Source organism: Gorilla gorilla, chromosome 22 (assembly GCF_029281585.2).
Source record: "Gorilla gorilla gorilla isolate KB3781 chromosome 22, NHGRI_mGorGor1-v2.1_pri, whole genome shotgun sequence".
Taxonomy (NCBI): Eukaryota; Metazoa; Chordata; class Mammalia; order Primates; family Hominidae; genus Gorilla; species Gorilla gorilla.
Genome location: NC_073246.2, coordinates 29,964,986 through 30,253,343, shown reverse-complemented (window position 1 = coordinate 30,253,343; position 288,358 = coordinate 29,964,986). Strand labels below are relative to the sequence as shown.

The 288,358-nt window shown below is 36.3% G+C and overlaps 1 long non-coding RNA gene across 1 annotated transcript; it reads right to left on the bottom strand.

The window, feature by feature from the left end:
• Nucleotides 1-243,033: 243,033 nt before the first annotated feature.
• LOC109024450 (uncharacterized) lies at nucleotides 243,034-255,686 on the bottom strand. Its single transcript, XR_002003950.3, has 3 exons — nucleotides 255,553-255,686; nucleotides 244,768-244,821; nucleotides 243,034-243,648 (listed from the first exon to the last, which is right to left on the bottom strand). It is a non-coding gene; the product is annotated as an uncharacterized lncRNA (long non-coding RNA).
• Between the last annotated feature and the right edge of the window lie 32,672 nt (nucleotides 255,687-288,358).

The following is a 288,358-nucleotide window of genomic DNA, read 5'->3' as shown; positions in this document are numbered from 1 at the left end:
TTTAACTAATGTCCAATGTTTAATCTTTTGCTTCTTGACTCTGAAATAAATGTGGGGAACTCAAGGTCCTTATATACACAAACAAGTGGAAGAAGAGTCTTTTTCCCTTAATGCAATGGAGGTCAATTTTAGTGTCATAGGCTTGGGTCCCATGAAGCATGCCAGCTACCATTGGGCCGGGGGTGGGGGTGCGGGGGGAAGCCACTTTCAGGTATATTTTTATTTCACTAAGGGAGACTGATTTCTTACTAGAGATCACTTAACAATTTTTTAGAAATTGATTTCTTTCATAACAACTACTGTAATTAGAAAATCCAGAATATCTGTTATATCTCTCTTGCCGTGGGTGTAGTTTGTACTTCTTTATCCTCATTTTGTTTTCAGAAGAGACAGAGATCAGTAGGCCACCATCTTTAATAAAACAACTTCACATAGTTACCATAGGTTATTAAGTCATTCATCAGCATGAGTCTTTATCCTAGTATGGAACAATCATTGTAACACTCATATGAAATCATTACTTTGAACACCAGACAAGGGCGTTAATTTTGTTTCTTTGACTCTCCACCCTAGCTGTCAGCATTTTCATCTTAAAGTGACAAAATCATAGTTTAGGAGACCATGCAATCCCACAAAAAGCACACTTCCTTATCCCCCAGCCACACAAATGCTTTCCTGCAGAGATGAAACAAAAATGTAAAACCAATAAATGGAAAAAGGGCAATCATCCCAAGACTGAAGCAACTTTACTCTAACCTAGGTCATGCTTGAGAAATTTAGCCATGAAAGGTTGGCAAGAAGAATCTTTCCTGAATTGCTCCCTGGGTGGGAACATTCAAGTCAGTTCAGAACAAGTTTGAGGAAAAAAAGTCATGTTTTTCTAACATTTTCAAAGAATTAAGTTGGTGAAAGGTGCTAGATTTGAAGTTCTTAAAAGTAATTATCTCTCCGTAGAGCACACATGTTGTTCCAAGGATGGTAAAAACAGTGAACTCTTGTAGTCTTAAATTGCTATCCATTAAAGAAAGGTCTTCTTTCCTTGAGTTGCAGTGGTCTGGATACTACTCACTCTATGCCTTCTGTTGAGACTACAAATTATAGCTTAAAGATAGCCTAGCAAAAGATTTTTAAAAGTCACAAGGAGAAACAAATGGTTGGAAAGTGCCAAATTTGCATTGACTTTATTCTTCTTTATTCCCTTCTCACTCTGATGTGCTGTTCTCTGCCTCTGCTCCATGTCCACTCCCTTTGGATTGTCCCTGATTTTCTCATCCAGGAACTCTCATAGCAACTAAATGTGATATAAAGGAACTCCCAGGCACTGCATTACAACCCTAAGTTGTTCATATATATTGCATGAAGAGCAGGTAAAAAGAAAATAGAAAGAAGTTTGGGTGCAAAGTCATCTTTAGTTCCTATATCTTTTGGACTTTCAATTGTTTGACCTCTTCTCATGTCACTGCCTACTGTCTTTATGGCAATTTACTATAAAGTCATCACGTATGTCCTCTAGATAGAAATTTGATCATTCTAATTCAATTGCACTAAATAATATCATTTAAATTTGAAATGGGTCATTATGTGTGATGAGTAATCCATTGTTGGTGCTATTGCAATGTGGTCAAGTTTATAATTTCATCAGGATGCTAATTTTTAAATATAATAGTTGCATTAACATTTTAATCTTGCTATGATGGATTAATAGTTGGAGGACAATTGTTTCAATACTCCAAACAAAACAAGACAAACCAACCAGTGTCAAGTTTCTTTTCTTTTCTTTTCTTTTCTTTTTTTTTTTTGAGATGGAGTTTCACTCTGTCACCCAGGCTGGAGTACAGTAGTGTGATCTTGGCTCACTGCAACCTATGGCCCCAGGTTCAAGCGATTTTCCTGCCTTAGCCTCCAGAGTAGCTGGGATTACAGGTGTCTGCCACCACACCTGTAACACACCACTCTGCCAACACACTTGTGTTTTTAGTGGAGACGGGGTTTCACCATGTTGGCTGGGCTGGTCTCCAAGTCCTGACCTCAAGTGATCTGCCCACCTTGGGCTCCCAAAGTGCTGGGATTACAGGCATAACCCACCACACCTGGCCCCAGTGACAATTTTCTAATGGACATTCTTTTAGACATAAAGTCTTTCTCTAAATTTTAGAAATATATTAAGATTCTTTTCTCAAAATAATTAACTCATGAATAAAAAAAAGTGATCTATGGGTGATATCGTTTGGCTATGTCCCCACCGAAATCTCATCTTGAATGTAATCCTCATAACACCCCCATGTGAGAAGAACCCAGTGGAGGTAATTGAATCATAGGGGAGGTTTCTCCCAGTTGTTCTTGTGATAGTGAGTTCTCACAAGATCTGATGGCTTTATAAGTGTATTAGTCTGTTCTCACACTGCTAATAAAGACATACCTGAGACTGGGTAATTTATGAAGGAAAGAGGCTTAACAGACTCACAGTTCAGCATGGCTGGGGAGGCCTCACAATCATAGCGGAAGGCAAAGGAGAAGCAATGGTACGTCTTACATGGTGGCAGGCAAGAAAGCACGTGCAGGGAATCTCCTCTTTATAAAACCATCAGATCTTGTGAGACTTATTCACTATTTCGAGAACAGGACAGGAAAGGCCAGGCCCCACAATTCAATTACCTCCCACTGGGTACCTCCCATGACACATGGAGATTATGGGAGCTAAAATTCAACATGAGATTTTGGTGGGGACAGAGTCAAACCACATCATAGAAGCATCCAGCATTTCCCCTCCTGGCACTCATTCTATCTCCTGCAACCCTGTAAAGAGGTGCCTTCCGCCATGATTGTAAGTTTCCTGAGCACCCCCCTGCCGCCAGCCATGCAGAAATGTGAGTCAATTAAACCTCTTTTCTTTATAAATTACCAGCCTTGGGTATTTCTTCATAGCAGGGTGAGAACAGAATAATACAATGGGTATATTAATATTTCTTGAAATTTCTTTTGTAAAAAATGATCTCTAGTGATACCTCAAAATAGAGTTTTCAAAGCTTATTAGATTTTAATTGAGGAGAGGTTGGACTTCATGTATTTTATTATGCATTTTAAACATCCAAGGTTCAGAATAGCATGAAAATTCCCAGAGTTAGAACAAAAAATGCAAAAGATTATTGATTAATTCTGAGGATCATAAGCCAAAGAAGGAAAGCCTATTTAGCGAATTTTCATACATCACTAATTATATCCCATTTACGCAAAAGATTACTGACTAAACTTCGATGCTTAAATAAGGATCTATCAAAATTTAAGTCAATAGAATGGCTGTCATGGGTTTTAACCTACAGGGCTGTTTAGTGCTAGGAAGAACTCTTGTGGCTTTATTCTGAGATAGGGCCCTCTTCGAAAGAAGCTCAGCACCATGGGAACTCATTTGAAACAGCTACAGGCCCTCTGCTTTTTCATCTGTTGCCTTAAACTTCTTGTATTTTGACTAGCATGTCAAATTCATGGCTTCTGCTGTCTTCGTAGACAAATCTTTCATGACAAAGGAAAAACATTGCTGTGGTATCTCAGATCTCTCTCACTGAACTTCAAAGAGCAAACAGTTAGAAGCCATATGGCAAAGTATGCTTTCTGTTAAATCTCTTGTTGGTCATTTCCCCTTCTAGGTTTCAATGAGTGTAATCCAAGATTGTGCTCAACAATCTTGTGTGAACCACAACAATTTCAGTGTGAGCCACACTGAATTCCTGGAGATGTGATCAAATCAAAACCCTACCTATTGTGTCTGGAAAAAAAGCAACATAGTGCTACCAAGTTTCGATTATAATTCTGTGTTCACAATCAAATTGTCATTGAAAGTCTCTTTTCTCTAAATATAATTTTAAAACGTGTCTCAAGTTAGTAAGTGGGGTATATTATATGATTCCAAAGTTATGGCATATTTTTATTTTTTAAGTAAGTTCTTTATATGTGATATGAAACTTCCCACTAAAACCAACAACTAGAAAATGTTTGAGAAACAAGGCATAATTTTCTTATGTTTTCCTCAAACATTTTCTAGTTGCATGCCTTAGAAATTTCAACTTTGAAAATCTGTTTTGCAAGATATATTCTTACAAATAACAATTATTTAAAGAAACTTATTGATTATATATGCTTAAGGGTATGGCAAATTTAAAATAGTATTTGTGATTCTGAGTAAAACTTAGAATAAATTTGTAGCATTATCGGAAAGACTGGTTTATTTACTTAATCAATTTCTTTTTTTTATTTTAAATGTCTATCTAATGCAAAGAAGCCAATTATTCAAACTGGCATTTTAAATATATATAGTGCATAACAAGTATAATATATAAGAAAGAAAAATATTCATTTGGTCAGATTTTCAGAAATTTGAATTAATTTCAAAAACGCTGGCCGTGCGTGGTGACTCATGACTGTAATCCCAGCACTTTGGGAGGCCAAGGCGGGTGGATCACGAGGTCGGGAGGTCAAAACCATCCTGGCTAACATGGTAAAACCCCATCTCTACAAAAAAATACAAAAAATTAGCTGAGAGTGGTGGCAGACGCCTGCAGTCCCAGCTACTCAGGAGGCTGAGGCAGGAGAATGGCATGAACCTGGGAGGCGGAGTTTGCAGTGAGTTGAGATTGCGCCACTACACTCCAGTCTGGGTGACAGAGTGAGACTCCGTCTCATAAAAAAAAAAAAAAAGTTGCTTCGTAACCATCAAATTTTCTACTATTATAGATTTTAGTAATTTATGTGATTTTTCTTTCTTATTACAGTATTGTATTATTGTAAAAAATGATTTGTCTACATGAGAAACTTTCTATTTGGCAGTTCTAAAGGAGTTCCTGAAATTTCTGAAACTCTATCCTTGAAATTTACTCAGGAAAACGCTTAATTCAAATGTGAACAAGACAAAGGATGGTTGTAGAACTATGAAAATATCTCCATGGATATTAAACCAATTGAATATGTTTGTGGAGTTGGATTATACGACAGTGAAAAATATGGATTGAAATATAGATAGGTACCTCCCCCCTTCTAATGCTCTTCAAAACACACTTGGGTTCCTTACTTTATCTATAGACAAGTGGCTGATGATGGGCATTTAGCTGATTATGTCAAGGAAATCAACTATCCTGCTTCCTGGGGCTTCCTTTCAAAAATTCCTAAAGCATGCAAATACTCCACCACACTGCCAAAGTACATACATACTCTCACACAGAATTAAACGTATGGATGGTAAATACTAATAAATCTGTTTTGCAAGATATATTCTGACAAATGACAATAAGAAAATTTCAACTTTGTCGAAGCTTTTGAATTGTAGTCATATATAAGGGTAGAAATGCTTGCCTTGCTTTTTATTTAAATTCTTCTTTAAAAATACACTAGTTTAAGAGAGAAATGATTTTTAAAAATTATTTTATTGGAATAGAGAGTGTTTTCTTCAGTATTTTTTGAAAGAAATCGATATTGGCTTTTGATGTTACCACAGTCAGGAATATATTGAGATCAATCTGAAAGAGCCAAATCCATGACAGCTTTAAAGAATGAAGATGATTTCAAGTCATAAAATGTGATTTTGGGGTAAATAAGTAACAACAAAAGAAATTTTTTAAAAAAATACAGAGTGCTTAGAAAATATTTATGTGCATTTCACTAATTTGGAATGAATATGAGACATAGTTAAACAGAAACTACTCCTTATTTCAACTTTAAAAATTTAGGAAAAATTCCAATTTTACCATTCATGCTTGTAGTTCCGCATTTTAAGTGACAAAAATATCCCACGGGACAGGCTTGTTTTACATATTAACTTTATTGATTTCAGCTTAGGAATAAAAGCCACTACGATCTTCATGAAAAATTAATGACTCCCCTAGGAGAAATGTTGCAGAAAACACTGGAACTGGCATTTTTATCTAGAAGGCAGGCTTAAGACACCTCCACCCAGGGTGGGGTCAAAGGTTATTTCAATTTCTCCAAGGTGCTTTGGATGAGAAGGGAGCTTATCTTGAGTGGGAAAGTAACTGAGCTGCCTAGACTTGATCCTGGCCACAGGATAACACTGGGAGTGGAGGAATGGGTACTCTTGTTGTAACACTTTATGGTGTTGGTCAGTGTACCCCGGTCAAGCCCTTGGAAAAACATTCCAAAAGTTTTCAAGAGAGGAAGCTAGAAATGTCGTTGAGAAGTTCATCATTTTTTGTAATGGGTTGATGTTCAGGGTGCTGATACCAGGGAGGTACTGGTATTGAGAAGGGATCCTCGCCCCTTAGGGCTAAAGAAGTGCCAGCAGAGACTGGAAGCTCATTGGGAAGCATTTTAGTGGAAGAATGTAACAGGTCAACATCAGAGGTCACTACAAGCACAGAACAAGTTTCAAGTCAAAGTCCAGCCAATGTCACTGAGAGAAGGGGGAATGCTGCAGCTATAGAATCAGGTAAACACAAAGAGAAGTGGGGAGACCAGCTGCCACTGGAGTGAAAGAGCAGGAAAGATTGCCAAAGAGAACATCTATGCTCTCAGTCAGGTGTGGCCAGAGACACAAGGGGCACATAAAACTGGCCGGAAGCCCCTCACATGTCCTTATGAGGTCTTTTCTGGTACTGTGTTTTTGTTGTTGTTTTTTTTTTCCTGTGGTCATTTCTAAGCAAATTTTGAGGAAGATATAGCAAACTTGAGTTTCCACTGTCCAAAATGAAAGATTTTTATGCCTGTGTTCTTTTGTAATGTGATTACTGATTTTTCCGCTTCTGCGCTTTGTTTTAATTGGTCAAGAAGCATGGAGTGGAAGGAAACATGGCTCCCTAAACTTCTATCAGTTCCTGCAGCTCTTCCTCTGGGATAGGCATATCAGATGGGCAAACCCAGAACAATGCAGTATGCTAACAATAGTTCTGCCAATTCAGAGAGCTAGGCTGCCCTCGGGTAAGAGAGTCTAAAAATGGGTATAGGGCACTGACTTCAGATATGCTTGTTAATAGAAGAATCTGAGTAGCTCAGAAACAGATCCTGGAAACGTGCATAATTTATTTTAACTGAGGGTCCTGTTAGAAGTATATCTTAGGTGTGTTAGGAAATCCTGTCATGTTTAGGAAGCCAGCTGTATGATCAAAGACTCAAACAACGTGAGTTGATCCAGATAATATGAATAATGCTTGTCAATTGGAGAATTTGAATTAAACTCATCTGTCTCCAACCCCCAACCCCCCAACCAGATAAAAATATAATATGAAGAAAATTTCTCTTGAAAAGGTAACTTTATTGGTGCTTATTTTTGTACTACTTATTTCTGCTTTTTTTTTTTACTGAAGTGCTATATCATGAGATCAAATTCTTCCTCTCTCAAAGAGCAGTTTTCAATCTATCAAAAGCAGTATTAAGTGATGCTTTCCCCACAAAGTCACCAGATCAGTGTCCCTGCTATTCAAAATCAGCTTCAAGACGAGCTTCCAAATCCTCTTTTAACCAAAGGGTTACTTTGAATTCCCTCTAAACTAGAAATTATTTGTTAGCTAGAAATACCCTGTTAATATCTGCGAATGCCTCTACAACTAAGAATTTTGTAGTCACACTAGTGAGAAAGAAAATTAATAGTTCTTCTTTCCATTGAGCTCCAAAATATACTTATTACTCAAAAGCAGTTGCCAGTTCTCTCCAATCATCTTCCCATGCAGTTGGGAAGTTGATAATATTCAAAAGTTCATGCTGGATTGGCTGGTTAGCATTGGAACTTTTGTGTTTTCTTTCTGATGTCTGTAACTAATCCTCCATTTCTTAAATTTCTGGATTATTTTAGAATTACAATCACTTTTTATACATAAGTGTTCAAAAAGCAATTTTAATTCTTAAATTGTATGTGAAATCAACACAGACAGTTTGGCCAGATAACTAAAAATCATGATGCTGAAAAATTATTCTGATTTTGTGTAATACATCACAGCATTTTCCTTTTATGTTTGTGCTTTTAAATTTTTTTTTCAAGTTGAAATGCCTAAACTTTAGAAAGTTTTGAAGTTTGGCACATGTTGGATGGAATACTCAGAAACTTGGAGAAATTCACCTTAAGAATCCAAGATTTAAAAACTAATTGCAACATCTCAATGAATTAGTGATATTTCCTTGCCTTCGGTTGCAGAAAAATTATTATCTAGGTGTCCTTTCTTATGAGATTCCTGCCAATTCTAATTCCTGCTCTAAGTATGAGTTGTTTAAGACTAAAACTATTAAGGAGAAATCTTTAATCATGAGCAGCCCTATAATTTATTAAAACTCTTTTAGACAATAATTCTAATAATGCTTTAAGGGACCTATAGCTTGAAGTTCATTGTTTTTCCATGTTTTGTTCATGTAAGTCCCTGCAGAATCCTACAGGTTGAATTTAGAATATTTCTTTATTGATCACTCCAACTAGCACACTTAATGGAAACTGAAAGAGATGCTCGCTAGACACAAGATGGCAGTAACATGCCACCTAAATTTTATGATTTACTCATAGGGAATAGAGTTGTGTAATTCAAATCAGAGACTTTTTATGGTAATTTTTATCCTTTTGGGAAGGTGGGGACATAGACGCCTTTGAGAATCTGATTAAAATGATGGTCTCTCTTCACTCCAACCACTAAGTATATAAATTTCTGATGAAGCCTTTTCGTAGACTTAAAAAGTTTAGTCCTGTGAAGACTAACATATATTTTTCTCTTGAAAATAAATCCACAGAGGGAACAGATGATACAAAGAGTTCAGTAATCCAAGTTACAAGAGAAGGACAGACTCAGAAGTTGAGGCTTTTGATGGCATTTCATCTTCTGCCTTTCTAGGGAAGAATGATAAATTGCAAAACTTTAAACAATGTATTGTGTATTCCTAGCACTTTCCGTTATACGAAAGAGACACATCAATAGGTTAATGATTATTTCTTTATTAGCAGTAGGTCCTTTTCTGTTTAATTTCTAATCTTCTGATTAAAAGTTGTATTTTACCAAAAGTTTGAAAGTTTTCTTCTATTATCTGACTTCAAAAACCACAAGCAACTTTTCTTACCTCTTAAAAGTTGTATGTTTTTAAACATTGTAAGCTTATTTTGTGTTGTTCTTATTATTGTTTTAAAACAGAGTATAATATAACCTGTATAGCTGAGTATCAACTAGCATTTCAGTAATTCTGATGTACACATATATCCTAAATTTGAAATATATATATATATATATATATATATAAAATAAAATTTAAACAGAGTGACCTATGGTTGCAATTAAAGTTTTGTTGTTTGGCTTTACAAACCTTAGTAGAAATCCTGAGGAATGAGTCCTAACTCTGGCACAGGTACAGCTTAAGTAACCAGCTTCCATGATCAGTACATGCAAACTTGGAAGAAAATAAACAGGGGGACGGGCACAGCTGATTATCATTCTAGAATTCTGATTCAGAGTTACAAGTTTCAAGTTTGATAAGAAAGTACTGGCGATTTACCGGAAGCAAGCAGCTATCCTGGTTTTACAGAACACAAGGTGGCAGAATTGCTCTTTTTAAATCACTGATCTTTAAATAACTTAAAATTTAGAAAAATTTCTAAACAGCAACACATAGTAAGAGGAATTGTTGAAACACTAAATTCCCACAAACATTAAGGTGGTATTATGCATAATGAAACAAAATATATATTGTGAAAAGCTCATTGTGCTAGCTTTTTGGAACTCTCAAAAAGATAAGTGAAAATATTGATTGACTTCATTAAAAATGTCTTTAGTAAGTTACTAGAGCATCATTTAGTGAATTCTTTCTATAATCTGAGTTACTTTTACATTTTAACAAGTTGCAATAGTGGTTTTAATATTTGAATTTAGAAAGGATACACTCAACAGATATCATTTTAATATATTGTTTCAGGTGAAATTTCAGCCATTGTTTCAGTGAAATGTATGTTGACACCAGATTTTCTCATCTAAAAAATTAAATTTTATTTATCACACAAATATGTTAAAACATCATACTGTTATGGAAGAGACAGCAACAAAATATGATGTGAAGATCACATGCCTTCGAAAGGCTAGTATTTAAGAATTATTATAACTATAATAAAATTATTCTAGTAGACATAATGCAAGAATTATTTTATTGAATTTATCTGAAAGTACTAAATCAATTATTAGATGTTTATTAGACACTGCCACCTGCAATATATTTAAACATTTTTATATTGTAGCAGAGATTGTTGGAAGCTTTAGGATTAACAGAACTCCAAAAAATTGGCCAATGATTGAACAACTATAGACAGCCCCCATTTTAATTAATAGTGGGTGTTTATAAAAAGGCAATTAGAGGTATAATGTCTGGAAGTAGAACAATAGACTTAGAGACTATCAGAAGAGTTAAATTTCTGATATCTGAAAAATGCTAATCCTTCCTTAATTTGGGAGTGAAAGGAGGTAGTGTCCTTCAGGACTGGCCCATCCATTGGGTGAATGAGAGCCCCTGGACGTACCAGGAATCAGCTTCAGTGGAGGGGATCAATACTCACATACCAATTACTGATTACTGGGGAATCCAGCGGGGCATTTGTTCTTTCTCAGTCAGCAGCTGCTCCCTTGAGCTCCAACCTCTCCAATGGGCAGAGGTAGTGATGCAGGCAGCTCCCAATCTCTTAACTTCATCATCAGGTTACCTACTTTACACAGAGCAGGGATAACAGAGCATGTGTTTCTACCTCCCCCTTGCAGCCTGGTCAGTGAGTTTTGGGCCTGTTTTGGCCACCTTACATGAAGAGGGGATTATTTTGGACAATTCCTTTGCTTCTTAACATTATGGTAATTCTACCCCTATCCCTGAGGAAACAGGTGGAGGGGGCTTTGAAGTAGGAAAGAGGACAGCAGCTCCTAGTGTCCCACAGGAGCAAGGGAATTTCAGGTGCCTTGGTGGGTCCTTTATAGACCAGGTGGAGAAAAAGGTCCTTTCACTTGACATTGATCTTTGTTCACAAATACTATCAAATGATCTGGTGTAGGGGCAGTTCCACTTCCCTCTCCCAGCCCCTCATCCTCAGCCACATGACAAATATGTTCAAATTTGTTAATAATCAGATAGTGTCTTAAAAAAAAAAACTATATGTACTTTGAAAGGTAGATTTAGATTTGCCAAATGCACAATTTATATTTAAAAACAAAGTCAGATTATCTGAAGGCTAGATTTAGAGTGGTCAATATGTGATAACTGTATATGGACTGTCATATATAGAAAAGTGACAGATGAATTTTTTTCTCTCTTTTGAGACAAGGTCTTGCTCTGTTGCTCAGGCTGGAGTGCAGTGGTGCTATGACAGCTCACTGGAGCCTCAGCGTGGGCATAAGTGATCCTCCCACCTCAGCCTTCTGAGTCACTGGAACCACAGTTGCACGGCACCATGCCTGACTAATTTTTAAATTTTTTAAGAGAGAAGATGGGGACTCCCTATGTTGCCCAGTCTAGTCTCAAACTCCTGGGCTCAAGGGACCCTCCAGTCTTGGTCTCCCAAAGTTCTGGGATTATAGGTGTGAGCCACCATACAAGGCTCTTTTATATATATGTATATATATAAAAATGTGTATATATATATATATAAATGTACATATATATATGTATATGTATTTATATAGAACAATGTACCATTTGGCCACTTTGGTGTGGGAGATATAAAGGACATGTGTGAGGGGAAAGGCAGTTCAATTTATTGAGGACATACCATGTTCTATGTGATGTGTTAATTTTTGTATTCCTTTACGTTGGAGTAGCTTCACATAATAACTCTATAAGGCAGAAACGCCATAGACCAAAAGGTTTAGTCTCTGTAAGTAGGACTTCATCATCTGCTTACTGACTTTTGTCTTTTTTCTATATTCAGAAACATTTAAACAACATTTATTGCAAGACTATTCTGTGGTGACTAATACTGATTGCATAAAAATCATGATCTCGTTCATGTGTGGGTTTTACACAAAGGAATATGTCTTCATTAGCAGAATTTCTCATCAGTGGCTGATGGGAAAATGATTTAGGATGAAAAAAGACAAGAGTTGGCCAAGATAACACTAACATTACTGCTAACTCTCCAGGCGTGAGTAAGAGTATCATGTCCTCACATTAAGTTTTCCAGCACAATCTCTAACATCCTACAGATCAGTAATTAATATGACACAGTTTTACTTATGCTAATAGCCTGTCAATCTAATTTGAAAAATAAGTGAGCCTTATTTATTTTTTCTCTTTGAGATAGTATGCATTCCTCAGTCTTTGGACTGTGACGAAGTATTTGAAGAATCTTCTTGCATCCTAATTGTGCAACTCAAAAATTCTCAGCTTCCCATTGTATCCATGAGTAAATGTGTGTACAGTTGGTATACAAACACCCCTAACAGTTTATTAGAGCACAGAAACTTAAGAGATGAAAGAAACAGAATTTTATGTTTTATGGATGTTTTATTTTGATGTATATTACCAAAAAGTCTCAAGATATAGAAAGGTACTTTTGAAATTTAATCCGGTTCAAAACTATAACATCTCTGTTCAAGACTAAACATCTCCATAAATTATGTTTGTTAGATTTTATAGTTCTAAGGGAGAAAAACAGTTACCAAAGATGCTTAGCAAACACTATTTAAATCATTTAGATATAACTTCTTCCTTGGTATATTGCCAGAGTTTTCCTCCAAAACAAGTGTGTATTTCAAAATAAAAGAGAATTACATTATAAATTTTGAATAAAGATGAAAACATTTGAAGAAAATGTCCTGAGGCCTAGACTCAAATATACTAATTAGTGTTTTATCAGCTCAATATGTTTTGCCAAAAACAATCTTCTGCTTGATTTTAGTGTTGTTTTTCAGTGAAGATCAGTTTTTGGATTTCTTTCATGCAGGACTAGAAGGCAAAACAAGAAAAACAAAATAGAATAAAGAGTTATTTGTGTTTGACATGACAATGCACAAGACTATTGTTTCATCTCAAAGCAGACAGTATACACAGCTTTTTGTACAATTCTAAATGGAGAAGATCGTGCATGTTTATTTCTGCTTGAATTTTTATCAAAACCGTTTTCATAATCCCACCATGGCAACTGAATTCAACAGTTTCTTCTAGAAACAACAGTCTTTCCCCTTTCTACCTAGCTTATCTCATTCAGAATACTAGTATGTATTTATGAATATGAAAAAAGTAACCAAATGCAATCAAGATAAGTTATGGGCAAGAAGTACAGAAAGAAAAATGAAAGTTCAAAAAATGTTGTGAAGGGGATTAAGGAGAGAATGCCCTTGTTTTGCTGTAATACATGTTTAAGTATTTAGGAGATACGGAAGTACGATATCTGCATTTAATCCCAAAGATTTAGATTTCTATGTCTATATTATTTTATATGTGTAAAGAGAGAGGGAAGGGAGAAGAGGAATAGAAATAGAGTATGTGTGAGAAATTTTGGCAAAATGTTGATTGTTGTTGAATATAGCTATGAGTGTGAGTTTTATGTAACTATTTAAAAACCTTCCTGTGAGTTTAAAATTTATTTTAAAATAAAATATCAAACAATGCATAAAAATGGTGGCATGAAGGAAAATCAGTAATATTTGAGTAGGAAACATAAATTATTTAGTATTTAGATGCTTTTGACATTCTATTTCTTCAGGGGTGCTAGTTGATGGTTTAGAATTCTTTTTTCTTTTGCCGGGGAAAATCTGATATCAAATACAATAAACAACAATTATAAAACAAATAAACATGAAGCTAATATGACTGAACTAGAAACACGAGGCATTTAGCTTCTCTTCACCTCTTCTTTAACCCCACCATTGGTCTCTGCCTTAGTCAGCTTGGCTGGCATAACAAAATACTGTAGACTAGATGGCTTAAACAACAAAAAAGTATTTTTTCATTGTTCTGGAGGCTAGAAGGCCCACATCAAGGTTCTGGCTGATTTAGTTTCTGGTGAGGCTCTCTTTCTGGTTTGTAGATGGCCCCTTCTTGCTGTGCCCTCACATGGCTTTTCCTTGGTACATGGAGAGCTCCCTAGCATATCTTCTCGTAAGGAAGTCAGCCATATTGGATTAGGGACCCACCCTTATGACCACATTTGACCCTAAATATTTCTTTAGAGACTCCATCTCTAAATACAGCCATACTAGGAATTAGAGCTTCAACACACGAATTTGGGGGGCACACAGTCATTCACTTCATAAGATTCTCTGACTCAAGTTCAGAGAAATAACAGGTTTTCAAGAAACACAGAAAAGCAATGTTTTATGTTCTATGCTAAATTGTTTTTATAGTGTACAGCATAATTAAACAGGATGATTTTACTAACTCTAGCTCACACTTAACTCAGCAAAGCATTATACTATATTTTATTGAGATGCTTTTTTTCTCAAGTTTGTAACAAGTGAAGCACATCAAATGATGTCCTTGTTCTTTTTTCTGCGACTCTACTCAGTTAATTTTCTCAGTGTTGATTCCATTAATATTCTGTTTTGTGTTAATTATTTGGTCTTCTAGGCATTATGCAGTCTGGGTCTGAAAGTTGAAAACAATAAATTACAATTAAGTTGGTATGGCCATGTAAATATCCTTGACAACAATGTCCAGTGGATGATGGAATTATGTCTCCTGTTCTATAGCACCACTGAGACAACCCCATTGACATTCATTGGATGAAGATCAAATCCATTCTCCTTTATTACTCTCCTCCAAGTTCTCAAAATCATGACCCATTTTAACTTCCTTCATGTTTTTACCATTTTTCTTTTCTTGGTTCTTTGTAGAGTTTCTAAGTGCTTTTATTTTGATTTGTTTTTCTTGTTAGAAAAGGAAACATATGTTTTCTTTGTTATGTATCCAATATTGTCTATCTTTTTACTCATTCTATTGCCTAAAATCCAGTCCATTTTTCCTCTAGAAGTTTACTGGCTTCCTATTCTAATTTGAAGGAATAACTTGATATGTGGACCATAATTGCTTATGCAGATGCTTGTTTTACCTGAAGTTCATGATTGATTTATTTTCTTTCAGGTTTTGATAATATCCTTGATTTTGTCTCTTCTTTCTGTCATGTAACCCATTCTTTATGTGGACTTAATCTCAAATCTCCAGTCCTTTTGCCTGGAGACCTTCGTTCTAAAGTCCACGTCCTTCTAATTTAGCTGAACTGGTGGCTTTCTGATTTCAGAAGCAATCATCCTAGGTCAATAATTCCAAATTTTCTTATGTTATTTAATTCATTGTTTTTGTGCTCTGATGTTGCCTTTTTTTTTTTTTTTTTTTTTTTGAGATGGAGTCTCACTCTGTCACCAGGCTCAAGTGCAGTGGCGCGATCTCGGCTCACTGCATGATGTTGCCTTTCTTTTTGATATTTCCCCCTAATTTTGCTGCAGCATATTGTATCAGTTAGAGTTCAATCAGAAAGCATAATCACCACAGAAGAAAGAACATTATTGGAATCAGAACATATATAATTGTGGGAGCTGGCAAAGAAGTCTACAGAAGGCTGTTGTCACTGTATCTGGCAGTGGGTCTGAAGTTGCTATAGATAGTCAAGGCTGGTAGTTCAGAAAAAAAGTTAGACATGGAATAGGAGACACAGCAAGGACAAACTGGAATCCATAAGGAAAAATTGGAAACACTGTCTGAATCTTACCTCCTCCAATCTTGATGATATGAGTGTTCTGTGTTAGGAAGAGCTAGCTACTCTGTACCTGGGAGCAACAATTAAACCTGAAGCTCTAGCAGGATCTGAAAAAGCTGTAGATCTGGCTGCTTCCACATGCCTAGCAGCTCAGTAACAATGTGTGTGAGCTACAGGGGAACCTGGTACCCTACAATGACCTTTAGAGATTATAGCCATTGTTTCACATCTACCATTCCAATCTTGTGCGGTTTCTCTTTTGGCTCACCCTAACGCAGAAAAACATAGAAAATAGAATTACAGAAGACCTTGTTTTGGCTTAATTAAATTGATGTTGTACGAAGCTGTCACAGTCTGCCCCTTGTCAGCCTTTCAACTTCCAAATAAAGACAGCAAAATCATGTTTCTGCCTAATAACTGAACAGACACTAACTAACCACCTCACCACAAGAGAACACCAAGTCCTTTTGGCCATCTTTGGGTAATGCTGTTTCCTTTTCTAGCTGAGACACATTTCCTCCTGGATATCCTTGTTGCGGGAAGTCAGGGATCCCAAACGGAGGGACCAGCTGAAGCCATGGCAGAAGAACATAGATTGTGAAGATTTCATGGACATTTATTAGCTCCCCAAATTAATACTTTTATAATTTCTTATGCCTGTCTTTACCACAGTCTCTAAACACAAATTGTGAAGATTTCATGGACACTTAACACTTCCCCAATCAATACCCTTGTGATTTCCTATGCCTGTCTTTACTTTAATCTCTTAATCCTGTCAGCTGAGGAGGATGTATGTCGCCTCAGGACTCTGTGATAATTGCGTTAACTGCACAAATTGTAGAGCATGTGTGTTCGAACAATATGAAATCTGGGCACCTTGAAAAAAGAGCAGCATAACAGCAATGTTCAGGGAATAAGAGAGATAACCTTAAACTCTGACTGCCGGTGAGCCAGGCAGAACAGAGCCATATTTCTCTTCTTTCAAAAGCAAATGGGAGAAATGTTGCTGAATTCTTTTTCTCAGCAAGGAACATCCCTGAGAAAGAGAATGTGCCCCTGAGGGTAGGTCTCTGAAATGGCCCCCTTGGGTGTGGCCGTCTTCTATGGTCAAAACTGTAGGGATGAAATAAACCCCAGTCTCCCATAGGTCTCCCAGGCTTATTAGAAACAGGAAATTCCCACCTAATAAATTTTGGTCAGACTGGTTGCTCTCAAACCCTGTCTCCTGATAAGAGGTTATCAATGACAATGGTGCCTGAAACTTCATTAGCAATTTTAATTTTGCCCTGGTCCTGTGGTCTTGCCCTGCCTCCATTTGCCTCGTGATATTCTATTACCTTGTGAAGCACATGATCTCTGTGACCCACACCCTATTCGTACACTCCCTCCCCTTTTGAAAGTCCCTAATAAAAACTTGCTGGTTTTGCGGCTTGTGGGGCATCATGGAACCTACCGACATGTGATGTCTCCCCCCGGATGCCCAGCTTTAGAATTTCTCTCTTTTGTACTCAGTCCCTTTATTTCTCAAACCAGCCAACGCTTAGGGAAAATAGAATAGAACCTACGTGAAATATCAGGGGTGAATTTTGCCCGATATCTGGCTGAATTTCCCTTGATATATCCTGGAGCTTAAATATTGAAATATCAAGTTAATTACTATTAAACATTTTATAATAGTATGGAAATGGGGGATGGAAATTTAAAATATCAGTTAATGTAGACACAAATATGTTCATGTCTCAATAATAAATATTCATACCACCATAGTTCTCATTTCTACAACATATCATGTTGTCATTGTACACTTGGAAACGATGTTGTAATCTTCCTTACCAGAACATATGCTCTGTGAAAGGAGGGACTGTTTCTCAATTACTTACTCCTCTATCACTAGTTCTGAGCACAGTGACAAACACAGAGCAGACATTCAGTTAGTATTTAATTAGCATTCAATAAATGCAGACCAGTGTGTGTGTGTATCTGTGTTTGCATGAGTGTGTATGTACATGTGCATGCATGCACACGCACATACCAAGATGACCCTGGGTGTTTTAATAAGAACATCTTCCAAGTTGAATGCTTCCTGAGGAAATGTACCTGTAATACAGGTATCTTTTCACATATTATTCCCCTTCATTTGCACTAACAAATGTCTCCTCTTGCTCTTTTGTGCTAGTTCAGTCTCCAGCTACATCCACTTGGAGTTTCGCTGTTTAAGGGTTTCATTACCACTTTGGTATGAATTCTACTTTATAAAGATTTTCTTTCTTTTGTTCCTTAGAGCTACCCTGTGAGGCACTCAGAGCAGCTACTATTACTATTTTAATTTACAAATAAGGAAAGTGAGATTCAGAAAAAATGTAATGCATTGTGATGTCAGTGGTAGTTAAGAACTCAAATTTGCAGCTTGTTACTCTTAGTCCAGTACTCCTGCAATGAAGACATGCTGGTATTTAAAAATTTAAAGTGGTTAGTAATGGACTGAACTTGAATAATACACTAAGGGAAACAGCAAATGAATTTCTTCTTCTTATAGCTATGGTTTTGAAACCACATAATATTGCTCAAAGGACAAATTAAATGTAGGGTTGTCTACTTTAATTCAGTCTTATGAATTATGATTAGAGGCATAAAAATTACTAGTATTACTGAAAGCATTTCTTGACAGTAGACATAACCTGTTTTAGTATTGTAAACTATTTTTGATATTTGGTCTTTATTGTATAGAATTTGGCTCTGTATTTCTGGTCCCTATATCACTTAATGGTCTCTGCGTATGTGCCTCAGAGCCCCTCCCTCAAATCTCTGTGATTTAGAAAACCAAAAGTGGCATTTCATTTTCTCTACTTAAAGACCTTCTTCGTCATTTTGAAATTCTGATGACATTTATTGGGTACAACCATGAAAAAGAGAATGGCCATATGCTTTTAGTTTGCCAAGTTCTTACCCAAAGCAAGTGTTCAATATGCAAAGAGATACTTTTAAATTGCCAACACAGTGATTTTTAATTGGTGGACATTCTTTGTCAGGAAAGTAAAGTTTCACATTCCTTTGGGTGTGAAATTGTATATTAATATGTTCTAGTTTCTTCTGAAAAACAAAAAAAATCCATTTTAGGAATAAAACTTAGGAATAACTTAAGCTTCAATTTCTGATACTCAGATTATTGTTTGGGAACAAGTCTTCATTGTATTAAATCTGTTTCTCATCACAAAGGGAGTATCTATTACCTGAATAAATACTTTCAAGATATTTTTGCATGTAATTTAAGTCATGCCCTTGCCATGAGCCAGGGTACCACACATTAAGAGATTATTCAGAGGAGCTCAGAAACAGCAATGATTAAGAAATTTTAAGTAGATTTGTAGCACAGTAATGGGTTTTCAATCCTTTATTCTTACCATCTCTACAAAGAAGGTTTGAGATTGACTTTGACTTCACATATTTCCATATTTTCAAAATTACAGAAATGGGTCTTTTTTACTAGTCGAACATCCGGAATTAAAGTGAGCAGCTCATGAAACAGGCAAAGAAAACGCAGTCGAATCAATCAACTTAGTATTAAATCTTGTGGGTAAAAAGCCAGTACTAAGGAAGTGGCCACCAGGAATTTGACTGTTCCCACTGATAATGGAATTTGGGAAGGGCTACTAATCACATGGTTTTGCCCTCCCTGGGCTCCAGAATCTTGATTATAACAGTCAGGTAACTTTATCCTCTGTAACCACCATACCTCATGCTGATTTAGTCTTCATCTTCTCCGTGGTTTGATCCTTCTTGTCTCAGTAAAATTATTCCATTTTGTGTTCTCTCACATGAGTCGTTTCCATTTCTAAAATCAATATCTCTTAATGGTATTTTGCTTCCAGAAAGATGGAGTAGATATATTCCTGCTAAATCCAACTGAAAACCTTGAAAATTATATGTAAAACAAACCTAGGAAGACCTGAAAAGTGTAAAGAAGTAGGAAAACTAGCTAAGGAACTTGAGGACCAAAGAATGACATGGTGGTAGGTTTTCTATGTTTTCTCTTTGCCTCATGTATTTCAGACGTGGAGCTACAGAAGCTGGAAAATCCCAGAAATGCCAAAGGATGCAAAAACAAAAATCCTTAACAAAAGCCTACTGGCTCTAGTCAAAGTTTCAGGAAAGACACATACCAGCAAGAAAGAAAACTTCTATATAATAACTCTTCCACCCTGACCAAATATCACAGAAAAAAATCTGTAGTCCACTCCCACCTTAGCTGGCAAAAGCTAAATGAGGAGCATAGATTTTCATTCTTTTTAAGCTGTAAAGAGGTGTCTCAAACTCTCTCTAGGGTGATGTCAGAGAAGACTGAGTAGGAAGGTGTAACTTTGTTCTCTGCTAAGGATAATGAGTCACACTTGTGGCTCCTATTGTGTCAGTGAATACCACCTGAGGAGCTTTGCTTTTCACTCCCACCTGGTAATAAAGAAGAATGCTCTTTCTGGTGGTGGTAGAAAAGGCCTAGAGGAGAGTCTGTACTTTCATCATTGCCCATTTTCCCCTCCCTATGGTGTCAGTGGAGGCCACACGGGGAGCAATAACAAAAGCACGCCCATATGATACCAGCAAATGTCTAGTGGGGGCATGAAAATCCCTCACTTGCCCAACAGTAACAAGGAGCTTTTCTCCTCTTTGACTATTAATAGAGGATAAGTAGGGAACTTGAAATTCTATCCTCACTTGCCTTCTGTCCCTGTAGAGGAAACCAACTGAGTAGGTTTACATAGGATCCAGTCTCATAGTTCCAAAGGGTTCAGGTTTTAATAGAATATCACATGTCACAAAATGGCCAGGAATACTTCTAACTGAATGAAGAAAGAAATCAAGAGATGTCAACACCAATACAATGTAGATACTGGAATTATGTGACAAATCATTATAAAAATGCTTCTGAAAGTAATTACAAATAAACTGGAAATAAATTAAAAGAGAAAAGTCTTAGTAAAGAAATAGAAGATAAAATAAGAGTGAGATGAAAATTTTAAAGCTAAAAAATACACTAACCAAAATAGAAAACTCAGTGGATTAGTTCAACAGCAGAATAATGAGGATAGAAGGATGGATAAGTAAACAGGATTAGAGTTCCAGAAGGAAAGAACAAAGAAGGTAGGGGTAAAAAAAAAAAATACACAAAAAAATGACCAAAAACTTCCCAAATCTGGCAAAATACATAAACCTACAGATTCAAGAAGCTGAGAAAAAACCCATACAATATAAACCCAGAAAAGTCTGCATGAAGATATATCATACTCAAACTTGTAAAAACTAAAGGCAAATACAAATGATAGAAGCAACTAGGAAGAAATGACATTTTGGCTATAGGAGTAAAACAATTTGAATGATACTAACTTTTCAATCAGAAATCAGTGCTTCAGCATTTTTTTAAGTGCTGAAAGAAAACTGTCAGCTCAAAATTCTAAATACCATTTACATTTCAATTAAGAATCAAAGCTAAATGATGACATTCTCTGAAGAAGGAAAGCTAAGAGAATCTGTCACTGGCAGATATATTCTAAAAGAATGACTAAAGGAAATTATCCGTGTTAGTTAGCATAGGCTATTAATATACCATAGTCTGGATGACTTAAACAACAGACATATTTTCTCACAGTTTTGGAGGCTAGAGGTCTTGGACAAAGACACCAGCATTGTTGGTTTCTGGTGAGGTTTCTCTTTCCTTCTTGTAGGCAGCTGCCATATTGTTGTGTGTTCACATGATCTCTTTGTGTGTGTGTGTGTGTGTGCAAAAAGAGAGAGAGACAGAGAAAGAGAGGACGGGAGAGACAGAGAGACAGCTTTCTAGTCTATCTTCTTAAAAGCACACTAATCTTATTGTAATAAGTGCCCTAACTTTGTAACTTTATTTAACCTTAATTACCTCCTTATAGGTCCTGTCTTCAAATACGGTCACATTGGTGATTAGGACCTTGATATATAAATTTTGAGGGGACATAATTCAGTGAGAATTCACTTCAAAATTGGGTCAGAATTTATCATTCACTAAACAGAAACGAAATGATAAAAAAAGAAATTTTGGAATATCAGAAAGAAAGAACAAGAAACAGCAAAAATATGGATAAGTAAAAGACTTACTCATATTTTCTTCTTTTCTTGGGTTTTCTAAGTCATGATTGACAGTTGAGGCAAAAGTTATTACACTGATGTGATTCTAATTGCTTAGAACAATATTAAAGACAATTATTTTATAAATGAAAGAGGAAAAAAGATATGATGAGAGAAAAGCTTTAACGCTTCACTTTAATTGGTAAAATGTCAACATCAGTAGACTATAATAAGTTTTGTACTATAATATAATACCTTGAGCAACCACTAAAAATGCTATAACAAGAGATATGTAAAAATTATAGTATATGCATCAAAATGAAATTCTAAAATAATTGTCACATTGCTCATAAAAAGGCAGGAAAAAAGAAAACAGGAAACAGAACAAAGAGAAAAGAGAGGGAGCAAAATAAAACTTACATGGTAGACTTAAATGCCAGCATGTTAATAGTGACATTAAAAGTAAATAAATACACACATGAAAAGACAAAGATTTATAGGGTGGATTAAAAATATATGACTGAGCTATATGCTATAAAAACTCACTTCGAATACAATATAAATAAATTAAAAGGATGGAAAAGATATGCCATGCAAATATTAATTTAAAAAAGCAGGAGTGGCTAGATTATTGTAAAATTAAGGAGACTTCAGAACAAAGAAAATTACCAGAGACAGAGAAATACATTACATAATGATAAAAGGTTTATACACCAAAAAGACACCAATCCTAAATGTGTACATGTCAAACAATAGAGGTACAAGATACGTGAAACAAAAGCTGATATAATTAAAAAGACAGGAGAAAAAGACAAAGACCATAGCTTTGTTGGAGATTTCAGCATCTTTCTATCAATAATCAATAGACTATTTAGACAGAAAATCAGTAAAGATATAGAAGAACTCAACACCACCAGCTATAAGTATCTAATCAACATTTAAGGAACATTTTACTCCCCAAAGAGCAAAATAAACGTTTCTTTTAAGTACCCATGGAAAATATACCAAGATAGACCATATTTGGGCTCTAAAGCAGACCTAGACACAGTTTTTGAAAATTGAAATCATATAAGTAGTGTTCTGTAATCACAATGGAATCAAACTGGAAACCAGTATCAGAAAGTTAATAGGAGGATCTCCAAACACTTTGAAATGAAATAATGCATTTCTAAATAATCCCTGGGTTAAAGAGGAAGTTTCAAGTAAAATAAAAAAGACATTCAATGAATTATAAATGAACATATAAACACATAAAGTTTTTCAGGACACAGCAAAATTAGTTCCAAGAGGGTTTTTTTTTTTTTTTCCTTTTTTTTAGACCATGTCACTCTTTCACCCAGGCTGGAGTGCAGTGGCATGATCATGGCTCACTACAGCCTCACCATTCAGGTCTCAAGGCCTCCTCCTGCCTCAGCCCCTCAAAAAGCTTGGACTAGAGCTGCATGCAACCATGTGCAGCTAATGGAAAAATATTTTGTAGAGACAGGGTGTCACTATAGTGTCCAGGCTGGTTTCAAATTTCTGGCCTCAAGTGATCCTCCCGTCTTGGTCTCCTAACATGCTAGGTTTACAGGCATAAGCCACTACACCTGACCCCAAAAGGAAATTTCTAGCACTAAATATATACATTAGAAAATAAGGAAAGTTCCAAATTAATCATCTAATCTCTGACCTCAAGAATTTAAGAACAAAATAAATCCAAAGCAAGCAGAAGGAAGAAAATATTAAAGATAATAGTTTAAATGAATGAATTTGAAAATAGAAAAGCAATAAAAAATTCAAAATAAGCAAAGAATTAGTTCCTTGAAAAATAAGTAAAATTTAAAAGCATCAAAACTGACTAAAAAAGAGGTCACAAGTTGCCAGTATTGGGAGTGATACCACTACAGCCATTACCAAGCTCAAAAGGATAATAAGAAAATACTGTTAAGAACTCCCCAAACATGTTTGTTAACTTTGATAAAAATCGACCGGTTTTTCAAAAAGCACAAAATGTGACAACTCACCCAATATGTAGTAGATAAATTTGAATAGCCCTATAATTATTAATAAAATTAAATTATAACTAAGTCAAATTTGAAAAACTACTAAAAAGAAATCTCCAGGCACAAATGGTTACCTGTATAATTGTACTAAATCTTTAAATAGCTAACACCAATTTTATGTAATCTCTTCCAGAGAAAATAAGTTTACAGTTACCAGTTCTTTTTATGATGTTTATATTACCCTGATACCAAAAACTAAGAAAGAAACAAAAAAGAAAATTACAGACCAATGTCTGTCATGAATATAGACATGTGATAAACTTTATTAAAATATTATTAAATAGAATTCAGTAATGTAGAAAAAATATACATCATGATCACATGGGATTTATTCCAGTGATTTGAGGCTACTTCAATATTTGACAGCCAATGTAATCCACTGTGTTAACACTCAAAAGGAGAAAAATCACAAGATCATATTCATTAATACAGCAAAAGCATTTTGATAAAATGCAACACCCGCTCATAATAACTTTCAGAAATATAACAATAGAGGGAAACTCTACACTTGCTAAAGGATATCTACAAATAGCTTATATATAACATCATACTTAATGGTAAAATACTATATTTTTTTACATCTAAGATTAGAAACTGACAAGGATGTTCACTTTCACCACCAGTATCCCACATAGTGCTGGAAAATCTAGCTAACACAGTAAAACAAGCAAAGCAAATAATAGGCATGCAGATAGGAAAAGAATAAATAAAACAGTCCTTATTTACAAATTACATGATGGTCTATAAAGAAAATCCCAAGTGATCTTCCCCCGCCCCATAAAAAAGAATTTGTATGACATAGAATTAATTTAAAAAAATAAAGATGCCCACTGAGATTGAGAGAACAATTCATTAATAAAGTGAAAATTTCAATAAAGAGATATAAAATATAAAAGAGTTCCAACAGAAATCATGGAGTTGAAGAATATAATAACTGAATGGAAAAAGTCACTAGAGCAGTTCAACCACAGACTATTTCAAACAGAATAAAGGCTTAGCAAATCTGAAGACAGATAATTGGATATTATTTAGTGAGAGGAACAAAAGTAAAACAATGAAATATGGTGAAACAAGTTTGAAAGATTTAAAGAACATCATCTAAATGTATGCATTATGAAAGTCCTCAGAAAAAGAGAGGAGAAAGATCAGAAAGCGTATTCAAAATAGTGGCTGAAAACTTCTCAAATCTGAGGAAGAAAATGATAATCTATATCCAGGGCTATAAGAAGACCCTAAATAGGTGAACCAAAAAAGTCTACAGAGACACATAACAATCAGATTGTAAGAAGTCAAAAACAAATAATTTTGAAAGCAGTAAGAAAAAAGGAAATTTTTATGGATAAGAGAATCTCCATATATGCAAAATCAAATGGCTACATACTAGTGTGGTACACACATAATATTTTTGAAATAGTAAAATTTATAACAACGGAGAACAGATTAGTGATTTTCATGAGTTACAAAATGGCAGAAGGAAGTAGGTGTGGTTATCAAGAGGCACCATGAAAAATCATTGTGGTAAAGACAATATTTGGTATCTTAATTGTGTCTATGTCATATTATGGTTATGATATTGAACTACAGTTTTGCAAGATGTTACTCAGGAATATGGACAAAGGGTGCATGGGGTGTTTCTATTATTATTTTCAACTGCATGTCAATCTGTAATTTTTTTTAAATAAGAAGTTTAGTTTTAAAAAGTCAGTGTAACTTATGGTGATATGTGGTTGTCTAAGTCCATTTAGTACTGTTACAACAAAATACCTGTGACTTGATAATTTACAAAAACCAAAAAATTTTTTCTCACATTTCTGGAGGCTGGAAAGTCCAAGATCAAGTGACAGGTATTTGATGAGAGACTTCTTCCTGTGACTTTTCATGGCAGAAGGAGAAAGGCAAAAAAGGGAGACAAATGCTGTTCTTCACATGGCAAAATAGCAAAAGAGGCAGAATGGACGTTCACAAGACCTTTCCATAGTAGCATTAATTAATTCATGAGGGCAGACCTATTCTGACCTAAACACCTTCTATTAAGCTCCATCTCTCAATTTTGTTGGATTGGAGGCTAAGTTTCAATGTACGTCTTTAGAGGGAACAAAAACATTCAGACCAAGGCAGTGGTTAAAACGCAATAGTTAAAAATAAATCAGAATGCTATGAGCACAGAGCCATGTCTGTTTGTTCAGGACTCAATACTCAGTCTTTAGTAGGATGCTTATATAAATTGTCAAATTAGTATTTGAGTATAATGAACAAATAAATGAATCTACAAGACATCCTGAAACTACTGGTGACCTATTTCATGTGTCTATTTGCTTGGTCCTGCATTTCTCCTATTTCATCATACTGCATATGTGCCCAGTGTCCTCACATTTTTAAGATGATTATATTATATTTTATATATATATAAAATATATTATTATAACATTATTTTACATTGCTTCTTTTGGTAAAAATATATTATGATAAATCTCAGGTAACAACCATCTAGATTCTAAAATGTATGCAGCTAGATGGCAGAAATTTTGTGTTTTATTTACTGCTGTATCATCTAGTACCTAGAAAATGGTGCATTCTGGGAGTATAATGCATTCATTACATTCATCATATTTATTGAGTATATCATATTTACATTCATCATATTTATTGAGTATAAAGAATTTATCTATGTGTGGATTAATTATTGAACACTACTCTTTTTGCATATCTCTGTGATTTTTATTTCATTCCTCCATTTTCTACTTTTGTGTTCTTTGTTCAAGAGTAAGATCAGTGACATATGTGGGTTGCACCTTCATGAAGTTTCCAATTTTTATGGGGTATAATGATGAATAAACATAAAACCAAAGATACCATAGTAAGTGCTTTGATGTACAGAATGCTTATATCACAAGACATGTAGCTTGGATTTAGAAGTCAGCTGAGTTATTTAAAGGAAATGACCTTTGTAGCCAAAGAAAATGGAAGAATGGTTTTTGTGGAGGGGCCCAGCATAAACTGCACCTGTTTAGCCAATAAAATGCATATGTTAAATTAAAACCATGTAATTATGATGATTATGTCTATTAAATTTAGAAGGCATATTCAGACCTTGTATTAGTCTCTTCTCATACTGCTATAAAGACATATCCAAGACTGGGTAATTTATAAAGAACAGAGGTTTAATTTACTCACAGTTCTGCATGGCTGGGGAGGGAGGCCTCAGGAAACTTACAATCATAGTAGAAAGCAAGAGAGAAGCAAAGGCACATCTGACATGGAGGCAGGGGAGAGAAAGTGTGAACAAGTGATCTAACTTCATCAGATCTCATGAGAACCCACTGACTATCATGAGAACAGCACGGGGGAAACCATTCCCCTGATCTAGTCACCTCCTACTAGGTCCTGCCCTTGACACATGGGGATTGTGGGGATTATAACTTGAGATGAGAATTTGGTGGGGACACAGAGCCAAACCATATCATTCCACCCCGGCCCCTCCCAGATCTCCTGTCCTCACATTTCAAAACCAATCATGCCTCCCCACCAGTCCCCCAAAGTCTTAACTCATTTCAGCATTAACTCAGAAGTCCACAGTCCAAAGTCTCATCTGAGTCAAGGCAAGTCCCTTCCACCTATGAGCCTGTAAAATAAAAAACAAGTTAGTTACTTCCAAGACACAATGGGGTACAGGCATTGGCTAAATGTTCCTATTCCAAATGGGAGAAATTGGCCAAAACAAAGGGATTAGAGGCCTCATGTAAGTCTGAAACCAGGCAAGGCAGTAATTAAATCTTAAAGCTTAAATTGATCTGCTTTGACTTCATGTCTCACATCCAGGTCATGCTGATGCAAGAAGTGGGTTCCCATGGTCTGAGATAGCTCTGCCCCTGTGGCTTTGCAGGGCACAGTCACCCTCCCACCCGACTGCTTTCATGGGCTGTCATGGAGCGTCTGTGGCTTTTCCAAGCTCACAGTGCAAGCTGTCGGTAGATCTACCATTCTGGGGTCTGGAAGGAGGTGGCCCTCTTCTCACAGCACTAGGCAGTGCTGCAGTGAGAACTCTGTGTGGGGTCTCCAACCCCACATTTCCCTTATGCACTGTCCTAGCAGAGATTCTCCATGAGGGCTCCACTCCTGCAGAAAACTGCCTGGACATCCAGGCGTTTCCATATATCCTCAAATTTAGGCAGAGGTTCCCAAACCTCAATTCTTGTGTTTTTTTTTTTTTACCTGCAGGCCCAACACCACATAGAAGCTTCTGAGGCTTGGGGCTTGCACCCTCTGAAGCAATGGCCTGAGTTCTATGATCCCCCTATTTAGTCATGGCTGGAGCTGGTGTGGCAATGGCTGGGACACAGACAGCCAAGTTCCAAGGCTGCTCAGAGTGGCAGTGGGGCCCTGGGCCTACCCCCAAGAAACAATTTTTTCCTCTTAGGCCTCCAGGCCTGTGATGGAAGGGGCTGCTGTGATGTTCTCTGGAATGCCCTGGAGACATATTTTTCATTTTCTTGGCTATCAACTTTTGGCTCCTGGTTACTTACGCAAATTTTTGCAACCAGTTTGAATTTCTCCCCAGAAAATAGGTTTTGCTTTTCTATTGCATGGTCAGGTTGCACATTTGCCAAACTTTTATGCTTTACTTTCTCTTTAAATATAAGTTCCAATTTCAGATAATCTGTCTCAAGTTCAAAGTTCCGCAGATCTCTAGGGCAGCAGCAAACTGCTGACAGTCTGTTTGCTAAAGCATAGCAAGGGTCACCTTTGCTCCAGTTTCCAAGGAGTTCCTCATTTCCATCTGAGGCAACCTCAGCCTAGACTTCATTGTCCATGTATCACTATCAGCATTTTGGTTAAAACCATTCAGCAAGTATCTAGGAAGTTCCAAACTTTCCCACAACTTCTTGTCTTCTTCTGAGCTCTTCAGACTGTTCCAACCTCTGCCTGTTAACCCAGTTTCAAAGTCGCTTCCACATTTTCAGGTATCTTTATAGCAGCACCCCACTCTACCAGTACCAATTTATAGTATTAGTCTCTTCTCACACTGCTATAAAGACCTACCTGAGACTGGTAGTTAATAAAGGAAATAGGTTTAATTTACCCACAGTTCCACATGGCTGGGGAGGCCTCAGAAAACATATAATCATGGCAGAAAGCAAGAAAAAAGCAAAGACAAGTCTTACATGGCGGCAGGTGACAGTGAGCAAACAAGCAAAGGGGAAGAGCCCCTTATAAAACCATCACATCTCACAAGAACTCACTTGCTATCATGAGAACAGCATAAGAAAACTGCCCCTATAATCCAGTCACCTCTCACCAGGTCCAGCCCTGGAGATTACAATTTGAGATGAAATTTGGGTGGGCACACATAGCCAAACCATATCAGACCTCTTAAATTACTTTTAAAATATCAGAAGTTCCCAGAAATGTAGACTGTAAAGACCTAGAAATATGGCTTTAATTATTACTTATTAGTTAATCCAGTGGTGTCATAACTATTTTTATTCAAATGAAAGTTTATTTCTTAATTTAAAAAATGTGTAGCTTGACTGATTTTTTCAACATTTATTTTTGAGATAAAATTTACTATTAAATGTGATAAAGATTTGACATGAAATTGGAGGTGCACATTATGTACCCTTTCCTGGGAAAAATTTATGAATGTTGTATTTATGTACACTTGAATATATAAAATGTTATATTTATGCACACTTGAATATATAAAAGTCTGTGATTACCTTGAGCTTATTTCTGGGTAAATTTGCTCAGTTAATCCAAAGTACCAGAGATTTTCTTTTAGAAGCAATTGTTGTATTGTTTTGATCACTCTCCCCTATTTTTGCCTTCTTTTATACTTAATCAAGTTCTTGGTTCCAGTTAATTCCTTGGCAAATTTTATAAACTGAAATTTTTCTTCTCTTTGAAGCCAAAAGTAGTGAAAAAATCATATAAAACATTTGATTAGCTGAGGCCTGCAATGATTTACACTAACAACAAGCATACATTAGCACCTAGACTATTAAGAACAATTTAAGGTAGCAAAAGTTTAATTTATGAATAAAAATGAGCAGAATCCAATAAATGCTACATCTTCTAGATAGTATTATTTTCCACAGAAATTCTGTTTCAAAAAATCTATGATACCACTAATACATACTAGAAAGATGTAACCATTTTACAATTAGTATTTTTATAATATAGAAAATCGTTGTCACTTTTTATAGTGACAGTCACATAATGGTGTGTAACTGATGACAATAAATAACATTTTTGCTGCTTTCCAAGGATGTTTTCTGTACAAATTGTAAGAAAAATAGTCCAGAGAAAAAGGAATTTGATCCATGTACTGTCACAATGTGCAGAAACGTAATAGAATTCTATAAATATTTTATCTCAAAGTATTTTGTAATTTTCCTTATCATGTCTTCTTTGACCCATTGGCTAGGAGCATGTTGTTTAATTTCTACATATTTGTAAATTCCCAAAATTCCTTTTGTTATCCTTTTATAATTTAATTTCTTTAATGTTGAAGAACATACTTTGTATATTTTCAACTTTTTAATTTTTTGTGGTTTTAATGAAGTAATATATAGTTTATCTTAGAGAATATTACCTGTGTACTTTAGAAGAATGTGGATTCTTCTATTGTGTGTAGAGTGTTCCATAAAAATCTGTTAGCTCTAGTTGGCTTATAGATTTGTTAAATCTCCTTTAATTCCTTGTTGAAATTCTTCTTAGCTTATTTTTATTCATTATTGCAATCGAGGCTATAGAAGTGTCCCATTATTCTTGTTGACATGGCTATGTCTCCCTGTAGTATTGTCAGTTTTGGCTCCATGTATTTTGGGACTCTCTTGTTAGATGCATATATGTTTATAATTGTTATGTCTTCCTGAAGGATTGACCCTTTTATCATTATAAAACATAGTTCTCTTTTTTCTATTAATAATATTTTTCTTAAAGTCTATTTTGCTTGATATTAGTATCACCATTTCAGTTGTCTTTTGATTGCTATTTTTATGATATAATTTTTCCATCTTTTTAACTTTCCACCTACCTATTTTTGAATCTTGAGTGTATTTCTTACAGACAACATATAGTTGGATCAGATTTCTAATTCATTCTGCCAATCTCTGCCACTTGTTTGAGAGTTTAGTATACTTTTGTTTAATGCAATATAGATAAAGTTGGATTTATATCTGCATATATATATATATATACACACACACATATATATATATATGTAGGTAGGTGCCTATTTTGGATTTATACATGTGTATGTGTATATATATATATATGTATATATGTATATGTATATATATATATGTGTGTATATATATATAGATGCAGGTGCCTATTTTTAGGCCTAAAAAATCACATATATGATTTTGGCCTGGAGCTGGACTCCTTATGTTCATGTGGATTTGAGTTGTTGACTAGTTTCCTTTCATTTGATTCTGAAGGACTTGCTTCAGTATTTCATGTAGTATAGGTCTATTAGTGATGTATTTCTCTTTAATTTATTTATTTTTGGTCTTGGGATATATATATATGTATATAAATATATATTTAAACATATAACGTATATATAATGTTTTTTGTTCCTCCATTACTCAATTACTGCCTTGTTTGTGTTAACTATATATTTGTATTACACTATTTTAATTCCTTTTGTTACTTTTGTTATATTATTTTGCATTATTTTCTTAATGGTTGCCCTGGGCTTAAAATTTACATCTTAACTAAGACAATGTATTTTAAATTACTGTCAATTTTAAATTAATGTCAACAATCTATTTTAAATTAATGCATGCCAACTTTCAGTGGTATACAAAAATTTTACTGTAATATAGTTTTGTTCCCTTACAATTCTTCTTGCTATTGTTTTCATATGAATTACACCTTTATGCATTAAGGCCAATGAACACATATTCATGATTATTGCTTTATGTATTTGCCCTTTAAATCAGATAGGGAAAGAAAAGTGTTAGAAACAAAAAATACATTTATTACATCTGTTGTATTTACCTATGTAGTTACTTTTACTAGTGCTCCATTTTTTTGTTTTTTTTGTTTTTTCTTTTGAGATAGGGTCTGATTCTGTCACCCAGGCTGGAGTGCAATGGCACAATCTCAGCTCACTACAACTTCCACCTCCCAGGTTCAAGCGATTCTCCTGCCTCAGCCTCCCGAGCAGCTGAGACTACAGGTGCACATCACCACGCCTGACTAATTTTTGTATTTTTATTAGAGACGGGGTTTCACCCCCCGTATTGGCCAGGCTGGTCTTGAGCTCCTGACCTCGTGATGCACCCACCTCATGATCCACCCACCTCGGCCTCTCAAAGTGCTGGGATTACAGGCATGAGCCACTGCACCAGCTAGTGCTCTTTATTCTTTTGAAGAAAGCTGAGCTGCTGGGTGTTCACATTCATTAAGACAATAAACTAAGCTATAAATAATAATTGAGCTGTTTTTCACTTACTGTGATAGTATAAGAAGCTAAATAGCAAAGAGTGCTGGCATGCTGGCTCCCTCAATGTTCTCATTTCCCCCATGGAATGGCAGTGTGTGAGGGTCAAATGTAGCACTACAGATGGAGAAAATATGTAACTGCCAAGAGAGCCTTGAATAAAGGACTTCTATCATTTTATGACCTGGGGCTAGGGAAAGTGGAAGGGTAAGGGCTAAAATTCAAAGAGTCCTAAGTACTGAGTCAGAGTGGAAAAATTATCTTTGCAATCCCATTATAAAAATATAGAGGTGCTTGAGGAATGTCTCAGCTGAGGCTTCCCAATAAGGAGACTTCCTAATAGAGGTCCTTTGGCTATGAATAAAAATGCACATAAGAGCATGACCAGCCAGAGGGGCCTGAGTTCTTGGCTGCAACTTTTGCCAGAGACTTCAATGCACGGTCTGTATGTCACGTTTGGTGTGGGGAGAGTAGATTTCCCCATGAGGCCTGCCAGGCAAAGCCTTTTCAGGTGCCTATTTCCAGGCCTGAAAAATGTTCATGTGGATTTGAATTACTGTGTAACTTCTTTTCATTTGATTCTGAAGGAGTTGCTTCAGTATTTATCGTAGTATAGGTCTGTTAGTGACAAATTTCCTTTTTTTTCTTTTTTTCTTTTTCTTTTTTTTTGGCCTGGGGATATCTTAATCTCTCTTTAATTTTTGAAGGTTAGTTTTGCTGGATATTCAATTCTTGGTTGACATTCTTTTGCTTTAAGCACTTTGAATATGTTGTTTTACTGCCTTATAACCTCCATGATTTCTGTTGAAAGTCACCTGTTAATTTTATTGAGATTCGTTTGTACCTTATAATACTCTTTTTTCTTGCTGCTTTCAACACCGTCTTTGTTTTCAGCGTTTGCCACTCTGATTATAATGTGTCTACACTTGGATCTTTTTGAGTTAATCCTACTTGGAAGTTGTTGATCTTCTTGGATGTGTAAGTTAGTGTTTTTTAAATCAAAGTTTGAAAGTTTTTGCCTGTATTTTTTCAAAATTTTTTTCTATCTCTTTCTCTTTATGCTTTCCTCCTGAAACTCCAGTCCCAGAGATCTTGTTATTTTTTTCTGTTCCTCAGACAGGATAATCTCAATGGACTTGTTTACAAGGTTATTTGTTCTTCTTTTGATAACTTAAATGTGCTATAAAGCCCCTGTAGTAAAAATAAAAATTGTTTGTCAACTTCAGAATTTCTATTGATTCATTTTTAAAAATAATTTCTCTCTCTTTATTGATATTGAGTGAGGAATTTTTCTAACTTTATTTTCATTCTTTCCACAAGATTTTCTTCAGTTCTTTGAGCACATTTGGAATAGCTACTGTATGTGTCTAATAAATCCAACATCTGGGCTTCCTCAGGAACAGTTTCTGTTGACTGCTTTTTTTCTCATGTACGATAGATAATACATTCCTGTTTCTTTGGATGTCTTATAATTACTTGTTAAAAACTGGATACTTAAAATTATATCGTGTGTTAGCTTTGGTAATCAGATCTCCTCCTTCCCCTAGTTTTGTTTTTGCTGTTGCTATTTGTTCGTTTCAGGTTTTTCATGAAATAATTCTCTAAAGTCTGTATTTTTGGTCATGTGCAATCACTGAAGTCACTGCTCATTTAACTGAGTGATCAGCTAATGATTCATTTCCTTAGATTTTTTGAGCCAGCTAGTCCCCTAAACTCTCCTGAGGGGCTCTGTTTGTGTGTTGGGCATGTCTTTAATGCTCTGAGAGTTCACATTTGTGCTTCAGCCATTACTTCCTGCTTGGATAAAGTATCAAAATTAACTAGAAATGAGAGGTTAGAACTTTCTCAGTTCTTTTCTGAGTATTGTACAGCCCTGTACATGTATATGATCTTCAGATTCCCAAGAACGTGGCAGAGCTTTTCACAGCTCAGTGGACATATCATCTCCAAGTTTTCTTGTTAAGTTTTTTGGCCAGACTCTTGCTTACCCCAAATGATATTAACACCTCAGGCAGCTGAAGTAATATATAATTCTCTGTGAAATTTTTGATAAATGACCTGGGGAAGGGATTTTCCTAGTGAGTAAGCTCTGACTTACTTCATGTAAAGATGAGCACCCTATGAATGGTGCCAGACAGGTCAAAAAATAACATTTCTCTCAAGATCTGGTTTTTGGAGCTCCAAACGCATTCTTCCTTCAGTGGCTGTTAGACTGCTGGTTCTTACAGCTACCATGGTTGTAAGGCTGCTGGTTTTCAAGGCTGTTGCCAAGGTACAGAGGAGCAGGGTTGGGAACAGGGGAAATTAGAAATACCACAAAGCTCACTCTTCTTACTAAGATTCGTTTTTTTGTTTATTTGTTTGTTTTTTCAATCTATTAATTATTGCAAGCCTTTGGTTAACTTCCAGAGTTATAAAAATGTTGATTTTGAACAATTCAGCTAGTGTTCTCTTAGCTCTTATGGAGGAATGGATTTTCAGAGTTCTTTACGCTGCTGAAGTGCTTCGGCTTTTTGCATTTCAATTGCATCTAAAAACTAGTGCCTAAGTTTCCCAATGTTTACAGAAAAATACATGAATTTTATATGTGAAAATTGGTTAACTATGTAAAAGGGTTTTGTCTGCAAGTGTTAGAGCCCTAATGAGATATGTGGTAAGGCCTATGTCACAATTGCCAGTTAGTATTAGTAAAAATTTGTTAGTAATTTGTCCTAAGCTTGTTTCTTCTCTGATTGTTGCAGCAGGAGCTACACCTGCTTATTGATGCCAAAAGGCCTAGAGGCACAGGATAGGAATGTACAGGAATAACAAATAGATCCATCAGAACTAGACATGCTAAGAAGGAAGATTGAGCCATTCATAAAATTATAAATTATAGGAACTCTCTCTTTAAAAAATATGTATCTTCCAACTCTTGATTTGTTGTTGCCTTCGAAGGCATTCACCAACTCCATCCCCAAGGATATAAAACTTACATGTAGTAAACAACTCAGAATCTGCCAGAAAAATGAATCTTCCTCTAAGTCCAGATTCAGTGTCTCCGTTCTCATATGTAAACTCCTATAATTCTGGATTATTTACTTTAGTAAAGTGCAAAATAGTTGTTAATTCCTGATGTGGACTATGTGGTTCACATATATTTACCATTTTCTCTCTCCTTTCTCCAATGTTGGGCATTAAATTTAAAAAATGTTGGACTACTTTAAACATTCTGGAAGATACAGAGAACAAGCAAAATGTACTTAAACATATTTGCAGAACGTGCTAAAAATCTGTTTTAACCTCACTTCTCAGTCTTTTTCTCTCTCTTTCTTGCCAACTGTGAGCCCCGTGCTTCAGACATTCCACTAGGGAGACAGACTTGCACTGGCTCTGTAGCACTGATATTCGAAGATGTGATTATTTCTTCTTCCTTCATTTGTTTACTCACTTCTTTACACTTTATGACTTTCACATATTTGTTGACATCTCTGATTTATTTATAAACCCCTCTCGTTATTTTCACTTTTCCAGGTTTATACTATTTTAAAATTCCACTTTGAACACATTTCTTGTTTTAGTGGGGTTTCTAAAGGAAAAGAGAGAAAGACGTACTTTCTTATTCCTTTGTTTAAATGAATACAATCAGGCCATTCTGGTTTATTTTAATATTATTTACCCTTGTCATTCTGCCATTTTATTGTATAGTTTTTCCTTTCTTCATTTTCTGATTTTTGTATAAATTTTCTTTTTTTTTTCTTTTTAGTGCTTTGGAAACTATAAACTTGGCCATAGTCCTCAACTGTTTCTCAGTTGAAATACTACCTATTAATGTTTATCTATGATCAGTTGAGCTCAAAGAGTTTATTAATCACTCATTATTAGTGAGTCACTCAATGTTCAGTACAGGAAAAAAGAGCCGCTTTAGATGCTTCAAATAGAATGAAACTTAATTCCGGGAATTAGGTACTTCAAAAATTGTAGGGATGTCTGGAAGAGCAGAAGTTCATACTGCTCTTCAGGAACATGTTTTTGCTACTGTACGAAGTTGGTGACTACAAAGTAGAACTTGAGGTTAGAACACTGAAAACATTAGTACAGAAATCATAGGAAGGTGACTCCTTCTCATTATAATTTCTGAATTGTGCTTGGCAGAATCTTATGTCCAAAACCATAGCTGCGAGGGAGTCTGAGAAATGTACATTTTTGCTTTCTATCTCTCTAAATGGAAATAGGGAAAAACTGATGTCTGAGAACCAATCCATTGTTAGCAAGTAGACACTAAACCAGAGTTTAGAACTTTTGATTCCTGACTTATTTGTTGTCCTAAAACTGCACTGTGGCTTCTTTCACTTGATTTTCAAGGCACGAGTTATATAAGTCATAGCTTTGTTTGTATATTTTCCCCATCACATATCTGATGGCTGCTCAATTTTTGTCAAAGAGCAAATAAAACTCAATCAAAAATGCAAAGCTGAAATTCACATATTACATTATAAATAAGATTATCTACTTTTATGTTTTTCTTCATTTATATTAGTAGAAGATTCATTTTTAAATAAATTATACACACACATATATATATTTATATGCATATATATATACACACACATATATATGTGCATAGTCTGTTAATATTAAATAACAAAAACTAGCCAAGTTACATGAAAGGAGTTTTCACCTCAGGTTTCAAATGCAAAAATGCCTTAGATATGCATCATATATTGCAGTGTATTCCATATCCATATTTTTCTTCTTACAAGAACACTTAAAATGATTTTGTTAACATTGTGCTTTTCCCTGAATAAATATTATCTCCTACTAATATAACTATAATGTGGAAGATTATACTAAACTGTGGTAACAAATAGAAACAAAATGATCTACATGCTTCAAATGCAATGAAAGTTTATTTCTAGCCCACACAATTCAAGGTGACTCTTTTCTATGGGTGACTCAGAGTCCCAGTCTTCTGGATTGTGGTTCCACCTTTCATCATATTGGCATCCATGAGTACAAGGGGAAGTGGAATGGACAAAAGCAAACCAATTAATTACATCCTTTGCCTGGAAGTGGCTCACATCTTTTCTGTTCACCTAACTTTGTTGACAACTAATCACATGATCACATCTGAATGCAAGCAGGATAAATAAATGCACTTCTTAACTGGGTAGCTGCTTCCCAGCTACAAGTGACTAGCAAGGTTAGTGGAGACATTGATACTTCTACTGTCCATTTCTCTGACTGCCAAATTCACTCTTAGTTCTTTGGGTGGGAAAATTGCACCTTTCTTCCCACTTGAAAACCACACCTATCCCATCACTAAGAGGAAAATTCCAGATTTTGATTAAGAAACTGCATCAGCTCAAAATCCATGATCTGTGGGAGTTGTACATTTGCTTCCATAGACCAGATATGACTTCTACCTGTCCAGTGACCTGCTAATCAAAATGACAAGCTATTTGCCCCTGCCTTCCTCCACACCAAATATGATGGTAGAAGGGTAGAATATATGTTAAAAATCTCACAGTAGTCACTACTCCTTTGTCATGTTCTGCTGAACAGGCATTCAAATATCCCTATAATATATTATGGATTAGGCACTCTTTTTATATAAAAATTATCTTGCCCTTTGTTCTTCATGACCCTGAGTATTACCTCTAGATTGTTTCTCCTTGTTCAGTCCTTCATGACATCATTATTTGCAGTGGATGTCAGAAACTCTGACCCTTTGAGAACTGATCAGCTTTCATAACTGACTACTTATTCATTCAATTTTGGGGGTCCAAGTGTTAAGGCTTGCCCATTGATCTCTGGATTTTACAGCCTAGAATCATGCATTCTTTCTTGGCACAGCCCTTTCAAAATTTTCAGGAATATTTGCTTCTAGTTAGTTTATTATGACTGGAGTCATACCCTGAATTTTTTCCTAGACATAGTTCTTACATCTGCCTTGTAATTTTGCTGTCTTTCCCTCATGGCTATTTCTTCAAATTTAGTGGCCACTAAATAAAAACCATTTAAAACAATACACTTGTGTGAGAAAACAATGCCTTTAACCTGACCTTTATCACATGGCTAAATTCTTTTTATTCCGGAAAGTCTTAACAATATCTGGAGAGCAAATGCTATGTGGGCTTCAAGAGTTCTCTTTTTCCAGCCCTGCTACCAGTTGGTCAGTCATATATAAGCTAATCTTTTTCCTGAAATATTTTGCTAAACGCAGTCTGTGTAGCCAACACACACTAATATTTTGGCTCCTTCCAGCAATTTCCCTAGAACCACAATTGTATGTCTTTGGCCTTCTAACTTATCTCCGGCAATAGTTTAGCCAAGTATTTTGATACTGCACAGCATAGGTCCCCAATTTCCCAGCCTATATCAGCTATTCCTCACTGTCTGTACTAGTCAGGGTTCTCTAGAGGAACAGAGCTAACAGGATAGATGTACATACAAAGAGGAGTTTATTAAGGAGTATTAACACACAATCACAAGGTTCCATAATAGGCTGTCTGCAAGCTGAGGAGGAAGGAAGCCAGTCCGAGTCCCAAAGCTGAAGAACTTGGAGTCCAATGTTCGAGGGCAGAAAGTATCCAGCCCGGGAGAAAGACGTAGGCTGGCAGCCTAGGCCAGTCTCTCTTTTTCACCTGTTTCTGCCTGCTGATTAGATGGTGCCCACCCAGTTAAGGGTGGGTCTGCCTTTCCCAGCCCACTGACTCAACTGTTAATCTCCTTTGGCAACACCCTCACAGACACACCCAGGACCAGCATTTTGCATCTTTCAATCAAGTCAAGTTGACACAGTATTAACCATCACACATCCACCCCTTGTCAACTTGAACCCATACAAATCTCCTGAGATCATACATAATCTTCAAATAAACTGTCATAATTATACCTAACATAATACAGCTATCTTTCTTAAAACTAGAAATGAACCAATCCCCAATCCAAATGCTATTACGTAAAGTTAACAACACTTAAATTCAGATATGAAGTCAATAAATCTTATGGTACATGAAAAAGGAAATAAAACGAAGATATTTTCTTAGTATGAGTGTAAACATGCTCAAACATAGTACTATATATTGGACACTGATTCAGAGAACACACAGCCTTGTGAAGAACTTTGCCCCAGCCCTGCAAAGTATTGCACCTAGTTGGCATTGTAATTGCAACTTTGAAAGGCCATTTCACCATTCTATCAATCCAGCTGCTTCAGAATGATGGGGAACATGGTTAAGACCAGTGAATTCCATGAGCATGAGCCCACTGCCTACACTTCTTTAGCCATAAGATTATTGCCTTGCTTGGTGGCGATGCTGTGTGGAATACCATGATGGTGGATAAGGCATTCTGTGAGTTCACAGATGGTAGTCTTGGCAGAAGCATTGAGTGCAGGATAGGCAAACCTATATCAGGAGTAAGTGTCTATTCCAGTGAGGACAAACCTCTGCCCTTTGCATGATGGAAGAGGTCCAATATGAATCTGCCACCAGGTAGCTGGCTGATCACCCTGAGGAATGGTGCCATATTGAGGGCTCAGTTTTGGTCTCTGCTGCTGGCAAATTGGGAACTCAGCAGTGGCTGTAGCCAGGTCACCCTTGGTGAGTGGAAGTCCGTGTTGCTGAGCCCATATGTAACCTCCACCCCTGCCACCATGGCCACTTTGTTCATGGTCCCTTTGGGTGATATCGGAGGTGACTGGGGAGAGAGGCTGAGTGGTGTTCACAGAATGGGTCATCCTATCCAACATTGATTATTAAAATCCTTCTCTGTTGAGGTCACCTATTGGTGAGCACTCACATAGGATACAAATATCTTCACAGTTTTTGACCACTCAGAGAGGTCCATCCACATACATCTTCCCCGAATTTCTTTGTCACCAATTTTCCAATCATGCTTCTTCCAAGTCCCTCATCATCCAGCCAAACGATTGGCTGCAGCCCATATATCAGCATACAGTCGCACATCTGGTCATTTCTCCTTCCATGCAAAGTGCACAGCCAGGTACACTGGCTGAAGTTCTGCCCACTGGGAAGATTTCCCTTCACCACTGTCCTTCAGGGATGTCCTAGAGAGGGGCTACATTGCCACAGCTGTCCACTTTCAGGTGGTGCCTGCATGTTGTTCAGAACCATCTGTGAACCAGGCCCTAGTCTTCCCTTCCTCTGCCAGCTGATCATAGGGAACTCCCCATGAGGCCATCAGTGCAGGATGGGGGAGAGAAGGCAGAGTGTCAGGAGTGGAGACCATGGGCATTTGAACCACTTCCTCGTGTAACTTACTTGTGCCTTCAGGACCTGCTCAAGCCCAATCATGTATACACCATTTCTATTTTATGATGGAATGCTGCTGTGGATGACACATTTTAGGGCTGGATAGGTCAGAAAACACCCAGTTCATGATAGGCAGTTCAGGTGGTATGGTGACTTGATGACCTATAGTCAAATGTTCAGTTTCCACCAAAGTCCAGTAGCAGGCCAAGAGCTGTCTCTCAAAAGGAGAGTAGTTATCAGCAGAAGATGGCAGGGCCTTGCTCCAAAATCCTGGAGGCCTCCACTGTGATTCACTTATGGGGGCCTGCCAAAGGATCCAAACAGCATCCCTATCTGCCACTGACATCTCAAGCAACACTGGATCTGCTGGGTCATATGGCCCAAGTGGCAGAGCAGCTTGCATGACAGCCTGGACCTGTTGCAGAGCCTTTTCCTGTTCTGGACTCCACTCAAAACTGGCAGCCTTTTGAGTCACTCAATAAATGGGCTGGACTAACACACTCAAATGAGGAATGTATTGCCTCCAAAATCCAAATCGGCGCACTAGGCATTGTGCCTCTTTCTTGGTTGTAGGAGGGGTCAAATGCAGCAACTTATCCTTCACCTTAGAAAGAATATCTTGATAGGCCCCACACCACTGGACCCATAGAAATTTTACTGATACAGAAAGTCCCGGAATTTTAGTCAGCTTTATTTCCCGTCCTCTGGCATGCAAATGTCTCACCAATAAGTCAAGTGTGTTTGCTACTTCTCACTTACTGGATCCAATCAGCATAATATCCTCAACAAAATCAACCAGTGTCATATCTTGTGGGAAGGGGAAATCTGTGGGAATCTGCTGAGGTCACCTGTTGGTGAGCACTTACTTGGGATACAAATATCTTCACAGTTTTTGACCACTCAGAGAGGTACATCCACATATCTCTGGACCAAACAGCATCCCTATGTGCCACTGACACCTCAAGAAACATTGGATCTGCTGGGTCATGTGGCCCAAGTGGCAGAGCAGCTTGTGCAGCAGCCTGGACCTGTTGCAGAACCTTTTCCTGTTCTGGGCCCCAGGGAGAATTGATCAACGTCTCTCCGAACAAAATTGTGACACAAAGCCAGAGAGTTGATATACCCCTGAGATAGAATAATAAAAGTATATTGCTGGCTTCACCAGCTAAAGGCAAATTGCTTCTGGTGGGCCTTATGTACAGGAATGGAGAAAAAGGCATTTGCTAAATCAATGGCTACATACCAGGTACCAGGAGATGGTTAATTTGCTCAAGTGATGAAACCACATATGGTACAGTAGCTGCAATTGGAGTCACTACTTGGTTAAGCTTACAATAATCCACTGTCATTCTCCAAGATCCATCTATCTTCTGCACAGGCCAAATAGGAGAGTTGAATGGGGATGTGGTGGGAATTACCATCCCTGCATCGTTCAATTCCTTGATGGTGGTACTAATCTCTGCAATCCCTCCAGGGATGTGATATTGTTTTTGATTCACTATTTTTCTAGGTAGAGGCAGCTCTATTGTCTTCCATTTGGCCTTTCCATCATAATAGCCTTCACCCTACCAGTCAGAGAAGCAATGTGGGGGTTCTGCCAGCTGCTAAGTATGTCTATGCCAATTACGCATTCTGGCACTGGGGAAATGACCACACAATGAGTCTGGGAACACACTGGACCCACTGTAAGTTGAATCTGGGCTAAAACTCCATTAATTACCTGACCTCTATAAGTCCCTACTTCAACTGGAGGACCACAATGATGTTTTGGGTTCCCTGGAATCGGTGTCAGCTCAGAGCCAGTATCTAGTAGTCCCTGAAATGTCTGATCATTTTCCTTTCCTCAATGCACTTTACCCTGGTAAAAGGCCAGAGGTCTCTGTGGGGAAGGATGGGAGAAAGGATAACTGCATAAATTGTCAGTAGTGTAGTGGGGTCCTTCCTCAAGGGGACCCAGCCTGCTCTCCATTCAAGGGGTTCTGGGTCTTTAAACGAGTTCAGGTCTGGAAACTGATTAAGGAGCTATGATTCTGAGTTTTTATAATTCAAATTAGTTTTTTGTCCACTAGATCTGGACGTTTTCTTATTATATAAATTAAGTAGGAATGCGGTAGGCTTCCTATCAATTTCACTTCTAGAAACACCGTGATTGATTAGACAATGCCAGAGTTCTACACAAGTCACACTATTCTGATTGCTGCTTTGCCTCTGATGTCCATTACGGTAGCTATGCCCACCTTGCTTTTGATGGCTGAGTGTTGCCACTTGGCCCCTGCCACCTCGGGATCCAATTATTCGCATTGCATTTACATTTCGTAGTTGAGGGACTGCAGTTCTCACTGTTAGATCTGGCATACAGAGAAGAGCAGTACCTACAGAGCTCCTCAGAGATGCAGGTGCTTCCCTCACAAATCTATTTCACAAAATATTGGTCAAGGGTATATCTTCCAGACTGTCTCCCAGATGAGATGAGTAGGTCTGAAGTGACTAATCCACCCATCTTCCCAATGTCCCTAAGCCTTTGGATCCCTTCTTCTACATTAAATCAAGGGAGGAAATCAGGCATTTCCAGCTTGCTCACAGTGGGCCATCTTTTAATCCATATTTCAGTTAAGCAAACAAACTATTAGAACTTTTTTTATCTCCCTGAGCAGCAATATTAAATGCAGAATCCTTACTTAGGGGGCCCAAATCAATGAATTCGGCCTGATCCAACTCTATGTTCCTTCCACTATTATCCCACACCCTTAATATCCATTCCCATACCTGTTCTACAGATTTCTGCTTATATAAATCAGAAAACTCAAGTAGTTCTTTTTGAGTGTAGTGCACCTCTTCATGGGTCACACTCTGAACCTCATCTCTAGGGGCCTGCTGGGACTTTAGTCTACTTATAGGTCTAGAAGCAATCAGGGGTGTTGAGGGTGAGTACTGAGGAGAATCCACATTACCTTGCCTGGAAACTGCCTCAGCGGAGGCCGTTACTGTTGCCTCAGGCAGCACAGGGTTTATCTCCTCAGACAAAGATAGAAGGGCTGATGGCAGTTGGGGTTGGGGAGGGAATGTTGCCACTACTGGGGATGGGGAAGCTGTTTCTTCTGGCAAAAAAGGTTCATCAGAGTTTACAATCTCAGTGTCCCCAGCTTCATCAGGGTCCTCCCACACGTCCCCATTCCAAGTTGCAGGGTCTCATTTTTTTCCAATCAATGCCCTCACTTTAACAGTAGACACCTGGCAAGGCTGTGCATACATCTTTTGTTGCAGGTCAGTTGCTCGCATGATAAGAGCCTGTGTCTGATTTTCCACAACTTTAGCTTTTTCTCTACAGGAGGTAAGTCTCACTCAGGGCAATCTTAGGAGATTTGAGGCTCAGTATCTGCATCTGTAACTGGGAGTTAGAATTCCTGAGTTCGTACTTTTCTTACATCACTTTGTCCAGTGAACTTAGAAGCAACCAACCAACTTCATAATGTTCTTTGGTTCTCCACATATGGTCAAAGGTATTATGTATGAGTCACTAAACTCCTCGCCTCTCATGTGCAGTGAATCAGGAGTGTCAAATGCATCTACACAGTTCATGCCAAGGACTATCAGTGTTCTCCATACTATTAGAAGTAGAGTCCTTTGTGAGGCCGAGGCGGGCGGATCACGAGGTCAGGAGATTGAGACCATCCTGGCTAACATGGTGAAACCCCGTCTGTACTAAAAATATGAAAAATTAGCTGGGCGTGGTGGTGGGCACCTGTGGTCCCGGCTACTTGGGAGGCTGACGCAGGAGAACGGCATGAACCTGGGAGGCGGAGCTTGCAGTGAGCCGAGATCACACCACTGCACTCCAGCCTGGGCGACAGAGTGAGACTCTGTCTCAAAAAAAAAAAAAAAAAAAAAAGAAGTAGAGTCCTTAGCGTTTTTGGGTCTAATCACATTAAGCAGCCAACTCCAGAAACCCCCAAACCAATGAAAGAACTCCATCCTTAATATTCTGTTCCTCTAGAACCACTCCTGGTACCAAAATCTGTATTAGTCAGGGTTCTCTAGAGGGACAGAACTAATAGGATAAGTGTATAAATAAAAGTGAGTTTATTAAGGAATATTAACTCACATGATCACAAGCTCCCACAATAGGCTATCTGCAAGCTGGGGAGCAAGGAAGCCGGTCTGAGTCCCAAAGCTGAAGTTCTTGCAGTCTGATGTTCAAGGGCAGGAAACATCCAGTACAGAAGAAAGATGTAGGCTGGGAGGTTAAGCCAGTCTAGTCTTTTCACGTTCTTCTGCCTGCTGTTTGTTCTAGCTGCACTGGCAGCTGATTAGATTGTGCTCATCCAGATTAAGGGTGGGTCTGCCTTTCCCAGCACACTGACTCAAATGTTAATCTCCTTTGGCAACACCTTCACAGACACACCCAGGATCAATACTTTGCATCTTCAATCCAATCAAGTTGACACTCAGTATTCACCACCACACTGCCCACTGCCCAACTGTTATTCCCATGTCCTGTATTTTAGTGGTTTACTAAATAGAAACACTTCACTTTAAGGTATCAGTTTCTCTACTAGGAAGCATACACTAAGGTTTGATAAAATATACATGCAAAGTATATAATGGGTCAACACAAGAGACTATTTTCACCGTCATAGTAACAGTGCAAGGTGGTTATTCCTGATCCATGAGCAGATTTTTTTCCATATTCATAATGCAGAAACCTAAGTTTCTCCCATCTTCTGTCATCCCATGGGGCTATAACCATTTTTATTTGTTTTGTGGAAAGAGACAGTGAGTATGGAGGATGAATGATGTTATTACCTTGATCATAAAGTGGCATACACAATTACTTATTCTGTTGATATTAACCAGTCACAAGGCCATAGCTAGCTGCAAGGTGGTCTTGGAAATGGAACCTAGCTCCTTTAAGGAACCACAACCATATACAATAAAAATGGGAAGGAGATTTTGATGGACAGCCAGCTATTCTTCCCATATTACCTATTGACATTTTTAATATATTTTCATAGATTACAAAGCAATTATATCTTTGCATAATGTAAATATCTTAGCAATTCTCAAACACAAAAAGTTATCTGCAGCAAAATTAGTGATTTGCCCAAGATACATTACTTGTAAAAGTCAAAGCCTGAATGTGAACTAAGAACTTCTCTTTCCAGATCTCATGCTCTTTCTTAAAAACTGGTTAGAAAATAAATAAATAAATAAATAAATAAATAAATAAATAAATGACTGTGTTCAACAGGATATAAACTTTGAAATGAATACCTTCAAGTGATCTCATAAATTTTTGATTAGTAACACCTGGCCACAAATCTTAGACAGTTTAATATTATATTTTCCTCTCAATAATACAGTTATAGAATCTAATCCCATTAAAAATGACCAAAGAGTGTTCAAGTACAATTCTTTTTATCTTAAGTGGACAGGATAAAATTATTTTTTGTGAATGAGGACTCATAGTTCTTATTTTAATAATCGATATATTTAGACATTTATTTAATACTTGAAAATCAATTTTTCTCATGGCATTGCACATCAGGAAGTTGTTTCTTATCAGGTAGTCATTTATTCCTCCCTTTTATTTTTTAAAAGTCATTGAAAAATACTGCTTGGAAGGAAACTCTGTACTAACTGTTCCAGTGCTGAAAAGACACAAAAAGAAAGTTCAATGAAGATAAATTTTCCCTTTTTTGAGCTTCTGAAAAAAATCAAATAAATATATCCAGCATTATGGAGAGAATTTTATTTGTTTTATTTCTGCCTGATCTATATTCAGATTTAAATATACTAGACAGTCACAAAGTCATAAAATTTGAAAGTTGGAAAAGGGTTTTGAGATAATCTCACTCAATATGTCTGTCATTAAACTTCAGTAGGGCTTATTTGTATAATTTGAGGAAATTAACTAATGGCACACAGACTTCTTTTTTGTTTCACAGATTATGCAATCTGAGCTTTTTCCCCTGACCAAATTATTGTTGGTCATAACTTTCTAACTTTCTTGGCGGTGCGAGGAGAGTTCCAGCGGTCTGCCCCTCCATTAGACAATGTTATTGCCAATTGGCTCTTTGCTTTTGTGGGCAAGGTCTTATTAATTCCATGGCACTTCTTAGCTTTTATTATTGCAATGATTTGAATATATCGTTTATGTGGAAATTATCTTTTTAAATTTATTAAAAGCAAAATGTACTTCAAGAACTGCATAGAGTAATCGTTTTTGGTGGTGTTATCATGTCTCAATGATTAACTGCTTTCTAAGGATGAAAAATTTAGGGCTTTTTACACAATCTTATTGATATATGACATTTGCAGCTAACATTATAAATTATTTTTAGAGTAAAACTTGCTGTCTGGAATTCTTCAAATTAGAATTCTTCAATAAATAAGTATGATTTATCTAGGCTAACATAACTTTACTTAGGTATTGTAAGTTTGCCTAATTGAACATTCTAGACTTGGTGCATACTTAACAAATTCTGTGTAATAGTGTCAAATTAGCTTGACAACTTCCTATGTACACATAGTAAGAATGATTTTAGACTTTTAATATCAAATGCTTTGAATATGGCCATCTTTCACAGTATATGACTATAAATAAGTTCTATTTGACGAGATCTGACTTTACTAGGGATTCGTTATTCCAGTATTTTTTTGTCAATGACTTTGAGGTAGGAAATTTATTTAAGTTATGCAACCACAGAATAACCTCTACATTGGGATTTGTGGCTGATTGTCTGAAGCACAGTCTAGACAATAGCAAATTTTTCAATTCTGAACAGGCTGCATATAATAAATTGCCAACTTGAACACTGATTTAACTAAAACATTACATTTCATATTTCAATGTTGCATTCCATCTGATTGCACTAAATGTTGGACACAGAAGTAGAATTCTGGTGTCTTGATTCTGTGATCTAGCTCTGAGGCTGTGTTGCTTGGGTACAACCCAGAGGACTTAAAGCCTGTCCAGAACACTGAACACCAATTTCTCCACTGCAAGCACACTTGACTGTGTGTTTCTTTCCTGTTTTCTCCTGTTAAACAGCCAAGTGAAAAGCCCAGTATACAATGAGTCAAATTCTCACAGTGTATTGGTCACATCCTTGAAGCTAGCTTGGTCATCTTCGTAATTGAGTCAATTCTTACAATTCACTCAGAGTAATGAAGATGTTATTTATTGAAAAATATGGCTTAAAGTTACATATGTTGTTTTCATGAAGTTTTGGCAAGGTCAAATAAAGTAATTATTTTCCTGGAAGATTAAATATAAAAATGTGATTCCATAAGTGATATGTTTATTCATTCATTCAATGAAGATGTTTATTACATTTATTGCACTATTCTCAACATTGTTAAGAATATAAAAGAGGTAGTCATATGCTATATGCCTTTCCTTTAAAAATTACAATTTAATTGAGATAACAAGTTATGCACGTGTTTAAAAGTTGATGACAATGCAGGACAATAGCTTCCCAAAAGGTTGAAAGACAGAGTATTGTCAAGTGTCAAAGCTGGGAAAAATAGGAATTTAGGGAAAAGTCACTCTACTTTGAGTGTAGGTTTTATGGGAAAGATGCGTTTGACTAATCCATGATGAATGAAAACTAGTCAGTTGTGGAAGAAAAAATGAGAACAAAGAGGGCAAGACAAAGAGTTGAGAAAATAAATGATTTGAGAGATAATGGACAGCTATTCTAACAGCAGCACAGTATCTATGAGTATGAGTTCCTGTTGGAATTGGTGATAAAATAATTGGCTAGATACAGCATCTGCCTTCCAGCTTTCCAGTGTGCAAGATTGACTAATAAAGGCTGATTTCAAGGTAATGTGGAGGGAAATTGATACCATAGTTATTAATGATTTAATCAATTCTTCATTCATACTGTATTTTGTCATTCATTTAGTCAACTTAAGATGTACCTTCATTGTGTCAGAAACTGAATTCCAAAAAAGAGTGAATAAGACATATATGGCCCCTACTGTCTTAATGTTTACAGGCTATTTCTCTAATATGCTACAAATAATAAACAAATAAATTGGAAAGGGCACTAGTAAACAAGAAAATAATGTGCTGTTAAAAAGTAGAGAGTCTGCTTAGAGAGGGTATCCACAGTAAGTCAGAAAGTAAAGGAAGAACAAGACTCAATCTTTCAAGGTCAAGGGAACCTTTGGAAAATGCTTTAGTTAACTTTAGACCTCAAGGATAAGTAAGACATGGGAAATGCAGTAGGAGTGAATTCCAGACAGTGAAAATAGCGTATGTAAAGCATGTTTGAAAGAAAGGAAAGCATGATTCTTTTTGACCAGAGAAGTGGAGATGGGAGAAATGTAGTTAGAGAAAGACATGCAAGGTCAGATGATGAAGTGTCCTGTGATATTGTCTGCTTATTTTATGTCAATAATAATCTAGAATTTATGATATAAATTGAGCACAAGTATTCAGAATTTCTAAATTGTCAACTACTAGGGTTTCAGAGTTTTACATGGAAGATCAGTGGTAAGTATGTATTTTCATATAGGATTTATTCCGCAGTATTAAATCAGTAAAAAAAGAGTGGAAGTTGAAAATTAGGATGTTAGAGCTGCACAAGGTAGAGTAGATTCTGGGAGGTGATTGGGTTGGAGGCTCAGATGAGTGTGAGGACTATGAAGTGTATAAAGTGGGATGTTATGAGCGATTGGGGCAGAAAAGAGTTGAAGGGGTTCCCAGAAAGAAACCTAGTCCTCTGTAAGAATTATTTTATACATTAGGATACTGCTTGAGAGAGAGAGGAAGAGAGAGAGAGAGATAAAGAGAGAGAGAGATCTTTTCCTTCTTATAAATCTCCACAGTCCTATTAGATTAGGACCCCACACTTATGACCTAAATAAACTTCCATTGCCTTCTAAAGACAATGTCTCTTTGTACAGTCATACTGGGTTTGGGCTTCAACACATTAATTAGAGTGGGGGACAATTCAGTCGATAGCAGAAGGCTACATATGTGACCAGTGAAGGTAACTCTTGGGATTCTATATGTGCTCATTATATGTTTATCCCTGTCACAGCCTGATGACATGCTTTATTTTTAGAGTTTTGAAAGGCATACATATTTTGAGTCAGTCCCTGCCTTTCATCACGTGTAAGAGGAACACCACACTTTTAGGCATAGAATATGAAGTTTTGGTTTATTCGCTAAAAACAATAATTGAAATTTCACACATCTATCCCTTAGCATTCAGTCTAAAAAAAAGCACAAGAAATATTATAAGTAGAAGAAATTTTTTATGGAAATTAAAGATTACAATCATGTGGAAAGAACTGGCCATGTGAAGATCGGGAACAGAAAAGTGATATTCAGCAAAAGTCACTAACCGTGACAGCCTGTTGTGGATGGCCAGGTCAGAGATTGCAGAAAAGTTCCAGAAGATGTGCATCCTTGGCCGCTGAATTGGAACTTAAATAAGGCAGTGCTTGAAGAGAGGTCTGTTGAAGCTATCACCTTGCTAGAGCTTGGTGGTTGGCTTGGGGCTGCTGTTGGTTGATGAAAACAGTAGAAAGATGAGCTGAAACTAGAGCCCAGTGAACACCCTGGGACTTTCTCTCACCCTGGCCTCCCACCACAGTCTTCCAAAATAAATGCCCTCTTCACTCAAGAAAGCTTCTCTTTTATCTAACTCAAATCCAGACCACGTACGAAAGGGGATTCTGGGATAAATTCAGTTGATCCTTGAGTAAGGTGGGGTTAGCCGCACCTCCTCACAGTCAAAAACCCACACATAACTTTCGACTCCCCTAAAACTTAACTAATAGCCTCCTGTTGACTGGAAGCCTTACCAATAACATAGGCAATTACCACATATTTTGTATGTTACATATATCTACTATTCATTAATTGGAAGTGATTATCCCAAAGATCTTTGTCCTCTTTGCCTTCATATTGAGTAGGCTGAGAAGAAGGAGAAGAGTAAGGGTTGGTCTTACAGAAATGGAGAACATACTAATAACTTGGCAAGGTCAAGCAGGATGAGACTGAACATAGATTGCTAGATCTGGCAATTTGGAAGCCATTGGAGACCTTTGAAAGAGTTATTTTATTAGAGTGGTGGTGAGCAGAAAATCTGATAAGAAATGAATTAGAAGTGAGAAAATAAAAGTGCATAAAATCCATATGCATATAAACAAATATATGTACAACATATTTAGAGTTATCAGTTCATGAGCTTGCCACTTTACTGGCAGTAACTAGTGTCAGGAACTATGAAGGATTTGAAATTTTAACCAATCATAAGTTAGCTTGCCACAGTTGCCTGGATGCTGGAAGAAGGCAGAGTTTACTAGTCTTTACTAGACTTTAGTTACTAGTCACTAGCCAGTAGGCAGAATTAAGTCCAGGTTTATATTGTTTTTTTCTTGCTGCCCATTCCCCAATCCCATGGGGTTGCTGTGGAGTTGGTCTATGTGCTTCTTCCTTTGGCTGGTCTTAATTTGTATCCTAGACCTCTGATTAATGCAATTGTGAGTACAATTATTTTCAGTGAGTTTTGTAAGTCTTTCTGGTGAAATTTTGAACCCAAGGTGGCTGTGGTAACCTCTGAATTTGTTACCAGCTGGTCTGAAATAAGGGTGGTCCTGGGGACATTCAAAGACAGCTGGTACCTGAAGTGAGAATAGTCTTGTGACTGTGTTTTCAGATTGTGCAGTTTCCCTAAATCTGGGAAACTCAACTTTTTTAGGTATGGTTAAAAGCGTTTGTGTTTGTTTGATATGATAACGACAAAAAGTATGACTCCCACTTTTTTCTTTACTGACTTTTGTTCCAAATTTATTTACAGTCATTCAGAAAGCCTACTATATTCCAAGAGTCATACAACTCATCATATGGGGCAAACCAAGATATCAATTATCATTCAGTATTTAAGATAAATGACAATTTGACTTTTAATTTTTTCCCTATATAACTGTGATCCATTTTTAAGGTGACCATGGCTCAAGGAGGCTTCACAAAGCACAGAAAAAACTGAGAGAAGATAAATACATGTAATAAGGTGATTTTATTTGATGTTGAGAAACAAGTTAGTCTTCTTATCTTAAAAGTTTGGTTTATAGACATGAGTACTCATGCCACAAAAATTTCAAAACCAAGAATTTGTTTCCATAATGTTTTTGTTGTCCTGATAACAGGAAGTTGACACTTCCATTTGGCTCATGGTTAAATAATTTCCTGTAGATTGCCTGCCAGTGAAAAGAACATAAAATGCCATGTATAATTTTTACTTTTGAAATAATGTCTTTTTGGGGGGAAATTTTGTTTTCCTCAAATATGAACAGCATTTTAGTCTTTCACTGATAAACATTAAACAAAAATAAATTTTGGCTAAAATGATAGTGCATAGTATAGCCAGAAGAAGGAAAACTTTAATATAATTTACATTTCATCACACATTAATTTAAGACAAATCATAATTTCTATGGGCCTCTGTCTTCTCTGTTTGTAAAATAGGAAAGAACGTCTTACCTGCTGGAAGAAAGGGGTGATATTAAGGTCTATTTCTCTCCCAAGACTTTTTAAAAAATAAATGCTATGAAAAGCAATGTGTTAGATTTTATGGTTATCCTGGGTGTGAGTAACAGAGAATACAGCAGAAGTAGAAGGTGTTACAAAGAGCATAGAATATAGATCTTGTTCCAATTCTATCAGTTGTTGATTTTGTGACCATTGCAATAATTCAACTTTTCTCATTTTTTTCCCTGGTCAAGTAGAGACAGTGTTCTTTGAGACCTAAATACAATTATATACAGTCATTTTTTGAAGTAGAAAACATTCTACAAATGTCTGAATTCCATTAGTACTTCTGATACCTTACCTGTGAAGCCATTAGTCCAATTGTAAGAACAATATTAATACAGATGAAACAGGCAGTGGAAGGCAATTAAACTCAGTCATCAAGTCATATAGAAAGAATCAAGTCATATAGAAAGAAATTACTAAAACAGATTTTATAACTATATATAATTTAAGCCAAACTTATACCCAAATCTGGTCATCAATATTTATGTAGTTCCAATAGATATAATTTGCTCATGACCAAATTAACAGAGGTGAATGTTTTTATTGCAGTATATTTGTTTGGATTTAGGAAGTGAAGTGTAAGATACATTGTTTCTTAGAATTTGTGTCAATTTCAGAGTAAAGAAATGAATCTGAAGAATAACATAAGTGAGCATTCCCAAATATTAAAAAATAGAAAACAAAAATGTGATTTGGACTTTATTTAATTTCCTCTTAAGTCACTGTATTAGAAATTCTTCAAATTCTTCTGGAGAAAGGAAAAATGAGTAAACATTTTTCTTATATTTAACAGTTCTTGGACCAAACTGACAAATAATTTTGAATATCAATTCAAAATTATATGACTGCCAGCTATTGGCAATTGCATGTTGCAAAATGAGTTCAGTGGTGAAAAGGAGGATTCCAAGCCTCAAAGTTGTTGTACTAAAAGTCAGGATATGTCTGTAAAGCAAAACAAACACTACCTTGGAATAATAAACTGTCTGGTATTCTTCACCATTTTGAAAACACGTTGAGATGTCAGAAAAATTTAATCTGGTATCAATCGTGTAGTTTAAAGTGGCTTCCAGTACATAAACACCTGGAACAATGGGCGCCTATGCCAATCAAACCTGTTGTATTTGCTGTTTAATGCACCAATGATTGAAATCTTAGCACTGTGACTGGCACATAGTAAGTCTTCAAGGAATGGTAGTTATTGCACTACTATGACTAAGGACCCAGTCTCAGAGAGCCTGTAGAGAAAGAGAAATGAGCAATTATCACACGATTCTGCAGCCTTTAGAGAATCCACAGACATCTTTTTATAATCTTGACGTAAGTTCATAGTAAAAAAGCAGGTTGTGAGAAGTAGTTCAGAATAAATTGGAGAATCCATATCATCCACATTTCTACAATTTTAAAAAATCAAATTATATTCTATCATATATATCTTACAGTTAGGAATGTGAGTTTATTCTCTCTCTCTCTCTCTCTCTCTCTCTCTCTCTCTCTCTCTCTCTCTCTCTCTCATACGCATGCTTGAGTACACTGAAGAGACTGAAGCAGCAGGGAGATCTGATAATTGATCAGCATGTTTTCACTTTTTTTTCCCTAGTAACAGACTGGTAATATTATGAATTCAATTTAAAAAGTGGATCATGTAGCTATGATAAAATGCATTCTTTCCTCTACTGGGTGTTTCACTATTATATGAAATCAAATAAGTTGCTGGGAATGTTTATTCCTTAATAATAGAATATGTAAGTTTTATGATGTGGAAAAATATATTTTTTAGAGAAGAAACAGTTTTTTCTTCCTAAATCATGACATTCAGTTGGAACAGGACTACAAGGGACAGCACTTATTTCTATGCAAATTGGAACTTAATTTTCATGTTGGTAACAGTCTTATTCTTCATTTTAATAATTGAGCAACCTATTAATTCAATATTAGTACCCCTAAATATTTTGTTTCTTGAATCAATCAGAGCTGGAGTATTCGTTTCCTAGGGCCACTGCAACAAAGTAGCACAAACTGGGTGACTTAAACAATAGATATTTACTGTCTCATAGTTCTGAAAGTCAGAAGTTCAAGATCAAGGTGTTGGCAGGGTTGACTCCTGAGGGTGCTTAAGGAGAATCTATTTCTTGCCTCTTTCCTAGCTTCTGGCAATGATCAGGAATCCTTGGCATTTCTTGGCTTGTATATGTATCACTCCAATCCTTTCCTCATCTTCACATGGAGTTCTGTGATGGCTAATATTGAATGTCAACTTAATTGGACTGAAGAATGCAAGGTATTGTTCCCGAATGTGTCTGTGAGGGGGTTGCCAAAGGAGATTAACACTTGAGTTAGTGGACTGGGAGAGGCAGACCTACCCTCAATTTGGATGGACATAATCCAATCGGCTGCCAGGAGGGCCAGAACAAAAGCTGGCAGAAGAATGTGGAAGGACTAGACTAGCTAAGTCTTCTGGCCTCCATCTTTGTCCCATGCTGGGTGTTTCCTGCCCTCGAACATCAGACTCCATGTTCTTCAGCTTTTGGACTCTTGGGCATACACCAGTGATTTGCCAGGGGCTCTCAGGCCTTCGGCCACAGACTGAAGGCTCCACCATCAGCTTCCCTACTTTTGAGGTTTTGAGGCTTGGACTGGCTTCCTGGCTCATCAGCTTGTGGCCTACTGTGGGACTTCACCTTGTGATCATGTGAGTCAATTACCCTCATAAACTCCTATTCATATATTCTTCTATCCTATTAGTTCTGTCCCTTTAGAGAACCCTGACTAATACAGATATTGTTACTGGGTAGCGGGGTGCTGCTGTGAAGATATCCAGAAATGTGGAAGCAACTTTGGAACTGGGTAACAGGCAGAGGTTGGAACAGTTTGGAGGGCTCAGAAGAAGACAGGAAGATGTCAGAAAGTTTGAAACTTCCCAGGGACTTGTTGAATGGCTTTGACCAAAATGCTGATAGTGACATGAACAATGAAGTCCAGGTTGAGGTGGTTTTAGATGGAGATGAGGAACTTGTTGAGAACTGGAATAAAGGTGACTCTTGCTATGTTTTAGCAGAGAGACTGGTGGTATGTTGTCCCTGCCCTAGAGATCTGTGGAATTTTGAACCTGAGAAAGATGATTTAGGGTATCTGGGAGAAGAAATTTCTAAGCAACAAAGCATTCAAGAGGTGACTTGGGTGCTGTTAAAAGCGTTCAGTTTTATGTATTTACAAAGATATTGTTTGGAATTGGAACTTACATTTAAAAGGGAAGCAGAGCATAAAAGTTCAGAAAATTTGCAGCCTGAAGATACAAGACAAATGAAAAATTTATTTTCTGAGGAGAAATTCAAGCTGGCTGCAGAAATTTGCATAAGTAACTAGGAGTCAAATGTTAATTGCCAAGACAATCAGGAAAATATCTCCAGGGCATGTCAGAGAGCTTCACTGCAGCCACTCCCATCGTAGGCCTGGAGGCCTAGGAAGAAAAAACAGTTTCATAGGCCAGGCCCAGGGTCCCCCTGCTGTGTGCAGCCTAGGGACTTGGTGCCCTGCGTCCCAGCCACTACAGCTGTGGCTAAAAGGAGTGAAGGTTCAGTTGGCCCATGGCTTCAGAAGGTGCAAGCCCCAAGCCTTGGCAGCTTCCATGTGATGTTGAGCCTGTGTGTGCACAGAAGTCAGGAATTGAGGTTTGGAAACCTCTGCCTAGATTTCAGAGGATGTATAGAAATGCTTGGATGTCCAGCAGAAGTTTGCTGCCAGGAAAGGACCCTCATAGAGAGCCTCTGTTAGGGCAGTGTGGAAGGGAAATGTGGGGTCTAAGCACACACACAGAGTCCCCACTAGGGCACTGCCTAGTGGAGCTGTGAGACGAGGGCCATCATCCTTCTGACCCCTGAATGATAGATCCACCAACAGCTTCCACCGTGTGCTTGGAAAAGCCACAGACACTCAATGACAGCCCATGAAAGCAGCTGGGTGGGAGGGAGACTGTGACCTCCAAAGCCACAGGGCCCAAGCTACCCAAGGCTGTGGGAACCCACTTCTTGCGTCAGCGTGACCTGGATGTGAGACATGGAGTCAAAGGAGATCATTTTGAAGCTTCAAGATTTGACTGCTTCTCTGGATTTCAGTCTTGCAAGGGGCCTATAGCCCATTCATTTTGGCCTATTTATTCCATTTGCAATGTGTATATTTACCCAATTACCATACCCCCATTGTATCTAAGAAGTAACAAACGTGCTTTTGATTTTACAGGCTCATAGGCAGAAGGGACTTGCCTTGCCTCAGATGAGACTTTGGACTGTAGACTTTTGAGTTAATGCTGAAATGAGTTAAGACTTTGGGGGACTGCTAGGAAGGCATAATTTGTTTTGAAATGTGAGGACATAAGATTTGGGAGTTGGAAGAGCCACAGATGAAATGATATGGTTTTGCTCTGTGTCCCTACCCAAATCTCACCTTGAATTGTAATAATTCCCTTGTGTTATGGGAGGGACCAGGTGGGAGGTAACTGAATCATGGGGGTGAGTTTTTCTCATGCTGTTCTTGTGACAGTGAATAAGTCTCACAAAATCTGCTGGTTTTATCAGGGACACTTCCCCTGCACATGCTGTCTCTTGCCTGCCACCATGTAAGATGTGCCTTTTTCCTCCTTTGCCTTCTACCATGATTGTGAAGCCTCCCCAGCCATGTGAAACTGTGAATCCATTAAACCTCTTTTTCCTTATGAATTACCCAGTCTTGATTATATCTTTATTAGCAGGGTGAAAATGAACTAACATAAGTTCTCTCTGTGTTTGTGTGTCTTCACATTGTTGTCTTTGTATAAGGACATCAGTTATATTGTATTAAGAACCTATCCTGGCCAGGCATGGTGGCTCACACCTGTAATCCCAGCACTTTGGGAGGCCGAGGTGGATGGACCACCTGAGGTCAGGAGTTTGAGACCAGCCTGGCCAACATGGCAAAACCCCGTCTCTACTAAAAATGCAAACACTTAGCTGGGTGTGGCAGTGAGTGCCTGTAATCCCAGCAACTTGGGAGGCTGAGGCAGGAGAATCACTTGGACCTAGGAGGTGGAGGTTGCAGTGAGCCAAGATTGCACCATTGCACTCCACTCCAGCCTGGGCAACAAGAGCATGCCTTCCATGCTTCCAAGAGCAAACTTCATCTAAAAAAAAAAAAAAAACATCCTACTCAAGTTATGACTTTATCTTAACTAATAACCTTTGCAACGATCCTATTTCCAAATAAGGTCACACTGTGCATTCTGAGGTACTAGGAATTTGGTTTCTAATATATATAATCTTTAATATATATATAGAATATATTATATATATACACACATTAAATATATACATATGTGTGTATTTGTGTGTGCATTTTTTGTTTTTTTTTTGCCAGTGGTGAATGGAAGGGCACAATTTAACTTCTAACAGCTGGTGACCTGATTGTAATTTTACTTTATTTTTTCTTCTTCATTTTCATCTGTATTCTTATTTTATGGAAAATAAATGGGGGATTTTATTCCTATAAATGATTAAGTTCTATGCTTAATCATCTAGATTAAGGAGAAATCGGAAGCATAGTTTATCTACTGCTTATTCCAGGATATGTCTTCCTGGATTAGGTATCAGAATAAACAGAGTTGGGACTCAGTATGGCATGAATAATTCCTAGAAAGAAATGAAGAGGTTGCAGCAGAGGCTTTGTGGGAAATTGCATTGTCTGTGTTAACCTAGAAACCAGAGTGGACATGGGAGGGAGAATTAAATGTTTAAGAAAGAAGGCAGAAAAGCCTCATGATAATGAGCTAGGTTTGAAAGAATATCTTTTTCTAAATGCTGAAGTTGGAGGAAGAAAATCCATGAGTAATTGCATTCAGTGCCTATTGAACAAATTATTGGGTTAAACTACACTGGCAAGTGAAAAATTAGAGCATAGAAAAATTCTGTAACAGGCAGGTGCATGGGTCCTAGAAAAAAAAAAACACAGACGATCAAAAAAACCTGCATAAAAGTCAGAAGATTGCAAGAACTGATGTGAGGGAGAAACAACCTGGACAAGCTATGCAGTCACTAGGGAAGAAGATGTGGACAAAAGGAATTCAGACACCACACTAGATAACAGCCAAAGGTGAGCAAAAGGGGGACATAGATAATGGAAACCTATTGCCATTCCAGGCATGAAGTTAGAAAGACAAGACTGATTCGATCCTGGAACCAGAAGAGGAGAGCTAGCCCAGCGGGTTCATCTGTTAGAAAGGGGAGCTTGATAGATACTTGAGGGCTTGCTGCAGGTGGAGGCAGGAAAGAGAAAGAAGATATGGAACGCATGCTGGTATTATAATTTTCATTCCAGAAAACTCATCACAGTCAGTGTGAGTTTGAGGATTCTAGTTTGAATGAGTCCGTGAGGATTCTCAAAGAGAGCAAAAACAGCCTCTCTTTTTTTCCAAGAGGAAAAAAAGAAAGCATTCTCTCTTTCTTTTCTCTCTCTTTTTTCCAAAAGAAAAAAAGAAAGCATTCTCTCTTACTTTTCTCTCTCTCTCTTTAACTGTTCTCACAGTCCTTGGGCAAGCAAAACAACAATCTATTTACAATCTTGCTTCTCTCAATTATGGGACTTTGATCTTAAGGTTCCAACAGGCAGAAGTGGACTAAAATTAGTAGCTACATTTTTTATGCAGGATGTGACAGTGGCCCTCCTTCCTCTTGATTACAGGCTTAGGTTTAAAGAGAGAGAATAGAGTGAACCCCAAGGATGTTTAGGGTAGCTGACCTGCAGGCTCCCACTTGGTACTACAATCTCGAGCTAACAGCTTTCCAAAATTCCCCAACACCCCATTGATCTCCATCTACCTGGACATAGTCTTAACTCAGAGGGCATAAAACATGTGAGATGCTTTTTGGACAAGAACACTTAAAGATTGAGGATATTCAGATATCTGAATTATATTTGGTAAGTGAAAAATGCCACATACTGCCCTCTGGTTAATGGAGCATTTGCAAATTACTGAGGAACCATACATGTAAGAAGATGCACTGCCAAGAGAAAAAGAATATTGCATTGTGTCCAAATATGGACACCATAATTGTCCATATTTTGGGGTAAGGTGTGATATTTCAATACATATATACTATGTGTAATGATAAAATTGGGGTAATAGCATATCCATCACCTCAAATATGTATTATTTCTTCATGCCAGAAACACTCAAAATCCTCTCCTTTATTTGAAATTATACAATAAATTATTGTTAACTATAGTCACCCTATAATGCCGTTAGTCACTAGAACTTATTCCTCCTATCTTGCTGTATTTTTTTTTATCTGCAAGCCAACTTCTTCCTAGCCTTCCTTTACCTTTTGTAATCACTGCTAACCACTATTCTATTCTTTTCTTCTTTGAGATCATCATTTGTAATTCCAACAAATGAGGGAAAACATGCAGTATTCATGTTTATGTGTCTGATTTACTTAACATAAGGTCTTCTAGTTCCATCCATGTTGCCACAAATGACAGAATTTCCTACTTTTTATGGCTGAGTAGTATTCTATTGTATAAACATACCACATTTTCTTTATTCATTTATCCACTGATGGATAGGTTGATTGCATATCTTGGCTATTGTGAATAGTACTGTAATAAGCACGGGTGTACAGATTTTTTTTGACATACTGACTTATTTTCCTTTGTATATATACTCAGTAGTGGGATTGCTGAATGATGTGGTAGTTATGTTTTAAATATTTTTGGAAACCATACTGTTTTTCATAGTGGTTGTACTAATTTACAGATATTTAATACAGTGTGGCTTTCCTCCACAATAGCAACAATTCATCCATCTCATCTTGCTTCTGTGGCTGATCCCTGAGTTTGGATATGTGAATAAAAGACACACATAAAGACCAAATGAAAAGAGAGTACCTATGTTCCAAAGGACAAATTCCTGCCGAGTTTTTGGTTTATGTAATAACCGCGCTGGAGTCTTGTGTGCCCCACAATGTACAAGAATGCGCCAACATGACAAACCAAAAAGGAAGATGAATATTTTCTATTCAACCTTCCAGAATTCATGCTCATCCCCCATTTTCTCCTGCTCATATATCTTAAAAATTAATTCATTGATTTGTTTTGTCCCTTTCACCTTTTTTTCTTCAATCCTGGCTCCAATTTCCATAAACTTCCTTTGTAACGTGTTTAATATGCACCATGTTTTGTATAAGTGCTTTTGCAAAATGTGCATGCTTTGTGTACATGAAATTTTAATTTATATAAATGTATTGTGTTCATATATACTATTATTTTCATGCTTTTTTCACTAAAAACTATATTTTAAAATTCAATCGTAGTGTTTTGAGTAATGAATCCATTGTTCATAACTACTGATTGACATTGCATGGTGTCCATTCATCACGTTTTACCTGGTCATTTTCCCAGGGTTAGACTTCCAGGTTGCCTCCCAATTCTAACACTGCAATGAACACCTTACAAGTATCCCCTGTGAACCTGTGTGAGACTATCTTTGAGTCACATATCCAGCAGGAGAATTGCAGAGCTGTGCGGGCTATATCCTTTCTATCCTGTATATCTAGAGAGAAATAGATTTGCTCTCCAAAATAGCATTTTTCACTAACAGTGCTTGAGGGCTCCTATGTCCTTGAATTTCCACCAATACATGACATTCTAGCTTCCTAATCTTTGTTTAAAAGGTGCAAAGTAACACCTTGTTTTAATTGACATTTCTCTCATTGCTAATGATCTAGTGATTTTGAGTGTGTCTTTATGTGCTGTTAATTTCTTTTTCATGACTTTTGCTTTTTTTCTTCAGGAGCATCTTTATTCTTGTTGATTTATAGACTTATATAATCTTTCTTTTCGTTTCGTTTTTGAATTAAATATCTTCTTCCATTTTTCCATCTGTTTCTTAACTTTTGTCTGTGTTATGATTCATAGACTGTAAGTCTGCATTTCGGCATATTGAAAATTATCTTTTTTGTCTTATATTTGTGTTTTTGGTATTTTTGTTTAAGATACCATTCTAAGATCCTGCTACAAAGATATTCTATTACATTTTCTCTAGAAATTTTATGGTTTTTGATTGACGTAGTGTACACGTGTGTGTGTGTGTGTGTGTGTGTGTAGGTGTGTATCATGTTATGTAGAAATCTAGGTTTTTCCTATTTATAGTACAAACCCTTTCAGAATTCAAAGTTGATTACAATTATGTTTAGGTAAAAAAGGATTTCAACAATATCAACACAAATATGGCATTTTCACTGAAAATCTACAGTCTAAATAGGTACACAAAAAGGAAAGAGAAATACTTGGAAGATCCAAACAAATTTATACCCTGCCAAAATATCATTATCTAAGTAACACTGTTTTCTGTTTGATATTTCTAGAATTACAGACTACTAGGAAAACCTGAGACTTAGCTAGCAGCAGCTAGTGGCACAGGTGAGATTTCTTTCAAATCTCAATGGCTTTCATGTGGATGTTGACTGATGGAAGAAGAAAAACCTGTCTTTGATAAAGTACAAACAATTGCTTCAAGCACTCTGACTTCACCTTGACCTGTTTTCAAGTGATTAATTTCATCATATAAATAGCTACAATACAACACTGACAGGGCTTCAGCTTAGACAACCCTTCACCCCTGGCCCTCAGGCCTCAATTCCTTTACTATTTATATCTTTAGGAGCTGGCACCACTTTTTCTTGTAACAATACAACAATAACTACTAAATCTAGATCTTTTTATCTTCTGCCCAACCTCCCCCAAAATGCTGATGTTCAGAGTATTGTACAGTAGACAGACAATCCATCATGTCAAATGTGCTGGCAGACTGGCTGACTTCTGCCTTTATGGAATTCAATGCCTTGCCAAGTAAATAAATATAGTAAAAAACACAGCCAAAATTAGATATGCCTTTAAATAAGTTATTATAGGACATTTGCCAAGAGGTTTTTCTTTCCCGTCTCCCAGACTGCTTGTGTGTAAGGTCAAAAGGTCAGAGTAGATTCTGCCTCGCCAGTTCCAACATCACATAGTCACATAGTTCCACTCCGCTTCATGATCCTTCCTGCTAATCAAAGCAAGCCTGTGGAGTCTGTTCAAAGTTACTGAAGAATTATTTAGCAATCCTGCCGGAGCTCCTCGCCTATTGTTCACAACCAGGAGTGTTATCTCATCTTTGGGCCAGAGAACAGTTTATCTTTCCTCAGAAAGACAGATATGAAAGCACTTAAGGGGCACACACTCTCTAGCCAATCATGAAAAATCACATCCAAAAGCTATTTTGCAACTTCTCAGCTACTGGGTCAATTTGTCCCATATCTAAATAGTTCCTCCTTTTGTTAAAGAAATTTCCTGCTTTGAAGAAAACATTAGAGATGAAAGGTTACAAAAACTTGGTGGAGTGAGAAGAAACTTGCATTGGACAGAACGTGTAACGAGATGCATTCCCTTTAAAATCAAACAAGGAGGAAGCTTTTGTTGCAGTTAAACTGATCCATTTTCCATTATGTTTAAAATGATTTTTGTTCAGAAGTGTACAAACCAAAGGTGTTTACTAAAAAACTTTACCACTTATGGTATTATTTTTAAAAAGATAAATAAGTTTGTACCTCTTCTAAATGTTTAAAACATGAAATATTTATCTCAAATGCGAATTGATTTTTGACGCTGATGATCAAGTAGGGGTCTTGACTGCCGCACACTGAAGTGTAACTGCCTTTCCATGCAGGCATGACCAGAGCATAATTAATATCCCACATATTTGAGGCACAGAGATCTAAAAATCTCTACGTAGCACTGCCAGGAGCTTGAAATCGAGGAGCGAAAAGTATTTGAATAGCCAAAATTAACATTGCAAAGCCCTGACTTGAAAGCCAATGTAAATCCTACAAGTGAATCCCATGCCATAACTCATCTGATTAACTTGATTTTTACATTTACTTTCCCCATTTTAAGCACAGAAAAGGACAGAGAGCAGGCTGGGTCCATGTTACTATACTTGCTTTACAGATGAGAAAAGCCCAGACTTAATGAGGTTAACTATGTTGCCCAAGTCCAAACATTAAATGTTTTAGATTTTAGGGAATATGATCATAACTTGTTTAATAAAGAAGATAAATTCAGAGACCCTTAACCATCAGAAACCCCTTTCTCAGTATGTAAAGCGGAGGCATATAAGTGTCTTTGCAGGTTGGTGTCTGTCCAAGTGAGAGCTGGCTTTCTCTGGCCCTTCAGCTGCCAGCTCCGTCTGCCGGTGTTGCTCGATCTTGGAGGTTTTTTACCAACTTGTGATAAGCTATTGAATAAGATCAGAATAGGGCTAAAGAAAATCTATACCTGGGAAGTGGTAGCAGGATTAAAATGAGAGACTGATTTGAAAAATGTTTTAGAAACAATATTTGAGACTTATTGAAAAGTAAGTATCCATCATCTATTCCTTTTTGGGAAATATCTTATGGATGGATGATATGAGATTGACAGGTATAATTTCCAATGATTTATATTCATATGACTCATAAGTTTGTTTTTCATAAATAGCTTCCATTCATATTTAAACTATATGATTTTATAATAAATGTTGAATTGTTCTGTAAATATATAGATTTTATGACCAAACTATACTGTGACTGGATTTCTGCTTTAGACAAACTGAATGTTAGATTAGGCTACACACCACCTGATGTGTCTTGATGATACCACTCTTAATGAACACAGCCCTTTACGAAAGTGACTAGCATCACAGATAATGCTATTGTATTAGTCTAGCCATCAGCTATTTCTCTTTATTAGATCTCCCCTGAAGGAACCAAGGACTTTAATAAGTCATTCCCTTATAAAGTGACCATACAATTGTAACACATGCAAATACAGGCTACTGAGATTAGTCTTGTGTAATATTGATCTTGTAGTCTTTACGTAAATCAGAGACATGTAAAGAGGTCACAATCTCTTCATCTGTATTCTTACTGGCAGTATCTTCTTCCTCCATTCAAAAAGTCTCTTGCACACAATGTTGTCGGTATACAGTTAATCTTCATTATTCCTGAATTTGCCTACTTGTTACTTTATTTTATTTATTTATTGATTTTTATTATACTTTAAGTTCTAGGGTACATGTGCACAACGTGCAGGTTTGTTACATATATATACATGTGCCATGTTCATGTACTGCACCCATTAACTCATCATTTACATTAGGTATATCTCCTAATGCTTTCCCTCCCCACTCCCCCCACCCCACGATAGCAAAGACTTGGAACCAACCCAAATGTCGATCAATGATAGACTGGGTTAAGAAAATGTGGCACATACACACCATGGAATACTATGCAGACATGAAAAAGGATGAGTTCATGTCCTTTGTTAGGGACATGGATGAAGCTGGAAGCCTACTTGTTAAAATGTATTTGCAACCCCAAAATCAACACTTGCAGTGCTTTCATAGGCATTTGTGGACATACACAGAGAGAAAAATTAAGTCACTCCACAGGTTTCACAGGTTCCCAGCTGATGTTGAAAAAGGTGATGCTCTGCCACCTCTTTGCAGCCCTGCTTTTAGTAAATGAGTGTCTTTTTCCTGATCTTTTTTAGCGTCATGTTTTTCACATTTTTGTGCTTTTTGTCGGTAATTTCTCTGTTTAAATTGGCCCCTCAAATGTAATGCTGAACTGCTATCTAGTGTTTCTAAGTGCAAAAGGTGTGCCTTCTGGAGAATATATGTGTGTTAAAAAGGCTTCATTCAGGCATGTGTTATAGTACTCTTGGCTGTCAGTTCAATGTTAATGAATCAACAGCATAGTACATGCAGAAAAAGGAAGAGAAAATTTTCTTCTCTTGATAAGAGGTTACTCTGGAAAGAGCTAAAGTTAACATTTATAGTTCATAATGAAACTATAGAAAAGATGGAAAACTGGCTAAATTTGTGGGCTCATGAGATGACAACCAGTAAAAATGTGTAGGGGACAGTTTTGTTGTGAGGCTGAAAGTCAAAAAACTATGGTCATGTAACCCAGGGTCAGGACAATGTTAAGCTCTTTGTGGCTCATGCTGAGAAGTTTACATATTTTGAAAGGCAATGTATCATGAATATGTTAAATTTTCAGGTGAGGCAGGTTCTGCAGCTTAGGATGCTGTGGAAGAATTTTAAGAATACCTGCTAAGTGGGATACAGAAATAGGATTAGGTGGGAGAGCAGGTTTTCTATTCTTATGAGACTGACTAGTTTTAGGAGGATGTTGACAAACAAATATTTATACTACAAATGGTGTTTAGGTTGAGGAAAATGTCTTGAGCAGAGGCTTGTGGGAAAATAACTCTGGATTACCCTAGGAGCAGTAGTTTAGTATTTTCTAATTCAGTGTTCATGGTGGCTTTATAGAACCCATTACAGCAAATAGTAAGAATTGACTGTATTTGTCTTAGATATGAAAGAAATACTCTCTATTCTCCAAAACAGATTTCCCAAACTGTATCACAGAATATTAATAAGTGCTATTAAAATTCTTAGTTCTTCAATCAAATAATAAAGAAATAAATAATAACAAAAATCTGAAATCCCATAATTTTGTAAAATGCTGGCTAAAGTAAAATTAAATTACTTTTTCTTTCTTTCTTCTGGATTTTTATTTTTAGAAACAGGGTTTTGCTGCCATCCCAGCTGGAGTGCAGTGGTGCGATCATAGTTCACTCCAGCCTCAACTCCTGGTCTCAAGCAATCTTCCCATCTCAACCTCCAGAGTAACTGGGACTACAGGCATGCAACATCACACCAAGCTAATATATTTATTTTCCTGTAGAGGTGGGGTCTCACTATGTTGCAGACTGGTCTTAAACTGCTAGCCTCAAGCTATCCTCTCCTGTGGCCTCTCAAAGCGCGGGGATTACAGACATGAGCCACCACACTTACCTATTCTTTCTTTTTTTTTCCTTTAATTTTTAAATTGACAAATAATAATAATTGTGCATATTCATGGAAGGTACCTAACATTGTTTCAATACATATAATGTATAGTAATCAGATTAGGGTAATTAGCATACCTATTATATCAAACATTTATCATTTCTTTATGTTGGGAATGTTCAATGCATTCCTCGTTTTAGCCATTTGACTCTATATAATATATAGTAATATATTATTGTCAATTATAGTCATCTTACAGTGGTATAGAATACTAGAATGTATTCCTCGTATCTAACTGTAATTTTGTACCCTTTAACAAATCTCTTCCTTTCCTTCTATCTTTCCCAGCCTCTGGTATCCTCTGTTCTACTTTTTACTTCTATGAAATCAACTTTTTTTTTTTTTAACTTCCACGTATGACAGAGCATGTGGTATTTAACTTTCTGTTCCTGGCTTAATTCACTTAATATAACATCCTCCAGTTCATTCATGTTGCCACAATGACAGTATTTTATTCTTTTTTATGGCTCAGTAGTACTTTTTTATGCATTTTCTTTATCCATTCATCTGCTGTTGAGCACCTAGTTTGATTCCATATCTTAGCTATTGTGAATAGTACTAAAATAAACATGGAAAACAAATTTTCCCTACTAAATTTCTCAAAGCTGTTGAAATAATAATCTGTAAAGAGAAATCACATGTAGCTTTGCCTGAACTCTTTTCAACATCTGTGTTGTGTGGAAGAGTAAAAAACACTTCTTTAGCACTTTTTATGTGCCAGTCATTCTTCTAGACACTTTTCTATATTAACATATTTCATCTTCACAGCCACTGTATTAGGATAAGATCTATATATAATCCCATTTTCAAGATGAGGAAATTAAGGCAAAGAACCAAGCAAGCTGGCTTTCCTCCCTGTACTCTTAAGTTCTATATTGTGCTAAACATGTTTGAGAAAATAATGTCTTAAACATAGAAGAATCAAATACTAGTCACAGAGTGCAATGTTCAGGCCTTTCTGTGATCTCGAGACCCCTGTCCAATCACAGGTCCCTTTCCCCTTATACACTGCATTTACTAAAGTCTGTCACCCACTGACCAAGTCATGTGCCTTATACCATTGCCAGTATTCCATATTCAGGGACTCAACATCCTTTTCTTCAACATTTCAGCTCCCAGTTGTGCAATGAAACCTTAAGCTGACTCTTCCAAAAAAGATACGGAAGTAAAACAAAACTGGAATCTGACTTGTTATGATTGCAGTTTGGAGAATGGTTTAAAGAGAGGGTATAGTACCTTTAGGATATTTTGGATTCAGGGACTTGTTTATGAATTGTATTTCGACAATATATTCTGATTTCCTAACCAAAATCCTTGAAAACAAGGGCTATGGATTGGATTCTTCACTCACTCCAAGCCCCAGTAAAATCTGGGAAAGTATCTCAGATATTGTATATCTTAATTGTATATTGTATATCTTAATTGTATATTGTACATTTTAATATCTCTGATATTATATACATTATTAAGTCAAAATAAGGCAGATATTTTTATTAACAAAAATGCTGATATGTACAAATATATTTTTGTTGAAACATTTATCTCTCTTCAAATATTTTATTTAACTCAGAAATAAATAGATTATATTGAGGACTTAAAAATTTTATTTTAGGCTCAGGGGCTACATGTGCTTGTTTCTTACATGGGTATTACATGGGTAATTGTGGGGAACGCACTTCTAGTGTGCCCATCACCCAAGTATTAAACATTGTACCAAATAGGCAATTTTCCAATCCTCACTCACCTCTTATTGTCTACGCTTTTGGAGTTCCCAGTGTCTATTATCTCCATCTTGATGTTCATGTCTGCCGATTGCTAAGCTTCTACTTATAAGGGAGAATACATGATATTTGATCTTCTGCTTCTGAGTTAGTTTACTCAGGATAATGGCCTCTAGCTCCATTCATGCTGCTGCAAAGGATATGATCTTCCTGTTTATTATGGCTGTATGATATTCCATTATCCAAGCAACCATCGATGGGCACTTAGGGTGGTTCCATGACTTCTCTATTGTGAATAGTGCTGCAATAAACATCCAAATGCAGGTGTCTTTTTTTATATAATGCTTTCTTTTTCTTTGGGGAGATGCCAAGTAGTGTAATTGCTGGTGGAATGGTAGTTCTATTTTTAGTGCCTTGCGATTTCTCTATACAGTGTTTCATAGGGGTTGAACTAATTTACATTCCTACCAACCATTTTTAAAACTAGAATTTGGCAATAAAAATAAAACACTGATTATTAAACAACATTTAGTAGAAAAAATAATTCTTAAGTTGGTGTAAATTTGAGGCTAACCATGAGCTAACAGAGTTTAAGTAAGCTTTCAGAGTTTTGTGTACATACAAAAAGATATGTTGTGCAACAAGTCATGCAGAATTAGAAAATCAATTTTTATCTGCTTAGGAGGTAAGCCAACCATAGAGAAGACATTGAAAAAGACTTGAATAGTGATCAAATTTGAGTCCACAGTAAAAGGATATATGTCTGGTGAGAATTTAAGCTTAACAAAATTGGATGAACAGTTTTTCTCTCGGTACTTAGAAACAGGTAGCAGTTTTTCAGTCATATAGATTTATCTGGTTCATTTTTTTCACCATTATTGGCAGCATGTTAAAAATGCCTAATTCCTGTTAAGTAGGTTGAGACACTTCCATTTTACAAGTGTGGATTTATCTATTTTCTGAGTGACTTTCCTGCTACTAAGATGGGAGAAATGACAAAACTCAGTGTCAGAGATGCCTGGGTTTCAGCTGACCCTCACTGAGAAAATGAGATCATTGAGAAAATTCCTTAATCCTTCTGTATTAAGGAACTAATTTCCTATTGTTGCTGTAACAAATTACTATAAACTTTGAAATATAAAACAATACAAATTCATTGTATTATGTTTGTGGAGGTCAGAGTCCTAAAATCCAGGTATTGTCAGGGCTGCATTGCTTTTGAAGGCACCAGGGCAGCATCTGTTCCCTTGCCTTTTCCAGCTTCTAGAGGCCACCTACATTCCTTGGCTCACAGCCCCACCCTCTGTCTTCAAGATCAGCAGCATAGCAACTTTAACTCTCTCTTACTCTTTCTCTCTGAACTCTGCTCCTCTCATCACATCTTCTTCCTCCTCTCATTACCTTATAAGGGATTTTGTGATAACACTGGCACACCTGGATAATTCAAAATAACTTTTACATCTCAAGACCCTTAACTTAAATCATGCCTGCAATATCCATTTTGCCATGTAAAGTAATATATTCACAAATTCTGCTGATCAGGACAGGCATATCTTTGAGAGAACGTTATTCTGTGTACTATACACTCTAAGTCTCATTTTCATCATGTATAAAATGGGAGTCATAATTAGTGCCTCAGTCTAGCATTGAAATAAGCTCTTAACATACAACCTGGCATATAGAGGGTATTCAATTCCACGTAATTATTTTATGAGTCTGTGCGGTGATGCCTTATTTGTTTTGCATTGTCTCAGAATATTTTATTTCTTGCTTTCTTCTTATATGTCTCACTATGTTGAATCATCATATTTCAGACTTTATTTATTCAGCAAACAATTATTGACCAAATCAAATGATTGAATGTTTGTATCTCCCTCCTACTCCAAATTCATATATTGAAACCCTAATCCCAATGTGATGATATTTAGAGGTGGGGCCTTTGAGAAGTAATTAGGTCTTGAGGGTGCAGCTCTCATGAATGGGTTAGTGCCATTGTATGTAGTGCAGAGAGCTAGCTCTCTTTCTGTCATAGGAGGATGCAATGAGAAGTTGGTGATCTGCAACCTGAAAGAGGGCCCTTATCAGAACTCAACCATGCAGACATTCTGATCTCAGGCTTTCAGCCTCCAGGACTATAATAAATAAATTTATATTGTTCACAGGCCACCCAGTCTATGGTGATCTTTTGTTACAACAAAGTCTGAGCTCAGGTATCCAGTTAGTACCAGTGCTGGATTGGAAGCTAGTGCCCTAAGCTGGGTCCCTAAGTTTTCCAAAGCCAAGTTATTTCAGATTGCACCTTTCTTCTTGAGATTTATCATGTCCTTCACTGGTCTCCCATTTTCAAAACTCTCTTTTCCAGAGTTTGGTTCCTCACTGCTTTCATCCATGTACCTTGCTTGGTCTGGAGGAATGTAAGCCTTTCCCAGGCCTCAGATGGATCTTCAGGCTTCAGAGTGAAGAGGCTTCAGGCTGAAGAGTGGCTTCAGGCTTAATTTGGATAGCAGGATGCTGGGGCGCTCCCCTAGCATTACCAGCTCAGCACTCATCAGGAGGTCCTGCCTCATCCCTCATTGTCGGGGGCTGGAGTCTTGTTTTGATATATGCAAAGAGATAGGCCAACAATTAAAAACACTGGTGATTTAGTAATGCAGTCTAAGAGCTGAAAACATTGGAAATAAATATTAGGGAGGAAGAGGTGTCCACATAGGCAGCAACAAATGAAGGAGCCCGAAGAGGGAACACAGTGGTGTGCTGAGGGAGATACAGGTATTGCATTTGATGCCGTGAACCGGGTGAGGTGAAAACAACAGGCTTGTGCAATTTCATGAGCAATTTCATGCGCTGTGTGTGGTGGTGGACTCAGGCAGCACCTTCACCTGCTCAGAAGGGCACAATTGAAAGGAGTTTTCCTTTGCTCTTCTCTGACTCACAGTAAGTCCTTGGAGGTGTTAGCTGATTTCTTATACCTGTCCTCCAAGCAGACATGTAATCAGAAACTCCCCAACAGGAGAGAGTTCTAGAGGAAGGTCTGCTAGATCCAGATTTTTTGTAATATTCTTGGTGAAGATTGACGCAATGAAATGGAATGCCCCATGAACATACAAAATCTGCTTGGGCAGATGTGAAAATTTATCAGTAGGGATAGGAATTAATCAAATAATTATATAAATATGTATCAAATTGCTAGATTCTAAAATTCACATTATTCTTTCTTCTCTTTTAACATCTCTGTAATAGCATTGCATCTCACAATTATTGATGGCTTGCCAGTAGTTGTGCCATGGTAGTTGCGATTAATTGCCTATGAATAAGCATGAAAATTTCCAGAATGGATGACAGCAATTTCCCAGAGACAAAAGTGGAAAACACTTTTAAGAAGTACTACACTATCAATACTCCTGATGACACAGCAGATATTATTGTATGAGCAAGCACAGGCATCAACCATTCTGACTGGAAAAGTAGTGCAGATTATTTGGGCTCTGAGGGATAATGAAGATATTTTATAAATACTTTAATCAACATTTTTGTTTTTCGAACAAAGAATGCGAAGTATGCAAAAGAATGTAATATTATAAAATACAAGTAGATAGGGCTAAACAGCTCATTCTTTAAGATAAAACAAAAATTCTAACTAATAAGAATGTGAATGTCACAGTTTGATTGGCAATAGTTTTATTAAATAACGTAGACTTAGATTTGATGAAGTGTAGTGATAATTAGCACAATTGCATTTGCGATATAAAGAAGTACGAAATGGAATGAAAGTAAAAAATGGAGAGATTAATTTAGGCCTATAATTTAGAGAGAGCTATCCAGAAGAAGTGGCATTAAGATAAAATTAAGTAGCGTTATAGACAAAACTTTAAAGATAATCAGGGTTTCACTTACTGATGAAGCAGAGCGGGTGGTCATTGCAAGCCAGAGAAGCATTCTGTGTAGAGGCCCATATGAAAGAAGGTGTCATCGTCTAGAGCAAGTAGGGCTGTGTTGGGCAATGAGCCCAGAGAGGTAGAGAGTGGTCGCTTGCTGAAAGGCCATGTTATGTATTTTGGACTTTATTGTGAAGTCATTGAAAAGCCATAAAGGCTTTAGGCACTTGTGTGATCAAACTAGTTTTATGTTTTGTAAGCTCACTGTTTTTGCAAGGTGGAGGGTAGCTTGAGGGGTGAATGATGGTGAGGCTGGGATTCACTTAGGGGCTTCTACAATCATTCAGGGGAAAAATAATGGTGACTGCACTAGAACAGTGACAGTGGAAACTAATGGAAGTGGAAAGACTTGAGAGGTCATTGAAGGTAGTGAAGGCCAGCCTTATTTTTCAGAGTGGATGGCGGTGATGGGATCCAGACTTCTGATAATGGACACTTCATCCTTAAAGTTGCCATGTTCTCCTTTACTCTTAGTGGGTGATTTCGTGTTCTAGTAGAGTGATAGCATTGAGAATGGTTAGAAGTGGGGAAACTGGTGAAATATTTAAGAAGTATTAAATACAGGACATCTTTGTATATGCAGATTGTGAATAAAATAATTAACATCCATAAACACATGCAAAACAAGGTGAATTATGATGCCATTTTTGAGATAAGAACTGGAGGAGCAGATTCAGGGGCATCTACAGGGAGATTCATTTTGAACAACTGTGTTAGGAATCTTTCTGATATCTAAAGGAGATGTGAAACAGGTTTTCATGTTTATAAATATATAGATGTAGAACTCAGAAGAGATACCCAGAAAGCTGGAGATATGAATTTCTAAGTAGATGGCAATTAAATCCGCAGAATAGGCTAAGTATGCTGAAGTGGACTGAATGGTGTTTACGGTCACCACTCCAAACCAAATATGTCTGTGTCCTTATCCCTAGGACTTGTGAATGTTAACTTATTTGGAAAATTGGTTTTTTAGGTATAACTAAGTGAAGGATCTCAAAATAAGATCATCTAGGATTATCCAGGTGGGCCCTAAAACTAATGCCAAGTAACTTTATAAAATACCTAGACCCAGAGAAGAAGGCCATATGAAGATGGAAGCAGAGATTGGAGTAATGCAGCCAAAAGCCCAGGAATATCTGGAGCCACCAAAGGCTGGAACAAACAAGAAACAGAAGCTCCCTTTGATCCTCTGGAGGAAGTATTCCAGGCTTCCATCCTCCAGAGCTGTGAGAGAATTCATTTCGTGTTTTAAGCTAGCAAATTTGTGCTGATTTGTTATAGCAACTTCAGGAAATCAACACCAATGTCTAGGATGAAATTTCAAGGTGAGAAGGCAAGAGGGCCTGGGTTCTTGAGAAACTTCAACATATCAAGCCCTCTATGGGAGGTTGAATTGATGAAGAAACAAGATATAAACAGAGAAGAAGGAGAAGTGTGGTGTCATGGAAGCCAAGGGAAGGAAATGCTTCAGAAAGGAGAAAGTTGGCAGCTGTATCAAAAGCTGCCGAACTATGAAGTAATGGGGCTCTAAGTAGTGATTCACAAGTTTAGCTATATGGATCATATTAAAGCTCCTCTAGGTATAAGACAGGAGAGTTTAACAGAAATTAAGGTGTAGCAAAGTACCTCTCTGATTATTATTCCCTTCTTGTAATGTCAGGCTTATGACTTGCTTATAACAAATAAAAGTGGTAGAAGGGATGCTGTGTGACTTTTGTGGTTAGTTCAAAAAAGATTAGTTTCACTTTAGTTGCTGGAACCCTTGTGCAAGAGCCTTGAGCTGTTATGCTGTGAGGAAGCCCAAATAACTCACAGAGAGAGACCATATGAAGATGGCTTGAGAAAACATAGAAAGAAAGAGATTTCTAGGCCTACTGCACCAGGCCCAGCTACCATCTGAGTGAACATCATGAGAGACTCCAAGCCAGAAGTGCTCAGCTTCAGCCTTTCTCCTGACCCACAAAATCCTTGAGAGCTGATATTAATAAAATAAGTGTTATGTTTTAAGCCATTAAAGTATTTCATACAGGAATAGTAATCAAAACATGAGGTAAGCAGTTCTCATGTAACATACTGAAAAATATGTTAAATGAAAAATTACGTTGCCATTATATAAATCCATTCTCCATAAGAACACAAAAGGGAATTTCAGAGCCAAATTATCACTTTAAAAACTTTTCCCATAAAGGTTTTGGTCACAATGCATTCTGGGAAACTTCAGAAAATTGCTTTATTTTCTCATAAAATTAATAGTAGATCAAATATAAATGCATAACTTAATAATTTACCTTTTAATTTTCAGCACACACATGGCATTATTCCTGAAGTAAGGTTGTCAAAAAGTTATGGAAAAATTAAGCCCTCTGGCAAAATGTCAAATCTGAATGGATGCTTATGCTGAATCTACAAACCTTTGTCAAAAAGCCCTTAAAACTAAACATGATTCAGAATTCAAATTTTTAAAACATTACATAACACCTCTAGCAGTCTGAGACAGTACCCCATAATATAAAACAATAGATATATTTAGCAAAATGTATTACATGTACTCTAATTTAAATAAATATAGACTATACATGAGTTCTTATCAGAAAATTGGTTTGCAGCCAAAATAATTTGGAAAAAAATGGTTTTCAGGACATTTTGGAGTTTGGAATCATGGATAAGGAATTGTAAACCTACTTCTGTCCCATTTTTCTTCCCTCACTTATTTTCATAAGAAACTGAGTGCTGATGGAGAAAGCTGCAACCACAGGGCAAATGGTTTGATTATATATCAATAATCATGATGCTCAAAGGAGACCTTGAAACCACCTGGCATTTCTATCAAGTTTCTCTTGTGTCTCATCAAAATTCAACCAACTTTTCCTATTCATTTTTGGTAGATGAATTCATGTTGTAATTTACACTGAAAACAAAAGCCATTCAGTAGAGAATTTCTCATTTTTCTGATATCAAACCTGACTCTCTTACTATAATAAAAAGATTTCCCATATACCTTCTGTTTGAGGCCACTTGTACCCTGTGCTTGAGGTCCTAGCCCCTGCTACCTTCTCAGAACCCCCACACTATGTAGTAGCTCTTTCTTGTATTGAACAGGGTAACTCTTAGTTCTCTGTTTTTCATTATTGGATGGGTGATGATGAATTAGCTAGCATTGGAACATTGGAAGATAAATAAAATAACAAGATCAAGTTTGTTTATGTGTTTGTGAGATATTAAGTAATTCTTGTATAGATAAATTATTTCACACATAAGTTATCTGTGAACGTTATTATTGAAGATTTGGACATGGGTGAAATTAACTCTTTTGAGAGTGTAGAGTGGAAAGGAAAGAGGGCTTAGATTGGGGCCATGAGTTTAGTGACAGGAAGAGTAGATGCTTTTAAAAGAGACAGAAAAAATAGCCAGCTAGGGTGAAATCCAGGACACCATAATTCATACAGAAATTAGACAAAGCTTTCCAGAAATTTGACGTAAAGGGAAAGTTAAAGCTGTAAAACTGTAACTGGAGAGAAATGAGGCGAATATGTAGGCATTGTTTTTCTTAATCCTTTTCATGTGGGAGCACACTGTACCATACAATTATAAATGAGTTTCTTCCAGGGGACTAATGCACTCCTAATTATGGTTTCCTTCATTCAACCAATAAATTTTTGAGTCCTCGGTTCTCTGTCAGGCTGGGAAACTGAAGCTGAATGAGACATACTTGATGATCTCAAAATGCGCAGAGTCAAATGCAGAGCTTGACATCTGGTAATTTTTGTTGTAGGATCTTGTTACCATATCTGTATGACTATGGGGGAGTAAAGGTTGAAGACATCTTTAAAAAGTGAAGAACAATATAGTTTTATAAAACAATTTATTGTGTGATTCATGATAAAGTCTAAGACACCTTTGAAATTAGAGAATGAGTGGGGGAAGTAGCATAAAGGCAGCAAATCACTCTAGTTATCTAAAAATGGTCACTGAATGGACAGACTGCAAAACCTGAATTTTTCGCTTTTAGACTTATATAGTTCAGGGTATCTGATATGGTTTGGCTGTGCGCCGACCCAAATCTCATTTGAATTGCAGCTCCCATAATTCCCACGTTTTAGGAGGAAACTGGTGGGAGATAATTGAATCATGAGGGCAATTTCCCCCATACTGTTCTCATGGTAGTGAGTAAGTCTCACGAGATCTGATGGTTGTATAAGGAGAAACCCCTTTCACTTGGTTCTCATTCTCTCTCTTGCCTGCTGCCATGTAAGATGTGCCTTTTGCCTTCTGCCATGATTGTGAGGCCTCCACAGCCACGTGAAACTGTGAGTTCATTAAACCTAATTTCTTTATATATTACCCAGTCTTGGGTATGTCTTTATAAGCAGGCTGAAAACGGACTAATATAACATCTTCCTTCTTAATATACTATTTTTGGCAAATAGTGGGCTCATCAATAAGCGTTTTCTCTGTATTCTCACCATAAAAATCACATTTTGAGCTAAAATATCCCGTTATGATCAGAGGAATCCATATCATGATGCAGACAAAGCACTTCTAATGTGCTATATATTCCAATATTCTCCAGTGCATCTGTGGGATAGTCTAACAAATTAAAAATGTTATTTATCTTCCCTCACTTTGGGCTTATTTAATATTGTGCTACAAACAAAGACAATTTCAGAAGAGTTAATGTATGTGAATTTATCTCTGGTTTCTTGAGTGTTCAATGTTTATATTCTAATTTATTTCTCAGTGGAACAGATATTGCTCATCTTTTGGATTTAAAGCTTTTTGGAGTAAGTGACATCAGAAAATGGGTTTCCTTTTCTGTTATCTTTAAGGAAGGATAATTATCATGTAATATATGATGTGTTTATGGTTTTCTGTGGATATTATCTAACCTAAAAAGTGAGTGATCAGCAAGAAGGAAAGCAGATGGTGTAGTATCTGGTTTGTGTCTGAGAGCAAGTATATCAGAGGGCTATAAAGTCTTGAAGTGTGGGCCACTTGTCATGCTCACTGGCATTTGGAAAAGAGGCCCTTTAAACCTGAAATCATTAACAGGCATTTATTTGGGAAGTTTGAGAGTAGAAAATATATGAGAAAAATATTATCTTTCTCATGCCTTTCATTTGGATTGTTTTGCATTTAATATACACACACACATACACACTGAGATAACAATACAGAGACTGCAATGAATTGATTATACCAAATGTAAAATATAGGACATTTAAACTTTAGTTACCACGAATTACAAGTTTTATAGAAATTAATGTGGAATTTTGTTTTTAAAGTTGATATGGATTTCACTTTGTCGTTACATTTGTAAGTTCTTTGGACTGGAACTGTGTTTTATAGACTTTGGCATAGAACTCTCCATGAGCACATAGCTCTGACCCAATTTCAACATTGAATTATAATGATATTTGTCTGTCTGCCCTCTCACTATGAACCCTTGAGAGTTTAATCTCTTTCTCATTGTTGTATCCTGATGCCTTTTGCATGCCATGGTTCATAGTGTCTTCAATAAGCGTTTTAATTAAAAAATAGGTGTTTATACAATTATTATAAGTAAATGCATACTAAACAAATATATCAAGGGTTACCTTGTAATTTACAAGGTATTTTTCATTTCTTATAGTATCTGGAGTGAGAATATGTAGCCTACATTTTAACTGCCCTTTTTGCAGTGCTTTTATCATATTGAATTCTAAAATAAACCTGAAATCCATTGTTTAATAGTTACATTAAGCTTTATATATGTTTACATATGTTACCAAGTCAGTGGGTATTTATAGAGCTATTAATTCATTAAAAAGCACGTTTATAATTTTATTTTTAACAATAATACATTGTAAATATGAGCTTTCTTCAGTACATTTCTTATGAAGAGTGAGTAAACTGAATCTTATCACAACTTCATATTTAAAGTTGAGCTATCTTAAAACTACTATATCGCTAAATATAGCAACAGGAGACATCATTACCACCTGTGGCCCTTAACTGAAGATACTAGTGAATTCAAACTGTGGAGCTGAACTTATATCTGATCAAAATGATTACGTTCTGTCTCAAAATGCCTTCCCGGATGACGCTCCCAGATGATCTGCAGTATCTTCCAAGAGTTGTTTGCTAATTGAGGTATCTTACATGCATTTACATGCCCAAATATTTAATAAACTGCCTGATTATTTTTAAATGTGTATACACCCATGTAATCCCCACTCAGAGCAAGGCATAGAATATTTTAAATATCTTAGAGGGCTCCCATGTGTTCCTTCCTACTCAGTACTCCTCTCCAGAGTAGCTACTTCCTGGCCAACATAGTGAAACCCTGTCTCTACTAAAAATACAAAAATTAACTGGGCGTGGTGGCAGGCCTGTAGTCCCAACTACTTGGGAGGCTGAGGCAGGAGAATCACTTGAACCTGGGAGGCAGAGGTTGCAGTGAGCCGAGATCGCGCCACTGCACTCCAGCCTGGTGACAGAGCGAGACTCCATCTGAAAAAAAAAAAAAAAAAAGAATTAATCCATCCAGCTGTATGCAGCAATAGTTCATTCTTTCCCGTTTTCTGCCTTAAATTTCGTTCTATACTACCAACGTGTGCCACAATATATTTACTTATCATATTACTCATGGATATTTGGGATGTTTCCAGTTTTGTACACGATGAATAAACTCTATTATGAACATTCTTGTGCATATATTTTGTTGAATGTTAAGTACTCATTTTGTTTAGGGACATACTCAAAAGTGAAATAGCCAGGACATAGAAAACAATACCAAAATTTTTTTTCAAAGTGATTGTATCAGTTTATCCTCTCATGACCACTGTAAGAATTCTAGTTGTTTCATATCGTTGTTGACACTTGATATTGCGAGTTTTATTTTAGTCTTTTTTGTGGATGTATCTTAGTATGTCGCTGTGGGTGTATTTTGCATTTTTCTGATGACTAATTATGTTGATTACCTTTTGCCTGCTTTCTGGTTTTATGATATCTCATTTTGTGCAGTGCTTGTTCAAATTTTCCATCTCTTAACTGGATTTTTTTGTCTTTTTCTTATTTACTTACAAGAGCCCTCTATGTATTCTAGATACTATTTCTTTGTTGAATTTACACATTGCAAATACTTTCTCCTAGTCTGTCATTTTTCTTTTCACTTTTTAAATGGTGATTTTCAGTGAACAGAATTTAATCCTAATTAAGATCAGTTACTGATAATTGTAATGAGGGCCAATTTATCAATCTTCTAAAAAATGTATGTATGTCATATTTAGAAATCTTTGTCTATTCATATATATGGATGTCTTTAAAAATACAGTAATATCTGGCTGGGTGCAGCAGCCCACGCCTGTAATCCCAGCACTTTGGGAGGGCGACGCAGGTGAATTACCTAGGACCAAGAGTTCAGGACCAGACTAGCCAACATGGTGAAACCCCATCTCTACTAAAAAAAAAAGGAAAAAAAAAAAGAATAAAACAAAAACAAAAACAAACAAACAAAAAAACCCCACAAAAATTAGCACAATGAGGTGGGCCTGTAGTTTCACCTACTTGGAGGCTGAGGCAGGAGAATTGCTTGAACCCGGGAGGCAGAGGTTGCAATCAGCCGAGATTGTGCCACTGCACTCCAACTTGGGGACAGAGCGAGACTCTGTCTCAAAAACAAAACAGAATAAACCCCAAAACCAAAACAAACAAACAAAAAAATACAGGAATATATAATTGGCCCAGTACAATGTTTGCATATATGCCTCATGAAGAAATCAAATATTAATACATGCAACAACATAAATGAGTTTATAAAGAATTATACTAAGTTAAAGGAGGCAGCGTAAAAGACTACATACTGAATAATTTCATTTCTTTGTAATTCTAGAAAGGGAAAAACCAGGATTTTAAAATATAGGGCAGTGCTTTTCAGGGACCAAAGCATGAGAGAGGGGAGGGATTGCAAAGGGCCATGTAAGAACTTTTTGGAGTGATAGGGATATGCTGTATCATGTTACAGTGTAGGCTGCATGACTGTATACATTAGTTAAGACTTTGAACTATGCATTTAAAATTGGTACATTTTATTTTAAAGCAGCAGTACTTGCTAAAGAACAGTCCAGGGCATGTTACTTTATTATATTTTCTAATCTTTGAGTATTTTTTTAACATCCAATTTAAACTGGAGTAAGTATCAAATATAGAATAAATATCACTATTGCCAACAATTAACCTAAGGAATGAGAAAGTTAAGGTTGTCTAGGATAACACAGCTAATAAGTGGCAAAACTGTGAATTTGAACCTGGATATATCTTACGCAAAGGACTCATGTCATTGATTACTAGGTGATTTTTGCAAATAGGTTTTGTACCTTGATGGATACATTTTTCACATCATTCTATTTGTAAAAATAAGCTATTATTCATATAGCATAGAAAAATGACTTAGTTCCCTCGTATCAGACAGTAAATATTGTGGAATTTTAGCTGGGCAAAGAACAAGAATGTTGAGGGATTAAATATCTGCTTTTTTGGATCCATGAAATTTGTTGTTCAGATAGACTATTTTGATTTGTTTTGTGTGTTAAATAACCTTAAGCCTCTTTAATGTGGATTCATCTAATTTAAACAACAGTTGATTTTTTGAAAGTCATCAGCATTTTTCAATTCAAAATAGCTATACTAGTAAAAGTTATAATGTCCATATAATAATTTCTTTATCTCTTAAACCTCTTAATGTCTACAAAAATGTGTGCTCTACCTATAATTATAGCAAGACTATCTCTAGACAGTTGTAAACTCATCAGTAGTGTTGCTGCAGGACTAAGAATCAATGTATCTTTTGAAAATTATAAATCACATATTTAAAATTGGCATAAAACTTTTTTTTTCTATCTCTAAAAGCCTGATACCATGTTAAAGATGTGTGATTGTGAGGTAGGTTTCTATTTTTTATTTTTCCCTTCCCTGACTTACATGCAATATTTGTTTTTATTATATAATTTTTATTTATATATATTTATTTTATTATTATATTTTAGAGACAGGGCCTTGCTCTGGCACCAAGGCTGGAGTGCAGTGGCACTACTATAGCTCACTGTGACCTGGAACAACTGAGCTCAAGCAATCTTGCTGTCTTAGCCTCCTGAGTAACTAAGACTACAGATATGCACTGCCAGATCCGGCTAATGAAAAAAAAAGTTTGTTTTTGTTTTTGTTTTTTTGTAGAGATGTGGTCTTTCTATGTTGCCCAGATTGGGTCAGAACTCCTGGCCCTAAGTGATCCTCCCATCTAAGCCTCCCAAAGCAGTTTTTGTTTGCTTTTTTTTTTTTTTTAAACTGAAAAGGACCTGCCTAAGTTTCTTCCAAGTCTCAAGGGAAAGTTTTATTGCTGAATAACAAACACTTCAAGTATTAACCTATAACTATGTCTGTTTCTTGTTTTTTTTATCTTTTTTTTTCTGACATAGGGTCTTGCTTTGTTGTCCAGGCTGGAGTGCAGTGGCCTAATCTCTGCTCACTGCAACCTCTCCCTCCTAGTTCAAGCGATTCTCCTGCCACAGCCTCACAAGTAGCTGGGATTAAAGGCACCTGCCACCATGGCTGGCTATAGAACTATTTTTTTAATGGCTTAGTTAAATAAACTGTTTTTAAATAGTTGTAACCAAAGTTTTTTAAAAAATTTTATTTGTATAGGAAAAAAGCTAGTGCATTGTATCTGGATTTTATTTGCTAAATATATTAAAGAGTAATGTTAGAATTATATATTTTAAATATTTATTAGAAAGCATTTATTGAGTGTTTATGACACTTTTTCAAAAACATATTGTCATGGTTAATTTTAAGTGTCAACCTGGCCAGGTTATGTTGCCCAGTGTTTGGTTAAGCACCATCTAGTTATTGCTGTGAGGATATTTTTTAGATATGATTAACATTTAAATCAGTAGACTTTGAGTAAAGTGGATTCCCCTACGTAATGTGGGTGGGTCTCCTATAATTATTTGAAGGCCCCAAGAGCAAAAACAGGATTCCTGAATAAGGAATTCTCCTTCAGAATGAAATAATACAAATTCTCCTTGTGTTCTAGCCTGCTGCCCTTTGGAATTTACACCCAAGGTTGCCACATCAACTCTTACCTGAAGTTTTAGCTTTCTGACCTGCTCTACAGATGACAGGCTTGCTGGCCCCTACAATCACATGAGCCAATTTCTTAAAATAAATCAGTCTTCAGGCCGGGTGTGGTGGCTCACCCTGGTAATCCCAGCACTTTGGGAGGCCAAGGTGGGCAGATCACCTGAGATCGGGAGTTCGAGACCAGCCTGACCAACATGGAGAAAGCCCATCTCTACTAAAAATACAAAAAAATTAGCCGGGCATGGTGGCACATGCCTGTAATTCCAGCTACTCGGGAGGCTGAGGCAGGAGAATGACAAATCCAGGAGGTGGAGGTTGCAGTGAGCCGAGATCGTGCCACTGCACTCCAGCACTCCAGCCTGGGCAACAGAGCAAGACTCTCTCAAACAAACAAACAAAAAGTTAGTGACGGATAGCTTAGATCAGCTGCTGTAGCTGAAGTGAAGAATTTCTTTCCATGTTTCTATGGGTGATTTTCCTAGAGTTCATATTTTGGAGTCTCCATATATTATATGTATTTAAATATGAGGTTGTGGCTATAAGGACAAAACACCAAAGATGTTTATAGGATAACAATAAATCTAGAGGAGCAAAAGAAGAGTCTTGGAAGTCATTGGTGGCACAACTCACCTGTTTCATGGGGTTTTAGGACCAAACCATATTGGTATGAGCCACGTGAATTTGTCTGAATGTCCTTCTACATCTGTCTTGGAAAGCTTCAGCAATGATGGGTGTTGAATTGGAGATTTGTGGCTATACCACGAATGTCTTCTGCCAGAGACATGACTAAAACCAAAAATAAAAAATATACCTTATTTAGTTACTTGCAAGAAATCAAAAATTGGACTCATAGACAATTCTTCTTGAATTTAATGTGATCTTAAATGTCACCTTTTTGCTTTCATAAAACTACAGCAATGCCATTTTGACAGTTCTCACAGGAACTCACTAGTTATCCATCTTCCAATTGCCACACACAGAAAAGGATATATCCACTGGAAATGAACCTGATCATCTGGTCACCTCTTTATTTAAAAAACATCAAACAACTGTTAAAAGAAAAACTTCAGCTGAATTAAATTTAAAGGAGTTTAATTGAGCAATGAATGATTTGCGAATGGTGCAACCCCGCAAATCACAGCAGATTCAGAGAGACTCCAGGGATGCCTCGTGATCGGAGCAAATTTGTAGACAAGAAAAGGGAGGTGATGGACAGAAATCGGCAGTAAGGTACAGAAACAGCGGGATTGGTTACAGGTTGGCGTTTGCCTTATTCGAACACAGTTTGAACACTCAGCAGTCTATGAGTGGTTGAAGTATGGCTGCTGGGATGGGCTAAGACTCAGCTATTGTTATAGGCGCATACTCCTAAGTTAGGTTTTCAATCTTTTCTGCCTGTTAAGCTAGGTTACAGTTTGTCCACAAGGACTCAAATATAGAAATACAGACTCTTTCTCAGGGCATATTAGTTTGCTTTAACACAAAAAAACCAAATAATAATAAATAACAGCAACAAATGTAGATGTTCTTAACATTCCCAAAGCTATTGATATAATTAAATCATCTTTTGAAATTATTGAAATTATTATTATTTTTTAAAATTTATTTTTATTTATTTATTTTTTTTTTTGAGACAGAGTCTTGCTCTGTCGCCCAGGCAGGAGTGCAGTGGCGCGATCTCGGCTCACTGCAAGCTCAGCCTCCCGAGTAGCTGGGACTACAGGCGCCCGCCAATGCGCCTGGCTATTTTTTTTTTCACCTTGTTAGCCAGGATGGTCTCGATCTCCCGACCTCGTGATCCGATCGCCTGGTCCTCCCAAAATGCTGGGATTACAGGTGTGAGCCACCGAGCCCGGCCTGAAATTATTTAAATTATTGACTGAGGTTGTTGGTTTTTCAAAGTAAATGTATCGGCTTAGTGGATTCTTATTTCTCTGAAAAAGCAGTAATTTGGGGCATTATGTTTTCTAAAATGAAAAAAACTGGATTTTGTGTTCCTAGTCATACTTCAGTGCTTATTTTGATTTTTAAATAAATACGCCATCTGGAAGTTGATGGAGTCAAAAGAAAAAGTTTAATGACTAAAGGCAAATCAAATATATTCATCAGATATTATGATATTGCTATAGGAAAAAGTTTATAATATATATTTAGGTTTATTTCAACTGAGAAAAGAGTGACTGCCTATGCTTCTAGATTACTTACTACTAAAAAGTTTCATAGAAAAAAATAGCTGTTATTTAAATCAACATGACTCAAATCCAATTTCTTTTAGTCAACTTTATTAATGCGTTTCAAAAAAAAAGTAAATCGTTGACCAATTCTTGGGAAATTAATGAGTCTGTTGACAACAATTGATTTCAAAACAATCCCAATTCACTCATCAGCCAACTGACAGGAACTAATTAAAGTACCCTGGTATTTGAGGATTTGAGAAAAGGTTTGGAAAATTTTATTGAACTTTGTATTTCCTTTACCCTTTTCTTATTCTTTAAAGCACTGAAAATTTTTGTTAGATGCCAAATTCTTGGGGAAAAATTCACTTTTTATTACACATGCACATGATTTCTAATCAACTTGAGCCCTTTAAGGATTGCTATGTTTATAAATAAAAATGAAACCATCATTGCAGCTCACTCTTCTTTTCCATGATGTGTAACTTTTTGTTTCTTGGCTACAATTAATAACAATTCACTCAGGCTTCTCTTATGTAACTGTCATTTTATTGAACTAATGACTCAGAAAGTTTTCTCTTTATGTGGTGAGGTTTAATTCTGCTTGATTAGTTCCTTTGCAAAGATTCCTTTGAAGGTTTGAATGTTCTCCTATAAATCATAATCTTAAAAAAACTCTGCTGATCAATCATAAAACAGAAATCTAGATTATCAATAGACTATTGAAATGATAAGATTTAATTTTATTCAACTTTAATGATCTTAGTATATTTTGGTGATCAGAGATATAAAATTAAATAAGGTCTCTTGGGAATGAAACTTAAATTTTTAAAAGAATGATCCATTTCTTTTGCAAATAAGTCCTCCAGGACAAAGTGAAAAATATGGATTTATATTTATTAGGGATTTTAGGAATGTTAAAAGTTTTTGTCATTGGCTTTATTGTTTATCAGCTTCCTATAAATAAAATTGATTCTATAGAAGCCAACATGTGGAAATAAAGTAATTTCATATAGTTAAGATCATGGGTTCAAGAGTTATAGTCTTGAGGCCTAATTCTGTCTTCGTCACTTACCAGCTGTGTGACTTTAGGTACTTTAACTTCCTTGTGTTCCATTGTTTTTCTTCTGTAAAATGATCTATTTCTTAGAGATAGATTTGATGATTAAATGAGATAATACAGGTACCTAGAGTATGACAAACCTCAACTCTATGATATCTGTTATTATTACATCAAAAGCTAACTGAAATTGTTAATATTTTCATTAGGTGAGATACCAAATTTTTAGCTTTGCCAACATAAGCATAATATATTCATGTGGATAGCAATTTATTTAATTTTTATTTAACCTTCATAATAACTCTAAGTCATAATAAATGTTATCCATTAGACTCCTAACATCTTAGTGCATCATACAATGACTTTATGTCAAGAATATTAGAAATTTTAATCACCGACAAGCTGTATTCACTGAGCATTACATATAAGACACCATGTTTTAACAAGTTACTTTAATATTGGCTAGTTATTGAGCACATCCTTTTGTAAAAGCCATTAATAGTACAGAACGTGTATTTTTTTTAAGTGTCTCTAAAAGTATTGAAGATTAGATTAGCCAATGAGGAGCAACTGGGACAAAATTGTAGGGGAAGCAGGTGTCCAGATATGTGAGCAGGCACGTAGAAATAAACCCACTTTTGTCCCAAAGGCATTGAACGATCTAAGTAGATTTGGGCTTCATATTTGTGGCCTTGAAGAATCAAGGTCTTGAACCCATCAAGGTGGGAAATGTAGTAAAGACCCTTCCATCATTAAGCTGGGTCATTAAAGAGTTACACGCTTAGGGCATATATGAGTTTAGGAGACAAAGAAAGGTAGAAAACAGTCCCTGAAGTTTTGCATTCACGTCCTGAGATTAGTGTTTTCAGTGTCCTCAAGCTATGAACTTGAATTGAAGAATTCTCAGACTCTTAGTGTACCTAGAAGCAAAGCCAAATCATCTTGAGGAGGGCAACCTCATCTAGTCCTTAAAGAGTCCCGTAAATATTCTTTTTGTAAAATGGGCATATCCTTCTAAGACAACTGAGTACACAATAAAACAAAATATCATGAGCAAGAAACAGCAGGAAAAAAAAAAGAAACAGAAGAAATAGATCTGCATGTATTTTAAATGTAGTGATTACAGATAATAAAAATTCACTATTCTTACTCTTTTAAAGAAATAAAACACTAGCTTTAAAATCTGGAAGAAATGGGAAATATGAAATGAAGCATAGCAGATTTGGGGAAAAAATCAAATTGGGGGCTGGGCACAGTGGTTCACCACTATAATCCCAGCACTTTGGGAGGCCGAGGCAGATGAATCACGAGGTCAGGAGTTTGAGACCAGCCTGGCCAGCATGGTGAAACCCCATCTCTACTAAAAATACAAAAAATTAGCTGGGCATGGTGGCATGTACCTGTAGTCCCAGCTACTTGGGAGGCTGAGGCAGGAGAATTGCTTGAACCTGGCAGGCGGAGGTTGCAGTGAGCTAAGATTGTGCCACTGCACTCTAGCCCAGCCTGGGTGACAGAGCAGGACTCCATCTTAAAAAAAAAATTGAGTTTCTGGAAATAAAAAATCAAATAACTGACAGAAAAATCTCAATGGTTTGGTTGAACATCAGAATACTACAATTAAAGAGATAATTAGTAATCTAGGATCTATATCCAGAATGGTGCACAAGGGGCCAAAAAAAGATGGAAAACATGAAAAAGTGGTTATGAGACATGGAGGTTCTGAATATACTTCAACATGTTTAATTGGTCTTTAAGAAGAGTAGAGAGAGGAGAAACAGTGGCAAAATGTGAAGAAGTAATAGTTAAGAATTTTCCAGAAGTGATTAAATATACTTGTTCGCAGATTCAAAAAGCCCAGTGAACTCCGAGCAGGAAAAATAATAAGAAATCTACACTGTGATACACCATAGTGCACATCAGTACATCAAATACCTGAAGGAAGAGCTGAATAAAAGTCAGAGATAAAAGGGAAGGTTTCTTTCAAATGAGTGAGTACTAAGTTGCCAGCTTATTTGTCCACAGTTGATGTGTAACCCAAAGAAAACTTCCGTTCTATAATTTCATACTTTGCAAAATAAATTTCAAGGATAAAGATAAAGTTAAAAGAAGCTGAAGGAAAGAGAGAGAGAGAGAGAGAACAACAACAAAAACTGAGTTTGTTGAGAATATACCCTTGATTCAGGTAGAGGGACAGTGAGCTCAGACGTAAAGTATGGGAAGCAAGAAAAATGAAATGCAAAGAAAGTGGCAAATATGGCTAAACTGAAACCAGAGTTTCTCAAGATCAGTATGATTGACATTTTGAGCCAGGAACTCTCTGCTGTAGGGAGGTGATAGTTTGGCTCTGTGTCCCCACCCAAATCTCATCTCGAACTGTAATCCCCATGTATCTAACAAGATACCTCGTGGGAGGTGATTGGATCTTGATGACCGTTTCCCCCATGCTGTTCTTGTGATAGTGAGTTCTCATGAGGGCTGATGATTTTATAAATGGTAATTTCTCCTGCTCACTCTCTTTCTCTCCTGCTGCTGTGTAAGATATGCCTGCTTCCTCTTCCACCATGATTGTTAGTTTCCTGAGGCATCCCCATGCATAAGGAACTGTGAGTCAGTTAAACCTCTTTTCTTTGTAAATTACGCAGTCTCCAGCAGTTCTTTTTAGCAGTGTGAAAACAGACTAATACAGGAGCTGTCCTGTTTATTGCAAGTCATTTAGCAGTATTCTTTTCCTCTCCCACTAGATTCCAGTATCACCTTTTACCCTTAGCTCCCAATTGTGGCAATCAATAATGTCACTGTGTTTTGCCAAATGTTCCTTGGGGTCAGTTTTGAGAATTCCTTATCTAAATGTAAGAATCACTAAACAAAACAGATATTCATTTATAAAACAATAATAAAATGTCATATAGTTAAAAAAGATTGAATTAAAATTTACAACAGTAATATAGAAATCAGAAGCAGGAAAGAGATCCAGTAGAAGAGGATAAAAAATAAAATAAAAATTACCCAAGGGAGGAAAAAAGGAGAGAAAGATAAACAGGACCAGCCAAAGATAGAGAAGTCACCAATTAGGAGCAGGGACTCAGGCCTAAATAAAGGAGTATTAACATTAAAGGAAAATTTAATAAATGCTCCTGTTAAAGACAAAGATTTGCAGATTAGGCTAGCAAATAGAATAAAACTGTAACTTTGTCCTGCTAATGACAAACAAATCTAAAACCAAAGGAAGTAGATAGTTTGAAGGTAAAGAAAGAAAGAAAAGATACATCTTGAAAAAAAGGAAGCGAAGAAGGCTGGTGTAAATATTATTATCAGACAAAATAGTTCTGAAGCATCGTGGATTAATCAACATTTGTCTTCATTGTTTCAAATCTGTGATGCAAGGGAAAGAGTTAGCCTTTTGTTGTCCTTTCCTGACGTGTTTGTACAGTTTGTTTTGTGCATGTAAAGCCAGAAAAGAAGCACAGCAGAGGAAGAACAGGATTTTACTTTAGCCAGGAGCAAAACTGATAACATTGATGGCCACAACACTTCCAGCAAGTCCAACACCAAAATGGACTGGTTTTCCTCTTAATGACAGAAATAAAAACATTTTGGAAAATATACATCAAAACTTATTGAATGAGAAAGCAGGACCCCTGCTTTGTATTGAAAACATTTCTTAATTAAGAAGTCACTTATAAAACTGTGTTAAGTAACTTTTAATGACTGTATAATTATGGTCTGTCTTTCTAACTCTCTCTCTTAGCTTTGTCTTTCTCTCTCTCATACACAATAATAAACAGGAACCAGCATATGGAGACATTTATTTCGTACTCCGTTCAGAAGAAATCTGAACCTGTTTAAAAAATTGTTTAGCATAACCCCACAGAATCATCTTCTTAATTTTATTTATTTTGGCAAAGACGCTGTCACAGATGTTCATTATTAAAAAAAGAAAACACGGTAGTAGAAGAAGGCTCAAAGTGGAGTAGAGGAGCGACACGTGAAGCGAAGAATCCACATAAATTTTATAAGCAAGTTTATTTGTGACCTGGTCATGGGTTAGCAAGTGTATTTTAGCAACTTGTAGGAGTCTGGTTTCCTTTTAGAAGGCTGAGGTAAATTCACTTATCCCTAGTAGAAGCTGTTGAGATAATTGAGTAATCTTTAATGGAAGGGGGACAAAATTGCACCTAGGTAAAAAGGCCTTCAAAGAGATGTTCCAGAGGATCTGGGGAAGATAAAAAGCCCAGCCTGCTCTGTTATCACTTTCTCATACCAGTGTACCTCCAACACAGCCTAGGGAATTTGCACCTTGAGGTTACAGTCTCTCTTCACACGAAAATTCTGCATGACCTTGTCAACTCAGAGCAGTATGATAAACAGCCCAGAACTCCTAGGAATGACCATGTTTTAAAAATACTATAAATAGACTCTGGTTAATTATTAAGCTCTCAAGGCTGTCTAGTTAGTGAGCAATGAAACTAATAACCTGAAAACTCATTCCTATGCAGTTCCAAAGCCTCTGAAATTTGGATCAACTTCCTCCCTCATACTCATTATTAACAGTGCTTCTCGGTTTCCATCCTGTATTACTGAAAGTGCATGTTTCTTTGCATGTCTTCATACTCTTTGCATTGCTAATAAGAGCCCTGTGTATACGGGCAGCTTCGAATTTGATGAAAGCATCAAAATTACTTCCTCACATATAAATATAATTTTAGTAAGGACCTACATTAAACATTTCATATAGACCCATATGGTTTTAAAAATTTGTTTAGGATTGCTAAAATGTGCAGTTTCAGTTTTATATTATATTATATTATATTATATTATATTATATTATATCTTTATTATTCTAGTTTTACCACCAAATATCTTTTTTGTTACAAACATTAGACTTTTAGTCCCTAAAGGAAGTTATTTCCGCTGTTATGAGTGCCTTAGACCTTCATTCTCTTCAAACCTCAACTCCCCAAATCTCAACTCAATATTTTTTAAAAGCCTGTTTAAGAATAGCTTATATTATATTCAGATACACCAATCCAAGAATGATAATATTAAACAATGTCTTTGTTTTAGAGACCTGTTCCTCCATAGCAGGACTGGTGAATGCATTTGTTAGGCAGAACTTTTCACTGAATAATGTTCACAGTAACTGGATCACGCAACCACTCTTACCATAGGCTACTTTCCAGGACATATTACACTTGTTATATGGAACCAGCCATGACAATGGTTTTTGTTTAGATGAATTCTGCTTTTGGGTCCAAAAATATGTTTAGGCTTACAAAAATATCCACTCTCTTCCTGATATGAATAGGTTCTGCACAAAGTTACCACACTTGTTTTATCTTTTCTCTAGTCAATATCCATATTTATCCTAGCTCTAAAATGATGTCCTCTCTCATAAAAGATGATGAATTTTTCAGTTCTTTGTTCTGAGTTATCTTTCCAGGAATGGTGATTACTACTAAGCTAATTCTGCTGTTACCACATTATGTGAAAGGTCTGCTTATATCTTACATTAAAGAAACAATCTAAGTGTCATGTTAGGTGTTAAGCAGCCCTGATACCTTGCCTCTATTTGTCTCACCTTGACACATACATTTTGTGTTGTCTAATATTCCTGCAGAATGAAACTACTTTTGTGTGTGTGTGTGTGTGTGTGTGTATATATATATTCAAGAATAAGGGGTAATCAGAAATATGACAATAGTATTTCAGAGTGGTAATCAGAAATATGACAGTAGTATTTCAGAGTGTTTGGCAGAAGGCATTTTAGTGATCAACTTTTTATAGGTATGATGTATAAGACCCAGACAGAATAGAGATTTGTATTTGCATTACATTCTTTCTTGATATGCAGATTAATTCAACAAGTGTACATAGAGTCCTTCCTTTGTTTTATACCCTATTCTTGGAGGTAGAAGAGAAAAATCATCTTCCAAAGGTTGACTTTCTAGTGGGGAAGTTAACTGTGTTCCTTTGGTTTGATTTCACATATGTGGCTTTTAGACCTGAAGCTTTACGAAAATAGAAATTCCTGTCTTTATTTGCTTATGCATCTTGAATATCTACAAATGGCCTTCGAACATAGTATATATAGTTGTTCTTTGGCATTCATGGGGGATTGATCCAGGACCCCCACAGATACCAAAATCTGTGAATGCTCAAGTCCTTTATATAAAATGGCATAGTATGGGTGTGGTGGCGCACACCTATAATCCCAACTACTCAGGAGGGTGAGGCGGGAGAATCACTTGAACCCAGGAGGCAGATGTTGGGGTGAACTGAGACCATGCCACTGCACTCCAGCCTGGGCAATAGAGCAAGACTCTGTCTCAAAAAACAAACAAACAAACAAACAAATAAATAAATAATTTAAAAAGGCATAGTATTTACATATAACCTATGTATATTTTCTCATATGCTTTCAATCATCCCTAGATTACTTGTAATAACTAATACAACGCAAGTGCTATATAAGTAGTTGTTATGGGCCTATGAGTTTAGCCCCATTGAAGGTAGATTTAGCGTTTATTTGAATTGCATAGATTTCTAAAGCACTTTAACATTCATTTTGGTTAACACTACGAAGTGATTATATGCTCTGGATGAAATATACCTTAAATGCATAGGTGAAATTATAACTTCATTATTGCTATTTAAAAATCAAAGCTAATAAAACAATGTATTTTTTTTTCACAGTGTAAGACCAAATGTAGACTTGAAAGTTAGTCACGAAATGCCATCAGCGGCACATCTGCATAGCGTGCTGAAAGGAGGAGGCAAAAGAGGCTCAAAACACGCCCTGAAATATGTCAGGGTGTCCACAGCACAATACTCCACTAAGTGAAAACATTCCAGAAAGTGATAATTCTGTCCCATATCTATAATAAGGATGGAACAAACATGCAAGACAAGGGGGATAATTTGAAGTTTTTAATTTAAAAAAAATTTCTTTTCCTTGCTATCTTCTCCTCTGGGAAAATAAGTTCAGTCCATTATAGGCAAAGTCAAAATCATAATAAGGAGCCACTATATGGTAAAAATGTATGCATAATAAGTGCAGAGTATTGTTTCAAGCATTTGAATTGTGTTTTTAATGTAGAGGCAACGGATTGAGAACAGTGTATGCTACAAAAATAAAATTCGAAACAGAAAAATACCTCCTCCTCATCTATTTCTATGGGAAGTTTTACAGAAAACCTTCAAAGATGCGTTAGAAACGCTTATAGATTGGGAAGTAAAAATGACTCTTAATTGCTAAGTGAGCTACAACTCCATTGATAGTATATGAATAATCATTTTCTGGCTGTACACTTGCTTTCAACAATATCTCATGCAGTGGCCGGAATGACTGGAATTACTGCTCATCAATGAGTCATATTTCAATTAGTTACACTCCAGAATGTTCTGAAATTGTGAAAAATATCTCTATGTACTGAGTATGATGAATTAATTCTATGACAAGTTTATGTAATTAAGTTCCACTCCCATCTCTCTTCTTTTTCACACATGGAGTTAACACATTTTCCCCCTTTTTCTCGGTCTGATCTTGAGATGAAAAACATGGTTTATGTCTCTCTAAGACATTTGAAAGGTCATCCATTTGCCACACACTGAGATGATTTGACAGCAAAAGACAGACACTATGAAACCCGTTGTTTTTTTCTAAACATCTTTAGCTTTACATTAATATTATTTAAAAAAAGGAATGCATTTTAAACATGTTTACAGTGCGTGAGAAGAGTGGAACCAGTCACAATACTCCACTGACTAGACTTTCTTCCCCAGAAGACAGAGCCAGTAAATGTTTCACGATGCTGTCAGTTTCAGTGAAGTTTATAGGCACAGCCTGCATACTGACTTGAATAAGGTTACCAGACTTAACAAATAAAAACACAGGACACCTAGTTAAATTGGGATTTAAGATTAATAATGAATAATTTTTCAGTAAAAAGTTCCAACTACTGACTGGTATCCTGAGTATTGCATGAGACATACTGAAAAAGTATTGTTGTTTAACTCATATACAAATTTAACTAGATTTTTTTTTGTATTTTATCTGACAACTCTAGAACTGAAATACACAATGAAATAAGCTATTTTCAGCAATATTGATCAGAATGACCCTCTGGAAGAGGAAGCAAAATGCCACATGTGAGAGGCTTTGATGTATGATTGGGCCAGTACTATGGCAAATTAATTGAGACAAAGCTAAGTTTTCCAGAAAAGGCTTACTTAGCTCAGTATGTATCATTTGCTACAGTGAAAGTCTGCATGCAACATTCCCCAGTGAGTATATATTGTTTGCTAGTAAAAATTCATTTCATTCAACAAATATTTATTGAGTGTCTACTTTTGCCAAATCTTCTAAAAGCAGTCTGTGGAGTTTCTTATGAAAAAAAGAAAAAACAATACAAATTTAGAATTGAGATGTGTTCACGTCACCATAAACTGACAATGTGGCGATGTTCATACATATCTCTTGGTAACTAAACACTTTGCCTTCTTTCCTGTTTATTTATTTCTGATTTTGATTTGCTCGTTACCCTGTGATTTAGCTTCCATCTGCATGAAAATGGTGACGTGATAATACTTCCATATTTCACCATGGTTATTTTCACTATCGGAATTTCATTTTTTATCATATATCTTAGATGATTTTGATCAGATGGTTGTATGTGTAAGGTCTTGCCACACAAATAAATTACAATTTTCTTAGTTACTTTAGTAACTTGTGGTATCTGCTTTACTGAATGTAGAATAAACTTTGAGAAACATTTTAATTTGCTTGAAATTTTACTCAGAAATGTTCAGGGTAATTGACAAGTCAGTTAACATCGGCTTTATTTTTAGAAGAGAAAATGTAATCACGGATAGCCAAGAGAGATTTTCCTCATGTTATTACTTTAATTTTTGTATTCAGATGAAATCACACACCTTCCTTATAGTTGGCCTTGTAGACCAGCCTGGAACCTAGAAAGTAGATGAAAATTACATTTCATTCATTAAATAGGAATTGTCATTGATATATAATGATAACTCATTTTGATTGTTTTTAATTTTTATGACTTCAGCAATGACTTAAATGCCCAGTGGAAACTTCAGTTGTACCAACATGAAGAGTTGTCTAATAACCACAGCCATAACGTACTGCAACTGGAATAAGTAGTGTGGGAGCCTTTCATTCAGATCCCTTGTTGCATTTACAGTTGGCGACTTTCCTATAAAATTGGCAAATGCACATGGACTTCTCTTTTCCATTTGGTTCTTATCACCATACCTTTACTTATTTATTTTGTCATGCTTCTCATAAACTATTGGATTTTCTTTAAAAGGTAGTTCATTTTTTATTCTTTCTTGAAGCCTAATTTCATTATATGCAATGCCCTTTTACCCACATTATTCTTTAATGATAGGATCATCAATAAACTTAGTGACTTTACATTTAATAAATCATTAATTAAGTACTTTAAATTATTATTTTGTGAAAGAGACCAGAGAGTCTCATATGCTGATTAAGACTGAGTAAAATAAAGAGTAACCTGAAACTTGAAACAATTTTGAGGAGCTTTTGACCCCAAACACCAACCCAAAAGGAGATAAATCCTTTGCTGTGGTTTTAAATAGTGTGGTGCCTAAACAACATGATAAATGTACTGACATTTACAGAGGCCCCAATTAGAGCCAAGATATCTTAATGCACTCTTTGGCATCTCAGAGCACACATACTCCATGTGAAGAACTTTTCGTTTTACAGTGCGAATGTAGCCTACCATATGGGCCACAGCTCTTTCCTGTTTAGCACTTTCTTCCAGCATCTGTTGAGACATGCTCTTTTGTTTTGATCTCTTCTTTCTTAACTATACGTAGACTACGTATTTTTTTTCAACAGTCTTTTATCTATTTTTTTCTCATTCTAATCTTCCAATATCCATCTGAAATAAAGCAGGAAAGGCATTTATGTCCATCTCACTATTTGTAGCAGTAGTTCTTACATGTAACTAACCTACCTACAATATTTTCCCCCATAGCACTGAATATATCTACTTACTCTTAAGTTTATTTTCAGGGAGAGTGGATTGGGGATACGAAAAAAAGAGGTATATTCATTTTTTCTTAATGTTGATCTAGACAACATGTACTGCGGAGTGACTTTCACTTTGGGAAATACCACTTAAAGAAGTATAAAATTGAATCGCATAGTACAAATAACTTTCTGAGAATCACTAATATGTGTGGTAACTGTTTCGTTTCAAAGATATTCTCTAAAACAAAACCCAGAGATTCTTTCTGGATTGAGTGTTTAGAATTTGATGTGACAACCAATCATAGTGCATGGCAATCTTTATCGAACAGTTTAGGTGTTAAAATGCCGTGAATGGTGGCAAGTCAATTAGTTTGATAATGGATGTATTTAAATGTTTTTTGAAAGTTTTAACTGTTCTTAAATTGTTGAAAATCATACTGAATTCGAGTTAATTTTCCTTAAAACTGTCACTGATATGTTGAACTCATGTGGATTGGATATCTGTTTTAAATCCAAATGGGCAAGTGTTCATTTAAATTTAATACATTTTGAAATGCTCATTGATGTATAAATTTACAAGACTTCTTTCATGATATTTTGTGATTTCTCAAAATGACCTGTGTAGGAATTCTTTTTAGTGTTTATTAAGTTGTAAAACTTATGATGGATTTGGAAGTAAAATGTAAAATCAAATTTGTAAAACAGATGTAATTAGCATTGTATAAATAATTCAGCCATGTTTGGTATATTTAAATTTGTTTTTTTAATTGAGTTGAATTTCATCACATCATATTAATTTCATATCCATTTTACTGTAATTACATACCTGTCATATGATACATTTATTTTTGTGATATAAACAAAAATTAGTGCTTTAAAATAAGCATGCTTCCAGAAAAAAAATAGGTTTAAGGGAGCTGATTACAACACATATAGAATACCAAGTATAAAAAAATAAGTTTAAGGGAGCTGATTCCACATATAGAATACCAAGTATTTGAATACAATACTGGTTATTTTAGGTCATATATTTAAAGTATATTTAAAATATGTTATCTTCATTATAGTAATGTTGTCTATAGAAGACGTTGATTGACATTTTTTAAAAGTAGAATAAGAATTTAGGTATATTGCCCAGAAATTTAAGCACAGATTTTTTTCTAGGTTTTAATTTTTTCTCTAACTTTTGCACTTGTCTTCTTTCCACACCTAAAATTAAAATCAATTCTTTTAGAAATTCATTTTTATTTTATTTTATATTTGTTTTCCCAAATTATTTAATCTTTTTTCCATTGAAATGACAAATTTTCACAATTATATTTAATCTGTTCATGTGTAGATTAATGTATATGATTATGATAACAACTTTGAAGAGAATGACAAATGTAGGAAAAACAATTGACTTGGGAGCTACCACTAAAATGAGGAGGGGAGCAGTCTGCAAGCAAACCAGCACAGGAAGTGTGATGGAGGAATAGAGAGGAGTGAGCAAATGGTTAAACAGAATTCCATTAAGAGAGTTCCTATTCAACTGAAAAAATGTGAAGGGAAAAATAAAAATGTAATTTTTCAAAAATAAATACTGGATACTTTTGATATTCCTTTTCAGATGTATATGGGCTATACTTAGCTGATATTTATTGTGTTTATCCTGTGAAGTGGTGGCGAAATATTTTATCTTATCTAAATCTCAAGAAAACAGAATACAATTCAAGAATGCCTGTTTGAAATCGAATAAAATATTAGCAAAAGTTGTAGTTGAATAATATTTATTTCCTAGAATGAGTACTCAAGTTATAGGTGGCGGCAATGTTTTCAGACCAGAATATTTCTTAATAACCCCCATAACTTCAAAACAAAGTTATTAAACTTAGAGTTACTAGATCGAAGATAAAACCTTTTCATGTATTATTATAATCATATATTGATGTCATAGATTATATCCAAAGTTTATTAGCATTATAAGAAAAAATTGATAATGATTTCAATTAATCTGAGCTAGTTAATAAAACTAAGTATTTTTTTTGTAGAAAGTTGAAAACCTATCGAAAAGCATAGAAAACAAAATAGAAGGGGTTACCTATAATCCCACCATCTAGTTATAACAGTGATTACTATTTTGGTCTTAGCCTTTTTTCCTATATGTATATGTATGTATGCATGCATGGTATATATGGATATATATAACTCTGTTTATGCATGTGTGTGCACCTGAATTTTTTAGTAGAACATACTTCTATGCAGATGGTGTTTTACATCACAGTTACCACTGTTTTGTGTGGCTTGAGAACATATCTCAATAATACATGATATTTTATAGCTTCACTTCTGAATTCTGACTGCCTGAGATGGAGTGCTGATTCATCTTTTGCTAGTTGTGTGGCCTTGACAAGGTAAACGGTCTTTGAACCCTCAGATTCTTATTTGCCAATGTAAGAATAAAAGAAGAAGAAGAATAATACCTAGCTGATAGATTTCAATGAGATGATGCATAAGAAATATTTGGTTTAGGAAATATTAAATTGCTCTTTTTAATGGCAACTTAGTGAGCCAAGATTATCACATGCTTTAGGTACACAAATACTTGCCTTTTCATATGAAATTCTTTATAAGTTAGAGGGCAAATATATACATGATGATACACTAATTCTCAAAAGACTGATCATTCCATTTTTTTCTAGTCATTTATATAAAGCAACTAAATCATGAAAGAATAAACTTTACAGTAAACAAAAACAAAAATAACAACCAACTCAATTAAGAAATGGTTTCTTTAGAAAATTAAACCATAAATTCTCTATTATTTATGTGGACTTGTATTTTTCTATGTTATATTTACTCTTTTTAAGGAATACCTGTTGCCTATCATGACAAAAGAGACTGTATCTTTAGTATTCATAATCTGAATTCCCAGAATGTGATCATGGTTTTCAACTGGTTGCTAAGCCTATGTTGATAGAGAATTTAACTGACTAACGAAGCATAAAACATTGTTGAAAATTGTCATTCCCAGTCTAACACAGTGGTTAATATTTTACTGACTTACATGTTTTTCCTGTTCATGCTTACTGAGTCCTTTAAATCCCACAATTCAAAGAAATTAATTGACTGAAAGTGTAACTATTTGCAAGCATGTCATTTCTGGGAATTTTTGTGTCCACAATAAAATCTATGTTATTTTTTACACCAACTAATATTATTGGAAAAGATTGAGTCATGCAATTTCCCTTAATTTTTAAATGCCTCAATAATGTATTACAGAACCAGTAACTTCAGGTATTCCCAAAGACAATGTGGTGAAATCCCCATGGTGGGTTACCGGCTGAGTTTTCAAATATCACAACAAACAATTATTTTAATTTCTTCTTCTTCTATTAGATCATAGCTGAGCATGTAACTTAACAAGAACATCTTTCTTTTCCCATCTTCACGTTCTTCTGACTTTCTTCAGTCCTGTGAACCCATTGCCTCTTCTCAGTGTACCTATTCACAAGTGTTATATGGAATAAGAAAGATCTGGAAGTGATATTATAAAGCATTGAAAACTTCAATAATCTCAACCATAATGATTCATGTTGAAGGATTCAAACTATTTTTTCCTTTGTGTAAAACATCTTTGGGCTGTAGGTATTCTCATGGAATTATCTGGAAGGCTAATGTGGGGATACCATGATCAAAGGCTCAAAAATCTCTAAGGCAGTAATGAGCAGGGATAAGAGCCTAATGATAAAGAAGTTTATTTTAAGCATGCATCTATCTTGGATTAATAATCTACTAATTTATATGCTTCTTGAAGGCTGAGATGTTTTATTTTTCTTTGTGTTATGAATATATTGTCTGGCCCATGATATCAACTCAATTAATACTTGTTGAATAATTAAATGAGTAAAAATTAATGTTTGAATCTAACTTTTCCCTTGATAAGGAATGCTTTAAATATCCTGACAAATGGTTATTCAAATTAAATTTAAATTTAGTATCAGAATCAACATAAATCTGGGACCAATAGATACTGTGGACTACTAGAGGGTGTAGGGAGGGGGTGTGGGTTAAGAAATTATCTATCAGGTACTATGCTTACTATCATGGTGGATGGATTCCATATTCCAAACTTCAGCATCACACGATGCTCCCATGTAACAAATATGCACATGTGTCCACTGTATCTAAAACAAAAGTTGAAAATGTAGAAAAAAAAATTAGTGTTGGGAATCTTAACATTAAACAATGAGCCCATTTTGTCTTTGGGCACTGGACCCCATTCCCTTCACTATTATCTGGAAGGCCTTGGGAAGGAAATTTAAATGTCTAGAGCATCAGTTTCATTGTCTGTACATTTACTATCACATCATAAATATTTACTTCAAGACTATTATGAGAATTAAATTATTTAACATATATAAAACATTCTGGTATTGTTTTGGGCTCACAATTTGTGCTAAGTTCATTCAATGGCAAATGAATTATTTTTTCTTTTTAATTCAGTTGCTCAAAACAGTGTCTTCATATTTCTTTTTGAATTTTTAATTTTTGTGGGCACATAGTAGGCATATCTATTTATGGGGTATGTTAGAGGTTTTGGTACAGTCATGTAATACGTAATAATTACATCAGGGTAAATTAGGTCTCTATCACTTCAGGCATTCATCCTTTGTGTTTCAAACAATCCAATTATGCTCTTTTAGTTATTTAAAAATGTATAATTACATTATTTTTTACTATAGTCACTCTGTTGTGCTAGCAAATACTAGGCCTTATTCATTTTTCCTATTTTTTGTGTGTGTGCACATTAGCCATCTCTGCTTCTCCCTACCCTCCTGCTAACCTTCCCAGCCTCTGGTAACCATCCTTCTATTCCCTGTCTCCATGAGTTCAACTGTTTTAATTTTAGATTCTGTAAATAAGTGAGAACATGTGAAGTTTGTTTTTCTGTGCCTGGCTTATTTCACTTAACATAATGACCTTCAATTCTATCCATGTTGTTGCAAATGATGGGATCTCATTCTCTTTATGGCTGAATAGTACTCGACTGTGTATATGTACCACATTGTCTTTAACCATTCATCTGTTGATGGACACTTAGGTTGCTTCCAAATCTTGGCTCTTGTGAATGATGTTGCAATAAACATGAGTGCAGATGTCTCTTGGATATATTGATTTTCTTTCTTTTGGGTACACACCTAGCAGTGGGATAGGTTTTTGGTGGAGTGTTTAGGTTTTTTCAAATATAAGATCGCATCATCTGCAAACAGGGAAAATTTGACTTGTTCCTTTTCTATTTGGATGCCCTTTATTTCTTTCTCTTGTCTGACTACTCTAGCTAGAACTTGCAGTACTATGTTGAGTAACAACAGTGACATTGGGCATCCTTGTCTTGTTCCAGATCTTAGCTAAAGCTTTCAGTTTTTCCCCCATTCTATATGATACGAATTATGAGTCTGTTGTGTATGGCATTTATTATGTGAGATATATTTCTTCCATACCCACTTTTTTGAGAGTTTTTATCATAAAAATATGTAGAATTTTATCAAATACTTTTTCAGCATCAATTGAATGATCATATGGCTTTTGTCCTTCATTTTGTCAGTATGATGTATCACATAGATTGATTTGTGTATATTCAACCATCTGTGCATCCCAGGGATTTATCCCACTTGGTCGTGATGAATGATCTTTTTAATGTGTTGTTGAATTTGCCTTGCTAGTATTTTGTTGAGGATATTTGCATCAATATTCACCAGAGATATTGGCCTGTAATTTTCTTTTTTTGATGTGTCTTTGCTGGTATTGGTGTCAGGATAATCCTGGATTCATATAATGTGTTTGGAAGTATTCCTTCCTTCTCTATTTTTCAGAATAATTTAAGTAAAGTTTCTTTATATTTGGACTCTGTCATTCTTGAACAATTGGTTTTTTTACTTGGATCTTTTGTTTGCCTTTATTGTTTAAGAAGTTATATATATGTATCTTTAAATTATCATTAAGAGGTGACTTAATCAAACAATTTAGGGAATGAGACCTATTTTCTTCCTGAAGAATTTTTGGTGCTATATTACCTACTGTTCGAATCACCTTGTGATTTCTTTTCACATTACTCTTCACTTGGATCATTCTCTCATTGTCCAACTTCTTGTTTACCTAGATTATATGTATGTGTATGTATGTTTGTGTGTGTGTATATATATATATATATATATATATTCAAAAGATACTTGTGGACACTAGAGCTTTGCAGCCTAAAATGTTTTCTTTTTAAATCTTTAAAAATTTAATCTAGAATTCTAGATTAAATCTGTTTTTTGTTCTTCCTGACATGCAGTGGTACTAATGAAAAGTCTGACGCCAATCTGATTCTCTTTTCTCTGTGTTTTTTTTTCTCTTGCAACGTATTTTATTATTTTCTTTTGGTGTTTTGAATTCTGAAACTTCAGAATTATCTCTCTGGCTTTCATTTTTCCCATAATCCATGGCATCCTTCAATTTAAATATTCTTCTTATAGACTTGTTTTCTATTATTTCTGTAATTATTTATACTCACCAATTGTCTCTTTTCTTTCTTCTGATTTTCCAGTAGGTATATGTTATACTTTCTTATCATTGGCATTTAATTTCCTAACATTTTCAATATCTTAGTGTTTTAAATTTTCTATTCTGGAATATTTCCTTGTCTTTATCATCCAAATTATTAATCAAGGACTACCCACTTTATTAAGTATTCCTTTTGATTCTTTTAAAATTAATGTTAGCACTCATACTTTTCATTTCCAATAATTATTTTATGTTCTTTTATTGTTCTTTTATATGTCAGCCTGTTTTTATTTTAGAGATGCAATATGTGCTAAATCTGAGTTTACTACCATGGATTAAACACATTATTCCAATTTTTTCATTATCTCTGTTGACATTTTATAACTGTTGAAGCTAATGTATCACTCATATCTGTGAATTAGCTTCTATGCTGATTGATCCGTTTGCTAGCAGGGTTTGCTTTGCAGTTTTGTAGGTCTGTTGCCCTAAAGGCTCCCTCCTGGGTGATCAGAGGCCTGATTGTGAGCCATTCCAGTTGTCAGGCAAGTTTCCCTTTAGATTATGAGGCTATAGAGCTTGCAGGCTAGAAATACCATAGAGTGGAGGACTTAGTTCAGGGGTGGTGTACTTTGATTAATTTTGTTTCAGGTAGAGCTGCTTTTCCTTTTCTGTCCTCAATAACTAGCTCCATTGAGGAGATTCAGAGCCATCCTCTTCTGTTTTCTCCTCCTCTCACTGACTACAGCTGCCACTGTAAGACATTCAGAAAAATCTTCTGCTCAGATTAAAGGTGAGTTCTTCAGCTGGAGAAGCATCTATGCTCAGCTGCCCTGCACATGCTGAGGAGGGGGTAGAGGCTGAATGACTTAGAAGCTTTGTAAATGAATCTTTACTTAAGTTCTATCACGGTCATCTCAAGCTCTTTCCTGATCTCTGTAACTAAAAACTCCACATTTAAAGCCATTATTTTATTTTATTTTATTTTATTTTTATCACTGAGAAAAGTTTCAATCACCTGCAACCCTCATCCATGCATATATTAAGATGTGGTTCCTTTGATCTAGGTTATCCTTCCGTACAACCCTACACCCTTAATATTTTCTAAAGTCAACATTTCTTACCTTCTCATGGCAGAAACTCTTTTCAACTTTTAGTACTTTCATGGATCTATTTACTTTTTTTGGTAATATGCCTTTGTACTCATTTTAATAGTATATTGAAAAATGATTGTTTTGTATGATATATTATAAAAGGAAAAGTAATATTTGATAATTATCATTTAGTTATGGACACAATTTGCAGATGTTGACGTCTGTGTATCAGACAGGTTTTTTTTTTGGCAGAAAGAGATGGTAACTGAAGAAAGTTTAATAAATGGTGATTACTTCCAAACGTTTGGACCAAGTACAGGGAAATCAATGTAAGATAGAGTAATCCCATTGGGCCTGGTAAAAATGGGGAAGTATTATACCCCAAGGCCTTAAAAGGCATTAAAGTGATAAGAAAAAAGAATGGTTATTAGAAACCAACAGATAATGGATGAAAAGTTTGTCTTGTAGGAGCTGTGGCCTTTGGTAGGTGCATGAAATCAACCCACAGGAAGGAAAAGGGGAAATAAATATTTATCCCACTCTTTTCCCTTCCTCTGACCTTCTGATGACTCCCATTAACTGAACCCCACTGGGAGTCAAAGGGCAAGAGAGCTCACTGATGTCTTTTACACTGGTTATCCTGTAGGAACACAGGGCAGGGTAGAGGAAGATGGAGAGCAGATCTGGAGGGTCAAATGGGAAGTATCAAGCAGAACTCACCTTCTGTACTCACTCTTGTATTTTGTCCAGATGGAGTGTTATGTGCCAAACATACATTCCCAGCAGCTGTGTTGCTAGCAATGCAATGATCTGTTCATCTGAAGCTTAAAACAGAAGGTAGCACCAGTGTTCTCAGATAAGGTCAGAAAGTGAGGAAAAGGGAAAGTGAAAAATAATTACAATAACATTTTCCCACTGCGGTCACATTTCTGATGCTAGTTATGAGACCTAAATTTGATAATTATAGCTTCCTTTCTCCACTATTCAGTCTGTGTTATTTTACCTCTGCCAGCAGCTCAGATGAATGGAACTCTTTACTTGCTGGAGTGATCCTGAATGATCTGGGTCCATGGTGGTCCCTATCTTTACTGTATTTCTATAGCTGACCAAGACCCTTAGGCAAGAAGGTACTGAGAAGTACCCCAGTACATCCCCTGGGCTCCATGCATAGGCCTTTTTGTCCCAATTGTGTAGCAGAAACCCAAGTTCATCTTGGGAATTGGAATCAGTCACTTCAGTCAATGAGTAACCTCCTTCTCTTTTTGTGGGTTCAATCATATGGGGAGCCCTGAATAGCCAAGATGAAGTCTCAGCTTGAAAATAAACAGACTATGACTGTGTTCTCTGGTGGAAGTATTTCTTTCTTAAGGAATATGACTCCAAACCCATTTAACCAAAGGTTTTGGGGACTGGAAGTAAATATTTTTTTTTAGTGAGTTATTTTGGTGATAGTAGAATGGCCCGCAGACTCATATTTTGGTTCCTTTTCCTATAAATTCTTGTAATGGGAGTGATGGCTCCATATAATAAGAGCTAGTTTAAGTCATATAACATCCTGTAGGACAAAATTTCAACCAGATTGCTCTCTATTTCATGAGTTAATTTAGTTCTTAGTTGGCCATAACATTGTTATATCAAGCCAGCACCTTTTGGGTTTTGGAGCATGCGGTAAGACCAGTAATATTTATGGCTATGAACCCATTGTTGTTTCCTTCACTTTAGAATAAGTCTCCTTTTTGGGGATGTTATTTGAGTTGGTGATGGACAAACTTCATAATGGAGACCCTTTTGGGGACAGAGCAGAGCAAAGTAGAGAGTGTGTGTGTAAGGGAAAATGGAACGTATTCTAGCACACAAGGAAACTTTACTGGTTGGAAGGAGAAAGAAAAACAAGGAGGAAGAAGAGGAGGAAGAAATATATTGGATTAAGGTTGATTAGAAAATGCCATTTTGTTAGGGGAAAGAGCAGATAGGTTAGCAGTAAGACAAATTCTTTTGACTTTTTTTTTAACAATGAGAAAAAAAGACAATATGGGTTCCAGTTAAGAAGCAAATGTTAATGGAAAAAAATAATAATAGATCAACTCTCCTGAACTTCTAAGACAACATGATAGTAACATGAGAGCAATATGGTCATTGCCCTAAAAGTAGTTCTGTCAAATTGTTGTTATCCAAGACAGTAGTCCAAGAAATTTCCTTCAATTATTGAAAGAACTTCCATTCAGTCAACTGAGTACCTATCATGTGCCATATACTGCCCAATGCTCCTGGTATACAGGAATGAAATGCCCTTGTCCTCAAGGAGCCAACAGTCTGGTAGGTAAACAGACATGCAAACCAACATACATAATACGAAGTGTTTATTCCTTTGTCCAAGTTGTGGTATGACCAAAGAGGGAAAAGTTAGCTCAACGTGCTGGGATGGGAAGGGAGAAAGGTCATGTGGTGAGTTCAGGACAAGTTGTATATAATATTTGACTATTGGGGAAAAAATGTATTATATAAACAATAAAGGGAGAAAAAAATTACAAGCCAAGATAAAAGCAACGGGAGTCAAGGGAGATATGAAATATTTAGGCCAGCAGTTCAGTATGACCAACATAGATAATGAGAGAAGGAAAAAAGTAAGGGGAACAGGCTGTGGAGGAGGGAGGAGGCAGGAGGCTCATATAAATTGTCCTTGTTCTTTCCTTCACTATTATGTACAAATGACTGGGATCTGAATGTTCTTAAAATCATTATCTATGACAATCAGAAAAGCCAGGTATATATCTTCCCTCTCATTACATGTTATAATGAAAATAACATTCTAGATCTTGCAATGGTTATTATCTTTATACTCAGGGACCTGTTGTTGAAAATAATTTGTGTTGTAAGGCCCCTAAAAATTATTCGATGAGTCATTTGATTTGCTAAAACTCAATCATATTATATTCTTAAAAACATAAATTTGTCTGTTATATTAATCACTGATAAAAGTTATTCCATTGTTTTTCAAATTGATTACAAATATTTCAAATATATAGCAAATATGAAATTACCTAATATTAGACTGGGTTATTATTTGTTAATAATAGCATCAATCTAAAATAACATGTAGAATACCTAAAAGATTTGAGGCACAGAAAATCTGGAAGATGGTATGAGAGTTTGAATCTGTTTCTAGATTTCTTTGTCAAAGTCTCTAAGAATGTAAGTATTGCTATGAAATTATGAGGGCATTTATATGTTAGGAATGTTTAATGTAATTCATTTTTTACCATGATTTTAAATTTTTATTTCATGTAAGATTTAAAAGAGCAAAGCCAAAATGCTTTTGTGACTAGAATGTTATTGACTATGTGAAAAATAACTAATCAGTTAATATTAAAAAGGTACTTGAAGTTCTTAGAGTTTACATTTATCTCTGGCATATTGAACCTACTCAATATGACTTACCTATTTTGAATGTCAGCTTTGATTAATGCATTACTAAGTTTAGTGATGCTTCCTGGCTTTTATTTATAAAATCGCAATATATGGCAAAGATGAACACAACAATTTACACAAAGCACTTTATGAAGTTTCGAAGAATTCCATTATATTGTTTCAAAACTTCCACGAACTACTATCTATCTTCTATGTCAAATACTTTGGATCACTGAAAACAAAACTAAAACGTGTCATTTTTGGAGAGACATGTGAAGACCGTTCATAGTTTTTTCATGTTTTCATTACAAGAGTGTGAGCAGAGTCCCCAGGGCCTGAGGCTGGGACATTTGGCCATGCTTACATTCTCCAAGAGAGCTTGAGAACAAACAGTTCAAGTGCAGACATGACATATTCCTAAACTTTATTTGGCAAGGTTGCAGAAATGTTTTTAGCAACTGCCATATTATTTAGTTTTTATTTTTTTCTAACACCACTGTTGGCAAAATATGACTACATAACTGTTCCTTTTTTCCTGTTGTAATGTCTTACATGTGAAAATATATTTTGTACAGACACAGAGCATGTTTTAATCTATAAGGAAAAACTGTAAACATGACCCTAGACTAACAGTTGTGGATTGGGTTTTCTTTCCTTCTGCCTGACATTCTAGTGCCTGAATTAACAGAGTTCAAAACATTTTAATATACAGCATTTGTGTACATATTTACACACACATACATACACACACTCTGTCTCTCTCTCTCACACATACACAGACAAGAATTTACATATTTGCATGCATAGTTAATGCACTTCACTTTGAAATGTCTGCATAAAATCAAAAGAGGGAACAAAGCTTAACTATGAAATTATGAACATCGGGGTAATTCTCATGAAATATAATGTTTTTCTAAGCCAGTCGTCCATTCAGCACCTTCCAAATTTAGATATTCTATGTAAGCAGTTTATGTTTTCCTTTTCCTTGTAAAGTCTGCTGTTTGTTTCCTTTAGTGATTTTAAAGACAGAGCCAATGTGACATTAGCTTCTTTTTAGGAGGCTCTCTTCAGCCATTCCTTTTCACTTTGTACCATGCATGCCACTTGATCTGGATTTTTTTTTTCTGGAATAAGTTGAAGTATTTATTCTTTTTTAAAAAGTAAAAATAAGAGTTTTCTCCAAAAATATTTGATCATAAGTTGTACCCTGGGAAAAGTCACTATATAACCGTTTAGAACATCCTCATCTAATATATGAGCAACATAATGTTGGTAGAGGATTAACTCTCTATCCATAAAGTGTTGTCTAAGAATACTTGTATATTCCACTAATATGCAAAATTATAACCTCCCAAATTATATTAAATATTAAATAAAATCTGTGAATTGTATTCTTTTTCTGATTAAAATTTCAAGCTTTAGATCTACTTTTCTAATTAAAAATATTATGACATATTATCAGTTTAATGAAACCTCAAATAATCAACATTAAATAACCATACACACTGGCTGACACAAAAGTGATTTTTAGAAGTACATGTGGAAGAGTTACATAAAACAACAAATTAACACATTTCTATTTAAAATTCTTTTAACATCTGGACACTACAGCAATGTCAAGGTAAAACTTCGATATATTTCAGTATCTTTAACAGTGCTGTAATATAATGGAGTATGAGTAGTTTCAATGCTACTAATAGGAATTTAATATAATGATAGCCATGATTGGTGAAGAAAAGAGACCTAAGAAACGACATTTCAGTATTTCTTCTGGGACCACTAGAGTATTGACTCACAGTTCTGCCCATTTGCTGCCAGTGTGGAATTTGTGAATTCAATATCAGCTTTATAAATGCTTTCAACAGAGAGACTAGTAGAGATGGGTGTGTGTGTGTGTGTGTGTGTGTGTGTGTGCGTGTGATATAACCTCTTTGTAGGTGCTCTACATTAAAGCAAGAGAACAGTATAAGGAGACCTACTCTCTCTGACTCCCATGTTGCTGCCTTCTGGCTGAGTTGGACGGTTGGTGGCAATGAAGAGCATCTGGATGTGCTTCAGTGACTTCTGGAATATTCAGCCTCAGTCCTCTCAGTGTCACAGTTCCAAGAATGAAGCAAGGACTTTGAAGGATGTCTGGCAGGCCTTTGGATAAGTTATGTAATACAATATGGGTATTTTTTTTGTCTTTCAAGCAAAAATGTTTAATGAGATTTTTGTCAATTATTTGTTATCTGTGCAAACTTGAGCTTTTGCCCCACTCCTGGCTGCTGGTTTGGTCCTATGAATTGTCCTAATCATGCCATGGTGCATTGAGCGTTCATTTATGTTCAGCATCTGGACCTACTCTATAAACCTTTGTCTCTCTCAGGGGCTAGAGAAATATGTTTGCTCCTACCCCAGCACCTAGAGAAACACTTCACTTAATTGGGTATGTGCTGCAGTCTGGCTCCGTCAGCGATCATTTGGGCATTTATTTTTAAGGGTTAACTTTTAAAACAACCACAAATATTACATAAGTGTGGAATTTATGATAACAGAAAAGTAGTACTGCTGTTAAAGAGTGATTGGATAATCATGTATGTTGTGTTCATACATTTTACATATTTCACATACTATAATTAAGAGACTGGACAAAGCCATTTTTTATTCTTTCTTTTTTTTTTTTTTTCTTTTTTGAGACAGGGTTTCATTCTGTTGCCCAGGCTGGAGTACAGTGGTGTGATCATAGCTCACTGCAGCCTCAACCTCTTGGGCTAGGGAGGTAGTGATCTGGTAGTGGTCCTCCTACCAGATTACCTCATCCTTCCTGGTTACCTGGGACTAAAGGCGCACACCACCACGCCCAGCTAATTTTTATAGAGACGGGGCTTCCCTGTATTGATCAGGCTGGTCTCGAATTCCTGGGATTAAGCCATCTACCCATCTCAGCCTCCCAAAGTGCTGAGATTACAGGCATGAGCCACTATGCCTGGCCCATTTTCTATAGCAATCAATCCAACATTGGAAGAATGCTATTTCTTGCATGAAACCATCCTGATTATCTATATCTATAATCTAGACAGAGAAATTTTTTTCGTATCTTAAAATTTTTGATATTGAAATATTAAATTTTATAAATAACAGTTAATATGTCTAAATATGACTTTAAATGTACAAATAGGAAAAATAATAACTAACAACATATAAAACTTACTATGTTTTATATGTATGTACTACTTACTTAAAATCTACTACTTACTAGATTTTTTTGAGTCAATTTTACTTATACTAATTTGTTTAATCTTCACAACAACCATATGACATAGGCATCATTGTTATCTACACTTTACTATTGAGTATTTGAAGCACAGAAAGATTATGTCAACTTCTCAAATTGCACAATTAATGAGCTATAGAGCAGCAGTTCCAACCCAGGTTGTTTAGTACCAGTGTTGATGTTTTTAATGACTGTGCTACAATATCTCACCACAGAGTGAGGGCTAACATACAACAGAAAATTCAATACTTGGTAAAAAATAAATAAAATAGACAAAGTCATTAATATTGGTTCTGTCCAAGTTTGACCTTTGAATAATTTGAGCTATATCACTCTCTCTCTCACACACAGAGATGTAATGTGGTTCTTAATTACGCAAACAACCTTAAGCATTGCTAAATATATAGGAAAATAAATTTAGAAAGTAAGACATACTTTGAAATATAAAGTACTTGATATTTGAAAAAGGTGACTGACAATGTTATAAAAGGTAAAAGTAAATAATATATTTTTTTACTTATTGGTTAATTAATGACTAAAACAATCTAATTCCTACGTACATACTACTGTAGTTAGTTGAGTATGGTCATTTTTGACTTTCAAAGTTGTTCAAACATAGTGGCAAGTGTCCAAAATGTTCATAATCTTTTAAACTTGATTCACATGTTGCTTCTTACAGAAGAATACATGTTTCTTAAGAGGTCCGAAGTAAGTTGGTATTCTTTAATGTGTCAAGTTTAATTTTCTGCATCAAACAGCTTGAAAATTTTAAAAGCACCTCATATTAGAAATTAAGACCTAAACACCAGAAGATATTAAATTCAATACTCTGGTGTTTCATTTATTTGTAATAGACACCAGGCCATTTTTACGTCTTCAGAGTATATCATCTTAGCCCAATGTTCCTTTTTAAAGAAGAAACTTCCCCTTTGTTATTGCAAGGATAAGCAGTTTCTGAGATAAGTTCTTGGCTGACACACATCTAGGAATAATAGAGGTACATTTCGGGAAACAAATACAGTATTCAGATTTTATGCTATTTTATGTTCTTCCCTTCAGGGCGGCAAGGTCTCCCAGGCCCTGGGTGGGTCTAGATGTCCAGTCTAGAAGTCAGGGACTAGAGTAAAAAACCTTAGAAGTTTACCTTGTGGCTGAGCTGGCACTCACACCACAAGACACAGCCCTTCCCACTCTTGCTTCCCCTTTTCAAAGACAGAGGAACCTCACCCCATAGACACCACCACCCCAGGCCACAGAGAGTACTGACAGACTACCACCTATGTTCGCTTAAGGATCAAGGTTTTAAAAATCAGCTTGTGGTGAATGCTGCCAGGCCTGGGACTCACCCTAGATGGCAGTGGACTCCCTTCTGGCCTAGGGCAGGTCCATAAGTGCCATCCAAGAATCAAGTCCTGGAATCAGGGAACCCAAGTGGCTGCTTGGTGCCCTACACCCCTGTGACCACCCTGGCACCTAAGGTGCAAGACAAAGTTCCCTTTACTTTTCCCTCTGCTTTTTGCAAGCAGAAGGAGTTTTGCCCCATGGCCACCACAGCTGTAATGTGCTGTAATGTGGATTTATATACCTTTGATTTTTGATGCTGTTGACCTTTGGATGGGGTTTTTGGGTGGGCGTCCTTTTTCTTGATATTGATGTTATTGTTTCTGTTTGTTAGTTTTCTTTCTAATAGTCAGGACTCTCTTCTGCAGGTCTGCTGGAGTTTGCTGTAGGTCCACTCCAGACCTTGTTTGTTTGGGTATCACCAGCGGAGGCTGCAGAACAGCAAAGATTGCTGCCTGCTCCTTCCTCTGGAAGCTTCATCCCAGAGGGACTCCCACCTGATGACAGCAGGAGGTCTCCTGTATGAGGTGTCTGTCTACCCCTGTTGGGAGGTGTCTTCTAGTCAGGAGGCATGGCGATCAGGGACCCACTTGAGGAGGCAATCTGTCCCTTAGCAGAGCTCAAGCGCTGTGCTAGGAGATCTGCTGTTGTCTTCAGAGCTGACAGGCAGGAACGTTTAAGTCTGCTGAAGCTGCGCCCACAGCCACCCCTTCCCCCAGGTGCTCTGTCCTAGGGAGATGGGAGTCTTATCTATATGCCCCTGACTGGGGCTGCTCCCTTTCTTTCAGAGGTGCCCTGCCCAGGGAGGGGAAATCTAGAAAGGCAGTCTGCCTACAGCAGCTTTGCCAAGCTGTGGTGGGCTCCACCCAGTTCAAACTTCCCAGTGGCTTTATTTACACCGTGAGGGGAAAACCACCTACTCAAGCCTCCGTAGTGGTGGACACCCCTCCCCTTGCTAAGCTCAATTGTTCCAGGTTGACTTCAGACTGCTATGCTGGCAGCGAGAGTTTCAAGCTAGTGGATCTCACCTTGCTGGGCTCTGTGGGGGTGGGACCTGCTGAGTGAGACCACTTGGCTACCTGACTTCAGCTCCCTTTCCAAGGGAGTGAATGGCTCTGTCTCACTGGAGTTCCATACACCACTGGGGTATGAAAAAAAAAAAAAAAAACTCCTGCAACTAGCTCCATGTCTGCCCAAACAGCAGCCCAGTTTTGCACTTGAAACCTAGGGCCGTGGTGATGCAGGCACATGAGGGAATCTCCTGGTCTGTGGGTTGCAAAAACCGTGGGAAAAGTGTGATATCTGGGCCAGATAGCACAGTCCCTCACAGAGTCCCTTGGCTAGGGGAGGGAGTTCCCCAGTCCCTTGCACTTACTAGGTGAAGCAACACCACACCCTACTTCTGCTCGCCCTCTGTGGGCTGTACCCACTGTCTAACCATTCCCAATAAGATGAACCGGATACCTCAGTTGGAAATGCAGAAATCACCCATCTTCTGTGTTGATCTCACTGGGAACTGCAGACAGGAGCTATTCTTACTCGGCCATCTTGCCAGATCCCAACACAATTTTTAAATTGCGAAACATTTTCAAGCAAATCTACAAACATTATTTCTGACACTTTCTCATACAAAAGCCTCATTCATTCATGATTTCAACGAACCAATCAACACATTTATTTGTCATTTATTATATGCCAAGTGTCAGACAGTCTGGAGATTCTGGTGAATAAAATTGCTAAGCTTTCTGCCTTCATACAAAATTCTTTTGAGGGATACAAACAACTAACTGTACAATTACAATACAGTCCATTAGGAATTGTGCTTTGTAACACGGGAACGTACACACAGAGTCTAGACTGCCTGAGAGGAACTGGGGGTAGAATTAGCCTGTGAAGGAGGCTCTGGGAACAAGGATAGTTTTCCAGACACTTTGAAGAATAGAGAAAGAAGGCATATTTGAAAATTCAAAGAGCAAGCCCCGTAATGCAATGGTGAGAGTTAGGGTTTTGGATTTAGACTTGTCTGAGTTCAAATCTGAGCCTCATCATTTCGTAACTGATGTGGTATTGTGTGACATGACAAACATGGCAAAGCTTCCTTTTCTTTTCAAATGATCAATTTGTGAAAAGGCAAGAAAATTCATTCTATCTGGAACATCTTTAGCAGGGATTGAAGGTGATTTGTTCCATAATGCATTAGGGACAGTATCTGTTGTATACCAAGATCTTGATGAGTTGTGGCTAAGCTGGAGAGAGCTGGTATGAAGAACCCAGAGAGGGCTGACTGGAGGGCTCGGCTGACAGTGGTCTTGTGGGTCATGTCCGGAATTTGGATGTCATCTTAAGAGTCATGTGAAGAATCTGAAGGGCTTTAAGCCATGATGTTACACAATCAGATTACTATTTTGGAAAAATTTGATATTCAGATGTAGTCACATGGCAACATAAAAATGAAAAATATTTTATTTTGTAAGAAATTATGAAGATAAAACTGAATAAAAACAAATAGGTAAATGTCAGCAAAAAGAATTAATACTGTTTAGAAATTTATACATTATGTATTATTTTCCTCTAAATAGAAAAGGCTTGACAGCCAAATCGTATCTTTAGAGACCCACACATGTTAGAGGATGTCTTTGGACCACCAAACTGTTACATAACTTGTTTATAATTCTAAGAAAAGCATATTACCATTCCAGTTGTTGACATATCCACATATGCAGAAAAATAAAAGTCACATACCCAGAAGATGGTTAGAAATCTTGCTTGCAGTATTGTAACATTTGCAATTTTTACATATTAATACTTAGTTATTTTCTTACTTATATTCTTGAACCAAGGTTTATGTGAAAAAAACTTTATTTCTACTGTCACATCTTATTTATTTTATTTTTATGTGTTGTCTTACCACATAATATAAAAGTATATATTCCCTGTTGGATTATTTGTTCTTTTCTATTTCGCTGTGTAGGATACATATTAAATATTGTTGATATTGCACTTCAGATGTGTCCACATCATAGTTCTCTGGGTTGAAATTAGTACCTATTGTTTTCCTTCCATAATATATAACTTCCAGTGTTTTTCAAAAGTATGGTTCAAGGATCAATCATGTACAAAAAGCCTAGGGAAGTGGAGTCCCTATTGTAAATGTAGATTCATTATTCACAGGTTTACTGTAGATATGTAGGATACTGTAGAAATGTAGATTCACAGGTTTACTGAATCAACATATTTTGGGGATGGAGTCCTGAGACCTGCATTTAGAAATTATGTAAGAATCCACTCAAACTAATTTAGTGGATTCTCATCAGCTCTCTAAAGCTTGTTTAGTGGATTCTTATGCAAATTCAGGTTAGCAAACTACTTCAGAATATGTGTGCAGCTCTTTTCTATTAAATAGACCGGGACTATCTCATAGTTGTTATGTCTGTAAGTCTTACTTAACTGGTAAAACAATAACCATGATAGAGTATCTTGGTTTCTAATAAGTTAATCAGAAATACAATCTCATAAATCATTGGTGGATAAGCTGATAATATATAGACTGATTAAATAATGTTTGCAAGGACAGAGAGATGAAAATTTGAACATTATCAACTTGAAAAGCATCCTCAGATGGTACTATGGACTAAATGTTTATGTTCCCCCTAAATTCATATGCTGAAACCCTAATCCATAATGTGATAATATTTTGAAGTGAGTCTTTTGGGAGTGATTAAGTTATGAGGGTACAGCCCTCATAAATGGCATTAGTGCCTTCATAAGAAGAGAGAGGAGAAAGATAATCTGTTTGTCTACTGCATGAGGATATAGCAAGAAGGTGGCTGTCTGCAAACCAAGAAGACAGTACTCACCAGAAACCAAATGCGGCAGCACCTGGATCTTCAGAAGTGTGAGAATAAGTCTATAATTTAAGCCACTCAGTCTATGGTATTTTGGTATGGCAGTCCCAACTGGCTAAGACAGATGAAATGCCATGTGGCCTCATCTAACTTATTTGTGCGCATGTGTGTTATTTTATTTAAATAAATTACATGTAGTATTTTCATATTGCCCAAAGCTAGAAGGGATAGCTAATTTGTAAGAATATTTAAAAGGATATCCATAGGCTGAAATAAAATTGACTATATGAAAATTAAACTTCAAATGTGAAATCCTATACTATTTTGAAGACATTAGCTATATAAATCCAGGATGTGTAAAGAGGTGGACTAAGGACAGTTTATTTGCAAAAGACAGGTAGATGGCTTTTGATCAATTTCAAACTGCATATAAATTAATAATATGAAGTAGTTACCAGGCATAGAGAAATTGTTTTAACTTTAATTATAAGTTTGTGCAGCAGTAGGGATAAAAATTATCATAATGCCATCAACATTACATAATTCTAATTGTTGCATATTCTCTTCCAAACCCTGGCAACACAAGTAAATAAGTCAAATAGTTTAATCATAATGTATACATCATTGTTTAAATGTAGCTATGTCTATTTAATATCATATAATTAATGTGATTTTAAGCTTCATTTTTTCTAGTGTAATGCTCTAGGTAAGGAAAATCATAACAGACTCTTGGGCCATGAATGACCCAGCATAAAGAAACTACTGGAGATGAGCTATGAAATGGCATGGAGTTTGGAAAGAAAGGAAATAGACAACATCCTGCCAGGGCAAAAAAGGTTAGGGAATCGTGAAAGCTGTTTCTACTAATATCTACTTGAATGATCATTTTGTGAAAGAGAAATTACCAAGTCTTTCAAATTTTTTCTTTTCCCTGTTTCTAGAAAGCATAATAAGGATCAATTGGTTTCAATTCAACAAATTCTCATTGGTCCTCTATTAAATTCCAAGCATTGGGCTTGGTGTTTAGGGCTACATACAGGAGAACACAGATCTGTCTGACTTCATAAATATTACAGACTGGTAGAAAAACAAACTTAAACTCTTTGTCAACTCCTTTTAAAACTTCTAAGGTGAATTTCCAAATATTTCCGTTTTACAATAGTATCTTAATGTATGATTAATGTCTGTTATTTTATATATTTGTCATACATATTTCTGTTTATATAATAAAATACATGTTAGTAAAAATGACTCTTCAGAAATGTTCACATACATTTATGGAAAAGATATGTTTTAGAGACAAAGGGAATTTAGCACACAATTACTACAATTGGCATTAATATTAGGATGTCATAATAGTTCCAAAGGGGTTAGTAAAATTAAAATGTTAGTGCACTGATTGATAGGTAGGAAAATTGAATTGGGCAATCTAGCCACTAATGACAAAACATGTTTGCAATAAGGATGATTCAGCAAAGAATTTACTCCTGCTTAGTAACAGTTGTAATTTTATCTTTTGAGATATAAATGTGCATATTTGCTTTATAACTGTTGTATGACTCAGAGTTTAGAGTTATCTTTTATCCTTAGCTTTATAAGCAGTGTATCCAATAGCAACATATGTAAGACTTGCGTTTTACATTGTATACATTTTACTTTGCATTACATTTCAGTATGATATCATTACAACAAAACAGAGGTTCAAGCATGATCCTATATTAAATACAGACTTCTGGCAGTTTTAAAAATATTAAAGATGTGTAGTTTATTGTTTTAAGAAGCCCTCAAAATGTATTACCTAGTAAATCCTCTTAACTATGTTCTGTCACATCTTCTATTTAAGAAAATGGTTTTTTCAGTTTGTAATCACTCTATACAATATGTTCATTTTATGAAGCTTTGATTCATATAATGAATTTTATATATTATAATTTAATTGCATTATTCTCATAAAACATTACAAGATTGACATTGCATTCTCTCACAATTTGTTTTATAAAATTTTAATCTTTGATCTTTAAATTGATATGCTGAGGGGATTAGATAACATTAACAAACTTGTCATGGATATGAAATTCACTTAGATAAGACAATCAAATATTGTTTTTTTAAATTAACAAAGTAAAGTTCTTAGAAAAATAAGCTTTGCTCTTTAAATATATTTCTGAATTGTATTCCTGTCTGATAACTTTATTTACTAGAGCTGTGGATCTATATATGCATGATAAAATGCAAGCTAGTTAGCTTAAATTGCCACTATAAAAATGAAGAAGGGATACATGAAGCTACTTTTAAAAAGTCTTTATAAGCATATTAAAGTATACAGCATTTGCTGGGTAACATTCTTCTCATGGTTCTTAAATTCACTACCAACAAAAAAAGTAACAGCCAAAAGTAATTAACCAAAGAAACACAATTTAAAATTATGTAGAGAGTATGAAAAATCACCAGTATTTTACCTTCATTGATACTTACTCTATACTTTGCACTGTATACAAGCATTACCTCATTTAATCCTCACAAGAGCCATTTGAGGTAGCAACCATTATTACCTTCATGTAACTGAGGAATCTTAGGTTAAGTGTTTAGCTGAATGTCAAGCAGTTAGAAAGTGTTATTAACAGATAGGTCCTTTAGCCCCTAGAGAATAAATTCTCTATGTTACTTTCACATGCTTCATAGCCCTCGGGCTACTGGGCACTAAGAGGCAGCATTCAAGGCGTTCACCATTCAATAAGCCTTTAATGAAGTCTTCTTTGCATTTATACCAAACTAGGAGATATCCCTGTTTCTAGTTCTCCTCCCTCCCTCTGTCACCTCATCTAATATAGATCATCAAGATAGGTTGAAAGGGGAGTTCGTAGTCATCTCTTCTAATCAGGAGATCCCTGAAAGCCGAACATTTAAATGTTCTCTTCTTGAAATAAAAATACCATAGTTTTAGTTAGGAATGTGCTATGTTGAAAATTACAGAAAAACTGACCTCTGTGGCTTAAGCAAGTAAGGATTTATTTTCCTTCCATAGCTGGAGGAAGGGAGGTGCAGCTTTGGCTCAGCTCTTAACAGTGCAGTATCTAGTGCCTCTATAGTTCTCTCGGACACAGATGGCTGCTTTCGAAGAAGAAATAAGTCGAAAGTGATGGTGAGTTCTATGATGTCATCTTTCATTAGAAACAAATAGCTTTCCTAGAACAACTTCACATTTCCTTTGAGGTTTCATTGATCAGAACTGGGTACTCTCGCCGTGTGTAAGCTGCTAGAAAGGATGGAAAACTAGGGGTGGAGTGCAGCTTTAGGCTTATACCAGTGTTTCTCCATGGAAGCACTTTTGATGTTTTGAATGAATAATTCTTCAGTATGTTAGATTGTCTTCATGTCATGTTCACCACGCTAGTTCCTCTTCCCAATAATTTTGAAACCAAAAATACATCCACAGTATTCAAACCACTCCCTAGGGGTGTAGAATTGTCCCATTTGTGACTCACTAGATTACATAAATTGTCTACTATCACTTAGGTCTGGGCACTTTGCTAGCACAAATAAAATAAAGATTTGTAACAAAAGAAAAAGAAAAAAATATATACATAGGGGAGGCAACGTTCCCTGCCTCATCTACCAGATTGTGTAGATTTCTTATTCAAGTAATAAAATGTAAAATTTTAGTGTTTTAAAGCATTTCATGCCATTTAAATATTTAACATTATACATAATAGATTCCCCTCTTTTCCTCTCCCCTTCCTTCTTCCTTCCTTCCTTCCCTCCCTTTTTTCTCTTTCCTTTTCTCTTTCTCTTTTATTCTTTTCTTTCTCTTCCTCTTCTCCCCTCCCTCTTGATTTTTTTCTTTCTCCTAACAAAGCAGGCTTATTACTATTCACACTTGGGGAAAAACAGTCCAAAACGGTTTACTTCTGACCTTTTATTTCTGTTTTCTGGAAGCAAATAGAAATGATAAATTATTCTTGCTGTTAGTAGAACTTTCCTGTGTTTTTCATGATGATCTATTATCATGAAATGAGCACTTAGTGTTAAACTCTGCAATCTATCCTCAAATACGTTTCAGAATTCTTTCTTTTTCCTTCCTCCCTCTCTTTCCCTCTCTGAACATTGGGTCCTAAAAACACTGGGTGAAGCAGGACATAGACATCCACAAGGGAGTTGGGGAGAGATGTAGTGGCTCAAGGTGAGGTTTCAGAGTGAGAGGACAGCCTGTAACGGGTGGGTTGCCCTGGACCAGGTGGCGGAGCTGAGGAAGGGCCTGGCGAATTTCAGGCTGGCTGGACGTCACAGCCCAACTCAGTGCAGGGTGTCACAGCACACAGTAGAGTGAGAAATTGTGTCTCACAGAGGGTCAGCTTAGCTGGGGGAGCCAGAGCGCTAAGGTGAAGGGAAGGGACGAGTAAATGAAGCGAGCAGCAAGTGAATACAAAGTCGGACCTATGCTAAGAGAAGCCTGACCTGTGGTGTCAGAACACGAGACCCCCAGTTAAATGTAAACTTCAGATGAACAATGAAACTATACTGATGCTTTTAAAGAAATAAGAGTTATACATATAAGCAGTATAACTTTTCTTGGGACACACCGATACTACAAAATAATTCGTTGTTGCTCTGAAATTCAAATTTAACTGAGCATCCTGTATGTTACCTGGCAAGTGTTCTACAAGGGGATAAGGGACTTCATGTGGCAGGCAGCCCAGGCTTCCAGGGTTGGGTAAGCAGTAAACCTGGATGGATCAGGGGTCATGGCAGAGGCAGGAGTTTGGTTATATACAGGGCATCTTATCAAGTAGGTAAATATGTAAGCACAATGAGATCTGGTTTTCTCATTGTTGGAGAAGGAGTTTGCATTTATGGAAAGAAATAAAGAAAACCAGAATAGGCCCTGTGAGGTTAGATTGGAATTAGTTATTGGTATGAACTCACAGTTCTCAGGATTTATAGCTAGATCTAGAAATAAATATAGATGTAAAACTCTGTGTCTGTATATGTGTGTGTGTCTGTATGTGCATGTGTGTATGTGTTTGTGTGTGTATACATATATTCACGAGGCTTCCTTCCACTTGGAAGGACTGGAGTAGCAATACTTCAAAAGCAATAAGCACACACCATACACCCAGATCTTGGCTTCTCCACGGGCTCTTGAGAAATGACTGATTCCAGTGTTGGAGCAGGGCAAATATTAGATGAACCTGGAATATCTTGTTGAGCCAGGAATGTTGGAAACATGGCAAAAGAAAAAGAAAGCACCTTGAAAGAACTGCTACTGGCCCAGAAAAGGTTCGTTTGAAGATTAAAATAAAAATTTTGTTAAATAATTATAACCCACCTAATAAAAATTGGAAACTATGAACCAGTATAGGTATAAATAAATGATATGGTTTGACTCTGTGTCCCCACCCAAATTTCATCTTGTAGCGCCCGTAATTCCCATGTGTTGTGGGAAGGACCCAGTGGGAGATGACTGAATCATGGGTCTCATGAGATCTGATGTTTTTTAAAAACAGGAGTTTCTGTGCTCCAGCTCTCTTTGCCTGCTGCCATCCACGTAAGATGTGACTTGCTCCTCTTTGCCTCCTGCCATAATTGTGAGCACCCCTCAGCCATGTGGAACGGTGAGTACAATCAACCTCCTTCTTTTGTAAATTGCCCAGTCTCAGGTATGTCTTTATCAGCAGCATGTAAATGAACTAATACAATAAGTAAATGAATAAGTTGAAATTTTGATGAGGAACAGGGTGTTTACTTCCCACAAAATACTAATTGCAAAGGGATAGAGAATACAATGGAGAGGCCTGGCAGACATCACTTTAGTCAAGTGATAAAGGTAATAGGAAGTTGGTAAGAAGACAAATCAAACTTGGGCACAATGTGATAGAATGAAAGGACACCTCATCACTTCTGTCTTATGCCTACCAAAGATGCTAACCTGAATCTAATATCAAGAAAACAGCAGGTAAACCCACATTGAGATAAATTCTACAAAAGCTAATGCTTGTAATATTCAAAAGTTCAAGGTCATGAAAGTCAGCCAAACTGAGCAGCTGTGTCAGAGTGAAGGGGACTAAAGGAAATACGGCAGCAAAACACAACTTGTCATTCTGATTTGGACTTTTCGATACACTGGATATTATGGGGATAATTGGTAAAAGTTGAACAGGGTCTGAGAATGAGATTGTAGTAAGGTATCAACATTAGTGTCCTGATATTGATGGTTATGAGTATGTATTCTCCCTCCCTCTCTTTCTCCCTTCCTCCCTTTCCCTTCTTTTCTTTCTTCCTTTCCTTTCCTCTTCCTTCCTTCCCCCTTCCTCTTTCTTTCTTTCTTTCTTTCTTTCTTTCTTCTCTTTCTCTTTCTTTCTTTCTTCTTTCTTTCTCCTTCCTTCCTTCCTTCTTTTTTTCTCTTTCTTTTTCCTTCCTTCCTTCCTTCTTTCTTTTTTTCTCTTTCTTTTTCCTTCCTTCCTTCCTTCTTTCTTTTTTTCTCTTTCTTTCTTTTTTCTCTTTCTTTCTTTTTCTTTCCTTCCTTCCTTCCTTCCTTCCTTCCTTCTTTCTTGTTCTTTCTTTCCTTTCTTCTTTCTCTCATTTCCTCTCTTCCTTTATTTCTTTTTTATTTGTTTGTAAAATCCCTTTTTCTGCAGAACACACACACAAATTATCACAAACATCTGAGTGTAATGAAACATCAGGTTGGCAACTATTTTTAAATAATTCAGAAAAAAGTGATTTCTACCATACTTGCAAGTTTTCTGTAGGTTTGAGATTCTTGTTCACCTAAATGTTTCAGGTGTTGACTGCTATAATTGCCGTTAAATGCTTGAATACAGGTACAGTTTGATTAACTGGAATGCATGAGGTATGGTATTTTCATTAATTGAACTTAATGGTTAACCAAGAGAGAAATAGAAATTCCCTTTTCATTCAATCTTTGTCTGGCACATTTCCAGATATATTAATATGTGTCACTGCCTTAGAAAGTTGAGTAGAATGCTCTTGCAATAAAGGTACTTGACAATCCATCTGCCTTATGGCATGTCATCTATCAATGTCATTTATAAAGTCATTCAGAGGTGCTACTCAGGTGAAACAGATGGCGATAAATCTGTGATCGTTCAAAAGATATGGCTTCTAAAACTGCTTTCATGGGTAAATCCTTGATACTGGCTAAGGCAAGCAGGAAATCTGGTTATAGTTCAATGATTCAGAAAGTGTAGTTTTCTTATCAAAAGTGGTGTCGAAATTCTCCTCCCATCTCAATTTGATAAAAACTTCTGGCAATATAGACATTAGGTCTTCCTCTAATTCCTGAAATGGAAAGTGCTATGTGCCTTATGTTATTGGGGTTCTGTGCCTCAGGGTCTTCATTGTAAAATGAAATATTGATAGTATTTATTTCACAGAGCTCTTATTCAGGTCATGAGAATAAAGTACTTGGATTGAAAGAGCTTAGTAAAAAGTGGCACAATTAGACAAATAAGATTAGTTGATAGAAATCACTACAAGTACCTCCACTTATAGTTTTTATCCCACTGAGGATGTCAGAATCTTAACTTTAGGTTAGTCAAGAGTTTAAGAGTCAAGATATCAAATAGTCTGATATCTGAAAAGGGTCTGTTTATAAAACTTGAAGAAAACAACAGAAGGTTTTTTTTTGGATATGAGTGAACATGCTCCACAAAATAACCAAATTTACTTTACTGAAATTCAGAATAATAAATGAATGCTGATTATATGGAATAAGGCAAGACAATATGTAACAGGTTTTTAAGTTAATTTCTTCCTTCTCCGTTTTGGTGAAAGCACTGCATTTGCATGATTTGATTTTTTTTTTAAATAAAAACTTCAGTCTTTTATTATTTAAAAAAACTTCCAAATTAAAATTTCTTTATCTCAGTAATACACTTCTAAGAAATAAAGGATGACATACTGTGGATAGTGATATACTTTTCCCAGCTGCTCAGCTAATTTTTGTAGAGAAAATATAATTATTATAACAGGTATAAACATATCCTTCTAAATTAATGTGAAGCATGATTTGATTTTTATGTAACAAAGCCTATATTCATTATGTTGCAAAGGAGCAATTCACTCTGCCGACACCCCGACATTTGTCTCTGTTAGCGTGGGGAAGCATCAGGCCCTCTCTTTGAATGGGTTGCCCCTGAGCTCAACAGTTCTTGTTAATCTGGAGGATCTGTGATCCTACAAGTCCTTACACTGTTTGGCATGGGCTTTTGCTATCATCTGACAATAGGAAGAGTGTCTTCCCCATTAAGGGCAAGCACAGGTTTACATATATTGATCCTTATTATTAATTGTTCAAAATATTAAGGGAAATTTCATGGGTGAGATTGAACAGGGTAGGGAAGTATTTTCAGTTTCTGCTCTGTAATATGGACATTCAAGTCATTATTACTGCTGAGTTGCTAGCATTTTTCAAGCTGTCTTTTAGCCCAGAACAAGTCATAGTTTTAATATTTAAGTCACAAAGATCAGCCCATATAAAGAGAGAGTTTTAAGATTAAAAAATAATACTCTTCCTGTCTCTGCGGTGCTTCCCTGAAATTTTTGCTCATCACTCAGCCTCTTTCATTGTTGTAGTCATCACTCAGGGATCACTGGGTGAATGAATAAGTTTTATGCCATCCCTTTCCACCCCTGATACTTCCCAAAAGGAAACATCATTAGGTACTTATGCCAGTGTTTATACATTGAATTAGAAAAGCAGAAGTTCTTTGTATAATTTATAGTCATCATTACATATTTAATAGCCTACAATCTTTTTACAAATTGAAGTATTAAAATAATTTGTTTCAGCTTGAATTAATTTCATTGGGATTATTACAATGCCATATCTGCAAAATTTAAATGTTGAAAGATGGAATTAGAGAAAAGAATAAGATTTTGTTTCAAAGTTCATATGAATGCTACTGATAAATCATAAATGAAAAAAGAAAACTCTAAACAAACCAATATAAAATTTTTCTGTCATGACTGCATTGAATGTGTGGTAATGGAAACTTGATAAGCAGAGGCTGAATTGGAAAGTGGTTTATTTTAGATATAACAAAAGCCTGGAAGTGGAGTGTTCAAGGCTACATGGCAAATGATAGATGTGAAATACCCCTGTTTTTTTCAGTTTCTCAGTCAGCCATCCTTAGCACGTGGCCTTTAACCTCAGGCTTCTCTACTTCAGCCTGTCATGTCTGTGTTCCAAGGGGAGAGAGAAGGACAAAAGCTTAAAGGCTAAGTGTGTAACTGTCAACTGAGGCAAACTTTCTCACCAACTTGAAGAGAAGTCACACTCAAAGACTTCTTAAATCCTGTTGGCAAGAAGCATGGTATGTGATTACCCCAGTGGCATTGAATTTTGCAAAGCTAAGTATTTTAAACTGGGCATATTTCTAACTCCCAGAAAAGTAGAATTCTCTGATTAAAAGAAAGAAGAATAGACATCTGTCAGGACACTAGTAGTGTTGGCCACGAATGTCTGAATTTAGATAGATCCTAATAAAAATAACAATCATCAGGTTTCAGAATCTTTCTTCAAATTTGATTAGTGAAATATGTATCCCTTCCTACTACTTACCGAGTGAGAGAAATTTTCCATAGATAAGATAAAGTGTGACTTCATACATGATCATATTTACTTGGTAATCAGAGTTGCTTGTTTATAATACTTATAATAATTCATTTCCTGATAAATGGAGAAGAAAGTACATCCAAAATGACATCTGTTGTTTCTTTTACATTCTTCTATAATTTAAATATTCTGTGTTTCTGGGATTAATAGATAGAAGGAGAAATTTATGTATTAACAATTATTTAATGGTAACTCAAGTATTTGCCTTTACATTATATATACTATTATTTAGATTTGGAAGGACAGCAAAATTTGAATTTTATTTGTTACTTTATGTGGTACCAACAATACAAATTTAAATATATTTTAAAATAGATTTTAAAACTAATGCGATTCATTAGAAATACATGAAGTGTTGATTTTATAAGTGTTGGATCAATTAATATTTTTCTGTGACTTACCTTTACTATTGACAGCTTTTATTCTGATTTACGAAGCAAAACAAAATAGCAAATTTGGGGTACATTGGAGCACTTATGTTGAGTTACTCCAGACAAATTATTAAATAAAGTTAGTTACTCATGTATGCATTAATCAAATAATGTATCTCTTTTAAAATTAATTATAAAATTAATTAACTGTTTTCTATTGTCTCATTTAAATATTTGTTCTAACTGACATTAAGCTAAGTCCTAACAAATAGAATATAGTCTAGTTTTCAGCAATAATCAATTGTTTGTGTGTGTTAGTGTGTTTTGAGTAGAGGAGGTGATATAGCAATTGGTAGTTTGGTAAAAGAAAAGATAGAAAAAGAAGCAGCTCTAAAGTAAAAATTTAAAGCTATGATGCTATCAAAGTTGCACATATTAACTATAAGAAAAAGCCATTTAAATTTGGATTGTGTGTGTGTGTGGGGGGGGGAAATGAAGTCAAGAGAAAATATTAAATTATAAAAATAGGGGAAATATAAAAAAATTACAATGCCCAAAGGTAAAGAAAAAACAGAGTTTAAAGGAAATAAAGGTAATAAGTATATTTTTGAAAAAGAAAATCCTAGTTAATGATAATCTCTGTCCCTGAGATATAATACCCAAGAAAAAATAGAAAATTAGGACTGAAAGATATAACAGATGAAAGTTTCCCTTACATGAAGGAAGGACTAATTTTTTTTAGGTCGAAGAGAAACACAATCTTCCAGAAAGTATGCATAAAACCTGACTTGTATTGGACATATCTTGGCAAGTTATCAACATTCCAGGATTAAAAAAAAAATCTTCAGGAACCCAGGCGAAAAAGCAAAACCGACTTCAAGAATGAAATAAAAAAAAATTCTAGCTATATGCAGAACCAAAAGAAAATGGGTAATTGTTTACAATGTTCTGAATGAGCTAAGAACATCACATGAGCCAAATTGATGTCATTTAAGCATTAAGTCAACATTTTCAGTATTCTAAGAATAGCAGCTAGCACCCACTGAATAGTTGCTCTGGGTTAAGTCCTTTTCTTTGGCCTTTACAGGTATTATTGCACTCAATCCTCATAATAATCTCATGAGAGAAGGTACAGTTGTTATGAACAGGTAACTCAATAGACCTCTCTGTGTCACCTATCATTTCTCTGCTTAAACACTGCGAACTGGGGCCTGTGGTCAAGCAGAGCCTAAATTTGCAGAAATGGAAAAATACAGAACTTGCAAACAGGTTGTGATGGTTAATACTGAGGGTCAACTTGATTGGATTGAAAGATACAAAGTATTGATCCTGAGTGTGTCTGTGAAGGTGTTGCCAAAAGAGATTAACATTTGAGTCAGTGGGCTGGGGAAGGCAGATCCACCCTTAATCTAGTGGGCACAATCTAATCAGCTGCCAATGGTAAAGCAGGCAGAAAAACGTGAAAAGGGGAGACTGGCCTAGCCTTCCAGCCTACATCTTTCTCCTGTACTCGATGCTTCTTGCCCTTGAACACTGGACTCCAAGCTCTTCAGTTTTGGAACTTATACTGGCTCCCCTTGCATGGTCTCCACTCCTGCCACCCTGCCTTCTCTTCCCCAGCCTGCAACAATGGCCTCAGAAGGAGTTTCCTATGATCAGTTGACAGAGGAAGAGAAGACTATGGCCAAGTTCACAGATGGTTCTGCATGACATGCAGGCACCACCTGAAAGTGGACAGCAGCAGCACTACAGCCCCTTTCTAGGACATCCCTAAAGGACAGCAGTGAAGGGAAATTTTCCCAGTGGGCAGAACTTCGAGCAGTGCACCTGGGTGTGCACTTTGCATGGAAGGAGAAATAACCAGATGTGTGATTATATACTGATTAATTGGTTGTAGCCAATGGTTTGGCTGGATAGTCAGGGACTTGGAAGAAGCATGATTGGAAAACTGGTGACAAAGAAATTTGGGGAAGAGAAATGAGGATGGACCTCTCTGAGTGGTCAAAAGCCATGAAGATATTTGTATCCCATCTGAGTGCTCACCAACGGGTGACCTCAGTAGAGGAGAATTTTAATAATCAATTGGATAGGATGACCTGTTCTGTGGACATCACTCCGCCTCTTTCCCCAGCCACCCCTGTCATTGCCCAATGTGCCCATAAACAAAGTGGCCATGGTGGCAGGAATGAGGTTACTCATGGGCTCAGCAACATGGACTTCCACTCACCAAGGCTGACCTGGCTGTGGTCACTGCTGAGTGCCCAATTTGCCATCAGCAGCAGAGACCAACACTGAGCCCTCGATATGACACCATTCCTTGGGGTGATCAGCCAGCTACCTGGTGACAGGTTGATTATATTGGACCTCTTCCATCATGGAAAGGGCAGAGGTTTGTCCTCACTAGAATAGACACTTACTCTGGATATGGCTTTGCCTATCCTGTATGCAATGCTTCTGCCAAGGCTACCACCTGTGGACTCATGGAATGCCTTATCCACCTTCACAGTATTCCACATAGCATTGCCTCTGACCAAGGCCCTCACTTTATGGCTAAAGAAGTGTGGCAGTGGGCCCATGCTCATGGAATTCACTGGTCTTACCTTGTTCCCCATCATCCTGAAGCAGCATTGAGAGAATGGTGGAATGGCCTTTTGAAATCACAATTACAATGCCAACTAGGTGACGATACTTTGCAGGGCTGGGCAAAGTTCTCCTGAAGACTGAATTTGCTCTGAATCAGTGTCCAATATATGGTGTTGTTTCTCCTATAGCCAGGTTTCATGGGTGCAGCAATCGGAGGGAGATGTGGAAGCAGCACCACTCACCATCACCCCTAGTGATTCACTAGCAAAATTTTTGCTTCCTGTTCCTGCGACATTATGTTCTGCTGGCCTAGAGGTCTTAGATCCAGAGGGAGGAATGCTGCCACCAGGAGACACAACAACAATTCCATTAATCTGGAAGTTAAGATTGCCACCTGGACACTTTGGGCTCTTCCTACCTTTAAGTCAACAGGCTAAGAAGGGAGTTACAGTGTTGGCTGGGGTGATTGACCTGGACTATCAAGATAAATCAGTCTACTACTGCATAATGGAAGTCAGGAAGAGTATGCATAGAATGCAAGAGATCCATTAGGGTGTCTCTTAGTATTACCATGCCCTGTGATTAAAGTCAGTGGGAAACTACAACAGCCCATTCCAGGCAGGACTACAAATGGCCCAGACCCCTCAGGAGTGAAGGTTTGGGTCACTCCTCCAGGAAAAAAACCATGACCTGCTGAAGTGCTTTCTGAAGGCAAAGGGAATACAGAATGGATAGTAGAAGAAGGTAGTCATCAATACGAACTCCAACCATGTTACCAGCTGTGGAAACAAGGACTGTAATTTTCATGAGAATTTCATTCTTCTTTTGTTAAAAACATGTTTGTCCATGTATACACTTGTACTAAGAAAATATTTTTATTTTATTTTATCATGTGACATAAGGTTTATTGACTTCATATCAGCATTTAAATATTGTTAACTTTTTGTATTAGTATTTGGGTTGGGGATTGGTGCATTTCCAGTTGTATGAAGGATAGTTGTATTATATTAGGCATAATTACAACCTTATTATTATCTTTATTTGAAAATTTCATCTCAGGAGATGTGTATGGGTTCAAGTTGAGAAGAGGTGAAGTTGCGATGGTTAATACTGAGTGTAAACTTGATTGGATTGAAGGATACAAATTATTGATCTTGGGTGTGTCTGTGAGGGTGTTGCCAAAAGAGAATAACATTTGAGTCAGTGGGCTGGGGAAGGCAGATCCACCCTTAATCTGGTGGGCAATTTAATCAGCTGACAGCAAATATAAAGCAAGCAGAACAACGTGAAAAGGAGAGGCTGGCCTAGCCTCCCAGCCCACATCTTTCTCCCGTGCTGGATGCTTCCTGACCTTGAACACTGGACTCCAAGTTCTTCAGTTTTGGGACTCAGACTGGCTCTCCTTGCTCTTCAGCTTACAGACAGTCTATTGTGGGACCTTGTGAACATGTAAGTTAATATTTAATAAATTCCCATATATATAATGCTATATTATATATGTTTATTTATTCTATTAGTTCTGTCCCTCTAGAGAACGCTGACTAATACACAGGTCAATGGAAAAGATGAGTGGGGCCAATCCTACATCTGCCCTTTGGATATTGGAGTTAAGTAGTCTAGCACATGGGGACACACCATCATATATTGGCCATTGTTTCAGTGCGTAAAGCATCTCCTGGACCAGAATGTCCAGCTCCACAAGAGAGGCACAGTCAAGGCCTGGCTTAAAGACAGTTCTCATTGCAGGTCAAGAGGGACACAGCTGGTGGTGTTTAGCAGATAAACTGATAGAAGTGGAGCCAAGGCATTCATAACTATAAGACAAGCACTTGTCATTACTGGGTTCCCTGCAGATGGAAAACAGAAGAAGCCATGGAGGCCCCAGGGATCAGGCAGGGCCAAGAGGATCTGATGGCGGAAGGGGGAGCACATCAACAAGACCTTACAAGGCAACTTGCATGGATGCTCTGAAGCAACTTAGAGGTCTCCTTGATGAGGAAAGTTGGCTCAACCTGCTGCAGAGGTGAGTCATTTGTTTGAAGTTTATTCATATTTTATGGCCTCTTTTCAGGTGTCTGACCCTCTTTCCAAAAAAAAAAAATCTTATTTACTTACTTTATTGATATTCCTCTGCAGTTGGAATACATTTATTCTCACCATTTTGGCTCCCAAAATCTGTGAATCTGATACCATTTCCTATTCTGATAGTATAATGCCACTCATACACGTTATATCTTTATTTCAGCATAGTGTTTGATGGGATCTTTTCTGGTATCTTTTTTCGCAATCTCTAACACTAAAACTTAGTGTGTCTTGCAATTTTTTACAAACATATTTTTCATTTATATCAAGAGGACTTTAATTTTTGTGATAGTATAGATTAATTTCATCAGTTCCCCCGCTACTCCGGGTACCATTTAGAACTATTCCTAGACTAAAGTCTGCACTGAACTACAATAAATGTTTAGTCTAGTTTTAGTAGTTATTCCTTTTAAGGACAAATCCCATCATGTACTGGAGTTCACACAAAATGTTTTGAGTTCTGTAGATATCTTCCTGCTAACAATTTTAAATTCCAAGGTATAATTTGGGGAGATAATTAATTACACCAACATTGTGTCCTATTGGAGGAAAGACCATTTGCCATTTTTCTCTATGCATGTTCTACCTATGCTCACTTAATTCTTAGCAACTTCCTCTTGCTAGCTCCATTCCCAACCCAAGGAAAAAAGATTAACCTGCTTATTCAAATTCATAGATATTGATTGCACACAATTATTAGAGGACATTGCCATTGCATGCACAATCACTGGTTATATCTTCAAAGTGAGGAGTCTAGGTCTGGAACTTCTCATTGTCATTTTTTTTTTTTTTTTGTATTGTGTTGTAGAATTGGTAAGCAATGTCAGGAAGTCGTCTTAAATTTTGGTGGCCTTTCTCTGTCTTTCATGCTGTGTCTGTGTGGGTAAAAAAAACCCCTCCATCTATATGTTTTTCTCTCACGCAGGTATACCTGAGCCTTCTGTTCTCAATATCTAAAATGTGACCGTCTTAACATGAGAGAGGTGTTTAGGAGGTCCCTTTCTGACTTAAAGCCTAAGTCAGAGGCTTCGATTTACTTTTTCACCAGCAGAATTAGTTGCAGAATCTTGCAACCAACAAAATGGCCTTTATTCCTGTTCTGTTTTGTTCATTGGTTGCCTTACTTAGTAGCCACTTGGGAGAGATTCTTGACAGTGACATAGGATTTAAGCTTTCCTAGCCTCCTGACTGCAAAATGATCATAATACCATCAAACGCTATCCCTGACTTCTAAAATTGCTTCAAACATTTGATAAGAAGTTCTGTAGTTATATATAAGTCAAATTTCTACGTTAGCTTTTGCTACCTGAGGACAGAGAGCATGAATTTTATTTCTTATCCCAGGCAGCAGGTATAGTGCTTGTACACAGAAGGTATTTTTCCAGTGAGTCAGAACATAATCCCAAGTATATAATTTTGAAATCATATTTTTCAGATATTTGAAGTTTCTTATAAGGAAGTATTTAATTTATAATACCCCAAAAGGGATTATGCTAATTTTAAAGATGAGGAAATTGAGACCCCAAGAGATTAAAGGGTATGTTTAAGTTTCCATGAAGAGGAAGTGGCAGAGTTGAGATTCCAGTGGAGATATGCCCACCTCTAAAGCCAGCTCTTGGCAGAGCATCGCTGTTTCTAAGCTAGCCCGAGGGTACAGGGAGTTTTCAAATTCTCATCCTTAGTCAGCCAACATTATCTCATGCGACTCCATATCAGTTCTCCTGGTTCTGGGCAGCCACTTGGACATTCTTGATGATGAAATATTTTGGTCTGTTGGCTGTTGAGCAACCATAGTTAACTAAAAAATATCCTTATGAGAAAGTGTCTTCTCCATTATGCTGTTTATTTACAAAAGTCTTGGAGTAAGATGAGAGGGAAAAGGGGAGACAGGAAATCAAGAAGTTCAGTGAAGGCAAGGCAGGAACATTTGAGAGAAAGAAATGAAATTCCAGCATTTTATTAATATTTAAAAATTATTACATTGTATTCTATTAGTAAGAAATCTCTATATTCTCAGGCTGGTCACTTCTGTATGGCAGAAGTCAAAGGTTGAGTCTCCACCTTCAGCAATTGCCTCCTGCTTGTGTAAAGTTTTCTCTCTACAAGTATTCATGATTGAAGGCTGACTAGAGAATGTGCCAGGAAGAAAATAAAAGCCAGTTCTATCCTGTGCCTTTAGTTATGTACAGTCTAAATTGCACATTAGACTTGGCTACTTTGAGATAATCCTCTCTATAGTTACTATGAGCTAATGGAGTGTAGAGGATTGGCTTTTATTGTTAAATAAATATTGCTAATTTTGGTCACGTTTCCTTGGTCTAACCATTCTCTGAATCATTGTAAATAAGCAGAAAAGCAAGGGACGAGTAGCAAACCTTTTGTTATTGTGTATTTATTTCTTTGTTGACTGTTATATGATTAAGTATATTTGTTTTAGTTCTACAAAAACAATGGAAGCAGTTTATTAGAATGCAAGCAGTAAATAGGGGAAAAACATAATTCAGGATGTTAAAAAATAGAAATACAAACAACACATCAGGAAAAAATTGTATAAAAATATATATGTCATAATTTTTTAAATGGTTGCTAAAATTATGTCTACAGATTTAGCTCCAAGCACTCTGGCAGCAAAAGAAGAAATGAGAAAATATATTACTTAAAAAATTTGTATCATCTAGGAGAAGCATACAACTTCTTTTAGTTGTTATTAGAGCGGCAACCATACCTAAGCCCTGTTGTTTGTGTACATCGGTTCTTAATGTTTTCTCAATGAATGCTTTTGATGTGCAGGCTGCAGCCAGTTGAACTCGTGCTTTCTAGGGCTTTAGTCCCCTCTTCTATGAAGATTGCTCCAGACCAAATGTGCACCCCTCTAGTTACTGTGGAACACAACACATGAGCAATGGCCACCAGGTTTCATTTGAGATCACGTGCCATTGAAACTCTTTAGTGATACGAGAACCAAGACTGCTTTTTGTCTTCTTGCTTCCTATTTCTGTCCTATTTCTTCTGGAATTCTAGATAATTATGAGCTACGATTTGCCCTATCCTTCTAGATTACAATGTGATGAAGTCCTGCTGATTAATTTATATCTCAAATGCATGGCATTGTGAATTGGTACCATTTCTGTTCCTTTGAAGGAACATCCAATATTTGAAATCACTCTAGAGCTAGAAAAGATAGCAAAATAAAACAATCTGGTCCTGGAATATAGTAACTTTTCCCAGGGAACAGTAAGAGGGAAATATGCACCAAAGCAAAATTCTATTTTTTTTACTTTCATTATTATATACCTGAGGAAGATATTCTTATTTACAGGTGGGTAATTAACTTATAGCAATTCTAGGACATCAGGAAGCTCCTCCTGCAAATTCCCTCGATTCAAAAATAATTTGAGTCAGTAGCTGAGGTTTCAATTCTTTCATTTAATTGGATGAATCTCATTGGCTTTTTTTTCCAATCACTAACACGTTAGTGTAAATATGTTGAGCAGATTCTCTCAAGCCAGAGAATTTGTTCAGAAAATCTCTCTTATATAATGAAGGACACATGACAAATTAAATAGATTTGGATGGGAAGAAGTTGGAAAAAGTGCATTTAGAATTGATTTAATGCATAACAGCTGAACCCTTAGCTATAGGACAGCTCAGCCAGGGTTCTGATTAGTATCTGATTCAATGTCAGACGCATGAATGATGTAAACTTCTGTACTTACTTCATATCTCTTGAAAGGCCTGACTTGTAGAAAGATTTGGAAATTTTGAATCATCCCAAAGCATTTCTAAATGCTCATATACAAAACTATTATTTTTTGTATTTTTAAATAGCATAGAAGTCAAATGAAAAAATAAATGATAGAGAATATTACCTTAAGTGTGCTATATTATTTACCTTCTTACATGAAAAGTCATTTTCTAAAAAAATATGATACAAATCTTTTCTTTAAAACAACAGGAAACTTTAAATTATTTAAATAATCATACTTACCCTAAAATAACTAAGTGACTTACTCAAGCTTTCTTGTTAGGGATGTCTAACAACTCTAGTGAGTTACATATAGTAAGCTGTCTTTTATGAAGTCAAAATAAGAAAGATATTTCCATAATTCTTCTTTGTTTTCTTTATAACAACCTATATTATAAAAAACTTTATCTTTTTTTTTTCTGAGACAGAGTTTTGCTCTTGTTGCCTAGACTGGAGTGCAATGGTGCGATCATGGCTTACTGCAACCTCCGCCTCTCAGGTTCAAGAGATTCTCCTGCCTCAGCTTCCCGAGTAGCTGGGATTACAGGCGCCTGCCACCATGCCCAGCTAATTTTTGTACTCTTAGTAGAGATGGGGTTTCACCATGTTGGCCAGGCTGGTCTCGAACTCTTGACCTTGTGATCTGCCCACCTCAGCCTCCCAAAGTGCTGGGATTATAGGCGTGAGCCACTGAGCCGGGCTGCAAAACCTTTATCTTTAACAGCACATGGATGGCTATTGACAGTTCATAAACAAACAAAAAATAAACATTTCACCTAAAGATTTGATCATCTGTAGGAGGCCTATGTAGTATAGTCATAGAACATTATGACATTATATGAGCATTATAAATATAAATTAAACACAGTCTTTAATATGATTAACATTGTCATCTGGCTTTTGTTAATAATTTTGATAACCACTGAATGGAAACAAAATGAGATTTCAAAAGTGCAAATAATGTGCAATTTTTAGAGAAGGTGAAAAACACAATTTCTTTTTTCCTTTAGTAGGCCCACAGCCAAGCCATTGAGAGACAAGTCCATGGGAGACAAATTAGCTCATGCAGCTGAGATGTCCTGGAGATTTTCCGCAGCACCACTTGGCCAGTGCCTAGACAAGGTAATTTACCGTATCTCTAAATGTTCTACTCCCAAGAGCACATTCATCTTGCCTCCCCTTGAAGCAGATCCCTTGAAGAGTTTCATGTTTATGAACATGGAGTAGTATCGTTTGGCCAGCAAAATTAGGAAATGAATTGTGTTTTCAGTGAACTCATCTATTACCTTACTTCAGAGTGATTAAACTCATAGTACTTGATGAAAATAACCAACTTAAAATGAGGAATGGGCATAAAATATGGTTATGCCCTCAGAGTTCTACCTGTGACAAGAAATGATAATCAAATCAGCTGGGCATTATCAAGCAAAATGATGGTAAGTAAAATAGATATAATTTTAGAATCATCATAAAATAATGAAAGAGATATATTTTTATTTAGGTTTGTTTTGATACCAACAGGAATCTTTTTTCAAAGTCTGAATCTCATTAGAAAAAGCATGAAAATACACTGAAAGGCATTTATAGATTTAAAAAGATGTTAGAGGGCTTGAGGAACTTATAGACAAACATTATTATTTTGAAAAGAAAATTGGCCAAAACCTTTTGAAATGTTAACCTCAAAGAGAGAAACGAGTAATGTTAGTTAAGAGTTTTGATTCTAATCAACCTAAATGCCCATCAATGATAGACTAAATAAAAAAAAAAGTGCTACATATATATACCATGGAATACTATGTAGCCATAAGAGTAATGAGATGGTGTCCTTTGCAGGGACATGGAGCTGGAGGTCATTATCATTAGCAAACTAATGCAGGAACAGAAAACCAAATACCACATGTTCTCATTTATAAGTGGGAGCTAAATCCTAAGAACACATGGACACATAGATGGGAGCAACACACACTGGGTCCTATCAGAAGGTGGAGGGTAGGAGGAGGGAGAGAGGATCAAGAAAAATAACTGTTGGTGCTAGGCTAAATACCAACAGTTGAAATAATCTGTTCAACAACCCCCCCGTGACACAAGTTTACATACATAACAAGTTTACGTATATAACCAACCTGCACATGTACCCATGAACTTGAATTAAAGTTGAAAAGGAATTTTGATTCTTAAGAAAGTGGGAGAAAAGTTAACTAGATTAAAATATTGATGAAATACTTTGAAAAGATATTATATAAATATGTATTGTTTTTCTGTGTCTAAACTTCTTAAAACTAGAAATAGTTTAATATTAGAAATTTCCTAAAATATTAATGATACACCACAACACTCTGTTGAGTATTTTTTTTTCCAATTGACACCCAGTTTAAAGAAATCATGGTTTCTACTTTGTACTTATCTAATCTTTTTATCTAATCCATTATATGTAGTCAAACTAAGTGTGTCAAATGCACATTTATAGAAATGTTCACTTTGTGGGCAAAATAAAGTATGGGAATGGTGTGTTTTTCTCCTGACACAGATCACTACTTCTTCATGATAGACACAATCATTTCTTGTGTCTTATTTATCTGCCTTTCTTTCACCTGCATGTTTTTTTTGTATTTCTGATAAAATTACATTTTTTAATTATTGAAATGTTTATCAACACATCTGTTCTGATCCAGAGCAAAGATATGGATGCTCATAAGTTTCTTATAGCAGAGAAATTACAACGGTTTGTGGGGAGGGGGTTACTAATAGCAGCTTCTGGAACAACCGCAAAGGCATTATAGGAGGTGGGGAAAACCACGGTTAAGGCAGGCTCTAGATCTTTTATTTATGTATGGTTCTAGAGGTTCTGATCCATTGGGCAGAAAAGCAATGAAGTAAAAACATTAAGAGAGAGATACAGAGGTGGGTGTGTGGTGGGCGTGAGGAGGAGAACCAGATGGATGATGGTTCAGGCACAAATTTGAAAATGTATTTGAATTTCAAATCCAAATACATTCCCCTAATATGAAGAAAAATCTATTTACATTAAAAAAAATCTGTAAGAATATGCAACACATCTATTTCTTTCCTTCCAAATCAAGTAGTACCTAAAGGACCCAGCAAATAAGGAACAATGCGTCTATTTTTAGAGAAGTATATTTTCCGAGTTTGTTCCTTGCCAATCCAGTATTCCATACTTTTCACTCTGACTTAAGGTATCTGCAACCACATTCTTGTCATCCAGACGATGGCATGGTGATATTTTCTCAAAGCCTTGGTTTAATTACTTGGATTAGTTGTTACTTACTCACACATTGGGCTTTTCTCACATTTTCTTTTGTTTCAGAAAATATATTTTAATGTAAAACATACCAGGCTATTCTTTGGTATGACACCTGACGGGAAGCTTGGATCAGGTTGAGTATGGCACAAAGTCTCATGCATCATTCCTGTGCCTAAGTGACAATCTCAGTTGAGACCTTCAGGTTTTCCCACCTTATCTATCTCAACGACTGGGTTCCTTTCCACTTTGCCATTCCTCATCCCTCCGCTGACTGCCATATTGATTTTTCAAAATGTAAATATAATTATGTCACTCATCTTCCAAAAGTTCTTAAGTAATTGCTTATAACCCACAATATGATAGAAAAACTGAGAGTGGTGTAGAGGATCCTTTAGGCCTGGGGCCTGCCTACCTGCTCAGCATTATCTGCTCCAACCTCATTAACCCCCTCTGCACTGGCTATACTGAGAAGTTTGGTATCCCCCAAAGTTATCATGACATGCTGCCCTTTTGGCTGGCCAGCTCTTGCTACCTGCTGCGAGAGAACAGCTACTCTCCCTTCAAGTCGAAATGTTATCTATCCTGTTGAATGAGAAATATCATTAAACACATCTTTTTCCCTTCTCTGGCATCTTGTGTGTAATTCAGAACACCAGTCATTGTTGTCTTGAAATTCTTCTAATCCAGCACTTTCACATAGGGGTCTTTCAATAATTCCTTGCTGAAATAAAGAATAAATGAAAAATAAACAGGTGCTTAGCAAATATTAAGAACATCAGAAGTTTTGTTGCTATCTTGTACCAAGTTGCTGGAAACGTTTGAGATCACATATAATATAATCAATATCTGCATATGGCTGGAAATTTCACTACCAGATTGTCATCCTACAACGAAACATTTTTTGAAAAAGATTGTCTATGTCAGATACACCTTAGTTTGGAAGCATTTTAAACTTAATTAATCTAACTTCTATATTATATTCATGAGAAAAATCAAGTCCAGGAAGGTGAAAGCAATTCACTGTAACACAGCTGAAATTAAAGGTGGAGCAGAACTAAACCAAGGTATACAGATATTCAGGCAATCATCATAATAAAAAATGAGGTCTTTATTATGAAAACAAACAGATGAAAAAAATTACAGACGGGTTCTTATTTTTATTCACCTAACTTATATAGTCATTAAATGTCTATTGTCGCTATGTTCAGGACACCATGCTACTATGAATGTTACGGTGTTATGGATACAAAACAAATAGCACATAGATTCTTCACTTAAAAAATTCATGTTTCACCTCTTGTCTCCCTTCTCTCTCCCTTCCACTATTCTTCCTCTCTACCTAAGAACACTTCATAGTGTCCTAAGTTGGACCTTCAGCTAAATTATTTAAGTAAATTTAATGGTGGAAAAAATAAATAAGCACAGCACAGAGAATCCTTATAGTCAGGCTGTGGATCAGATTCTATCTCTAAGCTCTGAGGCCTTAATAAGTCAATTTATTTTTATGAGCTTTGGTTTATAACTCTGAGGGGTCATAGTGATCTCTGCTTGTCTCTGCCACGGCTACTTTGAAAAGAAATGATGGAAATGCTTCATTTCAAAGCATTGGCTTTGGGGTCAAAGAAGCTGGTTTTGAATCTCTGCTCTGTTACTTATTAGCTGTATGAGTGTCTCTTCATGTTGAAAATGGGTTATATTTTCCACCTTATCATTGTTAGGATTACCAATATCGTAAGTAAGGATAAAGGTCTGATGTTTAGGACAGTCTCAATTAATATAAATCTTACTCATTTTAGGAATGTTTGGGAGAACTTTATCAGTCCTAAAGTTCTGTAGACACCTTAGAAATTATTTCTCCCCAGACACGTACTATCTAAAGCCTGCCATTGACGAGATGGCTGGCCGAGTTGCATTAGTCTGGATATTGGTGGTCTTATGATTTCCTTCCAGAATCCACATCTTAACTACAAAGATCAGCAATAATGCTGGGTGCACATAAATGGCCTAGGAGCCTGAGGCTATGTGAAATGAGGACTACTCTGGAGTAAATTGTCATGTTCAAAAAATAAATAATGAGTCAGACCATGCCTAATTCCACAGGAAAGAGATTAGTTGCAGCGAAAAACATGTGGAGTTAATTTAGTTAGAAAAGAAAAAATTAACATCTTGAATTCCACACAAAGACTCGTACTCCTTGGAGTTTGTGGGATTATTTACGGAGCCCCACTGTAACCCTGCATAAACGTAGTAGGTAGGTTATAAAGCAGCAAATCAAGGATGACTGTTGTTCTATTGTTACAGTGAAGGTTTCTGTTTTATATACATTATAAACCTTATTCCACATATGTAGCCTTTACTGATATGGGACCTAGGGACTTTTGAGGGAATTGAAACAAGAAGTGAGATTTACATAATGCTCTCTTGAGTTCCATTTTGGCTAAATTTTAAGACATGATTTAAAAATAATGTACACTTGGAACGAGTCAGAAGAGAGCGCTTGTTTCTACAATGTGGACGTCAGCTGTAGCTTGCATAATATAAATCTTTTATTAATTCAGTGTCCCAATTGACTGCTAAATTTTGTCATTCAGAACTTGAAGTTGCTTTCAAGTTTGCTTTTTGGGATAGTTCCTGCAATTACTATGAATTTTCATAGTTGTATAGATCCTTGGCTTCATCACTTTTACTTTCTTTTGTATTTGATGCAGGAAGAATAGAATTTGCTTCTGGCTGATTCCATCTGTAGACTTGTCCCTAAGCCTCTGTTTTATTCTGCCATGTTCTTGGACTTTTCTTTCTCTCCAGCCTTAGATAAAAGGCATCTTTTCCCAAGTGCCATTTTCAGTGTTGTTGTTGTTGTTGTTGTTTTAAAGAACTTTCTGCAAATGGTTGTCAAAGGATCTTCTATGACACAACACTGGAACAGATAAAAGAAGCAGTACTTTAGAAATAACCAAATCATCACTATTATGCACTAATCTAGCTCATCTAGAAAAAGAATTACATAGGACCGGGTGCGGTGGCTCACGCCTGTAATGCCAGCACTTTGGGAGGCCGAGGAGGGCGGATCATCTGAGATCGGGAGTTCAAGACCAGCCTGACCAACATGGAGAAACCCCATCTCTACTAAAAATACAAAATTAGCTGGGCGGGGTGGCGCATACCTGTAATCCCAGCTACTCGGGAGGCTGAGGCAGGAGAATTGCTTGAACCCGGGGAGGCAGAGGTTGCAGTGAACTGAGATCGCGCCATTGCACTCCAGCCTGGCAACAAGAGCAAAACGCTGTCTCAAAATAGAAAAAAAAGAAAAAAAGAAAAAGCAAAAGAGTTACATAAAGAGATTGTCTAATTTATTATATTTCCCAGGGTTTTCTCCATAGCTGAAGACCCTTGCATTTTCTTATAATAAATCCAAGGTAGTAAAATCCTCCTTTACTTGAATTATTTTGTTGTTCTTCAATAATACATTTGGCATTCGTAAAATGCTTTTTTTTGCAAACACTTTGAAATTAATTTTTTTTTTTTGAGACAGAGTCTTGCTCTGTTGCCCAGACTGGAGTACAGTGGTGCAATCTCAGCTCACTGCAAGCTCCGCCTCCCGGGTTCACACCATTCTCCTGCCTCAGGCTCCTGAGTAGCTGGGACTACAGGCACCTGCCACCACACCCGGCTAATTTTTTGTATTTTTAGTAGAGATGGGGTTTCACGATGTTAGCCAGGATGGTCTCGATCTCCTGACCACGTGATCTGCCCACTTCGGCCTCCCAAAGTGCTGGGATTACAGGCATGAGCCACTGCACCTGGCCTGAAATTAATTTTGTTTTAATCAAGTAATGTATTTTTTAAGGTATTAAAACTTTAGATGCATATTATTTTTTCTTAAATTCCTGAAGTTTAAAATGGAAAGATTTTACAAAAGTGTATTAAAATTTCATTATATAATGGTATATGTTTACATAAATATTATTTGCAGCCATATACACACACACTATATACATGTACACATATACATTAATTAACAATTTAAATTCTCACAATCCAAAATAAATGGTTCTAGATTCATAATTATGTCAGTCACAATAATCTTTATGTTTTCTGTTTTCTCCAAATTCTCAAATAATACTTTAAAAATTACTACTTTTTTTTTTTTTTTTTTTTTTTTTTTTAAGACAGAGTCTCACTCTGTCACCCAGGCTGGAGTGCAGTGGTGCGATCTCAGCTCACTGCAACCTTAGCCTCCTGGGTTCAAGCGAGTCTCCTGCTTCAGCCTCCCAAGTAGCTGTGATTACAGGCTCGTGCCACCACGCCTGGCTAATTTTTTTTTAATTTTTATTTTTAGTAGAGACGGGGTTTCACCATGTTAGCCAGGATGGTCTTGATCCCCTGATCTCATGATCTGCCTGCCTCGGCCTCCGAAAGTGATGGGATTACAGGCATGAGCCACAGCACCTGGCCAAAAATTTCTACTTTTTTATTAGTGCTATGTAACAGGCAATACATCATGTGCTTTCCACATATTCATTCATTCATTCTTCACAATAATTCTCAGTCATATGAACTATTATTCCTATTAATACCAAGCTGAGAGACAAAGTAACTCAAGTTCCTACAGCTTTTGAGAGGCAGAGAGGAATTATATTCTGTCCTTTATCTTAACCACTACATTGACCATTTTGTTTATCACATTAACTTTTATTATAATCAAAGGGATGTAATGAAAAACACCTTAAGAAACTCAAATACAACACAATCGTAGTAAGCCCATAGAGTATACATCAGTAATACAGAAGGAATAAAGGACAGTAAAATATAGCTATTTTTTATTCTAAGCAAATGATGGAAAAACACTATTTCATGAAATAGAAACATTGGGTTGAGGTTAATAATTTGAAATATGGAAAGCTTATTGGTATATTTTCAAATAGCAGTTAAGATCTAGTCAGAAAAATAAAACCACTTTAGGTTTTTCAAACTGAGGTTATTTGATACAGGAATTGGGGAGAAGACTTGAGAGCGGGGCCACCCAGAAATCAGCAACAACAAGGAAGCTGTTAACATCACACCTGAAGGTCAGTGAGAGCAGGTGTTGTTACCATTGGAATCCAGAAATCATGGCTGCCTCCCAGCTGCTTGTAAATAGGAGTGATGGGCTGGAGAAAAGAGCTAGAGGCACAGAGGAAGCAGCTACAACCAGAGACATCACAGGAAGAGAGAAAGGGAAATGCCCTATCTCCTGCCTCTAGAATTCCAATCATTGCATCCAGCCTTCTATTTCAGATCCAACCTGGAAACCTGACGCCAAGGGCTTCATAAACAACGTAAGTTCCTGAAAAATGCGGTAAAGCTAAAGATGGGCACAATGTAGATCTGAGAGAAGGCAGTTCAGTTATCCTCCCTCCTCCACAGTTCACCAAAATTTAACGGGGTGAATTTGGATAAATCGTCAAACTACTGTGAAACTGCTTCTTTATGTAGAAAATAAAAATATTAGATGCTACTCCTGCCTCATAGGAATATTGGGTGAAGCAAATGAGGTGATTGGTATGAATGCTTTGTCTGTGTGGCAAGGCTTAATAAAAATATAAACTTTTACCATGTTGGTATTTAATAAAGTACAACAGTTCTTGTTCTATTGATTAAAGAACTCTAGCAACAATTGCAACTGGCGAGAGCTTTTATTGATCATTTTATAACAATTTTTAAAGGTATAATTATCTTTTTTTAACTTTTATTTTAAGTTCAGGGCTACACGTGTAGTTTTGTTACATAAGGCAGCTTGTGTCATGAGGGTTTGTTGTACAGGTTATTTATCACCCAGTTATTAAGCCTAGTACCCATTAGTTATTTTTCTTGATCCTCTCTCTCCTCCCATCCTCCACCCTCCAATAAGCCCGGTGTGTGTTGCTCCCCACTATGTGTCCATGTGTTTTCATTACTTAGCTCCCACTTATAAGTGAGAACATGTGGTATTTAGTTTTCTGTTCCTGTGAGTTTCTGAGACTACTGACCTCCAGCTCCAGCCATACCCCTTTAAAGACATGATCTCATTCATTTTTGTGGTTGTGTAGTATTCCATGGTGTATATGTATAAATCAATAAGTTGTAGATTTTAAAATAACTTCATGAGCTTATATACCTACAAAAATATATGATTATTTTTATTTTCAATTTTTGTGAATACATAGTAGGTGTATGTATTTATAGGATGAATTAAATGTTTTGATGAAAAACATGAAAAACACGAAATGTTTTAATATAGACATGCAATATGAAATAAGCACATCATGGAGAATGGTGTGTCCATCCCCTCAAGCATTAATCTTTTGAGTTGCAAGCAATACAATCACACACTTTAAGTTATATTAAAATCTACAATTATTATTGACTGTAGTCACCCTATTGTGCTATCAAATAATAGGTCTTATTCATTCTTTCTGCCTATTTTCTTTGTACCCATTAACCATCCCAAACTTTTCCCCAACCCCTCACTACCCTTCCCAGCCTCTAGAAACCATCCATCTACGCTCTATGTCCATGAGTTCAATTGTTTTGATTTTAAGATCCCACAATTAAGGAAGGACATGCAATGTTTGGCTTGGCTTATTTCACTTAATGACCTCCAGTTCTATCCATGTTGTTGCAAATGAATGGATCTCATTCTTTTTTATAATTGAATAGCATTCCGTTGTGTATGTGTACCACATTTTGTTTATCCATTTGTCTCTTGATGGTCACTTAGATTGCTTCCAAATATTAGCTATTGTAAAGAGCGCTACAACAAACATAGAAGTGCAAACATCTCTTCAACATACTGATTTTCTTTATTTTGCTTATATACCCAACAGTGGGATTACTAGATTATACGGTAGCTCAGTTTTTAATTTTTGAGAAATCTCCAAGCTGTTCTCCATAGTAATTGTACTAATTTACATTGCCACCAACAGTGTACAAGGGTTTCTTTTTCTCCACGTCCTAGCCAGCATTTGTTATTGTCTGTCTTTTGCATATAAGTCATTTTAACTGGGGTGAGATGATATCTTATTATAATTTTGATTGGCATTTCTCTGACGATCAGTGATGTTGGACACCTTTTCGTATGCCTGTTTTCCATTTGTATGTCTTCTTTTAAGAAATGTCTATTCAAATCTTTTGCCCATTTTTGATTAGGTTATTAGATTTTTTCCTATGGAATTGTTTGAGCTATTTATATATTCCAGTTATTAATCTCTTGTTCAGATGGGTGGTCTGCAAATCTTTTCTTCCATTCTGTGAATTGTCTCTACACTTTGTTGATTGTATCGTTTGCTGCACACTACAGCACTACTGTATATTCTCACAAGCAATATATGGTTGTTCTAGTTTCTCCATATTCCTGCTTTTAAAGCTTTTTAAGCTTAAGCTTTTTAACTTGATGTAATCTCATTTGTTCATATATGCTTTGGTTGCTTGTGCTTCTGGAGTATTGCTCAAGAAATCTTTGATCAGACCAATAACCTGGAAATTTCCCCGATGTTTTGTTGTAGTAGTTTCATAGTTTGAGGTTTTAGATTTAATTGTTTAATCCATTTTGATTTGCTTTCTGTATATGGTGAGAGATAGGAATTAACTTGGCCAAAGAAGTGAACGATTTGTATAATGGAAACTGTAAGACACTGAAGAAAGAAAACACAAAGAAAACACTGAAAAATGGGAAAATAGTCTGTGCTCATGGATTGGAAGAATCAATATTGTTAAAATGTCCAAAAATGTTCCAAATAAATTTACAAATTCAATGCAATCCTTATCAAAATACCAATGTTTCATTGGTATTTTGTTTCATTCTTTTGCATGTGTATATCCAGTTTTCCTGGCACCATTTGTTGAAGAAGAGACTGCCTTTTCCCCAGTGTATGTTCTTGGCACCTTTGACCAAGAACCGCATTGGCTATTCTGGGTATTTTGTGGTTCTATATAAATTTTAGGATTTTTTTTCTATTTCTGTGAAGAATGTCATGGATATTTTGATAAGGATTGCATTGAATCTGTAGATTGCTTTGGAACATTGTTGGACATTTTAACAATATTGATTCTTCCAATCCATGAACATAGACTATTTTCCAATTTTTTTCAGTGTTTTCTTCAATTTCTTTCTTCAGTGTCTTATAGTTTCCATTAAACAAATCGTTAACTTCTTTGGCTAAGTTAATTCCTAGGTATTTAATTTTCTGTGTGGCTACAGTAAATGGGATTACTTTTTAAATTTCCATTCCACATTGTTCACTTTGGTATATAGAAATGCAACTAATTTTTGTATGTTGATTGTGTATCCTTTGACTTTACTCAATTTGTTTATCAGTTCTAATAGTTTTCTTTTAGAGCCTTAAGGTTTTTCCAAATATAAGATCATATCATCTGCAAACAAAGGTAATTTGATTTCTTCCTTTCCAGTTTGGATTCCCATTATATCTTGATATTGTCTGATTGCATTGGCTAGGACTTTCAGTACTATGTTGAATAACAGTGGAGACAGTGTGAATCCCTATTGTGTTCCAGATCTTAGCAGAAAGGCTTTCTGTAATTATCTTTATTTAATGCTAGAACTAAAGGCTATATAGATATATATGTTTCTATATTTATATAAACACATAAAAGTTTGAGATCTAACATGAGGTTATAGTTTTATTGAATATAATATACTGATTTAATATTTGTATTTTGGAGGAAATTAGACTACTTTGTAAATAACATGAATTTTGATGTCTCTACATGATTAAGTTAGACTATCTGATAACTTACATTAATAATTTTAGAAACACTTTCTGGAAAATTTGTACTGGCAGTATGCAGGCAATATAAAATGCATTAAAAGTTGTATTCTGTAAGTTAATGATGTCAATTTAAGCTGTATGGTGAACTTGAAATGCATTTTTGCATAAAAAATCACAAAACATTCTAGTAATAGCAAATTTTATCCACAATGAATTACAAATACTGTTTGAACCTAGTGTAAAATCAAATGTCATTAAGTAACTTGTCTTTTAAACATAAATATGTTTAAACACACAAAAACACTACTCAACCAAAGAAACAGATGGTAACTAAGATTAGCATTTTGAGGAACTGCCAAACTGTTTCCCAAAGTGACTGCATTACTGTATATTCTCACAAGCAATATATGGTTGTTTCAGCTTCTCCACATTCCTGCTAACACTTGTGATTGATTGTCTCTTGTTTATTATAGCCACCCCACTTGGTCATAGTGTATAAATATTTTTATGTATTGCTAGGTTCAGTTTGCTAGGATTTTTTTGAGGATTTTTGCATCTATATTGGCAAAAGTTATTTTCTCTGGTTTTCTTCTAATGTCTTCATCTGGTTTTAATATCAGTGTAATATTTGATACATAGAATAAATTGGGAAGTCAGTTTATATATTATTTACATATTTTGAATTATATATAATTTGAAAATATTTTATCCCATTCGGTTTGTAGTTGTTCTTTTCATTTTCTTTTTTTAAATAAATAATTATTTTTTTAAAAATTTTAGCTTTAGGGGATATGTGTACAGGTTTGTTATATGAATATATTGTGTAATGGTGAAGTTTGGGCTTCTAGGGTACACACCACCAAAATAGTGAACACTGTGCCAATAGGTAGTTTTTTAACCCTCATTCCGTCTCCCATTCTGCCCCATTTTAGAGTCCCCAATGTATATTTTTTCATCTTTATGTCCATTTGTACCCATTGTTCAGATCCAAATTCTAAGAATATGTAATATTTAAATTTATATTTTTGAGTTATTTTACTTAGGATGATGGCTTCCAGTTCCACCTATGTTGCTACAAATTACATGATTTTATTCTTTTTAATGGCTGTATATTATTCCATGGTGTATGTACATTCCATGGTGTGAGACATTTCCTTTATCCAACCAACCATTGAGAGATATTTAGGTTGATTTCAAGACTTTGCTATTGAGTATAGCACTGCAATAAACATACTAATATAGGTGTCTTTTTGATATAATGATTTATTTCACTTTGGGTAGAACCCAATAGTAGGATTGCTGGGTTGACTAGTAGTTCTATTTTTAATTCTTTGAAAAGTCTCCATACTGTTTTCCACTGAGGTTTTACTAATTTACATTCCCATAACTGTGTATAAGCATTACCTTTTCTCTGCATGCATGCCAATATCTGTTTTTTTTTTTAACTTGTAATAATAGCCATTCTTACTGCTGTAAGACGGTATCTTACTATGGTTTTAATTTGCATTTATCTGATGATTAGTAATGTTGATTATATTTTCATATGTTTGTTGAATGCCTGTATGTCTTCTTTTGAGAAATGTCTGTTCATTTCCTTTGTCCGTTTTTTAATGGGGTTATTTGTTTTTTTCTTGTTAAGTTGGTATTGAGTTGTTGGATATTAGTCATTCATCAGAGGCATAATTCGCAAATTTTTTCTCGTATTCTGTAGGGTGCTCATTTATTTATAATTAGTACTTTTGTTGTGCAGAATCCTTTTAGTTTAATTAAATCTCTTTTGTTTATTTTTCTTGCATTTGCTTTTGAAGGCTTAGTTATAAATTCTTTGCCTAAGGCAATGTCCAGAGAGGTTTTTTCTAGATTTTCTTCTAGGATTTTTATAGTTTCTGATCTTCCATTAAAGTATTTAATCCACCTTGAATTAACTTTTGTATATGGTGAGAGATAGGGGTCTAGTTTCATTCTTCTGCATATAGCTAACCAATTTTTCTAACACCATTTATCGAATAGGGTGTTCTTCCTACATTGTTTATTTTTGTCATCTCTGTTGAAGATCAGTTAGTTGTAGGTATGTGGCATTATTTCTGGATTTTCTATTCTGTTCCATTTGTCTATGTGTCTATTTTTGTTTCAGTACCCTGCTGTTTTGGTTACTATATCTTTGTAGTATAATTTGAAGTCAGGTAATGTGATGTTGTTGGCTTAGTTTATTTCTGCTCAGGATTGCTTAAGCTATTTGGGCTCTTTTTTTTTTGGTTCTATATGATTTTTAGGATTGTTTTTTCTAATTCTGTAAAAAATGACATTGGTAATTTAAAAGGAATAAAATTGAATCTGTATATTGCTTTGGGCAGTAAGGTGATTTTAATGATATTGATTCTTCCAACCCAAGAACATGGGATGTTTTCACATTTGTTTGTTCCAAGTATGGTTACTTTCATCAGTGTTTTGTTGTTTGCTTTGTAGAACTCTTTCATCTCCTTGGTGAAATATATTTCTAGGTAATTTTTTTTGTGGCTAATGTAAATGGGATTGTATTCTGGATTTTGCTCTCAGCCTGAACATTATTGATGTATATAAATACTACTGATTTTATAGATTGATTTTGTGTCCTGAAACTTTACCAGTCATTTATCAATTCTAGGAGTCTTTTGAAGGAATCTTTGGGGTTTTCTAGCTATAAGATAATATCATCAGCAAACAGAGATAACTTGACTCCTTCTTTTCCAATTTGAATACCTTTTATTTTTTTCTCTTCCATAATTATGCTGGCTAGGACTTCCAGTATCATGTTGAATAAGAGTGGTGTGAATGTACCTGCTTCTTTTGTCCCAGGTATTTATTTGGAATGTTTTCAACTTTTCCATATTCAGAATGATCTTGGCTGTGGTTTTTGTTATACATGGCCCTTATTATTTCAAGGTAAGTTCCACTGATTTGTATGTGGTGTTTATATCTAAAGAGAAGTTGGATTTTATTGAATCCTTTTTCTGCATCTATTGAGATGATTATGTGGTTTTTGTTTTAAATTCTGTTTATGTGGTGAATCACATTTATTGATTTGTGTATGTTGAACTATCCTTGCATCTCTAGAAAAAAACCCACTTGATTGTGATGTATTACTTTTTCATGTAATGTTGGATTTGGTTTGTGACATAGTTTAGTTTTGAGTCCCCACCCAAATCTCATCTTGAATTGTACTCCCATAAGTCTCATGTGTTGTGGGAGGGACCTGGTGACAGATAATTTGAATCATGGGAGAAGTTTCCCTTCTATTATTCTCATGGTAGTGAATAAGTCTCAGGAGAGGTGATGGTTTTATCAGGGGTTTCTGCTTTTGCATCCTTCTCATTTTCTCCTGCTGCTGCCATGTAAGAAGTTCCTTTCGCCTCCCACCATGATTCTAAGGACTCCCCATGTGGGACTCTAAGTCCAGTTAAACCTCTTTTTCTTCTCAGTCTTGGGCATGTCGTTATCAGCAGCATGAAAATGGACTAATACAGTAAATTGATAGCAGTAGAGTGGAGCGTTGCTGAAAATATACCTGAAAATACGGAAGTGACTTTGGAACTGGGTAAGAGGCAGAAGTTGGAACAGTTTGGAGGGCTCAAAAGAAGACAGGAAGATGTGGGAAAGTGTAAAACTTCCTAGAGACTTGTTAAATGGCTTTGACCAAAAGCCTGATAGTGATATGAACAATAAGGTCCAGGCTGAGGTGGTCTCAGATGGAGATGAGAAAATTATTGAGAATTGGAGCAAAGGTGACTCCTGTTATTTTTTAGTAAAGAGTCTGGTGTCATTTTGCCCCTGCCCTAGAGATTTGTGAAACTTTGAACTTGAGAGAGATGATTTAGGGTATCTGATGGAAGAAATTTCTAAGAAGCAAAGCATTCAAGAGGTGACTTGGATGCTATTAAAGGCATTCGATTTTAAAAGGGAAGCAGAACATAAAAGTTCAGAAAATTTGCAGCCTGACAATGTGATAGAAAAGAAAATTCCATTTTCTGAGCAGAAATTCAAGCCAGCTGCAGATATTTGCATAAACAATGAGGAGCCTGATGTTAATCCCCAAGCCACAATGGAGAAAATATCTCCAGGGCATGTCAGAGACATTTGTTGCAGCCTCTCCCATCACAGACCCAGAGGTCTAGGAAGAAAAAATGGTTTTGTGGGCAGGGCCCAGGGTCCCTGTGCTGTGTGCACTCTAGGGGCTTAGTGCCCTGTGTCCCAGCTGCTCCAGGCATGGCTGAAAGGGGCCAATGTAGAGCTCAGGCCGTGGCTTCAGAAGGTGGAAGCCCCAAGCCTTGGCAGCTTCCACATGGTGTTGAGCCTGCAGGTGAAACGAAGTCAAGAATTGGGGTTTGAGAACCTCTGTCTAGATTTTGGAAGATGTATGGAAATACCTGGATGCCCAGGCAGAAGCTTGCTGCAGGAGTGGGGCTCTCATAGAGAACCTCTGCTAGGGCAGTGCAGAAGAGAAATGTGGAGTTGCAGCCCCCACACAGAGTTCCTACTAGGGCACCACCTAGTGGAACTGTGAAAAGAGGACCACCATCCTCCAGACCCCAGAATGATAGATCCACCTGAACGGTGCACCTGGAAAAGCCACAGACACTCAACTCCAGCCCATGAAAACAGCTGGGAGGGAGGCTGTACCCTGCAAAGCCACAGAGGCAGAGCTGCCCAAGACCATGGGAGCCCACCTCTTGCATCAGCATTACCTGGATGTGAGACCTGGAGTCAAAGGAGATCATTCTGGAGCGTTAAAATTTGACTGCCTCGCTGGATTTTGGGCTGGCATGGGCCCTGTAGCCCATTTGTTTGGGCCAATTTCTCCCATTTGGAATGGCTATATTTACCCAATACCTGTACCGCCATTGTATCTAGAAAGTAATTAGCTTGCTTTTGATTTTACAGGCTCATAGGCTGAAAAGACTTGCCTTGTCTCAAATGAGACATTGGACTGTGAAATTTTGGGTTAATGCTGAAATGAGTTAAGGCTTTGGGGGACTGTTGGAAAGGCAGGGATTGGTTTTGAAATGTGAGGACATGAGATTTGGAGGGATCGGGGTAAAATGATATGGTTTGGCTTTGTGTCCCCACCCAAATCTCATGTTGAATTGTACTCCTATAATTCCCACATGTTGTGGGAGGGATCCCTTGGGAGATAATCTGAATCATGGAAGCAGTTTCCTCAATACTGTTCTCATGGTAGTGAATAAGTCTCACAAGATCTGATGGTTTTATCAGGGGTTTCTGCTTACCATGTTTCTCATTTTCTCTTACCATCGCCATATAAGAAGTGCCTTTCACCTCCCACCATGATCTGTTGTATCATGATTCTGAGGCATCCCCAGCCATGTAGAACTGCAAGCCCAATTAAACCTCTCTTTCTTCTCAGTCTCAGGTATGTCTTTATCAGCAGCATGAAAATGTACGAATACAGTTTGCTAGAATTTTGTTGAGAATATTTGCATGTATGTTCATCAGGGATATTGGCTTATTGTTATCTTTTCTGTTGTGTTCTTGAGTGATTTTGTTATCCGGTGATACTGGTTTCGTAGAATGCATTAAGGAGGAGCCTTTCTCCTCAATTTTTTGGAATACTTTCAGAAATATTGGTACCAGCTCCTCTTTGACATCTGGTAAAACTCAGCTGTGAATCCATCTGGTCCTAGGCTTTTCTGTTGAGAGATTTTATATAACTGATGGAATTTAATTAATCATTATTAGTTTGTTCAGGATATTTATTTATTTCTGATTCATTCTTGATGGTTGATATATTTCCAGAAATTTATCCATTTACTCCAGGTTTTTGGTTTTGTGTATGTAGAGATGGAGAGATGTTCATTGTAGTCTCTGATGAGCTTTTGTATTTCTGTGGTATCAGTTTATCAGTTGTAATATTACCCTTATCATTTCTTATTGTGCTTATTTGAATCTTCTTTCTTTTTATCTTGGTTAATCTAGCTTGTGGCCTATCAATTTTTTTCATTCTATGGAAGAACCAAGTTTTCATTTTCTTGATTCTTTGTATTATTTTTCTGGTCTCAATCTTATTTACTTCTTCTCTGATCTTTGTTATTCCTTTTCTGTGTTAGCTTTGGATTTGGTTTGTTCTTGTTGTTCTGTTTCCTTGAGGTACAATATCATGTTGTCAATTTGAAATCTTTCTATCTTTTTAAAATAGGCAATTAACACTATAAACTTTCTTCTTAGTACTGTTTTGGCTGTATCCCAGAGGTTTTGGTCTGTTGTATCTCTGTTTTCATTTAAATTTTTAAAAAATTTCTGTCTTAATTTAGTTGTTTACTCAAAAGCCAATGAGGAGCAAGTGTTTTAGTTTTCATGTATTTGTGTAGTTTTGAGAATTCTTCTTGGTATTGATTTCTTTTTCTGTTTTTTTTTTTTTTTTTTTTTTTTTTTTTTGAGTCAGAGTCTCACCCTGTCGCCTAGGCTGGAGTGCAGTGGTGCGATGTTGGCTCACTACAGCCTCCGCCTCCCAGGTTCAAGCAATTCTCCTGCCTCAGCCTCCCAAGTAGCTGGGACTACAGGTACGCACTGCCACGTCTGGCTAATTGGTATTGATTTCTAATTGCACTGTGGTCTAAGATGATACTTGATAAGATTTTGATTTTTTTTGAATTTATTGAGACTTGCTTTATGGCCAGGCATACAATGAATTTTGTAGAATGTTCCATGCACAGATGGGAAAAATGTATATTCTGTGTTTGTTGGGTTGAGTATTCTGCAAATGAATATTAGGTCCATATGGTCTAGAGTACAGTGTAATTCCAGAGGTTTTTGTTGTTTTTGTTTTTGTTGATTTACTGTCTCTGTGATCTATCTAGTGCTGTCAGTGAAATGTTGAAATTCTCCAGTATTATTGTATTGCCATCTATCCCTTTTCTTAGATGTAATAGTATTTGTATTATGAATCCGTGTGCTCCAGGGTTGGGTGCTTATCTATTTAAGATGGTTGAATCTGCTTGTTGTTTTCAATGTTTTGTTATTATATAATGCCCTTCTCTCCTAGAAATGCCTACACATCAGAGGTTTGGTCACTTTACATAATCCCATATTTCTCAAAGTCTTTGTTCATTTAATTAAATTCAATTTACTTTTGTCTGACTGGGTTAATTCAAAAGACTGGTCTTTAAGCTCTTCAGTTCTTTCTTCTGCTTGTTCTAATCTGTTGTTAAAGTTTTCAATTGTATGTTGAAATTTCTTCACTGAATTCTTCATTTCTAGAGGTTCTTTTTTTTTTTTTAACCTATATCTATCACATCTTTCATATCCTAAATTGCCTTTTTGGTTTATTTCTGTTGGTTTTCAACTTTCTCTTGGATTTCACTGAGCTTCCTTACAATTCACATTTTGAATTCTTTATCTGCCATTTTAGAAGTTTCATTTTGGTTAGAATCCATTGCCATAGAGCTAGCATAGTTCCCTGGGGGTGTTGAAATACTCTGTCTTTTTGTATTGTCAAGAGTTTTTGTGCTGATTTCTTCTCATCTGAAGAAGCTGTCACTTCTTATTTTTGGAATTGCTATCATTTAATTGGGACTTTAAAAAAAATGTTTCTCCCTTGAGGGGCTGACTGTAATGTATGTTGTATGTGATCATTTGGCTTTGTTTCTGGGTGCTTTCAGGGGACCAAGGCTCTGTGTGGGTTCATTTGTTATAGATAGCTTTTGCCTCATGGCTTCCTCAAATTCTACTTGTTGTAGCTATGTACTGGGTGGATGAGCTGACTCACTATCTTCTGTGGGGCTGGGAATGCAGGTGTCTCAGGAAGCTTCTTTTGTACCCTGGTACTGTGGCCTTCTGTCAGCAAGGTTTTTATTTGGTATTGCAGTTTGGTCTCCAGTCCAGTAGGTGGTGATTTAAGAGCAAGGGTTAGCTTGCCATCGGGAACACTGATGATGAGTGGAAGCACCCACCCTGACAGGATAGCAGAGAAAGTTCTTGGTGGGAGGCACTGAGGTCTGGGGTGAGAGAGAAGGGGCTGTCTCAGCTCTTTGTCCTGAGCAGGCAGAAACATGATTTAGTTCACTATCAGGCCCCTGTTAGTGAATAGGGCTCATGAACTTCAGTTTAGATATACCCTGTCCTTTCTCTCTGGGCCTCAATGCATCTGAGGTCTGTGGGAAATGCCCCTCTTGTGTCTACCTCTGACATGGACTCAGGGCAGAACATCTTCCCCCCAATCCAAAAAAAAGGAGCTCTGAAGCTGCCCTCGATGGCAGGAATGCTGCCACTTGATGTAGGGAGCAGGAGATTATCCTACACTTCCTGACACCCAGGACCACAAGCACACTTTCAACCTGGGTGCAGCAGCCATGAATAGCACTGGAAAGGCTGTCTCTAAGTGCACTTGTGCCAGCCCCCAGCAGGAAAGGCCTCAGCTATGTCTGCAGCAGTGTGAGGGAGTAAGAGGTGGTACCCTCTCCATGTCTGCTCCCAGCCACTAGTGCTGCTTGTCTGCTGGTGATATGGTTTGCCTCTGTGTCCCCACCCAAATATCACCTTGAATTGTAATAACCCCACGTGTTGTGGGAGGGACCTGGCTGGAGGTAATTGAATCATGGAAGTGGGTTTTTCCCATGCTGTTCTTGTGATAGTGAATAAGTCTTATGAGATCTGATGGTTTTATAAAGGGGAGTTCCCCTGCACATGTTCTCCTGCCTACCTCCATGTAAGACGTGACTTTGTTCCTCATTCACCTTCTGCCATGATTGTGGAGCATCCCCAGCCATGTGGAACTGTGTGTCAAATTAAACCAGTTTCCTTTATAAATCACCCAGTCTCAGGCATGTCTTTATTAGCAGTGTGAGAACAAACTAGTACAGCTGGGACAGAACAATGCTTCCCCTCTTGGGAGAACTGCACTATGCTGTGTTTCCTTTATCCCAAGGGGGATTTGGTGAGGCACGCTCCCCTCCCCTAGGGGCTGTCCATCCTAAGGGCTAGATCTCCAGGGAATCACTGGTCCCCCATGACTGCCAAAGCCAGAGCAGATTCTGGAGAACATTTGTGGGGCATCTGGGGATAAGGCAACCCTGAGATTCCCCAGGTAGTTGTCCTTGATGGAGGCACAACCAGTACAGTGCCTGCTGCCTCAATTTGGGTATGACGGAGTGTTAGTGCACTTGCAGGAGCTGGTCACCTGGCGCTCTGCCCCCAGGAAGCTCGCAAATTGTCAAGGACAGTAGTCCTTGAGTCCTGGGCTCAAGAGGGCAGAGAGGCTCCTGGACAATTCAGTGGTCAGCAGTTTGTTGCAGGGGAGAGGAGAGAAAAGGATACCCACCCCTATCCTTTGCATGGGACTCCAGGTTCCTTGGAGTCCAATCTCTGCCAGATTCTTGCTGTCTGCCCTTTCTGCACTCCAGCTTCTTCCCATGGGTTGTCTGACAGGTTTCAGCACTCCTTCCTCAGCTTTCCACTCCTGGAATGACCATTCACTTATAATTTTGATCTTTCTGAGGGAAGCTTGCATCTTTTGTCTCTAGTTGGCCCTGCTTCCAGTACCACATTGTCTTGATTACTGTAGATTTGCAGTAAGATTTGAAATTAAAAAGCAGAAGCCCTCCAACTTTGTTCTCCTTTTTCAAGATTGTTTTGGCTACCTGTCGGTCACATGGTGACAGACGCTGTGGTGGAGTTATCTTGATCTCCTGCAATAGATCACATGGAGCAGTGAAAAATGGACCACTGTTCATTTTCTTGATGATATTCTTTCACAACTCAAAAGTTCAATTTTCATAAAGTTCAAATTATAATTTTTTCTTTTTTTTACCTCAAATCATGAAGATGTATGCCTATGTTTCCTTTCAAGAATTTTATAGCTTTTATATTTAGATTTCATCCACTTGAAATATAAGGAAGCTGACCAAATTCATTCTTTTGCATGTGGATACCTTTTGCTGAAATGTCTGTTATTCTCCCCATTGAATTGTGTTGGCATCCTTGTTTGAAATAAATTGACTGCAAATTGTAAGGGTTTACATCTGGACTCTTAATTAGATTATATTAACGTATTTGTCTATTCTTACGCCACTACAGCACTGTCTTGATTACTGTAGCTTTGAAATAAGTCTTGAAATGAAAAAATGAAACTCCTTTAACTTTGTTCTCCTTTTTCAAGATTGTTTTGGCTACCTTTAAATTTTCATGTGAATTTTAGGATTAGCCTGTCAATTTCTGCAAAAAAGCCATATGTTACTGTGATCGACATTTTGCTGAATCTGTAGATCAATTTGAAAGGTATTGCCATTCTTCACAATATTGTCTTCTGATCCATGAACATGAGTGTTTCTAATTAGATATTTCTCAGTTTTCATCAACAGTGTTCAGTAGTTTTCACAATATTTATTTTGCACTTCTTTTTTACATTTATTCCTAAGTATTTTATTCTTTTTGATGGTATGGAAAATAAAATCATTTTTGTCATTTCATTTTAGATTGCCCATTTCTAGTGTGTAGAAATACAGTTGATTTTTCTGTATTCATTTTGAATTTTTTTAATGAAATTCATTCCTAAAGATTTTATTATTTTTATGTTATTCTAAATGGGATTATCTTCTTAATTTTGTTACTTATTCATCAATAGAAATAAAATTTATTTTGTTTATTGCTTTATACTCTGCAAGCTTGTTGAGTTCATTTCTTAGTTCTGATAGTTTTTTTGGTGGCTTCCTAAATATACATATTTTTAAAGAAGAGTTATGGAAGCAGAGACTGCCAGTACACATCAATGCCTATTTTCTCTTCTCTACTTGGTTCCATGTCTAAACTGAATTTCTCAACTGAATTTCTTGTGTGGCCATAAGTCTGGGTTCTAGCCAACGGGTTGTGGGTTAAAGTGGTACACACTGCTTTCAGGTAGGATCTAAATTTTTCTAGGCCATCCCATGGTGCTCCACATCCCTTTACTGCAGACAATGATGAGGATGTAGTAAAGAATTCTGCTGTCTGAGAAAATGGTAGATAATACAAACATTAAGGAGCCAGAATTTAAACTCTAATGGAGTAGACCCTTTCACTCCACTATAGACTAAATGTTGTCACTTACCCCCACCCCCATCAAATTTATATGTTAAAGCCCTAACCCCCATAGGGACTGTATTTGGAAATAGGTCTTTAGGTGGTAATTAAGATTAGGGTGAGGCCCTAATGTGATAGAACTGGTGGCCTTATAAGAAAAAGAAGAAAAATAAACAATCTGACAATGCATCTTAAAGATCTAGAAAATGAAGAGCAAAACAAACCCAAAAGTAGTAGAAGAAAATAAATAATAAAGATCAGAGCAGAAAGAAATAAAATTGAAATGAAAAAAAGAACAAAAAAGATCAATGGAACAAAAAGTTGCTTTCTTGAAACCCTAAGCAAAATTGACAAACCTTTAGTCAGATTAACTGAAAAAAAGATAAGTTTCAAATGAAATCAGAAATGTAAAAGGAGACACAACAACTCATACTGCAGGAACTCAATGGATCATTAATGGCTACTATGAGCAAATATATACCAATGGATTGAAAAATATAGAAGAAATAAACAAATTCCTAGACACATACAATCTACCAAGATTGAACCAAAAGGAAATCCAAAACCTGAACAGACCAATAACAAGTAATGAGATTGAAGCTCTAATAAAAGGTCCCCCAGTAAAGAAAAGCCCGGTACCTGATGGCTTCACTGCTGAATTCTACCAAATATTTAAGGAAGAACTAATACCAATGTTACACAAATTATTCTGAGAAATAGAGGAAGAAATGCTTCCAAACTCATTCCATGAGGCCCAGATTACCCTGATACGAAGTCCAGACAAAGACACATCAAAAAAAGAAAACTACAGACCAATACATCCGATGAATACTGATGCAAAAATACTCAACAAAATACTTGCAAACCAAATGCAACCATACATTAGAAAGACCATTCACTATCAATGGGGATAGGAGAAACATACCTCATCATAATTAAAGCCATATTCTACGGACTCACAGCTAGTATCATAAAGAATAGGGAATAACTGAAAGCCTATCCTCTAGATCTGGAACTCTATAGTAAAAAATCTAGTAATTCAATGAAAAAATGGGCACAATATTTTCATAGGAATTTCTCAAAGAAGACATACAAAGGCAAACATAGATATGAAAAGGTGCTCAACATCACTGATCATCAAAGAAATGCAAATCAAAACTACAAATTACATATAATCTCACCCCAGTTAAAATGGCCTATCTTCGGAAGACAGACAATAACAAATGCTGGTGAGAATGTGGAGAAAAAGGAATCCTTGTACACTGTTGGTAGTCATGTAAATTTGTACAGGCACCATGGAGCACTGTTTGGAGATTCCTCAAAAAAACTAAAAATTGAGCTACCATATGATCCAGCAATACCACTGCTGAGTATATACCCAAAAGAAAGGAAGCCAGTATATCAAAGAGAGTCTGCATTCCTATGTTTGTTGCAGCACTGTTTACAGGAGTTAAGATTTGGAAGCAACCTAAGTGTCCATCAACAGATGAATAGATAAAGAAAATGTGGTACTTATAAACAATGGAGCACTATTCAGCCATTTAAAAAAAGAATGAGAACCTGTCATTTGCAACAACATGGGTGGAACTGAAGATCATAATATTAAGTAAAATAAGCCAGGCACAGAAAGACAAACATCACATGTTCTCATTTATTTATGGGATATAAAAATCAAAACAATTGAACTCATGAACACAGAGAGTGGAAGGATGGTTACCAGACGCTAGGAAGGATACTGCGGGATTTAGGGGGAGGTGGGGATGGTTAATGGGTACAAAAAATAGAATGACTAAGACCTCTATTTGATAGCACAATAGGGTGACTATAGTCAATAATAACAATTATACATTTTCAAATAAAGAGTATAATTGGATTTTTTGTAACTGAAAAGATAAATGCTTGAGGGAATGGATATCCCATTCTTCATAAGTGCTTATTTCACATTGCATGCTTGTATTGAAACATCTCATGTACCATGTAAATGTATACACCTACTATATAACCACAAAAATTAATAATAAGAATAACAAAAGAAAAGGGAAAAAGAGATCTCTTTCTCTGTCTTTCCACCATTGAGCACACATCAAGTAGTGAGAATGCAACTGTCTATAAGCCAAGTAGAGAGCCCTCATTAGAAATCAAATTGACCAGCATCTTTGTCTTGAATTTCTAATCCTCCAGAACTGTAAGAAAATAATGTCTATTGTTTAAGCTCCCCCATCTGTGGTACTTATTATGGCTGGCTAAGCTCACTGGTACATATTCCCATAGTGCCAGTCTGCTTCAGACCATGACATGAACTAGCAGTAAAGCTAAATTGTCTGAAACCAATAAGACTTGGAGTTGTTTGCTAAAGTAGTTAATGTGCTCTGACCAACATGGTAACAGAAGCAAATATGTGGAAAGATAATAATAAAAGAACATATGATAGCTGCCACAGATTTCAGTATTTTGACGATGACCGTAGCTCAGTGAAGCAGGAAATTTACCATAGGATTTGAACATGCAGAATATTACCTCTAGGTTCTTTGACAAAGTAGATAGTCATTATGTTGCCTCATAAAACACTGAGAGGAAAAAGAATGACAATTTTGATTTAGAAATTCTTCAAAAGAATGTTCTGTCAACCATTTGAAAGGCCAAATTCGATTTAGCAATTCTGAGTCTAGAACACACCAGCTGTTTGTTCTTTCATACTTGTCAAAATAAGAAAGTCAGGGAAAATTATGAACAGAGGAATATGTTCTAGCAAGTATACTCTTGGTGTGGGGACTGAAACAAAAGCAGTAAAAGAAAAATTGGGTGAGCTAATGCACACCAGTTCTTAAATTTGAGGTCCATGCCTGATAAGTCCATTTAAACCATGGCTACAGTATTGAGTTGGAAATTTTTGTTTATTTCTCAAATAAAAAGGTATGTTTTCAATTGTATGTTTTTAAGAGGGGGAATAATCATAGCATATTTGAGCCATTGCATATCTACAAAGATTTTCATGTTGACATTTTGGTGAATAAAACTTGATTAGTTTGTTAATCACAATAGAGTAGGCTATGCTTTAACAGTAAATATGACCCCAAATCTTAATGGTTACATAAATATGTGTAGGCCGAATAATGCCTCCTCCTTGCCAAAGATGTCCATATCCTAATCCTAGAAACCTGTGAATATGTTACCATGATAACAGGAAATTTGCAGATGTGATTAAGTTAAGAATCTTGAGATGAAGAGATTATCCTGGCATACCTGGGTAGCCCCACTATAGTCACAAGGATCCTCCTAAGAGGGAGATGGGAAGGTCAAAGTCAAGAAGTATATGTGGTGATAGAAGCAGAGGTTGGAGGAATGTGCTCATGAATTAAGATGTGGGTAGCCTCTAGAAGCTGTAAAAATCAAGGAACATCTTGTCCTCTAAAGTCTTCAGAGACAATGCAGATAGCCCATCATCTTGATTTTAGCTCTGTGAGAACTGTTTGTACTTTTGGTCTCCTCCAGAACTGTTAGATAATAATGTGGGGTTTGTTTTTTTTTTGTATTTTTAACTCACTATAGATTTATGATAATTTGTTATAGGAACAACTGAAAACAAATACAGGAAGTTTATTCTTATGAAGATTACAACACAAATACATGTCTGATTGTTTTTCTTCCAGTAGTAATTTATGATTTTATTTTATTTTATATATTTCAATTTAATTTAATTTTAGACAGGGCTTCACTGTGTTGCCCAGGCTGGAATGCAGTGGCTCAATCCTAGCTCACTGCAGCCCCGAAGTTCTGGGCTCAATCGATCCACTTGCTTTAGCCTCCTGTGTAGCTGGTACTACAGGTACACATCACCACACTTGGCTTATTTTTAATTTTTTTATGAAGAAAGGGTTTCACTAGACTGCCCAGGCTGGCCCTGAACTCGTGGCAAGTGATCTTCCCACCTCAGCCTCTGAAACTGCTCAGATTACAGGCATGAGCCACCACGCCCAGCCACTTTTCTTAGAATTGATCTGCATTCCTTTGCCTTTTGTATTATCCTTTAGAATTTGATCTTTCTGATGTCTTTTCTCTACTTTCTGAAATATTTCATTAAGTTGATTTTCTCAGAATCATATAGTAGGTTGGTACAAAAGTAATGGTGGTTTTTGCCATTACTTTTAATTTTACCTATTAAAATGTAACTGTTTTTCCACAGTGTTCATTATGCTGATTTTTAAAATATAGATGTTAAATGTAGTATTAAAGTTTAATCTGAAGTTAATATGTAATATTTATGCTTACTTGTCATCATTATAAATAATTAGAAAAACCATTAAATATTTCATAGCATTTATGTGAAGATACAATTAGGTAATATGTGTAAAGTGTTCAGCACCAAACCTTCAAGCTTAGAAATGGCTGTTGATTTACATTATTTACACTTGGGATTATGGCACTTATTGAACTTTTTCTGGGAATAGAGATACAAAGATGAATAGAACACCAGTCCTTTCTTTGGAGTGCACAGTTGTATAAGAATAAATGGACATTTAAATAGATAGTTACAGGACATAATATGTGTTAGGTGTTAGAGAAGGGTTCTATGCTACATACATTTATTACCTCAAAAATTAATGTCTTAGTCAGCTGGGTTTATAGTAAGATGGTAAATGTTTCCCAGGTTTTTCAAAACTCTTTAGTTAAACACTTTATTTACTAAAAAATCAGTATCTAAAAGCAGCCAAAGAGTTTCCATTTGAGTAACACCTGAATCATGTAATTCATAATTCATTGTTATAATTTGAGAACCATTTTCACGTTCAATCTCCAGTTTTGTTATTTCAACATTTGTGAGTCTTTGGATTTTGCCCAAACCTTAAAGCATTGTTATTTTTACTAATTATAATTTAATATAATTGGCAAACTACAATGTCTAGTTCAGCATATCTGAAATTAGGTGACTCTATCCCACTGATTTTAATAAACTTGCCAAATTTTTCTCTAAAGCATATGGATAACTATTGAAGCATGATTTCAAAAGGGTGATCTAGCATTCACCTCTTGAGGAGATTTCTGTTTTTGACACATCCTGTTTTCTCATATGGTATATATTACAGAACTTAAAACTATTATTGCGATAATTATTACCTCTTGTGAGCAAGGGAGTATCTATAAAATAAGTGTTAGGGTTTAAAGAAAAACAGTCCTGAAGCACTTAAAAAAGCAGATTTTCAGTAATCTTTGCAACTTTACCCTATGCAGAATTATTTTCCAGGATGACTGGAATAAAGCCAAAGCAAACATTTTCAAAAGTATATAAGTAATATCTATTCCTCTTTTATTTCTACAGATTGAGTTATTTAGTCATTATGGTGTCTATTACCTAATAATTAATAATGGCAAATGACCACAGTTAGATTTAATTATTTTAGACCTTTTAATATTCTTAATAATCATATACATTAAATTGATAAAATTAATAGTTGTTTGAATACAATAGTTTGCATTTAATCAACATTTTATAATTTTCAAGCCAGTTACATATCCAGCATGTTATTTCACCTTTACAATTACTCTGTAAGATAAGAAATATGTTAAAATACCTATTTTACACAAGAGCAAACTCATGCCAAAGAGTTAAGCAACCTAAAATAGATCCTAAACAAATTAGTTATACATTTGAGAATAGAACTACTTTTGTTTATTCCAAAATATAAAATAAATCCCAGTGGTCTTTGTGAAAAGTATACCCTAAAAATGTATATAAAAATACATACAGTCACTTGAGCCTGGGCAACAGAGTGAGACTCCGTCTCAAAAAAATAAAAATAAAAATACATACAGTAACTTTTGAAGCAAATGGTGGTTCTATCATGTTGATCTACCCCAAAATTCTCAATATATCTCATTATCCTTATTTCATTATTACATCCTCATTACAAAACACAGCCATGCTCCAGCTGACTGAACTCCTCACAACTATTTTTAAAATTTTATTTTTTATTGATACATAATAGATGTAAATATTTTTGAGATACATGTAATAAGTTAATTCATGTAAACTTCTTGCATTTGATAAATATCAAATCAGTGTAATTGGGATACATCCATTGCCTTAAATATTTGTCTTTTCTTTATGGTAGGCACATTTGCATTATTCTCTATTAATCACAATAGGCTAGGCTATGCTGTAACAGTAAATATGACCCCAAATCTTAATGGTTACATACATGTTTGGTAGGCAGAATAATGCCTCCTCCTTGCCAAATGTCCATATCCTAATCCCAGAAATCGGTGAATATGTTACCATGGTAACAGGAAATTTGCAGATGTAATTGGGATACATCTATTGCCTTAAATATTTGTCTTTTCTTTATGCTAGGCACATTTGCATTATTCTCTACAAGCAATTTTGATATATAAAATAATTATAAATTATAGTCACTGATTTATCAAACACTGTCTTATTTCCTCTATCAAACTGTATATTAGTACCCATGAATCAACCACTCTTTAACTTCCTCTTCCCCCTAATTCTTATGTATAACTACTAGAAGTGTCATATTTGCTCCAGTTGGGTTAGGTGTTTTGTATACCAGCATAGTTAACTTTAAAAAAAAACTACAAAACTCTTTTTCCAAAGTGGTTATATTTGTCCATTTTCACACTGCTATAAAGAACTTCTTGAAACTGGGTCATTTATAAAGAAAAGAGGGTTAATTGAACCACAGTTCTGCATGGCTGGGGAGGCCTCATGAAACTTGCAATGATGGCCAAAGAGGAAGCAGGCATGTCATACATGATGACAGGAAAAAGAGAGAGCAAGCAAAGGGGGAAATGTTCCTTATAAAACCATCAGATTTCATGTGAATTTACTCACTATTATGAGAACAGCATGGGGGCAATGGCCCCCATGATCCAATTACCTCCCCTCAGGTCCCTCCTCCAGCATGTTAGAGATGAGATTTGGGTGGAGACACAGAGCCCAATCATATAATTCTGCCCCTGGCCCCTCCCAAATCTCATGTCCTCACATTTCAAACACAATCATGCCTTCTCAACAGTTCCCCAAAGTCTTACCTCATTTCAGCATTAACTCAAAAGTCCAAGTCCAAAGCCTGTTTTGAGACAAGGCAAGTTCCTTCTGCCTATAATCCTGTAAAATAAGAAACAAGTCAGTTACTTCCAAGATACAAATATAAAACAATTTAGTTGCTTCCAAAAGAGTACAGGCATTGGATAAATTCTCCCATTCCAAATGGGAGAAATTGACCAAAACAAAGGGGTTACAGGTCCCATGCAAGTCAGAAATCCTATGGGGCAATCACTAAATCTTAAAGCTTTGAAATAATCTACTTTGACTCCATGTTTCACATCCAGAGGATGCTGATGCAAGGCGTGGGCACCCACATCCTTGGGCAGCTCTGCCCCTGTGGCTTTGCAGGGTACAGCTCCTGCAGCTGCTTTCTGGGCTAACATTAAGTGTCTGTAGCTTTTCCACACACACAGTCCAAGTTGTTAGTGGATCTGCCATTCTGGGGTCTGGAGGATGATGGCCCTCTTCTCACAGATCCATTAGGCATGCCCCAGTGGGGCTTCTGTGTGGGGGTTCCAATTCCACATTTCCCTTTTGCACTGCCCTAGCAGAGACTCTCCATGAGGGCTCTTCCCCTGCAGCAGACTTCTGCCTGGACATCTAGGCATTTCCATACATTCTCTGAAATCTATGTGGAGGTTCCCCAACTTCAGTTCTTGAATTCTGTGCACCCCTAGGCCCAACACCACATGGAGACCAAAGCTTATCGATAGCACCTTCTGAAGCAATGGCTCAAGTGGTACCTTGTCCCATTTTAGCCATGGCTAGAGCTAGAGTGGGTGCGACACAGGGCACCAAGTTGGGATACTGCACAAAGAAGTAGGCCCTGGGCCTTGCCCACAAAACCAATTTTCCCTCCTTGGCTTCCAGGCCTGTGATATTAGGGGATACTGTGAAGGTCTCTTACAGGCCCTTAGGAGACATTTTCCCATTGTCTTGGCTATTAACATTCAGCTCCTCATTACTTATGCAAATTTCTGCAGCCAGGTGAATTTCTCCACAGAAAATGGCTTTTTATTTTTGTAACATAGGGTCGGGCTGCAAATTTTCCAAACTTTTATGCTCTGTTTCCCTTTTAAATATAAGTTCCAATTTCAGATCATCTCTCTCAATTTCAAAGTTCCACAGATGTCTAGGGCCGGAGAAAAATGCTGCAAGTGTTTTTGCTAAAGTGTAGCAAGAGCAACCTTTGCTCCATTTCCCAATGAGTTCTCTCAAACTGTTCCAACCTCTGCCTATTACCCAGTTCCAAAGTCGCTTCCACATTTTCAGGTATCTTTATAGCAGTGCCCCACTCCTGGTACAAATTTCTCTATATTAGTCTGTTTTTACAGTACTATAAAGAACTGCCTGGGACTGCGTAATTTATAAAGAAAAGAGGGTTAATTGACTCACAGTTTTGCATGGCTGGGGAGGCCTCAGGAAACTTAAAATCATGGAGGAAGTGGTAGCAGGCACGTCTTATATGGTGGCAGGAGAGAGAGTGAGTGAAGGGGGAAGAGCCCCTTATAAAACCATCAGATCTCATGAGGACTCAATCACTACCATAAGAACAGCATGGGGGAAACTGTCCCCATGATCCAAACACCTCCTACCAGGTCCTCCTTTGATACATGCGGATTACAGTTCGAGATTTGGGTGAGGACACAGAACTAAACAGTGTCAGTGATTATACTATTTCACATTCTCACTAGCAATGTATGAGAAATCTAGTTGTTTATATGCTTACTCACATGTGGTATTGTCAGTCTTTTTAACTTTAACTATCTTAATAGGTCTGTGGTATTATCTCATTTAGATTTTTATTTTCATTTATCAGATGGATAATGTTGTTGAACTTATTTTCATAGGCTTGTTTGTTTCTTATTTGTTATCTTTGTGAACTGTCTTTTACAATCTTTGTCCATTTAAAAAGAAACTTGCTTTGTCTTCTTATTGAATTTTAAGGGCTCTTTATACATTATAGATACAAGTGCATTGTCAAATATATTTGAGATGTATTGAATATAGTTTGTCCTAGTCTGAGGCTTTCATTTTTAACAGCATGTTACAAAGAGAAGAAATCTTTAAGTTTGATTAAGACTAACGTCATTTTTTTTTGTTTTTGTTTTCTTCTTTTACAGTTTGTGCTTTTTGTGCCTTCTAAAAATTTCTTGCTTTTAAAGATTTGATCAAAAATAAAAACTACCAAATATTGCATAATACTAAGCATTTGAGTCTGGGTTTCTTGGTGTAGATTAAAAGAAAAAAAGACATGCACAGTAGCAACTACCAAATCTGAAAATAAGTTAATCCTTTCTGGGCGTTTGCTGCAATTAAACTACTTTCACAAACAATTTATACTGCTGTAAAGGTCTGTGTTTGTTTACATAGGAAGTGTTTATTTTTCCAAGAAAGTAAATTTATTGATTTTCTCATATGTCTCACAGACGCAAAAAAAAAAAAAAAGAAAAAAACTTAAAGGTTTCTTGAATGGTAGAAACACATTGGTGCTCTTTAGAATCATTTTAGGCTCAAACATTATACTACACACTATACATAGAAGCTAGTCCTCTGATACAATGTGACAGTCAATACACAGCAACATCCGAATAAGAGTAATGCCAACAACTACAACACTGTTCATCACTGTACACATACAAACTACTGTGATTACTACTGAGCAGAGTACCCGGTAGAAAAACTCTGATTTCTATTCGTTATTACAATCAGATGGCAACTATCCATATTCAACCACAAACATGTATTCTTGTGATTTTTATCTTGTCCAACTCTTCAGACACTTGGCCACATATCAGATAAACATCCAGGTAAGTGAGTCTTTTACTGAAGTGAGACCAACTGAAAATCTTTCCTTATTTAGCAGTTGTACAATGAATACAACTCCCTCCAAAATAAATATAAGTATATATATATTTTTCAATTATACAGACTACTCCAATAGCATTTTTGGTTTTTGATTATTTTGTTTGTCTGTTTTTATAGAATATAGTTGGACCAGAAAAGGTATCCAATATAGGTAACATTTATAAAATTAAAAATAATGGTCAACCCAGCAATCCCATTACTAGATATCTATCTATCTATCTATCTATCTATCTATCTATCTATCTATCTATCTATCATCTATATATATATATATAGAGAGAGAGAGAGTAAATGCAATCCAAATATTGGAGAGGTATCTGCACTGCTATGTGCAGAATAAAACTTCTGCAGCTTTATTCACAATAGCCATAATATGGAATCAAGCTAAGTGTCCATCAACAAATGAGTAAATAAATAACATGTGGTACATATATGCAATAAACTACTATCTAACCTTAAAGAAGAATAAAGCCCTATTGCTTGTGATAACATGGGTGAACGTGGATATGTTATGGTAAGTGATATATACTAGGCACAGAAAGACAAATACTGCATGATCTCACTTATGTGTGAAATCCAAAAAAGGTGAACTCATAAAAGAGTAGAATGTTAGTTACCAGAAGTTGGGAGGGGTGAGGGCGTTTGGGGAGATGTTGGTAAAGAATACAAAATTTCAGCTAGAAAGAAGAAATAAGTTCAAGAGATACATTGTACAACATGGTGACTACAGTAATAACAATGTATTAGATTTTTAAAAGAAAGTAAGACAGTCATGTTTAAGCCAAATCCCAGAATGTAGTTGTTGGGTGTTGGTGATATTTGACTAAGGCTTTCTTCATGTCCTTGATAGGGTATGTATTTTATGGGCAATTATGTTGTTAGCAATTTTTCAAAAGTAATGATTCTTGTTAAGTGATGCAATCAGAATTCTGTAATTTAAGATTAGTCTGTATGTGTGATGTGATATACTGTTGTGTATGTGTGATGTGATATATGCTGTTATACCACTATAACAGAATATCACAGATAAGTGACTTGATAAGTTATTTGATGTGTAATGTGATATACTGTTAACAGTCACTTATTAAGGAACAGTCACTTATTAAGGAACTTACAAGTGCAACTAGTAACTTCATGTTCTTTTTTGTAAAGCATTTAAAATACTTGTTTACTATTCTTTTAAAATAATATAATTACAAAGTTAATACACATTCATTTCAAACTCTTAAACAGTCAATGATGCATACAAAAGATATTAACTATTTTCCACATCTTGAGTACAGAAATGTGAATATTCCCAAACACTATAGGTTTTTTTTGCGCTATAGAACATTAAACAAATGTCTCATTTGAAAACAAGAAAAGTATATCAATAAAACAATATATCACATCACACATATTAATATGCTGTTGTATCGCTATAACAGTATATCACATCACTGTTATATAAATATAACAGTATGTCACATCACACATACAGATTAAAACTGATAAAGATAGTCAGAATTAAAAAACAATAATGATCAAGCCCATTTCCATAGCTGAAAAGAGAAACAAGTTAATTCCGTGGTTTTTGTTATCTTCCATAACAAAACCCTATCAGAAAGGTAATCCTGAAAAAGTGTCCCCTTTTCCTCAAAGTGGTAGGTATAAATGAACATTTTGGGCCTTGTTTACAATAACTAATAGCTATAAAGTATCAAGAAGACAACCTCTGGGATTATTGTTTCTATTGATCATAAAGCAATTGCATGTCTCCTTAAAATATTTAGTTGTATTACCATTGCATAAGAATTGTAAAATAGCCTAATGGATGGTAAGCAAACACAGTTACATACGGAACCATAGAGAATATGGCAGTATTTTTTAAATTACAATTTGAAAGTCACCGTTTTAAGTTTTAGAGAATTTAGCCTGTTCTCATTTTGTATTGTAAGTGAAATTGTTTTAGTCCTTTTATCTTTTTTGTGTTTATAATTTATTTTACTATGTTGTCAATTTTCTTTTTGTCTTATATAGTCTTTGCTTGCTTGATTAATTCATTTTCTGTTTCATTTTTTAGATTCTAACTATGCTTTTAAATGTTTGAGCTATAACTTCTATTCCAAAAAGTCAAATTAAACTTGTTCTCTATAGTCGATGAAAATTGAAGAAAAAAACAAACCCCTTCCAAGATGTTTTATTTTTCAACTGTTTCCACACCATTGATATTAATTTTTTATAACCTCTTTACTTCTTTACTACCAGAATAAGACATTAGAAAGATTTTAGCATTTAATCTATTCTTTCCATCAACTCCCAGATTTATTCAAGAGAGTTAAAAAAAAAAAAAAAACCCAAAAAACAAAACACACGCACACACAAAACCTGGCCTTACTCCCAAGTCTCCCTGGATACACAAGGAGTTTCTTTTCTTTTTTTTCTTTTTTTAATTATACTTTAAGTTCTAGGGTACATGTGCACAACGTGCAGGTTTGTTACATATGTATACATGTGCCATGTTGGTGTGCTGCACCCATTAACTCGTCATTTACATTAGGTATATCTCCTAATGCTATCCGTCCCCCCTTCCCCCACCCCACAACAGGCCCCTGTGTGTGATGTTCCCCTTCCTGTGTCCAAGTGTTCTCATTGTTCAATTCCTACCTATGAATTTACAAGAAAAAAACAACCCCATCAGAAAGTGGGCGAAGGATATGAGCAGACACTTCTCAAAAGAAGACATTTATGCAGCCAACAGACACATGAAAAAATGCTCATCATCGCTGGCCATCAGAGAAATGCAAATCAAAACCACAATGAGATACCACCTCACACCAGTTACACAAGGAGTTTCTTTCCCTGATTCAGACTCTGTGACTGGAGTCTGCCAATCAAAATATTCTTTCATTCTCGCTCCATTCCATTTCCAATTCCACTGGTATCAGCAGGGCTGCTTAGGTCTTCCAGTTCCAGACTTTGTAAGTGGGAAGATGTTGCCTTCAGAAATGCAATGATTTGCAAAGGTATCTTCTCTTCAGCTGCACTCCCTGCTTGTGCCAGACACCAAAGGGAAAACATCTCCTACCAACAGTTTTATTTAGAGTTCTCAAAAACAATTCAGACTTGATGTGCCGAAACAAAAACTATCTTACCTGCCCTCATTTAAACCTAGTTCATTTCTGGTATTCTTTTTCTCAAAAAAGTAAAACCATTAAATTATGCAAGCTAGAAAGTTTGACAATCTTTTTCTTTTTCTTCCTATGTTCAAACCACTGCCATGACTTGTTGAATTATTACTCCTAAAGCATGTAGTCTCCATGAATTATATACTGCCCTCAGAGGATTACAATTGGTACTTTTTTGGAGGGTGATTAAAAAAATGTTTTAATGTACAAAGAACAGTCATACACACACTACTTAATCAGATACACTTTATACCTTTGTATTAAAATTTTCATAGAGGAGGGGCTATTAAAAATGTCTAAGAAGTGGAGTGTTCCAATAGTTTGGATATTTGTCCTGCCCGAATCTCATGTTGAAATGTGGTCCCCAGTGCTGCAGGTGGGGCCTGGTGGGAGGTGTTTGGGTAACGGGAGCAGATCCCCCATGGCAAGCCATGGCAAGCTGTCCTTGCAACAGTGAGTGAGTTCTCATAGGATCTGGTTGTTTAAAAGTGTGTAACAACTCCCCGCTCTCTCTCTTGCTCTCACTCTTGCCATGTGACTAGCCTCCTCCTTGAATTAGCCTTTTCCATGAATTAAAGTTTCCTGAGGCCTCCCCAGAAGCCATGCAGATGCCAGTGTCTTGCTTCCTGTGCAGCTGCAGAACTGTGAGCCAATTAAATCTTTCTTCCTTCCCTCCCTCCCTCCTTCCTTCCTTCTTCTTTTCATTCTTTCTCTCTCTCTCTCTTTCTTTCTCTTTCTTTCTCTCTCTCCTTCCTTCCTCCCTCCCTCCTTTCTTTTCTTTCTTTCTTTCTTTCTTTCTTTTTCTTTCTTTTCTTTCTTTTTCTTTCTGTTTTTTTCTTTCTTCTTTCTTTCCTTTCTTTCCTCTTTTTTTTCTTTTTCTTTTCTTTTCTTTTTTTTTTTTTTTGACGGAGTCTTGGTCTGTCACCCTGGCTGGAGCACAGTGGCATGATCTCGGCTCACTGCAACCTCTGCCTCTCAGGTTCAAGCGATTCTCCTTCCTCAGCCTCCTGAGTAACTGGGACAACAGGCACCTGCCACCACACCCAGCTAATTTTTGTATTTTTAGTAGAGACAGGGTTTCACCATATTGGCCAGGCTGGTCTCTAACTCCTGACCTCAGGTGATCTGCCCGCCTCGGCCTCCCAAAGTGCTGGGATTACAGGTGTGAGTCACCGCGCCCAGCCAAACCTCTCTTCTTTACAAATTACTCTGTTTCAGTTATTTCTTTATTGCAATGCAAGAATGGACTAACAGAGAGTGATTAAAAATAAAGGTGGTAAATACTGTCCAAAACTTAGGTAGAATTTGTCCACTTCGTTCATATCCACTGCTACCATCTTGAACAAGGTTACTATTATTTCCTGCCTTGAAACTGGTAATAATCTCTCTATTATAGTCTCCATCCAATGTGGTTTCCTTTCAATCTCTTGGAAACATGCCATCGCATTTTCACATCCAATTATCTCACTGACAGCTTAAAATCTTTCAATGGCTTCCCATTGCTCTGAGGCTAAAAACCAAATTCTTACCTGGCTTATATGGCATATTATGATTTTTCTTGTATTTTTGCAGCCTTGTCCCACATTACAATAACCTCTATATTCTGCAATTGGGCCATATTGCCCTTCTTTTAGCATCTCGCATGTGCTATGCTCCCTGTACAACAGTGATGACAGCGCATGTATCTCCTCACATCCTCCAGATCTCAGCTTCATGATTCTTTCCTCTAAGATGCATTTCCTGACTTCTTAATCTGTGTCAGATTCTATATTATAATCCTTTTGAAACCATGTTTCTTTCATTCAGAGCAAATATCAGTTTGGATTTACATATGTATATTGGTTTAATATTCCAGTCCTCGCTAAACTGTAAGTTTCATGAGAACAAAATGGTGTTTTTTGTTTTTTTTTATATCATAGCCCCAGCACTTACCCAGTGCTGGGCACATAGGCATGAGGCAAATTTCTTTGGAAAAAATAAATGAGTTAATAAATGAATACATTTGCTACACTTTACTTTTTAACCCCGTTAATGTCCTTCTGGTGCTACTGGAGTATAACCAAACATCCTTCATTTCAAGATTTTCATGATCTTGGCTCCTGTATGCCTTCTCAACTTCTCATGGCACTCTTCTTTTGCTCTCTTTTTGCTCTATTTTATTTTATTTTATTTTTGATACTTTTTGGCTCAGATGCACCATATACACTCTTACCCTGGGGATTTTGCCAGCATTCTTTATGTTGCTTCTAATTTTCCTATGGATGTGAGCCACATGAGTAACATAATATTGGCCCATGTTTAAGTGGTCCCTCTCGAAGAGGCATTTCTTTATCACTTTATTGTAAGTCGTCTCACTCACTCTCATCATTTTTTTCTATAACCTGTTCATTTTTACCGTTTTATTTATTAATTTATTTTCAGCAAGTAACATTATCTAGTAGGGTGCAGGCTAGTTGGATTTAAATACTAGGCAGAAGACCTGAAATAGGACTCAGTAGAGGAGAAAAGAAGTCCAACATCCAAACGACACTCAGAGGGAGAATCATTCACAGAGAAGACTAAGAAAGGGCAATTTAAAAGAGGTTACTTAAGAGGTTGGGGTGGGAGAATCCCTTGAGCCCAAGAGTTCGAGGTTGCAGGGAGCTATGATTGCACCACTGCACTTTAGCCTGGAATATAGAGACCCTGTCAAAAGAAAGAAAAAAAAAAGGAAAGAAAGAAGAAAAGAAAAGAAAGAAACGAAGAGGAAGAAAGAAAGGAAGAAAGAAAGAAAAAAGAGAGAAAGAGAAAGAAAGAGAGGGAGGGAGGAAGGAAGGAAGGAAGGAGGGGAGGGAGGGAGAGAAGGAGGGAAGGAAGGAAGGAAAGAAGGGAAGGAAGAGAAAAGAAAAAAAGGAAAAGAAAAATAATAAAATCTTGTAAGATTCCTTTAGTAATGCATCCCAAAACATGATGATCGCACAAGGTACTACCAACCCTCAGGTGAATTACACTTCTTACCTAGTCATTATTATTTTATCCATTAGAATTATTCATGTAATTGTGTTTATCCAGTTTACCTTTACATTTTTTCATCAAATATTCTCTGAAACTGGAGATTTCTCCATGTAGACACAGTTTAGGCAGACACCAAATTCTTTTAGAAGTGTACATTGCACTACAGGCTTGAAAACAAAAATGTACATAAATATACAAGAAATTTTCTATTGTAAGTATTTTACTCTAGAGACAAATTTGAAAAGGATACAATATTCTATGTAAAAATTTTAACTTTCATAAGAAGTTATATAAACATTTGTTCACACATTAAATTTCAACAATATTCATTAATTGAAGTTTGACAGTGGATGAGTGAAATGTGAATTATTTGAGTCTAGTGGTATCTTTTTTCTTTTTATTTATATCCTCCAAAAGTCAGTGAGGATCAATTTCTTCTTTTATTTGACCAATTGGAATTTTGAAAAGTTTGATCTTGAATAAAATGTTTACCGCGATCAAGCTAAAGGCAGATACCATTTTCTGCAATCCTAGTTGAGCTGGTTTGGCTGTTGCTGTATTCACTGACACTTTTCCCTTCTTATTACACCATTAATACAGCAACACTGATAGCCCTGCATTTTAAAGGAAAGAAGTCAATCTTAGAATCTTAAATGCAAGTTTCAGGAGTACATGTCTTTCTTTGGGTACTAAAACAACTTGGCAAATTAAAGCTTAAAGCCCGTTATTAAAGTTACTGTTCTGCAGCTTCTCAGAAATATAATTGTTCAATTATTTTTGGCTTCATAAAGGTTTTGTGTGTGCATATTTTTAAAAATACCACCATAGATGTAAATCTTTTGAGTTTCATTTTAAAATGAGAAATGAGATTTAAACATTAACACAATGTCTTTAGTAAACAAGCTAGAGAAATACAAATGGACCATCACCATTAAATTAGTTTTAAAACTAGGTTTAAATTTATGTATTTGGTAAATCAAAACTCATGGAAATAATAGCTGTGCCACAGTAAGCTGTGGCAGGTCTATTTTTTTCCCACACAAACTGACAAAGTGTTTAGAGTTAAAAGAAAAAAAATGTTAAATTAGTAAAAAAAAAAAAAATATATATATATAGTAGAAAATTTTCATGTATTAATATTACAGTGGGATACTTGGCTGCTTTCAGCCCTTAATCTTACTTCTTAATATGTGCCTTTTAAATTTTCTTTATTTCCTGGAACCAGAATGTGTTTATAACTTTTAAACATGCTTTGCCTTTCTTTACATTTCTTCTTAGCACAGGTAATCAACATATCTAGAACACATGCATTCTGGGAATATTAATTCTGAAATGAAGGTTAGCGAATCCTCCTAGCTCTGCTTCACATTGAGACAAAGAAATTTGAAATGTTTCAACTGATGTAACTTCTAGACTACTCTTCTCCACACTTTTGAATGGGCTCTGGAAAGAAGGGCCAAGAATTTTTCTTCTATTTTACATATCAGGGTTATGAGCTTAAGTGATAAGCTCTCTGAAAATATTTGAAGAGTCGTGGAACCCACTGGATTTGCTAAGCCTCCTGGCTTGTGACTTTCTTGGTTATGGTACATTTTGAATCCTGTGGATTTGTAGTGCTGGCCAGTTAAATCCATCATCATGTTTTGTCTCTCATTGTTGAAAGACTGAAATAAGATGCACAGTGAATGTGTACTCAGTTTTTCCTTTTGAAAGTGAGAATGTGTGTTAAGCAATGCTAAATTATTCACCCTCCAGGAGGAATTGTGTTTTCTAGAAAGGGAAATCATGGTTTATTAAGCCGCATTATCATGAAATTTATTTAAACTCACCGGAATATTATTTAAGAATAATCTTCATGCTTCAGAGAGCCAGTATCAATTTCACGGAGAAAAGGGAGGGCTTTATTATTGATGCTTTTCAAAACCAAAATAATGTTTCTATAATCAAGCATAGCTAATTCTAAGAATAAATGTAAGTTAAAATATCAATTGATTTTCTATGGAAGGTGTGTGTGTATGTGTGGGTGACCCTAAAATTGTTTGAAATAAGAGAAAATTGGTTATATATGTTTTGCTGCTGTTTGCAAATAGAAACATGTCTTAGCATTTTGAGGACAGCTTAAAATGCACCTGAAGTCTTCATTAGTTTTCTAGCATTCACTATGTCTTTTAGAAAATTATTTTATTTTTTTTCTGCTCTCTCACATAATGTCTTCCAAAGCTGTGATAGCAGTTTTGCGTAATTGCATTCAAATTACTGTAAAGTATGCCACACTACTGATGAACTACCTGGAAGCTTTGACTTGTACCTAAAATAACACATTGAGTAAAATTTTTTAAATTTTATTTCACAAGATACTTGGAAAGAAATACTGTATTATAATTATGCAAATTTTAATATTTAATATTTAACATGCACTACTTTTCCACTTTTAAAATTATACATTCATATAATGTTCACATTTTCAAATAGGAGAAGGCTCTCTCAACTGAATAGTACAATGTAACACATGTGATTTAGGAAAATCATTTACTCCTTAAGTTATGAAAGTCATTCGTAGCTTCCAATTATACCTCTCGGATCATTAATGGATAATAACATACAAACACATATTGTTTACTTTCCAACCACTTGAACCAGTTCATTTTTTCATTAGTACCATGCCAATGTGCTCATATCTGCCATTTCTCCCTCTCTGGAAAATATCTGTGTTAAGCCAATTTCAACTCACAAAACTTTAACATGAAATTGCAGAACTTGGCTGTCTTAAAACACATCAGTACTTTCTTGTGCCTTTGGTACACTTTCTGCTTTTGATATTTTTCTTGAAGGCAGAAAATAGCTATTAGTAATTAAACTTTAAAAATATGTTAAAAAGTTGTAGTATTACACTTGCAACTTTTAGAAAATAACATTTTACAACCAAATTATGGACACCTAGACTTTAAACAAATTTAAAATTTCACCTTATTCTTCATAAGTGACACATACATTGGACAGGCAAGAGGTCTGAAAATTTCAGACCATATTTAGATGGCTGAAATCAGAGTAGCTGCTATCATCACCAACACATGGAAGCTCAAGGAAGGTTTTTATTTGATGACAACAATGCAACAAATTGTAACATCCTGTCCAGCTGAGATTCTTTTGTAGCAGGGTTATGAGTTTAACAATGTAATGAAGGTAATCTAATATTGACACATTCAATATCGTTTTTCCTTAAAAAGTTTACGGATACTAATACAGTAGTACATTAGTTAATCTTCAGTTTCTTCTAAGGAATCAAAGTTGAATTGAACTGCCTACTTAAATTATGGGGCACTGCTTTTATTTAAAATAAAATTTGCTCTGGAGAGGGAATAACTCACCTGTTCTAGTTCTGCTCTTTCTCATGGAGATTGGTGCTCAGGAATAATATGATTCTTTTCATTTAATTCATGAAATATCCTTGTAAAAATAATCACACTTGTCCCTCAAGCCCGTTAAAGGCTGCTGGGCTGCTGATTTTTGCTTATTAAAACTAAAACTCAGCACTCAGCATGCTGATTTTTTTTTTTCTGGGAGGAGGGTGGTGAGATAAAGTTTGCATAAGCATAAAGTCCTACTATGTTAAACTGCTGTTTGCTAAAACATTCTGACCCAGAAGCATAAAATTATACCTCCTTTACCCCTAGAAAAAGGAAACTTTTCTGAACAGTCCGTGGTCCAAGCCTATGCTTTTAGAAACGCTGTATTAATGATTTTGTTGAGAAATGTGCTTATAATGCAAATGTGCTTATGCAGTTTTCATCCTTCTGTTCGGTGTATTAGTGACAGAACCACAAAGTATTAATCGGAACACTGGTTCACTCAGCTTAAGACTCTATCAGCCTTCCTTGCATGTAAGTTTGATCAAATGACTAAGTTCTGGCTGCTGATTTATAAACAAAAAATGATCTCTGCAACTGAAGTGTCATGTCTTTAAAAGATAGCTTCTTATTACATCTTTTTTTTCCCTCCTTCTTGCTGGTTAGAGACCATCTTTGAAGAAGTAAACAAGTACCATACACTAAAGGGATGACAGAACAACGAAACAGAAGGTATTCTGATCCTGGATGATACCTAGGTCTTTTAGATCTACGTAAGATTAGTCTACATTTTAAGGTACACAGTATCAACCTTTGTAATTGTGAAACATTTGAAACACAAAGAAACGCACATATAAAACATAATAAGCACGCATGTCTGAATCACCCAGAATTAGTAAAAGTTAACTTACTACTAAATAACATAAACCGCTGTAAGTAATTTTTCTTTATCTTTCTTTTCTAAAGAGTAAGTGTTGTTTTGTATTTGCTGTGTATTTTTCCTACCGTGTTTTTGTACAGGTATTCCAAATGCATGTATCCAACAAAAACATAGTATTTTTATTCCATTCAAAATATTTATATAGAGCATGTTATACTTTAGATCTTACAACTCTCCTTTTTTTCACCCACTCGTGCGTTTAATTAATTAATTAATTAATTTTGTGAGACAGAGTTTCACTCTTGTCACCCAGGCTGGAGTACAATGGTGCAATCTCGGCTCACTGCAACCTCCACCTCCCAGGTTCAAGCAATTCTCCTGACTCAGCCTCCTGAGTTGCTGGGATTACAGGAAACTGCCACCATGCCCAGCTAAATTTTTTTTGTATTTTCAGTAGAGACGGGCTTTCACCATGTTGGCCAGGTTGGTCTCGAACTCCTGACCTCGGGTGATCCACCCGCCTCAGCCTCCCAAAGTGATGGGATTACAGACATAAGCCATCACGCCCAGCCTTATTCAGTTATTTTTATCATGTTTATAGAGGTATTTTGAATCTCTTTGTCATACTTTGTTTACTTACCTTGATTTCCATTGCTTTTCATTAATACAAACTATTTTCTGTTCATCTAGTAAAATAATTTGGTTGATTCTACTATGTAACTTTACTTATTTATTACACTTTCTATATCCATACTTTTAAAGATGAATTTTAAAATACATACATTATTAATAAACTATAAGGCAAATTTAAAAATCTCTGTTTTACTCTTGAATGATGTGACAAAACGAGTATAGATTTTTTAGACTCAGCTTATTTATATCATTTTGATGATTAATACTTATATAGGCTTGTCAAAAATCTTCCTTGATTTTTTTTCACCATTAATTCTTGTAGACTACATCTTTGTGGGTTTAATTTACTTTTCGCCCAAGAACATGCTTTTGTACTTCCTTCAGTGACCCAATAGTAATCAAAGTCCAGCCACAGGAGAGGAAGTAATATGTTCACTTTACAATTCTTCCCCTGAAACACACACACACACACACACACCAATTAAAAAGTAAGATATTACCTATAAGTTAATGACCTTTATCAATGTTTAAAGGGGCCCTTGAAACTAAACCCCTCCAAGAAAATATAAATGAGTGGATGTTTTTGATAAAAATTTTGCTAAATAATCATAAGCCTCATAGAGAGGGTTAATTTCAGAACACTGAAACCATATAAAGCAAATTTATAACATTAGATAGAAAGTAACAAAGTATGTTTACAATAACAGAAATATATCTCTTACAAGAGTTCACAAAGAATGCAGAAAGAAAGCTACAACAAATTGAATGAAAAGAGCAATTTTTCTGTTTCTCATTTTTCTAAAACATTAAGCTTTTTCATAAAACATATAATTAAACAGCAGTACCTACTTATATTTTCACACTGCATTTTTATTATTCTTTTATTTGATTATACATTTTATTTTAATGTAAATTATTATCCTATAAGTGGTTCTCCATTCTAGCTATGTCTGAAATGCAGAAATATGTATCATTGTTGCGATGTCAAATTGATTTTATAATTGTTTTGCTTAATTCTTTGTAGCTTAAAGAGCTTCTTGTTAGTCCACTACTCTGCATTCAGTTCAATTGAAATTAACACAGTTTTGTAGTTAAAATTATTCAAACAATTATATCTGTTTGTTGTTAATTATGTGGATACAAAGAGGTCCATATGTCATTTTTAGCTTTAAGGTTCCAATCGAGAAAGAGCAAGATATATGACTACTTAAGATGAAGGATATACTATTGTTAATGAATAAACATGAAAGGATAACTTGTTTTCCAAGTATTGATATCTACATTTTATAAAGCCAATCCAGGTAGATGGGTATTGTTACATATGTCTAATTATATTATCAAAGCTGCTGAGTTCACTCATTTAAAAAATTATGAACACTCAGAGTGTTCCTGCTATGACTTTAATTTCTACTTTGTTTAAATAGAATAAAACTTATGTAAGTGAGAAACATGAGAATTATCCTCGTTACTCTCTATCTCTTACCACTCAAATCTAAATGATCCCTAAGTTAGGTCTGCTTTAGAATGTGTGTCAAACATATTTAAAAAGTGAATCTGATATGACTTGCACAGGAAGTACAATATTATCTTCTTTCAATTCATCATAAAACATATGAAAGTATTCCTCCACAATCCTTGCTTCTCTAAGGTACCCTCTATCCCATCCTACATCTATTCTTAACAATTTTTAAAATGCAAACTTAATTAGTTCCCTTTCTTGCCCTCAAGACATAATAATTTCTCTCAAGAAGATCCTTTATCACACTGGATTTTAATTACCTGTCTGTCTACTCCATTATATTTGCAGTTAAAGTGTCTACTTTCTTGCTGGTACTTTATACCTTTGGAGTCAGCACACTGGCTTCCATATCTTAGATCTCAATAAACAGTTTTGAATTACTGAGTGTACTGATTGCCTTGAAATTGCAGATGGCTTTAGTAAACCACTTTGTGTTTGTGTGTGTAGATTACAGCAAAGCTTTCTGCTTTCCTTTCTTGCTCTGATACCCTCAAAATTATACTCTGTTCCTGGGATTCCAGAGTCTTCTGCCACAACCAAGGTATGATAAAGCCTCCTGGCACTCGGTCATTTTACAGAGTTTTATAGCAATGCAAATCTGTTGGGTTTCAGTAAAATTTCCTACTTTTCATTGGATTAACCCAAGTCTGAGTTTAGAGATAGATTCAAGCAATAGACTCTGTATTGTATCTAGAATTTCTCTTCCTTTCGAACATCAGTGCCTTCATCAAGGTGTACTTGTTGTAAGTAGGCTCTTACCAGTTAGGATGTGGATTTTCCTGGAGGCACTTTACTTCCTAAAAAGAAAAGGAAATATCTGACAACCAATAATGGTACATTTCACTCGCATCTGTGTGAAGAGACCACCAAACAGGTTTTGTGTGAGCAACAAGGCTGTTTATTTCACCTGGGTGCAGGCGGGCTGAGTCTGAAAAGAGAGTCAGCAAAGGGAGATAGGGGTGGGATAGGGTGAGATAGCCGTTTTATAGGATTTGGGTAGGTAAAGGAAAATTACAGTCAAAGCGGGGGTTGCTCTCTGGCTGGCAGGAGTGGGGGTCACAAGGTGCTCAGTAGGGGAGCTTTTGAGCCAGGATGAGCCAGGATGAGCCAGAATGAGCCAGGAGAAGGAATTTCACAAGATAATGTCATCAGTTAAGGCAGGAACAGGCCATTTTCACTTCTTTTGTGGTGGAATGTCATCAGTTAAGGCAGGAACCGGCCATCTGGATGTGTATGTGCAGGTCACAGGGGATATGATGGCTTAGCTTGGGCTCAGAGGCCTGACATTCCTGTCTTCTTATATTAATAAGAAAAATAAAACGAAATAGTGGTAAAGTGTTGGGACGGCGAAAATTTTTGGGGGTGGTATGGAGAGATAATGGGCGATGTTTCTCAGGGCTGCTTCGAGCAGGATTAGGGGCGGCGTGGGAACCTAGAGTGGGAGAGATGAAGCTGAAGGAAGATTTTGTGGTAAGGGGTGACATTGTGGGGTTGTTAGAAGAAACATTTGTCATGTAGAATTATTGGTGATGGCCTGGATATGGTTTTGTATGAATTGAAAAACTAAACGGAATAAGAGAAGGAGAAAAACAGGTATTAAAGGACTAAGAATTGGGAGGACCTAGGACATCTAATTAGAGAGTGCCTAAGGAGGTTCAGCATAGCCTTGCCAGCAAAGATTACTTATTTACTTTAAGAGTTAAGAGTGGCGGTTTGGGGATAGCATGAGGAGATCAGCTGTGATGGCTTGGAGAAACCGTGTAAACCGGCAGTGTAAACAAGAGCAGGGCATTTATGAGTAGTTGAGAATGGTGAATAAGAGTATGACTAGACAGAAGATAGTAGGGATGACAAGTTTTTTGGGGTGCAGTCTAGGTTGATCTGGTGTCTGGGATGAGACTGAGGCCTAATAAAAAGCGTCTATACAGGAGCTGAAATGGGCTGTACCTTGTAGCATTCCGAGGACAGGCCTGAATTCTGAGAAGGGAGAGTGGTAAAAGTATTGTCCAGTCTTTTAAGTTGGTGGCTGAGCTTGGTGAGGTGCATTTTTAAAAGACCTTTAGTCCGTTCTGCTTTTCCTTAAGACTGAGGAATGTAAGGGATATAAAGGTTTTACTGAATACGAAGAGCCTGAAAAACTGCTTGGCTGATTTGACTAATAAAGGCCGGTCTGATATCGGACTATATAGAGGTAGGAAGGCCAAACCGAGGAATTATGTCTGACAGAAGGGAAGAAATGACTGCGGTGACCTTCTCAGATCCTGTGGGAAAGGCCTCTACCTATCCAGTGAAAGTGTCTACCTAGACTAAGAGGTATTTTAGTTTTCTGACTCGGGGCATGTTGAGTAAAGCTAATTTGCCAGTCCTGGGTGGGGCAAATCCTCGAGCTTGTTGTGTAGGGAAGGGAGGGGGCCTGAATAATCTCTGAGGGGTAGTAGAATAGCAGCTGGAACACTGAGAAGTGATTTCCTTGAGGATAGATTTCCACAATGGAAAGGAAATGAGAGGTTCTAAGAGGCGGGCTAGTGGCTTGTACTATAGCATAGCCTGCGTTTGCTGGTGTGTGGCGATTAGGCCTGGTGGAACTGCCATCAATAAACCAAGTGTGATCAGGGTGAGGAACAGGAAAGAAGGAAATATGAGGAAATGGGGTGAATGTCAGGTGGATCAGAGAGATACAGTCATGGGGGTCAGGTGTGGTATCCAGAATACTGTGGGAGGCCGAATTGAAGTCCGGGCCAGGAACAATGGTAATTGTGTGAGACGCAACAAAGAGTGAGTACAGCTGAAGGAGCTGGGGAGCAGAAAGTATATCCATCAGGTGTGAGGAAGAAAATAGATTTTGGAAGTTATGAGAACTGTAGAGAGTGAGTTGAGCATAGTTTGTGATTTTTAGGGCCTCTAAAATTATTAAAGCAGCGGCAGCCACTGCACGCAGACATGAGGGATAGGCTAAAACAGTAAGGTCAAGTTGTTTGGACAGAAAGTCTACAGGGCGCGGTCCCAGCTCTTGTGTAAGAATTCTGACCACACTAACCATGCCTAGGAAGGAAAGGAGTTGTTTTGTGGAAGGGATTGAGGTTTGGGAGATTAGTGAGACACGATCAGCAGCGAGAGCACGTGTGTTTTTATGAGAATTATGCCAAGATAGGTAACAGATGAGGAAGAAATTTGGGCTTGACTGAAGTAATGGGGGCTGTCTGTGAAGCCTTGAGGCAGTACAGCCCAGGTAATTTGCTGAGCCTGAGGGGTGTCAGGGTCAGTCCAAGTGAAAGCAAAGAGAGGCTGGGATGAAGGGTGCAAAGGAATAGTAAAGAAAGCATGTTTGAGATCTAGAACAGAATAATGGGTTGTGGAGGGAGGTATTGAGGATAGGAGAGTATATGGGTTTGGCACCATGGGGTGTAGGCAAAACAATTTGGTTGATAAGGCACAGATCCTGAACTAACCTGTAAGACTTGTCCAGTTTTTGGACAGGTAAAATGGGGGAATTGTAAGGAGAGTTTATAGGCTTTAAAAGGCCATGCTGTAGCAGGTGAGTGATAACAGGCTTTAATCCTATTAAAGTGTGCTGTGGGATGGGATATTGGCATTGAGTGGAGGGGTAAGGGTGATTAGGTTTTAATGAGATGGTAAGGGGTGCATGATCAGTCACCAAGGAGGGAGTAGAGGTATCTTATACTTGTGGGTTAAGGTGGGATACAAGAGGAGGACGCAAAGGAGGCTTTGGATTGGGAAGAAGGGCGGCAGTGAGATGTGGCTATAGTCTAGGAATAGTCAGGGAAGCAGATAATTTAGTTAAAGTGTCTCCACCTAATAAGGGAACTGGGCAGGTGGGGATAACTAAAAGGAGTGCTTAAAAGAGTATTGTCTAAGTTGGCACCAGAGTTGGGGAGTTTTAAGAGGTTTAGGAACATGGCTGTCAATACCTGCAACAGTTATGGAGGCAAGGGAAACAGGCCCTTGAAAAGAAGGTAATGTGGAGTGGGTAGCCTCCATATTGATTAAGAAGGGTACGGACTTACCTTCCACTGTGAGAGTTACCCAGAGCGTCTGTGATGGTCTTGTAGGCTTCTGAGGCGATCTGGCAGCATCAGTCTTCAGCCGCTAAGCCGAGAAGATCTGGGAAGGAGTCAATCAGAGAGCCTTGGGCCAGAGTTCCAGGGGCCGTGGAAGTGGCTGCCAGGTGAGTTGAACAGTCCGATTTTCAGTGGGGTCCTACACAGATGGGACACGGCTTAGGAGGAATCCTGGGCTGTGGGCATTCCTTGGCCTAGTGGCCAGATTTCTGGCACTTGTAGCAAGCTCCTGGGGAAGGAGGTTCTGGAGGAACCCCTGGCAGCTGCGGTTCGGGCGTTTGGAGTTGTTGTGTGTTGGAGATGTGGCTGGGGTTTGTCTCACAGTGGAGGCAAGAAATTGCAACTCAGAAATACATTGCTACTTGGCTGCCTCTACTCTATTATTGTATAACTTGAAGGTGAGGTTAATTAAGTCCTGTTGTGAGGTTTGAGGGCCGGAATTTAATTTTTGGAGTTTCATTTAATGTCAGGAGCGGATTGGGTAATAAAATGTATATTGAGAATAAGATGGCCTTTTGACCTTTTAGGGTCTTGGGCTGTAAAGCGTCTCAGGGTTGCTGCCGAACGAGCCATGAACTGGGCTGGGTTTTTCATATTTGATGAAAGAGCCTAAATGCTAACTGATTTGGGAGAAGTCCGATAAAGAAAAAGAAGCATTAACCTTGACTATGCCTTTAGCTCCAGCCTCCTTTTTAAGAGGAAATTGCTGGTCAGGTGGGGGAGGGCTAGTCGCGGAACGAAACTATAAGCCGGACTGGGTGTGAGGAGGGGAGGTGATAAAAGGATTATAGGGTGGGGGAGCAGAGGCTGAGGAAGAATTGGGACCTGGCTTGGCCTGGCGAGGAGCAGCCTGGGGAGGAGGAGAGAGGTCAGATGGGTCTGTAGAAAAGGAAGATTAGAAAGACTCAGCGACGCTTAGGGTTGGGACTGAGAGGACAGGCGGGAGGGAAAGAAGGAGGATTTGGGACGAGTCACATTGGGAACAGAGAGTACGGAGAGAACAATGTGTAAAAGGATGCCTGGACGTCAGGCACCTCAGACCATTTGCCCATTTTACGACAAGAATTATTGAGATCTTGTGGGATGGAAAAATCGAAAGTGCCGTTTTCTGGCTATTTTAGAGCCATTGTCAAGTTTGTATCGGGGCCAAGCGGTGTTGCAGAAGAAAATAAGATGCTTAGATTTTAGGTCAGGCGAGAGTTGAAGAGGTTTTAAGTTCTTAAGAACACAGGCTAAGGGAGAAGGAGGAATGGAGGGTGGAAGGTTGCCCATAGTGAAGGAGGCAAGTTTAAAGAGAAGGGTAGAGACACGGAGAAGGGGGTGGGGAGCAGCCCTGGGCTGCAACGTGGGTGAGCAGCCAAAGCAGGCGTCCTTGCAATTGACTTGCCACCAAGGGAACATGGGCGAGTGATCAAGGAAGGCGTCCCCGCGGAGATCAGACACCAATGGAACGTGGGTGAATAATCCAAGAAGCGTCTCAGCAATGATTAAACACCAAGGTAAGGCTATCTTCCCGTGTCCGTGACCGGCGCCGGAGTTTTGGGTCCACGGATAAAATGTGTCTCCTTTGTCTCTACCAGAAAATGAAAGGAACTGAAATTAACAGAAGGGAGAGATTGAAGTGTGGCGCCAAGCTTGAAAGGAGAAAGAGGTTGAGGGATAGTGAGGGAGGTTGGAGAAGAGAGTAAAAAGAGGCTGCTTACTGGATTTGAAATTGGTGAGATGTTCCTTGGGCTGGTCGGTCTGAGGACCTGAGGTTGTAGGTGGATCTTTCTCATGGAGCAAAGAATAGGAGGACAGGGGATTGATCTCCCAAGGGAGGTCCCCCGATCCGAGTCACGGCACCAAATTTCACTCGTGTCTGTGTGAAGAGACCACCAAGCAGGCTTTGTGTGAGCAACAAGGCTGTTTATTTCACCTGGGTGCAGGCGGGCTGAGTCCGAAAAGAGAGTCAGCGAAGGGAGATAGGGGTGGTGCCGTTTTATAGGATTTGGGTAGGTAAAGGGGGTTGTTCTCTGGCTGGCAGGAGTGGGAGGTCACAAGGTGCTCAGTAAGGGAGCTTTTGAGCCAGGATGAGCCAGGAGAAGGAATTTCACAAGATAATGTCATCAGTTAAGGCAGGAGCAGGCCATTTTCACTTCTTTTGTGGTGGAATGTCATCAGTTAAGGCAGGAACCGGCCATCTGGATGTGTATGTGCAGGTCACAGGGGATATGATGGCTTAGCTTGGGCTCAGAGGCCTGACAGGACACATAAATATGATTTTCAGGAAGAAAGTCATCAAATTTTAAATGACCCCTGAACCGTGGAAGGCAAAAACTCTGGCCTTAATGTTTTAGAAAATAAACAAATAGTTTCTTAATATGCTGCTGAATATAAAATTATTTTTATTTTCTTTTTTCCATTCTAATCTTTAAATTTTTCTCCTTTTGCCCAAAAAGTTAACAAAGACAAATTATAAATCTTTGCATATACAAAAGGCTATCAAAGTGATGGAAAAAAGGATCTCATCATTTAAGTTTTCATGATTTATGAAATATTTCAAAGATTTGCAAATAACTGACATTGTTATAATCCATAAAATAGTGTAATGCTAAAACTAGAAACCACAGAGTAATACTGTCCAGGTATGAATTCTGTATGTGCTACTTATTCATTGGTGACCTTTGACAATGTATAGCATCTCTCTAGACTCCATTTTACTCATCTGTAAAATGAAAGGTATCTTTCACATAGAGTACTCATAAGAATTAAATGCATTATAGAACAATGAAGGAAACATAGTAAATTCAATATAAGTGTTAAATAAACAGGTTCAGTGACATTCATGTACCTGCCACCTACCCTAACTTATCCTATTTTCACATATTTGCTTTAGATTTTCTGAGCATAAAACATTACAAATATTGTTTTAGTTAATGAATTGCTTCATAATATATCGCTCCCAAAATAAGTGGTGTAAAACCATAACATTTATTTTCTCACAGTTTCTGAGGCTCAGGAATTTAGGAGTTGCCTAGTGGGGTGCTTCTGGCTTGAAGTCTCTCACAAGTTTGCAGCCAGAGGTGCAGTCATCTGAAACTTTCACTGGGGTTGGGAAATCGAGCTTCAAGTTTGCTCACTCACATGACTTAGCTAGGAAGCCTTAGTTTCTCCCCACATGGATCTCTCAATAGGGCTGCCTGGCTGTCCTCACAAGTCAGCTGGCTTTCTCTCCAAGTGAGTGCTCTGAGAGACAAGATGAAAACTACAAATATCTTGTATGGCTTATCTTTCTGTGTCACATCTATCATTTCAACAATGTTTTATTCCTAAGGAGTCAGTAAGGACAATCCAGATTCAAGGGGAGAAAATTAACTCTGTCATTTGATGAGAAAGCATCAAATAATTTGTAAACATGTTTCAAACCACTATAAATACAATTGAGCCCCCTATTCCACCCTGACCATCCATTTCCTTTACCTCCTTCTGTAGAAGTGAGTGCTATCCTGAAGTTGATATGAGTTGCATAATCTCCCAAATCAAGCTGGGTACAGGTGACATATATGCCCAAGATGCAAATTCCCTACTGTATCTGATTGTGAGTGCCTTACACAGCCAGAGCTATTGCTGCAAATTGAGACTAGCCTATTCTATTAGCCTGGGTATGCAGTACAATATCATTAAGTGTATCATGAAATATTAAGGTTTATCATATGTGCTATGACATAAAAACCATTTTTAAAGAAATAAATAGTTCCAGTGATCCCTGAAGCCAGAAACATTGCATCTTTAGCCCTTAAGAGAGACAGAGAGAGCAGGAAGAGTGGCAGCTTGGAGACTGTAGGTGGGAGGAAAAGGAATTGTCAGTTCAGTAAACTTTGTCAATGCATTATTCTCCCACTTCAGACTTCCGAGGGCCACATTAAATTTCATGGCATTTAAAAATACATTTTTTAAAACAAAGTTCTATCTTAGAACTTTATTGTTGTGGTGTTACAACTTAAAGAACCAGAGAACCAGATCATCTTAAGGTAAACAACATTCTTTTGAGAAAGACACATGATGATGGGAACAAGGAACTAATTAATCTTGAGATTTAAATCAAGGAAAGAACAATGGGTATGGTTTCTGTCACAAGGAACTGACAGGAAGTACATAGATAAGAGGGCTACTACATTTTTGACGGAAGTATATTGTGATTTTGTTGATGATTCCTGGTTGATAACTCCCATAACCCCTTTTATACCCTTCTATTATAATGCTGGGGCACTTTAGGCCTCAGGAGCAGACCTCATGGAACAGAAACTCTCTTTCTTTCTCTGAAATTCTCCTGTCCTTCTTCCACAGGCAAGACTCTAATCTGATTGTAGTTCAAAATATTCTCATTCCATCAGGGCATGGTGGCTCACACCTGTAATCCCAGCATTTTGGGAGGCCAAGGCGGGCGGATCACTTGAGGTCAAGAGATCGAGACCATCCTGGCTAACATGGTGAAACCCCATGTCTACTAAAAAATACAAAAATTACCTGGGTGTGGTGGTGTGTTTGTGCCTGTAGTCTTGGCTACTCAGGAGGCTGAGGCAAGAGAATCGCTTGAACCCAGGAGGCAGAGGTTGCAGTGAGCCAAGATCATGCCACTGCACTCCAGCCTGGCAAGAAAGAAAGACTCCGTCTCAAAAAAAAAAAAAAAAAAAAAAAAGTTCTCATTCCAAAGAAGGTCCCTGCTCCTACCCTAGAAGAAAGAATGCTACACAAAGAGGCCAAGAAAAGTCTGAAGAGACAAGCCTCATTGGGTTTAGATTATGTGTTATTTGTCCAGTCACATTTCTACACGGTTGTCAATTGTGACTATGTAATGAAGCCTCCATAAAACCCCAAAAGGATGGGGTTCAGGGAGCCTCCAGATAGATGAACATGTGGAGGTTCCTAGAGGGTGGCAAGCCCAGGGAGGGCATGGAAGCTCCATACCCCTTCCCCCATACCTCACCCTATGCATCTCTTCATCTGTATCCTTTGTAATTTCATGTATAATAAACTAGTAAAGAGAAGTATTTTCCTAAGTTCTGTAAGCCACTCTAGCGAATTAATTGAGCCCAAAGAGGGGATTTTGGAAGGCCCAACTTGAAGCTGGTTGGTCGGAATTTCTGGAGGCTTAGATTTGTGACTGGTGTCTGAAATCAAGAGAAGTTTAGGGGACTGAGTACTCAACATGTGAGATCTGACAGGTAGATAGTGTTGGAGTTAATTGGAGGATACCCACTTGGTATCCACTGAGGAGTTGCTTGGTGGGGGAAAAGCTCCCTCCCCTCACATTAGGTCACAGAAGCCGCCTTTTTTGATGTTTGCTGTGGGTGAGAGGAGATGAAAAACATAGTTTGAGAGTTGTTTCTAAACAATTGTCAAGGAGATCTGGCTGTTTCACATCTAAAGCAAGACTTGGGTTTCCATTATCATGAGATGGTCACCTTCTAAGGAATTCCCATTTCAGATGTGGACAGGCAGATTCACAGACAAGGAGTACCTTATCAGAACCTAGGGTTTACATGGACATGTGTAAGGGAGATTTTTCCCCAGAAAAAGAGACAAAGGTCCAATCAAGAATCTCTCAGAACCCTAAAGTAAAGTGTTTTCAAAATAGCTACTCAGTGAGATTTCAGAATATCACCAACCAGTGACTGCTGTATGCCTTCTGACTTTCTCCTTCGGATTGGGCATGTTTATTGTGGGTATTCTCCCCCCATGTCAGGTATGTGGTGGCAGACAACTTGCCATTTTAGTTGATAGGTCATTGGACCAACAGGGGCCATATCCAGATGCATGAGAAACTACTATACATTCTTGATGACCCTGGTCTTCAGCCATATGCAATGATGAGATAGGACAGAATAGAACCGATTCCTTTGTGGAGATGGAAAGTATGTTCAAAACATGGAAGGAATGTAATAGTTTGGCAACCAGAATAGTAGACTGTTGAAGAGACAATGTCTTTGATTCAGCATAGCATATACCTGGGTCTGGCCAATAGGAGGTGGAGGGAAGTGATATAAGTGAATTTCAGGCCTAGATTCGAAAATATCTCACATGACCCTCCAATTTGACAATGGACTTGAACCTCCTGTGTTTTAGGTGGCAGAGCTACAAGATCACTAGAACTTTGGTAGGTATTGTGCATAATGTTTGTTACATAGAGACACATGTATATACTTATACATACATATACTCAGATTTGTAATAGGAACACTTCCCTATTAATTTTATATGTTCCTTATAGCCAACACTGTGTGGATGTTGAGAAAGTAGGAAATATTTCTGAAGACCATATTACTAAAACAGTCATCACTGGGAACTTTTGGGAAGGGTGAGCCTGTTGAGTTTCTTCTCTGTAAAATGTGGATTAAAAAGACATAATTTTCCTGCTACTTGGAGGATTAGCAATCATACATGCAAAACACCAAGCAGAAAGCCTGGTATGTGCAGTGTTGATAATTGCTAAGTATTAGTGGTAATGCTCTTGTATTTTCAGAATTGAGAGAAATTATGAAGAATATATTATTTTTCAAATGGTGCAAACACTGTCTCATCAAATGAGATATTAGGTTCAATTACTATTTCTGGCCCTCATAGAATGCATCATTTGACAATTGTATTTCTTGAATTTTCACATCTAAATGTTAGAAAATAGTTGCATAGAGCTTACAGGACATATGTTCAACAATTTTGAACACAAAGTGAGATTTCATCTTATATTTGTACTACTTGGGGGTCCGACTCAGTTGGATCCAGCTGTGGGGTGCAGATGCGTTAAAGGATGGAGCAAAAGGAGAGGAGTAAAGATGCGGATTGCAGACCTGCTGTGGTTTGTTTGAACAATTATTCAGAACTCTGGCACAGTTCATCCTTGAACAACGCATTAGTTATGGGCGCCAACCGCCAACATAGTAAAAAACACCACATATAACTTTTAACTCCTCAAAAACTGAATTACTAATAGCTTACTGTTGACTGGAAGCCTTATTGATAACATAAACAGTCGATGAACACTGATTTTTATGCTATATATGTGATATACTGCATTCTTACAACAAATAAGCCAGACAAAAAAAGTTAATTAAATCATAAGAGAAAATATTTTTACTATTCATTAAGTGAATAAAGGTCTTAATTCTCATTGTCTTCAGGTAGTGTAGGCTGAGGAGGAGGAGGAAGAAAGGGGGTTGGCTTTACTGTCTTGGGGTTGGCAGAAGGAAAGAAAGTCTGCATATAAGTGAATCTGCACAGTTCAAATCCCTGTAGTATGAGAGTCAACTGCACTTACTCTCTATTGTATGAATAGAAATTCTTCATATTCCACATATGAAAATATAAAACCAATTGATATGCAAGGTTGTACAACATGCATTGTTTAGGAGACTTGCCTTTGGGGCTGGATCATTTGGCTCTTTCCTTTTATTGTACATTTTTCTCATTTTTTTCCCCCTCTGGTTTAGATTGTTCTGTCTTCCTTTGATTGCTTCTTTTTCTACTGTTATTCCTATTACTTTAACTATTTAGCAGTTTTATAAAGAATATAAGAAAACTGTAAACATTGATTAGTCTTCTAACAATATGTTACTTACATCTACAAAAAGAATAAGCAAATAAAAATATTTTTTTCAACTTTCTATAGTTAAAAATAAATTATTTAATGATACTTTTGAAAATAACTGATATCAAACCCTTATAAAACATTGTCATCAGCTAATTGTAAATGGATGAGAAACATATGAATTAAGTTTCCGTCAAAAACACACACATTTAAAAATTTAAGCACACTTTATTTGGCAAATGTCTTTTTGTATTTTTCCAACTTCAAAATATTTGAAAATAATTTGAGTGTTTTTTCTGAACATAAAAAGTCATAGGATATTTATTTTTGTGAAAATTCAAGAAAAATGCTGAGAAAAGTCATGATGTGATTTCTACAGGAATAATTATCAAGCAAGTAATGCTGTCATCCTGATAACTTCTTGGATTGTTTCAGATGTAATTACCTGAAGGAAATGAACAGCCTGTTTTGAAAACCAAGGGCAGGTTGGAAAACAGGAAACTATTATGAACCAAAGTTATGAAATTATGCTGCTTACTTTCAAATATGAAAGAACAGAATCTTCCAACGTTTAAAAATACATTTCATATTGCTAATAGCATTTATTAAACTTAATATAAGGAAATAAAATGTACTGTATCATTGGCTTCAAATAATTGTTAACCAATTTGACTTTGCCTCTTGTAATATTAAACAAAATTCCACTGGAACTAGTGGTGACCATATCAGTCAGGACCCTCATTAAGGGACAGAAATCTTCCTTCACCAGTCTTAGACACAAATGTTCAATACATTTTTAAAAATAAAAAGAATATATGGGATCACACAATTAAGAACTCCTGGTCCTGGGCTGATTTTTGTTATGGCAGCATCCAGAGTCTCACTTTCTGACTAATTTTTCCTCATTTATTGGCTCTTTCTTAAGACAGTATTTCACAAAACGACATGAGAAGCTCCTGGCTCCTACGTTCCCAAAATAATAACATCAGGGAAAAACAAACACCTCCTTTTGTACAGTTCTAGCAAAGAGCCTAACATGATCGTGGCCATGCTGTGTGATGGGTTCATCTGTTCTGTTTGCCTCAGTCATCAGGAGATCGTGGACACACAGGGAGCAGGGGCGGTGCTAGCCAACCAGATGTCCTGGGGATGAGGGTCATTAATTTCTCAATAATTAGGACTAGTATTTCCAAAAGAAATAAGAAAGGATACTGGACAGGTAATAATCTCAGTGATTATTTAATATTGTTCTAATACTCTCTACTTACTGTCTACTTACAAAGTCTATAAAATTATTTATACTATCTATTATTCTGATGCAGTGTGTTATAGCAGTTACTTTTCTAAACTGTGACAAAAAGGAAAGATTTCATTTTCCCTGTCTGGTTAATTGTATTTTCTTTCAAAACAACCTGATGTATTTGAATTGAAAAGAGCTAGAAAAAGTTTACCCTTCATGGGTGGAACTTTTTTCTTAGTTCCTGTTTCTTTTTCTTTGAGATTTCCTTTGTGGTTCTCTTCCCTCTTCTCTTCCCTTCAATTCATCGATGAGGCTGGTACCGGAAGCCTGGCCCTGAGTATTCATTCAGGTAAGTAGGGCTTCTGCCTCGAAAGGCTCGAGGTTGAGATAGACAGACAGGACTCTCAGAGAAGGGAGATATGGATAGAGTGACTGAGGCTACTGCTTGGGCTTAAGAGGAAATTTCTTCTTGGATATTTGGTGGTTTATTTGTTTTCCTGTACTACTCACATCATCAGAGTGGTAAGATTAATAGCCAAAGTCAACAAAATCGGAGAAAGTCCAGGGAAAAGCAGCTTAGGGAGTAAGGTATTCAGCCTCCAGAATATGTGAAAGGCATTGTGGAATCTTGTGCTATTAAGATTACAAAAACAGATTGCAAGCCCTGGTGTCTTAGTCCATTAGAGCTGCTATAACAAAATACTATAAACTGGGTGGCTTATAAACAAGAGAAATTTATTTCTGTCAGTTTTGGTGGCTGAGAAGTCCAAGATCAAGGTACTGGCAAATTCAGTGTCTGGTGAGGGCTCATTTCTCTCATAGAAGCCTTCCAGCTGTGTCCAAGGAGCTCCCTGGGGTCTCTTTGTTATGAGGGTGGAACCCTCATAACATCATGACCCCCCAAAGGCCTCACTTCCTAATACTAACACTTTGGAGAAGTATGATTTCAACATAGGAAATTTGGAGGGGCACAAATATTGAGACAATAGCACCTGGCTACTGATGAAGTCTGTCCTGTGTGTTTATCTCCTTTTACCACTTCTGTGATCAGAAGAAGACTGGGGGAGGATTCTGACCTCATATTCGAGATTATCATATCCTCTTCGATGATGGAAATATTAGTCATATAAGTTGCCCTTTATGTAGTTTTACAAAATATCCCTTTGGAAAGAACTAGAACACATGAAAAGGTAGTGAGACTTGGTTTCTGTGTCACTATACTCCATGAATGTGATTATTGAAACAGGTATTCCTAAAGTCTTTTCCCACTTGGAGTAGGCAGCTACTGACTCGCAAGACGTATGTGTTTTATAGGTCGTGAGTATTTGCATACACGTCAAAAATTAGGTCACAGGGACATGGCATGAAAAAAACAAAAGCACAGTTTAAATTTCCAATAACCAGACCACGCTATCAAAACTATGTTTTTATTATAATCAGGTTAAGAGATTATATGTTTTAAAAGTTTGGCATTTTTTAAAAACAAGTGATCAAAATTATGTATTAAAAATAAGAGACCACAGGTTATAAAAGGAGGATTATCCTTAAATATAAAGAGCTTTTTAAAAAGTATAAATAAATCAGGGTGTATATTAAGTATTCAATTTGCTTTGCGGCTTCTTGAACAATTTAAAAGGGAACATTTTATGAAGAAAAGGAAATTAGTGGTGATTTCTTAAAAAATAAAATTTACAAGATATTTTCTGACATTTTTGTCATATTTTGAAAGAATTCTATTTGTATAATATTAAGTATTTTAATCCTCTTTGCTTATTTTACATTCCATTTTTAACAAACTAGACAAACAATGTTTTTGTTAGTGGTAATTAATCTACACATCCTGTTTGTGTTTTAATTTAAACTGTTCTCATGGAGTTAAGCAATATTTCTGTAATTCCTGTTTTAGTTTATGAGTGAGTCAGAAAATATTTACTATGCCGAAATAGGTATAAGAATAACAATTGTTGTAGTCCTTAAATCATCAATCATTGTCACCTACTGTATTAGCCCATTTTCACACTGCTATAAAGTATACCTGAGACTGGGTAATTTATAAAGGAAAGAGGTTTAATTGACTCACAGTTCTGCATACCTGGGGAGGCCTCAGGAAACTTACAATCATGGTGGAAGGCAAAGGGGAAGTGAGTACCTTCTTCACAACGTGGCAGGAGAGACAAAGAGAGACTGAGGAAGTGCTGCACTTTAAAACCATCAGCTCTCTTGATAACTTTCTTGCTATCAGGAGAATGGCATGGGGGAATCTGCCCTCATCATCCAATCACCTCTCCAATGCAATTTGAGATGAGATTTGGGTGGGGACACAGAGCCAAATCATATCACTTACACTTCATGAAAATCTTGTTAGTATAAATATATCAACACTTAAGCACTCTTTATTAGTATGACATATATTTTTTAGTATAGTATAGTATAGTATAAGGCAAATAATTGCTATACTAATACTAGCTAGCATTTCTCTAACACTTTTTTGTATGATAGACACTATTCTAAATGTTCTAGATGTGTGAACCTATTTAATCCTCAAGGCAACTTAATGAAATAGTTATGATTATTATCTGGATTTTGTGATGAAGAAACTGAGCACAAAAAGTTTAAGCATTGGCTAAAAGTCATGCAACTGTGTAAAATCCCATCATTTTATTTGCCATACTTTATTATTTTCTAAAGTTGTTTCGAGCATGCATTAGAAGGGTGCTTAAAATTAAAGTGTTATTTTTATAACAATTTTTGTAAGTAATATATATCAATTATATGACACAAAATATACTAAATTTGCTTTCTAACAATAATAGAACTTCCTAAAATTAAGAAAAATAAGGAAATAAAAAACAAGTACTGCCATGTGTCACTTAGTGATGAGGATACATTCTGAGAAATGCCTCGTTAGGCAATTTCATCACTGTACAAACAACATAGTGTTACTTATGCAAACCTATTTGGTACAGCCTACTACACACCGAGGCTACATGGTGTATATAAGTCTATTGCTCCCAGACTACAAACCTGTACAGCATGTTACTGTACTAAATGCTATAGGCAATTATATCACAGTGGTATTTGTATTCCTAAACATATGTAAACATAGAAAAGTACATTAAGTATAAAGTATAAGAGATAAAAAATGTTATACCTCTAATAGGGCACCTACCATGAACAGACTTTACTGAACTTGAAGTTACTCTGGGTAAGTCAGTGAGTGACTAGCGAGTGAATATGAAGGCATGAGGTATTACTGTACAATACTGTAGACTTTATAAACACTATACATTTAGGCTACACTAAATTTATTAATATTTTTATTTAATAAATTAACTTAGATACTATAACATTTTTGTTTATAATTAACTTTTTTAACTTTTAACTCCTGTAATAACAGCTTAATACATGAACACATTGATAGCTGTACAAAAATATTTTCTTTCTTTATGTCCTTATAAGCTTTTTTCCATTTTTAATTTTTAATTTTACTTTTAAAACTGTTTTTGCTAAAAACTAGAAAACAAGAACACACATTAGCCTGAGACTACACAGGGTCAGGATCATCAATACTACTGTCTTCCACCTCCATATCTTGTCCCACTGGAAAGTCTTCAGAGCCAATAACGGGCATGGAGCTGTCATCTCCTCTGATAACAATGCCTTCTTCTGGAAACCTCCTGAAGTTCCTGCCTGAGGCTGTGGTACAGTTAATGTTTTTCTTTTTAATTAGTAGAAGTACACTCTAAAATAACAATAAAAAGTATAGTAAATACATAAACCAGTAACATGGTCATTTCTTATCAAGTATTATGTATTGTACATAATAGTGTGTACCACTTTTACATGTCTGGCAGCCCAGTAGGTTTGTTTATGCCGGTATCACCACAAACATGTGAGCAATGCATTGAACTGTGTAGGACGTTACCATCGCTACTGTGTCACTAAGTGATGGAAATTTTTCAGCTCTCTTATAATCTTATAGGACCATTGTATACGCAGTACATTGTTGACCAAAATGTCATTATATAGTTCATGACTATGTTAAATATTTCCACAGATATACACGTATGGTTTATCAAGCTTAGAATTAAAATAATCTCATTTAATTAGGAACCTATAATCATTCAACAGACATTTGTTAGACATCGCTTTTATTCATGCTTATTTTTGGATAAAGCCCATATTTGAAGCCATGGTGTATTAGGTTGGTGCAAAAGTAATTGCTGTTTTTGCCATTACTTTCAATGACCACAATTACTTTTGCACAAATTACCTTCGCACCAACCTAATAAATAGAAAGATAATTCCTTCTAAGTAGACGGAACAATTATGCTTGATTTTTTTTTTCTTTTTCTTCTTTGTTTCCCACTATTCCTTTATATTTATGCAGTACATATTTCACGTTTACAGTCCTTTTGTGATATTACAACTCTCTGGTAATCAAAAGATCTTTGGTTAGTTATAAAAATGCCCACTTCCGTGTAATAGTTAAAATATTAGCTACTTTGAAGATAGGGTTTATCCATTCTCCTTGTTCAGACCTGCTGCAGAGGGGGAAGCCGGCAATCCGAGTCAAGTGTGCAGCTGATACTACTCTTTCTCTACTTTGTAATTCTACTACTTTCCTCCATAGCAATGAGGTTTCTTCCCCCATAAAGGCAAGCATCCAGGGAGCGAGGGGAGGGGCTTGTGTCCTACTCCTCTGGGCCAGAAAACAGTGTGAAGCTGACTACGTTTCTACTGTGAATCCTTTCTTGTCTTCATTCCTTACCCTTAGAGTCAAAGATGCTCCCTTTTCTGGCCTCTCCCTTGCTTCTTTCTCAGGCCCTGCACATCTGACAGCATTTGTAGTTTTTCTGTTTTTCTACTCAAGTCTGTTTGCCTTTTGGGCATCCCTCCTGAACACACACACACACATACGCACGCGCGCGCGCGCCCCTTCAGTACTGAAGCTGGGAGTGTGGACCTCCCTTGATCAATCTCACTTTCTTTGGTTCATCCATCAACAGCTGTCTTGCCTTTTCCTCACCTGTTAGATATGATAGGCAGAGCCCAACATCAATTGACCTCATCTAGCAATTATAGGAAACACTTGTCAAGCTCTCTGAGTTGTCCCATTGAAGATTCCCTCACTAGGCTTGAGGCAAAAATGGCCACCCTCCACATCTCCTGCATTGGACAGAATTCTCTGAAGAAAATTTCTCAAAGTTCAACTCTCTGTTTTAAAAGCGAGGACAAAAATTGTTACCAGGTTTGGCCAAGTACTTTGTAAGCTCTACATAGAATCTGGGAACTTCTTTGCGATGGGATATTGCTTCCTGGTATCTCAGCAAGGTGTTTTAACATCATGCTATATATACAGCATGATGTTCAGGGTATTGGGCCACCAAAATGATATATATCATTTACCAGTGTTTAGGCTGAGCCCTAGACCAATCACATTGGTGCAGGTATGGCTAGCCCCCACCCCTATGCCCCCACTCCCACCCCCTAGCTTAGCTTTACATACCGGCCTCCAATTATTACCACTCTCCAGAGCACGCACCTTGGCTGGGAGCAGCACCTCACTTAATCAGCATCTGCTCACTGAGTAGTGCAGCGTATGTAGCACTAGTATTGATTAACTTTAAAGTGAGTTCATCTTACATAGATAAGTAGGTGAGAAACAACGGATTTTTAAAAACCCAACCAAAAAAATGAGAGCAGCTTTCAGCTCTCATAATATCTTCTGAAATGTGACCATGAAGACTAGTTATAGAAATTCAAACCAACCCAAACTGAGTCTTCCCAAAATAGCATTGCTAGTGTGCACGTGTGTATGCATATGAGTGTATACCTAAGTGTAGGAGAAGGAAGACACTTAACCAATCACATACAGTATTAGTTAGAATCATCACGTACTTTTTAATTAAAGGACTGAATCCCAGCTCAAACTTGCTTAATCTAAGGGCCAACAATATATTATTGCTGAGTAATCGAAGTGTGGCTCTTCAACCTGGATAGAAGCAGCAGCAGGACAGACAATATTGGGTTTCTTCTGTTCTTCCTGTCTTCTCTTCACCCTTTCTTATCTCTAATCTCTTTCTTAGTTGTCCTCCCAGGATTTCTTTCTTGTGGGTGCCCTTTTTGCAGCATAAAAACCCCAGGGGAAGAGGTAGCAGTCACAAAAGAAATCCTAGGGAGGAGTTATCAGCCTGCAGGCTCTGTTTGGCCGGGCAGGGGACATGTGCCAACATTGTGCTGGAAATACTCCAGATACTCTAGAGTAGAGGAGGAGTGTGCTAGGGAAAGTGTGTCAGTTTGCAGCGGTTACTATGACAGAGTACCATAAACTGAGTGGCTTCAACAAAAATGTTTGAAATGTGTGGTCTTAGAGTTCTGGAGGCTGGAAGTCCAAAATGAAGGTGTCAGCAGGCTTGGTTCCTTCTGAGGTCTGTGAAGGAGTGAGCTGTTGGAGGCCTCTCTTTTTGGCTTATAGATGACTATCTTCTCCCTGTGTTGCTTCATATTATCTTATCTCTGTGGGTGCCTGTCTCTTTGTCCAAAATTCCCCTTTTTATAAGACACAAAATTCCCCTTTTTGTAAGTCATATTCAATAAAATCCCACTCTAGTAATCTCATTTTAACTTGATTACCTCTATAGAGATCCTACCTCTACATAAGATCATGTTCTGAGGTACTGGGAGTTAGGACTCCAGCTTATCTTTCTAGGGGTACACATTTCAACCTACAACACACTATAACTTAAAAACGGGAGTCAGCATTGACCATATGAGGACAAATCTCAACTATCATACTCTATTATACACAAATTTACAGAGTGGCAAATGTGCAAATGAAAGCAACTAAGGAAGTGGTAATCATTCATTCTCTTTCTCTCTCCCTAAATACATACACAAACAGACTTTCCTCATTTTTGAACTTATAAAATGTAGATGGTTCCCAACTTAGGATGGTTCAATTTACAGTATCTTGACTTTATGAGGAGTTTTATTGCCATTAAATGTATTTTCAACATATCAGTTTATTGAAAGTAATTCCATCATAAGTAGAGGACCATACATATTTATGCATATATGTATATGTATGTATACACACATATGTATAATATATATATAACATTATATGTGTTTGTGTGTATATAAACTTCTTTTATTTTTGTCTGTGTGTGTATATATATATATATATATATTTTTTTTTTTTTTTTTTTTTGAGATGGAGTCTCATTCTGTCTACCAGGCTGGAGTGCAGTGGCACAATCTTGGCTCACTGCAACCACTGCCTTCTGAGTTCAAGCGATTCTCCTGTCTCAGGCTCCAGAGAAGCTAGGACGGCAGGTGCCCACCACCACACCTGGCTAATTTTTGTATTTTTAGTAGTGACGGTGTTTCACCATGTTGGCCACGCTGGTCTCAAACTCCTGACCTCAAGTGATCTGCCTGCCTCAGCCTCCCAAAGTGCTGGGATTACAGGCATGAGCCACTGCACCTGACCCATTTTTATATGCATTTATGGTTTCTAGTTCTAAGAAAATCTTTTATTTGATAGTGTTCTGTGTATATATCCTCTACAATTTTTACCTCTGTTTATTTTAAATGTTCTTCTTCAGACTTTGAAAACTATTCAAAAGCAATAGTTCTTTATAAGTATTTATGTAACAAAATAATCTTACAGCATTCATTCTAATAAAATCAATTATTTATGAAGAAAATAACAGTATGTATTTCTTCCCCATATCCATCTAAACATTTGTTCTACAGTGCCTAAATTAGAGAAGAATTAGCACCTCAAATGAAGCATGCAATTACATCAATAAAATTGAAGAATTTTTTTTCAAGAAATCATACAAAGCATATTGAATAGTGCATTATATTTGTTAGTATGTGTGATTCTTTTCTATTAATTCCTTAACTGTAAAGTCCAGACCTTCTTTATCAGAGGCAAGGCATTGAACTTTACTTTGCCCTTAACAGCTCCCCAGGAAATATTTTCATGAATGAATGAAAGAAATGACAAGTCATTCATCAAGTAAAATGAAACAGCATTCTCATTTTTATTTTTTCTAAAGGAAAAAGAAGGTAATTAAGGGAGAATTGAAAAATACACACACATGCACAGAGTTTAGAACTTATTTTCCATTAAGATAAATCACATCTTATTCTGAAGAAACTTCTGGGTATTTTTCTTGTTGTAGTTGCTGTTTGTTTCATTTTGTTTTTGAATAAGGAACTCAAACAATACATGTTGAATTGAAACTTGGCCATTTTTGGATACATATAAAATACAATTTAAACATAATATATGTGGAATGGCTTACTTCAAATGTTAATAGTTGTATGCCCATGGACTTAAAAAATTTATTGTTGGAAACTGCCTTTCCAAATAAAACTGTTTCAAACAAAATTTCCTCTGGAGCTGATATGAATTATTACGTGCCAGAAGATGTGCCCTCCCAGCATGTGATGATGTTCGTCTTATTTCCAGATGTTCATATCATCCCTCTTTACATAAAACAGCCCCAGGAAAATGACCGTGTCAAAGATTGGAAAAGCAAATATCCAGGCATCCAGGTTCTAGCACTATCTACCAATAGACTAAGACAAGATGGAATGGGTGATCGCACGCTCCATTTTTTCCCTCTGAGATACTGTAATACTCTTGATTTCAAGTCCACTGTTAAAGTCTGTGCTATGCACATTCTGTTGTTGTCCTGTAATTAACATTATTGTCATAATCTGGGATTAATGATGAGTCCCGTTGTCCTCAAAATGCCTTGCGTTATGCTTTAGCAGTTTCAATGTATCTAAACTTTTATTTTCTGGAGTCAGTTTTATTATTTAAATCTAGAAGCCTATTACATTGTATTAAATTTAAAGGAGCCATTACCCCCCTCTGTGGGAAGAACACAATGAAAGATAAGAGACTAAGCCTGCTTCTAAAACATATCATCAGTTCACTAAAGGTGATATATTAAAAACACATGAGCCTAGAATTCACAGAGATCCGAGACCCGGATTCCAGACACACTGTCTTCTGGTCTATATCATTTTAGAGCCAAACAGCGAACATTTTGCAGGACAGAATTCTCTTTAGTAAAATAAAGATTAAAATAACTATTCACATTGTGATGAAAAGAATTATATACAATGACAGAAAGGGGCCTGGCTCACAATAGTTTTCTAAATGTCCATCCTTTCATTTGCCTTATAAAACAAAAGAAAATTATCCTAGTAAGAGTAAGAAAACTTATTAGTGATGCTTATATAGACTTTCATTTACTCTGTCAACCTTTAAATGCTTTGATTTTTAATCAGAACTATGAAGTCTTGCACAATAATATGGAAGAGTGAAGAATGAACAAAACATAGAAAAAAGTAATGAAGACCTTCAATTAAGTCCAATGCATGTTGAAAAAATTTGAATTGGGGAGAAATTTATGTATTGTAGTAAATTACAAAACATAGTTTTGCTATGATTCTGTTTATATGAATTACTGGTAGAGAATATGGCCTTGATCTGAGTGTCAATGTCATTCTTAATTTTTTATAGAAAAATCAACATAGATTATTAACAAACGATTTGATACATTTTATGTAGGTTTTGTTAGTCTTTGGATTTACAATTTGTATTCACCTATGAGATTATTCCTGGAAAAAATATAAAATTTGTCTACATATCTTCACAAACTAAACAAATTGTAGAAAATTTAAAGACAAATCTAATACATTAAAGAAATTCTGTGAATACTTTATAAAACATGAAACACCCAATGTCAAATAACGCAACCTTAATGCAATAAATCAAATGTTTGTGTGTCCTCAAAATTCATACATTAAAATAAAACCTGAGTCCCAGTGGGATGGTATTTAGATGTGGGGACTTAGGGAGGTGATTAGGTGGTAAGGGTGGAGCTCTCAGGAATGGGACTACTTATAAAAGAGACCATGGAGAGTTTCCTTGTCCATTACACCATGTGGAGACATAGTGAGAAGACAGGAAACAGGTTTTCCCCAAGCACCAAATTTGATGGTGCCTTAATTTGGACTTTTCAACTTCCCAAAATGTGAGAAATATATTTCTGTTGTTTATATTCTGATAGAAAATTACTATAGTAAATATCGATTGAGTCTATATTACTAAATAAATACGTTACTAAATTAATACATTACTAAATTAATATGTTAATTAAATCATTTTAAACAAATAATTTCAACTGATTAATACTTTAAAATTGTTTAAAAGAATATGTATTTAATTTGAAAATTTTTTTCCTCTACAGTACTTATTTTAAGGGAAATCTTTTAAAAAGATATTATTGGAAAGTGTATGCAAATTGTACCCCACAATATTAATTAAAATGTGCAGATATGTCTTGGCAATTACAATATTGAAGGCAGAAAATGACTTGAGGTATTTATTTTAGCATTTAGTAAAGGAAGAGATACTGAGAGAAAAATCATCTTTTTTCTCCCCAGTAAGTCTATTTCATAGCAAGCTTCCAGCCAAATCATTTTCCTTTACTTAATTTTTTGCTGATCTTTCATTCTCTTAAAAATCCTGAGAACTGATAAAATTCCTAAAGAGTAGAAATCAATTTAATTATTGTAGTATGGATATATTCAAGGTGATCAAATATGTGGTAATCAGTCAGATTTAAGCAATATCTTTTAAATACAAGTGCTATAATTGATGCATAATTAAGAATGATTAAAAGTAGAATTGATAAGGTGGTGCAGTCTATTTCAGCTGCTATAGTTCATAACCGTAATTTAAAAAGTACAATATCAGTGTGATTGAATTATTAAAAATTCACTTCTGCATATAGACATATCTTTAATAATAGATTTTCTGGTAAATACCTTAATCCCTCTGGTTATAGCTAAAAAAATTATTAATATTTCACATCATGGCTGTTTACAGCCCAACCTTTAGAAAGATTTCATAATAAATTGCCATACTGGGCCAACGAAATGGCTTGTCTAACCAAGTGTTCTGTTTCTGAATGACACCAAAGGACATTTAATTAAGATGGTATTAAAATTGGCCATAGAATTTATCCCTGGAGAATCCTACTGTTTATATTTTTTCATCCAAAAATAAATTTTCTCTTATGTTTACTTTTTCTTAAGCCAGTCCCTTAATCATGTCAAAATATTTTTCATAATCTTGTGACTTTGCTTTAAAAAACACTTGTGTGTGCACACAATACAGATACATGCTTATTCTTCTTTTCTCACTCATTTTGCCCATTTAAAAATATGTAGACAGACTAGCATGAGTTTTCCATGCATGTATGACCATGACTTATATTAGGGTTAGTATTTTTAAAAATTCCTAATGAGAGTCTCAACGCTACTGCTGGGAACAAGCTGAAGAACACTCACCCCATAGTTTCTACTGACTAGAAAAAGGCAGATGGGTAGAATGAGGCTGGTTCCTTTTTAAATAGATGGCAACGATGGGGAAAACGGCCCCTAAAGGCTGTCATTGGGAGCACATTCCTGAAGGACATGTTGAAAGATGAGAAAGTCTTCACCCAGTAAATAAGCAATGTAAGTTCCGATGGAGATTGCAGCCTGAGCAATTTCACGAAACTCAAGGTATGTTCAGGGCAGCAGAAAATGTTTATAGTATGATTGGTGTATAAGGTGCATTTGAGATGATGATATGCTTTGCCTTTGTGTTCCCATCCAAGTCTCATCTTGAAACTGTAATCCTCAGTGTTAAAGGAGGTACTTTGTGGGGTATGATTAGATCATGGGGGCAATTCCTCTTGCTGTTCTCATGATAGTGAGTTCTCAGGAGATCTGATGGTTTAAAAGTGTTTGGCAGATCCCCACCCCCCAGCTCTCTCTCTCTGTCTCTCTCTCCTGCCACCAAGTGTGATGTGCCTTGCTTCGTCTTTCCTTCAGCCATGACTGTAAGTTTTTGGAGGCCTCCTGAGTCATGTGGAACTGTGAGTCAGTTAAACCTCTTTTGTTTATAAATTACTCAGTCTCATGTAGTTCTGCATAGCAGTGTGAAAATAGCTAATACAGATGTGTAACTGGAAATGTAGATAATAACATTATTCAGATGCCATCTTTACCAATGTTTATCAAATTTTTAAAATTGAAAATTCTAGTAAAAAATGCATCTGACTTTGTAACCCAGGACTTATATACATATAGCTCTCTCTATAGCCAGAAACTCTTTGCTTTCTATAGTTCTGATAGACACAGATTTCAATTATCAGGCCTTATTTAGTTAAATAACATCAGTCCCCTGGCAACAAGGTTCAAATTTTAATTACCAGGATATATTAGCTGGAAAAAATTGCTTAAAGGACAAACTTTACTGCTAGCCCTACAGTGCACAAATCACTGTACATCATTACCAGTGACCAGTCATTGTGTCATTTCTTTCGAAGTCTGTCAGTGATTGGTCAATGAAGATCTGTTACTCAGTTTACCCTTAAATACCAAGGCATGTAGTTGTGTCCCTCCTTATTTCCCAGTGATGGAAGTTGGTGACAGCTTACAACAAAAGTATAAGCAAAAAAAATGAGTTGGTCAGCAAAGGTAAATGTGCAGGAAAAAAAAAAGTGGTAACACTGTAAGTAAAATTTAAATTAAATGTAAGCAAAGTTATAGAAGAAATAGCTAAGGGTGAAAATATTGACACAGCTGATGTTTGAGAGACTTTAGTATGTAGTCAAAGACACTCATTGAAGATGAACTTATTAATGTAAATTAAGAAAATGGTTGTGAGCCGGGCACGGTGGTTCACGCCTGTAATCCCAGCACTTTGGGAGGCCGAGGGAGGGGGGGTGGATCACGAAGTCAGGAGTTCAAGACCAGCCTGGCCAAGATGGTGAAACCCCATCTCTACTAAAAATACAAAAATTAGCCAGGCGTGGTGGCGGGCGACTGTAATCCCAGCTACTCTGGAGGCTGAGGCAGGAGAATCACTTGAACCCGGGAGGTGGAGGTTGCAGTGAGCCAAGATCACACCACTGCACTCCAGCCTGGGTGACAGTGTGAGACTCCATCTCAAAAAAAGATAATAAATAAATAAATAAATAAATAAATGAAAGTGGTTGTGAAGGCAATTATGAAGATGTCTGAGAGAAAGTGATGTCAGGAAAAACCTTCACATGAAAGGAAATCTCAGGATTTTTTTCCAGATACTGAAAGCACAAAGGATAAAATGTTGAGAGTTGGTCCAAGCTTAGATAGGAATATGAGAAGTTGTCAATGCATAGAAAAAAATGCTCACTCTGTATCATTTGTTATAAATAAGAAGTAGAGGGCAAAAACTGTTGATAGATTTTATTTACTTTATATTTTAAAATAAGTATAGATTCACAGAAAGTTTCAAAAAACATACAAGGAGCCCCCATGTACCCTTCACCTAGACTCTGCAAATGGTAACATCTTGGATGACAATAAACATAAAAACATATATAAACATGTACATATGCAGTTCTATACAATTTTAGCACATATGTAGCCTTCCGTAGCCACGACTCCAATCATAACAGTTCCAGCAGCATAGGAATCATGCTTCCTTTATAATCATACCCACCTCTTTCCCCCGAAACAACTAAGTCCTACGACCATTAATCTATTCTCCTCCTCTACAATTTTGTAATCTTGTGACTATTTTATAAATGAAAATATACAATTTGTTACCTGTTGAGATTGCATGTTTTTCATTTAGTATAATCCCCTTAAAGTAATACCCAACAATTTCCATCCAAGTGTTGAGTGTATCAACAATTTATACTAAGTTTTTTACAAAGAAGTAAAGTACTTCAACCTCAATGTTTCAAGTGTTTTAAATTAAAGAGTACTAGATAAGACTAGTTTTATTACCGTTTAGTTCTTTAGATTTATAACCAACAATAAGAGAGATTGTTAAGTTTTGACAAACATCATTAAAGATTACGGTACAATTATAATTTTTCCCATTGATTATTAAAATCACTTTTCATGGTTTCAGTTTGTACAGTCCATTTGCATACTACTTTGAGGAGGGTGAACTTTCTGTAGCATATATGTATGTGTATGTTTGTATGTACCTATTTATCTGTATGACTGAGATATATGTATATATACATTACTGAAACAAAGTTTTCATGGGCAATAATTTTTACATGCATTGGTTTTCTATTGCTGCCATTGAAGTTACCAAAATATTAGTCGTATAAAACTACAATAATTTATTACGTTGTTGTTCTATAGGTCAGAAGTCTGACAAAAGTTTCACTGAGCTAAAATCAAGGTATTAGTGGGATTGCATTTCTCTTCAGAAGATCTAGGGGAAAATCTCTTTCCTGCCTTTTCCAGCTGCTAGAAACCAACCACATTTCCTGGCTTGTGGCCCCTTCCATCTTTAAAGCAACTAATGGTGAATAGAGTTCTTCCCACACTACAATCTTTCTGGTTAACCGACAACAGGGAAGCCTGGAAAGATTTTCTGCTTATTAGGACGGCTGTGATGAGATTGGGACCACCTTGACAATAATCTACTCATATCAAATTATTTAATCTTAATCACACCTGCCATATATGTTAACCTATGTATAGGTTCTGGGAACTAGGACATGTACATCACTGGGGGATTTTTATGCTGGGTAGGACATTCCACTTTCTAAACTCTGAAGATTTAAGACTATCTCACCTACAAAATTCATTAACCTAAACCAAGTTCCCCAGAATTCTGGGCTCACTGCAGCACCAACTCAGCATCCAAAATGTCACCTCACCCACTCAAAAGCTTCAAATCACATAACCTAAATTATTTAGTTTATGCATGAGGAAAGCTCTGGTATAATCCATTCTGAGGTACAATTTCTCTTTATTGTGGATCTTTGAAAGTGAAAACATAAGTTATCTCTTTCTGAAATATGATGGTAGGACAGGCATAGGATAATAGTTACAGACATTCCTGTTTTCAAGAGGGAGAAAATCGTAGGTAAAAAAACAATCACTTGTCACAAGCCATTTCTAGATTCTGCTAGAGAAATTAGGTTCCTAGATCCAAGACTAATACGATGTTGCTTTTAGCTTTTCCTTCTAAACCTGTGGCTTCCTCCTCTGAGTCCTTTCATGTGTATGAAAAGTGGCAGATCTTTGCAACTGAGTAGCAGTGTAAGCTTCTTTCCTGCCAGAATTTTGGAGGTTTAATAGTCTTCTTTCGTTTCATATTTTCTCTGTTCCTTTCGATAAAAACTGACAGTGTTTCTCCTGATATAAAATTCTCAAGAACCAAGTGGGTCTCCCATGTATGCCACAGGGGTTCACTCCATGATATGAGACTCTTTCAGAGATCTTTCTTAGATAATCAGTCTTCTATTTTTGCCTTCTGCTGAGATATGTGAGGGACAGTAACCTTAAGCTTCCTAGATGCTCTTTGGTTTGATTGAGGAAATCTAATCTCTTCAAAGAACCCTTTATATTTGAGTACTTTTGATCTTTTTGAGGCATTAGCAGATTGCTGAGGTATAAAAACAGAAGGTTATTACAGCCATGTCCTAGGCTTTTTCTTTAGGTTATCTATCCCTGTTACTGAGTTTCTTAATTTTAATATCTTTTGCAGTCTGAATAAACTGAGAATTTCCAAAATCATTATGTCTTGGTTTCTTTTTGTTTAAACGGTTCTTTTCTCAAATTATCTCTTTCTCATTGCATTTTGCTATGAGAAGAAACAAGAAGCCAGGCGGCTTCTTCAACCCTTTGCTTGGAAATATCCTTACTTACGTATTCAATTTCATCATTTACAAGTTCTATTTTTCACCTGAATGAAGGACAACTTTGCTAAGTTTCTACCGCTATATAATATGGAAATTCTTTCTTCAAGCTTTTAATGTGTTTTTTATTTCCTTCTAAGCCTTCACCAATAGCACTTTTTATGTCCCTATTTTTACTAAGTCTGTTCATGCTGATTCATGTATGCTCTAACGCAGTCTATGCCTTCTCTACCATGCTCTTCTCTTCATTTTCTTCTAAGTCCTTTCTAGCAGAATCATTAACAACCACATTTCTACTAACAATGTGTTCAAAACAATGTAAGTTTTTCTCGGATGACCTTCAACATTCTCTTAGCCTTACTCACTGCCGAATTCCAAAGCCACTTTGACATTTTATAGATATTTGTTACAGCAGTATATAACTCTCAGACATCAAAATTTGTATGAGTTTCCTAATGTCGCCATAACAAATTACCACACATGCATGCAGTGACTTTAAAAACACAAACAGCTGGCAATACACTCTTCCTAGCAATGCTTCCTAAACAGAATGGACAGTATTCCCTCAAGTTTCAGCTGAAGTCCACCTGCTCCAAGGGACAGAAGCAACAGTGATTTTCTCTTCTGTCCACATTATGCTCATGAACTGCATGACTCAGTGCTATTTACCATGGGTTCTGCTGTATCGTTAGTTATTTATCTTCATAATATGTGAAGTTATCTAAAGAATACAATTAGATAGTTGAGGACAGGAACTTCTGGCATTCCTAGAATTTATGAGTGTTCTTATATGGTAGCCAGTCTGAATCCATTTGTGATGATGATGAAAAACACAACAGGTAGCTGGATAGCTAATGTAGGAAACTTTGCTTTATGAAATAAAATTTTGAGAAAGCTAAATATATTTTCCTAACACTGGATCGCTTACGTGTGTTTTATGTAACAACTTATTAATCTCTAATTTTTAATAAGTACAGCTATTATTTATAAAATATTTTAGCTTATAAATAATTTTAACACACTATATCATTTGATCTCAAACATGTAAAAATACTTATTACACAAAGGAGGAACATAGAGTTACCACTTGATTTCAGTTGTGTTTGCTGACTGACGTAGGGTCAAAGAATACATTAGTAGCACTACTGAAACATAAATCTATGGTATATGATTCTAAAACCTGTGTTTTTCCCACTATGCTATATGTACATTCTTATTTCATGAATTTAGAATACATTTAATAACTGACACACGTACTATTTGTTCAACAACAGTTAAGTTCTTAAGAAATAATGATGGTACAAAAAGAAAATTTTAATCAAGCCTAATTCTTAATGTAATCAGTAAAAATACAATAATATTGTATCTGACAGAGAGGGCAATTATTCAAATTTTAAAAGACGTTCACATCATGAGTAGTTGAGATAAATAACTATCCTGAAAAACCACTGACCATAATGAGTTATTGTTAGCAAGATTTATATTGTTCTTTTGAAGTTCTTCTAGAGGCACACAATCAACCATAGGTTTTATCTAACAATAGTAAAAGTAATCCCAAAATATAAAAAGTAGTTGCTGTATTGAAAAGTATATTATAGGACAATAATAATTAAATGGATGATAAGGAAACCTTGTTACAGGTGTTTCATACCACTTCAAAAACAGCAAAAGAAAAAATTGATATTAACATGTACCAATTATAATGCATTATTATGAAATATTTAAAATGGGGAATCCAAGATGACATAGTTTTTAACTCATCCACATACTGGAAGTTTAGAGAAACTCAGAATTTCTTATTTCTTTTTCTTTTTCCTCCATAGCATAAAAGCTTTGCTAATAAGAATAAATATATATATTAGAGTTTTAGTGTTTGATCCTGTGATCAGTTGTAACTGTGTGTCATAAAACTCTCTCACAGATTCCATCTTTCCCAAATCTTCTGATCATAACACAGATTGCCATATAGACTTCTCTTGTAAGAGAATATGCTGGCCATAAGGCAGCAAAGTGAACTTGCAGTTTTACTTCTTGTAAATTAATGCATTTGCATTGATTTCTATAAAATAATCTCTCCTGAATTTTTTTGCTTAGTCAACTTACTGTGTGCAAGCAACAGAAATTGTCTCTGGTTAACTTTTGCAGCACAATTAAAAATTTTATGAAGAAGCATACACAATTTTTATGAGGCTGAATCAGCCTCATTAAATGATCAGTGATTAAGGGAATTTATGTAGGACACTTCTTTTGGATTCTTGCTGGCACCACAGGACTGTCGATGCTGTCAGCACTGCTGTGCTGTGCTGTGAATAATTCTTCATTGCTCATGTTCTCTGTGTTCCCCATTCCAGATTCAAAGTCTTAGGCAGGAACATCTTATTGGCCAAGTCTGTCAGGAGGTAATGAGAGTAAATATCTCAGAAAGAGAAAGTTCGTTTGGATGCTGAGTGGCCAAAAAAATGACAATTTTCCATGAAAGTAAGGTCGATCTGATGTAAAGTGGTAACAACCATCAAGTGTCTGGATTTAAAAGGTTGAGGACCAAACATTTTTATTTCATTTTTTATTTCCATCAAATGACAAGTTCCCAGTTGATGGGAGGGATCTTAAATATCATATAGTCTGATACTTCTCCAAGCCTCGATTGGGCAAGAAAAGGGTAGTAACAACAAATAATTTCCCTTTGATAGTCTATTTTATCTATTTATTTTAGGTGAGGGGATGATTCCATTTTGAAAAAAAATTTCTTATGTTAAACTTTTGTTCTTTAATATTACTTTTACCTCTCAGAGCTACAGAGGAAATAGATCCAATTACTCTAAACCTAATCATCCTTTTGAATAAAACTTATGCATGGCTTTCGTATCATTTGTGCAAGTAATAAATCCCAATTTACATAATGTTTTCCCTATGACATGATTTTGACTCCGTGTTTCTGCTTCTGCCATTCCTGTATTGCCTTTTTCACACACACACACACACACACACACACACACACACACACACACACCACCACCACCACCACCACCACCACCACCAGCACCACCACCACTACCACCAGCACACACACAGCACATGTGCATGCATACCAACATTTGCAATACTAAGACATGAAAATACCAACTGGAAAAGGTTTGACACGTACACAGTGTGGAAGGGCTAGCATTTTACATTTCTTTTTTTTTTTTTTTTTTTTTGAGCTCTGTCACTCAGGCTGGAGGGCAGTGGTTGACTTCAGTTCACTGCAGCCTCTGCCAGCCAGGCTTAAGCAATCTTCCCACCTCACCCTCCTGAGCAACTGGGACTACAGTCACATGCCACCATGCTTGGCTAATGTATTAGTCAGGGTTTTCTAGAGGGACAGAACTAATACAATATGTGTATATATGAAAGGGAGTTTATTAAGGAAAATTGACTCACATGATCATAAAGTCAAGTCCCATGAGAAGCCATCTGCAAGTTGAGGAGCAAGGAAGCCAGTGGTGGATCAGTCTGAGTCCCAAAACCTCAAAATTAGAGAAGCCGACAGTGCAGCCTTCAGTCTGTGACCAAAGGCTCAAGAGGCCCTGGCACACCACTAGTGGAAGTCCATGAGTCCAAAAGCTGAAGAACGTGGAGTCTGATGTTTGAGGGCTGGAAGAATCCAACACGGGAGAAGGATGAGGTCCGGAAGACTCAGCAGGTCTGCTCTTTCCAACTTCTGCCTGCTTCATTCTAGCCACACTGGCAGCTGACTAGATGACACCCGCCCAGATTGAGGGTAGGTCTGCTTCTCCCAGTCCACTGACTCAAATAATAATCTCCTTTGGCAACACCTGCACAGACACACCCAGAAACAATACTTTGCATCCTTCAATCCAATCAAGTTGACACTCAATACTAACCATCACAGTTAATTATTTAATGTGTTGCAGAGACAAGTTCTCACTGTATTGCCCAGGCTGTTTTTGAACTACTAGGCTCAAATGATCATTCCACCTGGGCCTCCCAAAATGCTGGGATTATAGGCATAAACCACCATGCCCAGCCTTAAATTCTATATGTCTATTAATACCTTAACATTATTTAGGTCTTCTTGAAGGCCATATGACACCATTCATTTCTGTTGGGCTTTTCCCCACATATTTTTTAAGGGTTCTCTTCTTGAGTCGTGTCTCTCGTTTCCTGTATTTTATTTTTTTAAATCTCCATTTATGGTGTGGACTGAACCTACAAACTAAATCAGTGGTGTGGTTAAAATTCTAGTCTTGGAAACTGAACCTGCAATCTAGCTTGGAGGCATTCTTTCCCCAAATATTGTCACCTAAAAATATGTTAAGAAAATTGTCCATGTCTTTATTAGCTCTTGATTAAAAAAAAAATGAACAGGACAAGTTCAATTATAAATTCCTGGGACATGTCCTTCAAAGTCCCTATTGGTTGATATTATAAAAGAATCTAATGGGCATCTTTTGGAAACAAAGATCCATCACATTTTGTGTAGTGTTCTCAGCTGGTGGAGAGGTGTCAATATCCCTGCAGAGATTTAAAATATACACGTTTCTTTTACAACCTAAAGATCAGAGAGCCTTCCTCAGAACCTTCATGATTTATGCGGTGTGAGAAATGGGTTGGTATTCGATTATTTTCTGTTCTAACTCATTCATTCATTCATTCATTCATTCACTCATTCATTCATTCACTTATTACATGCCAGGCCTATTCCATAGTCAATATTATGTGGTTAAAGAAGGGTCATCTGGCCGGGCAGGGAGGCTTATGCCTGTAATCCCAGCACTTTGGGAGGCTAAGGAGGGTGGATCATGAGGTCAAGAGTTCGAGAACAGCCTGGCCAACATGGTGAAACCCTGTCTCTACTAAAAATCCAAAAAAAAAAAAAAAAAAAAAAAAAGCCAGGCATGGTGGCACTTGCCTGTAATCCCAGCTACTCAGGAGGCTGAGGCAAGAGAATTGCTTGAACCTGGGAGGCGGAGGTTGCAGTAAGCCGAGATTGCACCATTCCACTCCAGCCTGGGCAACAGGACAAGACTCCTTCTCAAAGAAAAAAAAAGTTGACTTTTTACCAAATTGATATTTCTTTATGAAACTTCAAGAAAGAGTGAGGATTTTCCCGATTCAGGGCTAGATCGATAATGCAAATTAAAAAGCATTAAATGTATATGATTGTTTCTCACCTAGATAAGAAAATATCTTTTTTTAAAAATTATACTTTAAGTTTTAGGGTACATGTGCACAATGTGCAGGTTAGTTACATATGTATACATGTGCCATGATGGTGTGCTGCACCCAGAAACTCGTCATTTAACATTACATATATCTCCAAATGCTATTCCTCCCTCCTCCCCCCACCCCACAACAGGCCCCGGTGAGTGATGTTCCCCTTCCTGTGCCCAAGTGTTCTCATTGTTCAATTCCCACCTATGAGTGAGAACATGCGGTGTTTGGTTTTTTGTCCTTGCGATAGTTTGCTGAGAATGGTGGTTTCCAGCTTCATCCATGTCCCTACGAAGGACATGAACTCATCATTTTTTATGGCTGCATAGTACTCCACGGTGTATATGTGCCACATTTTCTTAATCCAGTCTATCATTGTTGGACATTTATCTTTTTTCCACTTTCAGATCTCACTTTATATTATCCTGATCTTGATTAAAGCATAGTCTTCTACAAAAAAATTATATTTCTGTCTAGTGTAAAACTTCATGGCAAATATGGCGATACATAGCAAATGACACTCAGGTCCAGGATTGGAGAATATTAGGGAGTGGTGGGGACTGTGTTAAACAAGAACACATTCTTTGCTTGTTGGAGAGAAGCTACATAGATCCAGCCAATTGTTGTCATATAGAAATGTCAGCTCAGTATTGCCAGATCTTCTAATTTTTTTTTTCAACAGAATCCAGAAGTCTGGGTTTTTTCATAAAACTTCCCAGTTGTAAATGTTGGTAATATTTTTTAAAACAGTATAAGAGCCAAATAAAACATATCTGTGGGCCAGGTTTAGCTTTCAAGTTGCTAGTTTGTAACCTTTATTCTAGAGGTATAGAGCTAGAGCCCAGCTACAATATCAGTCTGCCCAGTACTTGTTGCTTCCTGAGGACCTGTGGCTCCCAGCAGAAACAGAACCTTAATACGACTTCCCTGCCACTCTGTCTTCATCTATCCAGATTCCAGTGGTGGTAAGCCTAATACACCCCTTGGGGATATCTCACTACACATAGAACTTTAATGACTCCCTTCTCCATCAGACCATAAATTCTTGAGGGAAGAGAAAATTTGTTTTACAAGCAAATTACACAGCAACTGGGGACACATCAGCTACAGTGAATGAGCTTCACTTTTTCAACAGTTTTTTTTTTTCTGGTCAGCATTACATCTATAGTAAAATTTACAGCATTTCTTTCCCTAGACTCTAAGACATGACCCTCCTGAAACCTGTTTTTTGGTTTTAATATAAAAAGTGAAAGATGATTTTTGATATTTTGGCCCCTGCAGTTCTCATGACTCAGAGGAAGAATTAAGTCTTCACTATTACATGCACAGCATGGTGGCATGCATAAAGGAATTAAGTGGCTTCAAGGTCAGTGATATAGTTTGAATATGTGTCCTCACCCAAATCTCATGTTGAAGTGTAATTCCCAGTGTTGGAGTTGGGGCCTGGTGGTAGGTGATTGGATCATGGGGGTGGATTTCTCATGAATGGTTTAGCATCATCCTCTTTGTACCGTCCTCCTGATAGTGAATGAGTTATCAGAAGATTATTTTGCTTAGAAGTATTTGGCACCTCCCCCACTCTTGTTCTTAAACTCCTGCTTTCACCATGTGATAGACACACCTGCTCCCTTTTCACCTTCTGCCATGATTGGAAGCTTCCTGAGGCCTTTCCAGAAGCAGATGCTGCAATGCATTCTGTAAAGCCTGTGTAATCATGAGCCAATTGAACCTCTTTTCTTATAAATCACTCAGTGTCAGGTATTTCTTTATAACAATATTAGAATGGTCTGATACAGAAAATTGGTACCGAGGAGTGGGACATTGCTATAAAGATACCTGAAAATGTGGAAGCAACTTTGGAATTGAGTAACAGGTAGAGGTTGGAAGAGTTTGGAGAGCTCAGAAGACAGGAAGATGAAGAAAACTTTAGAACATCTTAGACATTGGTTAACTGATTGTGACAGAAATAATGATAGTGATGTAAACAGTGAAGTCCAGGCTACCAAGGTCTCAGATGGAAATAAATAACTTACTGGGACCTGGAGCAAAGGTCACTTTTGTTATGCCTTAGTGAAGAACTTTGTTGCATTATGCCCCCACCCTAGGGATCTGTGGAACTTTGAATTTGAGAGTAATGATTTAGGGTATCTGGCAGAAGAAATTTCTAAGCAGCAAAGCATTCAAGACGTGGTATGGCTGCTTTTAACAGCCTATACTCATATGCAGGAGCAAATAAATGATTTAAAGCTAGAACTTATATTTAAAATGGAAGCAAATTGTAAAAGTTTGGAAATTTTGAAGCCTGTTCATATAGTAGAAGAGAAAACCTCATTTTCAGGGAAAATTCAGATAGGTTGCTGAGTGACCACTTGCTGTGGAAATTTGCATTAGTGAAAAGAAAGCAAGTGCTGGTAGCCAAGACAATGGGAAAAAAGGCCTGGAAGGTATTTCACAGATCTAATGGGCAGCTTTTTCCATCACAGGCCCTGAGGCCTAGGAGGAGAGAATGGTTTTGTGGGCCATGTCCAGGGCCCTGCTGCCCTGCACAGCCTTAGGACATGACTCCCTGTATCCTGTCAGCTTCAGCTCCAGCAGTGGCTCAAAGTAGTCCAGGAACAGCTTAGGCCATAGCACCAGAGGGTGCAAGCCATAAGTGTTGGTGGCTTCTACGTGGTGTTTACTTTGTAGGTGCACAGAGTGCAAGAGTGTTTGAGGCTTGGGAACCTCTGCATACATTCCCTAGGATGTACAGAAAAGCCTAGGTGTCCAGGCAGAAGCCTGCTGAAGTGGCAGAGTCCTCATGGAAAACTTCTACCAGGGTAGTACAGAGGGAAAATGTGGGTCAGATCCCGCAGACAGAGTTCTCATTGGTGGAGCTGTGGAAGAAGGTCACCATCCTCCAGACTGGGTAGATCCACTGGCAGTTTGCACCCTTGCTGTGGAAAAGCTGCAGGCACATAACAACCTGTGAGAGCAACTTCTGGAGCAGAATCGTACAAATCCAGAGGGGTGGCACTTGGGCAAGACCTTAGGAGCCCACCCCTGTATCAGTGTGCCCTGGATGTGAGACATGTAGTCCGAGGATATTGGTTTGAAGCTTTAAGATGTAATGACTACTGTGCTGAGTTTCAGATTTGCATAAGACCTGTAGCCCCTTTCTTTTAGCTGATTCCTCCGTTTTGGAATAAGAGTGTTCACCCAATGCTTGTACCATCATTGTGTCTTAGAAGTGACTAACTTGTTTTTTTTTTTAATTTTTAGAATTGTATTTTTATTTTACTGGCTCATAGGTAGAAGGGACTTATCTTGTTTCGGATGAGACTTTGAACTTTGGTCTTTGAGTTAATGCTGGAATGAGTTGAGATTTTGGGAGATGATTGGGAAGGCATGTTTGTATTCTGAAATGTAAGACAGACATGAGATTTGGGAGGGGCCATGGGAAGAATGATATAGTTCGAATCTGTGTTCACACCCACATCTCATGTTGAAATATAATCCCCAGTTTTGGAGGTGGGGCCTGGTGGGAGGTGATGAGATTATGGTGGTGAATTTCTCACGAGTGGTTTAGTACCATCCCCTGAGACCCACATAGGTCTCAGTTTCTGATCCTCTTGGGCAGAAGCAGGTCTCGTACTTTGTGCTCCCTGGATCTCTTCCAGGAGCACAATCACCCACTGTGCAAAAGCCTGTGCAAAGTGGGTGAGGGTGCCCAGAGATAGCTCTGTGTATGCCCACTCCTGACATTCCTAAATTCTCAAATCTCCCCACTTTTGCCTCTTCATAAGTGGCTACCCTGGGTCACATGTATGTACTTTTTAAATGAAATGGAAATATGAAAGATAATAAATGCAAACCAACTATTTATATAATAGACGATTAGGTACTCAAATCTGGAAATATATTTTTAGACTCATGTCACTCACAAATACAATTTTAAAATTAATACACTAGCGGCCAGGCACAGTGGCTCACGCCTGTAATCCCAGCAGTTTGGGAGGCCTAGGTGGGTGGATCATGAGGTCAGGAGATCGAGACCATCCTGGCTAACACAGTGAAACCCTGTCTCTACTAAAAATACAAAAAAATTAGCCAGGTGTGGTGGTGGGTGCCTGTAGTCCCTGCTACTCGGGAGGCTGAGGCAGGAGAATGGTGTGAACCTGGGAGGTGGAGGTTGCAGTGAGCCGAGATTGCACCACTGCACTCCAGCCTGGGCAATAGAGTGAGACTCCGTGTCAAAAAAATAAAAAATTAATCCACTAGCATAGCTACTATTTATAGAGTGGAAACTATACGTGTTAGATGCTATTTATGTGTTACTTTTTTGAGTCCTCACAAAGAATTTTCAACAAATGATTGTATGTGTTGGATGCAGTACATATTACCTCCTTATTAGTCACCAGAAATTATAAAATTAAATAAATAATGAAAGTATTATTAGTTCTCTTAACACTTAAGGAAAACAAGACTAAAAGAGGCTTATATATTTTGCTTAACTTTACCTTGCTGGCAAGCGACTAGGCCTGGATTTGAACCCAACCTTCAGGAAAGATCATGTGTTTTCATCACACTACAAAGTCTCTTTTGTGGGAGTCTGCCAGTTAGTTTTACCAGTCTCCCAATTTGCTTGTGTACTTACGTGCAAGTTAGGAATAATTTTGGAATCCCAGCACTTTGGGAGGCTGAGGCAGGCGGATCACCTGAGGTTGGGAGTTTGAGACCAACCTGACCGACATGGAGAAACCCCATCTCTACTAAAAATACAAAATTAGCCAGGCATGGTGGTGGATGGCTATAATCACAGCTACAAGGGAGGCTGAGGCAGTAGAACAGCTTGAACCTGGGAGGCAGAGGTTACGGTGAGCTGAGATCGTGCCATTGCACTTCAGCCTGGGCAACAAGAACGAAACTCCATCTCAAAATAATAATAATAATAATTTTGGCCACAAATAATAGAAAATCTAAAAGTACATTATACAATCTTGTAATTTGCTTTCTGTCAGAAGCTGTGAGACAGAGACTAGTGTTAGAAGTTTTCACAGGGAGTGTTCTCAGAAGCTTCACCTTAGGGGAAATTAAGGAAGCAGAACTCTGGGTAGAAGGAAAGTTGGAGTGAGTTTTATCTATAACCAGGACCAGCCAAGTTTGAGGGATGCCTCACAGAAGAGAGGACCCTTCAGAGTTATCCTGTTTTGAGGAGAATCACTCAGATTGTTATATTTCCATACCAAATAGTCATTAGATGTGGGTTTCCCCAAGAAGGACACATCTCCTTAGATGGGGAAGCATTCCTCAGCTGAAAACAATTCTGGAAGAGGTCTTGACCTCTGAGAGATATCAACACATAATCTTCATAGCGGCTGGGAGAATAACCATCTCAATCCTGATGGGGATATCTAGGACATCCAGCACTGCATCTTCTACAAACAAATGTCTTGATTTTCTCTGATATGAAGAAAAGTTTAGATATGAATGGTTGTTGTAATTTTGGTTCAGCTATTCAATGGCATGAGGCCTTCTTTACATCTATTTTTCTCTTGGCCTTTCTTTATGATCACAAGATGGTGACTACAACTATAGGTATCAAAACGAGAAGGGAGAAGTCAGTGGGGTGTATATCAAGGTTCCCTTCATTAGGGAAGGTAAAGCCAGCCCCACAGTTCTCCAGCAGACTTACCTGTTACTCTTATTGTCTATAACTAAGTCACAGAGCAAGAGAGATGGGCAAATTTCATAGTTTCTGGAAAGAGAAAGCATTATCTTGACTGATTGAATTTTCTGAGATTGGAAATATTTTTGTCTGATGAGGTTTACTGACAAAGGAGAAGGAGAGAATGGATATGTTGAAGGCAAAATGCAAAAGCAGGGTTAGCCATGTGTCATTTCATTCTTAACTTGTAACCACATTGACTTCTAAGAAGCATATGCCTTATAACCATACATGGGGCATCAGAGCATTTGGGTACGGGAAAAGAGAAGATATGAGGTGTGGAGAAGAACAAATGATTCTTTCCTTAAACCAGTACTTTTCTCAACTCATTTGAATCTACAGAATATGATAGACAATCAAAAGTAAAGTGGAGATGGAAAAGAGAACAGGGATAATACACTGAACTTAGGTGGGAATTCCAACTTTATATGTAACGGGTAACAAAAAGAATGACTAAACAAATTCAGTTCTATCTAGTGAGAACCAAACTGTGCTTTCATTTATATCAATCTCTGTTTGCACCATCAGAAGCATTAGCTTGTTATTAGCTGTTTCCCAATGCTAATGTCTATTGGCACTGAAAGTGAGTAAGAATACATCTGTGGTAGATTAGCTTAGTGAGGCTTGTAAATGGGGTCACAGAGTCCTAGAAATTAAGGGCTGGAGAGACTTTGGAAATCATTTAATGCAAACTCATCATTTTACACACAGGAAACTGAGGTCAAGAAGGGGCAAATTGCCCAAAATAAATATAGGTGTGAACTTTTGAAAGATTTTGTTTTGTTTTGTTTTGCCTTTTAAATTAAGTAACAGTTACGTGTTTTGCTAGTCTTGGACTTCTCTTTGAACAGATTTGAGCAGAGTGTGATCCTGTTCATCACCAAAAACGTTGAAAAGACTCATTCATATTCAGGGAAAAGAAATGCAGATAGCTTAAGTAATTTTAGTAAGATTGAAGCCTACCTCATATGCCAAAACTAATCAAACATCAGAAGTATCATCTTTTGACAAAGTAATTATTTTAAAATAATACTTGTTGATTGTTACTAAATTCACAGAACAATTAACATGTTTCTGAGTCAGCAAAAATGAAACATATTTCAGCAAGCATCTATTTAACTTTGTGATGTCCCAACGGACCAAATCTAAACATAGATTTCAATGGCAAAAGTTTGTTTAATGGGAAAACCTATCCAAAAAGAAACATTTGTTTCATCTGTAGTGGGGAAATATCCATCTGCTCTTAGGTTGGTACAGAAAGCCAAGAATTTTGCAAAACTTTCCACTGGCTGGTTGTTGCTTGCAATCCAAGTGAAGAAAATATTTGAAAAATCAATGGTCAATCACTTTTAAAAATGCAACTTTGACAAAAATTTATGTGGGGATTGGGTAGTTCAACAACGAAATGACATTTTGCTGTTATTGGATAAACTATGTTTGGGAGTATAAATAGAGCTCCAGCATGAGTGAGTTGGCAAAGATGAATAGTGTATCTAAATAGCAAAATCATGGTTACCAGAGGCTGAAAAGAATAGTGGGAAGTTGGGGTGGAAAATGGAGATAGTTAATGGTTAGAAATACAGTTAGATACAATGAATAAGATCTAATATTTGAAAGCACAACAGGATGACTAAAGTTAGCAATAGTTTGTTGTACATTTTGGAATAACTCAGGGACTACAATTGGAATGTTTGTAACACAAAGAAATGATGAATGCTTGAGGTTATGGAAACCCTATTTACCTTGATGTGATTAATACACATTGCATGCCTGTAGCAAAATATCTCATGCCCCCATTAATACATACACTTACTATGTACTCATAAAAATAATTTTCTTTTAAAAGAAGAAACTAAAAAACATAGCAAAATTATTTGAAATAGTGACTATCATCAGATAATCTCTTAAGTTGGGAATGCTTTTTTATATTACCTTTTTAAGTTTACATTAATTAGTAAACTATACAAATTATTGTTTTGTTTCTGCACTCATTGTTTTAAAATATGTAAATTAATTCATTTTTTAACTCCCTCAAAGGAGCAAAAATATGTATTAATTCTGATTAACATTTATATCACTTCTAGACTTCACCACTATGCAATATATCCATGTTACAAAAATGCACATGTATCCCTTAAATCTATACAAATAAAAAAATGAAAAATAAACTTTGATCATAAAATTTTATGTTAAAGAGGGTACTTTAGAGACATTATTGGTTAGAACTATTTATTTTACAATAAAAAAACAAAGCCATGTAGATTAAATAACTTTGTCTGGATCATAGAGCAAGTTAGTGATCTTCCAGATTCTTTTATTACATTGCGTTAGTCTATAAAGAAAGAATGCTCCCTCAGTCTCTACTGTCTTAATATAATCTATAAAATTAGAATTCATTGAGCCAACATGGCTTTTTTGTTTCTTTTTCAAAAAAGGGCAGGTTATAAAAAACAGACCAATGGACGGTTAAGAATTGACCGATAAAACAGAAAACAGATACACTACAAAACATGGAGATTTCATATACTTATTAGAGGATCAAATAACTTCACATATTTCAGTAGTCCTTGAGAACTTATGTGTACATTAAACACACTTTAGTAGTTGAGATTCATAATGCATATTTTGAATTATGAAGGCATTTCTGTATATGTATAGCACATTTAGTATATGCCTAAGTCATTAGGGAAAGAAAGACTACAGGGGGAATTTAAAATCTGAATAGGACGAATTTTGCAAACAACTTCTAGTACTTAGAAATAAAATGCAATTCAGTGATACGAAGACATTTCTTAGGACTTCTGATAGAAAAATATGTATTGATATAATTAAAATCAGTATGGCATATTGTTAAAATATATTTTGTTATGGTGATTCTAATATTTTGGCTTTTAGTAATTCAAGTTTCCCTTCTCCTTGACTTCAATTACAGATGGATTAATCATAATAGTAATTAATTATTAATTCAAATGAACGTAATTTTTTCTCTTTCAAATTATAACTAGGAATTTGTTTTAAGTCATAAAGTCATCATATAAATCTTCTATTTCTTTGATGTAGGCAGTTTCAATATACCACACTTGTGATGTTGTTGCTTATCAATCATTATTTTATAATGAAGTATACTCTAGCCAAATTTGAAAAGTAGGAAATATTAGCACCTAAATTATTTTAATATTTTAATGGAATATTTAATTATCTTTATTAAGTATTGACTTTATTAAATTGGTAAGTGGAACTCTAGGAAGTCATTGATTAAAACAACTCCTCCAATCAAAAGAGAACTAGAAAGTTTTACTCATATTCTCTTCACTTCTCCCTTTCCTTCTCTCTAAGACAAAGCTTGACATGATCCATTTGTGTATGTGCATGTGTGAGATAAAAATTTAAACTATTTTATTTCACACACACAAGTATGTGTGTAAGTACGAAAATATCCAAACTGTTCTTGAAATTTTAAACAAAATCAAGATTTACAGAGTTAGAATATCAGTGTTTGGAAGAAAGATTCTTAAGACTCATTATGAATTCCTAGCTAGATATAATATAAGCAAATAATGTTATTGTTGTAGACGTTTATATAAATTTTGTTTGTTCTTTTGTGTAAATCTAGAAATACACATTTCTACATTTGTTTATTTTTACTATAAAAAATTTAAATCAAAATACTCTAGGATTATTCTATGCTGTTTATTCTGTTAAATCTTTCCCCTTGACCATCTTTTCTAGTGACAGGAAGGGTCATAGTCGAGGAAGGAAACTATTACTTGTCCCCTACATTCTTTGATTGATCTCTACAATCAATTGGAGATGACATAGAAACCTCGACCAATACCCAGTCCTGAGATTATAATAAATCATTTTATGTTAAAATTGTTATAAGTTAATTCTCCAACATAATAGTTTAAACTATGAAATAATCTTAATCAAAGCTCATTCATGGAAAGCAATGTTGCACAAAGCTGGAGGGGCAGCTGAATAGTCCAAGAAAAACATGAACATGTGACCAGCCCCATGCCAACAGCAAATAAACCAAGATATTTGATGCTGCCCATTGGAAAATAGCTTCCAATTTCTATATATTAGCCTCTCAAAGAAAGGTAGAGCAATAAAAACATGGAAAAGCAATGACAAAAAAGGATGAATTAATATACTCTTTAATACAATAGTTCACGTTCCTGAAATAATTTATTGAAAAAGGACACCTGATGTAAATTTATTTCCATTGACAATTTTGAGATTCATTTGTCAAAGTTACGTGTGCTTGTTATAAGAATAACTTACATATACTATGTATTGATACTTTATTTTTGTAATATTCAGGTAACTTTCTCATCTTTACTCTTGCAGTAACTACCTTGATAATCACTATATATTTTCCAAGAGAAATAAAAGAATGTGGAAATGGCTCTGTACTGTGAAGGTCAATTCGTGGAATAAAAATGATGGGAATAGTTTATGCTTTGTAAATAGCTGATCTGAAAATTTCTTATTAAAATAACATTGGCTTAAACATGGATGGTTGGAATAATTTATTAAACACCGTGGAATATTTGTGCTCTATATTTTCTATCTTTGCAGTCTTAAGTTATTCTAATGCTATTGGATGTTGCTGATAAATTAATATGGTTTTATTACAGTAAAACTACAATACAACACCAGAATAAAACTAATAAAATATTTTATTTTTAATGGAAATTTATGGTATCTGTAGTTTCATGGCTGTTTCTCACATTTTCTCTCATTCATACATAACTCTTTGTTTCAAATACTCACAATTTGAAAAAAGATGAAGTTAAATATATAGAATAGAAAAAAAAGAAAAGTGAAGAAAAACGGATGGGAGGAGTATAAATTTTAAGGTAAGTTTTCACTATGAAATCAATAAAAAATGAAACATATGTAATAAACAACAAGTCATACAAATCAGAGCAATGAATGGTTAAGTAGCACCTTTCTTCCACCCCAGGTTGTTAGTGCAGCATTCACTGGGTAAAACTCACAAGCTCCACACTCATTCCCGTGCTGTAGGAGATCTGGCAGGGTAGGATGAAAGGCTCTGGGAGAAGAGTGCAGCCCTCAAGCTGTGGAGCTTCTAAGCTTCAAGATTACAGAAGAACCTAACTTTTTCTCTAACAGCCATTTGATATGACAGAAACAAACCTCTGCTCTTGTTACCTTACCATCCATCCCTTCCCCTGGCATGATCAGGATTAGGGTCAAAGCCTTTCAGATGACCAGAATTGGTTGACTTTATTACTGTGCTGAAGTTAGTTTATATGGTGGTTTGTGGGATGGTAGTAACATGTATTCTGATGGGCCAACAAGAAGGGCCCAGGTAGCTTGTGGTTACTTCTGCTTTGGTTATATTGGTGAGCAATGGATACTGTATTGTATACTATGTTCAATTTCAGTCAGAAGAAACAACCACTTCTTATTATACCCTGTTTTTTTGGAGGAATAGTAGGCCAGATAGGAAATCTAAGTTTGATTGGTATGGGCAAGTATTAAAAGTGACAAACTTGAAGTTAAACATTTCTAGAAGTGGTAACTTTTTTTAAGTGGGTGTTTTAAAGAAGAGCAAATATTTAAATCATGAAGCAGTAGAAAATACTTGAGAAATCAAAAGTGTAGCTTACTACAAAAAACTAATTTTAAAATTTCTCAATCACCACTACATATATTAATAATAATGGTAATACTTGTATTCAGTATCGTGGTCAGAAAATAATAGTTTTTGCTTTTCCTTCTAATACTAAAGGTTTAAAATCAGGTTTATGATAAAATTTAATTTGCAGCATGACATTTAAGAATACTATCCTTAATGATTCCGTCTAATAGAAATGAGTAAAGTACATAAGAAGATGATGTACCTGATATTAACTTGTCATTTTTCCACTCCTACAAGCCCTTTGAATCCATGTGCTTTTAATAATCATCTGCCAAAGACTTTATTTGGCACGTCGGCTATTATGCTTTGAGCATTTCATAATAAAAGCAGGTTAAAAATAATGCCTGCCACGCTTTTTCCTCTTATCAAAAAATAGAAAAAAAAATTGGTTTGAACTTGATAGTATTTTTATTTTATAAGGTATAATTACTTCTTAGTCTAATGGATTCCACTGGAAGAAGGTATTAACAACAAGGCTCTCTACTTAGAAATCTAAAATTCAAGGGAAATATCATTACACCAAATACTATTTTTCACAGAATTTTGCCTAGCCCTGGACCATGTTTCATCAGGCGAAAGTGTGGCCAGGGAATAGAAATCAAGAGAGGGAGGGAAACAACTAGGGTAAGAAATAACCATTTTACTTTGAAATAAGCCAAAAAAATGTATAAATAAAGATAATAGAGGTGAGTGATGTCTGGAAAGTCATGGGATCCCACAGAAACAAGAAAATAATTTAAACCGAAGAATCATCCATGACTTAACTCCACATACATCTACTACCAACTTATTGGTGTAAAGCAAAATACACCAACAATATGAGTCACAGTTGGTATTAATTTATTCAAAAATTTAACTTCGTGGCTTAAAACAGTCTTTTCTAACCCTAAATTTCTAACCTATATAGGAAAATCTTGGCCCATTAAACACTTGAGTCCGTCTCTTTTAAATTATAATGTCAAAATATGTTTGCTAGGAGAAAGTATAAATTATATAAAAATCATTTTAGTTAAAAATTATTTTTGATATGAAGTGCTCCATAGACCATAAAAACCATCCTAAAAGTGAATTCACTGTGGATCAACATTTAGGCTGGACTCTACTAGGGAAATCTTTTCATCACATGTGAATGTGTTAAATGGCTAGGGGATGATCTGCAAATGACTTATCTAGGATGGCTAGGACAAGGTAGCTCTCTCAGGCCTGTCTCCCTTCTATACAGAATTCCAGCCTAATGCATTTCTTTTTGTTGAGTGCAGAGTCATTGGAGTGAGTAAGTGCAGCCAAATAAGAGTGCCAGAGCAGAAATGTAATGCAAACCTCAACTTTACATTACATTGACTATCTTAACATGGGTCAAATGAAGTGGACGAGCACTACAAAGATATGGCCCAAAGATCTCATTCAAACTACAGTCAACAATAATTTGTTGTACATTTTAAAATAACTAACAGTGTATAATGGGATTGTTTGTAACACAAAGAAAGGATAAGTCCTTGAGGTGATGGATACTCCCATTTAACTCGATGGGATTATTACACATTGTATGCCTGTATCAAAATATTTCATGTCTCCCATAAATATGTACACCTACTATGTACCCACAAAAGATGAAAATTGAAAGAAAGATATAGCCCAAAGTGCATGCATAAGGGAGGGTCATTAATCGGGGATAAGAGTGCTGCCAATACCACGAACAGCTTGTGAGCTTCGTATTCTTGCTATTTCCAAATACATCTTTTTTTTTCTAAGTCAACAACTACCAAGTCTACCTAATGCCCCCTCTGCTAAAATATGCCTTTGAAATTATTTCTAATCAAATTTATTGAAGTGTAATTAAAATTCATCCATTTTGAGTGTATGGTTGTGTAAATTTTAAAAAATATATGCACTCATGTAACCACTACCCTAATCATTTAGAACATTCCCATAATCCCAAAAGTGTCATTCATGACTCTGTAGAAAAGACTAATGCTTTCTGTCAGGCAACCTTAAAATGATTTTTCCCCCTTTAAATAGGCTTTTTTTTTTTTTTTAACAGTTTTAGTTTCACAACGATATTAAGCAGTAAGTACAGGGAGTTCTCACATATCCCCTGCCCCCAAATAAGCGTAGCCTCTTCCATTATCAATATACCCTACCACTGTGGTACATTTACTACAATTGATGCATCTAACTTGACAAATCATATCATCCAAATTCAGGGTTTACATTAGGGTTCACTCTTGGTTTATATATTATATGGCTTTTGACAAATATCTAGGGAGATGTATCTACCATTGAAGTATCGTTTAGAGTAGTTTAACTGCCATAAAACTCTGTGTTCTGCTTACTCACCTCTTTGTATTCATCTCTTTTCTCTCCTTATCCCTGGCACAGATCCTTTTACTGCACCATAGTTTTGCTTTTTTTTCCAGAGTGTTGTATATTTGGAATGATACAGTATATATTAATAGTATTTTCAGATAGGATTTTTCCACTTAGTAATATGCATTAAGCTTCCTCCATTTATTTTTTATTTTTTGCTTGATATCTTCTTCTTTCCCCTAAGTTGAATAATAGTTCATTGTCTGGATATACCATTGTTTATTTTTCCGTTCCTCCACTGAAGGAAATCTTGGTTGTTTTCTAGTTTTGACAATTAAAAATAAAACCGTTTCAGGGTGTGGTGACTCAACCTGTAATCCCAGCACTTTGGGAGGCTGAGGTGGCAGATCACTTGAGCTCAGGAGTTCGAGAGCAGCCTGGCAAAACCCCGTGACTACAAAAAAATATGAAAATTAGCCGGGCATGGTGGCGCACACCTGTAGTCCTAGCTACTTGGGAGGCTGAGGTGGGAGGATTGCGTGAGCTCGGGAGGTTAAGGCTGCAGGGAGCTGAGATCACACCACCACACTTCGGTCTGGGTGACAGAGTGAGATCCTGTCTCAAAAAACAAAATAAAATATAACAAAACTGGTATAAACATTCATATGTAGGTTTTTGTATGGATTTGGTATGATTTTTATTGTTAAAGTTTAGTTTTTATGTTTTAGAGTTATATATATATATGAATCATTTAATTTGTATGCTTATGTGTTTGGCTCCTTTTCCTCAGCATAATGTTTTAAGATTCCTCTATGCATCAGTTGCATATATCAGGAGTTTTTTCTTACAGTTTAGTAATATTCCATTATATGAATATAGTATAATTTCTTCATCTCTTCAGCTGTTAATGGACATTTAGGGTGTTCAGTTTGGGGATATTTGAAATGTTATGAACATTTTTGTACAGATCTTATGATAGATACATTTTTATTTTTCTTATCAGAATGATATTACTGAGTCATGTGATATTTTTATTTTTAACATTATGTAAACTGTTTTAAATAGAACAATTGTTTTCCAAAGTAGCTGTGCTATTTATACCTTCAGTCAAAATATACAAAAGTTTCTTGTTACTGCACATAATCTTCAACAGAAAGGACTTATGGTAAATCTTTAACAAATTTTAGTCATTCTACTCCCTGTTGGTGGTATCTTTTTGTGGTATTTTTGAAAGAAATTGACTTTTATTGAGGTATGATTTACATATAATTAAATGACCACATTAAGAGTACACTTTGATAAGTTTTGCTAACTGTACATATCAATGTAACCACCACAATTGAAAATTAGATCATTTTTGTCTTCTCAAAGTGTTCCTTTAGCTCTTCTGTAGACAATCTTCCCCAGTCCTCAACACAGGCACCAATGGATATGAATTCAGTCATTGTCGACTGGTGTTCTGCCTGTCCTAGATGTCACGTAAATGGATTCAAATAAATGTGTGCTCTTGTGTCTGACTCCTTTTGTTCAGCGTGGTGCTTTTGAGATTTATCTGTGTCATTTGGGGTATCAGTAATTCATATCTTTTATTTCCAACTAGGGTTGTGTGATTATACCACAATGTCTTTTGCAAATTAGTTGTTTCATTTTATATATTTTATATGTATCAGCAGTTTATGAGTTATAAATAACTTTTCTTTATAAATTACCCAGTTTCAGGTAGTTCTTTGGTGGTGTTTTCCTGTTGCTCTACGTTCTAACACCTGATATTGTTGGTCTTACTTTTAGCCATTTTAGTACTAGATGCTCCCCGACTCACGATGGGGTTATGCCCCAATAAATCCATTGTTAAGTTGAAAATATCACAAGTTGAAAATGCATTTTTAATACGCTTTAACTATCAAACATCATAGCTTAGCCTAGCCTACCTTAAACAGGCTCACAACACTTACATTATTCTACACTTGAGCAAAATCATCTGGCAACACAGCAAACTGTAGAGTATCTCTTGTTTACTCTGGTGATCTTGTGGCTGACTGGAAGCCTTAGCTCCCTGCCACTGTCCAACATCCCAAGAGGGTTTTCTACTGCTTTCTACTGAATGTGTATTGCTTTTGCACAATTTTGAAGTAAAAAAAGTTATATGTCAAATCATCAAAAGTTGTTTTGATGAGATTTTCTGTTTGTGTAGTAATATTTCACTTTAGTTATAATTTCTGTATACCTGACAGCCAATTATATTGTGTATGTTTATATTTATTTACTTATTTCATACCTTCTTGTATGAAATTGTTGTCCACATTTTTTGTCCAGTTTCTAAATCACAGTTTACTTTCTCATTATTAATATGTTTTTTATTTTTTATTATTTTTGTTTTTAGACGGAGTCTCTTCTCTGTCGCCCAGGCTCGAGTGCAGTGGCGCGATCTCTGCTCACTGCAAGCTCTGCCTCCTGGGTTCACGCCATTCTCCTGCCTCAGCCTCCTGAGTAGCTGGGACTACAGGCGCCCGCCACCACGCCTGGCTAAGTTTTGTATTTTTTTAGTAGAGACGGGGTTTCACCGTGGTCTACATCTCCTGACCTCGTGATCTGCCCGCCTCGGCCTCCCAAAGTGCTGGGATTACAGGCGTGAGCCGCTGCACCCGGCCAAGTTTTTTCTTTTGTAAAATTTGAATATATAAGTCCCACATAAGGTCAATTTATTCTTTTTTCTCGCATGGCTAGTGCTATACAAGATGATAAAGATATACGCCTACCTTTTCTTTTGTTAAGTTTATATTTCTGCTCATATGTTAAATCTATAATCCATTTTGAGTTAATTTTGTAGATGGGGTGAGGTAAGAATAGATACACAACTTTTAGGCTGATATTCAGTTGTCCTAGCACTAGTTTATTGAAGATAATTTTTTCCCCATTAAATGTCCTTGAACTTTTTCAAAAAAGCAATTGACTATATGTGTTTGGGTGTTGATACAGTTTGAGTCTGTGTCCCCACCCAAATCATGTCAAATTGAAATCCCCAATGTTGGAGGTGGGGCCTAGTGGGGAGTGATTGGTTCATGGGGACAGATTTTCCCTTTGGTGTTGTTTTTATGACAGTGAGTGAGTTATGAGATCTGGTTGTTCAAAAGTGTGTAACACCTCCCCACTCTCTCTTCCTCCTGCTCTGGCCATGTAAGACGTGACTGCTTGCCCTTCACCTTCCGTCATGGTTGAAAGTTTCCTGAGGTCTCCCCAAACATGCTTCCCATACAGCTTCCCAACTGTGAACAAATGAAATCTCTTTTCTTTATAAATTACCCAGTTTCAGGTAGTTCTTTATAGTAGTGAGGGAACAGACTAATACAGTTATATCCTGTTCCATCTTTTTTCTAATGCTTTGCTGCATTGTCTTATAACACAGCTTTATAATCTTAAAATCATAACCTGTAGGCCCTCAAAATCTTTTCTTTTTAAAAATTATTTTGGCTATTGAAGGTCCTTTGTGTTTCCATATAAATTTGACAATTGTCTGGTTGATTTCCTCAGAAATTCTTTTGGCTTCCAAAATTTGAAAGCAGCCTAAGTGTTATCAAGAGTTGAATGGATAAATAAAATGCAGTACAAATACACAATGGAGTACTATTCAGCAATAGAAAGAATGAAATCCTGTCATTTGCAACAACATGGATGGAACTGGAGGTCATTATGTTAAGTGAAATAAGCCATACACAGAAAGACAAACTTCATATATTCTCAGTTTTTTGCGAGAGCTAAAAATTAAAACAATTGAACTCATGGAGATGGAGAATAGATTGATGGTTACCAGAGGCTTGGAAGGATAGTGGGAGTGGGGAATGTGGATGGTTAATGGGTACAAAAATACAGTTTGATAGGGTTAATACCTGTTGATACAACAACGTGGTAGCTACAGCCAACGATAATTTATCGTACATTTAAAAATAACCAAAACAGTATAATTGAAATATTTGTAACACAAGGAAAATGATAAGTACCTGAGGTGACGGGTACCCTATTTACCCTGATGTGATTATTACACATTGTATGTCTGTATCAAAATATCTCAGGTACTGATAAATGCATACGCCTACTATGTACCCATAAAAATTGAAAATTAAAAATTAACATAATGTTTCTACTGGCTTCTATTGTTTTCCGGCAATCTTTGTCTTCCTTGGCTTGTCAACTCATCCCTCCAATCTCAGTCTCCGTATTCACGTGGTATTCTTCGCTCCCTGTGCTGGTGTCTCTGCATCCAAATTTCTTTCTTTTTATCAGGTCGAGCCCTACTCTAGCATGACCATATTTTAACTTGATTACATCTGCCAAAACCCTATTTCTGAATAAGATCACATTCACAAGACATGAATTTGTGGGAGAATTTAACCCAGTACGGTACTGTTTTAAGAGATGTGTCTTTGTATCTCATTTTGTAATTGTTTATTATTATTATATTAAAATATATGACTGTTGTAGATTTACCACATACCTGTAATCTTATTAAATTTACTTATGGGTTGTAAGATACATTTTGCAGATTATTTAAAATTGTGTATATAAATTATTATGCCATTTGCAAACAAATATGTATTGTTTTGATTTATTTTTTTCTTACCTTCTTCCACTGGCCAAGTCTTTTAGTGCAGTGCTGAATAAAAATGCTAAAAATGGACATTATTGCCCTGTTTCTGATCTTAAGCAGGATGAGCTTTTTCACCATCAAGTATGTTAACCATAAGGTTTTTTTTTTTTGCAAATACATTTTATCAGGCTAAGAAAGTAATGCATTCAGCCTCCAACAATGGCTTGTTTCCTTTGTTTTTGTTTGTTTGTTTTCCCCCTATTTTAACTTGTTTCTTTATTGCTAAGTCTTCAGTTCTTCTCAGTGCGCTTCATTTTTTTGCTTGTTTCTCTTGGGATTTCTCATGTAGTTGCATTGAGAAAGTGCCTGGATTGGCTGTCGTTACAAGCTCAACTGGAACATGGAGACAACTGTGTCTTTCTCTTTGTTACATGGTGTGATGGTTAATATTGAGTGTCAACTTGATTGGATTGAAGGATGCAAAGTATTGTTCCTGGGTGTGTGTGCGAGGGTGTTGCCAAAGGAGATTACCATTTGAGTCAGTGGACTGGGAAAGACAGACCCACCCTCAATCTGGGTGGACACAATCTAATCAGCTGCCAGTAACGGCCAGAATAAAAGCAGGCAGAAGAATGTGAAAAGACTAGACTGGTTTAGTCTTCTGGCCTACATCTCTCTCCTGCGCTGGATGCTTCCTGCCCTCGAACATCAGACTGCAAGTTCTTCAGCTTTGGGATTCGGACTGGCTTCCTTGCTCCTCAGCTTGCAGATGGCCTATTGTGAGACCTCACCTTGTGATCGTGTGAGTCAATACTCCTTAATAAACTCCCCTGTGTGTGTGTGTGTATATATATATATCTCCATATATACATCTATCCTATTAGTTCTATCCTTCTATAAAACCCTAATATACATGGTCTTAGGGTATCTCACACAGTATCTCCAGCAGGTGTAACTGGACATCTTTTATGGCTGCTCAACATTCCCAAGATCTCAAAATTAAAAATCAACAGCCTTTCTTAAAGTGTAGGTCCAGAATTATCTCACCATTCTTCATGGGCAAAAACTGCACAGAATCTGGAAGGCTGGCTCCTTTGGGGCCATCTTTGGAGACAAACTATCAGACTACCTGCTGGTGTACATTAAGTTAGTAATATTTTATGTGCTTTTGTTAGCTAATTATAGAATGTGGATTTCAGATAACATCTTTGAAGTGTGATCTAAAAGCTCTAGGTTGTAGATTGCAATTAACTTTTCTACCTATACACATGCCGCTGCTTACTTTGAACTATTTTAAAGTAAATTGCAGAAGATGTAACATCATAGATTTACAATTTTATTAATTTTGTTTTATATATTAGCATTAAATAGTAAAATGATAATGCTAAAACACTAGAAGAAAGATTTTTAAAGAATATGAAATTAATTGCATTTATATAAAAATGTAAATTTGAAAGTTATATACTAAGCCCCAAATAAAAAATAGAAGAAAAACTGAAGAATGAATTAAAAATATTGAAGTTACATTAATAGAAAAAATAAAGAAAAATATGCCTAATTTAAAAATAATGTTATTTATGTAAAGCAAAACAAACTGACAAAAATACAAGCAAACACTTCTAACCCAAAACTCTGGACCTAGCCTTGAACTATAGAGTGGTTTCTATTGGTGTTTGCCTTTAGAAAATCTGTGCAAAATAGACATAGTGAGTCATCAAAGATTCTTTTCCTCAGGGCATAATTGATTTCTACTGCAATAAGTATAAGAAAAATTGTATAGATCAACAAGATAACATAATTGATGAATATCATTTGCAGGAGTAAAGTATGCTACAATATGTTGTCACTAAAGTCATGTCTATATTATTTAGAGGCAATTATCCGTTTGTGATTGAGATCTTCCTTAAATATGTCAGTCCGTAATCAGCCCTTCCTTCTTCCTGTTATGGTAACTGCTATTTGTGAGCACTCACTTTGGATTATTAGCCATCTTTTAATGCTACTTCTTTATTATTTTTCTATGGAAAATTTTCATGAAAATTCTAAATTCCCTTATGACTAGAAACTAAGCCTTCTATCTTTCGTGTCTCCCGTATTTCAAACTGTGAAAACATATATTAAGGCTATAAATATTTGTTAAATTAAGCAGAATTAAATATTTTTGCTACCCTAAATTTGGTAGTATATTTTTCATGAGCTTTCAATTACAAGTCAGCAGTAAAAAAAGATCTGTAAGATAATTTGAACATATGTTACACCATGTTCTTCAGAGTCATTTAATAGTGTATATATGCACAAGCACATGTGTGCGCACACACACACACACCCCATATTCAGAGTCTTTATATTGAAGAACAATGAAATACTCTATGCATTACTTAACCAAATGATATATTGTGCTCATTTTAAAATACACTCTACAAAATGGACTGTGTTTTGGAATTCAATCGCAGTTCCAACAACTGTGTAAATTTAGAGGTTGAGCTGGAGAGAGCACATAAGTCATCTAGGCATAGTAGTTAGCTTTGGAAGAGCAAAGATGCATATCTAAGCATTACTGTATCCTTAGCAGTTACCAGGGACATTGCTGAAAGAGTACTCTAGCTGACTTTAGGAGCCAACGATCAGTTGCATTCAAGGGACTGTTTGGATGTAAACATTATTAAATTATTTTATCCACAGTATTCATACCATTTTTGACTATCATTCTAAATTAACAGAGATATTCATTTAATGGGAAAATCTACCTGGAAAAAAATTCTTAATTCTTGTGACTTATGTAAAAGTTTTCTATAATAGGACTTCAAATAACTTTTTATCTCCGAATGAAAAAGGAAACAAAAACCCAGACATTCCTATTAACAATAAATCTTGCTTGTAAAAAATTTAAGCATGTGAGGCCAAAATAGAAGACTCCAAGTGAAGCAGAAAACACTTACGAGGCAAATGTAGAGTAACATTTTAACTTACAATTGTTTTAAACAAGAAGTTACATTTTATGACAGACCGAAGTCAAACCTACATTAAAGAAGTGACATGAGAGTTTCATGACTCCAGTAGCAACTGAAGAACTGAGGTCAAAAAAGAAACCTCTTGCAAACAGTTACTTTTTTTTTTTTTTCTTTTTTTTTTGAGACGGAGTCTCTGTCTGTCGCCCAGGCTGGAGTGCAGTGGCGAGATGCAAGCTCCGCCTCCCGGGTTCTCGCAAGCTCCGCCTCCCGGGTTCTCGCCATTCTCCTGCCTCAGCCTCCCGAGTAGCTGGGACTACAGGCACCTGCCACCACACCCGGCTAATTTTTTGTATTTTTAGTAGAGACGGGGTTTCACCATGTTAGCTAGGATGGTCTCAATCTCCTGACCTCATATTCCGCCTTCCTCGGCCTCCCAAAGTGTTGAGATTACAGGCGTGAGCCACCACTCCCGGCCGCAAACAGTTGAGTTTTAAAGTTCAGCATGAAATAGCTGCAATACCTTGCCCTGGGCCGCATGAAGAGAAACACCCAGTAAAAGCAAAACTTGGTTCACATGAAGCCAGAACATTAGCATTATTGAATATGGCATTATTCTTGCTATAGAAAATTATCATTTGCTATTGTTCTGTTAGCTTCTATAGAGTACCTTCCATTTGCTGTCACCAGTAGCTTGAGCTTAAATTCATTTTTTTGCCCTAGAAGTAAAAATCCGCATTGTTTACTAGCAGATCTCTTTGGTTGCTGAGGGCAGTTAAAAGTCATTGATTGTGTATGTGCGTGTGTGTGTGTGTGTGTGTGTGTGTGTGTATTTATGGTTTATGTTTTAACCAGACTGTCAAAATATTGCTGTTGGGGTGAGAATCCAGATTTTGAAGAAATATTATAGTTTTGTATTTATGTTTACTTATGTTTTAGATAAATGTGGAGAGAAAAGAATGGTCAAAATATTGGCGTCTCTGGTACTTTGTCCTCAGCGTATCGTTCTGCAACTCTCAGGACATTTTAACCTTTCGATTTGATCTTATTTTGTTTTGAATGGATAGCGTGGTACCGGTAAGCCATAAATTGCATTATTGCACACTAAATACTTTTAAAAAGCATGGTAGAAACTAACAATTGCAAGAACTATTATTTATCCTAATTGATCCCAGCTGAGCTTGGAAGGGAGTCTGGCCTGAGAGCCTTCAAAGGCTTGCCAAAAGGCTGTCAGGTTTGATAACTCACACCACGCTGAACTTGGCTCAGAGAGGTCAGTTACAGAGTGAACACTAAGCTGCCCCCGATATCCAAGCCTGCTTTAAAAATGCAGAAACACTGCCAGCTGACTCGAAAGCCGCTAGATTTTTAACTTTGTTTTAAGAAGCTCATGTTTTCTTGGAACTGGGGATGGGCTGGTAAGCAAAGAGAAGACGGTCCCACGTGGAGCTACAGAGCAGCTGTAGCTGTCCTGTGTGCTGGGAGGCATCTGTTTTTGTGAAAACATGGTTTACGCGTTGGCCTAAAGATTTAGGCTGCACTAGGGATATAACAAAACCTTAAATTATGCTTATTTGATTGAATAACTAAATGCATCCAGGAATTTGTATTTCATTGTTTTATATAATGATTTTCACATATAATTCATTTACAGATTATACGAAGAATTTTGTTGTTTTACATTATCAAAACTTCAGCTGAATAATCTCATGCATTAGAGTAATTTGTAACATTAAGTTGTAAGCACAGTGAAGAAAAGAAAACAATATTTTTCTCTTCATTGTTACAGCCTCCTTGCCTAACAAAATCCCTGGGCTCACAATGGGATATCAAGAAATATTTGTTGGATGAATGAATAAATGAAAAAATAATCGCATGAATGAAGAAACTGGCCAATCTATTTTAAGGCTTTTCTTTTTCTTAGTTCAATAAACTTCCTTACTCTCGCCACTTTTTAAGACATTTTGGTAGGAAGATACTATTTAAACCATATACTTACAGCATTCTCTTCAAATTCTAATAGCAGCTTTCTGAAACTTTCATATTATTCATAGACAATATTTTTAAAGGAGCCTAGAAATTGGCAAGAAAATTTTATAATGAAAGTTCTTTTTCTTCTCCATTTTCTAATTTATGAATATAGGTAGTAGCTTCTTTATATGTTTAACTTCATATCAGAAATATGGTCTAAATAGCATAATGGATTAAAGATGGCCACAAATTATTTGCCACTTTTCATTGAAATAAGGGATTTCTAGTCCCCTTGAATGTGGACAGGCCTGAAGACTGACTTTGACCAATATAATGGTCAGAAGTGACGTTGTGTACCTCTCAAGGTTGGGCCTAAAGATGCTTGCAGCTTCTTGTGTCACCTATGTTGGTACACTCTCTTTTGGAGGCCAGATGTCATGTAAGAGATCCAAGTGACCACCATTTTGTGAGGAAGCCCAATTTTCCCAGATGGTGAGGAAGAGAACACATGAAGGAGTACATGGGCTCCAGACATGTGAGTGAACTTTTTCTACCTTCCAGTGAAGCGAAGAGAGAGAGTGAATGGTGCTAACACTACAGGGCGCAGCTGTCCAGCTGATTCCTTCTTATGTTCCTGACACGTTGGAACATTAGGAAATAGAGATGTCTTAAGCCAGTAAGTTCTGAGGCACTTTGTATTCATAGCAGCATATATAGAAACATGGATTTTCTTTATTAAATATAACTTTGAAACATGCCAAATACGGTTATAACATATTCGGAAGAAAATAGTAAGTAATTCCACATTACAGTAAAACTTCTTTTTTCAATGTGAGTGTGATCCCCCTGGGGATAAATAATTCATTCCGATATGAATTTATAATATTAAATTTTCACACCTACTTAAAAATCAAACTGATTGAAGCTTTATTATATCATGACAACACTTAATACTAAAAAATCTAACTTTAGATATACGGTTTTTAAATTTAGGTTTTTACTATAGTTTATTTCATAAATGTATAAAAAGCATGAATATAGTCACATCAGATTTTAATTTATTACATTCTTTTTACCATAAGCAGATATCACATGTCAAGGTCCTATGTAGCTTTCTGTGGGATTGTACTTAGTAGACCCATTAAGCAAAATAGTTTCCTTTATTTGTTATGAAATGCATTAAATGATGAATTTCTTCATTTATTATCTCAATAATACTTAAGACTTCAAGCTGGGTTTAGGTCTGAGCTTTTTATCAATATAAACAATTTGCTTGAAATAGCCATGCTAACATACATTGATCATCTTAGGATCAACACTTATCTAGTTTAAGAAAAGATAATCCTTTGTATCAGTTCACTCATATTTAGCAATTTTGCAAACTGTTAGAGTTACATAAGATGCTCAAGAAGAAATGATGAATTTCAAATATTGATTATTTAACTCTCCTTCAAATACACTATTGGATCAAATGTGTGGACATATTTCTTGAATACTTGTAAAACAAATGAAGTGTAAGTGACATATCCCCCTTACCACCTCTCCCCACTGCCACACAACAATTGAAAAACACTTTTTTTTTTTTCTGTGACTTGGTGTGAAATGATTCAATAGACTTATCAACTGCTCATATGGATAGACTGGGCTGAAGCTGTAAGAAATGTTATACTTCATCATGCTCTCTTCCTTTCTGTATTAGTTAGGCTATGAGTTTAAGCACGAGACGATCCCAAATGTGAGTAGAATTAACATGATAGAAGTTCATTTTTTCTCTTTTGTAAAATGTCAAGCAGTCAACACAGCCCCACTCTGCAAAGTCAAAAGTTTTCTCTACTTGTCTATATGGTAACTCTGCTGCTTCCCAAGATGCTGTACTGCCCCTTCAGTGTTCGATATGAACAAGTGAGAAGAGGAAGAGGAAAAAAGGATAGCACACCTTATCAAAGGGCATCTCTCGGAATGCAGATGCATACCCATTACCCACATCCTAATGCAAGTGTTAGTTGCTTGGCTATGCCCAGGTGCAAATTTGGAAAGTATTTTTTATTTCCTGTATCTGTATGTAGAGCTAAAAATTTTTATTACGATGGAGGAAGGGGGTACAGAAATTTACAGACAGCTGTCTCATGTTTTTTTGATCACTTATTCTTTATGACCATTTAGTAGAAAACTAGCATTTTCTGCCTTCGTGGTTGTTTTAGTCAGTTTGGACTGTTATGACAAAATGCCATAGACTGGATGACCTATATATAATAGAAATTTATTTGTCACGGCTCTGGAGGCTGGAAGTTCTAGATTAGAATGCCAGCATGGTTGAGTTTTGGTGAAGGCCTTCTTCTGGGTTGCAGACAGCCAGCTTGTTGCTATCTCCTGACAGAGTAGAAGGGAAGAACTCTGGTATCTTCAGCCCCATATAAAGGCACTAATTCCATTCATGACAGTTGCTACCTTTATAACCAAATCACTTCCCTAAACCCCATCGCATTTAGGAATTAGGTTTCAACATATACATTTGGGGGAGGACATAAACATTCTGACCATGACAATATAAGACACTAATTGTAGATAATGTTCCAAGCTCTGTCTTCCTGCCTCCATTCTTATATAATTTAATATAAATAGATTTTTAAAACACTTAACTTATCCTTAAATCTGTCTGTGAGATGATATTACAGAGAAACAGGTTAGTTTGTGTTTTGAAAGATTATTTAGAACCACATAATGTTAAATAGAGAAGCTAATGGTGAAAGTACAGACATTGTATTATACAAGCGGCAGAAAGTTTCTCATTACAAATGATCTTTACCTTTTGTCAATTATACCTTGTAGTAAATGTGTAAAGTAGATCTTAATAAATAACCTCATCTAATATTATCAGGAATTATTCACCTTTCTATTTTTCTTTGTGGTCTATATCTCTCCCCCCCTCCCACCCTTTCTCTTCTGTATCATCTGTCTCTAGTGAAAGTACCAGGAAAAAGGGTAACCCAGCATAGCAGAAATATTTTAACCACACTTATCTTTCTTCAAGAGGAACACTATGAAAAAAAATGTGTTCTGTCTCCACCTCAATGAGTGCTATAACTGTGGGTCTGGGGATAGAACCCTGTCTTCCACCCTCTTCCTGGAGTAAGGAGGTAGCATCCCCCCACCATGGAGGTTGTGGGTGGAACTCACATCTACCCACCTTCTGCAGGAATGAGATGGCCTTCCTTCCCCGTAGAGACTATGACCCCTCTGACTTTCTCCCTTCTTCTGCAGTAACTGGGATGTACCTCTCCCCAGTGGAGCTTATGTGCACAACTCAGACTTCCATCTCCCTCTTCCATGGTATTCAGGCAGTCTCACCATCCCTGCAGAGATATGGGCGGAAGCCTGTTCTCCACCCCATCCCAGTATCAGGAGGCACCGCTATCTACTGAAGCCTGTGGGTGTCACTCTGCCATTCATTTCTGACCAGTTTTAATGTGTAAGTGCCATTTCCCTGTGGACATGTGCCTGGAACTCTGAATTCCACCATCCTCTGTGGCAGTGAAGTAATTTTCCTCTGTCTCCCCAGTCCATGATGAGAAGATTGTGGGGCAGAGTCCTGTCACCTCAGTCACATACAACTGGACTCCAGGGGATTTAGAAACCAAATTGAAATTTGAACAATAGCTCACAAAAGTGAGCTAGAACATGTATTTTGAAACTAAACAGGTGGAATACCCACTTAAATAAAAGATCGAAGTAATAACTTTAGTCTTATGTCATAATACATGTAGTGTCCAAATTATAGTCCAAAGTCACTTGACATACTAAGGACTAGGAGAATCTCAAATCAAGTAAGAAACGACAATCAACAGACTATAACACTAAGATGATACAAATGTTAAAATTATTGAGCAAGAATGTTAAGGAAGATACTGTAAAAATATTTCAAATAGCAATCTCAGCATATGGACAAAATCACAAAATGGAAATGACAGAGGAAAGGATCAGTAAGATTTAAGGTAGATTAGTAGAGATTACCCAATCTAAACAACGAGAGAAAACAGATAAGAAAAAAAAACTGAGCCTCAAAGACTTCTGGAGCAATAATGGCATAGTTAACGTTTGTGTCACTGCAGTCCTAGAATTAGAGGAAAAAGGACGTGGGGCTTAACAATTACTTGAGGAAATAATGACTGAAAACTTCCCAAATTTGGTGAAAGACTAATCTGTAGACTCAGGAAACTGAGTGACTCCGAAATAGAATAAACGCAAACAAATCCAGGCTCAGACATATAGTCAAATCTGTGAAAACTAGAAGAGTAATTGTATTAGTCACTGGTCTAATTTTCCAGAGATAATGCTAGAAAAAATACCATACAGAATTTAGTATGCTAGAATTTTAGTAGAAAAAACAGAAACCATGGACAGTTAGAGCGGCACACACAACACTTGGTAACTTAAAAAGATCTGTGTGGAGCCTTATCTTGTTGGCTTATGTTTGACTGAATTGAACAAGACAACCAATGAACAAAAAAAAAAAATGTATTTTTAAAATCACTTTGGTATTACCACAATTGTTGGTATTTTTTTCTTATTTTCTGATGAGGAATATTACCTTTATTTTTAATATTTTGGTTTTACTTTTTCTTGTTAATTTTGTTTCTTCAAATGTTATAAATACTTCTTTAATGTTTAAACCTCATGCAACACTCCGAATCCAATTGATGCACATATTTTAATGTTAGAGCTGTTTTCCTATATTTACACAAATAGGTAATTTTCTATAAAGTATAGATCACTTTTCAGGAATACATATTCCTTTTTCAAAAATACTTTAATTCACTGACAGCAAAGATCTACAGACACTAAAACTAATCATGCTTTCTGAAATAATTTTAAATCCTGGTATCAGAGAAACAAAAACCTTCAGATGTAATCAGTACTAATTTAGAAGTAAAAATAATTTATTTTGATAATAATTTTTATCAAAAATAACCATAGTCTTTCACTCTTTATGAAAGGATGAGGTTTCTTATGGCCTATTTAAGGACTCTTTTTAATAGAATATTTGTCTTCAGCGTAAGGAATCTCAGAGGTAACTTGAAATAGGTAACGAACTTCATATTATCTGTTCTCTTTTGTAGACATCTGGAATGAAAATTTCAGCATATGCTTGCATGTTTGTGTGTATGAATGTCAGTATCCTGTTTTCATTTGGCAAATATAGCAGCCTAAAATACACCTGTGATTTTGATAAGTGTTTGAGAGGAAGAATTTCTACTTGTAAAAACTAGACAATTTTCACCTAGCCAATATTGGTTCGTTACCCATAATCTGATTTTTTTGGAAAAATATATTAATTTCAATGCAGCTGTCAATATTATATATTTTGATTACCTCTCCCATGATCAATATGAATATTTACAGATAATGTATATTAATATTATTATGTATTCAATTAGAAAAATAAGTTCTATTACTCCTTTTCTTGACCACATTTTGTGTGAGAATATTTTCCATGTCTCATCTGCAACTGAAAGTGTGTTGTCTCTGATAGATAAAATTCTCACTACCATTTTGATGGAGGCCCTTTTTCTACTTAAGTAAGGAAGAGATGTTAAAGATTAATTACTCACAGCTGCCAATTTCAGGCAACTTTTGTTCCAGCACCCACTTTTTTATGTTTATCATAACGTATATTCTCTCCATCCTTAAAGCCATCAACCTGTAACCTCCTAACATTCTCATTTTCTGAGTACTTGCTTCATAATTTTTCTCCACTCCAATCTTATTATGAACTCCGTCATTTAAGTAGACGGTCCTTTTAGCACTCTGGCTCAGAGTTCCTCCTATGATGCCAAGGACTCTTCATTTTATCTGTTAATCACCGGCATAAACATGACCCTGATCAAAATCATCACATTTGTTTTCTCATTCTCTGCAATTTTGAATGCTGACATTTCCTTTCCTTGAACATGAGAAATTACAAGAAGAGTAGTTCTTTTTCACTTGTTTCGTCTCTCCCACTTCCATAACTCCAGCAAGCCTGTTTTTTTTTCTGTCTAAATCCTAACCTCTATTATTCTGTTATTCTCTAACCTGAAGCCTAATTCTGTGTTCATTTTTCTTCATTGCCAGCTAGGATGCCAGAGGCATCTGTGTCTTCTGCTGCCCATAGCAACCGAGGCACTGATACTCCGGCCACACCACTGTGACTGCACTGATATGTATTTATTATCTCTGCTGTCTGGTGTAATTACATCTGCTCTCCAAATAGAAGTTGTTGATTTAAAACATTTTCAAAAATATGCCGACTGCATCCACTTCAAGTTAATGTTATTCTGGTCATTCCTCACTTGGTTTTTTTTTTTTTTTTCCTCCCCTTGAATCATTATCACGTTTCTTTCAGCAGGTGTTCCAATGGTCTCTCAACTAACTGCCAATTTCCCTATTCCCAGATGAGCCAATATACTCCAACTTCAGGAATAGTGATTCATATAACAAGAATTATTGTACCTCCATAGATCCATATCTTAATTACATATTGAGAGACCTGCCATACGTCAGGTGCTGGAGATAGAAGGATATTAAGCCAAAGATCGTCTATTACAAGTTTCATTTCTGGAAGGAGAAACACATAAACAATAATTTTGATTTAGGATGTTAAGGATTACACCTGTGATTCTTCCTTATCTCCCAATACTTTTTTCTTTACAAATTTCTACTTTTTGCTTCCTACCTAGGAGGGATAAATGTCTCTCTTCTTTCCAATGCTGTCTTCTTATTGAATGGCATTGCCACAAAAATGCTCCACTATTTTAATCTCCTGCTAAGGTCTCTCATCCTCCACTGCATCTTTTCCTTCAGTCTGCAAACATTATTAAGCCTTAAAATGACAATTGTCTTCCCTGGGTCTCTAGTTATTTCTTGACAATTTTTAAATAATTTTCTTTATTCAGCATAATTTGCTCATTTTACACTTAAAAATCAGCTTCTATCCTACCACTTACTGAAGCTTGGCTTGTGAATTACCAGATCAATTGTCTTTATTCATTCTTCATCTTCTTTGAATATTTTGCTTCATGAAATTATTTTTAGCTCTAATTTTTATTGCTCCTGTTAGGAAAAATCTACTCATCTTTCACATATGAGATTTAGTGCTTTGCTTTTTTTTTTTTTTTTTTTTTGATGGAGTCTTGCTCTGTCGCCCAAGCTGGAGTGCAGTCGCGCGGTCTCAGCTCACCGCAACCTCCGCCTCCCGGGTTTAAGTGATTCTTCTGCCTCAGCCTCCTGAGTAGCTGGGATTACAGGCGTGTAATTTTTGTATTTTTAGTAGAGACGGGGTTTCACCATGTTGGTCTGGCTGGTCTAGAACTCCTGACCTCCTGATCCGCCTGCCTCGGCCTCCCAAAGTGCTGGGATTACAGGCATGAGCCACTGCACCTGGCCTTAGTGCTCTTCTTCTGTGAAAATCCTGACACCTCCTTCCTCTCAGAATAAATAGGTCTGATTTCACTTACTGTTTGTGCATACTGCTATCATAGTTAATTCACAATTATTTAGATTCTAGAAAAAAATCAATAGTATGAGCAAACAAATTGAGAAATAATTTTTTTGAGTGCAGTACATTGTTGGAATTTATATTTTAAGTTATAAGGTATAGCAAGGTGAATCTGGGAAACAGAGGTGAATGGTAGGTTACTGCCTAATAGTGAGAGTCCTAGAAAGCCACACTAAGCCTTCTGGGATCTAATCTTACTTGGAATTCTCTATATTGAAGGTACCAGCCCCATTTCTCCTTTGGCTTTTCAGCAGAGTATTTTTGAAAGAAGCAGAAATTGACTGGACAGAGTTTTTGATCAAATGTTAAGCAACTTCTGGGATATTTGGCATTTTTAGTAAGTTTACTATTTATTTCACCAGATTCTGATCAAATTTTCTAGTAACATTGAGCTGGATTTTCGAACATATTTATCTCTACCGTGTGTGTGCGTGTGTGTGTGCGTGTGTGGTTGTGTGTGTATCTTAGATAGCTGGAACCAATTTTAATAGCCTTCTGAACTTTCCACATTTAAAACTTCCGTTAAATGAAACTAAATTGACGAGAAAAGTTTGTTGTCAGGATTGATAAGGCCTCTCCTGAAGCTTCATCCTTAGGAAATCTGGGCTTCAGAGATTACTTCTCATTGGGCTCTTTCTCCAGGGGTAGATGCCTAAAAGAAGGAAGAAAATTTCTTTTCAGCATCCTTTATTGTAACACTTTTATAATGCTAACAGCAACACATAGAATATGCCTAGGAGAAATTTCAGGTAGATTGCTAATTATACACCAGCTTTATTGAATGAATGATAATCAACTCTTAATTTATTTTACTTTTGCTTAATATATTTTAGAGCAGAGTTTCTTTAGAATAGATTGAAAGTAATCTTTCCATTCCCTATACCACAGATGTGGTTATTCACCTAACTCCGGAGAGAGATTATGGAATTACAATTTGTTCTCTTTATTGCATAACTACATATGCTGACACCAAAGTTACACTGTTTACTAAAATGATCTTTTAGGGTCTGGGGGAAGCTTTTATTTAATTTCATACAATCAGATGTTATAAAGATTTAAATCAGCCTTGACTACAACATATCTGGGCAACAGTGTATCCTATATTCTGAATTGCTGAAGACTACTGGGAGGCAAAATGAAAATTTGTCCTGGCCAAATCAGTAAAATAATGTTATGAAATACTTTTAGACTAAGTCAATCTAAAGCTATTAAGTTCAAATCATCATCGTCATCATCATCATCATCATCATCATCATCATTATCATCATTTTAGCAAATATGCTTTGGGAGTGGAAAGTAATGGGGTCACAAAAGTTTCCCTTAGGACACTTTGGGCTGTAGTATGAGAACCTGAAATAATACAGGTTTGCAGCTATTATAAAGTATGCTATAGATTCTACAACACAATACGTAGTAGCATTTTTTTTATACTGGTGACTGACAGTTTACTTGAGCTTAAGTCTTGATGTGTTCCATCCACAGTTTATATACAAGGATATAAGATTTTATCTCATAAATCAATAAAAACTGAAGCCCTTCTACTGCTAGAATTATCATTCTGCCTAATTTTATGAGCCTCAATTATCATTTAAAAATAATATTACATATTGTATTGAAATATGTTGTTTATTTAAATATGTTATTTAAAATAATGTATTATTTAAATAATAAAATGCCATTTGATTTATTATGAATATGTATTATATTAATATTTATAATATGCATATTATATTTTATAATATTTTATTATAAAAATAATATTAATATTCACCTTTAATCAATAGGTAAAGTTCCATAAGCATGTAATATTAATGAAAGAATATTTCTGCAAAAAAAATGGAAAGTTATCAAATACATTTTTGAAGTTATCATTAGTCTAAATACCCACATAAACATACATAGACGCATTAAAAAGCACACACTGGCACAATCAAAAAACCCAGTCTGCAAACTTCTAATCAAAATAGTGCCAAAACAAGTTTAATAAAAATGTTTGAAGAGCTATTCACTATGGCTAAGTAAGAATCACACATTAATAGGTTGTTTTCTTTCAGTTTGAGTATTCTTCTTACATATTCTTTTCTTTAGAAATTCTTACTTGACCTCATCAAGCGTAAGTTGGATGCTTCCCTAATGTACTTACAAAGCAACCTGAACTATCATTCTATGCCCATTTGAATGCCTAAAATTAAAACAACTATCAATCCCAAGTGTTGGCTAGGAAGTGGAGCAACTGGAACGTTCATACATTGCTTGTGGGAGTACAAAGTGGTACAATTACTTTTGAAAGATTAATCCATTTCTTGAAAGGTTAAACATATGCCTACTCTACAGCCATGTAATTCCACGCAAGGACTTGAACAAGATGCTGCATAGAAGCTTTACACAATGTAGTAAAAGACAGTAAATAACCCTAATGTTTATCAGCAGGAGAGTTAATAAGCAGATTGTGGAATAATGCTTCCTATTGAAAAAGAATGAACTACCCATGCATGCGACTGCGTGGATGAATCTCATTAGCATTATGTGGACAGAGAGACGACATTCACAAGACAGTACATGTAGTGTGATTCCATTCATAGGATATTTAAGAGTAGATCTCTGGTTTGCTGGTGCTGGGATGACAGAGTAGGGATGGTATACAAAGGCTTAATGTGTAGTGGGTATAAAAATCTATGCATTTGTCATAATGCATCCAACTATACACTTAAACTGTGTTCATTTTATTATTTTTGCTTTAAATTTTAGAAAATTAATTGCTACTATAACACCAATAATTCTAAAGGAAAACCTATAAGATCATTTCAATGGATGTCAAAAGTAAAAATAAGATACTCATTTCTATTAAAAAGCAAAGCAGAACATAAGAAAAAAATGGTTTAAGTAGGACTAGAAAGTTAGTTTTTGAAATATGGTTAAGAAAAACTATATGAAATCAGTAGCCATTGGTAAATATAATTGTGATGGTTATAAAATATAACTTATAGTTAATTAAATTTATTAAATATATTAATAATATTAATATTTTAACATTTTACATTATTATGAAATTTAATTATGTTTAAGTATTGAAACAAATAACTATTTCAGGACATTTTAATTAATATTAGAAAACTAAAGATAGCTAACTAAAAACAAATGAATTACCAAAAGGTTTCAGATAGGCATTAGGAGAATAAGAAGAAAGAGAGAAAATGCTGAAGTTTTCTGTATAACTGATGAGTTAGACTAAAATATCTGTACCCAAATCAAATGCAAAACATAAGCAAATCTGTACAGCACACATAAAAGACCTGTACAAACATGATTATAAGAATTATGAATATATATATATGTGTGTGTATATATATATATAAAATTTGGAATATATTGAATTTTGCTTAAGCTAGTTAATGAAGGTCTAAATATTATTAAAGTGTCCTATTTTTTCCTAGATTAATTTACACTTATGGTAGGCAGCCAGCAAAAAAAAAAAAAAAAAAAAAAACGACAGAGGATTTTAGTGTGACAGCTGCAAGGAACTGATTCTGCCAAGAACAGAAATGAACTTGGAAAAGAATCCTCACACCAGATAGGAACACAGCCTGCTGTCACGTTGACTTCAGCCTGAACAGTGAGCCAACCACACTGTGCTGGACTTGGGACCTATGAGCTGCTAACGTTGTAGTAATTAATTACATAGCAATAGGAAACTCACATGACGTTTAAATATGATATTAAAGCCACTCATAGTCTTGAGGAGACTCTTAACTTTTAACATAATATGGTTATTCATCTGAAAGAATGATCCTTTTTTATTTTAAAGTTATAAAGTAGATGAAGAAAAGTTGGAATTAAAGAAGTGTACCCCCAGATATTTTAGACATAATTAAATGTGTCCTGTCATCGCAATGATTTATAGAAGTATTGTGAAAGACATTAGAATGTCCAGAGACAACTCCTGCTTTCCTAAATTTTTAATATATGGTTTAAGAATCATTAAAACTCATGAGGCAGATATTTCTTATTAAACAAAATGTGTTTGAAAATTTACCTTGGAAACAAAATCAAATGAGGTCCAAACTACACATTAATAAGATCAATTACAGTTAGATTACATACTTAAAAAATTTAAACCACAATAATCTAAGATAAAATAACAAAATCAGCTTTGAATTTGCAATGACTTTCTACATATAAAACACTGTGAAAATCAAAAATTTCTTCATGGTAAAAACATAAATAAGGCCCGGAGCAGTGGTTCACGCCTGTAATCCCAGCACTTTGGGAGGCCGAGGCGGGTGGATCACCTGAGATCAGGAGTTTGAGACCAGCCTGACCAACATGGAGAAACCCAGTCTCTACTGAAAATACAAAAGTAGCTGGGTGTGGTGGCACATGCCTGTAATTCCTGCTACTCGGGAGGCTGAAGCAGGAGAATTGCTTGAACCCAGGAGGTGGAGGTTGCTGTGAGACGAGATTGGACCTTTGCACTCCAGCCTGAGCAACAAGAACGAAACTCCGTCACACACACACACACAAATTAAATTAAAAAAATTAAATAAAAAAGACAAAAATGGAAAATATTTGCAAGCAATTTATGTTTAATATAAAAGGAACTCTAACATGATTATTGAGTTAAAATAAGAAACAATTTGGTAGGCATAAATTGGTTCTCAGGACAGGAGCCATTGAAATGGATAAAAGCATGTTAGTAATAAAATAAACTAAGTGAAAATACTAGTTTACATTTATTCAACTGACAAGCATATTTTTAAAACAATAATGCTGAGATAGACTCAGCATATGCAATATAATTCAAGAGTGTTAAACCATTCATATCCTTTGACAAAGTAATCCAACTCTTAGAAAACCTTTTGTAAGAAAATAATCAGAAATTTCAAAATTATTTACCCACATATTATTTATACTAATAAGACACTGGAAATAATCGAAATATTTCACAGGAGAGAAACTGGGCTAATAAGTTATGGTATAACTAAATGGCCAAATATTCTGTTGGCCTTAAGGTATTTTATGAAAAAAATATTTACATGGGGAAAATGCCCATGATTTCTTAAGTAACAAAGTTAGATGTCAGAATAGGTAACTATTAGTTAACTATATACAAACAAAAATAATTGGAAGGAAATGCCTCCATATGGGAATGATTATTTCAGACTTTGAAGACTATAGGAATTATTATTTTTTTCTTTAGAATTTTCTTTCTTTCTTTCCTAGTATTCCTATAGAATACTTTTATCAACTTTTAAGTCGTAAACAGATCTATGTAAATTGTTACTTTAAGTGGTGCCTGTACTCTTGCTATTGAAAGTGTGACCTCGTGCATCAGCACTTGCATCGCGCAGGAGCCTGCTAGAAACTCAAACCCTAGCGGGGAGAAAATGCTATTTAAAAATCTGATGGTTCTCAGGGATCATGTTGAAATTTTACTATTGTCAAGGAGGCAATTTTTCATTCCCTGCTTCCTAACATTTCACAGTGTTCATTCATATCTACCATGTGTTTTCCATTAATATTGTTCTGTCGTAATTATTCCCATTTCTAAGCAGAGCAAAGTCCTTTAAAAAAATTTTTTTTTTACTCTGAGTTCCAGGATACATGTGCAGAGTGTGCAGGTTTGTTACGTAGGTATACATGTGCCATGGGGGTTTGCTGCATCTATCAACCAGTCATCTAGGTTTTAAACCTCACATGCATTAGTTATTTCTCCTAATGCTGTCCCTCCCCTTGCCCCCCACCCCCTGACAGGCGCTGGTGTGTGTTGTTCGCCTCCTTGTGTACACGTGTTCTCATTGTTCAACTCCCACTTATAAGTGAGAGCATTCAGTGTTTGGTTTTCTGTTCCTGTGTTGGTTTGCTGAGAATGGTGGTTTCCAGCTTCATCCATGTCCTGGCAAAGTACATGAACTCATTCTTTTTTATGGCTGCATAGTATTCTATGGTGTATATGTGCCACATTTTCTTTATCTAGTCTATCATTGATGGGCATTAGGGTTGGTTCCAAGTCTTTGCTATTGTAAATAGTGCTGCGATAAACATACACGTGCATGTGTCTTTATAGAAGAATGATTTATAATCCTTTGGGTGTATACCCAGTAATGGGATTGCTGGGTCAAATGGTATTTCTAGTTCTAGATCCTTCAGGAATCACCACACTGTCTTCTACAATGGTTGAATTAATTTACACTGTCACCAACAGTGTAAAAGCATTCTTATTTCTTTTTTAAAGAAAATCATATTGGTAGTTGGGTCATGGCTTTTAGATGAGAGTGGTCTTTGCACAAGTCTCCTATTTTGTTTAAAATAATGGTGATGCTATTATTAGTAGGCTTAATATTTTACAAATAATTTTACTTTGAATGGAAACAGAATATTTTTCTTGTAGGCCCATATACAGTTAATTTAGCAAAGAATTAAATAAAATATCACATTTAAAAAAATTAATTTTCTTAATTAAAAGCCTTATAATTGGCCAGGCGTGGTCGCTCATGCCTGTAATCCCAGCATTTTGGGAGGCTAAGGCGGGCAGATCACGAGGTCCGGAGATTGAGACCATTCTGGCTTACACGAGGAAACCCCGTCTCTATTAAAAATACAAAAAAATTAGCTGGGCATGGTGGCGGGTGCCTGTAGTCCCAGCTACTTGGGAGGCTGAGGCAGGAGAATTTCTTGAGCCAGGGAGGCGGGGCTTGCAGTGAGCCAAGATCGCGCCACTGCACTCCAGCCTGGATGACAGAGCGAGGCCCCGTCTCAAAAAACAGAAACAAACCAACAAACAAAAAATGCCTTATAATTAAAAAAACTCAAAGGGTTCTGTTAATTTATCATTACTTGAGAATCCATAATTTTAATATGTGTATTAAAATGTATGATTTAAATTCCCCACGGACACACTGCATCCTTGGCTTTTACAGAGATGTTAAAAATGAATTAATCTTATGACATTCACCATAGTGTTATTCAAGCCAGCATAAACAAAACATCCCAAGAAAAATATCTTCCGGCTAGAAAAAGAGGTCTCTGTTTCCCTTTATCAAAAAATTTGAGCCTTGTTGAATATAATACATGTTGTATATTGAAATGAACTTTATTGTATAGTTTTGTTCATCTTGTTTTGGACATCTTGTACACGTAGTTTTTTCATTCATACTCCTTTTAACTTTTTCCTCTAATCTATGCAGATTCCTCCTATGTAAAATGGAAGGAACAGTGATTAACATGGTAAATTGTGAGAATTTAATAAAACACACATTCCTCAAGAGTTCAACTCACTGTCAGATACACAGTGATGTTCTGTGAACAGCAGCTACTTTTATTATAAATTTCTTCTTTTCAAAATATTCTGAAATATAAGCAAACGTGTAGTTTTGGGGGTGGACATAAACACAAATATCACTATTTTTATAAAAGTTGTTTTAGAAACCCTTCAAAGAATCTCCTAAATACTGTGATGCATTATAAAATAGCTATAATATTTTGAGGTTTAAAATACTTATTAAAAGAGGCATATTCATATCTAGACTATTAATCTTAAAACAAATTATCTACAAGTTACAAATAAACCACAAATTGAATAGTAAAAATGTGTGAATTGGGGAGAAATAATAAATACACACATTTTGATTCCGGTTATAAGCTGGTAAGTAATTAGATCTGGGTTTTAGACCTGATTCATTAGCCATAAATTTTGGTATCTTTAAGGCTGAAGTTCCTCATCTGTATTGTGATAAAATGATACTAGTTTTTTGCTAAAGTTTTCCTGACTCAAAAATTTCAAAAATTAATTAATACCCCTCTAATCTGAATTTAATTTCTAAAGTTAAGAATGAGGATTTTTATTTCTATTGTATCATTCTAAACATATATTGAAAGTTTTAAAATACATTTGTATTCTAAAAGTCTATTTACTGAAGAAGATTTTGGAAGAATATAGCTATCTGTAATCAACTATTCTAAGTACATTCAATTTTCCAAATTTTGATCATTTTCCTCACAGGGCTACAGCTCATCTCTGCTCTTAGACCTGGTCTCTTATTCAACTAGTTTGTCAGAAAGCTGGAAATTTTGAAATATAGCTCTAGTTGAGAGATTTAGTCAAAAGTACAGAAACTCTTCAATAGAGAGTTACATTAATGTCACACAGGAAGTTAGATTAGGTTCATAACCAAAAGCCTGGCTCCCCTCACTCCCCCACCCCCATCTACCATCTATCTGTCTGTCTGTCTGTCTGTCTGTCTATCTATCTATCTATTTATCTATCTTTTCATCATTTATCATCTATATGACTTAATAGAGTGTCTAATCTGCTGCACAGAAAGCCAGCCACTGCATTCTAAAGAGGAGAATTATGGTCATGGCCATAGCACGTGCATCTGTCTCTAGAAATGACAATATAGAGATTGATATTATGGCAACGAGACCAAAGCTGGCTGTCAGGAGTATCTGTTGGAAACTGGGATAAACTTAAGCATAATCATGAATGTAACTGCTATAATAATATTTTACTTTTGACTTAAATGAAAATTATCATATTGAATTGCTTCGTGAATGAATGTGTTTAATATCAGCTGTAGACCATGGAATACATACTAGCAGGATGGCAATTCTATGTGGAGCAGATGGAGATTTTGGGTGGTCTTCAGAGTGAAGCCCAGTATATGACCCATTGCAGCAAGGTTATTTGAGGGGGTTCATAAAAGCATGGATCGGTACTGCATGGCTTGTATGACACTGAAAAATCCTCAATATTTTTTGTAGAGATACCTAATACAACTATTATCATTTGTCACACAAAAATCCTGGTTACAAGATCAGTTAATGGATTCCTTCAAAAATATTTTAAATTATGAATTTAGTCTAATCACATTTCCAAACTTGGACTAAAATCAACTTAAATAAATATGAAAATTTAATTTCCAAATTAGGGGTTAGATGTTATATGTCACATTCATTCTTAATTCTCTAGGAAAAGGCAGTGAAATTGATGTAACACTTCTAAAACAGGTTTGTTAAACATCCCCTCTTATTAATACGATTTTCATAAGATTATATAAGCAGAAATAAACATCATCATAGATGATTTTTTAATAAGTATGAACTCACACCATAATTTCTTAAAGAATGGCAGACTAAAGATGTTTCATCATTATCAGTTTTGTGTATAGATACCATTTGTGAAAATGTCTTAAAACCATGAAAAAGAATGCCTTACACACCAGGCACATTGGATTCTTTGATTAAATGCTCCTTTTAATTAGCATTTTAAGAAAACTTTCTTGATAAGAAGATCAGAAAGCTCTTCAAGTGCAGTTACAAAGTTTTTTCAGTTTTATTTCCAACATATCTACATTGCATAGAAATATAGCTAGTATTCTGCAGATATAACTCTAGTTTAACAATGCTGTGTGCTGGAAATTATACTATTATTGAGAAATACAACTGGTTCTTATGATCCCAAACTATTAATATTTGCTCTTTTCACCAAACCATAGGATGTACCCTCAGGAGTCTCTCATATTAATGCAATTAATTGAGAAAACAATGACAACAACAGTAACAATCCATTTAATCAATGGTAATTTCCAATTTGATATCTTTCCATAATTAATTTTCTTTTTTCTTTTCTTCTCTTTTTATTTTTTATAGAAGGGGTTCTCCCTGTGTTGCCCAGGCTGGTCTCAACCTCCTGGGCTCAAGTGATTTGCCCACCTCACCTTCCCAAAGTGCTGGGATTACAGGTGTGAGCCACTGAACCCAGCCCATAATCAATTTTCAAAGGAGACTCAGGTTTCAGTCTGACTGTGAGCATATTTACTGCTAGTAGCATCTTTCCTCAATTTACCTGCTGTTCATAAAGTTGTGAAGTTATCTTTTCACATATAAAATAAATCATATTATTATGTGTTTCTATGTAATAACTGTCAAATATTAGCTGGAACATAAATTAAACAAGTGTTTTTGAATACTTTATACTATGACTGGCATAAAGATAAGCCATCGGCTTTTGGCTATTTTATATTCTTCTCAATACGTATTCTGTCTTTTAGAATTCTACAGCTTGTTCAAAATGTCCTGAACTGCAGGATTTAGAGAGCCAATAATCAAGATCTTACCATTTTTAAATAGATCAAACTTTTAGAAATAACTTAATGCTGGCTTTGCAGAAAAAATATTTGAAATGCTATAAACTATACTCCTAAAAATCTTAACCCAACACAAGATCAATAGTATTTGAACATCATAATGTCAATTTATATTTTCTGCAAAGGAATACACATTTTACAAAATATGCTTCAAATATCTGTTAATACATTTCACTGCCAGAATTTTTATTCTGTAGAATACTTTTCATTGCATATTTTACTTCTTAAAAATATTATGCACGATGTATACAAGTAGAATAAAGTAAGTAAGCGTTCAGGACCAAAAGTCATTTTATCATTACCAACTAATCTAGAATGTCTGATTCGTGATGCCAAAAATGTTCTGCCCACAGTTGCTACTAGACTAAGCAGAATTTAAGGAAAACCAATTAGCTACAGAATGAATCTATGAAACGTTAAGTCAAGTTATCAAAATTCTCTCGTTCTTCATGCATTTGTACTGCTTATTTTATATGCTGTTAGTGTCAAGAAATGTAGTCCATATGAATTACTTTTATACAGTAACTTTAGTAAGGCCTTTAAACAATTCAGATATTTTATATGAAACAGACCATTTAAGAAAACTCTCACTTAACAAAGTGAGTCTTAATATAAAGAACAGTATCAGATAGTTTGTCTTAAGCAAAAATAGAGCAATTTACCAGTTGAACCAAACTTATCATTTCACTCAGCTCATAGTAAATATTTTAGTAAAGCTTAAACTAAAAACATTTGAAAGGACATATGCACAAAAAAGTAATGATCATTAACAATGGAATCATTCATATTGAAGGCATTTTTAAATTTTTTCTCTTAAATTTGATATAGACCTAAACTACTAACTAGAGATTTTTGTAATAGGTATGGATTTAATGTGTTTAGAAACAATATAACCAAGTAAAGTTTTAATTTATTTATTCATAAATTAGTAGGATTGAAAGGATATGAAAAACTATTCATACTGAACTGTTTATGATAATAGGAGTGGCATTTGAAGGCAGAGGAATTGTTGGTTCCTATCTTGGTATTTATAATTGCTATTTTAAATAGGGATATTATGTTTATATGTTATATAATAATTTAAGCATATGGTATTTAAAAACAATGAACATTAAATATACAAATTACATTTTTCATTGTCCCCCTATTTATTAACCTGGGACAGAGTGTGATGATAAGAAAAGGAAGGATCTGGGCAGCTGTCATAGATGTCCCAGGCCACTCCTTGCTTTTCTGGAAATGGCTTGTGTTTACTTGTACGCTTGTACTTATCAGTGAAGTTTGACATGGTATAACAGCAGTAATCCATGTGAGTCTGCCTTGACAATTCGACCTTTTTATGTTCACAAAAATAACAGGTAATTCTCCGAAGAGTAAATTTAAATTAGCACAGGGAGAGAAATCAGTTTGCTAATGAGAAGAGAAAATCCAATAAGCACACGTGATAAACCATTTCCCTCAAAATTTAAAAAGGTAACTGTACCAGGTGAAGATACAGATGTAGAAAAGAAAAAAGAAATAAATTCCCATATCTGATGGGAATATAAATCAGTATCAACATAAGACAAAGCAGTTTGGCAACACAAATCTAGGGAAAAATCCACTAACCCAAAAAGTAAAAAATTACATGTGTATGTGTGTGTAGGTATGTAGCCTAGTGAGTCCACTGCACTTTTATATAAAGACTTGTATATAAAGCAAATATTTTCACTGTAGCACTTTTTGCTATGAGGCAAAATTAGAAATGCCCATCAGTCAAAAATTAGACAAATTTTGGTGTTTTCATACAATAGAATACTGGAATTTAGCAGTTGTTTAACCATACCTGAGCAAAGCTTTATGAATCAACATGAATCAATTATTACAAATAAAGATGAAAAACAAGAAGTTTCTAAAAATACGTATATATTTTGTCAGTGCAATACAAGACAGTGTTTTTGTATTAGATATTTATGTAGTGTGTGAAATAACAAAAATGGTAGTACTGAACACCAAGTGTAGAAAATTAGTTAACTCTGGGATATGAGGAAGAGAAATAAAATTGGTGAAAATAAATTTAAATACATAGGATCTTCAAAACTTCATGGAAAATATGTATTATCAAAAATACTATGTGCTGAGATTCAGGGGATCACGATGGACAGGAGGCAGGACTAGATTGAAGCTCCAGGCAGAGCAAGCTACGGAGGCTTGCACTGTGAATTTTAGCTCCAGATCAACTTCAGGAATAAAGTAGCAATCCCGAGAAGACCCACAGCCCCTCTGCAGGAAGCGGACTGCTCCTGCAGGACCCGGGAGACACCCCAAATACTATGAGTGTCCCAACTGTGCAAGTGGGAAAGGGAGTGTCCCGAACACACCCCCCCACTGGAGAAGCTGAAGGTGTTTGTGGGAGAAGTTTCCGACTTTACCTGGAGCTGAGTCAAGTCAGAGAGCTGAGCGAAATACACAGGGGTACAGGAAGCAGCAGAAAGGCCCTCGGAGCTCACTGGGTCCCCAAGCAGCCCATTCCTGCCTGGCAACACAAAGATCCATCCGGAGGGCGGCCAGAGGAGCAGGGGGTAAAACTCTACAGGGAGAAGGAATTCTCTAGCTGAACTTTGTAACCATTTGAACAGGGCAAGAAGCCTCCTGGCCAGAACTCAGGGGAGGGCGCGAATCTGGCCTGCAGACTTCACAGGCAGGGGGAGGAACTAAAGCCCTTTTCTCTAGGGGCTGGGAGATGGATAGCATTCAGCAAATTTTCAAGCCATTCTCACCCTCCGCCTAAAAACTGACTCTGGGCTGTTGGGGTTATGGGGGCATGGTGAGAGTGAGACCAGCCCTTGAGTTTGCGTGGGAGCTGGGTGAGGCCAGTGACTGTCAGCTTTCTCTGACTTCCCTGACAACCTGCATGACTCAGCAGAGGCAGCCTTAATCCTCCTGGTACATAACTCCAGTGACCTGGGAATGTCACCCCCATCCCCAACAACAGCTTCAGCAGGACCCACCCAAAAAGAGTCTGAGCTCAGACACGCCTAGCCCCACCCCCACTTGATGGTCCTTCCCTATCCACCCTGGTAGCAGAAGACAAAGGGCATATAATCTCGGAGATCTAGGTCCACCCACTGCCAGTTCCTCTCCACACCACTACAGCTGATGCTCTCTGGAAAGCACCACCTCCTGGCAGGAACCCAACCAGCACAAAAATAGAGCATTAAACCACCAAACTAAGGACCCTTATGGAGTCCATTGCACCCTCCACCACCTCCACCAGAAGAGGCGCTGGTATCCACAGCTGAGAGACCCATTGACGGTTCACATCATAGAACTCTGTGCAGACAACCCCCAGTACCAGCCCAGAGCCAGGGAGACTCGCTGGGTGGCGGGGCCCAGAAGAGAGACAGCAATCACTGCAGTTCAGCTCACAGGAAGCCACATCCATAGAAAAAGGGGGAGAGTACTACACCAAGGGAACACCCAGGGGGACAAAAGAATCTGAACAACAGCCTTCAGCCCTAGACCTTCCCTCTGACAGAGGCTACCCAAATGAGAAGAAACCAGAAAACCAACCCTGGTAATATGACAAAACAAGGATCTTCAACACCCCCCCAAAATCATACTAGTTCACCAGCAATGGATCCAAACCAAGAAGAAACCCTTGATTTACCTGAAAAAGAATTCAGGACGTTAGTTATTAAGCTAATCAGGGAGGGACCAGAGAAAGATGAAGCCCAATGCAAAGAAATCCAAAAAATGATACAAGAAGTAAAGGGAGAAATATTCATGGAAATAGATAGCTTAAAGAAAAAAAAAACATAAAAAATTCAGGAAACTTTGGACACACCTTTAGAAATGCAAAATGCTCTGGAAAGTCTCAGCAATAGAATTGAACAAGTAGAAGAAAGAAGTTCAGAATTCGAAGGCAAGATCTTTGAATTAACCAAATCCAACAAAGACAATAAAGAATAAGAAAATATGAACAAAGCTTCTAAGAAGTCTGGGATTATGTTAAATGAGCAAACCTAAGAATAATTAATGTACCTGAGGAAGAAGAGAATTCTAAAAACCTGGAAAACATGTTTGGGGGAATAATCGAGGAAAACTTCCCTGGCCTTGCAAGAGACCTAGACAGCCAAATACAAGAATCACAAAGAACACCTAGGAAATTCATCACAAAAAGATCTTCACTTAGGCACATTTTCGTCAGGTTATCCAAACTTAAGATAAAGGAAAGAAGCTTAAGAGTTGTGAGACAGAAGCATCAGGTAACCTATCAAGGAAAACTTATCAGATTAACAGCAGATTTCTCAGCAGAAACCCTACAAGCTAGAAGGGATTGGGACCCTATCTTCAGTTTCCTCAAATAAAATAATTACTAGCCAAGAATTTTGTATCCAGTGAAACTAAGCATCATATGTGAAGGCAAGATACAGTTGTTTTCAGACAAACAAATGCTGAGAGAATTTGCCATTATCAAACCACCACTACAAGAACTGCTAAAAGGAACTCTAAATATTGAAACAAATACTGGAAACACATCAAAACAGATGCTCTTTAAAGCATAAATCACACAGGACACATACAACAAAAATACAAGTTAGAAAGTGAAAACAAAAAGTAAAATCAAAGTACACAGGCAACAAAGAGCATGACAAAAGCAATGGTACTTCACATTTCAATACTAACATTGAGTGTAAATGCCCTAAATGCTCCACTTAAAAGATAAAGAATTGCAGAATGGGTAAGACCTTACCAACTAATTATCTGCTGTCTTCAGGAGACTTGCCTAACACATAAGGACTCACATAAAGTAAAGGGATGAATAAGGATATTTCATGCGAATGGACACCAAAAGCCAGCAGGGTAGCTACTCTTGCATCAGACAAGACAAACTTTAAAGCAACAGTGGTTAAAAGAGACAAAGAGGGGCAGGATATAACGGTAAAAGGCCTTGTCCAACAGGAAAATATCATAATTCTAAACATATATGCACCTAACACTGGAGCTCCCAAATTTATAAAAACAATTACTAATAGACCCAAGAAATGAGATAGACAGCAGCACAATAATAGTGGCGGATGTCAGTACTCCACTGACAGCACTAGACAGGTCATCAAGACAGAAAGTCAACAAAGAAACAATGGGTTTAAACTATACCTTGGAACAAATGGACTTAACAGATATATACACAACGTTTCATCCAACAACCACAGAACACACATTCTATCCAACAGTGCATGGAACTTTCTCCAAGATTGACCATATGATAGGCCATAAAAATAAGCCTCAATAAATTTAAGACAATTGAAATTATATCAAGCACTCTCTCAGACCACAGTATAATAAAACTGGAAATCAACTCCAAAATGAATCTTCAAAAAAGAAAACTGCAGACCAATATCCTTGGTGAACATAGTTGCTAAAATCCTTAACAAAATACTGGCCGACTGAATCCAACAACATATCAAAAAGAGAATACACCATGATCAAGTGCGTTTTATACCGGGGTGCAGGGATGGTTTAACATACAGGAGTCAATAAATGTGATACACTACATAAACAGAATTTAAAACAAAAATCACGTGATCATCTCAATAGATGCAGAAAAAGCATTCGACAGAATCCAACATCCCTTTATGATTAAAACTCTCAGCAAAATCCGCATACAAAGAACATACCTTAATGTAATAAAATCCACCTATGACAAACCCACAGCCAACATAATACTGAATGGGGAAAAGCTGAAAGCATTCCCTCTGAGAACAGGAACAAGACAAGGATGCCCACTCTCACCACTCCTCTTCAACATAGTACTCAAAGTCCTAGCCAGAGCAATCAGACAAGAGAAAGAAATAAAGAGTATCCAAATTAGTAAAGAGGAAGTGAAACTGTCACCTGTTTGCTGACAATGTGATCATTTACCGGAAACCTCCTAGAACTGATAAAAAAAAATCCAGCAAAGTCCTGGATACAAGATTAATGTATACAAATCAGTAGCTCTCCTATAACACTAGCAGTGACCAAGCAGAGAATCAAATCAAGAACTCAACCCTTTTTACAACAAAAGCTACAACAAAACAAAAGAAAACAAAAACATAAAATACTTGGGAATATACCCAACAAAGGAGTTAAAAGACCTCTACAAGGAAAACTACAAAACACTGCTGAAAGAAATAGATGACATGAACAAATGGAAACACATCTTATGCTCATGGATGGGAAGAATCAATATTGTGAAAATGACCATACTGCCAAAAGCAATCTACAAATTCAATGCAATCCCCATCAGAATACCACTATCATACTTCAGAGAATTAGAAAAAAAAGTTCCAAAATTCATATAGAACAAAAAAAGAGCCCCCATAGTCAAAGCAAGACTAAGCCAAAAGAACAAATCTGGATGCATCACACTACCTAATTTCATACTATACTATAAGGCCATAGTCATCAAAATAGCATGGTACTGGTATAAAAACAGGCATATAGACCAATGGAACAGAATAGAGAACCCAGAAATAAACCCAAATACTTACAGTCAAGATCTACGACAAAGCAAACAAAAACATAAAGTGGGGAAAGACACGCTTTTCAACAAACGGTGCAGGGATAATTGGCAAGCTACATGTAGGATAATAAAACTGTATCCTCATCTCTCACCTTATTCAAAAATCAACTCATGATGGATTAAGGACTTAAATCTAAGACCTGAAACTAAAAAAAATTTCTAGAAGATAACATTGGAAAAACCCTTCTAACATTAGCTTAGGCAAGGATTTCATGACCAAGAACCCAAAAGCAAATGCAATAAAAATAAAAATCAATAGCTGGGACCTGATTAAACTAAAGAGCTTTTGCACAGCAAAAGGAACAGTCAGCAGAGTAAACAGACAACCCACAGAGTGGGAGAAAATCTTCACAATCTATACATCTGACAAAAGACTAATACCCAGAATCTACAACGAACTCAAACAAATCAGTAAGAAAAAAACAAAGAATCCCATCAAAAACTGGGCTAAGGACATGAATAGATGATTCTCAAAAGAAGATACACAAATGGCCAACAAGCATGAAAAAAATGCTCAACATCAGTAGTGATTAGGGAAATGCAAGTCCAAACCACAATGAGATACCATCTCACTCTGGCAAGAATGGCCATAATCAAAAACTCAGAAAACAGAAGATTTTGGCATGGATGCGGTGAACAGGGAACACTTCTACACTGCTGGTGGGAATGTAAACTAGTACAGCCACTGTGGAAAACAGTGTGGAGATTCCTTAAAGAAGTAAAAGTAGAACTACCATTTAATCCAGCAATCCTACTACTGGGTGTCTACTCAGAGGAAAAATAAGTCATTATTCGAAAAAGATACTTGCACATACATGTTTATAGCAGCACAATTCACAATTGCAAAATTGTGGAACCAAACCAAATACCCATCAATCAGTGAGTGGATAAAGAAATGGTGATATATATCACAGCCATAAAAAGGAATGAATTAACAACATTTGCAGTGACCTGGATGAGATTGGAGACTATTATTCTAAGTGATATAATGCAGAAATGGAAAACCAAACATCATATGTTCTCACTGATATGTTGGAGCTAAGCTATGAGGATGCGAAGGCATAAGAATGATACAATGGGCTTTGGAGATTTGGGGGGAAGAGTGGGAGGGGACAAGGGATAAAAGACTACAAATATGGTGCAATGTATATATGGGTGATGGGTGCACCAAAATCTCACAAATCACCACTAAAGAACTTACTCATGTAACCAAATACCACATGTAACCCAATAACTTATGGAAAAAATACTATGCATGGATTTCAAAAACTTTTTGCATCAAAATAAACTTGTACTAAGCTGTTAACAACATATTTGAACAGGATCTAGTTGCATCTAGCTTGAAGCACAAATAAGGATAAGACATTAGTTTGAAAAGAGCCCCTATCAGAGCAACACGAATTCTGCTAAAGTTGAAGCAAGAGCAAACATCAAATTTATGGTAGATCCTGTGTAAAAGAATGGTAAAATGATTGATACATTAAGAAAAGTTTATGGGGGCAATGTCTCAAAGGATTCAGTGGTTTATAAATGGAAAACTAATTTTAAAACGGGACGAGACAATGTTGAAGATGAAGCCTGCAGGGGCAGACAATTCATGTCATTTTTTGAGGAAAAAATTCATCTTGTTTGTGCCCCAAATAAAGGGGACTGAAATTAACAGCAGAAACAATAGCCAATAGCATAAACATCTCAATTGGCTCAGCTTACACAATTCTGACTGAAAAATTGAAGTTAAGCAAACTTTCCACTCAATGATTGCCAAAACTGTTGCACCCATATCAGCTGCAAAAAAGAGCAGAGTTTTCAATGGAAATTTTAAACAGGTGGGATCAAGATTATGAAGAATTTCTTCAAAGGATTGTAACAGGAGATGAAACATGGCTTTACCAGTATGATCCTGAAGACAGAACACAATTGAAGCAACTACCACCAAGAGGTAGAATTGGTCTGTTCAAAGCCAAACTGGGCTGGTCAAGAGCAAAACTCATGGCAAAAGATTTTTTTGAGATTCTTACGGCATTTTGCTTGTTGACTCTCTGGAGGGCCAAAAACCAATAACATCTGCTTATTATGGGAGTGTTTTTGAGAAAATTAGCCAAAGCTTTAGCAGAAACCACCCCCGCGCCCGGGAAACCTTCACCAGAGAGCCCTCCTCCACCACGACAATCCTCCTGCCCCATTCCTCTTATTGAACAAGGGCAATTTTATGAGTATTTTCATAGGAAATTTTTAGACATCCGCATTACAGTTCTGATTGGTTCCTTCTTTGTGTTTCATAATATTAAAAAAACCTTTAAAGGGCACCAATTTTTCTTCAGTTAATAATGGAGAAAAGACGGCATTGACATAACTATATTCTTAGGACTCACTTTCTTAGGAATGGACTAAATGGCTGGTATCATCACTGGTATCACTTACTTATTTTGAATTTGTTGGAGCTTATGTAGAAAAATACTATTTATATTTTTTATTCTTATCTTTTAATTATATTTTTCCATGAACTTTTTGAGGTCTCATATATAATTTTTAAATAAAATATAGTAACAAATATTTGTAAAATTTATATGGTGTATAAAAGGTGCTTAGTTATAATATCCTTATACTTTTCTTTATGTGTTAACTATTTTTTATTAAATGAATCAAAATGGTTTGAGCTTCTCTCAGAAGTCACCCAGGAGGACATCAATCAAATTGATGTGATTTTCTTCATTATTCTGGCAGAATATTGGGCTTCTTTGTCTGGGCTTAGAGTTCATTACAAATTTCCAGAAACTTCTTTCTTGGCTTTGATCCTTTGTCATAATGTGCTGGTGAATGTTAAACAGTAGGCTCTCTGGAGTGTATGTAGGGGGCGATATAGTAAGGGAAGTTCTGACAGGTTGCATTTGCTGATTTTTGTGGTGTAAATTTCTCTAATATGGTCACTTTCAAGCTACCAACACGATGCCACTGAATGCAAAATTTTAAAAAGTTGTACTGTGGCACATGAATATGATAGTCATAACCTCAAGAACATAGATAATAAAGTATAGTAAAATAATTAGAACATGATGAGTTTGAGTCTTTCTTACCTTTTTAAAATATAATTTATTTAATTCTATGCTTATAGAATTTATGGTAGCCACCTTTCCTCCTTTAGAGCCACATATCAGTCATAATTAGCACCTTGGCCATGGAGTGAGGCAGAAAACCAAACCAAATCATACAAAAAGTATGGATCCAGGTAGAGGAGTATTTGTTTTTCTGATCTAATTGCCATTAATGGGATTCTTCTGATATTAAGAATACCAGAAGTATAAATGCTTCATGACTGAGCGATCATCTTTTTCAGACGAGGCAAAACAGAGTCATATACATACATCTCATCTCATCTCATCTCATCCCATCCCATCCCATCCCATCCCATCCCATGCCATCCCATCCCATGCCATGCCATCCCATCCCATCCCATCCCATCCCATGCCATCCCATCCCATCCCATATCTCTCTCTCTATCTCATGTATCTTATCTATCATATCTATCTATCTATCTATCTATCTATCTATCTATCTATCTATCTATCATCTATCCATCCATCTACCTATCTCATCTATCTATCTATCTATCTATCTATCTGTCTGTCTGTCTGTCTGTCTGTCTGTCTGTGTGTCTATCTATCTATCTATCTATCTATCTATCTATCTATCTATCTATCTATCTATCTATCTAATCTATCTGTGTGTCTGTCTATCTAATCTATCATGTATAAATGTTGTTGGCATTACTGCTGTTACTTTGTGTTGTCTTAACTTCTTTTGTATATTCTGATTCTACGTTGAGTCATGAAAATTAAAGCTATAGTTCAAAAAAGTGATGGAAATGTTAGTGATACAGCTGAACTTCAACATACTCTAGGTTTCTTTTAAAAGCTGTATGCAGAGTGCAGGGGCTTATGCAACTAAGTGGGCTGTTTGGCAAGATAATAGACATAGCAGAGAGAGAAATTTATATCTCCTACCTGAAAGTCTATGTGTTTACGAGAGTAGATGTTTGACACATTCCAGAGTTCGTACTATGTCAGCTTATCTTCTGAATTTTTTTGGCCTACTATAGTCTACTTAGAATACACCCAAGTGTAAATGAATTTCTTCTCTGTTTTGAGTTTAATGTGACCATTGTCCTTATAGACATGCTTGTAGGTACAGCCTCTTGAGATGATTTAATTAATACAATGTTATATATAAACTTTAAAAGTATTTGACAACATCTGATCATGAAGATTCCTATCAGTATAGAAAAGTGTCAGCTGGGCACAGTGGCTCACGCCTGTAATCCTAGCACTCTGGGAGGCCAAGGCAGGTGGATCACGAGGTCAGGAGTTCGAGACCAACCTGGCCACCATGGTGAAACCCCGTCTCTACCAAAAATACAAAAATTAGCTGGGCGTGGTGGCGGGTGCCTGTAATCCCAGCTACTTGGGAGGCTGAGGCAGGAGAATCATTTGAACCCGGGAGGTAGAGGTTGGAAAAGTGTCAGCAATGTTACCAGTTGCCATTTAAGTACACTTTCTTTTACTTTCAAAAGGATTTTTTATTCTATAATAAACTATAAAAGAATCATGGCAGTTGCTTTCGATCAATTCATATAATTCTCTGCCCAGAGAGAAAATGCAAAGCATTAAAAGGACAGAATCATAAAATATGATGCCTCCAAGCAAAAGGCAGGGAATTTCATCCTCCTATGTATTTTTAATTTAAGAGGGACATGAAAAAAGACATGACCGGCAATAGAAAAGGTGAATTTGGGGCACTTCTGTCCTTTTTTTTTTGTTTTACAAAATGGCCAGAAACTTGTTTGTGACAACATGTCTAGCAACTTGCTTGGCTTCAATCACTTGCAAAAGAAATAATAAAATTATTAAAAATGGAAATGAAATCTTTCATTTTGTTTCACCAGTGAGAAAAGCTGGTCAAAGAGATTGTCCTGAGAAGTTTGTTTCCTCATCTCTTAAGAAAGCTGTGATACGACTGAAAAAGTGACTTGTGTTTTTCATCATAATTATAAAGATTATGAGTAGAATGGTCAAATTAGAAGACATTTTAAAATGCTTACTTGATGTACTACAACTTGAGAATCAGCCAAGTATTTTTAAAGGAGTATTTAAATTAGATCATAATAAATTGATAAAGAAACAATCCCTCCAATTTAAAGATTAAAAAACATGCTGTGGCCAGGCACCATGGCTCGCGCCTGTAATCCCAGCAATTTGGGAGGCCAAGGCCGGTGGATCACGAGGTCAAGAGATTGAGACCATCCTGGCCAACATGGTGAAACTCGTCTCTACTAAAAAAAAAAAAAAAAAAAAAAAAAAAAAAATTAGCTGGACATGGTGATGGGTGCTTGTAATCCTAGCTACTCAGGAGGCTAAGGTAGGAGAACTGCTTGAACCCAGGAGGCGAAAGTTGCAGTGAGCTGAGATTGCACCACTGCACTTCAGCATGGGTGACAGAGCAAGGCTCCATCTCAGGAAAACAAAAACAAAAACGTGCTGTGAGGTTCATTCTTTTTAAAAATATAGCAAGAAGGAAATGGATCAACAGATGTCACAAATAAGTGCTATTTCTGCTAGAACAGAGACTGTGATGTTACTTAGACTCAAAGTGTTGCTATACACCAGGAGTTTCTGAACTTCAGCATGCATTGCAATCACACAGATGCTGAGCTCTAGCCCTGGAGTTGATGTGGTACATCTGAGGTGGAGCTTAAAAATTTGTATTTCCAATGAGTTCCCAGGTAATGATGATTCTGCTGAATTGTGGATCATCCATTGAGAACCACAGCTATAAACAATATCACATATTGAGGATAGATGTGGTGATATAAAATTATAAAGAAATCCATGAACATGAAAATTGCCAGATTCACAATAGTGTGTGTTTATGTTGGAGAAAGTAGTGTGGAAAGGTAACATAGAATGTTTAACTCTATTAGAAGGCAATATTTTAAATAATTTAAGTAGGTAGATGGGTATTTGTTGCATCACTTTTTATAGATTTTGCATGTCTTGAACATTTCATGATTTACTTTTTAAAAATAAAGTTGTTAATACCGAACTAAGGTTTGTATAAATTAAGTACGAATGATCGGGTACATTCTGTTAGCCAAAAGGTACAGAATTGCTAGCATCTGAATTTCCTTTAATCAAATAGTTTAAATAATACAATCTTAAAAAGCTTAAAATGTCGTTATATAAATGACGTAATAGAAAAAATATTACAGTGACTCTGTTCGGTTTTAAATCTATTAGTTTATTCAACAAATATTTACTGAGTTTCTACTATGTTTCAGAAAATGTTCTAGGCACTAGAAATACAATGATCGAAATGGACACAAATGTTGGCCTTATGGGGCCTCCATTCTGTAAAAAGTCGTTGTATATTCTGTTCAGTAACAAACATGATGTGATGTAAAGGTTGGCAAAAGGACAGAAAAACCTGAAATATCAATCCAGTTTTGATATCTAAAAACAGTAGTGAACAAATAAAGTGAATTCTAAGCTAAGGAATTGTTCAGAATATGCTAATAAGAAATATACTCAGCAAATTATAAAATTAAAATAAAAACTACAAGTTTAATCTGATTTTCATGGGGAAGACTCGTAGGAAGACTGTTGGGAGAATTTCCACTCATTTCTTTTTTTTTTTCCTGAGTATCTAAACCATTTATATGCAACATGGTTTTTCCCTCTATGAATGTCTCCTTTACACATATACCATATTTTCCATGGGAACATGTCTAAATAGAGACAGTGATTTGGGGGTGAAGTTGTACAGATGATTCCTGCCACTACTCAGCAAACATATTTCCCGAGAGTAATGCTCCCTTTTCATTTGGGAATTAATGAAATAATTAAGTCATAAAACATGATTGTACATATTTATTTAACTGCTTCACTAGTTTATTTACTTGTCAAGCATGTTTAAGATTTCTAATAAGTTATTAGCTCAGGACACAGCATCGAAGTTCAGATTACTAGACTGGGTTCTGCTCTCAAATAGCTCGGAGAAGGATGAAGGAGATATGAAAAATGCGGTCAGAGAAGAGCCATGATAAAAGGACTTGCCAGAGAAGTCTTTGAGTGACAGCCCATGTATACTACTAATACATGAAACAGGCAAGGATTCCCAGAGGATGTAATGTTTGAGCTGAGCCTTGAAAGGTGAATAGAGTTAGCTAAGTGAGGAAAGTAAAGGTAAATTGAGAGGTGAAGACAGCCAACATGGAAATTATTGCAGCATTTGCCTTCATCATGTGTGTGACCAAAAAACTCAGGAAAAAAAAAAAAAAGATTCAAATACTTGTGTGTATGTGCGTCTGTGTGTGTGTGTGTGTGTGTGTGTGTGTGTGTGTGTGTGCAGTGTTCTTTGTGGTGTCTGTTGAGTCTCAACAGCCCCCCTGGTGGGGGCCAGACACTACCATAGTTATCAAGCATTCAAAGGTGAATGAGAGAGACATGGTCTTCCTTTCAATGAATTTATACTCCCATAGGAGATTTGCAAATTACTCTTTGCTTTCGGGGCACTAAGTGATTCAATTTTACTGGTTAAAAACTGTAAAATAACCTTTAGCAAAACTGTAAGTACTATTCTTGCTCTCAATTTTTATGTTTTAATGTTATGAAAACTCAGTTTAAACTATCACACTAATTAATTAATACATTTTTTTCTGCAGGTCAAGTACTTCTTATGTACATATTGAGTGTATCTTTTACAAAATTTTAGATAAAATTTTAGTAGACCTTTAGTACACATCCTTAGTTATATATTACCTGAAGGGAAAATCAAAACCAAACCAAATAAATAAACATACAGGCAAAACAAAACCTTTAATTTTTCTCCAAGCAAAAAATCTGTCAGTGGTGTCTCCTTTCTCTCAAATATAAAATTACGTTTATAATAGATGTTAAAGGATATCTACCAGCTATTGTTTGGGGTTATTTTTATCTCCTACTATTACTAACACAGATAGTGGTTTATGAGTAAAAGCATGTATTCTTTTCTGCTTTAATTTAATTAAATATAGCAGAAATGGTGGCCATTAAAGAGGACTCATTCACCCACATACATTATAAAATTGTTTATTTAAAAGCAATCTATGGACATGGTTCATAACACAATTTTCCTCTCACAGTACATGGAGAAATTATGGACCGCATTTTAAAGTTTTGTGTTCTAAATTAAATCATGTTGTGTTCTAAATTGAATCCCTTAAAACTCAAATGAATTTTTTCTCTGTTGGCAATTTTAAATAGCTTGCGTAATTTTTCTTAATTATGTTTTAAACTCAACAAGGCCAGTAACTATATTTGGTATCCTTTATACAATTTATACTGAGCTGTCATTGCAAGCAAATCTGATTCTGGTTATCAGCATATGAAAAACAAGTAAAGCTTTCTTTTTTTTTTTTACTTCTAAAATTTGGGAGTATGATTGATAGTACTTTATTTATAAAGCAAATTTCAGAATCATGATCAGAATTATGCTGATGCCAAATTTCGTGTGAATTGACTTTATGGGAAACACACTAAAATAAGTGTCTTGGTAGACTAATAAATGAAAAGGAATAATAACACATGCTCCTTTAATTTTATAAACCCTTTTATTCTAACCAGGAATTAGAGGTATGACAAATAAATTTTTAAGTTATATGATTATTTATTTACTAATAATTTACTATTTATATACTAATATTTCTGGTATAGCCAGTTCATTAAAAAAGAGCTACCCAGAGCCCCTGACATAAAATACTCAAAAACAAAAGCTACTATGCTCAAGACATTATTCCTAAATAGTTTACTAGAAGCACCAACACTTATTATACCAAGGAAAATGCAAGTTTGTTAACACACTTCTTGATGTATTATTACGTTTATAGGGTAAACAGCCCGCTTTTGGTTCTAAATCATTGACTCACACTTGTGCACAGCATAAAATCTGATTTACATATGAATGACAAAACACTATATATGTGTGTGTGTGTATACATGTATATATATGTATATATGATTGATAGCCTAAAATAAGAAGTTCGTACCCTCTCAGTTTTCTTTCTAGTAGAGCTTGCTGCTTTCTGGAATGAGCTTAATTTCTCCATTCTCTGTACTATGCCTATCATTTCTTGTTCTGCTACTTTAGCCAAAGCATGGAAATTAACTCATTCCAAATCAAATTCTTGCATATTTCAAAGATTTGCTTCTGAGAGTTGTTTTGGACTACAAATCTCACATAATGAACTCCATTGGCGAAGTGAAGACAAGATAGTGTCAGAGTCTATGCACATCTGATTCAGGTGCCCTGGTACAATATTCCATATGGAAGGGGTAGGTTTTAGAATAAGTGACTAAGCCAATAATATAATATTCTTTTGTATCTAATTCATCTTCTAGTTTTCCTCTTCTTTTTCAGTCTTTTCTTTTTAATCATTATGAGGATTTTTCTGTCTATGATTCTGGCCAGATAGACCTATTCATTAATTTGCCTAGAGCTAATGTTTTAAATTTGCATTACTTACACAAGCAGCTAACTAATCTTTGCAAGGTTAGTAGGTAGCAAGTTAGTTGCTTGAATATTAGAGAAAAATGGTACAAGTATTTCTTTAAAAACTTAGAATCTGGATGTGAAAATAAAATTTGTATTCCTCTTATAGCCATATCGCTTCATATTTCTTATATAACACTCATTTGACACAATGTAACTTTGCTTTTTTTAAAAGGAAAACATTTAAAAAAAAACCCACAGAATACTTTGAGGTAATAATACACTGTCAGTATATTTTGCCAAATTTCAAGAAGAAAAGTAATAATATAAGAAGTAGATTTATTTTCTCACTGACTCAGTGTTTTGTTTTCATTGTGGTGTAGGGCTAATGCAATTTTTAAGGATTTGAGATATTTGTTTTGTGTGATTTCCCTAGACCAAACTGTATCCTTTTTGAATTTTGGTACTTTATAACAGGAAGCAATTTTGCAGCAAATTGAACTGGTTGGATTTTACAGCTCTTCTTTAGAACATCTCTTTCCCCACCCTCAACTTTTCTTTCATCAAACAGCAATTACCCAGCATCCACACAACATATTACTTGATTCTTCTGAGACCTTCTAGTCACACAGAAAGAAATATTTTTCCTCCTAAGTGTTCTATTATAGAATTTTCCTTTCATAAAGCATCTATCTATGTCCCCTATTACAGTGATTAAAATCAGTTTCATGCAGTGCCAACAAGAGGATCATTTCTCTCCCTCAAAGAACTATTGTAAACACTTAATCTCCTTTATTTATATTATTCCTACTGTAGAAGGCTTCTTTTATGATATCTTATTCTAGGGTCACATTGTCATGTCTGTGATCTTTATAGGTGCACAAATTCTTTCATCTTGTTCCAATATTTGCTTTAGACATGGATAAGATTTGATTTTGACTTGGGTAGTCCACACTACAGCAGCAACTGACTTATCAGGATCCAAACACTCTCCCCACCATCTGTGGGGAGTTGACACATCCAAACTAGACGACAGATCAGATTATGAGGTCTTCTCTGACCACATGGATTCAAAATAAAATCTAACTTCTCTTTATAGCCTCCATCACATTAGGAAAATTCCAGAATACACTGCCTTCTAGTCCTTTTTTTTCTACTCCCTACAACCAGTATTTAAGCAAATACTTTAAAAACATTAAGAAACATACACTTTACTGAACTTTCCCCCTTGGGCAAAATGTTACAAACAGTTCCCTCACGGCATCAAGTTTGCCAGCTTGCCAGTAGGAAGTCTCAGGGAATACCATCTCATCCCACCTCTAACTGCATGCATACTTTAGAGGCTAATGCTCCTGTATCAGAGGTTGGTGTTCTAACTAGGTAGAGCCAGGTGCATGTTATCACATTTAATTCTCCTTTGAAAGGACAGGCTTACTCAAATAGAAGGTGACTCTCCTCCTCCACTAGTTAGGGATTCCAAGAGTTACGTGAAGAGGCCTTCATCTCAGAATACGAGAATTCAAATCTAGGTTTTCTTATATATTAACTATGTGACTTTGGACAATTTTGCCACTTAAACTGTGAGTCTTAAGTTCCTCATCTTTAAAATGAGGCTAATGATATGTTACTTATGTCATGGAGTTGTTATAAGACATAAAGATATGGTATAACAGTACCTGGTGAAATGTAGGCAATCAAGTATTACTATTATTTTCTTTTTAACATCAATAACTCTGAGTTAGCTAGGCATGATGGCTCACGTCTGTAATCCCAGCACTTTAGGAGGCCGATGTGGGCAGATCAATTGAGGTCAGGAGTTTGAGACCAGCCTGGCAACCATGGTGAAATCCCATCTCTGCTAAAAATACAAAAATTAGCTGGGCTTGGTGGTACATGGCTGTAATCCCAGCTACTCAGGAGGCTAAGGCAGGAGAATCACTTGAACCTGGGAGTGGAATGTTGCAGTGAGCTGAAATTGTGTCACTGGACTCTAGCCTGGGTGGCAGAGTGAGACTCCATCTCAGAACAAAAACAAGCAAACAAAAATCCTCTGAGTTACTCATTCTTTCTTTCTGGGGAAAAGAGGTTGAATAATGATAGAGCTTTCTGGAAAAATGATGGTTGAAATGTATCTCAATAAGGGTCCAACCCAGACATATCTTTAACAGATTATTGTATTTTTATTTATATCTTAATATGTGTTTTTACAGCATGGAGGTAAATATATCCAATATCCATTATTCTATAGTATTTTTCTATCACACTGAAACATACCTGCTAATGAGTTCATTACATGTTAAATTATTAGTTTATTGGCACTTAGTTACATTGTATTACACAAATTTTTGCTAGATTGTTTCTGGTGTTGAAGTATGTTTTGTGTTATTGGGAGTATGGATTAGAAGGTGGTGTTATTTTTTCCCCAAATAAAAAAAATGGAATATGAGCTGGTGCTGTATGAAAACTCACTATCCAACATAATTTTAGGAATGGAAATATTTAGGTAACAAGGATCACATTTTCTATCTCATTCAGTCCCCCTTAAGCTATGAAAATCTCTGTTGAGTATCTTTCACTTTCAAACCCCAAGGAATAAAGTATTATTCGATATCAGGGGAACTAGCCCCCGGTATTTCAACGTAGGTTCTTTTCTATTTTCTTTAAGTGTCGGCCAGTGTGGGAAATAAAGGGAAAGAGTACAAAAGAGAGAAATCTTAAAGCTGGGTGTCCAGGGGAGACATCACATGTCGGCAGGTTCTGTGATGCCTCCTGAGCCACAAAACCAGCAAGTTTTTATTATGGATTTCAAAAGGGGAGGGGTGTACGAATAGGGTGTGGGTCACAGAGATCACAAGCTTCATGGGTAATAAAATATCACAAGGCAAATGGGGGCAGAGCGAGATCACCGGACTAGGGCGAAATTAGAAATGCTGATGAAGTGTCATGTCCCACTGGGCATGCATTATTGTTGATAACATCTTATCAGGAGACAGGGTTTGAGAACAGACAACCAGTCTGACTAAAATTTACTAGGCAGGAATTTTCTAATCCTAGTAGGCCTGGGGGTGCTATGGGAGACCAGGGCTTATTTCATCCCATACCTAGAACTGTATAAGACACACATTCCCAGAGTGGCCATTTTAGAGACCTACCCCTGGGAATGCATTCTCTTTCTCAGGGCTCTTCCTTGCTGAGAAAAAGAATTCAGCGAAATTTCTCCTATTCACTTTTGTAAGAAGAGAAATATGACTCTGTTCTGTCTGGCCCCGCAGGCAGTCAGGTCCAATGGTTATCTCCTTTGTTCCCTGAAAATCGCAGCCATCCTGTTCCTTTTGGATGCCCAGATTTCATATTGTTCAAACACACATGCTCTACAAACAATTCGTGCAGATAATGCAATCATCACAGGATCCTGAGGCTACATACAACCTCAGTTTACAAAGATGACGGGATTAAGAGATTAAAGTAAAGACAGGCATAGGAAATTATAAGAGTATTGATTGGGGAACTAATAAATATCCATGAAATCTTCACAATTTATGTTCTTCTGCCATGGCTTCAGCTGGTCCCTTCCTTCGGGGTCACTGACTTCCCGCAACAATTCCTGACTTGCTCGCTATTTTCATTCTCAAATCCAAGCACTATGACTTCTTTTGCAGCTAACTCTTTACAACTTGCTTCCTTAAAGCTGACCAGTTTCCACTGAGTGGTGATCTTTTATTAGTTATTTTTATTCCTGGACACCTGTCATATACAACAGGGGTCTCCAGTCCTGGGGCCATGGACTGAACTGTTAGGAACCCGGCTGCTTCCTAATATTGAAGCTTCAGCATATTTACAGCCACTTTCCATCACTCAAATTACTGCCTGAGCTCCACCTCCTATCAGATCAGCATCAGCATTAGAGTCTCATAGGAGCGTGAACCCTATGCTGTGCATGCAAGGGATCTAACTTGGGCACTCTTTATGAAAATCTAATACCTGATGATTTGTCACTGTCTCCCATCACCCCCACATGGGACCTTCTAGTTGTGGAAAAACAAGTACAGGGCTCCCACTGATTCTACATTATGATGAGTTGTATAATTATTTAATTGTATATTATAATGTAATCATAATAGAAATAAACTGCACAACAAATGTAATGCACTTGAATCATCCACAAACCACCCTCCACCCTGATCTGTGGGAAATTGTCTTCCATGAAACTGGTCCCTGGTGCCAAAAAGGTTGGAGACTGCCAGTAAATAACATTATTGAACTCTGTTGCTGTTGATACTCTTTTCCTAGTCTCTTCAATATAAGAAAGTTTTTCTTTTGAGTCCCTTGGTTGCTTGCTCCTCAACCTTTTCTTGTTCTCTAGAGATAAATGTTTATCAATGTTTTTTCTTGTTGGCCTCCAGAGTCTCATAATTTCAAGCATTGCTTTCTAGCAGGATGCATTTGCATCATGCACCATAAAGCTTAGTTATAGCTCAGCTCTAACATTCTCCTATTTTTATTTATTTATTTTGGAGATGGAGTTTAGCTCTGTCTCCCAGGCTGGAGTGCAGTGGCACAATCTCTGCTCACTGCAACCTCCATCTCCCAGGCTCAAGCGATTCTCCTGCCTTGGCCTCCCGAGTAGCTGGGATTACAGGCACATGCCACCATGCCTGGATAATTTTTGTATTTTAGTAGAGACAGGGTTTCACCATCTTGGCCAGGCTGGTCTCGAACTCCTGACCTCAGGTGATCTGCTCACCTTGGCCTCCAAAAGTGCTGGGATTACAGGTATGAATGACCATGCCCAGCCTAAAGTTCTTCTAATTTTTATATGTTTTTATGATATTTCCAGGACGTCCCATAGACATTTTACATTTAAAATAACTAAACTGATCACCTTTGTCTCACACACTGAACCCGTATTTTTGACATCCCTATTTGTATTCACGGCATTACTCTTCTTTAGTCACCCAGATTTGAAATCTTCATCATCACAAACACCTGATTTCCCTTCACTACTCATGGATAATTAATGTCTACCTCTTACATTTTTCAATATAGTAGACTCTATTGAATCTATTTCTTAATTTTTACCTCAATTTTCATCACCCTAGATTAGACCCTAATTGCCACCATGATGACCACCTGCAATAATCTACCAGTGAGTTTTATCACATCTTGAAGACTGCAGAATTTTGACAGTTAAAGATGGAGGGAGGTACTATATACAAAGGGCATATATTTTGCTGAAGATCTAGGATTCACTTTAGAATCTTTAAACAGTTGTACTGGGAGAGGGTCACACAGGTAGAAGAGTAATAAGATTTGAAATGCAACTTGGAATAAGATCTTGAATCCCAGACTATTGAGAAATATTCACAAATATGCTTCTCTTCCATTTTATTTTTTTCTTTAGTATCCATAGTACCTAGTAAAATGCTTTGCATATTTTAGATGTTCAAAAAATTCTTATTTCAACAAACAAAGGAAAGTATTATAAGCATGTTAAATTACTAAAATGCACCGGGATTTATTTCTTTTAAAAGTATGTAGGACACATAAACTATCATTTTGCTTCTACAGTTCATCTTGTATTTAAACACAATAAAATATCAATTTTAATGTTTTTCTTAATTATTCACTACGTGTCATATATACATATCACTGAATATGTTACAGACATACATGTGTTGTATATGTAATATATTAAAAGATAAGGATTAATTGAAGGGGCTTATCTGGTGCTAGAGTTTTGCTTTGCTTTTGAATTCTTATTCTGCTCTATTTACTGAATGTCCATCTCTGTATAATATTTGAAAAGCCTCCTGAGTTAAAAATAGTTAATTCTGGGAAAGAGCTCAGCTCTTGGTATTTAGCCATATTATTCATCTTATATGGCTGATACATTTATCATGCATTGATTCAAATACATGCAGCTTTTAACTTTTTGCAGAAACTATAAGGTCATACATCACAGATTAATATTCTTCTCATGCCCTCCCCCCACATTCGTACACAAAGGTCTCTTGTGGTTAGTGATATTAATCCATTCCTGTGGTTTTGCAGTCAAGAGGAATATAGTGCAGCGTGCCTCCTCGTTTAAAACAAAAAGGCTTACGGTGTTCTTTGGCTTTATGCTGCTTGGCTTTCGCCAGAGGACAGCATCCATGAGAGGGATTTGCTTTGTTTTTCTAATTATCAGCAGCTGGATGAAACAGCTTCCAAAGGGGGAGAAAACAACACAGAGAATTTTAAGCCATGCTACTAACAGGTGTTCCCAGGGATCAAGTTCTTAAACAACCCTAGGAGTAAGATGAGATGCACTTTGTTGAACTGTTGCTGATGGTAGAGGGAAAATAATCAGGAATTTGCATACAACAACTCATTAAGTCCTCTTCCCAGTATATTAAATAGACTTAATTTTTCAAAAGGCAATTTTGGATAAAGATAGTGAATGGTGTGCTGATATGAAATGACTACACAGCATAATTTCATTTTGCCTTGGTTTGTTACTCCTCCTCTCCTTGCCATATCTCCAATATAAGCCCCCACACATACATACATACACACTCAGATGTGTACACACTCATGTGAGTGCACACATATTGCATACTTACTGATAACATTGTCCAAGCTGCTGTGATGACATCCAGGGTCATTCACCTACAGTTTTATGCAATTATAAATAAAATAGAATTCAAAAAGAGTACAAGAACATATTGTGAAATAGGTGAGATAGCTCCGTGGGCTAATCCTGAATGGCGAGACTCATCAAATTATTTAGATTCTATCTTGAATTTTAAAAGCTGGTATAAATCTTAGTATGAAAGATTTAAGCAAAGAGAGATGGGTACTGGGTAATATAACTGCATGAAAGTATTCTTAAATAAATATAAGCCTATCTCAAGTTTATAGAAAAATAACAATCCCAAAGAGGTTATCCCTTACATAAAGGTTACAGTTTTAGCAACCGGGGCATTCTACCAGAGCTTTCAGGAGGTGATTAAAGTAGCCTTTAAGCTTCAGTCACTTGCTGGGCTCTTTCCCCAGCATGTGAAAATTTGCCACCTCATGGTGACCTGGAGTTTATCAAAGGCCAGTCAGTGTTAGAGAGAGAAGTAATGGCAGTAAGAGAGAGGATCACAAGAACAGTTAAGCCAAGACACTCCGTCTGTAGGCTCACGTTTCTTCCACTCCAGCACACTGGAGGAGCTACTCCCAGAAGAAGGCAAGGAAGAGACAGCTCTGAGCCAGACCTTGCTTAAGACAACTTCAGCAGCCTTCTGTGACCATTTGAGCTTCAGCTCAAATCCAGGCTGGTGTAAAAGAAGTTGATTTTTACATTGAGTTTTACATTAAAATTTAAAAGGTATAGATTTTAGTAATTAAAAGTGCCAAAACATTTTGGATTCTGCTCAAATGGCACTAAAGGTTAAGAAAGGAAGATTGATGGAACATAGTTGAAGGTAATGATTACAGAAAAATAAAATCACTGAGTGGGAATACTAGACCATGATTCTCTCAGGTGGATGACAGCGAACTGGCTGTCTACCGATAAAACTTGATATAATCTTAAAAAATTCCTAAAATAACCTTCCCCTACCTCTTCCCATTACCTCTTTAACATAAGTGGAAAAATAAAAAAAGACTAAAAAACTGCCTGCTTTTCTGGGCAAAGGCAAAATCTGTATTTAAGAGTGTTAATTATGACTCAATGACTAGATCTGAGTTCCACATCATTCCCTTTTTAATATCATCAGCTGTGTCTTGGCACTCAAGTTTTCTACGAGTTTGTATCATATGCAAATGTATTCTTTATTCAGTTTTGTCTTTTCCTGTTATTTCTATTTTAAATTAACAAACTAGAAAGACAAAATGTATTTTACTATCCCCAAAATGTATGCCCACTTCTGTTATTGCTTTACCATTTTTTTCTCTTTAAAATTATTTTTTAGGGTGAAGGGTTGTTACTGGTGGTAGACAGTATCATGGCACAACTGCTAGTAAAAGCTATACTTTTGGCTTTTAACTAAAATCTATGCTTAAACAAATACTATTTAAATAAAAAGATTAACTTTCTCAATAGATATGTTTTCTATACAATTTGAATACTTTCTTTGTGTATAGGTGTCATCAATAGGTAACATTTATATCAACAAATTATTACCATTTACTAGAATTTCTTGGAAATAAAAATAATTTTTAAAGACTTTAACCTATCTCTGCTTTACAAAATAAGCTGTTTATTAATGTAAGAGTTCAGGACAAATATTTCTGAAAGAACTAAACATTATGTTGGTTGACCTACAGGTTCTCACCTACAGAGGGAACATGAGCTACCCTAAGCTGCAGAAGGGTGACTCCCAAACTTCTCTTTACTATGTAACATCTTTACTCTCTCTTCCAATTGCAGCTTTTTCCCTATCAGAAAACTAGGTCTCCTAGACTCTCTAAATTCAAATTCTTCACTCCACCAAAACCTGAATAAATCTGAATATAAACATGTCTCTGCAAATGAGTCATAAATAATCTTGCGTGCATCCATAGGTATTTTAAACACCCTAACCTAAGCACATTACAGGTGCAGTGAGTAGCGTGGCTTCTATGACGTTGAAGTTGGCAGAGCCAACAACTCACATTTTTTACTCATATTAACATCTGTGTTCACAATACGGCATTGAATATTCATATCTGCCCGGCTTTTCCTATCTCTAGAAGTTTTCCAACCCCTCTGCGCTGCTGTATTTTGGCCATTTCTAGCTGCCACTCAAAGTTTTTCAGTCTTTGCAATTTTTATTTTTCTTTTGTCAGCATTTTCTTGTATCCCAGATCTTCCCCTCAGTACACAGATTTTTCCACTTATTTTCAGCTTTCCTTATCTTCTGAGCTCCAGCCCTTGCATGACTGTTTTTCTAGACTTTTGTTCAGTGGTTAGCTAACCGGGCCCACTACTCCTTTGGATTTTGGATCTTCTTGGTTAGTGAACTGAATGATTACCATGTTTTCTTTACCTCAGCTCTAATGAACTTTATTTGAACTACAGTCTTTAGTTCTCCTTCTGGCTGCCACTTCTGCCCTGGGAAAGACAACCATTACTTGAGAATTCTGGTTAATCAAAATGTTACCGTCCTTGAAAAATGGTCTAACATTAATGAATCTGACACCCAAATAGACACATAATTATATCTGCAACCTGGCTTTTGCAGAATTTAAAAATACAAATAAAGACTATGATCGTGTTCTTTTTTTTTTAATTTTTAATTCAGTCAACCAAATCAAGGCTGCTTCCTTTTTCTTTTTTTTTTTTCAAAAGGCTTGAGCTCAATAAAATGAACATGATTTTTTGCCAAGCAATTCTTTTTTTTTTCCCCTTAATTTTTAAGCCCATGGGTATTTCAAGGGAAATTCAACCCACATGTTTCTGATTCATTTACACTTAATTCATTAAAATGTTGTTTTGTAAGAGTTATTTGATGTCCAAGGGCCTTATGAGTCTTTTTATATGACTTCTTATGCCATTTTTTTCCTCAAAAACAGGAAGTGGTATTTTGCTAAGAACTGAAACTCCAAAAGGGTTGAATTTCATATGAATCACATAAAGCACACTAAGATGATTGTGTCTCTCCTGGGTCATCCTTGCTTTGAGGAAGCACCTGAAACAGTTATCTGCATTGACTATATGTTGTTAATGAAATTCCAGTTTCTCCAACACAATTCTAAAATCTCCTAAAAAGGGAGACTTCCAAAGTCAATCTTTAAAAGGACACACAAAATGAATCAATTTAACTCAATATTCATATGAATATAATGTTATTTATTAAGACAAAGTTTTATAGCAGAGGCATCCACCATGTGATAGCCTCAGGAAACCCCTACAGTCTGTTTATCTAAATCTAAACCTTCCTTCATTCCCTCATCTCACTCCAAGAAAGGAACTTTGTGTAAAAAGGGGCAGAGAAGGAGACTGCAATGGATTAAGCAAACAGAATGTGTGTGTGTTGGATGACAATAAGAAACACTCTAATGTATATCTAAGCTATGCTTTCTTATATAGAAGCAACAACTTTTTTAGCCAGAGACTATTTAAATAGCAGATGTGCAATATTTTCTTTGTGACAAAAAAAATTGGAATGCTTATGTAATGAGTCTGAACTTGCATGGATACACAGTTTTTACTAGTAGAGCACTGAAGTCTCTTCTTGAGAACGCTTGAGTTCAAGAGCAGCTCTGCAGTCCCTGAATGAAATCCAGAACCAAAGTCCCACCAAAGGGTTCTTCTGACTGGTTTAGTTTCCAGTGCAGGCAAATTCAATGAAGGAATCTGAATACCACTGAGAATAAGAGAACCATTTTGGATCAAATTTTTGGCAGCTGAAATCAAAACTAGAAAAAAAATTATTAGGAAAAAAATTATCTGGGGTATAAAGGAATGAGATTAGAAATAAAATTTCTTAGTAAAAGAACATAATGATGTGGAGAATGAGCAGAGGATGACAAGTCCTAGAAACAGAATGGATAAAGTACTTAAAGTAGAAGAGGAAGTTTTAAAAGAGAGAAAGAAACACAGTAAACTGTCAGAGGAAATACAAAGACAACTACTAAAGCTGAAGTTGTATTTTCTTAAATCCAAAATATTTGGCTTACTTACTGGAAATATTTGAATTTCTAAATATAGCAAACACATGAAGTGCAGTAATGAGAACATCCACAATGTTCTCCTCCATCCAATTATTCACTGTAGAGCTACTAGATGGATACCTATGCAAAATCTTTGATGTAACATCATGTAACAGTACTGTACTGAAACTAATGTTTTACAAAACATCCAAGCTTGATGTTTATTTAGAAACCTACTAACCATGATGTGTAGATTGCCTGAAAATAGAAAGGAATTGCCCTTTAACACCAACTCTGTTGATTCTGACATCAACATGGTTCCCTCAACCACCAAACCATAAATACATGGGATAAACATCAATATTTATGTGTGCTCTTTTTCTCCACAATATCTCATGATGTGTGCCTTCAACACCGGTTCACAATTCCGCTTTCTTCAGAGAAAGCAAATCTTGAGTAAAGAGAGAAGATGAGTACCACATGATTGGTATAGCATCATAACATTTTTATAATGCCTTAGAAACATTGATTAATTTCCAACTATGGACAAGCTATTTTTCTAAAAACTTCAAGTAGTAAAATTAAATTTAAGACTCATTTCTTTAAGTGGATTGCAATTTACTGGGGGTGAGAGGCACTAAAGAAATTACAATCCAAGATACTACATTAAATGTTATACAAGGGATGCAAACTATTTATTTTTTTGGTTTGAGCTAGGGTCTTGCTCTTTTGGTCAGGCTGGAGTTCAGCTGCGTGACCTTGGCTCACTGCAACCTCTATCTCCCAGTTTCAAGCAACCCTCTCACCTCAGCCTCCTGAGTAACTGGGACTATGGGTATGCCAGCATGCCTGGCTAATTTTTAACAATTTTTTTTTTTTTTTTTTTTTGCAGAGATGAGATCTCACTATATTGTGCAGGCCAGAAACTTATTTTAATAGATACTAAAAATAATTAGGGTAGTATTTCAATTGGAGATGTTAGAAATGGTTTTATGTAAGAGTTAGCCTGTGAGTTAGTACGAATTTTAATAGGTATGAGTGAAAAAGAAGGAAGAAAGGATGAATGAAAGCGGACAAGTAGAATGAGGTAAACTAGGATAGTTAGAATAACAGCTCTACTGGGAAATCATATTGGAAGTTTAATTGGAGCCATGCTGTTGGTGACCATGTGTGCCAGACTGAGTAATCTGAATAAGTACATAGTGCATAGTTCATTAGACCCTGGGAAAATGGAAAATAATTTGAAAATGGGGAGTGCGAAGGAGGTGGCATGGCTACATTTGTGTTTTAGAGCTTGGCAGTCAAATGTAGAAATTCTTAAGAATCTATGAGTGAGCTTCAGTAGCTTAAAAACCTTCAGAAAATTGATTTGTTTTCTGGGACAAGTTTTCTATCTTTTGTCAGTTTCTTTAAAAAGCCGTGATGATTCAACAGTTTAACAATTATTGGGACCTGTCGGGAGGCAATGTTCCATGAATAACTCCTTGCATCTACATATTCAGAGCTTTCTAAGCAAAGAGTGCTGCCACCTAAGTTAAAAGTTAATTGAATAGCAAATAATCCTTGGAAGTCAGAGACAGATGCTTCCAGAGAAACATAGAGATATATCTCCCCATATCCATTTGTTTATATTTCAGGGTAGTAAAGCAGTGACACTTGTCTTGACTCTGAGAAACAACTTTAGATTCTGGAACAAAGGTTTCTTTCTCTCTCAGGGAGCATGGGCAGTTTTGCTAGTAGCTCCTGCACAGGTGCTATTTTCATAACTTGCAGCCTCCTCTCCTGTGGTGTGAAGCTTGCTGCATGACATCTTGTAGTATCATGGGGAACTAGCACAAGTTCCTCTGTGAGAAAATAATCGTTTCCCCAATCAGAATACTTGTAATTATGTGTGTGTGTATATATATATATATACATATATATGTATATATATGTATGTATATATGTACATATATAGCTCTCACATACTAATTTTTGATCTTGCAAAGTAACATCTCAGACTACAGTTTTGAACTAAACAGAATCAAATATAAATTAAATACCAGAATAATACTGAGTATCACAACTAAGATAACTTCCATTATACAAGTATGTCTCAACATTATTAAATCTATTGATATAATTCATCACATGAAAAGACTGAAAAAATAAGGCAATCATATTATTAAATTTCAAAATAATTTGATAAAATGTTTTATTCATTGCCAATAAAAAAAACCCTTAAACTAAAAAATAAGAAATTTTAACTCTATTACTATAAGCCACAGGTAGAAACCTACTATAAACATACTTAAGAGAGACAAAAACAAACATTTTAATATACTTAGCAAAGGAGAAAGATTCACACCATTGGAGCCCTACTGCAATAATACATAATAAAATAGAAAAATTTTTATTATAATGAATAATAGAACATGGATACTGCTATCATTCCTTTATATTTTTCTATAAAATACTATAATCCTACCTAACTCTGAAGATAACACTCAATATTTGTAGATTAAATAATTATTATACGAAAATATAGTTTTCAAAGTGTGGCCCTAAACCAGCAGCAGCTGCAGGTTCTAGACTTATTAGAAATGCATTGTCTGGTGGCTCACGCCTGTAATCCTAGCACTTTGGGAGGCCGAGGTGGGCAGATCACAAGGTCAGGAGATCGAGACCATCCTGGCTAACACAGTGAAACCCCGTCTGTACTAAAAATGCAAAAAAAATTAGCCGGGTGTGGTGGCGGGCACCTGTAATCCCAGCTATTCGGGAGGCTGAGGTGGGAGAATGGCGTGAACCTGGGAGGCAGAGCTTGCAGTGAGCCGAGATCGCGCCACTGCACTCCAGCCTGGGTGACAGAGCGAGACTCCGTCTCAAAAAAAAAAAAAAAAAAAAAAAAGGAAATGCATTGTCTCAGGCGCTGTATCACAGACCTGCTGAACCCAGTGATTTGTGCTGTAACAAGCATCCTGGGTAATTCCTATGCACCCTAAAATATGAGAACTACTAATATAGAAAATCCAAGAAATTTTAATACACTTCAAGATAATTAAAGATAATAAACTGAAATAATCTTAGAACAATGTAAAATCCATAACATACACCGGAAAAATAGCTTTATAAATACATATATTAATGTCTTACTAAATGTCAGAAAGACATACAGAGCTAAAAGCTTGTAAAATATGTGAGATAATATATCAACATCACCAGTATATAAAAAATACTCAAATAACGCAAAACAAAAAGAGATAAAATGTTTGAAGAAAACAAATGAATGACCTATCAAATATGTAAAAATATTCCAAATCAAACACTCATGAAAATTAATGCAACATTATAACTTTTTTTTATTCATTAGATTGACAACACTGAAAGACCTAATACTCAGTATTGTCTAGGCCATAGAAAAATTCACACTCTTTGAAGTTGTTGTGGAATTGTAGATTGTTAAAGCTTCTCCTCGAAAAGGGATAATTTAGCATTACTCAATAAAATTAATGTCAGATTTGTTCTTTGCCCCCAAATTTATACTTCTAGCATGTTATTCTATAAGGATTCTTAAACATGTGTAAAAACATGAACTTCTGTGTGTGAATCAAAGTATTATTCACTGATAGCAAAACACAGCAAGAACCTAAGTAATCTTTAAGAGGAAAATTATATAATAAATTTGTGTATGTGCATGCAAATGTGTAGAAATGGAACTAGCAGAAATGACCTCTGAAAAATGAATTCTATCAATGAATTCGTTGATAGAAGGGGAAAAAAGAAACAGCATAACCAATTTGAGAAAGAGAATGTTTCTCTCTCCAGTGTCATTGATGAATTTCAAGACCCTGTCTTTGCTCATGGGCTGGGTGGGGGCATGTGCCCCAGAAATTGAGTTTCATGGATCAGATGCAGCCTGTTCATCTTGTTTGCTGGTACAGAAAATGATGTGGAGCTCTTCCAATGGATTCAGAAAGAGTCACAAGTGGAGATTAAATTTAAGTGGATTTTAGCTGTCACCGAAAAGGAAGAAGAGGTCATGTAAATAAGTTTAAAATGATAGCACTTAAGAGCCTTCATAATGAAGGAATGTACTCTAACTTAGATAACAGGACCATTTTAATAGATAATTTGTTCACTTTTCTGATTTCTTACTAAGTTCACAACGTTCATTAATAAATTTCTTTAAAGGCTTTACATATGCAGTTGTTGAAACAAGTCAATCACACAATAGCAATGAATACTTCTATCCTTATTATATCTGAAATAGTTTTCAGAATTATCATAACTAAATGTACTAATATTAAACATGTTCAAAATATATAGCTACTGGATTATATAAATAAGTGTCACAAATTACAAACATAAGTGATATTTGTTGATAGAACAAAGCAGAGCTTTTTGTTGTTAAAAATACTCACATTTTAGAATAATTTGTGGGTGTTAAGTTATTCTGGGGTGGGAATAGCAGCAACTGCCCAATTCTAGATCACAAAAATTGTGCACCATTTCCTCTTGTAATGCTATAGGATTAGCTGTTACATTTAAGTCTCTGATCTATATTGAGTTAATTTTTGTGTACAGTGTAAAACAGTTGTCCAATTTTGTTCTTTTGCACATGGATTTTCAGTTGTCCCAGCCTTGCTGAAAACACTATTCTTTCCCCTGTTGAATTGTTGCAGCACCTATGTTGAAAATTAATTGACCATAAATGTGAAGTTTTGTATCTGGATTCTCAAATATATGCCATTATATAAGTACAGCATTGTCTAATTACTGTAGTGTTGTGGTAAGTTTTGAAATCAGGAATAGTGATTCCACCAAATTTGTTCTTTTTCCAGATCATTTTGACTATTCTGGATCCCTTAAATTTTCATATAAAATTAAGGATTAGCTTGTCAATTTCTGTAAAGAAACCATCTGAGGTTTTGACAGGGATTACTTCAAATATGTAAATAAAATTGGAAAGTACTAATACATTCTAAATACTAATATTTTCTTAATAATGCAAATGCCTTAGTTCATGGACATATTGATCTTGTATCCTGCAATCTTATTGAACTAATTTCTTAGTTTTAGTAACATTTGTAGATCCTTTAGTATAATCTATATATGTATTAGTCTGTTTTCATGCTGCTGATAAAGACATACCTATGAATGGGTAATTTACAAAGAAAAGAGGTTCAATGGACTCACAGTTCCATGTGGTTAGGAAGACCTCATAATTATGGTGGAAGGCAAAAGACACATCCCACATGGCGGCAGGCAAAGAGGGAATGAGAACCAAGTGGAAGGGGTTTCCCCTTATAAAACCATCAGATCTTGTTAGACTTACTCACTACCATGAGAACAATATGGAGGAAACTGCCCCCCATGATTCAATTATCTCCCACTGGGTCCCTCCCACAACACGTGTGAATTATGGGAGCTACAGTTCAAGATGAGATTTGGGTGGGGACACAGACAAAGCATATTGTTGCGCCCCTGGCCCCTCCCAAATCTCATATCCTCACATTTCAAAAACAATCATGCCTTCCCAACAGTCCCCCAAAGTCTTAACTCATTTCAGCAATAACTTAAAAGTCCATAGTTCAAAGTCTCATCTGAGACAAGGCAAGTCCCTTCTGCCTATGAGCCTGTAAAATCAAAACCAAATTAGTGGGGTTACTTCCTAGATAAAATGGGGTTACAGGCATTGGATAAATACAGCCATTCCAAATGGGAGAAACTGGCCCAAAAAAAAAGGGGATAAAAAAGCCCATGCAAGTCTAAAATCCAGCAGGGTAGTCAAATCTTAAAGCTCTAAAATGATCTCCTTTGACTCCATGTCTCACATCCAGATTACACTGATGCAAGAAGTAAGCTCCCCCGCTAGGCAGTGCCCCAGTGAGGACACTGTGTGTGGGCTCCAACCCCACATTTCCCTTCCACACTGCCGTAGCAGAGGTTCTCCATGAGGACCCTGCCCCTGTAGCAAACTTCTACCTGGACATCCAGGCATTTCCATACATCTTCTGAAATCTAGGCGGAGCTTCCCACACCTCAATTCTTCACTTCTGTATACCTGCAGGCTCAACGCCACATGGAAGCTGCCAAGGGTTTGGGCTTGGACCCTCTGAAGCCATGGCCCAAACTGTACCTTGGCCCCTCTTAGCCATGGCTAGAGCGGCTAGGATGCAGGGCACCAAGTTCCTAGGCTGCACACAGCAAGGGGGCCCTGGGTCCAGCCCACGAAACCACTTTTTTTCTCCTAAATCTCTGGGCCTGTGATGGGAGGGGCTGCCATAAAGTTCTCTGATGTACCCTGGAGACATTTTCCCCATTGTTTTGGCTATTAACATTTGGCTCTTTGTTACTTATGCAAATTTCCGCAGCCAGCTTGAATTTCTCCTCAGAAACTGGGTTTTTCTTTTCTATCACCTCAGGCTGCAAATTTTCTGAACTTTTCTCTGTTTTCCTTTTAAAACTGAATGCTTTTAACAGCACCCAGTCACCTCTTGAATGCTTTGCTGCTTAGAAATTTGTTCTGCTACATACCTTAAATCATCTCCCTTAAGTTCACAATTCCACAAATCTCTAGGGCAAGGGCGAAATGCCACCAGTCTCTTTGCTAAAACATAGCAAGAGTCCGGCAGGCGCGGTGACTCACGCCTGTAATCCCAGCACTTTGGGAGGCCAAGGCAGGCGGATCACAGGGTCAGGAGATCGAGACCATCCTGGCTAACACGGTGAAAACCCGTCTCCACTAAAAATACAAAAAATTAGCCAGGCGTGGTGGCGGGTGCCTGTAATCCCAGCTACTCGGGAGGCTGAGGCAGGAGAATGGCGTGAACCCGGGAGGTGGAGCTTGCAGTGAGCTGAGATCGCGCCATTGCACTCCAGCCTGAGTACTCGTCTCAAAAACAAACAAACAAACAAAAAAACATAGCAAGAGTCACCTTTATTCCAGTTTCCACCAAGTTCCTCATCTCCATCTGAGACCACTTCCACCTGGATTTCATTGTCCATATCATTGTCAGCATTTAGGTCAAAGCCATTCAACAAGTCTCTAGGAAGTTCCAAAATTTCTCACATCTTCCTGTCTTCTTCTGAGCCCTTCAAACTGTTTCAGCTTCTGCCTGTTACCCAGTTCCAAAGTTGCTCCCACGTTTTAGGGTATCTTTATAGCAGTGCCCCACTACCTCGGTACCAATTTACTATATTAGTTCGTTTTCATGCTGCTGATAAAGATATACCTGAGACTGGGTAATTTACAGAGAAAAAGAGATTCAGTGGACTCACAGTTCCACGTGGATGGGAAGGCCTCACAATCATGGCAGAAGGTGAAAGGCACATCTCACATGGCAGCAGGCAAAGAGGGAATGAGAGCCAAGGGAAAGGGGTTTCCCCTTATAAAACCATCAGATCTCGTGAGACTTACTCAATACCATGAAAACAGTATGGAGGAAACTGCCCTCATGATTCAATTATCTCCCACTGGGGTTCCTCCCACAACATGTGGGAATTATGGGAGCTACAATTCAAGATGAGATTTTGGTGGAGACACAGGCAAACCATATTAATATATAAGACAATGTCTTCTGCAAATAGACAATAAGTTTGAACATTTCTCCCCCTTACTCTCTCTGCTGAGTTACCACTTATTCTCCACATTCATCCACTGAATGTTGCAGCCCCTGTCAAGCAGCTCTGACCATGGCTATTTTCTATGTGTGCTACTAATCAGTCTCTCTCTTTGTCCCTTTAGGCCCATGGTTGCCAATGGCTTTTTGATTGTTTTAGCCCTAAGGGACCACATTAACTATTATACATTTCTTCTAGCCTTGCCTGTACAATTTTCCTACCTTAGAATATCTTTTAAATTATATGTTGACATACTAATATGTATAAAAATCTAAGACATAGTCTAAAATGATAAAAATAATTTGCATTGTTAAAAAATATATTACTTCTTTCAATCTAAGTATGGGAAAACTTAAATATCTAAGGCCCTAAATCCTATACTACTGCTAATTTGCCTTTGCTTTTAAGGATTTAGAAATATTAATGCAAAGCACAGTGAAACAATATGTAAAATTTATACTGAGAATCACTATTTTGAGAAATTTCTAACCTTAGTGTATGTTGGGAATTTAGAATCTATTAAAACATAATGAAGAGTGCTGCATTTGTCTTTCAATAGTTCGTTATATATGTAAGGCAAATGCATTAACTGGCTTTTGAGTCAGAACAGTTTCTTTATGAATTACATATTAGCTGCAATTCAAATTAATCCATATGCCTCAATTTTATTCGAGAGCAGAAAATGCCAGGCTTGAATAACTACCAGTAAGTGACACGTCAAAATAATTCATATTAAAGTATTACATATACTTCAATATCCTCAAACATATCAGTCAATTTTACAATAGCTTCTGTTGAAATTCATCATAATTTTCAAAGAAAATCAGGCATAGAACAATTATTCTCTCCTTATCATTGTGTTTAGTGTCTTAGAAATAAGCCAGATATTGAGTGAGACAGATTTTGAAAGAAAAAAGAAGGCATTGTAAAACAGCACCTTAGGT